The sequence below is a fragment of the Haemaphysalis longicornis genome, unplaced genomic scaffold (assembly GCF_048455015.1).
Source record: "Haemaphysalis longicornis isolate Haplotype H1 unplaced genomic scaffold, Haemaphysalis longicornis Haplotype H1 scaffold_3, whole genome shotgun sequence".
In the NCBI taxonomy this organism is placed as follows: Eukaryota; Metazoa; Arthropoda; class Arachnida; order Ixodida; family Ixodidae; genus Haemaphysalis; species Haemaphysalis longicornis.
The window spans coordinates 192265079-192553436 of record NW_027526335.1 but is presented as its reverse complement, the minus strand read 5'-3'; the positions used below and the strand labels follow the sequence as shown (position 1 = coordinate 192553436).

Here is a 288358-nt window from a genome sequence, read left to right as displayed (position 1 = left end):
CGCGGAGGCGTCACTTTCATTGAAGTGTATATCGTGTACACTGCCTTCAGTGGTGTCAATTTACATGCTTGAATCCTTATTCTAAATTGAATCGATTCTTAATTTTTATGAAAAATGCAGCGACAACAAAGCAAACGTGACGCCGACGTTGCCTGAAATAACGAAAACTACCGGAAAAAAATATTCCGCAGCAATTAGTAACTAATGCTCCTAAACAAGTACTACGGTCCATTTTTATACCTCTCATTGGTAGCCAATGATTGCATAGATAAAACAATTTTTCAAAATATTGAAACTTTTATATATCTTGACATCTTCATCGCCAGATATTGGCACGGATACCGGCACCTACCGGGAATGGACAGTTTATTTATTTATTTATTTATTTATTTATTTATTTATTTATTTATTTATTTATTTACACAATACTGCAGGCCCAGTGAAGGGCCCAAGCAGGAGGGACATAACTAAAAACGATGTACTATAAACAACATAAGTTCAAAGAACATGAAAAGCGCGAAGGTTAAGGACATCATTCAAACAGCGCATAAGAAAGAAATTTAACACATTAACAATACAGGTCAAAATGCAATATGCTCAACTGAGTCAATGCTATTTAAAAATGATGCAGGTAAGCGATTCCATTCGGTTACAGTATTTACAGTTACAGTTACAGTTGGGTGGACAACCACCATTTTGCGCCGGTTTGCGACGTGGCGTGCATGGCGAAACGTCCCTGGTCCAGATTCTGAAGCTTGGCGGCCCGAGATGCACCTGATGGACGAAAGCGCGCAGTGGAAGAAACTTACGCAAAGTCGGCCAACAGAGAGAGAGAGAGAGAATAACTTTATTTTTGACGAGGCTCAGTCCTAGCGAGTGTCCCTTAGGTGAGGGAGGCGCGCCAGGTAATCCTGAGCCCTAGTGGCGGTCAGGAGCTGTAGCTCGGGCGAGGAGCTCCCGGTCACCTCCAGCAAGGTAGTGGGAGGGTTGGGTAAACGGAGCGGGGGTAAAGAGGGGCATTCCCAAATGGCGTGTGGCGTGGTATCTCGAGCGCCACATGCCGGGCAGTTTGGGCGGGGATATAATGTGGGATAGATGTGGTGGAGGACGTGTCTGGTGGGGAGGGAATGGGTCTGTAATTGTCGCCATAATCTGTCCAAGCGTGAAGGAAGAGACGTGTGAGGGGGCGGTAGTTCTAGCCGATCTAGGCGGTAATGTGTGGTAATGTCGCTAAAAGTAAGCAGGGGTTCGCGAGCGTTTCGCGCGCCGTGCTGTGAGACGTCCACGTCTGGTTCTCGGTAAATGAGTCCTCGAGCGGTCAGGTGGGCCGTTTCCGCACCGCCAAAGCCCACGTGGCCGGGGGTCCAGTGCAGGATTATGATTTCGTTGGGAGGAGGGCGGAATAGGAGAATTTGGCGAGAAGGGAAGGAGATGAGTCCCGACGCGAAATTTCGTACGGCCGTCTTAGAATCGGATAATATGTGAGATGGGAGTGGTTGGCGTGTTATGGCTAGAGCTATTGCCGCTTCCTCGGCCTCGTGGGGGCGGGCTGTGCGGATGGTGGCTGCCGCTGCTGGGATCGGTCTGTCTTCTGTGATAATAGCAGCCGCAAAAGCAGGTCGGTGTCTATATTCCGCGGCGTCTACGTAAATGGAGTCAGGAGATGGGGGGAATAGGCGTAAGTGTGCCAAGGCGCGGGCCCTTCGTCGGGCTGCGTGGTGGTTAGGATGCATGTGACGGGGAAGGGGGAGGATTTCGAGGTTTTCGCGGTGAGATAGGGGTTGGGGGTGAAGGTGGGCGGGAGGGCCTGGAGCAGTGAGGTTGAGATGTTGCAGGACGATCGAACCTGTGGGAGTTGCGGATAGACGAGTAAGTTGGCTAAGGCGGTGGGCTTCGAGGAGCTCGGGGATTGTGTTAAATGACCCAGTTGAAAGGAGGCGGATGGTAGAGGTGTTGGGTGGAAGGAGAAGTGCTGCTCTGTATACCCTGCGCTGCAAGGCTTCCAATTTGTCGAGTTCCGCTTTTGTAAGCGATAAGTAAGGAAGGGAGTATGTGAGTTGTGAGGTGAAGAGAGTTGTAACGAGTTGTAATCTCTCTTTTTCGGAAGGACCATGGCCGCGGGCGGTGATTCGACGGATAAGTTCTACTGTTTGTGTCGCGTGTCGGCTGAGTGTTTGTATTGTGGAAGAGTTGCCTCGATTTTGCTGTAGGGTCAGTCCAAGTATGGTGAGGGATGGCGTAGGTGTTATTGGTTGGCCATCTATGTGGATTTGTATGGGGGGAGGCCAAGGGGTGGGCCGGCGGCGCGGAGTTAGGATGAGCATGTGGGACTTTTCAGGGGCGCATGATAGGCCTGCTGAGTGGGCGAACTTGTTTATGGTGTCCGTTGCGATTTGAAGGGTGGATTCAATGTGGGCGTCACTGCCGTGAGTTACCCACACTGTTATATCGTCGGCGTATAGACTGCTGTGGAGTGAGGGAATATTGATGAGCGCAGTAGCGAGAGGGATGAGACCTATGTTAAACAGTGTGGGAGATAAGATTTAACCTTGGGGGGTGCCACGGTTGGGGAGGTCCAGGGTTGGGGATTGTCTATTGCCGAGTTTAAGGGTGGCTGTACGGTCAGACAAAAAGGATTTAACAAGATTGAAGAGATTTGCGCCTACATTCAAGTTATTTAATGAGGACAAAATAGCTGAGTGGGAGATCCGATCAAAAGCTTTCGTTAGATCTATGGTAAGGATTGCCGACGTGTCTTGATCCGAGAGTGCTTTGAGTAGTTGATGATAAATTTGGAGGTGAATGTCGTTGGTTGCGAGATGTGCGCGAAATCCGAACATGTTATCGGGGAGAAGACGCTGTTGATCGACGTGCTGATTAAGGCGTGATACTATCATCTGTTCAAAGAGTTTGCAGATGCATGAAGTGAGTAAAATGGGACGTAAATTGAGCGCTGAGAGAGGTTTGTGAGGCTTGGGGATCAGTGTTATGGTGGCATGTTTAAATTCTGTTGGTAGGTGCCCGGTTTCCCAGCAGTGGTTGTAGCAGTCGATGAGTTGTTGGTGTGAGTGAGGTTCTAGGTTTCGGAGGGTAGTGTATGTTATGCCGTCTGGTCCAGGTGTCGTGGTGCGGGTGAGGGTATGTAGGGCAGATTGCAGCTAGGCGAATGTGAATGCGGTGTCTAGTCGGGGGTTTGGTGTGCCAGAGTATATTACAGAAGGTGCTTGTGGTTCCGGCGGCGAAATGTAAGTGTCGGTAAGAATTTGCGGCCACGTATGGTCGTCTCCCGTGATATTATGGGCTAATAGGTTGAGGCGTGCTTGGGATTCTGTTTTGGATGTAGAGGGGTCGAGTAGGTGCCTGAGTATACGCCATGTTCTTTTCATGCTGAGGCCTTTAGAGAGGCTGTCGCACATGCGTCCCCAAGCGGTGGTTTGCAGTTGCATGCTATGATGCTCGATTTCGCGTTCTAGGAGGGCAATTCTGCGACGTAGCTTCCTATTGTGGCGTTGCGTTTTCCACCTCTTTTTGAGGCCTTGGTGCGCCTGAAGGAGGTGTGCGAGTCTGGGGTCTAGAGTTACGGAGGGCATTGAGGCTGTAATCGTAGAGCTATGTTTCTGCACATCGGTGTGTATTCCGCGTATCCACTCCGTTAGGTTAAATGATTGAGGTGTTGGGTTGATGGGAAGTGCTTGCATGCGGGTAGTTCGGAATTGATGCCAATTGATTATTGTGTGCGGTCGGGCTTTTTTCGCTGTAAGGGGTGCTGTAGTAGTGGTGATGTTAAGAATGTAATGGTCACTGCCGAGGGTATGGTCTAAACGTTGCCACGTGGTGCGGTGGGTATGTTTGGTAATGGAGAGGTCTGGAGATGTGTCTCGCTGTGTGCTGGTGCCGTCCCGGGTGGGAATGTATGTTTCGTTTTCAATGGTGAGGCGGTGATGCTGTATGGTTTGCCATAAGAGTCTGCCTTTTTTGTTCTGAGTTGAATAACCCCAAGCTGGGTGAGGGGCATTGAAATCTCCGGTAATTATTAAGGAGGCTTTGTTCGCCTGTCTTATAGCTAGTTTGAACAGTTCGTGGAAGGTGTGTTGCAGTCGAGGAGAGCTGTACACGTTCAGTATGTAGGTGGGCTGGGTGGTGTGGGTCTTGGGTATGAGGCATATGAATGTGTGTGGGGGGAGGTCGGGTGGCAGTTCTAGGTATTGTGCTGTGAGCTTTTTACTGACTAGTATGGCGGTGTAAGAGTCCTTTTGAATTGTGCGGAAGTGAATACAGTAGCATTCTGGCCCTGGTTCTTGGAGGGATATAACGTCGGGGGGTTCGGGTGTGCCGTCGATAAGGGCTTGCAGCGCTGCGCGTTTACGGCGGAATCCTCGACAATTCCATTGTTGCCTTACGCGCAGAGTATTAGAGCAGGTGGTTTGGTGGGCCATTTGGAATAGGTTGATGGGAGGTGGAGGCAGAGAGGAGACGGGTTAGTGCTTCAAGGTGGGATTGCATGCGGGATGTTTGCTCGGTGAGGGCGCGGACTGTGTCGAGGAGGACAGTTATATTCGAAGTTTGTTCTTTGAGTTGTTCTTCCAGATGGGTAACGCGGTCTCCGGGGGATGGGTCGGGGGATTCGGAAGCTCGCTTTTTGTTCTGGTTGAGCGGACTTTGAGAGAGTTGTAGTGGTTGTGTATGTTGCACAGGGTGAGCTCGCAGTTGTGCATTTTCGGCTCTCAGGCGGGCAACTTCTTGTCTCAGTAGTTGTAACTCGTGGAGGATGGGATCGGGAGGGTTGGCAGGGAAGGAAGGTTTGTGGGAGGGAGGAGTGGCTGGTAGGTGATGGGAGCTCACCTGGGCGTAGGTTGCTTTTGGCCCCTTGGGAGGTCCTGCGTGCGGCCTGTTGGCGTCGCTTCCACCACATCCGTTTTGTAGAGACTGGTGGTGGTGTTGCTTGGGGTGGTTCACAGGTTGATGCTGTTCAGTCGAGAGGGGAGGAAAGTCCTTCTGGGATGCGTTGTTGGGGGCGGTGGTGTTACGTGAGACTGATTGGAGTTGGTTGAAGTTCTGGACGTCTTCCCCAAAAGCTCGGGTGTCCTTTCTTGGGGGCGGTCTGGGTCGGTAGCGTTGGGGACAGGCAGGGGATCCCGTGGGGTGTGGGCCGGAGCAGATGATGCAGAGGGGGTGAAAAATATGCTGATCTTGTGGGGAGCTGAGGCCACATGTTGGGCAGCGTGGAGGAGCATTGGGGTTGGGGCAGACATCCGGTCTGTGCCCGGTGGCCCAGCAGAAATGACATGCCTCAGTCTTGCGCTTGGCGGGGCGACAGCGAAATGTAACCATCTGATAATGGATCCAGTAGAGCACTCTTGTTCCGTTAAATGGAATTTGGAATAGAGGAGTAGATCCCATTCTTCTTGCGTCGATGATCTTTAAATGCGGGTTGTGCTCAATGAGCGTGTTCATGATGTCTTCTGGTGGAAGGTCTAGTGGCAGCCCTGAGATGACTCCGGCGCAGGTGTTCGTCGGTGCTGGCACATGTGTGGCCAGGGCATAGGTCTTCCCTTCGATGCTGAGCGTAGTGAGTGAAGCGTATCGCAGGGCGCGGTCCTCATGAGGAGTACTCACTACGATGAAATTAGAATGGTAATGCAAGCGAAATTGGTCTTCACGGTTGGGTGGTAGCTGCGCTTGTAGCTGCAGGAGAGCTGCGAGCTCCAGGGGAGAAATGCGGGAGAGATTAAGGCCGCCTCGTGGCCTCAGGACTATCTTGATGTCCGAGGGCGGGAGGGGCGATTGGGGGGGAGCGAACTGTCGGCCTGGTGGGCTCGGGCTTTTTCGGATATTGCCGGTTGCGGGGCTGTGATTCGGTGGTACCGCAGACGCGAAGGCGCGGTGTCTACGGCGCACTACGATCAAGCGGTTGAAGTTAGGGGGTGACTCAGTGGAACAATCTTCGTCTTCATCGACAGCGACGTGCATTTCGTCCATGGTGGGCTCCGGTATGGTATTTGACGTCGGGGCGTTCGGCATGGTTAAGGCAGTGTCACTCGTAGTTTGTTGGGTAGACATCGCTGGAATCGTAGAACCTGCCGCATTCTGCGCGGCGTCAGTGGTCGGGTCGGCGAGCATCGCGGCGGTGGCGGCGTCCGCCTCTGCGCGTCTGTGGCGGCTGCGGCGGCGTCCGTCGCTACGCCGGGTTGGGCCGAAGGCGAGGCGAAACGCACAAGATTGATATAGTAGGCGTAGACTGCCTCCTCGTCGAGATAATACCACAAACGAGAGGGTGCTGTAGTTTATTCCTGCTTAATGTATATAGCTCCCCAAAAGAGCCCCACCCCCCAATCCTCGAGGCCATAAGCAGGACTCTCCGACTCTGCGGAACCAAACCTCTAGTAGTAGTGGGAGATTTCAACGCGTGCAACACGAGTTGGGGATACCGAAAGAACAACAAAAAGGGAACCGCATTGTGGAATTATATCCAAGATGAGGGTCTCTCCCTGCTTAATGACATGCTGCAACCCACCCGGATAGGAAACAGTGTTCAGGCGGACACTAGCCCGGATCTCACTTTATGTAAAAATATTGGACATGGAAAATGGAAAAACACAGCGCAAAGCCTCGGTAGTGACCACTATATAATTGAAACTGTTGTTCCTGTTTCTTCCCTTAAGAGAAAGGGAAGAAAAAAAATTCCGATAACAGATTGGGACAAATTTAGGACACTACGCTCACAAACTGCCGAGGAAATTGAAAATCTCGACGACTGGATTAACCAGCTAGAGTACGATGTTGAAGCAGCAACCGACTCAGTCCCGGTTACAACAGAGATGCAGTCCGTTGATAGCAGACTATTACATATGTGGCAGGCCCACGAGAGTCTCCAAAAAAGATGGCTCAAGCAAAAACACAATAAGAAACTCAAAATCAAAATCGCGCGTCTGGTAAAAGACATGGAAGAATATGCGAAAAAACTAGTACAGCAGCAATGGGGGCAAACCTGTGATCAGATGAGCGGCAACCTACATCTTAAAGACACATGGCACCTGCTTAGGTTCCTACTAGACCCGGAAAACTGTAAGTCGGCACACAGTAAGAACATTGAGCGAATCATCCATGGTCATCCGCTGGGAAATAAGGAACTCCTAAAGGCGCTCAAAGACATATACTTAAACACATCTAGTCCTATAGAACTTCCAGGGTACGCGGGTTCCTCAAATCCAGAGATGGATGAGGAGATCTCGACAGCGGAAGTTAGGGCGGCAATGCACAAACTCCGCACCTCCTCTGCCCCTGGGGCAGACAGAGTTACAAATAAAGCTCTAAAAAACCTAGACGATAGCTCAATTACGGCAATCACTAAGCTTTTCAATCACTGCTGGAAAAAAGGAGAACTCCCGCCTGCTTGGAGACATGCCAAAGTCACCTTTATTCCTAAGCCAGGTAAAAGCCTGGACATTCAAAATTTAAGACCTATCTCCCTCACGTCTTGTTTAGGGAAGCTTTTTGAGCATGTTATCCTTAACAGGATTCAAACACACATGGAGAAACACCATCTCTTCCCAGACACTATGATAGGTTTCAGACCACACCTATCAACACAAGATATCATGCTCAGAATATCGGAAGAGGTGGTTAATCCATTACATAATAAACACACCCGTGCAATCCTCGCTTTGGATTTAACCAAAGCATTTGATAATATCGAGCATGAGGCGATTACGGCAGCATTGTCAGCCCTACAGGTCGGTGAGCGAACCCATAGCTACATCAAGGCTTTCCTGTCCAACAGGACAGCTGAGATTCATTTCGGGCAGCTCAAGTCCGACCCTTTCACCCTAGGCAGCAAGGGGACACCGCAGGGCTCAGTGCTCTCCCCCTTGCTATTCAACATCACACTCATACCCATGACCAAGCTGCTAGCGGCAGTACCTAATTTGTCCCACTCCCTGTACGCTGATCATATTACGTTGTGGACAACGAAGGGCAGCGACGGAGAAATAGAGTACACGTTGCAAACCGGAGCGGACATAGTCTCGGAACAGGCTAGGGCTATAGGCTTGTTTTGCTCTCCTAAAAAGTCCGAGCTCCTGGTAATGCGTTACGCGCCTGGAAGACAAGCCAAGGATACACCAGACCCAATAGAAATCCGCATGAATAACGCACTAGTACCCGAAGTCCAAACGATCAGAATACTAGGGATGTACTTACAAAGCAATGGCAAGAACACCGCCACGCTCAGTAAACTGACAGCTTGTGTGCATCAGACGAACCGTCTAATTCACCGCATAGCGAACAAACATACGGGGATGAAAGAAATAGACCTCACGAGGCTAGTTCAAGCCTTTGTTCTGAGTCGCTTTGTCTACTCCCTTCCATACCTCAGTTTACACAAGGCGGAGAAGGAGAAAGTAAACTGTTTGATTAGGCAATCGTACAAAGCAGCTTTGCACTTACCGAGGTGTACTCCGACTGATAAACTCTTGAAAATGGGCCTACACAACACCCTCGAAGAATTAATAGAGGCCCATAGAATCGCTCAATATGAAAGGTTATCGAAGACCCCGACAGGACAGTACATCTTAAAGGATCTAAGTATATATTACGAAGGAACACACACAAGGGAGAACCTGGTCCCTCGAGATATATTTCAGCACCTCACTATTAACTCTATTCCTAAAAATATGCACCCTATTCATCACAAGGAAAGAAGAAACGCTAGAGCCAAAGCACTCGAAAAACTGTTTAAACACCACGAGGAGGTAGTCTACGTGGATGCAGCCGAATACAAAGTGCAGGATGCCTTTGCAGTTGCAGCCATCGACAACAAACTCAAGCACATCACCGCAGCCACTGTTTATGGCAGGCGGCCGGAAGAAGCGGAAGAGGCTGCAATTTCTGTTGCAATTATTAGTACCAAAGCAAAATTTATCTTCAGCGACTCCAAAACGGCTGTGCGTAATTTTGCGAAAAACAAAATTCACGAAGCGGCATCTCAAATTCTATTACGAAATCATTTCGAACCTCGCCAGATCCAGATTATCTGGATTCCTGCGCACTCGTCCCATCCAGGGAACGAAGCGGCCCACAGTTTTGCCTACGAACTCGTCAACCAGGCGGTGGACCAATCGTGCCTGCGAGGGTCTAAGGAGCGTATGGTTACTTTTCAAGAAATTACATCTCACTTCAGAAATGAAAGACTGGTTTACCCTGCGCCTCATTATTCCCTAACGAAAATCCAGCAAACGACATGGAGGCAACTCCAATCTCATACCTTTCTAAACCTTTATAAATTGGCCCTAATGTACCCAGGTCTGTACACCCCAAAGTGCAGAATATGTGAGGCCGAAAAAGCCGACCTAGCCCACATCTTATATGAATGCCCTGAGCTCCAACCTAAAGCCGAATGGCATCTCTCTAACCAAATAGAGTGGGAGACTGCGGTGACCAGCTCCAAGCCTGAGACCCAAATTCAGGCCGTGGACTAGGCTTTAGAAGTCGCCACGAAGCAAGGTCTTCTGGCCACTTCACGGTGTCAAGAAGAAGCCCATCATTAATCAAAGTCAATGATTATTGACTAAATAAAGTTGTTCCTCCTCCTCCTCCTCCTCCTCCACGCGTTAGGCTTAGCCAGGCGAACCACCTGCGGAGATCTTCTATCGCTGATTTTGAGAGTTCGGGTGACCCAAAGGCGATGAAAATGGTATCAGTCGATGCCGCTTGACTTGCCGATCACGGTGATACCAAACTGGGACGATAGACTTGGCTTGTCGCGCAGACACGGCGGGTTTGTTGGAGAGCCCATGCGAGGTTCGCTAGACTTGTCTCGGCCAACAGAACACGTTTTGAGGAGCCTCTGCTACTCCGTGTCTTGTAGCAGAACGGGGCGCGATGCGGACGGCACGAAGAGGTGCAGCCCCGCTGTGCGCACGTAGTAGGCAGCTAATGTAGAGACGCGCCCGGGTGGCGCGGACGCCGCTAGCCGGGCCGAATGTGGGCGTGAAGCCCGCGAAGAATGACGCAACCACGCGCAGTTCACGAACAGCCCAGAAAGCCCCCGTTTAATCCCCACCAATGCCTTTATACAGTGGGGGCGCCACCTCCCAGTTACTCAAGTCAATAGGTGGCGTTCTCTACATCCCTCCTTCCGGAGCTCTCAAACACAAGTGCTACAAAAGAGCACCACCAAGAAACAGTCCTTGCAGCAGTCTCACCAATCCAGTCTACGAGGTGGCACCACGCGCCGGCCGTATCGTGTGCAACGGTGGCCTGGCGATCCTGCAGCAGGTGCAGGAGCTGGAGTGTCCGATGCGTCACCGGTTGCTACACGCTGTGGTCCTAGAGACGGCGCAGATGTCGGGGCCGCAGGGTTGGGGCTTCCCGTGTCATCTGAGGGGGCTGACTGAGGATTGCTGCAGGGAACGAGGTGTCTGCGGTTTCTCACTAGTATGTCACTGGGCGTCTGGACGATGTACGAGCGTGGTCTCTGAGCTGGGCTTAGGACCTTCGCCCTTGACCGCGTGTCGCGTACCCATACTTCCTCCCCATCGTCGAGAGCACGAAGGTCATGGGCTGCGTGCCGGTTATTGTAGTCTCTCTGTTGTCTTCGTCTCTGGGCGGCATCCCTGTCATTGAATTCTTTCACCTGTGGCCAATCTGGAACAAGGCTTTGAGCCGTGGCTGGCACACGAGTTCGCAGAGAGCGTCCCCTGAGCAGTTGAGCCGGGCTGTAGCCAGACACACCGAGAGTGTTACGGTATGTTAGCAGAGTCAGAAATGGGTCTGTGGCCTTCAGAAACAACTCCTTCATTGTGCGAACCATGCGCTCTGCTTCGCCGTTGGACTGCGGGCAGCGTGGACTGCTCGTGACATGGGTGAAACCGTAGGTCCTCCCAAAGTCCTCGAAAGCTTTACAGGAAAACTGTGGCCCATTGTCGCTGACTACAGTCACCGGGATGCCGTGTCGGGCAAACGTGCTCTTGATTGCAGAAATAACGGCGTCCACAGAAGTGGACCGGAGTGTGATGACCTCTGGGTAGCGAGAACGGTAGACTACAACCACAAGGAAATCTTGATTAGCAAAATGAAACAAGTCTATGGCCACCCTCTCCCACGGAGCTGATGGTGTATCGGTCGGAATCATGGGCTCACAGCGTTGGACAAGTGTAGAAGCACATGCTGGGCAGTTCTCTACGGCTGCTTTAACCTAGCTGTTGAGACCGGGCCACCACACAGAGTCTCGGGCCACTGCCAAGCATCGATTGACGTCTTGATGACCATCATGCAGCAGGTTCACGATGTCTCTGCGTAGTGCTTCGGGCACAACTAGACGTCCGCCCATGTACAGAAGCTCCTCGCATATGGTGAAGTCCCCACGGTGCTCCCAGTAACGTGTCATGTTGAGCGGCAGCCGGTCTCCTCGAGGCCACCCCTTCATGCTGTATGCTTTCAGCATTGAGCACTCGCCGCCTGAAGTTTGGTGAGAGCTGAAGTCTTCAAGACGTACGGCCAGGCTTGAAGGAAGGGCTGCCACGACCATAGACACAAAAATTTCTGCGCTGTCCACTTTGGACGTAGAAGAGCATTCAGGTCCCCTAGAGAGGGTGTCTGCAGTGGCCAGGTACTTCCCTGAAACATACTTGACGCTGAACTGATATCGCATGAGCCTTATGCGAATTCTCTGGATGCGAGGGGGCATGAGGTCAAGATCGGCGGAGCCAAGCAACCTGACGAGCGGCTGATGGTCTGTTTCAACGACAAAGCTGAGACCGCGCAGGAATTCCTCAAACCTCTCGATGGCCCAAGAGACACCAAGCGCTTCCTTCTCAATCTGACTGTACCGCTGCTCAGCGGTAGTCAGTGCTCTTGAAGCGAACGCGACAGCCCGTCGCTCTCCCGTCTGTTGCTCCTGCAAGAGAACCGCGCCTAGCCCGAACGAACTGGCATCTGCCGACACAAGAGTGGGTAGCTCCGGATTGTAGCTGGCCATACAAGCATTAGATGCCACCATTCTGTTCAATGTCTCTAAAGAGGTCGCTTGGGCTTGATCCCAGGTCCAGACCGCATTCTTGTTCAAAAGGAGCCGAATCGGTGTAGTGACGGCAGAGAGGTTCGGCAAAAACCTTCCAATGTGGTTCAGCATGCCCAGGAAACGACGGACGCCTTGCGTATCTGTCGGCAGTTTCATGTTCACAATAGCAGATACCTTGTCGGGGTTAGCCGAGATGCCAGTGGCACTTACCACTACACCAAGGAACTTGACGGAAGATACCCCGAAGGAGCATTTCGAGGCATTCAACGTGATGCCCGCTTGTTCTAACTTGCGAAGGACTGCTTGGAGTCTGCTGTCGTGCTCGGAACGGTCCCTGTCGAATACTAGAATGTCACCTACCATGTTCACACATCCTTCCAGACCCTCTAGAATCCGAGACATTTGGCGCTGAAACACTTCGGGAGCGGAGGTATGCCGAAGGGCAGGCGGCGGTAGCAGTAGCGACCAAACGGGGTTATGAAGGTAGTCAGTTCCTGACAGCTTTCAGATAGCCTTACTTGATGAAACCCTGATTTTGCATCAAGTTTCGAGAAGACTGCGGCATTGCCAAGACGCCCAAGTACCTGGTCCACCGTGGGCATAAGGTGTCTCTCCCGGAGAACTACTTGGTTCAACTTCGTGAGGTCGACACAAATTCTGTACTCTCCGTCCGCTTTGGGTACCAGCACAATACCAGCGCAACACGGGGTTGGCACAGTGACTCGCCGGATGACCCCGTCCCTTTCCATCGCGTCTAAGTCCTTCTGAACTATGCCTTCGAGGGGAATAGGGATGCGCCTAGGAACGCTGAGAGAAAATGGAACCGCTCCAGGCTTGATGAGAATATGATATTCTTCAGGCATCTCGCCAAGGCCTGAGAACAGCGAAGCTGCAGCCTTGTCGGACGTTGGGGGCCTGTTCGGAGGTTCCACGTCTTCCACGCCGTCAACAAACTGGACGACTCCCAGGTCCAATACCGCCGAGTACCCCAGCAGAGGAGAGTCAATGTCTGTTACGACGTACAATTTTTTGCATACCGTCCGGCCTCGCCACGACAGGGTAGCAGGAAACGTCCCGAGCAACTTTAGGTGGCAGCGGCCCGGCCCCATCAACTGTTCATTATTGGGTTTGTCTAGGTCTACTGGCACCCCGCGAAGCTCGGAGGTACGACCGAAACGTCTGCCCCAGTATCTACCTTGAATTGAAGGGGGCGTCCATTGACATGAACAACAACGTGCCGGCGTTCTGTTTGCGCTGCATCCACGGCGCAGAGCTGGATTTGGCTTAAGCGCCTAGTACTATTCGAGCGGCAAACCGCCGCGAAGTGTCCGTTCTTGCGACAGTGGTTGCATGTGGCCCACCGTGCTGGGCACTCAGATCGCGGATGAGGGGCGTGGCCGCAAAAATCGCATGCCGACTTCGGGCCGGCGTGGTACTCGGGAGGCCGACAGACGTTACTTCGTGCAGTTTCGCGCGCTGGGGCGGCGGCCATTCGGTACTGCTTATTCGCAACGGCGTCGACGTTCAGTGCGTCTGGTGCGAAGTCTGTCCCCTGACGCGGCCTTTTCTCATTTTCAGCGTCTTCGTACTGACGAGCTTGGATGAGCACCTCGTCCAGTGTAAGCTTTGGATTGCGGCAGAGATGGTCGGTCAAGCGAGAGTCAAGCAACCCTACGATAAATCTGTCCCGAACAAGCCGGTCGTCAATTTCCCGAGAGGCGTAGTTGCATTTCTTCACGAGATTTCGGAGCGCCGTGAAAAACGCGTCGACTGACTCGCCCACCTCTTGCGTGCGCTTGTGGAACCTGCTCGATTCGTATACCTCGTTGACGGGGTATACAAAATATCCCGAAAGACTCGTTATCACGCCGGAGTACGAGCGATAGGCCTCAGCGTCTGACATGAGAGACGAAAGCACCTCGCGACCTTGGGGACCCTAACAGTAGAGGAGCGTGCGTACCTTGGTTTCTTCGGGGGCGGAGGACAGCCCTGAGGCGAAGGAGTAATCCTCGAATTGTTGAAGCCACGCGGTCCATTGGGCTGGGTTGTCGAAAGTGAACTGCGGCGGGGTTCGCAACGTGAAGCTGGCGGTCACGGCGGAGGCGGCGGCTTGGTTATCCTCCATGTTGCACGGTTGTCGCAGGATCCCACTCCTGACACCATGTAGAGACGCGCCCGGGTGGCGCGGACGCCGCTAGCCGGGCCGAATATGGGCGTGAAGCCCGCGAAGAATGACGCAACCACGCGCAGTTCACGAACAGCCCAAAAAGCCCCCGTTTAATCCTCACCAATGCCTTTACACAGAGTGGGGGCGCCACCTCCCAGTTACTCGAGTCAACAGGTGGCGTCCTCTACAGCTAAGACGGTTCCGTACAACCTTTAGTACGCCGCCGGGGTTTTTGATCCACGTAGCGAAATTAGGGCGCAGTGCCGTACAGAGTTCCTGCTATAAAACTTCGCAGACTAGACTGTGATAAGACGTTCCTGTGTTTTGAGCGACATTGCCTCTTGTCGCTGAACAGATTAAACTGGTTGGGCTACTTGGTTAATGTGGTCCGCAACAAATCGCCGAGTACCTCCACCTCCTTACTGCTTGCTGCCTTTGAAAACTTCGACACAAATATCGTCGAGCATGTCATCCTCAGCACGAAACTCGCAGCGGCATAGCTATGAATGTTTAAGTACGGAGCACTTTACTGCAGTGTTGTATACGGAACGGCGTTCCTGAAACCAGTTGCGTTTTGGAGGAACGGAGGAACGCCACCGTTCCATTAAGGGTCGGTGTAACTGTAACGGTAACTCGTTAGGTTTATGAAGGAACGGCAGGAACGGGCGTTCCTTCAGGAAACGTTACATCGCTAGGATTTCGCTGTTTATGATGCCAATAACGCTCGAGTACAAAATTTCACAAGTCGCTACTGTGTTTCTCTTCCTATAAGCTGGCCAAATTGTCCGCCTTAGAGCGGAACGTCGTTCCTCGAAGGTCAAGGGCAGAAGAATAACCACGCAGTGGGCCGCAGCTTGTGCTTGCTTTCATGCCGGTTTAGCTTACGCGGCGACGTTCGACAACCGGTGAATAGCGCAGCCGCGAGAATGGTTTTCACCTTTCATCGTTTGTCTGGGGAGGCCAGGGTGCGCGTCTGGCCGATAGAATTGTTCCTTGCAAAACAACCGTATCTGTATAATGTCAGGCGTAATTACCGCATTATTGCGCGCAAGGCGCGGGTGCGCTGTTGTTTAGAGAGTTGCGCTCGCTGTGAGGTCATTCGTAGCATCACCGGCTGTCAATAGAGCTGGGCGCGCCGCAGTACCTCCGGTTGTTGTAGTGCTCGAAGTTACAGAGTACGCGCGCAGTTCGCCACGGCGAGGTCTAGCGCTGATCTGGCGGGAACGGGTCGACGGGAGTGCCAGGTCATTTTGTATTCCACGTGTCGTGTTGACAAAGGACGGGAATTTCGCCATTATTTGGCATAATTTCGTCGCGGAACGTACGGACAATACCTGAGAGAGGCCGCCCGAAGTTTGATGGCCAGCGTTCAGAGTTGCTTTAGATGGTCGGTTTCAAGCTCTGTTATACTTGTGCTTTGATGAATACCTGGAAGTGAGAGTGAGAGTGTGGATCACGTGATTGTGTACAAATCCTTGGGTTTTGTTGATCTGGTGAATCAGCGGCCCAGTGTGTGTTAGTAAGTTTTAGAGGCGTCGTTTTGGCATAATAAATCCAAAGTGTTTGGTGTTCTTGAAAAGTCAGAGCGAGAGCTAGAATGTCGATTTAGGGAAGCTTGAGTCCGGTCACTTGACCAAACGAGAGTGAACGGCCAACAGATATGTTAGATATGTTTAGATATGTTTAGATATGTTTAGCTGAGATCATTTAAGCATTTCTCTGTTTTTTATGTTAACTTTGTATATCAGGGGCGCAGTTAGACACGTCTGCAGTTTGTCGGTGCTCCCTGAAAAAAATTCGTCTATGAGCGTTTCTTTGGATTCTTTTTATCTCCAGATAATGTGCTGCCGGCGGTGTCCATATTCGTATAATATGCGTAGCTCAATGTGACTTTTAATTTTCTCACTTTATTTCGCCTCAGGATTATCCGACACCGTATGTTAATTTTAAAAAATGAAATGTAACGGTAAAGTAACGACACGTTCTAATTTTCGAAGTGGAACCGGAACGCGTTCCTTTCGCAATAAAGGAACTTGTAACGGGAACTCGTTTCAAAATCGGGAAGGAACGAGAAACGAGGTTTCGTTCCTATTTTTAGAGGAACGTGTACAACACTGCACTTTAGGGACCCGGCGTGTCGGTGTAGCTCGTCCGAGGTCATTTTCCGCATCTCTTTAAGGGAGCCATGAAGACAAAATACAAGTTGGGTGTATTAGAAAGACTGCGTAGTCCCGATAACAGCGATACCAATATCATCGCAATCTTCGAACAAATAACGGATATATTAAAAAAAACGTGTGAAGCAGTCGTGACCCCCTAGCCAATTTCCCGCAACTTTTCTATGACGTCACGGAACCTTGTTTGTGCGATTGGCGTCCGCCTAACTGACCTGCCGCGACGACACATGACTGGACGTCTGTAATGGGGCCTCTAGTTCCATCTGACCGCATCACTTGAATGCTAATGCGCAGTTAACGCACCGAAAATTATGTTTTATTGTTGGCCCGTATGACGTCATTCTTGCTCATAACACGTCACTGTGGCGCAAAATTTGAAAGTTTTTAAATACTTCTTGCTTTTTTTTTGTTAAAAAAAACATCTTTTGTGGCTGTAATGGAGCTGAGTGAGATACTGAATCCTAGTTCTTTCAAATTAAACGAAGTTGTATTTTCTCTTCATGGCTCCTTTAAAACTCTGCTCTATCCTTTCACTCCTCCTCTACTTCCCTTCCCCCGCACTGGGTTGTATGCAGGTGAGTCCCCTGCCGAGCTCAATAATATCCCCAGTGAAATTTCTTTCATTTTCTTTTGCCTCTAACCACAAACAACAACAGCGTCCGTGGTAACGGCGTCACGCACCGAAACAGCAGAAGATTCGAAAAGAAAACCGCTTCCCCTGGTCGGGGTCGAGCCTGGGTACCTCACGCTGGGAAGAAGCGCACAGCGGCGCACGTTGCTCACGTGCGAAGTTTTGGGGATGATCTTTGCGCTGCGCCGTTGACGCGAACGTTGCCGTCGCTAGGCTGCAAATAAGTGCACAAGAGTATAAAATGAGGAAAACGTTAGGAATTAGCGCCTTAGTTACCTCAAAATAAGGAAAAAATCCAGTGTCTCTTCATAGGCCCTTTCAGGGGCTACGGCACCCTCTCTTGAGTACTTTCGGTATTCCCGCCAGGATGAAACAGAAACTAGTCGAGATAGGGCCCTACAGCCTCTCTTGGCGGGAGTGTTGGAGCAACGCCGCCTGTATCAGGCAATGTAATACGGCCGGCGTTCGTTACTAAATGTACGAGAATTGCAAAAAACAACATAAACACAAGGTACTCACAAGAAGAACACAAGGGGAATACTGGCGAATCACTGTTCTGTACTTCCGAAAACGTTCATCTTGAGTGCTACTGCTTTATTTTTTTCCTTGGTAGAACAGGAAAAAATTTTGAGGAGAGGGGAACAGGAATTACATTGTGTCGGGTATTGCGTTGTGAAGGGGTTGCGTGCATATAGATATAGTTATAATTGTTGCAGAAGGCGTACCTTAATTCACATCACAACACCTAATTGAGCACAAGCTAAAGCATTTTTCACAAAAAAGCGCAAAGAGATTTAAAACACAGTCCGTTGCAACTCTGCGGGAAGCAATCAAATAACACCTGAGCGAAAAACATGGACACGGTCTGTTAGCAATTTCTTTAACGTAGCGTGATGATCCACACGGCGCAGAAAAACCTACCGAAAAAAATTTGCTCAACAGAAAATCAAGACAAGCTTCTTACTAGACTGTCTACTCAACGTTATAACTGCGTTTCAGTGGCCGCTGAAGCTACCTACAACAGAAGAAACCGTGAATATTTCACGTGGAAGTATTCGTCCGCGGCCGAAATTACGCAACGAGGAGACGCTTGATTTTCATGAAGTACAAGTTCTCTTTACTTAAAGACAGCTCCAATTTAGGAAATTTTAGGTTTTTGCGGATCCCTAAAAAACCACCAGGGGGTTACTTCTCGGGTTGGTCGCTGCGCCGAAAACACGGAAGCCCCGTTATCGCCCACAGGCACAAACCTTTCTGGAGACAGAAAAAAAAGATCAGAGAGGAATGCAACGGCCGTGTTGGCGTTAACATTAGATGTACACCTCCCTTCAACACCTATCATTCCTTCCCATCTGTTTTTCGCCAAGATCCCGCAACTGCTTGTTTCGATGCTTGTAAGATGACAGGGCAAACAACGCTATTAGAGTGATTATTTGCCTATACGACGGCGATCCATCGTATAGGCTATCCATGCTTCTTATAGGGTTGACACATCGATCTATTCAGCTCATCGATGCTGCATGCCGCCGGCTGGCCCGTCAGCATTCACCCGAAACGCAGGGAACCCCCACCCCCCGTTCTCACACATGCGCACACATAAATACACGCAGCCAACGTTGAGTGGCGAGCCGCGACCTACTGCTAATGGAACGGCGCGTGCACGAAAGCCCTCCCGGGCTTCCAGGCGAGAAGCACAAAAGCGGAGCCAGAAACGACTACCAAGCAGCAATAGATTTCGGGCCGTGCCACCAGGTGTCGTTGGCATGCGTACCCTACCCTACTCTGCTTGTCGCTGATGAATGCCGCTAGAGGGCGTGAGGGCCTACCCCCCTCTTTTCCCCAGCCCGTGGGCACCGGTTTCCTGCAGGCAATGACGCAGCCGATCGGAGGGTCACCCGTGCGCCTTTGATTTCGGTCCCTCTTTTAGGCCATTCGTATTTTTGTATGCGGCTCGTTTTTCGTCTTATTCATTGCCTCCTTTTTGCCTATATGGAGACAACGCCTGCGCCAGCGGTGTTTGCACGAGCTTTAATTTGTGATGTTTCCCTCTACGACAGTGACATGTACAGGAATCACCACCATGGCTCAGCGAGCGAGCATTATTGAGGACAGCTATGACATGAGTTGCACGTGGCCAGCAATGCGGAATATTCAGAAAAGGAGAACCAACGATATGTATACGTGTTCGTTATTAGACTCCAAAGGTTTTCAGACGGTCGTCAGAAGAGCGCCATCAGTGGAAAGAGGGAATGTGAGCCTCCAGAATGGGTGTCTTCATGGGGCTCTGAGTTTCGCGCCGAGCGATCGTTAAAAACCATAATTCCCCATTTCTCTCTGCTGATCTCGTTGGAACAGAAAACTAGTAGGTTACGCTTTTAAACTAAGTCTTTATATGGCCGGACGAAAAGAAAATCTGGCGGTTCCGTGTGCGCAGGACTCCTCCGGCTCAACCCCGTGCGCATGCGCGATAAAACCATGTTGGAGAGGAGTTAGAAGAGCATGTACATAATATGCACTATATACTGTATACAAAGTATATAAGGCGAGACTGAAAGTCTCGCTTCCCGTACAATAGTGTACATAATTGGAGAGTCTGGCCTGCAACGTTGCGTTGTCTGTATATGCCACCGACAGAATGAGGACCAGGTGGTTTTCCAGCATGAGCGCTCTACATCAGAGCTGCTGTCATGCGTCCCCTCCAGACTAGCTCTCAAACATACCTAGCTCAACTGCTCGCACTATTACGGTTGCACTTTGCGACCTAACCCCAACAAGCCCGGTGTCGTCTTTTGTTACAGACACTTAACACACTCACGCCAGCAAAGGCGTAGCCATCGGGGGTGTTTCGGTGTCAGAACACCCCCCGAAATTTTGTGAGTGCTGCATTCCCATCTCCCCTGTTTTTAGCCAATTTTTTCGCCTATGCTATTTACACACCAAATAATATATCAAAACAGAAAACCTTAGATAAAAACAGTGCCATTTTGTCGGTAAATGGTTCCTGAGAGTCCGGCGTGCACTCTTTTTTTATGCATAGACTAGCGGTAGTACCCGGCGGTGCCCGGGTGGGCCATTATATTAAGGACAGCAATTGGTATTTGTTAGTCACCATATTAGGCAACTTCATTTGGAAGTGGTTCACACTCGGGAGCACCTGCCTGCTGTCAGTACATAGGCTCCTACTGCAGGCGCGTCGTGGTAATGTAAAACGACTGGTACTCGTGTTTTACTCCAACTCTCGCTAAACAAATTGCACAAAGATGGTGCGTTTGAGCGAATGAGTCACGGAGTGAAAAAGGTTTTATTGAGCCGGCGAAGTGGGAGTGGCTCCAAATTTCAGAAAGCCATGTGATGAGTGGGCCGCCTTCGCTCTGGAGAAAGTATTGTCTGGACATTTAGATCGCTGTTAGTCACCAGGTTCTCCCACAGGTCAAGGTTTGGAAAAGGGGATGGAAGAAGGAGGAGCTTGGTTTGCTTGCACACTTAATATGATATGAAGAAGAGTGCCAGGTTGCAACCACAACTTGAATTCGGCAGGAGATTCGGCTGGAAACACATGATGGAGGCCGGCTTGGTGAGGGGTATTCTTCCTCGTAGGAAGTGCTATATCAGAAGATATGAACCATGCTCATCGGTACAGTTTTATCATAAGTAACATGGGCTCCCTACGGGAGGCGCGAGGTTGCAGGAAGTCCCAGAAGATGCCGAGGGCTAACCTTTGCGCTTTTTACTAATACATCTTTTCTTTTACATTTATGATATATGACACCTGCTCCTACGGGAGACGCGTAGTTGCCGAAGGTGTCAACAGGTGGCTACCGCTAAGCGAACGCGGGAAAACTCAACTGAATTTTACGTCCAAAAGGATGCAGATTTAAAATGCTCGCTGGCCTTCTTATACGCATGTTAGGACAAAATCCTGAAAGTAGTTTTTGGGCAATTAAATGGGCAGCATTTTCAAGAAAAAACGAATGGGAGATATCACCTGGCTGGGTGGTTATTTACGAAAGTGTAAAAACACAGTGTTTTCCCGAAATCCCGCTTGCCTCTATTGGGAGGGTGTCATTGAAAAATGTTGTATAACAGTGTTGAGATACGATAGTAAGTTGCCTATCTCAACAAAAACCAGTTCGATATCTCAGATGGCGGGCGGTAAAAAAATTAATATGTGAAAAACTATTTTACCGCTTTTCACTCTCTCCATGGTGGAATTTTTAAAAATTTTAAGAAATATGGTACTCCAAGACCGTAATCAGAATTTGCCCTTGCAATCTGTAGCCGTTTGAAAGAGCAGTTTGGCTAGACGTGTACATAACCTGTCAGGGCTTTTTGGCTCATCAGCCGTGTCATTTGTAAAAAACAATTTGACCTTTTTAGCGGCGTTGCAGAGAGAAATCCTTAAAAACGATTCTGTGCATTTGTATGAGTAACATATTCTAGCAAAAATCAGTTCGATTACTGAATCGGTGAAAGATTTATTTGAGAATCTTTAGGAACACCGTTTTAGTTCCGGAATGCGGAATCACCTCACTGGTGTAGGTTAGGGCGAAATCCAAAAACTACTTTTTAGGTATTCTTAAGGGCTACATATATCAGCAAAAAAAAGCGCTTCGATATGTGAATGGGTGACCGAGAAAATCACAAATTCGCGAAACCACAATTTCGCCCTTTTCTTCGGTTAGGAGGGCAATTTCTGAAAAACCCGCCTTAGTGAGCACCTACTCAATGATGCAAATAAACTCGTGAAATTTCAAGTCTCTAGGTCTAACAGTTTTGGCTGGGCGTTGATGAGTCAGTCAGTCAGTCAGTCGGGCACTTCTTTTTATAGGTATAGATATTACAGAGACGAAGATTTTAAATGTATTGGCTTTATTAAAGCGGCAAAATGACAACGACATTGTTCGCACACAAGCGCTTCGTTTTTTTTTTGTTTTTGTTTATTTTAACACGAAAGTGTTTTATTCCGATACACAAAAATTTCACTGAACTGACGCCAGTATACAACGAAGCAGGTGGCCTGCAAAGGGTGCACCCCTGCACACAGAGTCTTCTTGCGGGGAAGCAACCTTTCAGACTAAAGAGTGCTGTATACTTAGGGTTGTTCGTTTTCGGGTTTTAAATTTTAACGCGAAAGTGTTTTATGCCGGCATACACCAAGATTTCACTGACATCATATCCGTCACGGAAATGACGCCAGTGCACCTTTGCCGAAGCGACCCTCCAGCAGGACGTCGCTCGCCAAGCACACCCACAAGACAGCCGCCGACCCGCAAATTATGCTCAGCTGCGGATTTCGCTGCACATTCCACTTTAGTGTTTTACCGTTTCCTATGACAGAGGAATCAACCACAGTTTTTTTTTTCTACTTCCGCCGTATAACACCTCAAAAAATACGATGGGGGGGAGTTAGTATGAACGAAGCATCGGACTTCCTGTTGTCCAAGCCAACGCGGGGTGTGGTTCGGAGGAGCTTCTTGGGGACTTGCTTAAACATTTTTTTGCTTTTCAGCGTGCTTTGTAGGTGATCGCGAAAGCTACAGCAGTTTTGACTGTGGAGGGTCTTATAGTAAATACCTGCTTGTAAAGTAATTTTGGCGACATTATTTATGGAGAATTTCTTGTGCTTACTCGTCCTGCAGCGATTCACAAGACCGCTGCGGGCTGCCCATAGATGTAGGTGGGAGTAGGCCGCGGGTTGTTTGTCGGTTAAGCGAACCACGCTGGTATGGTTTCGGATACATACCAGGGCTTTCTATTCATGTATACGTTCAGAGGTTGCTTTTTTTTTTCTTCATTGGGGGAACGTATCTATGGTCTTCCCGTAAGGCGCACCAGCTTTTTATGTGTCCTTTCCCGACCTGCGGACCGCGGAAGTTGGAAAGCTTGATTGCGATTATATAATGATCGCTCCCGAGGGTATTCATTAGGCAGGACCCGTTGTTTTTTTTTTTTTTTTCGTTTGCATTTATTCGAGACATTTCTTGCACAAGGACTCTCCGGGTGACAAGGCTAAAGGCAAAGAAATGCCTGGCGAGGCCATGCCATCATTACAAGGCATAGCTGAACGAAGCAAATCAACATAGCAGAAATCAAGCAAACAACAGGAACAGCACGACAAATATTTTGAGATAACAAGCGCTTTCGGCAAACACAATTGAAACTCCTTACACAATAATCATTTACATGAGGTAACTGGATACAAAGAAAATATTTTCGAAGATGTATAAATGGTTGCATGCTACATAACTAAACAAAGGTAAATATACAATATGGAATATTATCCTCTAGTTACAAATTAAGCAACAAAATATTTGTACTTTAAACAATAAAAGACTACAATAATCGTCCAGTGCTAGCGCCAGTGGAAGGCGTTCCGGGCGAAGGTGTGGCCGGTGGTTGTATGAGACACTGTAGCCAAGGCGGATGGGAGAGGTGAGGTTACTGTACATGGTGAGGGAACAATTTTTGCTGTATAGAGGAGGGCTGCGTCTTTTTGCGGGATTTACAGTGGAACCCCGCTGATAAGGCCCCCCCACCTTACGACGACCAACTTCTTGTGACAGATCGCCGTGGTCCCGGAAAACTCCCCATAGAAACAATGCATTAAAAACCCCGATGATATGACGCTCGGGTGCACGCGGTCCGCTTTATACGGCGGTCCCTGGAGTGGATCAACCCACCTTTTTCCCATATTTTACCGCTTTTACGGCTCGTCCCGACTTTTCTGGATTCTTGACCCCCGTTTGACGCTGCTTTTGTACAAGGTCCGCAGGCAGGCCAGCCCACTTGCTGAACAGACGCAAGCAAGCAGGGGATATTCGCCAGTGGGACTTAACCTTCGACTGCCCCATGCGGCAGCAGTACGCCAACGCGCCAACCGCAAGAAGTCAAAGTGCAGGTGTCTGGCGAACCATGAATTTGAAACTCCGATTGAGTACCGACGAATGAGAAAACACGTACGACGCAACACCACAGCGATGACCGAACACCGGCTTTCCTCGCACGCTCGATCTGTTTCCTTTCACGAAGCGCTCTCTGCCTCTCTTTTCGCTCTCTGCATATCGCTGTCTTTCAAAGCGGCGTTGTCGCTCCGCTCCTTTCTCTGCTGCTTTTTTTCCCATCGCGGCCTCGTACTATCGTTTGTTTCCCTTGTCATTGACAATTTTACCTTTTCCCTTCTCAATTTCCACGACCATGTCGGATTTATCTGACGCGCGCGAGGCGCGGGGCTGGCAGGCAGCGCGGGGGTCACGCAGTGCGCGGCGCTTGCCTGGAAGGCTAGCTTGCAGGCCGTGTAAAGGGGGGAGGCACGAAATAGGGGCTTCTTTTAGAAAAAAAGCTTGGGATATTCCACAAAGGTTCAAAATCCCGAGAGAACGCACTAAATATTGTAGTTTAAATAAGATCTTATCCCCGCTGCTTCTGAGACTGTCTACTAGGCCGGAATTTACCCTGTTCATACGACCCCCCGGTCATACGACGCTTTCGCGCGGTCCCTTGAATGTCGTATTATTGGGGTTCCAGTGTACCACCACGAGTGATGTGGCGCGTTTAAGTCCTCTTGGGATGAAAAGGTTCTGCTCGGACCTTCGTCTCGCCTCGTAAATGAGGAGATCGATGATCTTCAGGGGGAAAGCTGGCGGGGTGTACAGGCTTAGGACGTAGACACTTGGAATACTTGGGCGAGGAAAGGCAACTTTAACTTTAACGGACTCCAGCCCGTTTCGCTCAGGAAACGTAGGAGAGCTTTCGTCGCCTTCTGTGAAGTGGATGGTAGAGGCCGATGACCCTAGGATAGTCTCTACTGTAAATGGTCGGTTGTCCAATCGGCTGAGCGCGGTTGCAAGCACGCTTCTCTCGTACGAGTATTCGGGGCGGCGACACACCACATGCTCTATAGTCTCTTCCACCCCGCAGGCGTCACAGTGGGCGCCGCTGACTATTCCGATGAGGGAGGAATAGGCTTTCGTGAAGGCCGCTCCCAGTCACAGTCTACAAAGTAAAGTCGACTGGCGTCGAGACAGCGCATAAGAAAGACGACGCTGAAGAAGGGGATCTTGAATACACAGACGGGGATTCGAAAAGTCTCGTTTGTTCCACTGCTTGATCATAATCCTACGTGCAAAGGGGCTATGCATCCTCGCGCTTTTGCAGCTCAGCTAATTCAATCCGATCCACTGTACTTTACTCCTTCATGTTCATACGTATGGCAATTACTTCCTTCGTTTGCTTAGTAAGTTTTCCAGTTTGTTGTCTACATGCTGCCTCCCCCACAGCGGCTGCTGATCCACTGAGTGACGATGTTAGGTTGTTATTAAGTCTGTCTTTCTGGTCGTTCCAAAGCGAGGATTAGTTTTGAAGAGTCATTTTAAACTCGGGCGATCTGACTCTGACTTATTCCATGCGGGTTTTTTTTTTTTTAGTTTTCACGACTTTCGTTCTTTCTCTTCGGGGATTCAGCCTTAGCTTGCATCGAACCATCCTGTGATTGCTGCTCCGAATTTAACTTAGCAACTCTACGCCTTGCACAATTCCCGGGTTGTGACTTAAAATGAAGTCAATTTCGTTTTCGGTTGCACCATCGGGTCTTTTTCATATCCATTTCCTATTTCTTCGTTGGTAAAATAATGTGTTCATAAACCTTACCTTATTTTTCTCTGCAAATCCCACCAGTGCACCTCCTCGACTTATGCGAGTGCCTATTCCAAAGCTTCCCACTGAACTTTCTCCCATTGGCTTCTTAGCGAACTTTGCGCTAAAGTCTAACATCACAATTGTGCACTGTGTTGTTCCTTCTTCATTGCCGACTCCACGTCCCCATAAAAAATGTATATGCTTCATCATCATAGCTGGTTGTTGAAGCTTAGGCCTCTATATATTTTTAAGTTGTACCGCTTGTTTAGCTTGATCACAACAGCGGCGACTCTCTCGCTAATGCTGGAAGACTCCTCCGCGTTTCCTGCTATTTCTCTGTGGGTTAAAAAAACCAACCCAGCCGCCGCGGTGGCTCAGTGGCTAAGGCGTTGCGCTGCTGAGCACGAGGTCGCGGGTTCGATTCCCGGCAGCGGCGACCGCTTTTCTGATGGAGGCGAAAAGCAAAAACGCCCGCGTGTATGAGATTTCGGCGCACGTTAAAGATCCCCAGGTGGTCAAAATTAATCCGGAGCCCTCCACTACGGCGCGCCTCATCGCTTGCGTTGCGTCGGCGCGTTAAACCCTAAAATCAATCAAAAAACCAACCCCATGTTCTTTCTTCTCTTGGGGTCCACTGTAGCATAGAACATGCCTGCTAGTGAGCTCCATGAAGCCTTTTTCTGTCCTTCTAACTTCGATTAGCCCTAAAATATCCCATTTAATGTCAGAGAGCTCCTCCCGTAGCGCATCTAAACAGGTACGTGCGTTGAACGTTACCAGGGTCAACTTCCAATGGCGGCCTGTCTGGACCCAGACTCTTAACACCCTTTGCTCTATCGCTGTACTGACGGTCGCCGTGGACAGGTGCTGAATAGCTGCTGGGGACTGAGGGCCGAGAGTTGAGTTGGTGAGTCATGGTAGGTGGCGGCCAACTACTACACCAAGGTGACCAGATACTTCTCTGGTGACGGAGTGCTGTTTGTGTCTCTAAGAGCCCTCCTAGCATGGTTGAAATTTTCCAGTGTAGCCCCTTAGGTATCCGGGATGATGGTTATTTCCGAGCAGGCAGCACTCCACACCTGCATGGGTTGGGCACATCTGCGTCTTTCGTTGCAAATGTCACCGAAAGACGATAGTCGACTGGCGCTCCAGCCAAGTAAAGGCCTTCCACTGCCGTCTCATTCCTCCCAAGATAACAGGCTAGAGGTGTGCTCAAATCAATTTAAATTTACCGCGATCCACTGCTCTAAGTCGGCTGCCTCAATTCCAGAGCTGCGGAATGGCGGAGGAGGAGGACAAACATTTTATTGAGCCTTTAAAGGTCCCTTAGGGGGGCGTGGTGACCGGCGTACCGGTGACCTCAGCAGCCCTCGCCGTGACCACCCGTTGGGTAGACAGGTCGGAGCTGCCCAGCGCCTCAGCCCAGTGCCCACCGTCTGGTAAGGGGGATAGGGGTTGTAGGGACAGTTCCAAAAAAGATGGTCCAGTGTTTCCACTGCTCCGCAGACCGGGAAGTTGGGGAAGACGCGCGTGAATCGAGGCACCCGACTACAACGTTTATAGAACCACGTTGCCCAACTGCACGAGCGTTCCAAGCGGGACGTAGATCCCACCTAGTGGAAACTTTTGTTGCTATTGTCATTTGATTTCTTAAATTCCGCCAGGAGGTAGCGCTGACAACAGCAGGCGACGGCTTTCTGCCGTCGATGTAGTATTTCATTTGCTATCGTAAAAACCAAGCATCCATGAATTTTTGAATAAAGCAACGCTGCAAATATCACTTATGTATTGATTTGCTGTCTTGTATTTGCTTATTGTTTTGTTCTTGTTCAACAATGTGGACAAGTATAAACACTGACACCGGACTCAGACGTTTAAGTTTGGCTGTGAGTATACATAAGACTATTCCGCAGCTTCCGTTTCACTTTGGCCGGGTGACTGAATCGAGTCATAAACAGACAGACAGGTAGACAGACAGAGAGACAGACAGACAGACGAAAAGACCAAAATTTCTGCGTTGAAGTAGCCCAAGAATGACTATCATCTTTAAAAATACTCCTCTTTTTTTCCTCCGAACCCCTTCATAGCCGTTTCAACTGGTTCGAACCGGTTCGATCCGGAACGGAATAATGCTCCGGCACCGGTCCTGGAACCGAACCCTAAAGGCTTGAACCCGAACCTGAACCTAACCCGATAGCAGTCCGGTTCGACACCCTGGTCCCACGAGTCTCGTCGTTGAGTGTTTAATATTTTTGAGAGAAATGGCGGCGTGTGCACGCTCTGCCAGCAGAAGGCACCCGCGGGGTCCGAATTCTCGGCGTGGGCAGAGAAGTCTTGTCTTGTCCTTGTTCAATAATGTTGACAATTTTGAGCGTTGACACCGAACTTAGGCGTTTAGATTTAGCTGTGAGTATGTATGACTATTGCGCAGCATCCGTTTCACTTTGGCCGGGAGGATGAATCGACAGACAGACAGACAGACAGACAGACAGACAGACAGACAGACAGACAGACAGACAGACAGACAGACAGACAGACAGACAGACAGACAGACCAAAATTTCCGCGTTTAAGTATCCCAACAAAGACTATTGTCTCTAAAATAGCGAGATGGCGACAGACGTTTCCCGCCGACAAAAAGATTCGTTCGAGAAGCCTTCATTCATGACGGACGCGTTTGGACGGAGCTGCGCGACTGTTCACATTTTCATCAAGAAATCTGCCATGTAAGTTCTAATCCTTTCACACTTGTCTTTCATAAAGTTTTGGAGGACCTTTGTGCCAAATTTGAACCTCGTAGCACCAGTACTTTTGCAGATATAAACGTTTTCTTTTTCTTCGGCGCGGGGGCGGCCGCGCGCGTTGAGTCACACCCAAGCAAAACAAACCTAGCTAGCATATTTTTATTAATGAAAATCTAATAGCACAGGCACAAAATACGAAGGAGGCTCACACTAACGCGTAAGACCTGAAGGTAGCGAAGCTGTACGCAAACTTCACGACCATCACGATGGTTTAAGTACACGATTGCAGCCGATTTGCTTCTTCTTCGCTGCCGCAACGGCCTTTACTCCATCGATAAGTGTGAGCTTCTTTCATTTGTTTGAAAGTGATAATTATTAGAGATAACCTTGGATGGGCGTGCGCTATGACGTGTATTTCTTGTTCCGCGCATGTGTTGCCACGATTACAGCGAGCGCTTGAGTTTTCTCTTTTGCCAATCTTGGTCAATTTTCGTAAGTGGTTATGCTTGGCTGACAAGCGTGCGCCGGGTACGCTGGGCGGTCGTCGAGAGGCACGCGCTCACGTCTGCGCACTCGGCATTTTCTTGGTTATGTTAATCGCCGCAGTCTTGGCCAATCTCCCTAAGTGGTGGTTAAATGTAGCGCAGAAAAAACACGCGGGTGAAAACTATGCATACGGACAAGCTCTAAATTCCAACTGATTCTTTATTCACGTAATTGAATATATATATATATATATATATATATATATATATATATATATATATATATATATATATATATATATATATATATATATATATATATATATATATATATATATATATATATATATATATATATACACATCTGCCTTTGCAGGAACCAAATAAACAAGTATAAGAATGCTGACAAAGAAAGAGCGAAGACACCAAACACGCGCGAAATTTTTTTTACAATCACAGTGGCTCATCGCGCATGGCCCCAAATTGCAAGAAACGCAGTTCACGGTCTGACAGCGCAATTGACAGTTGGCTTCCACAGTCGATCATTTCATGCGCCATCTACGCTGCCTCACTGGCTAAGCGCGCTTGCTTGTCCTTAACCTTGTCGACCACTGTGGGGCCGATGAACTGCAGAATGCAACCCCCACACGTGCTGACATGCTGTGCCAGAAAGCCTTCCTTAGCATTGCGTACCTTATTGGCATGCTCGCATACACGCTCATTAAGGCACCTGCCCGTCTGTTCGACGTAGCTTTGGCTGCACGACAAGGGAACTCTGTATGCTACATTTTGAACACACTCTATGAGCTGTGTTGTGTGCTTTGCAGCGCATTGGAACACACGTCGTTTTGCCCGCCGCGGTGGCTCAGTGGCAAAGGCGTTGTGCTGCTGAGCACGAGGTCGCGGGTTCGTTTCCCGGCCGCGGCGGCCGCTTTTCTGGTGAAGGCGAAAAGCAAAAACGCCCGTATGTACGAGATTTCGGCACACTTTAAAGATCCCCAGGTGGTCAAATTTAACCCGGAGCCCTCCACTACGGCGCGCCTCATCGCCTGCGTTGCGTCGATGCGTTAAACCCTACAATCAATCAATCAGTCAGCTTTACGGGACAGGTTCTGCTTGTTAGCTGGCACAACTTATCAGGAGCGCTGAAGACGACTTTCACGTTAACACGTTGTTCCATTTCCTTAAGGCGATGGGACACGGAGTGCACATAGTGGATCACAGCCAGTCTCTCTCGTGTTTCAGCTCTAGTTTGTCCTTCTATGTCGCGGATAGCGCCCCTGCATTTCCATTTTCTTCGTAAAGCCTCGGCTACAAAGACGAGCAACGGCCGTGGGTACCTGTAACATGCAAAGGCAAATGCATATATATTTGCAGTAACGTGAATAAAGAATCAGCTGGAAGCTAGTGCTTGTCCGTGTGTATACTTTTTGCCCCCATGTCTGCTCTACATGTCACCACTATGAATTACCAACTAGCCTAGTCAATAGTTCCCGAAGTGGGTATGCTTGGCGTGACGAATGTCGCACAGGGGATGCTGGGTGGTCGTCGCGAGGCACGTACACACGAGCTCTAGGCATTTTCTTGGTTTTGGTAACCACCGGGTGGTCGCCCCGAGGCCCGCGCTCACGTGCGCGCGATTGGACATTTCTCGGTATGTTTAAATGCGGAAATTAACATTTTCTGAGCAGCTTCGCTATTAACTTTTGGCAAAATGTGAGCAAGATACATCTGTTAAACGGCCTGGCGCCACAGTGAACAAAAACAAAATCTGCGGAAAATGTGAAAGTCGTTGACCCCTTCTTCAACAAGCAGGTGACGGTATTGAAATAAATTTAGCCGTTGCAACTTTTTACCCAAGTGATTGGTGTAACCAACGCGAAAAAGCAATTAGTTTTCGTCAGTTTCCACGTAGTATCAATAGTATTTATTTATTTGGTAGTGCCCACCACGGCACAAAACCTTCTTTGGGCAGTGCACTAGAAGTAAAGGGCGATGGGGATGATGATGATGACGACGATCTTGATGATGATAATGATTATATTTTTATCTCGCAAGGCCGAATGTGGGCAAAGAGCGCTGAAGGATGGTTAGTTCATTTGAGGGAAAAGACTACTAACTGCGCCTCAGTAAAAGTAAACGTAAAATCAAACAAAACTCAGTGAAGATGACTGGTGTAAAGGACCAGGTTGTCATGATGCATGATAAGAAATGAGATGTAAAAACTTGATATCAGTGAGAAACGTAAAAACACGCTTGATGGAAAACATGGGCTTGTCTCCTAGAAAGTATGATAGGTGTAGTGGGATGTGCTGTCTGTATAGTTGTGGGAAGGGTTTGCGTCGTGTTGTGTCAAGCGCCTTGCATTGGATGAGCATGTGGATTACGGAAAGGCCTCTCCACGCCCGCTGCACATGGGTCTTGGCGATCCAGTGAGCAGGTTGGAGTGTGTTACATGTGCGTGGCCTTGCTAAGGTTACTTCAGTGTGTCTGTTGTCTGAGTCAATTGTGTATCGTCCCAAGTGTGGCTTTATTACATGTAGTTTGTTGTCTGACTGTTGAATCCAGTGTGTTTGCCATGTTTTATGTAGGTGTTGTCTGATGTGTGGCTTGAGGTCAGTGTAGGGTACTGTTGCTATGTCTAGAGTGTTTCTGAGTGCAGCAGCAGCGGCCCTTTCATCAGCCAACTCGTTGCCAGGGATCCCAGCGTGGCCTGAAACCCAGAAGACGGTCACATTCAGATTTGAGGCATATGCTGACATGGAAGATTTAAAAACGAGATTGATGACATAATTTTGTAAGACCTTTGGAATGGTAATGTACGCACAATGCTAAGTGAGTGTGTAAATGATGGACTTAGCGATATTATATTCGATATGATTTAAAACAAGAAATGTGCCTTATGCTTCCGCCGTAAGAATGCTGGAATTCACGTTCATGGTTTTACAAGCATTGAAGTTCGGTCCGTGTGCAGCACACCACACCGCAGTGGAAGTTTTCGACGCATTACTAAAAAAATTCCACTGCTCCAAAATTCTCATGGAGATAAATGTAATGCTGCAAAATGGCAGTTTTATGTACAGTGTTTTTCCTAAATTGGGTAAAAGACAAATCACACATTACAGGGCGAAGATGCCATGGGGCTACATAATCAATGACAGATGTTTTGAAGGTGTCGAAAAACGAGACAGAAAGTTCAGAAGCCTCCTTCCTCGTCCTGAGTAAGAAAGGCGCATAAATAGATGGACGACTTAAAACCAGTTGATATGTAGATGTATCGTTCATTATACATTTATTGGGATGGTGAGACATTGATGTAATTTTAAAAGCATACAATAAATCGATATACTTGCGCTGGTACCCTAAGCACCATTTGTCGCACTCGACGTACACACTTTGCACGGGACTAGCACAGAAAGCACCAGACGCAAGCCTAAGGCCCCAGTGCTGCACTGGCTCGAGCATTTTTAAAGCTGTTTCTCTTTCTGAACCACACACAACGCTCCTATAGTCCAACCGCGAGCCTATGGGGCTGGTAAACATCCACAGCAGAAGTTGTTTGTCAGCACCACACAAGTGATGCGACAGGACCTTGAGAATCGTCATTTTTTTAGGACATTTTTGTTTTAGTTGTTTAAGATGCGGGATAAAGGAAAGTTTTTCATCAAGAATTATACCTACGAACTTGTGTTCTTTTTTGACGGAAATCAAGACACCATTCAGTTTTATGCCTGGGTCTGGCCTGATCCCGCGTCTTTTCGAGAACCCAACACAAGTGCTCCTAACTTGGTTCAGCTTAAAACCGGTTTCGTCAGCCCAGCCAGCTAGTTTATCGACACCAAGCTGGACTGGGCGTTCGTAAATTGACAGAGTGCAAGATTTACAATATATTTGCACATCATCAACATGCATTTAACAGGAAATGGTTCGTGGCAAAGCCTTTTGAAGTGAGTTCATCTAGACTGTAGGTGCAGCTCAAAACGCCGCCTTGATGCACGCCATTTTCCCGCACAGAAACATTTGAAAGGGCAGTGCTAACTCTTACACGAAAGGTTCGTTCCGCCATGTAGCTAGAAAGAGTGTTAAAAATACTGCATGAAACGCCGAATGCTTTTAGGTCACTAAGTATCCCGTATCACCGAGCGGTGTCATAGGCTTTCTCAAGATTAAAAAATACCGTTGCGCAAAACTGTTTATGGATGAAAGAATGCGTAATGTATGACTCAAGGGCGACAAGTTGGTCGTTTATGGATCGCCCTGCCCTGAAGCCTGCCTGGCAGCTCCTGTACTCATTGTACTCTATAAAGTACACGAGTCTCCTGTTGATCATCTTCTAGAGAAGCTTGGTCAGGCAGCTTGTGAGGGCTATGGGTCGATAGCTGGCGGGAGAGGAAGGGTCCTTCCCCTCCTTCAGGAAAGCCCCTACAATGGCCTCCCTCCAAGAGTGTGGAATGTGCCCCGAAAGCCATGTTTTGTTAAATAGGTGTAGGAGTATTTCAATCGTGTCTGGTTGTAATGATGATGATGGTTGGATGTTTATGGCGCAAGGCCAACTGGGGCAAAGAGTGTCTGGTTGTAAGTGTTGTATCAGGGTGTATGTAATCTTATCTACACCTGTAGCTGAAGGTTTACATGTGCTCAGGGCAACCTTCAACTCATACAATGTAAATTCAGAACTGTAATCGAATTTTGACGTTATTGTCAGGGAGGGACTTCTTTTCAAAAGCGGTTTTATGTTTCAGGAAAGTGTTTGTGCAGTGTGCATAGCTAGAAACGTGTTGGAAGTGTTGTGCAAGCGTGTTAGCCTGATCTTCGAGTGTGTCCCCTGTTGTGCTGACCACGGGCAGGCTGTGTTATGTTGTCCTTTAAGTTTGCGTATTCTCGTCCATGTCTTGTGTGTGTCTGTGTATGAGTTAATGGATGTAAGGAAGCTGCGCCAACTCTCCCGTTTCTCCACGGCGCACACGCTTACCAAGTGCCTTCGCCCTTTTAAATGATACAAGGTTGTGGGACGCCTCCCGCGCCCGGTTATAGTCCTCATTCCACCACGGCCTCCTTTTGTTGCACGGGGCACTGTAGGCCTGGGGAAAGGACTTTTCGGCGACGTCTAGGATGTGCGCCGTGAGGAGTTGGGCGGCTTCGTCAACATGTAGGTGTGTTATGGATGAGCTGTGTAGTTTTGATGTATCAGTAAATACACTCCAGTTCGCTCGGGCTTCATTGAACCTATTAAGGGAAGTAGAACTACTGGGACCTATACATGCTATTGAGGTAGGGAAGTGGTCACTACCATATGGGTTAGTGTCAACATCCCATTCAAGAGATGGGAAGAGAACTGCAGAGTCAATCGCTAAATCGAGGTGTGAATAAGTAGTGTGTACTATATTGTGGTATGTGGGCTGTTTCTTATTTAAAAATTACACCATCTTACCGTAGGGGAACCCTGAGCAGTATGCGAAGCAGCCATGGGGTCGACTGAAGTTCCCATTAGTTTTCAGTTCGTCGTTTCCGTTGACGTTCAGCTTCGCTTGCCTTCGTTGTATCAGTAGCTTCTTGACGTAGTTTGAATGAGTGAACGACATAAGGCGCTTTCGTAGCACATGCTCCCGTCTCGGTTTGTAGCGCAGTGAGAAGAGCGCCACGTAGTACCTCCCGTTGCGGCCAGAGAGTAGTTGGATCGAAACCGGGCGCTGCCTAACTATTTCTTTTTATAGTGGACTGCGCTGACGTCAGCCCAAACTCTGACGGGGCTGAAGAGACGCGCATGCGCAGTTAATTGCGGATGGCGGACGACTAGGCAGTGAGGAAAACAGCCCTGAGCATGAGATGCTCCGCATCTAAAAGACATGCTCCAGAGGATGTTAAGAATTTTAAAGCAAAGCTTTCTAGCTCTACCAGCCAACGGTTCTTTCGTGGAGTGCGGGACAACAAATTCCCAACACGGCGGGGGTGGCGGGGGGGGGGGGGGTGGCAGGGGGGGAGGCGGAGGGCTTCACTCACGAAGCACACTGTAGATGGCGCGGCGAATTTACCCAGCGTTCCCCGCGCGGAACTGAATGCTCGCGGCGGCGGCGGCGGCGATACGGCTTTGTCGTCTCCTTTACCGAAGGTTGTTTTGGGCCAGTTTTGACGCAGCTTCGCGTTCATTGTGCGTTGCTTTCGCACGGCTTTATTAACTTGTTCGAGAGCACCTCCAGGGTAACCCGCACTGGACGAAATTAAGTGGTCGTACGTTAAACATACGTTAAGGATAGGTTTGAAGGGCGGCAAAACAAAATTTACAAACCACATACTCCGCAAGAGAAACGCTACTTTTTTCGCACTGCTCGCCACGAATGGGACTCCGTTTTCTAAATCGGTGAATACGAATTCGCTTGTGTTTCAAGAGGTTTCAAGTTCCCTCAGCTTTCTCGCAATTCTCAAACTTACTAAACTAACTTGTTTAAATCGGTGTAAACGGGAATCACTAAGATCACATGACGAATTGTTTCGGTGTCTGCGCTTGTGTAGCGCGGTGGTGCGGCCCCAAGATAGCACATCAGGATGGCTAGGTTCCGCTGTCTCACCCTTCGAAAGACGCCCGTCTTCGTTTTCTTTCTTCCAACTCACTGCCCGTCTACAGCGGCGGCGTCCGCCGCTCGAGCCCGGCCGTGGCCGACGCTGCTGCTGTGTTCGGGACGCCGTCCCCACGAATTCCTAGCGCCTAACACAACCTCTGGTTTCACTATTTGTAGAGCTACGTGTGTGAATTCAAGTGACGTCGCACGGGCAATTGTTTTGGGTGTCGTTTAAAGCTATATGCTTTCCAACCAGGTTCATAGCATGGATTGGAGCCAATTTTTTTCAATGAGGTGACCTCGGGAATTCGTGCGGGAAGAGCCCCAAAGGGGATTATGTGCATTTAGGTCGCCTACAAGTGTGAATGGTTCGGGCAACTGATCTATCATCGCTTCAAAATCAGAACTGGATAGATGGAAATCAGGAGGGACCTAGAGGGAACAAACTTATTAACCTGTTAAAACTATTGCTCTGACTGAAATAGCCTCGTGGACACTGTTTAAAATGAGAGCACTGAACTACAGGGCGGCACACAGTAGAAACAAAAAGTGAAGTAAGGAGGCTGGTTGCGAAGTGCACCGATCCCCGAAGTACAGTGTAGCACACACGCACACACGCACGCACGCTCGCGCACACACACATGCACGCGCACACACACGCACACACATACGCGCACACACACGCACGCGCACGCACACATACACGCGCGCGCGCACACGCACACACACACGTACGCACACGCACGCACGCACGCACACACACACACACACACACGCACGCGCACACACACACGCACGCATGCACACGCTCGCACGCCCACGCACACACAAGGGCGTACGCACGCATAACTAAACACACAGAACGAGTAAGATGTGAACATTGCAGTCGGGAATATTAGCATCCACGAAGGCAGGGTTCATAAAAAAGTACAGGCACCTGTGAGCACTCGTGTTCTAAACATCCCAAAAGCCGTATAATACTGGAGAAAACAGATATCACGAATTACATGTAAAGCAAATTGATATGTATGGACAACAAATACGTGCGCGTGAACACACGCACACACGTACAAACAAAACCGAGAACTCGGTATCCCTTATATACCATACCACCAATTTCAAGCCGCAGCATTAGGCCGTCGCGAAATTGATTGACATGTATTGCGAGGGCGTAACGACTATACCACCAGTACTCATCGCCCCGAGGGTAGAAACTGTGACCCCCGCATAGGATCCACACGCCACCTATATTAATTCGGAGTAAATAATGGCAATATATTGAAAGGAATAGAAGGGGGAGACGTTTAAAACTAGGCTGCTGTCCCTCAGGTAAAAAAACCCATCGATGGTTGAAAACTAGTCCCAGGCCCGGGGAGATCTCATTACAGGTGACATTTGAGTACTCGCTCCTGGGGTTCTTCGAGGACTCATTCCTGGCCGAGGAGTCCTGACGTTTCTCGTAGTCTCAAGGCTCGACATGTCTGATACATGCGGCTGGTTTGAAGGGCTGCGCTGATCTGCGCTGCCCTTCGTGCTAGGGACTCTCTCCATTCTCCGCATCTTTTTCGTCTTTTTGCCGTATACAATGGGCTCCAGCGTCTCCTTCATTGCGTCCAGGTTGTTAAAGGCCGACGACGACCTGTGGCTGCTCAACTTGGAGTTGACTTCCGAAGCTAGAGGGGATTTTCTGGGCATCGCGATAAATCGTAAAAGCAGCACTGAAGCAAACGCGAGCGAGGCCATGACCGCCAGGACGACGTCCTCGCGACCGGCGTAGCTGAGAACTTGCAGGAGCGATGCGAGGACGGCTGCTACGCGGCCGCACGCGAACGTCAAACACTGGGCCTGGCACCGCACGGGTGTGGGGAAGAGCTCGAGGATGAGGATCATGTTTGTGAGCAAGGTAACCTTCGAGCATCCCCTGGTCACGATGAACAAGGCCGCATGCAGGGCGGGGACACCCATCGCGACGCTCATGAGCGAGCCGAGAACCGCTTGCACCGTGAAGAGGCTGGTCAGAAGCAGCAGACGAGGAAGTCTGTCGATGGCCCGCACCAGAAACATGAACCACAGCGCGGACGCTCCAGACGCGGAAGCACGGACCCAGGCTTCTTTGCGGGCGACCACGGACTGTAGCGTGGCGTAGGAGGCGAACGTGGCCGAGAAGTAGGTGACACTCATCACGACCGCGTGTCTTCTGATGTCACTGGGCTCTGCTCCGTCCAAATCTTTCTCTTGAAGCAGCCGTCTCTTGGTGACCTCGTCCTTTATCCTCCCCGTCGAGATTACCGCTTCTGACCACGAGAAACCGTTTTTACGCGCTGCGGCCAGCATTAAAGCTTCCGCTTCCCACATCTGCCGCTGGCAGATAAGCCAGCGCGGAGACTCGTACACCACGAGGAATGCGCTCATCGACAGCAGCGTGGGAGACAGAATCGTCGCCTGCAGTTGCTGCCAAGTGAGCCGCAGTTGCTGCAGGACGTCGAACCAGAACTCTGCTGCGATGTCGCCAAATGCAAAGGCGAGGGCTACGTCGGGGGCTCGGCGGCTGTCCGTAGAAACTTCAAAAAGCAGCGTCTGAGAGGCGACAAATACGGTGGTGGCGCAGGCCGAGTTCAAGAAGCGTGTACTGATGTACAAGATGTAGGTGTCCGCGAAAGTAATGCCTAGTGTTCCCAACAGTAGCATTGCAACGCCGAGGATGATCGCAGGCTTTCGTCCAGCACTCTCGGCAAGGCAGCTGGCGACGCCCATGGCGGCCAAGGCTCCGGCGCTGTACACCGCATCAGCCACGGCCACGAGTGGCCGGCGACTGCAGACCAGGTTCCAGTGGCTCACCAGGGTGTTACGGGCAAGCTCGGGATCGTAGTCCCACTCGCTGCAAGCCACCTGCATAAAAGTATTCCGTTGCAGTTCATATGGTTTTGATATCCGGTGCGTTGGGGCAGCTTTAACACAATTGCCGGGTAAGAATTCTTTCCGAAATTCTCTGTATTTTAGGTGCGGAGTACCTTAGGACCACACAATGTCCGTTCGCGTCCGTGCGCATAGCATTTACAATCGCACAAAAAGCACACAGGCATCGGCAGGATTCGAGCTTGTGTCCGGTAGACCATACAGAGTCAGTGTCCGTCGTCTCACCCATTGGGCTAGGACCATGAGTTAGTACCCGAGAGTCAAACGGCTTACTCCCGCGCCTGTAACTGTGCGGAGTACCTCATGACTTCCCAATGTCCGTCCGCGTCCATCCGTGCGCACACCACCATCAAGCGAAATTCGATTTGAGCCGTGAGTTTCAGTTTCAGTTAGGGAATAATCAAGGTGCAACTCACGGCTCAAATCGAATGACGGGCAGGGCGCAAATCGGATGTCACTCGGAGCGCAACTTGGATGTCATTTTGAGTCCCCGTACTCCGCACCCTTGCCGTCATCCACGGAGTGGGGATGCTGCCGTTTTCAACGAAGTTTTCGCCTCCTACTGATCGTTCTAAAACGACGTGCTTCCTAAGGTTTTGTGCCTTGGAATTTCTACGCTTTATCAGAGTCCTTCAATGCTTCTCTGGTCATGAAACTCCCGGCCAAGTTTCGTACGGGGACAAAGGCTGCCGCGAGGGGCGCAACCGCAGACCGGAGGGCATCGGGCGGCCGCCGCTGCTCTGTAGCCAGACCGGCAGACAGGAACGCAGTGACAGCATGCCCGTTCGCACCAAATTTTTTCGCCACTCACAAAATGATAAGTCCATTTGAGCGGCCCACGACACGTAAAGCAAGAGCGCACTGCTGATAAGGCGGTGGGCGTCTGTTTTATCTTCCTCCGAGGTCCGTTCCCTGCCAAGCGCGCTCCGACCACACCCCCGGCTGCCCTCCGATCAACACCAGCGCCGCGGCGCGGCAGCGTACGAAGCTCTCCCTTAGCGTGACGGCGAAGTTTCATGACCAGAAAAGCATTGAAGGACTCTGGCTTTACTCTGACTTGGTGCAACGGCATGTAGCGCGGTTACTGCAAGCTTGGGAACAAAGAGAAACTGCAGGCGCGCGCTACCGGAATTCTCAGTTTTCAACCTACCGCGATCTTGAGCGCAATGCAATAATAAGAGCGAAGCTGTTCTTTGGCGAGGCTTGCATGGCTATGTTCATGAGCGAGATGTGGCCAGCGTGGTCGCAGTGATGTCGAGAGGGAATAGCCTCACCAAGAGGAGAGCAAGGGCCAAGCACACATGCAGCAAATTAAAATAATTCTTGAACAAGCCATTAATATAGGAAAAGCTTTTCTAACGACTAATTCTGGTGGCAATGTTTATACTTGTCATCACTGCTGAGCAAAAAAGAAAACATGAAGCATATTTGAGACAAGAGGTCAGTACATTAAGTATACTTGCATTGCTATTTTAACTAAAATACATGGCTGCTGGATTTTTGCGAGAACAAATAAAAAATACGCAGTGGAAAACAAATGGCACTCGCGGCGACCCCTCGTAGCAGCGCGCCAACTTTAAAAGTAGCAAAAGGTTCCAACAGATGGCGCAAGCAGTACGTAGAACACGGCAAAAATAAATTGGCGCGAACGGGAATCACTCAGCTGGCTTTCAGAGCTTCTAGGCTTCCAGGGTGCGTAGCCGTGCGATCAGAGAACACCAGGCAGCTTCGAGGTTTACATCAGCTGGGGTAAGTTTTTTCTTTCGCCGTCATTTTGTCAGCCCTCGCTATTGACGCCAACGCACATACTGTCACGGGTTGTATAAGAAAGGGCACACGCAACTGTGATCGACGACGAGGCAGAAGAAACAAAATCATCGTCTTTGGATCGCGTGCTGGTGCCGGTCTCTCGGTTCTCGGGCGATTTTAGGGTAGACCCTTCGTTGTTGCTCTTTGGTCTTTGTGCCTCATTAAAAAACCCTACCACCCGGAGCACGCATTTTCTGTACGCTACAATATATGTGACGCAGCGCTATGAAGCTCGTTTAGAGGTCGTTGAGGCAGGTCAAGCGCCGTTCCTCGATGCCACCTTGCGTCAACCTGGCTGTAGTTAAACTTCGCAGTTGATTGTAAGTCCTGAATGCAATTTCCGCCTTTATTATAGTGTTGGTAGGTAAATGCAATTCGGACTTCTTTTTCAGCTAAGAGCTGTTTATGGCGAGTATTCCGTTAATTTTTCGTGTCCAATAACAAACCTGCAGTGGTAAAAAATGCCCTGCTGCAAATCCAACTTCATGGCGTTTGTTCAGCAGAAAACAGTGGTAACTCCCGCTTTATCCCAACTTTCGCGAAAACGATTATATGAAATTTCGTCGCTAAGGCTACTCTATCACCACGCCGAGTTTAATTCACTTGTCTTATAATTAGCCGATTCACACTGAGGCCATAAATGTCAGAATTTTCGCCTACTTAACTCGGACTTCAGTGGTTTCAGAAAGTGGCTGTAACTCTTGCTTTATTAAAACTTTCACAACAAACGTTACATAAACATGGACCATGTGACGACTATAACATTACGCTTATTTTAATCCGTTTGCCTTTATTACGTCATAGTGATATTGTAAGCGTTCAAGAATTCCTATCTGCTGTCAGTGCATGGGCTCCCACAGGGAAGAATAGGTAACGAAAATTGCTGCAACTATTGTTTATTAAAAACCTTGTGAACAAAATTTTGTATGACGTTTGGCCAATAAAACTACTCTACCATGACGCCAAGGTTCATTCCCTTACCGTTTTAATTCGTAGTGATGTTGTAAAGTTGAAGCATTCCTATCCTGTGTCAACATGGGCTTCTACAGGAGGGAAACGTTTGTCTGTTATGGCAATACTCCAGTCCAGTTTAATCACTCGGATCGCTCGGATGTGTGAGCCTACGTGGACCACCGGGATACCCAATTCCGAGGTAGGGGACCTTTTTTTCGGCAATTAGAGCCGATTTTGTGACCCACGAGGAGTGCCCACTGGCCTCGGCCGAGGGAAGCGGTAGGCCTAGACAAGGGCCGCCTCGAGCCGCAGCTAATTACCGACCAATCGCTAATTTGGCAAGCGGACACTGACCCAATATATCGACCGCTTTGAGAATTGAGGTCTATGGCGAAGGAATTTCGCCGGATCAAGCCACGAGAGCGCAGGGGTGGAAAACCACCGGCGAGAAGTTGAAGCAAAACGGCGTCGGGAAGCTAAGCCTAACGCCCAGAAGCCACGCAAGCCAAAATGGCGCTGAAGCCGCAGCTGCTGTCAGCAGCAGGCGTGGCGATGAACTCGATGGCGCCACCGGCAAGAGCCTACGTCATAGGACGAAGACAGTAAACAAGGGCAAGCTGGTCAAGGGCGCGAGAATGCCAGACCTCCCGTGCCAACACATGAAGATTGTAATGCGGCCACGCGGCGGGCTCCGAGTGAGCGATGTAGCCCGGGTCGAAATCAGCCGAGCCATTACTGCAGCGGACCAAGTCGACGCCATTGCAGCAAGGGAAGACATTATTTGCCCAAACCGTCAGCAGAACATAATCATCGTGAGTACCTCTGAGAGGTAACACGCCGGCAAATATACGACATGGTGGTTGGTTGATTGGTTGAACTTTATTTCAGCCCGTAGAGGGGTCACCATCAAGGCGGCCGATGGGGCGGTCCCCTATTCTCGGGGCCCGCATGCTTCCAGCACCTCCAGGCCCCGAGCCACGAGGGCTATGTGGGTCGGCACGGTAGGGCTGGACCGCAAGATCTCCTGTCGCTCTTTGGGTGAAGAATTGGGTGAGGTGAGGGAGGTGGGTGGTGATGGGAGTGGAATCTGTGGGATGGGGGTCTTGAGGGACGTGCACTTGTTTGCAGAATGGGCACGTGTCATCATACCGATTTGGAAACATTTTATGTAGCATTGTTGGATGTACTAATGACCGTGCCTGTATTCTTCATAGTATTGTTTGCTCTTTTCGTGTTAGTGAACGGTGAGGCTCTGGTAGTGTACACCGATCCTCTCTGTACATCTGTGTGATTTCTGTGTAGCTCGTGACCGGGATCGGATCGTCCTCCCCTCCGCCTGACTCCTCGTGTGCCCGGCGTGTCATCTCTCGGGCGTGGTAGTCAGCGATGGTCTCTCGGGCGTGGTAGTCAGTGCCGAGGAGGAGATGGAGCCCCTTCGGTAGCTGCTATATGCCTTCTTGCTATCCGTCACCACAACCTTGACGCCGGGTTGAACGAGCGCCAAGGCTATGGCCACTTCTTCCGCAGTCGTGGATTCCCTGGTCCTCGTCGAAGCCGAGACGACCAGTCGGTCTCTCGTTGTCACAACCACTGCCGCCCCGTCGCTGCCCTTCTGGAGGGAAGCGTCTGTGTAGAGTACGCGGGAGTTTCCCCCCAATCTTGGTGCTAGAGCTGTTGTCCTGGCTTTTCGTCTGTCGTCGTCTACTCCCGGTGCCATGTTTCTTGGCAGAGGCTTCGATGTGAGCGCTTCCCGCCATTTTTCTGCTAGTTTACTTGTCGTTAGTGTGGGTTCGACTGTCCATCCCAACTTCTGGAGTACCTGTCTTCCGTGCTCGGTCTGACTAAGCCGTACTCTCTGACTAGAAAGGTGGGCCTCCACAAGTTCGTCGACGGTGCTGTGTACCCCCATCTGATAAAAGCACTTTGTTGATGAGCATATGGGGAGGCCCAGAGCCTGTTTCATTGCCTTTCAGAACGCATCGACATTCGAGGGACGTCCCACGAGGTGAGCGCTTACGAATCGGCGCCCCACGGAATAGTTAAAGGAGTGATACGGGGTATCTCGCTACAGGACACCGCCCAAGAAATTCAAGACCTAGTGGCGCACAAGCACAACCCGACGGCGTTGCAGGCGAACCGGATTAGCAAGACCAGGTCCGTGGTGATCGCCTTCCACAACGTGTCCCACGCCAGTGTGCTTGAGAACCTGTGCAAGACGGGGTGTGGCCGCAAGACCTACGGCTGCATTAAAGACTTCTTAACCAAGAGAACGGTGACCATCCGGATAGGAGAGGAACGGTCGGAGCCTGCGGAGCTCGGAGACAGGGGTACCCCACAGGGGTCGGTCCTGTCGCCTCTGCTCTTCAACCTGGCCTTCCTGCCCCTTCCCAAATTACTCAATCAGATCGAAGGTGTGGGCCACGCGTTCTATGCCGACGATATAACGGTGCGGATGAACCACGCGGAGTCCGATGCTTGGGCGGAGGAAGCTCTGCATTGAGCGGCCACGACCACCCACGAGTATGGCGAGACCTGCGGCCTGAGCTGCGCTCCACAGAAATCGGATCTGCTCATGGTACAGCCCGGAAGACCAAAGAAAGAGCCGCCGCCGAACGTAATTATCACCATTGACGGCACAGAGATCAAGCCCACGGAGCAGATACTGGGCATTCTGTCACGGAGCGACGGCAAGGCGCACGCGGCCGTCAACAAAACCAAGACCACAGCAGGAGAGATCCAGAGCATGACCACTATACCCGAGAACTGTCCATCCGGGAGTCAATCCAGCAGCAAATCAGGCAGCGAACTGTCAATCCAGGCAGCAAACGATCGTGCGACGCGCGCAAGTGGGGTCGCTAGCGCATCCCGTGCTCTTGCACAAGGTGTTCCCAGCAGAGCATGACACTTCATGCCCGTTTTGCAGACGATCCGAAAACACTCTAGCGCACATCCTTGCAGAGTGCACTAAGCTTAAGACCCCCCACCCTCACCAACCCCAACCCCCCCGGCGTTGGGAGACCTTGTTGTCCAGCCCCGACCTACCGACCCAGCTCGCGCTGGCGGCTAGGGGCCAGGAGCTGCTGGGCACATATGGAACCTGAGAAGAAGGTTCCACCCTGTCTGGTGCCTGCGTGCACTAACCTCTTACTAAGGGCTCAATAAAAGTTCAATCTCTCTCTCTCTCTCTCTCTCTCTCTCTCTCTCTCTCTCTCTCTCTCTCTCTCTCTCTCTCTCTCTCTCTCTCTCTCTCTCTCTCTCTCTCTCTCTCTACCATTAACAAATGATGGGAAAAATTAATACGTGTACATTCCACAGTCGTGTATTTTGCACCGCTTCGCTGGTCATCCACCTCGAAAGAGGGGAAAACGGTTATATTTCAACTGTGGATGGCCGACTTCATGAACGTTAACAGGGCATCTGTAGGGGCTAGTTGGTTATGTATAGCTTGAATGGAAAGCGCTTGAACTTTGACTAGTAAACAAGGGCGAGTGAGACTACAACACAGGACGATGCGCTTCGTCCTGTGTTGTAGTCTTACTCGTCCTTGTTTACTAGTCAAAGTTCAAGCGCATTTCATTCAAGCGACTTCGTGACTTCAATGTGAGACAACTAAGAGATAGTGAGTAGCACACGGCACCTGCAGACAGACATACATTGGCGGAGGGATATGCCACTCTGCCGTGTGAAGCAGCATTGGAACAATGCACGCATGAAGGAAGAGCATGTGGAAGACATCACGGCGGACGTTTCTGCCGTACATGAATAACAGTTTCTTCCATCTCACGCGTATTACGCCAGTTTGATGCACAGCATTTTTTTACTGTGGTTGCTAATCGCGAAACAACAGCTTTCCTTCATGCATGGGTCGCAGTGCGACGAGAAGCCACCCAAGGCATGTTGTCCGCCGTCAAACCAACCTCGCAATGTCCTAGCGGCCCAAACTAGTCACTACCTATATTACGCTCACGTTGTTTTCAGCCAGAATTGGACGATTAGAGCTGGAAATGAACTTTCTGTCTGCTTGAACAAGAATAGCATGTGTGCTTGGTTCTAAACATTTCTTCTGATCTTTAGTGTATACGGATGGGCGCTCTGTCAGATCTCAACTTGGCGTGTTTCAACGGCCAAGCAGGTGACGTCAGCAGGGACACAATTAGCGAATATGATAGACGCCTGGACAGGCAGGCCGCACCTAACACTTATGCTCCTAAAAACACTACTTAATTATAAGAACATCGTGTTATACGCCATGTATTGCCGTTCCGCCATGGCTGAAACTGAGTGGTATGCTGACCTCATTGTCCCGTTAAAGCATGAAAATTTCTGAACAAACTGAACGTGTGGAAGAGAGAAAGCTTACGGCCTTATGGAGCGAATGCTTATGATAAAGCATGGAAAATTCTGAACAAAATGAACGTTGGGAAGAGAGAAAGATTATGGCCTATTGTGTCATTGCTATAGGAGAAAATGCGGTGAAAGCTGTCTGTCTGTCTGTGACTCGATTCAGCCACCCGGCCAAAGTGAAAAGAATGTGCACAATAGGTTTATATACCCACAGCCAAATCTAGACGTCTAAGTCCGGTGGCAATGTTCATACTTGTCAACATTGTTGCACAAGAACAAGACATTACGCAAACACAAGGCAGAAAATCAATACATGAGTGGTGCTTGCAGTGCTGCTTCATTCAAAAATTCGTGCATGCTTGATTTTTGCGATAGCAAATGAAGTGCTACATCAACGGCAGAAAACCGGCGCCTGCCGCCAGCGCTATCTCCTGGCGGCATTTAAGATATCAAACGGCAATAGCGATGAAAGGTTCCACTACATGGGATCTACGTTTCGCTTGGAACGCTATCTCGTGCAGTAGGTCATCGAGGCTGTATAAATGTCGTAGTAGAGTGCCTCAATTCACGCGCGTCTCCGCTGTACGGCAGCGCTGGCATCGAGGCACCCGGCTGGAGCAGTAGAACGCGGTAAATTTAAATTTACTTGAGCAAACCTCTAGCGTGTTATCTTGGGAGGAACGAGACGGGAAAGTGACAGCATGAGAGGTGATCGGGAAAGAGAAGGGAGGCCTTTACTTGGCAGGGGCGCCAGTCGACTACCGTCTTTCGGCGATATTTTCAACGAAAGGAACAGATACGCGGCCATTTTTTTGCCTGGCACTTGCGCGCGCAAGGTTGGCTTGGCGTTTACATGTCTCCGAGCATAAAGTATAAGCTATATGGGAAATTGTTTAGGGCACTCACCGTTTCCGTGCGGCTGAGGTTCACAAGGTCGCTGTATACGAGACAGCGGCTCGGTCTGCCGTCGGCTTCCACTGGAATGGCCACGTTCTTCCAGGCAGCGATGGACACGTTGACGTCATCGGGCGGTCGGCACCAGTGGTCCAGGTCCCTCGAGACGAGTGCGAACGCTCCCGTGTGGCAGTGCAGCACCAGCATGCTGAGACCGGCGAAGATTGCCACGCCCCGCTGGAACCATCCGTGGCCGAAGGCGTCCTTGCAGTCGAAGAAGTCGCCCACCCGCAGGTCGAGTTCGATCAGTTGTCGTCGGGACAGGAGATGCATGCTAAAGCATCCGCGGAGGGCGAACAACGCATGCGGTCTTCGTCCCCTTCTTCGTCTTCTTATTCTTCTACTTCTTCTGGCTGACGCAGTGGTTCATGCTCTCGCATTGATAATGGTCATTCATCTGTCTCGTGTACGACGTGGAGCAAGGCTTTCTTTCCACTTTCTTGCTGTGTCACTTTCTTGGACCCTGGGCCAACAAAAATGACTCATCTTTAGGGACAAAAATTCTTCTGCGTTTTTTTACGGGATTCTGGACTAGGCAAAACTTTGTAATTCTTGCATTGTGCGCATCTGTACTCGCCTGCGTCGTCGTGTACGCTTTTTCTATTTTTTTGTTGATAGGCGCTCTGCGCTTCCTGAGCACCATTCGCTGTACTTTGTTAGTAACTTTGTTTGGAGTTTTTTTCCTTCCACTTTATCGCGTGCTATTTTTATTTAACTTTTGTTTTCTCTTTAACTGTCGCTTTCCCAATCTCTCACATTCACTACCCCACATTGTAATCATCCCCATCTGGTGTAGCAAGCACTGCCGCTAGCAGAGCTGACCTCTCCAGCCCACATTAAAGGGTTCTCTCTCTCTCTCCACTTTTCCAGGACTGTTCTGGTTCGTACGAAGATGCTGCTGGGGTGCTGACACTGTGTTTAACTGCGTTTACGGTCTTTCTTAAGATGGGGGAAAACTATGAAAGCCAACGAAATAAGTATGCAGTTTTTCAGACAATTAAAGGCACGGTTTCACTCACTTGGCGTGCGCAGCCAGTTTGATTAGAGGCTGTTTGTGTGGCCGCTATTGCACGTCATTTTGCACCACGAACATGGGTGATATACCATTATAATCACGTAAAAGTTCTGAGGTTTTGGATAATGCTTAGCGGTGTTTCAGCTGCTACGCATTGCTACGAATGAAAGGGCGAAACTAAGAGTGGAAGCTCCCGCTTTCAATTGTCTTGCATACGCACGCCTAAAGATCTGAAGAAAGACCCAATTACATGCTATTTTTATAAGTACGCAACACAAGCCATTGCAAATGAATATGGATAGCTTTATTTTCTCCTCGAAGTTGATTCTTTTATGACTTTGAAGAATATTTGCAAACGTGTAATTTTTTTAACAGAAATCTTTTCAATGTGTGGATTAAGCTGTAAAAAGTGTGGATTCGAGCGCGCTAATTACACGAAGGGAGCGAAGCACGTGTATCCAAATAGCGTATGCATGCTGCTAAAAAGGGCAATAGGCCTAGCCTCTCAGTCATAAAACTACACAATAGGAAAATGATGATGACGATGGTACTGAGAGGACAGTCGCACTAGAGTACAAACTTCTGTAGGTCTGTGCTGTGTATACTGCGGTGGACGAACTCGGAAGGGTCAACCTCAGCAGCTGTGGAACGTAAGCCTGGAAAGACGATGCAAAGGTGTAAAGAAAAAGAAAACGTCACTTCGAACAAACACGCAGGCACTCGCTGCAGCTGAAAACGCCACCAGCCGATAACCGTTACGACGAGCAGATGTACCCGTCAGACATATATCCCTCCCGTGACGGAGACATTGCCGCAACAGAAGAGGGCATATTCACGGCAGTACGACTATTAGACATAGAGGAACCCGAAACTCGAAATATATAAAGTCTAATGCTTTCCCAATACCACATCTGAGAAGTCCTGAGTGACTCAATAAATTTTTGCCTAATAAACATTATGCAGTGTCTAAGTGCCTCCCGACGACTTTTGAATGTTTTAGATAGGCTAAAACCACCCCAAGCACCTGTCGTTGTGGTGTAGGGGTGCCGCCACAGCTTCTTGATGCCAAAGACGGTGGTTCGAGACCGGCTTTTGGTTCGAATTTTTATAGCATTTCAGTTGAACTATAATTTTTATGGCTATATAGCTTTTGTTGTTTAAACGATTTCTTTGTGTTTTTAGGACATGATATGTTATGTTAGGTTAGCTTAGATTAGGTTACCTTACTTTACGTCAGGTAAAGCGCTGTAGTGCAGGCTCAGTCTACGCGTGCGCGAGCGTACTGCAGGCACCACGCCGCACCAATAAAGTTTGCTCATTTTAATCCAGTACGGTACGCCACTGGATGTCGATACAGTGGAGTGCTTATAGCACCATCGAACAGCACTCTAGACCCCGCCTAACATGAAGCTGAATGTTCAGCCTCGTAGTATATCGGCTATTTTCCTAACCGAGCTTTCCCCGTAAAAGATACTCGCGTCGTCGCACTCAACAGGGGTTAGGATTCCGTACTCAGAAAATCATCCGGCGTACTAACAGCGAAGAAATAAGGAGCTTCACACAGAGTATCCTTCTTAGCTCGAAGAGGATAAGACGTACAATTTATTGCGCCGTCTTCACAAATGCGGGATCGAGCAAAGAGCGGCTAAAGTCTGCTTCTTTCCCATTCATCCGAGAGCAGCAAAAAGAACATCCTTTTTGAGTGAGGCAGATATTGACAGTTCATTAGAGTGGCCCCACTGCTATGATGCCGTTTCCGCGTCCACTGGTCGTTACAACGGAACGGCGGAGAGCTTCGGCAGATCCGGAAGGAAGAATTCCCGCTCCTCAGACGGTGGTGTCAACGGACTACGCTGCGACTTCAAGTGGCTTGCCACAGGGAAACCCGGAAGGCACTTGCGTTTTGGCGCAGCTGGACAAATTATGAGCCTTGCTCTGAATTAGGGCCGCACCATGCCATGAGATGGTATCGGCCAGACAATGAGGCAATTCGTCGGCGGCACTGATACATTTCAAGGGACCGCACGTACCCTTCTACGTTAGAGTACTGGGGACAATAGAGTTTTAGCACTCCGTATGCTCCGTGTTGCACGTTGTTACCGTGTTGACAGGGACCCGTCCGGGCACTTGCGCATTCGTCGCGGTAGGGGGAATTAGTTACGCGGGCCGGCCCTCGCCATGCCCGTGCATTTGTCACGGTGGGGTGCGTCTCCTAGATGTTTTAGCAGTCCGTCTGTTCCGTCGTTTACGTAGTTACCATGTTGACCGGGACCCGACTGCGCCTGCGCGCGCGGAAGGGCGAGGAGGCGAACCCAACGTGACGAATGCACGGGCATGGCGAGGGCCGGCCCGCGGAACTAATTCCCCCTACCGCGACGAATGCGCAAGTGCCCGGACGGGTCCCTGTCAACACGGTAACCACGTGCAACACGGAGCATACGGAGTGCTAAAACACTCTTATAGAGAGTTTTAGCATTGCGGCTACCGGAGGCTCACGCTACGGCGGCGGGTTACCGGGACCCGACTGCGCAGGCGCGCGGGGGGAGGGCGAGGAGGTTGCCCCTCAGCGGAGCAAATCCGCGGGCAAGGCGAAGGCCGGCCCGCGGAACTAATCCACCCTACCGGAACGAAAGTGCACCTGCCCAGTCGGGCCCCGCTACCCACCGCCGTAGCGTTAGCGGACGGTACCCGCTATGCTAAAACGCTCATGACTCGATGCCGTCCTTACCGTAAATCGGTGCAGTTTTGTAGGGCATGTGGCGACATTGGCCACAGGCAGGACGTGTGCCCGACACCCAAGCCAGAGCTGTGCGCCAGATGTGGCAAAGAAGCAACCGACGCTAACAACGATGGCCGTCCAGTGTGCAAGCTGTGCAACTGGCCTGATGAAACAATAGTACAGGATGTAAAAAAAGACTAAGGGCGGCTCCGCCCCCTATACGTGTTCGGCAGGAAAGGCTCCAGACAAGTGGTACGGCCTCGTCGGATAATGTGTGTAGTTCCATGGGCCCGATAAGTAGCACGAGCTCTGAGCCGTTGCTCTCAGGCATTTTGAGAAGCTCCTCAACTTGATCCAGGTCAAGATCCCTCTCAAAGTCGAGGTCTACAGGGAAATCGCGGTCGAGATCGATCGGCCGATTCACGTCAACACCTTGGAATCGAGATGCCGGAGGACATAATCAGAAACAGAAAAGATTTTATTTGTTCATTGACAATGCATACATGAGTGACAATACAGAAGGAGGTCCCAGAGCGAAGGGCTGAAAGGGGACCTCCTGTGAGTAAGCGCATAGACAATGGTACATGAAATATCGGCAGTAGGTGAAATAAATCAACAAAATTAACGCATAGTCAAGGGTAACAAAGACAGGCAGTTGCATACGTATTGGCAATAAAAAGTGCCAATGTGGTTACGACTGTAGAAAAATTTCAAGAAGACCTCTTTTGCATGCAACGGCAAAGAGAGTTTAACGTTATTAGACAGGGGATTCCAAAACACGAGAGCAGAAAAGTGAGCAGTTTACTGCCAGTATTAATACCAGTAACGACGGGAGAGGCACTCCAGAGTGGGTTGCTCCCTTTCAGGCCCTGAGGCGCAATGTGGAAGAAGACACACGCATGATAAACGAATCGTTCAAAGAAAATGCAACCATGATGACGGTGATCAAGCATATCCGGCAAGAACAAGCCGGGCAGGATGAACAAATCACGTAAATCTAACAGGATCAAGCTCAAACGAAACAAGATGTGGCCCAAAGAAAGCAGAATAACGCCGAGTTTCAGAAACCAGAGCTTGAACATTCCCCGGCAGAATTAGGGGCAGATCCAGGACATCCACATGGCCCAACAGCAAGTTCAGGAAACGGATAGGACCACGCTTGGAAATGGCAGCTTGAATTGTCCACATCTGCCATATCGTTGGAATTCTCCAACCATCGCTTACCGAGCAATGAAATGCATCAATGAAATGCTCAACGCTCCTGAAATGCATCAATCCTTCAACATGCCAGAAAAATAATCTTTAGGGCCGTAGCCAGAATTCTTTTTCGGGGAGGGGGTGGTGGTGATATGGGTTTCCGGAATGGAGGAGTTTTGCCGAAACAAACACTAAGTTCTGCTTACGCGCTCCCTAGAAAAAATTTCGGATGGGGTTCGAACCCCCAAACCTTCTTCTGGCTACGTCCCATGGTGCCCTCCCACTCTGTGAAGAGGACGACCAGCGAAGCTGGGCGCAGAGCATAGAGTGCACGAAGCAAAACTCGTTTGTTTCAAATTTGCGATTGATCATATCTCCTAACTAAATATCTGGATGAAACTTGAAAGTACAGTTTTAATGTAGAGGACAAACATGGGGTTGTCCGTTTCGCTCCCGCGTCGTAGGCATCTTAACCGCTCGACCTCGGAAGACAGTCATATTACATCAGGCCATGAAACACCCACGTTGAAGTCCCCCTCCCCACCAGGTCACCAGTAAGCGCGTGAAGCCTGCCTTCACTTGTTCCGTCATAGTTGCAAGCAGTGCCGTACGCACGATTTCGTCTATTGAGAGGGCCGGAACCTGGAAAAAAGAAGTAAAGAGAAACACAACGAGAAAACCTTTAAATCAATGAAAGAAACTTCGGCACTCATTGGGGGTACACTATAGGCGGCTGCATAATAATTATTTTTATACCCGTGCCACACGTACACGAAAAATGACATTAAATGCTTAATGCCTTAAGTTTTAATGCCATTAATTTGCTGCTACACGCAAAAATCTAATGCCATTCGCTTTAATGTCATTTTGGTTTAAGGAGTTGTGCACAACTCATTTACCTTCGCGAACACCTTAAATCTGCCTACTCTCGAACGCGATGAGCACCAAATGAAGCCACCGAAACTCTCAGCACCAGAGTGTTGACGCGGAAATGTAGCTAAACTTCGAAATATGACGATTCTTTGTGCACATTTGGTAGCGAAGTTTTGAAGAAGATGAAGTTCACTAGAACAGAGGCAAAAGTAAGAACATCGCGTTACTCTTCGTGTTAAATTTTTCGGATTTGGCTACCGCTGGCCGGCGACGGCATGCTGAAGCCACTTTTAGAAACGGCTCCCACCATTTTCAAGAAAACACTATTTCTCATAAAATTTTCTTTCGCAAAAAGCAGTTTTAACGCTTCTAAGGCGTTTTTCTCTACATTAAAGACTTCTAAACTATGAGTGAATTTTTCTTTTTGGTCATGATCACCATCATGCCTAACACATTTAATGCCTTTGCGTTTTCGCGTGTAGCACGGCCCGCCCAATTAATGACATTTGCTATCTTAAGGCCTTAAACACTTAATGTCATTTTTTTGTGTACGTGTGGCACGGGTATTATTCTTAAGGGAATCGCAAAATGGCTGACGCCAAATTTGTGCGAGTTTATTGGGTTGTCACTTACGAAGTATAATTTTCAGTCGTCCTACTTAGACATTGCAATAAACCGAGTAAGTGCCCTTGTTGTCACATCCCCTCCTCGCCCAAACCTGGAAATTTCGTAGGGGGCTGTGCCCCCCCCCCCCCCCCCCGGCCACCCCTTGCGTACGCTGGTATGGTTACGAGTGGTTGTAACAACCTGAACGCAGTTATCATCGCCGCTCGAGCAGAGATCGTGAGCCAGCGCCTTCTTCTTCGTTTTGCTCCTTTTTTTTTCTATTTCTCCCCGCTCGGGACTGTACTAGAGTCCGAACGGGTCTCTGAAGCGCGAGGCGATCTAAGCGCGAGGCCCATTGTGCGGGAAAAGCTGGCATTGGCGTCGGTAGCAGCGAAACAGCTCCTGGATCAGCTCCTCGCTTTGAAGCGTTCCATAGCGCGATTTGTTCAATAGGGCGTGCCTGAAATCAGCAGTACAGAAAGGTGGCCGTTGTACCATACCGGCCGGCCCAAATTCGTTGCACGGGGCGACGCGCCGACAGCGGGGCCGATTCACGCCTCGTCCAAACCAGACCAAACCGCCCGCGGCCGACTTGCCCAGACTTGCCCCGCTGCAGCGTCGCCTCTCCTTTTGCGTCGCGGCGGCTCGGCCGAATCTTGCATCGGGTGAACGACCGGAAATGGGTGTGACTACTCGCCTGGGGGCGAGGTCGCGGAGACGGCGTGGGCGTCGCCCTCCCTTTCCCCATCGTGGCGGCTCGGCTGACTCAACCACTTCGCTACCATTCGTCGGATTTCAAACTCCAGCCAGCGAGAGTCTGGAGCGATTCAAACTCTTTGGGGTCACAACGGCATTCCGGGGGTATAAAAACCCGCCCGGATCACGTATCGTCGGCATACTCCGGCGCTCTTCGGTGGCACTTCGGGGGCACCGAGTGGAGAGGTGCTGTCGCCTTTGTGCGAGCCACGTAACATTTGCTTCCCTTGTACATTTTGTATATAAATGTTGCTTCAACTTTTCGTCGGCTCGAGAACTTCATCGCTCTGCTCTGCGCCGCTACAATGGTGACTGCGCTCGGATGGCCAGTCGCAACAGTGGAGGCTGCGGTGAGAGGGCACAGTCCCACAAATGGTGGTAGCGGTGGGATGACCAGTCCCAACACCGTACACACAGCAAGTGACGGATTGGCAGAACGCAAACGAGCGAACCGGCAGGTGATCATGATGATGACGATGATGATATTTGGGCTGTACCTTTTGAATCGTGTGGGTGTGCAGCGCACACACTAGCCAGGAAAAACAGAGAGAAATGCATAACAAACATAACGACAATAACGTGGCACGAACGAGACACAAACATATGGCACACCAAAAGGGAACACTTGACAACACTCAGGCACATACGAGAAACAAACAAAAGAAAAAAAACCAAAAAAGCAGCATAACAGAACGAAGATTCTGAGAATGTACAATTAACGTCCCTGGGCTGCCGTCGCCCCCCAGCGTTCCAGGTGGTGCTTTGTACGCGCTACAGCGCGCACATCCACCACACCGTCGGCGTTCCCGAAGCCGAGAGCTTCCCGCAGGGTCGGAAGCGAACCATGTTCGCGGATATTGTCACAGTGTCCGAGACCTGCACAGCTTAAAATCAAGTGTTCGGCAGACTCGTCACCCTCACCACAAGCACGGCCCTCATCACACTGGTCACCTGGTCGCCGAACGTTTTAAATGCAGAGCATTTCAGTAACTCACGATGTCACCCGCGTTGACGTCCGTAGTCGTAGTCCGCACCCCTCCCCCTACACTATATAAAAAAATAATATCCGGCGCCTGGTTTCGATCCCTCGACCCTGCGGGCGGAACGCAATGTACATGGTGCTCTACCCACTGCGCCACAAAGCCGACACAGAATGGGAGGCTACGAACGCGCCTTATATCCTTGACTCATACAAACTACGTCAAGAAGCTGCAGATACAACGCATTCACTACCACCAACTCCCCAAACACTAAACGTTAACGCAATACACCCACCCCCTATGCGACGCATTTACTCGAGTTCCCCTCGCGGGGAGATGGGCCCAATTTTTCCGGAGCACAAGAGTACGGAGGGCTCCCGCAAGAGCCTCGAAGAGCAGCGCGCTACCCAAGCTGTTGTCGTACAGCTGGGAGCCACCGATCGAGGTCTTGTGCTGCGCGCAAACCGCCAGAGTGAGCTTTCCCGCACAGCATGCTGCCACATCGCCTGCTCTTCCTCGCGCACTCGACGGCGCGTGTCACGTGTCCAGGCTGTGGCAGTGTTCGCAGAAAAAGGCTCGTGGAAGAATCCGTACTTCTCCAGAAAGTACACACGGCGCGTCCAGTTTGTGCGGATGCAAGTCGCTGCCGGATACTCGAACACGCGTCGCGCCCAGCGCTCCCGATGCATGATCTGGAGGCGACTGCGGTACGACAGCTTACTAGCCGCTTCACGTGCCTCAAAGGACGACCAGCCGAGGTCTCCCTGTACCGTTTCGTTGGCCACATACTTATGACATCCTACAGCGGTGCGTCCCACTGCACGCTGCTGTCTCTCAAGCCACTGCCGAGTGGACGTTGAGAGACACACCACAGCATTCGCCAACGTGAGAGCCGGCACATGCACCAACTTCCACAGGCCACGCACCATCAGGAAACGGTTGCAGCCCTACAAGCTTTGGCGGCGAAGAATGCACTGGCCACGAACGGCAGACTGGCGAACCTTTGACTCATGGTGTGAGTAATGATCTACATGGCAGCACCGGTAGAAAGCACTACGCCCAGGTATTTGTAAGTCGAACACATGCTGATCTCTTCCCCGCCGAGGGTAACTGCTGCGTCTCCGCTGGTTCCCGCGAGGGTAAGAACCGCAGACTTCTTGGCGCTGAACCGGAGTTCAAGCTGTGTTACCTCAGCAAAGCAGATGTCCAGAGGGTCTGCAATTCCTGCGAGCACTCAGCCATGAGTACCAGGTCATCGGCAGGTGCAAGCCCTGGCAGACGGTATTGCTCGTCCGCCCCAGTGGTGCTGTATCTGAGCCGCAAACCGAGACCACATTGGAGCTGTTTCCGCTCAATACTTGTGGCATACAGGATATACGAAAACGGAGAGAGTGGACAGCCTTGACGGAGGCCCCTAGCGACAGGGATTTGGTCTGACTGAGTCTGACCAAAGTACGCTGTGACGGTGTTGCCCTCGTGAACTCGTTGGACCGTCCGCAGCAGCGTTTCCGGAAGCCCGAGACGATTGAGTTTCTGGAAAATGGGAGCATGGGGGACAGTGTCGTACGCCTTTTCCAAGACCAAAAAGCAGCACATTAATTGATCGCGATTTCGCCACAGTGCGTCAGTGTGAACAGGTAATCGTCTAGACGACGGCCTGGGCGAAACCCGTTCTGAAGTTCGGTCAGGAGCCGTTTGGACTCGGCCCACCTGCTCAGCCATTCCTTGAGGGCGCCCATGAAGATGCGGCACATCGCGCTGGTAATTACTGTGAGGTGTCGACAGTCCTCCAGGATATCGGCTAGCTTGACCACCTTGCTTAGGTATAAGCGTCAGCCGACCGGGATGCCACTCTTCAGGAATGGGTCCATCCTCCAGCACCGCCAGCTGTTCTCGTGTCACTGGCCCGAAGCACTTCAAGAGTCGCGCTGGTAAGCCATCCGGTCCGGTGGCCGCACGAAAACCGAGTCGAGCCGAGACACGGTCGACTGTTATGATGGAGAACGCCCAGCGGAGTTGCGATTGCTTCTAAATCAACAACCTCATGCGGGGTTAACAATTGGGGCCGGCACCCATGGCGGCTTCATTTGGCGAGACATTGGTGGAATCGGCATATGGAGCCGAACAAGCGCGCAGTGAAGAGCCGATTCAAGTGCTCTTTGATATTGGGGACTTGTCCCGTCACGGCATCCCCGAGTTGCTGCGGGGGATCGTCTTTTCGGATTAAGCGTTTGACATAGCGCCAGTACTTTTGGGAAGTAGCCTTTCCCTCTTCCCCCATTGAGTGCAGCAGGCGCATGCAGGTTATGCTCGGCATGCATAGTCTGCACTAATGCTTGCGCCCGGCGTTTTTTTTTTTTTTTTTATTGAGAGTACCCTTAAAGGCCCCGAACAGGGGTATTACATAAGGGCGTTAGGTAGTGTTGCCAAGTCGTTATTGTGGCCCCGGCGTCGCCTGCTTTGACTGCACTACGGTGTTCACGGTTTGCAGCGCGACGCGCTTGCCACGCGGTTTCCACCTCACAGACCCACCAGCGATGGATCCTTGTGGTGAGTTAGTGAACTCTTCGGACTAACCCCGCGGATCAGGACCCGGGCAGGGGTTTATCCAGAATTTCGATTTGGGGGGGGGGGGGGGGGTCGAAATCCTTCTGGGGAGGGGGGTGCTGGGGGATGCTGGGGGGGGGGGGGTTGCATAAATCCCTGGGCGGGGGTGCTTGGTTGTGGAATCTTTTTTTTTCGGGAAGGGGGGGGGGGGGGCTGTATAAATCTCTGTACCCGGGTATGATCACGGAGCAATTAAACACCGTACCTTTGGTTTCGGTTTCGTTTTTATATATTTAACACCGCAGCTAAGCAAAAATTATAAATACACCAATTATGACGCACATTTTTTGTTTAATTACAAGATAACTTAAGTAAACGACTACGCTTATAATAAAATGCTGTTGCATTTTTGCATCGAATACATTCCGCTGCGCTATTCGACTAGCAACACTGAGTGAATCAAGCGGCTTGGAAAAACCTTGCGAGAAAAGTGTAACTTTTTCATTGTGGTGAAATTGTGACGTTCAAATCTGTACGGTTTGCTGCTGTGTGTCATAACGTTGCGCTTCCGGACGTAAAGGGATACGTGTGCAGTGTTTGGGTGCCACCTGTGATAACATCCGTTTTCAAGCGCAGCTCGCTCGGAGTGCGCAGACGCCGGCGCTGTCACCGCCGTCGAGACTTATTCGAAGATCGAAATGCTTGAAACTTGCAAGTGCAGTGCAAGCAACTTTACGTGCCCTGTTGCGATTGTGCGAGAGCGTACACTCTGTGATAACTGACCCTTCAGTGTGGCGCTTGTGATCCTGTGTTTTATATTGTTTGTGCTGGTCACCTGCGCGACAACAATTTGCGCTAGTGGGTGTTTCGACACCGCTCGTATTGTTGCCGTTGCTCTGTTGTTTTGCTCAGTAATGCTTCCACCATCGGATTATCGAAAATTAGATTACCGACGGCTTTCGTTTGCTACAATTGTGGACCCATCTGAGCCCAAACGACGCGTCGGTAACATTTTCTGGCAAGAAATTTGCAAGGGAGCGGGTGTAAACAAAAATTGTGTACTCCCTTATTGTTCTTGCTAAGCTCATTCATATTAACGAGGGATCTGCTTAGACAGCCGAAGTACACGGTGATTCCAGCCTGCTGTAGTCCTATTGATAAACTAATGCTAATGAATTGTGTCAGGTGGGGTCAGATCCTCCGTGTTTGTGACCTTTGCGTGTGATGATCATTCTTCCGGAAGACGCAGTTCCCGTCTGTCGGCGTGAATGCTCGTCTTCCTGATCAATTGCGTCTAAATGCGAATTGTTATTAAGCATGGCATCATTTAATACGGTTTGTGCAGTTCTTAAATGTAACAAGAAGCATACTTTAACAACAACAAAAAATCAGTGGTAATACAGCTGTCATAAAGATTGCTCAGCATAAAGCATGTCATAACGTGATCAAGATAATGGTACACATGCGAGGGCAAAAGTGCACATACATTTCTGTCAAAACTAGATATATTTCATAACCCCCCCCTCCCCCTCCCTCCCTCTCTCTCTCTCTCTCTCTCTCTCTCTCTCTCTCTCTCTCTCCACTCACACACATCTTTCCTATCAAATTTCCTACCTCACTCCCTCTTCTACTGCACCATTGAGTGAAAGTGTTCACCCGGCCCTTTAACCAAGCACCAACGCTCTGCTTTCCATCCTGTCTTCATCTTTTCACTGGTTTCCCATCTACATCATGTCTTCAACATCATCGAGTGCTTTGTTGGCTTGATATACACCATGATTGGACAGTTAGACATTGTGTCCAACTTGGACATTCAAACGTTTATGCATTGTCACATTGCATACATCAATATTTTCTTACAAGTTTTTTAAGTTGTCTCACCTTAATTCACCGTAAGTGTGGATGTGGATGGATATCTAGCTGATTTCGAAAGCACGTTGAGAAACTTGGTTAGCAGTGGGGTTTTCTTTTTTTGCAGGCTTGCCGCTGGAGTTGCCAGTCCTGCCGCCAGTTCCAGGTGGTAAGAAAATGTAGTCTGGGCCGTACGGACTTGTTACGTCTCGGCATACGTGCTGGCTTTCACTGCATGCATTTTTATTGCATTTCTAAACGTGACTCTGGGCATGATTTTCCAAAAACTTTCCCATCTGCCTAGGAATGGCCGAAAAGCCAATGCATATTCTTGGCATCCTAAAGCACTTGTTGAATCTGCTAGTCTGTAGGGTGTATGCACTTGTCAGTGGGTGAAAACATGTCCTGTTCAAGCATTTTTGTATATACTGCCCGCATGGGTCACTTTTACAAAGGGCCTAACTGTTTTGTTTGCATTGCTGGGGAGGCTCTAAATAATGACCGTATTTAAGATGGGTCGTAAAATTTTATTCCAGTGGTTTTTTTTTTTTTTGAATGAGACCAAACAACTCGTGACAGCAACACTATCGCCTGGCGGGCAGCATTAAATGTCTGGCGGGAACGGCGAGGCATCGAGCAATTTTGTTGCTCTTTGATTAATGGTTTTGCACATTTGTAAGGCATTTTTAAAAGAAACAAAAATGTTTTGTGTTTGCCTTTCACGTGAGTCCTTGTGCTTGTGTGTGGTTTTAGGACTCCACCAAGCACTGAAAGCTGCAGTGTTTATGGAGACCACTGTGCGCACACAAGATGATCACAGTGGCGTACGATGGGGGAGTGGTTGCACAGGTCATGAAGGAGCATGGATTGCAGCCAGATTGCCAAATGCCCTCCATAGCCTTGGCCATGCTGTGTGTAGCCAGTGGAGTGGAGTGTGGAATTGTTCTTGACCACTGATTTCTTGTCAATGGTGGCACAAAGCCCAAGGGTGGGGATTTCGTAGCCAGCCGGTCAAAAGCTCCAGCTTGACTCGTAACGAACCGCCTTGCAGGTCTCGAGCCCCAACGGCAGCAGCCGGCGGCCAACGCCACGAACGCGTGCAGCACGTGCGGCAAGACGTTCAGTAGCCGCAGCAACATGCGCAAGCACACGCTCATCCACACGGGGCTGCGGCCCTTTGTGTGCGCGCAGTGCGGCCGCACATTCCTGCTCAAGCATCACCTCCAAAAGCACCTCAGAACTGTGCATGCACTCGACCTGTGACTGTGACCGTGCTTACCGTGATGCCACGTGCGCGTCTCCGCGATCGCGAAGGCTCTGTGTAACGCATGCGTGAAACTTTGTCGGGGATGGTGGGAGTTATGGCTTTCGAGGGAACCGAATCGAATATGAGCCAAGCAGCACGCTTATAATATAATCCGTCCTCTGGTGCGGAGATTAGGAATGAGGAAAGCAGCATTATTCAGATCTATTTGCTTGAGTCCAATGTTAGCTTTAATTTTCTATTCTTAAAGGTCTATGTGCCTTCAGTCGCAGCTTCCCCTGCTTAGATGAGGAATGAAGGTTTTTAGATTTAAATTCAATTGAAATTTTCTGTGACAACAGTAGAGAATGTACTATACTCGGTGACAACTTAAGAACAGCACCGGAAGTTGCCGCTGTGCCTTATCACCGTAGCCGGATGTTTCTCCGCGCGGCGCAAGTAGGGCGTTACCTGGGAGTATTTTGAAAATGACGTGAGCCGTTCCCGTGATTTTTTGGACTTAATATGCTTATAAACGACTCCAGTGACGACAAACAAACTGCGTGAGACAAGGCAGACGATATCACGCATTCATAGCAAATCCCTTTCGAAACGCGCGCACTGACGTCACGGATCCGGCGCTTTCGCTGAGTGATACGCTACATGAGGTGGTGCCGTTCTTGAGTTGTAACCGAGTATAGTGCATTGTTTTCCAGTATTGAGTCCCCTTGCTTTCTCTCGTAGCATTTCGCAAGTGTGCATTGGAATAGGTGTTGATTTTTCCTGCAGCTGTATATGCACCGCTACTTCAACACCTAGGTCCATTTAAAACTGACATTTGAGCCCCAACAACATTGCCATAATTGTGAAGAATGGTTCAACAGTGAATCTAGTCAAGCTGTGTGGTCGAAAGATGGCTACATGCAACTAAGTCAAGGGCGCTCGAGTAGCATTGTGTACCTAGTTTCAAGACTCGTGAAACATTTTTTTTGTATATTCGTGTGCTAGCACACACTTGTAAAACACTACAACATTGAACGTCCAGGGGACCATACTGAGAAATGGTGCACAGCCTATGCTGTAATGATTTACAATGTAGGGCCACAAATAACTCGTGACTCACTCAAGTAAAGCCCATTGAATATTGCTGTCATTCCACTGAAATTTAAAAAAAAAACTGTTTTTGCTGTGCTTTTTGAGCATTTGGAAAGTAATGTTTCGTCACAGTGGCATTTGGTTATTGCACTATTATTAGCTGAGCACTTTATGAGCGTGTGAAAATTATAATGCTGGCTTCAAAATTGGCCTCAAAATTGAGCAGAGCCATGTTCGATTCGGAGCTCAGGGTTGTGGAATAATTTCACAGCCCTATTTTCTTCCCGTTCTCCCTTCCTACACTGTTAGTACTTATTGTTGGGCTGCCCTTAATAGAGCGGGTGCAGTTCACATGTCATGTGAGCGCAGCTTTGGTGCTCACTCTGACCATGCTTGCACCCGGTTCATGGTTATGCTGGCATCCTGTTTCGCTCAACGTTTCTTGGCCGTACTCGGGCTCTGTTATGTTAGAGCTCTAACAGGCTGTTTTTGGCCATGTTCAAGCCTAAAATTTCAAACTTTTCAAACGATTTGTCCGATTTGCCACGTACAAGTTGCAAGTTTGATTGTATTACATCGGTTGTACTTTTTTTATTTACATCTGGAATACACGCTGCACTTCAGAGGCCCAGGCATTGTTCTAGTGTGTTTAAACCCTTGGTTTTAATCTCAAAATTACAGAAGTGTGATATCAGGTCTTCAGCATAGTATTGTCATTCTGTATGTTCACCAAAGTTTGAACTTCTCAAGATTAATCAAAAATTGGTGTTGCTGCGCCTGTTCTGTTGGGAGTCGCTGAAGTGAAAAGGTTCTGCGTCTTCCCCGATTCGTGCGCGGTTGAATTTTTCTGTGCTGTCTAGACGAACTCCCTCCCTCCCCTTCAAATCCCCCGTTTCCCTCCTTCCCCTCACATGGTCGGTGCGTCCACTGATGCGTCTGGTGTGTTTTGTAGGCAATGCAAGCATGGCCTTGTGCAGGCAGGAGTTCCCCTTCTATAACGGTGAGTGCTTCGCCTTTTCTGTTCCCATCATCTCCTTCGTGTGTTGATTGGCATCTGGCCCCAGTGTTTCTAGTGGCTTATCGTGGGCTGCAGGCATCACCTAGAATGCAGCGGATCAGTTCTCTGTTACCAAGACGGTGTCATTGCATTGTTGGGTGCTTTTCTCTGCTGCTTTCACGATCTGAATACTTCAGGCCTGGGATTCACCAAAGCAACCTTAAAGGGGCACTGACACAAAATTTTGAAGGCGAGATAACTTTGGAGATAGATTGGTGGGAACACATATACATCATCTGCAAAATATCAGCGGCGAATACAGCCTAGAACATATTTAAAGTCAATTTTAAAGTGTGCGAAATGCAACCAAGCAGCCAGCAGAGGACCACGCGCAATCAACATCCCGCAGATATTTTGTAAATAAACAACATCGAAACACGTCACGAGTTTGTGTTTGCCGCTTCCGCACTGCCGGCGTTTTTCGCCGGCTCGCCCGGCTCACCGCTCCAATCGGAGGGCCGGAGGGCGGCCCTCCAATTGGAGAGCGGCCCTCCGTTCTCGAGAGCTTCTGCTCTCGAGAACGAATGACCCGATCGTTGGCGGCGGAGGCGCTGTGGCTCTAGTCAGCTCATCGGGCAGCTGGCCGCGCCCAAAGTTCTACAGCGATTCCAGGCACTCTGTTTCTATTACTTTTTATTACCATTGGATGCAAAAACGCGCCGGAGGCACGAAAAGCCCACTGAGCTAGCCGCATGGTCGCTGTGCAGGCGGCGGCCACGGCCGCGAAGTGGCCCAGGCCGGCGCAGGTAGCTCGAGTGATAGCTTGTTACCGCTGCACGAAATTGTCCCCAAATCCCGACCATGGTGGCTTACATGAGAAAGGAGTTAATGATGCGATGGCGGGTTGCATTAAAAATGGTCATCTGCACCGCTTACGAGAGCGGCACTCGAATATCCGCTGCAGTGCTTAGCCGAACACATCTGTAGGCGGACCTGTAGGCAGATCGGCCTACCTGTAGGCAGATCGGCGACGGTGGGTGGCAAGACGCGCGCTCCCAGCGCGCGTCTTGCCACCCACCATCTTGAGCGTCGCGCGTCGTTCTTTAGCCGCGGTAGCATTTGCACTCGTAGCGCCTGCGTCACATCCACGGTCGTTTTTTAATTAAGCGCCTCACGAGATCAGTACGTGGGGGCATTCGCAGAAACTGCCATCGATGCGGATTCGACAGTGTTACGGCGGCTCTGCTCTGTGATATCCCTCCGACGGTCACGTGGTCAGCTTTGTTCACACAAAATCCACAAAATCCATCGTTTCGCGGCACTCGCTGAAACCGAAGCTGCGACTGGCCGCATTGAAAATGCCTCTAATTAAACAACCGTCGCACGCTGAAGTAAATGAGGTTTCTACGGGTTATAAGTAGGTCACTAGCTACTTATCGCAACAAAAAAAACAAGATGCAAAATTTTTGTGTCAGTGCCCCTTTAAGGGTAGACCTTCGTCTTGATGCCATTACTTTAACCTACGTACTTTAATTTTACTGCAAAGCATCTTTTGGCGGGCTGAGAACAAATATGCAATCAGTGATTGTCTATGCAGCGCAAGTTTTAAATTATGTAGTGTGTTATGTCACATCCGTCTGCTCACTTACTTTATACGTGTTTGCATTGTATGAGGACCAGAGAGTGCAACTATGTATACCACAGCTGTAATTTTACCTTTTGCATTTAAAAAATTACTAATCTATTGGTCAAGTAAACGGCAGAATATTTTATGCTTATGTTGACTTGTGTTCCATCTTCGTGGTTAAAGTACACTGTCCAAGTATACTGCGTTGTGTGTGTTCTCTTCTCTTGGTCCAGTTTTTTGTGTGCAGTTTCAGTCATGAACCATTTTCAAGTAGCCCGGCTTTCCACTTTGTTCCGCTTTGCTAAAGTACACTGTCCAGTTGATTGGCTTTTGAATGCAGCAAGAATGACGCACATCTGAGTACTGCATCCTCAAATGCTGTGGGTGGTGGTTCGTTTCATGGCAGAAGAGACAAAGTTTTGAGAGAACTGGTCAAGGAGTTCAGAAATCTAGGCAAAACTGGACATGTAAGGAACTTTTTGTAGTGTACAGCTCAGTCAGTATTCATGATAGGACTGTGATATTTTGCAAATAGTAATTTCTTCGGAACGTGTAGATTATATATAAAAACATTGCGTAAAATTTATGCTCTTATGATATTTTGGCCCTGAGAAACAGGCCAGTTGAGCTGAAAGAAAGTTAAACAAATTCAGGTGTGGATGGGAATCGGATCCGGGGATTCCGTAACGTAAGGCTGGCCCACATCCCCAACAATACCCCAGTTAGAAGAAAAGAGCGCTGAAAATGGGACGCAAGTAGGAGGAAGGATGGCGCTACTCTCAAGTATTTATTCCAAGAAAACAACGTAGGTTTTCTATGAACACATTCATAGAAAACCTGTTTAAGCCACCATCGTTTTCTTAGAATGGGTACTTGGGAGTAGCGCCGTCCTTTCTCCTGTTTGCGTCCCATTTTTAGCGCGCAGCACCTTGGCACCTGGTTCCGGGGTTTGGCGCCAGCTGCGTTGATATCCGCATAACCAAATGAGTGAACGAGGGACCGAAGGCAGAAAAGAAACGGAGAGGAGTATCTCACAAAAGTGTGAGCGGGAGGGCGGCTGTTATGGCATCAGTTCTCTCACTGCCTCCCCCTCACACTTGCCAGACGCTCCTCCGTTCGCCACTTATCCGAACCACGTGGCATTAGCGGGGGAGGTTCAAACACAGTTTACAACAACATGCTTGGTGACGGCGACGCGCTGCGAGATAACGGCACAGTAGCGGGCACTGCCGTGCGTCCACTGATCACGCAATCACTTCCTGAGACGCAGCAGATGTGCACCGTGACCGAGAAGACTGCATGCAGTTCGTGCTGTGCACAAATTTCACATTAGGGAGTCGGTGCATTTGTAGCGCTGTTTTCTCCTTGGATGCCCCAACCAACTAGCCCAACAGGTCACATGAAAGCACCCCAGCTCAATGACTTTAGCTGGCAAAAGGTAAACTTAGGTAATGCATTTCCGTTTACAGCTTTAAAACATCAGACATGTTCTGAGGCTTACTTAAAGGAGCACTGACACCAACTTTCGGCGTTAATATTACTGCATAGATCGCTTCCTTTGCTCAACAGGATACCCTGGCTGAAATATGAGCGGCCTGCCACACGAAGAACATACTTTAATTGGATCTCATTTATCACGCCGACGCAACAGCGTGCGGAGCGGCACTCAGCAAATGGACATCAGTGCGACATCATCCCAGGGTAGCCAAAAGAAGTGACGCGGACAGCGCTTGTCAAAAACTCATGACGTCACTTCACACGCGCGGCCCCGCGAGCGGCGACTGAGCGCCGGCGCATTCACAGACGCGTGCACGTAGCCAGAGCTACAGGCATAACCGCTGCCCAGGAAGGCACTGTTGGCAGAAATAAAGTTCCACACACAGGAAAGGAAGCCATAATACAGCCCGGAATCGCAATAGAAATCGCCATCAGGACTTTTATTGAAAGCGGTCATCGAATTTCCGCAGCAAAGGTAGGCCTAGCACCTTCAGGCAGCTCAGCCGTTCAGCTCCGGCGGTGGCGCAGTCGAAACATCACCCTCACCAGCCTCCGCAGTGTTTTGACGTCCGCACAAAGCGGTGAGGTCATGCCGGTATTCTGTCATATGCGCGTTTCGGGCTGAAAGCGCGGGAAATCGAAACGAATGATTTTGAGGCTGTTTAATGTAATGAATTATCGCGCGCTGAAGTAATTAAAGTGTTGTGTCGAGTTCACCAGACCACTAAGCATCAATAAAAGCAAAATAAAAATGGACCATAAAATTTTCGTTAAGTGCTCCTTTAAGTAATGTGAGCATACCCATTGGGCATAGAGGTGGGAATTAGAATGAGTAGCTAGGTACCTTTCAGCTAAAGGTTCTCTTTGCGTGGCGATGTGGATGCAGGCATGTTCCGAGTCACGGTAACAGAGAAAAGATGAAAAATGTGCGAAAGGTGATCCCCAGGGGGTCAAAATTAATCCGGAGCCCTCCACTACGGCGCGCCTCATCGCCCGTGCGCATAGGCGCGTTAAACCTTGTAGTCAAAAGGTGATCTTAGTAAGAAGGCATGCTCAGACATTAATGCTTTTGCAATTGCTACACCATAAGGAGTGCTTGCTTTGTCATTGTAATTTTCTTGTATACTAAACTGCCCAAGTGAAGTCTTGGTTGAACCTATGTTTTATTTGGTCCACTGGTGAGGGAGAGAGGAAGCTCTTTAATGACCTGGCAAAGTCAGCCAGACTAGCCACCTGACTTGCTGCACCAGATGGGGGGGAAGGGGATATGAAACGATCTCTCACGTACACATGACTGTTCAAACACACGGACACACACTAGAAGCACACGCGCAATCAGTCAGTGCGCTTTCAATGCGCTGCCAAGTCTAGTGTTCCAGAGAAACATTGGTGGTGGTGGTGGTGGTGATGATGTTTGTTAGCAGGTGGATCTAGACTTGCGTGATATGCTGGCAATTGCTCCCGCGATCACCACCTTCTTGCCTCTATGCCCAGGAACTCACCAAAAGTCACTGAGGCGTGTGTCACTTAAAAACTCGAGGATCAGGTGCCAAATGTCTCTCCTGGTGATCCAATGGCCTATAGGAAAAATTATATCATCCAACGAGTCATGCGGAGCGGCTCTCCTTCGAAGTTCTGTAAACAAAGCTAACCTCTACGTTGCATGCTCTCGGCAGTCCATAAGAAAATGTCCGATGTCACCTGTAACACAACACGTCGCGCACAGAGGTGAGGGGACAAGGTTCAGCTTACGAAGCCACGCCGTGTCCGCGCTGAGTGGGTCCGGATGTGGAACAGTAAGGATGCCTCTGTCCTCTTCATTCCTTTGGTGACACCAGGTTGGTGTTGTGGTCGTCGAAGAGATCTGAAGTGTTCTTTAGTGATGGTGTTTACGATTCGCTGATCGTATGGAGCCACTTTCAGAAAACGAGTACAAGATGTCGCTTCACGAGCCAACTTGTCCGCGGCTTCGTTTTCAAGCACCCCGTCATGGGAAGGAACCCACTAGAAGCGAATGCTAGAAAGATACGTGGGAGATACCACGCCAAACGTGTAAAGCAGCACTACCATTTGGAAAAGTTGGAATGCAGACGTTCTTATAACCCACGTAGCCAGATAACAGCCTTTTCATGGGTTATCCTGCTTTTGACAAAGCGAATACTGGTATAGGGGATTCCTTCAAAAACAAATTTAGCTCCAATAAACGACTATATAGGCCAGCACAGTTCCACTGTAAAATGAAGGGCACTTTTGAAGAGCGAGTTTTGTTCTCGGAAGGCATTGCGCTGCATCGAAGGGTGCTCTGAGCTACTTAATAGCACAAATTGTAGGGCAAGTGTCGCTTCAAGCACAGTCTTGCTCGTGCTGGGAGGCATAGTTGCAACGTGAGACCGCAGGGCAGCAAAAAGGACTCGAAGAATCTCCTTGCAGTCATCCACTTTGTCCTCCCAGGTATCATAGGCCTCCTTGGTTTGTGTGCTTTGGATCTTCACGACACCGGCGTAGGGTTCTTACCAACGTTGCACCGGTGCCGACGGAAGCTGTTCCGCAGATGATTGACTGCCCTTGATGACACTTGGTTGATCTGTTTTGCGGGGACTCTTGGAAGTTTGGTCATCGTCGGCCCCCTTGAAGACCGTGCATTGATCTATTTTGCGGGGACTCTTGGAAGTTTGGGCATCGTCTGCCTCGTTAGCAGGCTTCTGGTCATGCTGGGGAAGGAAGTCGTCTCTACAAGGGCGCCGAACATCGGTTGTTGGTGGTGTTTTAGGACCCGAGATAAATGTCATACGCCGATGTAGAGCACTAACCCGGAAGGGACGGCGACCGAAGCTCGCAGGGTGGTCACCACTGTAACTCGCACACACCATGTCTCCTTTGCACTCCTAAAGTCATGGGGACCTGCACAGCGCTTGCATCGCTGTTCACCTTTGCAAATCTTTGCGATGTGACCGTAACGTTGACACTTGAAGGAGCGAGAAGGCGATTCAGTATATTCAACAACTTCGTGTCTCGTAAACCCTTGTCAGGTCGTTCACTGTTGGGCACAAACGATAAAACCACGCAGTCCGTGGGCTTTGCTTTCCACTCCCTAGACTCACGATCGATACGACGGAGGACTCTCCTTACTTGAAGTACACCTTGCGGCTTCAGGTATGCAACTAGCTGCTCCTCTGTGTACCAAGTCGGGACTCCTCTGATAATGCAATCGTTTGGCAGGTACGAGTGAGGTATCGCATTTTAAGAGAGTGTTCACCTCTTCGGTTGCCACGTTGAGAAGTAAAGCTCCCTGTGCAAGCGATGTCGCGTTCAAGTTTGTAGTGAGGACACGCCAGAGAATGTGCTTGATGTCCTTGCATAGAGGACATCAAGCCCATTCTCGGTTTAGCACAGGGAAAGAAAGTTTAGTGAAGCTTAAAAAGGAAATGCTTAGTGTAAGCCCCATTGTGCCAGATCTGGTGCGGGTCAGCTTCATCTCACTTGCTGAGGCCACCTGGGGTGCGAAACCTGTAGTCTGCCGTCATTAGGTGCAGCCGCATGTAGGTCTTGCTAAGGTCTGTCCAGAGTGACCGCTGAGAGAACTTAGCGACCGAGGAAGCAAGAGCCGCTCCATCAGGCCTTGTAAAAGGCACTGCGGTAATAAACGAGCTGCAGTGCGCGGAAACCGCAGCCTGGTCGACTTTATTGTTGCCAGCCACACCACAGAGAGACGGGAGCCACTGCAGGGCAGTAACCTGGCAGTTATGCAGTGCCAAGGTGTGCAGGTCGTTAATTTCTTGACCATGTGGTAGTACTGTCAGGTGTTGAAGTAGTTGCTCCATGTGATGCCTTGCTGCATTTGTCGATGGCCCGTTTGATCCCGACAGTCTCGTACGTTTCTTCTTTTTGTTCCCACACCCGTCCGCCCCAGTTCCGTCCCTAAACTACTTCCTGACCGGTGGCGGCAATGACGAGCACTCGTCGTCCTCCACCGGCCTGGACTCGTCCACGACGGCCCTGAACGACTTGCTGGCGCTGAGCGGCCGGCGACCGTCGGCCGACGGGAGCGCAGGCAACCGGCCCGCGGGAACGCCGCGGGAGTTTGCGTGCACCATCTGCGGGCGCAAGTTCAGCCTCAAGTGCAACCTGAACCGGCACAACCTGGTGCACACGGGCGTGCGCAACTACGGCTGCGAGGTGTGCGGACAGCGCTTTGTGCTGCGGCAGCACCTCAAGAAACACCTCGAGAGGCACGCCAAGGAGTGCTGAGGGGGGCCCTCCCCGCCCCTCCCCTCGCGCGGTGCTTCACAGCCGCCATGCCACCTCCCCCTCCTCCGGACGGGAAAACGGCTCGCTGGGATGGAGCCTCTTCAGTCTTAGTCTTGCCTTAGCATGACCGATGCTGCAGCTTTTGGACTGCGCCACCCACAAAAACTCGAAAGCTAAGAGAATAAGTTCCCCGCAGACACTGTCTGGTTGCCGTCTTAAAAACCTGTTTTTGTCACTAATGAATTTGGCAGAGACTTGAAAACTCGGAGAATAAGTTCTCTGAAGACACTGTCTGTGTGTCTTAAAAATCATCTTTGTCGCTTACGGATTCGGCGTGTTGCCTTCCCTGGTCTGCTTTTCAAATGTGAGCCCGGCGAGATCAGTGCCAGCTGTGATGCAGGATGCGCTCGCAGCCTTGGTGACGTGAAACTCATTGTACGGGCATGTGCAGGGGGGAGATTAACAATGCCTGCTGTAAAGCACGCACAAATGGTGAAGTAGTATTATCCTACGTGATTGCATGTGCTTGTTGTGCCGAGAGAATATAGTGTGCAGCTGGACGCCCCTGAGCATTTGCACATTGAGTTCCATAGCAATTAGTTCTTATTTAGTGTTTCCCGATTCATATGTCGATGGAGAATTGTTAGAAAGTGAATTTGGGGACACGTAATACCAACGCATGAAATGTTCAGTTCTGCGGGTCGTTTTCTTGACAATGGCTGCAGGTTGCCTGGTGTTAATCGCTTGCGAAAAAGTTTGAAGAGAACCGTTTGCCGAAATCTACCGCTTGTTTGCTGTCAACCTTCACGGAGACATTTTTTGAAATGTGGGACCCTGCAGTAGGGCATCAGGTAAAGAAAATCGGAGACCTCGAGAAGGAGCTGACCAAGGTGAATTGTCATCAGGCTGAAGTATAGTAACGCCATTTATTATTTTAATAATGCATGGAAATTGCGAGTTCATTGTGCAAGGTATGTGCAAGCAACTGGTGTCAGGATGTGTAGTTCCAAAGATGTGTAGTTCCAAAGATGTTCGGTTGCAGTATTCCCAGATCAAAGAATACACCGTCCACAGCTTGTTTTATTCAAAAGAATTAGCCTTCGATGACGCACTTAACTTGATCTTCGATAACTCCGGCCCTCAAGGACACTCTTGTAGCCGAAAAAGATCACAAATATTGATACTTTGAAGGTCTTGGAAGTGCCATGACAGCAATCGGGGTGTTAACCCCGTTACAATCATATTAAAATCACATTACGGTCACCACTACGATGACATAATCCTCTCATCGGCGGTAGCTTTTGACAGCAGTTGCCAATCACAGAAACTATACTTTGTTTCGTGCTTAGTTGGCAATGCAGTGGAAGGTGCTACGGAAGTGTCCGCAGCAAAGAAAATAAACAAATTTACAGAAATAAACAAATAAACTCGGCCTCATGTCGTCGCTCAGTGGTACGAGGCGTGCACCAGGAAATAGAACATGTTTCAAGAACCGAAATTCGAAACAGAGCCTAGGTTTCTTTCCTTTTTCTTTTTTTTTTTTTTTTTTTTCCGGATAAATTTTTTTTTTTCATAACCATGATTGAAAATAAAGAAAATAGAAAAATAATTCTGCCTACATAAGTGACGGAAAAGACGAAAGTGAAGTGGTGAAACTGAATACGTCTGCTCTAATTTTAGGCGTGCCTTTATCCAGACTCCACTTCGACACGTGGTGCAATCTCCGAGTTCCTCTTGCAACAGACACTGAAAGCAAAAGGCTGTCAAATATTGCAGCAGCAAATGCGCGTAGCCTTAGTCGGTTCAGACAGCAGTAACGAAATCCTAATTATAATACTAATTGTGTTCACATTATTTGCAATTTCGTTGCTTTTATCAGCGTCGCACATTACTTTTCCCGTCACAAACGATGCCCTGTTACGCTCTCTAGCCTTGGTAGCATTGCATGCTATTTATGAAACAGTGTATAGTGCTGGTGACATAATAGAGGCAGTGTGAGAAAAAGCTTGCAGGTTGCCTCTGCTTCACCAGTTTTTCTTGTTATGTAGCCTAATGATTTGAAGTTTGTACTAAAATTGTCATGGCTGTTATTGGATTGAATTGTTCCAAGCGCATGGGCATCCTTGGAACAGTTCATTACGCACTGCTGCAGTTCCTGTATTCATAAGTTAAAAACCAGTGTGAGAATTTCAGTACGTAGGTTCTAGGGATATCTCCCTAGAAGTCTAGCCATTCCACAGAGAAGGCACGCAAAAAAATGAAACGAGCATTTTATTAGAATGTTCCGAGCAGAATCTGGCTGTAATAGGGTTCAGTGGTATAGCAACAGGATACGTCGGAAGGATTGTGCGACTGGAACGGTCCTTCGTGTTCATTGCAGTAAGCTTTACTGTTTGCTGGCGTTGTTTACAATCTTTTTCTGGCAGTTACAGTAAAGACGAAATTTGTTCATAAAAAAAAAAAAGTCTGGTTTATCCCGATAACAGTGGTACCAATTTTATCGCAAACTTCAAACAAATAATTGAAATATTAAATAAAACGTGAAGCAGTGCAGACCCCCTCGGCACATTTCTGATGGGGTGTCTGTAATGTCACAGAATCTTGCCTGTGTGATTGACTGTTGCCGACCAAAGCCATGGTCATGAAATGTGACTCGGTGATTATCGTGGGGCCTCTAGTTTCATATGATCGTATCATTTTAATACTGCTGTGAATGCAACGCACTGATAACCATGTCTTTAGTGCTGCTGGCTGCTATTGTGTCACTGTAGCACAAAATTCGACATCTGGCATTTTTTGGCTAAGGGGGACTCACCTGATAATTCGTGTGGGACTTAAAATTTGTGACCCACTGGCTTAAAAAGCATCGTGTACCAAAACAAAAAGTTTTGCAGATGTGTGAAAATGTTCCTAATGGCCTACTTTGCTTTGTTTAGAAATACGTTGCTTCGTTACTGAATCAAAAATAAACACGAAATGCATTTCAGTTCATTTAGTTTTCACTAGATGGCGCTAGCTGTCAAACAAGCAGGAGTTTTATTTCCTTATTTCAGTACAGAAGTGAGACATTTCTGAAATAAGCAGACTAGGCCGTTTGCAGCATCTTCACGGATCGGCCAATCTTTCCGTATAGGTGCACGGTAGCTTTTAAGCCTGTGGGTCATGAAGTCCCATAGAAATGTTGACAGGTGAGCCCCTCATAATTAAAAGACGTTTTTCATGACTGGAATAGAGCTGATTAGGTTACAAAGTCTAGTTATCTGAAATTGGGCAAAGGTTAAAGTTCACGATTGATGGAGCTTGGCTATGCATTTATCTGAAACACTGTGGCAGCCGAGACATAAATTAAATGTAAGCGAAAAATTTCGCTTGTCACGTGCTTTTTCAAAGGCGCAAACCCCAGCTAGCAAACATTACCAGATAAGATGCCTCACAGCAGGCGGAAAGCTTTGCTTCACTTTTGATCCTGCTTAAATGTTTCACCATTCGTGGGAGCGCAATCAAAAGATGTGTACGTGCGGGTGAACGCAACAGCCTACAGTACCCATTTACCACTAGCACGTATATATGCAACAGCCAACGGTAAAGTTAGAGAATATCAGTGCAATCAGCCTGAAGCCAGGCGGCCGACAACTGCATTTGCACATGCCTGTGTATTTCGTACATCTGCTCCCAGGTGGCAGCACCTCCTTGGAAAGCGGCCCTGGGGTCGTCAAGCCCTGCCTATAGATCGCGGGGCTTGATGAGCCATTGTGTAGGGTTGCCACCTTCCCGGTTTTTGACCGACCCGACCGGTTTTTTAGACAGCGGGCCGGTTGCCGGTCCGTACTTAAAACCGGCCATCATTGGCCGGCTTTTTGGCCATTGTGCCGCGATTATTTATTTGTTTGGCATTTTATAAGCGTTTATTCAGCAACTACGACGATAAATAGGTGTCGGTAAGCTGCACAAAGACACGCGAGCAGAGAAAATATGCGGGCGAGCGCGGGCGAGATGCAAAAAAAGAGCTTTTAATGGATGAAGTAGGTGCGGTTTCTTTTCAGGGCAGAACATTCAGAGCAATAACCAAAATTTCAGTAACTTTCAGTACAAACGTTATGTTGATTCCTCTCTAGGAAAATGCTACAATGCATATGGCATTGCATGTCATAAAACATGGATTCTTTTTTTTTCACTGCAAATTCAACCTTCTAAATACCACGCCCCTCCCTCTCCCCCGAACGGCCTTTCTTTTTTTTTTTTTTTTTTTCCGGTGAAAGGTGGCAACTCTACCATTGTGCCTGGGTGCCATCACATCAAGATGGCACAAGAAAGACCTCTCTGATTTTCTTCTCATGTTTGAAACAAAAATGAAGGCCCAGGAGAAGAGGCACTTGGAAAGCTAGCGATGGTCGAGTAAAATTGAAAATAGGGCCTCGGCTTACTTGGGGAACTTTGTGATGTGCTGTTAATGTCATTTAAAAATTGATGGGGCAAAGCAGGGAGAAATGCCAGCTTTAACTGTTCATGTTCGCGAGAAACAAGGCACTGTTGGTTGTTGAACAAAAGCCGAGAGAACTGATACTGACAAGCGTTCAGTTACAACAAAGTTATTCGGCCTTTAGGGGAAGTCAAGCCAGCCTGAACCTTGTTTGTGTCCAAAAGACACAAACAGAATTGTCTGTGGACTCTCTCTCAAGCAGAGCATTTCTAGCGCAGTGGTGGTGTGAACGGAGTTGTTGGCCGAGCTTATCAGACGTAGCGGCCATTTATCTGATGTAGGCGAAGAACGAAAACGCCCATGTGTTGACATTGTGAATGTGCATTGAATTTGAATTCTTTATTATTTCCAACAGTGTAAAATACATTCACAAGTTAGTAGTAAAATACATTCAAATGCACTTTAAAGATTTTCGGGGGGTCAAAATTAATCCGGAGCCCTCCACTGTGGCGCACCTCACAGCCCATGTGTAGTTTCAGCATGCGAAACCCCCCAAATACTGTTATTGTATTTTATTTGTGCTTTTTTTTTTAGCTGCTTGGTAAGTTGCATGCGTGCGTCTTGGTTGTGGTGGCCATACTTTTGATGGAGCTACATAGCTCATCGGCATGTAAATGTCTACACTTAAAATTTGAAATTTTATCAGTATTCAGCACCCATTAATTTGGTTACAGTGTAAAATTTACTTCAAATTGCTTAAAACCAAGGCCGTAATGACCCCAGTGCCAAAGAAGGTTCAAGTTCCATGTCTTCAGCCGCGAGTCCTGCAATGTGGTCAGGTAAAAAGTTCCGACGCATTTGTTTCTTAAAACCAGTTTTGAAAGTGCCACTCAATATGCTCACTCTCATACGTTGGCTCCTTGGTTGTTTCCGACAAACCTGCTATCCTGCCCCCCAACCTGTCCATCGGGGAGCACTACTACCGCATTTATTCGGTTATAAGGCGGTTTGGAGAGGCAAAAAAGTTTGGAGGGGCAAAAAAAAATTATATTTCTGAGCTTCGAATGTAAGGCGGGGGTATGACTTCGTAACTAGGGATTTTGGGGGAAAAAAAGAACGCCTTATATTCGAATAAATACGGTACTTTCAAGTCACTTTCCTGGCAGTCGTGTTCTCTTCAGAAAGTCTGAGGCAAATGCTATGTTCTCGGAGCACGCGACACAGACCCGTATGCGACGGCAGGAAAACGTGCTACGTGCCCGTCCTGTCCAGAAATCTGTTTGTATCGTGAGAGCATAAGCCGACATACTATTGGATCGCATGCGAGTCTGTCATTACCAAAGCGCGTGCTGTACTCTTCTCAAGACATGTTTGTGTTCCTCGAGGGTCACACATTCCTAAAGTATGCAAAGTTCTTTTTTTTTTTTTTTTTTTCGTAATGTACATATTTCTCTCTTCTGTAGCGGCTGCCGACAACTCGTTCAGACAACTTTGGATTACTTTTGCGGTCAGCTCCTCTGTGTTTGTAAATATGGTGTAATCGATTATGAATATCCCTCTTTTTTTTTTATCTACAATGCATTGTTTCACAATTGTGTACTGTCTGGGTTACAAATGCAGGATCACTGTTGAGCTTGCAGGAAAGCTTTTAGAGACACCAGTTGTGCTTCGTCCTTCTTTTTTTTTTTTCTTGCAGAAAGTTTGCTATTGTGTCGAATGCACAGCAATGAGCGACCTGGGCTTTGCGGATGATTTTTATGTTGTGTGTTTGTGTAATTTATTTTGCATCATCATTTCGCAATCGTTACTTCGGTGTAAGATAATTCGCACATCTGACCTCATTTCAATGGCAGTGAAAGCCAACTTGGTGATGCCAGTGGGAAAACGACAGATGATCCAGTTTCACCAAAAAGTAAAATTTCTTCGGAAAATTCAAATTTTGGGTAGGACAGTAGACAATGTTTCGGCAACTTAATGGACCGATGTGTCGTGTGCTTGGTGTTGCATGTTGGATTGCAATGCATGCATGCGAGGAAATGCCATGTCTGTCTTTTGAGCTGGTGCAGAAAATTCGCTGTGGTAATCTTATTCGGTCACATTGCAGTTGATTGCATTCCTGTTTCTGGTTCAATCAGAATGTTTGTAACAGTTCATTCTCTAGGGAAAAATTTCGTTTGCCTTCAGAAATTCTTTCTGCTTTCCACCTGATGAATATGTTCGTTTCCACCCTCCTTACCGACCTCTAGACGACGGAATTTTTTTTTTGTTAAGTTGAAGGAGCTTTGACATTCAAGTCCACCAAGTTCACCCCAAGTCCTTTTTGGGGACTGACCTGTTGCATCACTTGTACATGGGTTTGAACACTCGCACACTATTTGCAGCTCAATTTGCGTTTGTAGTGATCTCTTTTGATGCATACTAGGCTGATTGCAGATTGTATGCTTAGCACTTGAATGTTTTTTGTTGGTTGAATGAACATGAATCTGCAGAGTTTGAGATGCTAATTGGTAGCTCAGAGAAGGTGTGACAAAAACCAAACCTTCTTCTCTTCGTGAAAAGATACCACTACCACGAAACAACAAATTTGCTGCCATCTGGTGCATTAGAAAAAAGACCTGAAGCAGACTGTTTTGTCCTGTCTTGTATTGTTTGCATTTTTTTTTGGTGGCATACACTGTTGCCTCAGCTGGCATCACAGTGATTGCTCTAGTCGAAGGTGTATGGTCATTGTCGGACTTAAAAATCAGACTTCGAACCGCTCATGGGTGCCAACTTTTACCACATGCGGGTGCAGCCGAAAATGCAGCTGATGTGATTTCCGAGAGCACATTAACGATCACTCTGTATGTACAAGGACGCGCTTGAAGCAAATGTGACATCAAAGGTAGTTTCGTGTGAAAAGAACGATGTGTGTCTGTTGGTGGAAAGATCACCTGCTTGTGGGTGATTTGTGGTGGATCACCTGCTTGTGGTATCACTGGATTGGCAGTGTATGGCTGTACCGGTCAAGTTGTGGCCACTTCGTGACCAGCGAAGCATGTGGCGTTTGTAAGAAAAATGCAAGTCCTCACCAAAGCACACGTCAATCTAGCCACGTAGACTTTGCAACCAAGGGAGACTACATTGTTGGCATCTTTTTTCTTTTTTTTGTGCATCGTAGTGCGCTGCCTTTTGGTGTCCGTGTACCTTAGAGCCCAGGAGGCGGGATTCCAGTGTTTGGGCAGCTTATGCTGGCTGCAGTATGTGCGAATGCATTCTTTCTTCTGGTCACGCGTTTTCCTTTGGTGTGTGGGTCGTGTATTATCGTTCTGCGAGGACGTGGTGCTCCGAGGATTATTCGTGTATCCAATAAAAAGAATCCTGGCGTGCTCAGACAGGGCACTGAACATGTAGTTTTGCTGTTTGGTTGTTGCTTAATTTAAGAAAGGTTTGCACTGCTCCAAATTTTTGTTCGTTCTGCCAGCTCTGCACGCCCGTATTGTGAGAGAGCATTTAGAACAATGGCACTCAAACTTGGGACAAAGGTGACAAGAAAAGGGTGTTCGACGTTTTCACTGCTGCGAATCATAGGGAATATTTATGAAGAATCACAGAGAACAGAGAGAATGGGAACATTCCTGTTGCCACACTTAGCAGCTGATCATGTTTGAAGTCAGAGCAGCCCCTCGTATATCGCAAACCATAAAAATGCGTAGATTCAATTACACGCAGACCCTACATTAAGCTGCATAAGCAGATTAGGATTGTATAATGGTTGAACGTTAACTTGCCTCTAGTCTGTGGTTTGCCTATGCCAGGCATGGAAAGTCGCTTCTATTTCCCTGTCAATCTCACCTGCTTTGGCGAACCTTTGCATCTGTTTTTAGCATTGAGAGCCTGTTTTCATACGGAGCGGAAAACCAACGAGCTCAGCTTTGTGACCTGGATCAGATTGGTATATAGTGTAGAAAAATGCATACCCTAATATATGCACACCTGGGAAGTTGAGACACAACTCTTATTTTTGGTTGTTGTCCTTTATGCTGTTGATGTCATTGACATACAGAAATGTTTCTCATTTTCTTCCTCCAGCCATGTAGTTTACATATGGCTCCAGTGATAAAACTCGCTTAAATGACCATCAACCCAATCGATAGTTTTTAGCTGCTGTTGATGTAAAAATGCTATCAATGGTTCATTATCTGCGTAGTACTATCAGTATTATAGCTATATAATCGACTACCGATAGGATTATATAGGCACCCATACCTCTCCCAAAATCGGATGAAGTTGAGAGTACGAGTTATAAGAGCTTAGGCTATAAATCTTTTTGAAAGATGAAATGAAATGTCCCGAGGTGAGTATTAAAAACTAGTCTCATCTTCAGCACTTATGTATAGCTTGTGAGCAGGAAAGTTTTTTTTTTCTTTCTATATACTGATATAGTTCAACAGAAAATATGCTCAGTGAACACTTATGCTTGTATGTTTACTTGGGAGCCTGTGAATATTCAAAACTTCAGTCTGCAGAAGCAAATAACATATTTGATTCAGCTTGGAATCAAATAACACTACTATATTATGAAAGAAAATTTCAAAAACGTTCTAAGTATTTTAAAGTTTTAAAATGCAAATGAATGGTTGTTTCAATACATGCATTCCTTGTTGAAAAAGACAAATGCGCTGCTAAAAAACACACAAAATATTTTCTTAGGAGCGACTTGAAACTAAACTTTGCGCTTGCCATTGACCGACCTAAACATGCAGGCTTCGTCTGCTACTGATGACAGGTTTTCTCGAAACGCACTGGTGATGTCCAAAACGCAAGAGAAAGGTCTTGTCTCCTTGGCATTGGACTGAATACGCCTTTCTCGCTTCCGTTTCCGCATCCCAATGGCGTTTTCTTGCTCAAGCTGCCCCCATCAACTCTCCCTAGATAAGGGCGTCTAGTTGCATGACACAATTTACAGTTTCCTCATCGGATGATGTGCGAAGTCAGTCGTTTTTTTAAGGGGGGAGGCTGGTCTTAGACAAACTTTTTTATTTTTCAAGCTATTGAGATGAAAACTTCCAAACAGATGTATTTCAGCATTCTGATTTTAAATATCAATTTAGATTTTGGATATCGCAAGTAGTTCTAATTTCACACAGATTTCATTGTTAAAAGCCTATCCCCAATTTAAAAAAAAATCTGCTTTAATGATGCTTCTAAACTGCACTTCATTGCATTGCTTAGCAACCAGTGAGTGCAATAAAAGTATTCCCATGCTTCTGGCCTTCCTACAACCAATTGTATGAGGGTTCAAACAACAAAGTTTGAACCCTCATACAACGAAGTTTAAACCCTCATACAATTGGTTGTAGGAAGGCCAGAAGCATGGGAATACTTTTATTGCACTCACTGGTTGCTAAGCAATGCAATGAAGTGCAGTTTAGAAGCATCATTAAAGCAGATTTTTTTTTAAATTGGGGATAGGCTTTTAACAATGAAATCTGTGTGAAATTAGAACTACTTGCGATATCCAAAATCTAAATTGATATTTAAAATCAGAATGCTGAAATACATCTGTTTGGAAGTTTTCATCTCAATTAGCTTGAAAAATAAAAAAGTTTGACTAAGACCAGCCTCCCCCCTTAAAAGCAAAGCTTTACTAACCTAGTCGAGCTAAGCTTCACTGTCCCAGTCATGTCTAGCCACCGACCTAGGCACAACCATCATACCTGGCTTAACGATGAGGGTGTCATAATCATGGCTAAATCAAAAGATTAACCGAGTGAAACCAAGACTTAACCAACAACGCAAATGGATGGGCGCAATTTGTTGGACGGGCCCAACCATTCGTGTTGTGCCTTCTGCTGTGTTTTGTACAGCCTAGCTAAACAGTGCAATGTATTCCAGCGTAAGTTCATGTGTGTCAAGTTTCCTCCCTAGAACTGGTATGAGTGGCCATGCGCACCTGGGAACATAACCAGGAGGGACAATTTTCATACTTTATTGACCTTAACCCTTACGACATACCAAGCAACATTATACTCATTGCCTGCCAAGCTGTCTGTACTGGTCGACATGACCTCAAACCGCAGAATTAGGTCTAACGTTCCATTTTCAGGCTGAACAATAGGTAGCCCTCGAGTCTAGCCTTACGACGTAGCAAGTAACGTCGTACTCGTACGTGAAGCTGCACGTCTGGTTGCTGTGACCTCAAAGCACAACTTTAAGCCGTACGTTTAATGTTTAGGTTTAATGTAAGATAACCTTCAATTCGATCGAGCCTTTACACAGCAAGCAACGTTATACGCATTATACGTCAAGCTGCGGGTACCAGTCGATGCGACCCCAGAACACGGAATTAGTCCCTATGTCCCACGTTTAGGCATAACGTTACGTAACCCTCAAGTCAGGACTTAGGACATACCGAGAAAATTCATACTTGTGCGTTGAGCTGTGGTACTTATTGGTGTGACCTCGAAGTGTGACATTCACGACCAGCTTTATAGATAGCGACCTGCCCATTCTTGCCGATTCTGCAAGCCGAATTTGTTATTGCTTGTTTAGCTTTTTTTTTTTGTTCCTTCCGATGCCACTTCACCAGGTGGTGCTGCATTTGGTTCCCCTTTCTCTACTTTATACGTGTTTGAGTGACCTGCCGTCGTTATTTTGTCTTTTTTTCTCTGTCTGTTGTGCTTGCTCTTTGCTGATTCACACGGGAAAAAGTGCATACCTTTCGTGGGCTCGGCGGTGGGCTCAAATAAGAATTCTTTATAGCAAAATTCTTACTTGGCTAGGCTAGCGAAAGCACACACCTTCCCGGCATCCACTGAACGTGTACCTACCAGGGTGCGCGTCCGCAAAAAGTATCCAAAGCTGCTAACCCTTTGCTAACGTGTTCGATGGCATTCCACACGTTTGACAGCACGTACATCTGAAAGAATGAAACCCAAAAAAATATTCAGCGCGTTTGGTTCTATGGATTCAGAAAAAATAAACAGGAAGATCAAGTTGTGTACTTATCTATATAGTCCATAAAAAAAAAAACAGGAAGAACTACTCTGCGAGCGGTCAACTCCCATTGGCTTACCACGCATAACACGAGTACATATCACACCAAAAAAACGACCATGCATCAGAAATTTCCAGCGCAGTCTTGGTTGACCTTCAGCTTCGTTGAGGCAGTGTAGCAGCAGCATGAAATGCGATTCTTGAAAAAGTAGCTGCACTCTGATGCCGAGGTTGTAGGTTGTGGTCGACTTGGGCAGAACGATCGGCGACAAATCTAGACGAAAGAAACATTTTCGCAAAAGTATCTGCTGAAACATCGTGCAACATTTTTGCATCGTACTTTTAGCAAACATGTCCTGTGTACAACTCGGCGATCCCGGCAGGCGCATGGTAAAGGCAATTTGTTTTCACCTGGTTCTGATCGCTTCGGTACGGGGGCAGTGGCTCAAAAAGATATCCCAGTTATATTCGAATATAACTGGTTCTCACCGCAGGCATTGATCAGGGATGGCTGTCATGCCAACTTTGCCATTTGTTGGGCTTGTAAACACCCTGATGGAGCTCCTACGAGCGTGGCGCTCCAGTTATGCTGAAAACGCCACAGCCGCTGAAAAGTTTGTCGTTGATTAGTGCTCCTTTCACTGGAAAAACGTTTTGTTTTCCTGCAAGAATAACGGTGCTTCCAAGCACAGAATGGCCTTGTTGGGGCATTTATGCAAGCCTTCCCTATGAACGTTTGGGCGGGTAAAGACAAGCCTCGTGTCAAAAGAGAGCTTCTCGGTGTGAAGCGAAATTCAACAAATTTTCCGCAAGTCTAAATGAATGAAAATGAGAATAAAGAATGCTAGTATAGGAGGCAGATGTGGTAGTTGTGTGGTTTACTTGTGCACGCTGGCGTTTGCTTAGCTTGGAAACGGTTCTAGACTTAACTGTGAATTCTCGGTGCTGACTGATGTTGCGGGTACTGATCGGTACTATTGGTATTGATTAGTACCACTACTTTTTATGTGAGCAGTTGCGGGCCCTTTTGCGAGCGAAGTGAAGCTGGCAAGTTTGGAGATTAAATTTAGCCCCACCTGATGGAGCGCACTGTCCCTACACGGCAATGTTTTGGCACACTGACTCCCATTATCGCCAGCTGCGATGGGCAGGTCACTATCTATAAAGCCGGTCGTGGTGATATTACGCCTTCTGTCAGGTAACTTTCAAGTTGAGCCTTACAAGAAATGCCATACCCATATGTAGAGTTACGGTTACCGGATGAGATGAGCTCAAAGCGCGACGTTAGATATTGTTTTGTTTAGGCTTAACACCAGGCAACCTTCCAGTCGAGCCTCTTGACATGCCAAACGACGTCACTCATCGTACACTCAGCTGCAGTACGTACCGGTTGACACGACGTCAAAGCACACCAGCTCCGTTCAATTCAGATGTGGCACACAGCACTGGTGCAGAAATTTTCAGGATGCCGGTGCAATGCACACTGCAGTTGCGTGCTGCTGTGCAACAGTATCTGCAACGCCCCCACATGGGTTTGCAATCGAGTTAAGTGCAGAGCGTTGTCTGCTAATCATGCTTGCCTGTCATTTTGTACAACTCAAAGCTAATGGCCATCTCGGTTATGCCTCATCAATGACGGGATGAGGCTCGTTAGTGTACCTTCGAGTTTTACAGCCCGACCCTTTTCCCGCGGTTCCCGCATGCAACTGCCGGTAGCCGTCTGCCAACTCTCGATGCACCAACTGCGCGCACACTGCGCCACCCTTGGTGCACCATCTCTGTAGCAGGTGTTGAAAAAGATGATGCCTCGCCTCCCTCGTGCCCATCATAATCATCATCAGTGTTATGTTCCATTGAAGCACTCATCAGAACGGGTCTTGGCAGCTCGTCCCTTTCTCCACATTTTTGGTGCCGAAACCCGGGACCATGGAGCAAGAATATATAGAAAGCGAAACGGCCCGTTGCGGCAAGCGCAAGCGAGCGACACAGGTAATGTCACAATGATAACCAAGGTGGACTGCACAGCTTCGTCACTGCGACGGCAAAGGAGAGGGTAGCGGCACCTAATGGACGAAACAATAGCGACCGCAATTCATCCCGTGGCAGCGCAGTGAAAGGCTGATCGCAGCGGCCGGTAGTTTCTTCACCTGTGGCAGATGCCGCTAGCTTGACCTGTGACGAGTGCTTGTGACATTATCGGGCCGTGCCAGGAAGCCTTGTTTCCCCTCCTGTCTTATTCTTGCTCCGTGCTTGCGACCAAGGGACCTCCAGAGGCGAGCCACACCGAGCGGATTTGCCTTACCTTCGACCGCCTTCTCACCTCTTGGGAACAAGAATGAAGCCGCCAATAACAAACTTTGTTGCTAAAGTTGGGGGCCAGCTAAAGAAGAAGAAGAAACGACCTGGACCCATTCGTGCTGCACCTTTGCCGACACACATGGGATGCGCCTTAGCGGTTGCGTATCTGCCGGTATGATCATGCCAACCTTTGCCCCGCGAGTCCAATCCCCATCCCTATCGACGTCTGTGACCCTGGACTGGACCATGGAGGCCCTATACGAAAGACGGCAGATCGTCCGGGAGCAACTAACAGATGTTATCGGCAGGGTTGAAGACGTTCTCCTCATCGAGCAACCACCTTACGTGAGTTCAGTGATCTTTTAAATACTGACTGACCAAAACGATTGCTTGGACAAGATTAACCGAGAAGTAGAAAACACGATGGACATTGACAATCTGGAATCTGGAATGTTTGAAGCATTTCATTTTGAAGGCAGGGTAATAATGCCGCGAACCATGCATTGGGTTTGTTTATTTGTTTTGCTTTTACCGCCCGGCTGCGCCAGTCTGTGTTATCTGTGTGCCAAGGGAAGCAAGTGTTCCATTCTTTCTATGCCGTATGTGTTATCTCTTCTGATAGTTAGAGCGTAACGTGAACAGCCTAGAATAATCTTCTTTGTTCTGGATGTAATTCGACGGTTCCAGAAACACTTGCGCCCAAAGATAAATTCCCACGGAGCCGACGCCGCAGCATTCGATTCGCCGAGATTCGCCTACGCACATCATTTTGTTGACTGCTGCTTCGCCGCCTGCATATTTTTTTAGTTGTTAGGGGAGCACAAGTTCGCTCCAATAAACTTGTTTTCCTTTAAGACAGCTGTGTCCTCTTTGTCTACGTGACATCTGGTTGAGGTGCTGGGTACATGCACCCTAAGCCCTCGTTAAGCCGACAAGCAAGCCCAACTCGTGCCAGTCGCCGACAGCAAGGTCTTCAGCCAGAGTTTGGACTGCTTCCGGATAACGTGAAGAAAGAAGATGTGAAAACCACCATGATCAACGCAGGCACCATGACCAGCGCTTCCAATCCTGCCCCCGTTCTTCAACAATCCAGGGAGCCCTCATCATTTCATGGGTCACCTTCCGAAGATCCAGAAGACTGGTTGGAGCAAGTCAAACGGGTCAGGCTTTTTAACCGATGGGACGACGCGGAGACACTCAGGCAAGTGTTCTTCTACCTGGAAGATTCAGCACGGATCTGGTTCGAAAACCATGAAAGCTCTGGTTCGAAAACCATGAAAGTAGATGTGGTCGAAGAGGCCGACCACATCTACCGTCGCTGCACCTACAAGAGGCTCGGTTTGAAGAGGCTTCTCCGTCGACGCACCACGCCCCCGACCCAGCCAGCGCCCTACTGAGATCGAAGACTACTCGAAGACTGAGATCAAAGATCGAAGACCGAGATCGAATTGAGACTGGAAATTAAAATAACTGAGTCCAGCACTAACCATCAAGCTCGCATTGCGTCCATCAAAGCCCAAATTCGGCCACAGTACGGACAGCAGTGAAACGATGATATAAATACTGATATGGAAATTTTAAATGGAAAGAATAGTCCAGTAATCGAAGAGAGCAAAGACCCACTTAGACCGGAAATGAGTTGGCAAGATATACCTTCAACAGAAAACAACTGTCTTGGTATCTGTGTATCCATTGTATCCACCACGTGTCATCCTGCATACAATGACTGCTCAGAAGGAAGAGAAATGACCGTGATAGCAGTGAGACATGAGCGACGAGAAATCAACGTTGACAACTTGACGGTCAGTGATTGGACATCAAAAGCAACTTATTTCAATTTTCACATGTCCTGTGAAGGCAACCATACCGAAGAAAAAGAAGCACACGACCGGTTTGTATTGCAACGTGGCTCCTTCAAGACGCAAGTGGCACCAGAGGATGCGGATTGCCAGGATGAAAAGGATACGGCGAGGGGAAGACAGTTTAAGTGCGACAGTGAGGGTGAAGCTAAAGAGAAGAAAAAGAGAAATGGTACCTTCGATTCCAAAAAGGGCTGCTGAATGGAAAAGCAAACGAAGAAAGCAAACATCTGTGAAGAATAAACAGTCCTGCTGGCGAACAAAGCGTTTTAGACCGACAAGCAGTGGTGAATTCGTCGGTTTGAGGACTCCCGCCTACGCGAAAGGTTCAGCGGCTGCTCAGCCAGCCAACAGTTGTACGCTTTGTCGTCGTAAGCATCACTGCTATCATCGGTGGAAGCAGAAGCAGCGATGTCCAACACTGCTTGCTTCTACGGGCATGAATGACGTTTGCGCGCCACCTGGACTGCTCCTATGACATGGACTATAAACACATGGATAAACTGGTGGCCATCTTTGCGAGGGGGAGGATGTTGAAAAAGATGACGCCTCGCCTCCCTCGTGCCCATCATAATCATCATCAGTGTTACGCTCCATTGAAGCACTCATCAGAACGGGTTTTGGCAGCTCGTCCCTTTCTCCACAGCAGGAGCAGCAATTCTCTGCACCATGGTGGCACCAGGAGCGATTGGGGGCTGTTCAAATGGACCTATCATTAGACCTTATGTTCTATGTTTACGCTTAATGTTAGGTAACCTTCAAGTCGAGCCTTACAACGTGCCAAACAGTCATACTCGTACGTCAAGCTACGGGTACCGACTGATGTGACCCCGAACCACACCACTGAGCCCAACGTCCCATGCTTAGGCTTAACATTAACGTCATAATTGTACATCGAGCTGTGGCCACTGGTTGACATGACCTCAGAGCTGTGTTACACCGAACGTTCTATGCTCAGATAACCCTGATGTCGAGCCTTATATGACATACCAAGCAATGTTGCACGTATTGTATGTTGAGCTGTGGGTACCCATTGACGTGAGCTCATAAGTTGAGCCTTTGATATACCAAGTAGTGTCGAACATCGAACTGCGGGTACCAAGTTAGCGATGTGGACATCAAAGTGCGAAATTAGGCCCAACGTTGTCATTGTGTACTTCACCTGTGCATGAACCTTTGCAGAAGTAAGTTATAATCTGGAAAACATGAGAGGCTTCAGACACACTCATTTCACTGACAGGCCACCAAAGCGTGAACGTAAAATGACCACATTTGTGCATCACGACAGATTGTCACAGTTGTCAGCACGACCCCATCGCGAGTGTCACTGCTAATCCCTGCAGTGACCACAAGCATTCAGAGACAAAATGGCCACAGCTTTGTTGTTACCGGTTTTATTTCAAACCTTTTTTTTTTTTTCTCGCAACACTTCTTTACAATACCAACAAGTACACAAGCGATAGTTTCCTACGCCAACAGCCACGCCCTCCGCGGAGTGCAGCAGCGCCAAGTTGCCGCAAACCGGCCGCACGCCTCCCGCCGAAAGAGGGAAAACTGCCGCTCCCCCCACCGGAGCCAATCCACACACAAAAATAAAGCGCCACTATTCCTGGCAGCAGGGCACTTTCCCAAAAGACACTTTCCCGCCTCCGGCGAGAGCGACACTTTCCCCTCCACGGCACGGGGGTAAGTGTGGACCTCCCCAGTCCAACCTCCTCTTTAAAACTTCTATACACATAAAATGCAACTCAAATTCTCTCTCTCTCTTTCCACCTGCGACAAAAAATAACGAGGTCACAAACAAGCACTGTACAGTATTTACAGAAGAACCTACATGTGCGCGTGCAATCCCACTCTCCTAAGTGTCATGTACACACAATCTACACCTACGGGCCACCTGCAGTGGTGCACGGTGCGAGGCGGCAAACAGTTTTCAAGGAGGAGCGGAGGGGAGGAAAGCCGATGAGTTACAGCTTCTTTTCTTCGTTTCAAATACGTTGGTCAAGCACGGCGCACCACTGCGAGGCGGCTCGAAGGGCAAACCCTACATTCTAGAAATAGCCACGCGTCGGCTACCGCCGCCCTTTGGGTCGGCACTAAACAAATAGCTTTGTTATGTATATACTTGCTCTGTAGTAGGATGTGTCGCATTTGGCTGAGACAAGTTTGTGTGTGCGCGGGTGCGTGGGGTGCAGACGGGGTGTGCGCAATTCCACACACACTCCCCACCCCATCTCCCGTCGACCCATGGTTTCCCTACAGGGAAGTGTACTTTGCTAGAGTTGTTCCACAGTACTGGATGTTCCTCCTCAAAATATCTCGACGAGAACTTTTTTTTTCCATCTTGAAACCTACACAGGCAACGTTCTGGGCCAACTAACACACACACACACACACACACACACATGGAGACAAACGTTTTTCCTGCATCCCTCAGGGGATGGCAGACAACGGGGCGGAACGGGGGGAAAGGGGCAGGTGGCGACTACACCACAAATTTGCCACTCGAGTCTCTTCCAGAGGCGCAGTCTCTTCCAACAGGCGCACTTCCAGTTTTAAACTTCTCCTGCCTGTCTACCACCTCGAAACCTTCAACCAGTAACAGCCAACAATGCCACCACCTAAAGCCACGACAACGCAGGTTGAAGTCGCTGCAATCCAATTAATAGTCTGGCGAGGGATTTAAGTGTCAATGCCACTCAAACAAATCTGCATCATAATCATAGCAGCTCAATTTCTGCCACTCCCCAAGCACAGCCAGACTTCAGGTTTTTTGGAAAAGCTCAGCCCCACCTAATCATTCTTTTGTTTATTTCCGCTATGTCCTGTTAAGTTACCCTTCAAAAAGTAAAACCTCACGCGATGCAGGAACATTCAAGGGTGCCTCACCTCGCAGGCAAAACTAAAACAAAGTAACCGAGACACAGCAGTTAGCCCAAAAAAAGAATGTTAAAGAAAAATGCAGAAACACGGACAAGCATTCGTCGTACTCCAATTCCCGTGATTGTCCGCTCGGTAATGCTCACCGGGAAAGCATCCGGAAAACACTTTCGCAAGAAGCCCTGGCCGATTTTTGGTCTCGTCTCGCCCATGGGATTGTCTCTACAAGGGTTTATACTTAGCCGCGCAGCGTGTGTGTGTGTGTGTATACATTTATATTATATACGCTGTATATCACAGAAAAAAGCAAACGATTTTTTTCCTCGCCTTTTTTTCCCCCCATCCTGCCTACCCCCTGAAAGCCTCTCGTGTGTGTTCCCAAAGGCACAAGAAAAAGAAAGCACGGAATGCAACGACGACAGCGACAACAAAAGGAGACTCTCAACACAACAAAGAGACGACAAACTCGTGGACACAGTTAAATAAAGCGCACAATGTTGTTCCCAAACACAGTCCTGGGCATTCTGTCTTGCCACCACTGATCACATTAACTTCGGCGCTTATTGCGCATTCCCACACAGTGTCGACAGTGTCGACTGCAACTCTAACAGCCCCCTCCCCCCTTTCTCCCGCCTTCCCTTCTCACCCACAAACCCAAATAAATAGAAGTCGCGTCACAAGCTGTCGACTAAGCAGCTGTGTTTATATAATTACAAACTAGAGAAGGCTAATAAGTGAACTAAAGGGAAAAAAAATTGGGTGTAGGAAGTAGTAGCAGCAGCAGGAGGAGACACCAGCCCCATCGCAAACGGTGCTCGAGTATGCGAAGAGAAGAAGAAGAAGAGGAAGACTAAAAAAGAAAAAAAAGAAGGTACAGGAGGTGAAACGGTGGTTTGTGTGTACTAAGCAGCCACAAGGCATCGCTTCTCCCATCACCAGTGTTGAAGAAAGTTTGGTCCAACGGGCCCGGGGAGAGAAGCCGTTCTTGAAGAACAGTGCCAGCTCAGAAGCCACGCACGGTGGAGACGGAGCCACGGCCGCTGGGGTGTCGGTAACGGCCACGAGAAGACTGTCGCCCTCTCCCTCCTTCCTCCTTCGCGTGCAAGGTGAGCGTCAGAGGGCCCCCCCTCCCCCACACCCCACTGCAGCGAGCAGAGCAGTTCAGACAAAGCCCCAGGCCTCGAGGGCCTTGACCACAAAGTCCTCCTTGGTGGACAGCACGTCGTTCTCGTAGGTCTTGCAGCGGTGGCTGCGCCCGTGGAACAGGTCTCCGTCCAGCCACAGACCAAATTGGCCCCTGCGAGTGGGGAACCCAACAGCGGCGGAATAACATCAGAACGCTACGGAGCGGTGCAACAAGAGCAGAACAGTAGCACGCCAATAAAAACAAAAGCAGCAGCCAGTTTTTCCCTCCATCCCTATCTCTTCCAATTAAATAGATATCTCCCACATGTGCTCAGACTTGGGCCACTGGAAGTTGCCTCTAAAATGTCAAAGTTGTGTGACGATCTACCCTTCCAGTGATAAATGTTTTTCCTGGCACAAGACTACCATAACATTATAACTTCGTTGTGAGCTTAAAAAAAAAAAAGAAAATAAAGTGCCTTCATACTTGTTCCTGGAAGATAACTGATCCTGCCACAGCTGCCAAGACAGAGGACCCCAGTACTGCAAAATTTGTCACACCTAAAAACAACTCTTGCACAGCACTAAAGATCAGTAACCACTCTAAACTCGCGCAAAAAGATTAAATAAAATGACTGTAAAAAAGATATGTATAATCACCAGTAAAGGATGCACCCTTGTAAAGGATGCACTCCTTTTTTTTTTTTTTTTGACTAATAATCTTGAGAAAAAAAAAAGTTGTCTGTATTAGTCACATGTGCCTTTTCAAAGCGCCCGCCTACACAGCTGCATTGATCCGCCGCCCGCAATCTCCATAAGTAGCACAGGAACTCCCTAGATAAAGGCATCGTGCCTGGCCTGCCACGCCACCACAACTTCTCTCTCCCTCTGTTAAGGCAGTGTCGCAGCATATTGTGAGCTGGCTGCTTCTTGTTTGCACACTGCCGTTGCTTCGCGTGCAGTGGCTGTTCATTCTTGCTTATGCATCGCGTCTGTGTGCAAGACCTACATCACCGAACTCTCTCTCTCTCTCTCTGTCTGTCTGTCTGTGTCTGTTTGTGTCTGCATGTTTGTGTCTGTCTGTGTGTGTGTGTGCGTGTTGACTGCTGCTCTTCCACTAGCTTGGCCGAGATGGGGGAATTGCACAGCTATACGGCAGCCTTTAAAGGGGCCATGTAGACAAAACACCAGTTTGGTTCATCCAAAAGATTGCCTCGTTACAATCATACTGACACCACTTTTAACAAAAAACTTCGGTCAAACAAGCTACATAATTAGGAAAAAGGGGAATGGCCATGCGACCCACTAGCTGGTTTAGCGCAACAGAACCTATGATGTCACATGTGGCAGCTCTGTGACTGGCTGAGGCCGGCAAAAGCAAACGCAAATTAAACAGGGCTTACAAGCTTGCCGAACGAGCTGTTTGCGTTTACGCTTAGGGTACCTTCGTTTTATAGCACTAAGAATGGTGGGGTAAACGGTGGAACATATGAAAGTACACAGAAGTATCGATGTATACTGCTGTTGGTACTGCGTGTACTATGCCCGTTTTAGCTGCACAGCAGTGCGGCACTTTGGGGTAGTCTCGGACGCAAGCGCCGGTACGGTGTCTTATGCGATCGTATTTGTCGAGCAAACACCATGTTTCACGAAACGATTACTTTCAACCCTAATTACAACAAGCCAGGTACAAATACGGTCAAAAACAAAGCAAAGGCAGAAAACGGCCCACCGCAATATGGTGGCGCCATCTAGGCTGAGTAACGGTAAACAAGTCTCCGTTTCACACCAAGTTCAGCTTAAATACCTGTTCTTATGATGTCATTGCAGACGTTAGTAAAACACTCGACTTGGCGGGAGAATCAAAATTTTAACTTATTAATTTCTCAGTGAATAAAGCATTTTGCTTGCGGACAAGCACTGTGGGCCCCACAAAATACGAAACCTGTCGACTAAAACAAACTTGTACTCTGTCTTAGTACTTCGTAGCCAACAGGCTTCAAAAGCATCATCCACCAACACTAGACATTTTACAGACACATGAAGACGTTCCTAACGGCCTGGTTTGCTCGTTATAGAAACACGTCACTTCTCTACTGAAAGAAAAAGCTCTCGCTTGCTTGACAGATAGCGGCATCTGGTGAAAACTAGGTAAACCAAAACGTGTTTTTTGTTCATTGTTTATTTTAGTAAAGAAGTGGGAAAGGAAAGCGAACTAGGTCGTTCGGAACATTTGTGCAGATTTCTAAAATTTTTCGTACAGGTACACGACGATTTTTAAGCCCGCGGGACATGAATTTGTAACTCCCACAGAAATGTGATCAGGCAAGTCCCCCTTAAGCTGCAAGTAATATGCCCTGGACAATGGCAAGTGCCCAGCAGGCCGCCACTTCGACGACAACAAGTGTAGGTGGCACTGGTGCAACCAGAAAGACCCCTTGGAAAGCACGAGCAGCACATGATGCGCTTTTCGTGTGCAACCACAATCTGACTCGCTTATAAACCAGGGGAAAAATTACTCTTGATTGAGCTGCACCCCACAAAAAATTCCACCGGAATTTGGAAAAAACGAATAAAAAGTGTGTGTGTGTGTGTGTGTGTGTGTGTGTGTGTGTGTGTGTGTGTGTGTGTGTGTGTGTGTGTGTGTGTGTGTGTGTGTGTGTGTGTGTGTGTGTGTGTGTGTGTGTGTGTGTGTGTGTGTGTGTGTGTGTGTGTTGTGACTTTTGCACAAGTTTATGGCATTGCCAATGGACTGCTGTTTGGTAGCATTACCTTTCACTGCACTACAAACCTAGCCTAGCCACAAAGACCATTTTGCTGTCATGGACGACAAAAGAGACGTATTGTCACGTAGACAAAGAGAACGCAGCTGTCTTAAAGTAAAACCAAGTTTATTGGAGCGAACTTGTGCTCCCCTAACACCTCAAATAATACAGGCAGCAAAGCAGCAGTCAACAAAGTGACGTGCGAAAGCGAGCGCGACGATTCGAATGCCACAGCATCTGCTCTGCAGGAATCTATCACTCGGCACGAGGGTTTCTCGAATAGTCAAAGTGTATCCAGAACACTGTAGATCAACGAAGATTATTCTAGGCTGTTCACGTTAGTTCCGAACGCTCTCCCTATCAGAAGAGATAACACATGCGGCTCAGAAAGAAAGAACGGAACACGCGCCTCCCTTGGCACACAGACAACACCGGTAACACAGACCGGTGCAGCCAGGCAGCAAAACCAAACATAAATAAAAAAACCCAATGCATGGTTGTTTATTTGTGTGTACGATGGAGGTGTGTGTGAGTGTGTGTGATGGAGGTGCCACTGGCAGCTTTTGCTGTACTTGTAATTTTGCTTGGCTTGCTTTGCACCTCCTTTTGCCCTCGCTAGTGTGCAGAGAGTACATTAGCAGGCCTCATTCATTAATTGTGGGGTTTAACGCACCGATGCTGAACAGGCGATGAGTCGCACCGTAGTGGAGGGCTCAGGATTAATGTTTACCACCCGGGGATCTTTACCGTACGCCAAAACCTCGACACACGGGCGTTTTTGCTTTTCGCCTCATCAGAAAAGCAGCCAGCGCAATTGGGAATCAAACCCGCGTCCTTGAGCTCAGCAGCACAACACTTTTAGCCACTGAACCACTGCGGCGGGTCACATTAACAGACGAGTGGTTCAATAGCAGTAGTGCTGTCCGCATGCAACACAGAACAGCCTGCTCGGGGAAGAAAAATGCAGAACAGATTTACTCACTCTCCAGCCCCAAAGGCCAGGGAATCGGAGTTGCCCTTGATGAAGTAGACATTGTCACCGGTCCATTTGTACAACTGCACACAGAGCGAAAGGGGTCGAGGATTAGCGTCACGACTGGAACACCAGGGCAGGAAGAGGCTACACAATGATAAAAGGTCAAATTAAACTGCAAACAGAGTCCATTAGGACTGTCCGAACAAGCAGAAGTCCTGAACATCAAAGTGAATGTGCCAAATTATAGCATACATTTTGCACACTTTAAACTGTTGCTCGACCTCACATGATATGCAAGCATTAGGAACCCATGTCCAAACTGGGTGTCTAATCATCACCAACAGTCTACTCAGGTCCATTGCAGGAAGAAGCTAGGCCTCTCCCAATGGTTTCCCGAGTCCATTCTCTGCCTTTGGATTTCCTTGCTCCATCCCTCCGTCTAGTTATTGGCCTTCCCCTTCTTCTAGACCCATCTCTTGGCGTCCACCCTGTCACCCTATTTGTCCACCGGTCGTCAGTTCGTCTCACTACATACATGGACAGCCCAAGTCCGTTTCTTTTTCTTTACTTGAACTAGTTTGTTCCATGATCAAGGTAGCTCCTTTCCTGTCCCTCAGTGCTACTCCTATCATTATTTGTTCCATGGCCCTTTGGGCTGACCCAAGTTTGCTTGCCAGTTGTTTATAGTGAGGTCCCGAGATTAAGCTCGGTACGTCATCACCGGCAATATGCACTGGTTGTAGATATTTCTTCTGAGTGATAACGGTAGCTTACTTTTCGTTATTTGGGAATGCTTGCCGAGTGCCCCCCCCAGCCCATACCTATTATGTGCCGGATTTCTCTCTCGTGGTTGGGCTCAGCACTAACCATCTGCCCGAGGTAGTTGTATTCTGTTGCTTTCTCTAGCGTTTCGTTTCCTAAGCTGATGAAGACTTTCTTGGCATGCTTATACCTCATTACTTTAGATTTATTCAAATTTATTTTTATCCCCACGGCTGTGCTTTCTGAGTGTACCGTATTTACCCGATTCTAACACGCACTTTTTTGCCGGAAAAATAGGCCGAAAAATCGCATGCGCGTTAGAATCGGATATGAAACCGAAACTGCCGAAACAGCGGAAATTTCGTCCCACCCATCGCCATCTCAAGATGGCACCAAGGCTTCTAGAGACGATTTTTCGGACGCCGGAAGCATGGGCGCCGAGGCTTTTCTGTCGGCGTTCGCAGAAATTGTCAAATCGTTCCACTTGCGCGCTTGATAACAGCAATGGCAGCAGTGGCTCTCACGCGTTCAGAACGAGCGGTCGGCTGAAGCGTGCACCTCTGGAGAAACTCGCGGGATGGGCGTGCGAGGCATGGGCCACGATCCCATCGACCATGGTTGAACATTCGTTCAGAAGTGGCATCGCGAACGTGCTTGTCGGCACCGAGGATGACATGTGGTCAGCGGAGAGCGACGAGGAGTGAGATGAGCAAGATTACTTCGGGAAATAAATCGCCCGTTTCTCTCGCATTCGTTTTTCTTGCTCAAGTTCCATGCGCGTTACAATTGGAGGTGCAAGTTTTTTCGTTTTTTTTTAAGCAGGAAAATCGGGTGCGCGTTTGAATCGGGGGTGCGTTGGAATTGGGTAAGTACAGTAAATCCTCAAGCATTGTTTGCCTGTGTTCTCCATTCTCACTCAGCAAGACTATTGTCGTCCGCAAACCTTAAATGGCTCAAATATTCCCATTCCCCCCTTATCCTTAATCCTGTGTTTTCCCAGTCGAGCTTTCAAAATACCCCCTTTCTTTCCAGTTTGTTTTCCAGTTGTTTAGTGAGGTGTCAAGTTTCAGCACCACACAGCAGCAGCTCTGGACAGCCCTGGACAGGGAAGACAGGCTGTGAAATTTCCTGCAATACACTGGGGGACGGCGATGGCGTGGAAGGCAATTGTGATGCTTACAAGCTAGGGTGGTTCACATTTGAAATTCCACTAGTGTGCAATTCTGTTAGTACGCACAAACTAGCTCGAACCATCACGTTAAGTCACATTTGAAACTTTCAAATACTGAAGCGAATAACATAATATTCGTTTCTGCTATGGACAAGAAAAGGACTTAGAAAGCTGAATGCTTTTAACGTATCTTCAAGTTTGAAAACGCAAAGGGACAATTGTTTCAATGAACCCGGATACAGAATAGTATGCGTTGTTCAAAACAAGAAATACCAGGCTAAAAAAATGCGAAAAAATTAATTTGAGATTTACTGGTGGATTTTTAATAATGCGTGATCAGCTGGCTGCTCTCTCGTGCGAACTTGAGGCTCGGCTTGCCGTGCACACCTTGCTCTGGGCTGCCACATCCAATGTTCATGTAACAATAAATCGTTTTCAGATTCCTCTCCACATTTGATATCGTACTTACCCGATTCTAACGCACACCTTTTTTCCGCAAAAATAGGCCGAAAAATCGCATGCGCGTTAGAATCGGATACGAAACCGAAACTGCTGAAACAGCTGAAATTTCGTTCCACCCATCACCATTGCCATCTTAAGATGGCGCCAAAGCTTTTAGCAACAATTTTTCGGATCTAGGCGCCTAGGCTTTTCTTTCGGCGTTCACACAAACCGTCAAATTATTCCACTTGCGTGCTTGATAACAGCAATGGCAGCAGCGGCAGCGAAGGTGCGCCGCTTCCGCCGCTTCCGAGCGGCTCCCACGTGTTCACAACGAGCGATTGGCTGACGCGTATGCCTCTGGAGAAGCTCGTGGAATGGACATGCAAGTTGTGGGCCACGGTCCCATCGAACATGGTTGAACGTTCGTTCAGAAGTGTGGCATCGCGAACGCGCTTGACGGCACCAATGACAAGATGTTGCGGTCAGCGGAAGGCGACAAGGAGCTCTTGGAGAGCGACGAGGAGTGAGATGAGAGATTACTTCGGGGAATAAATCGCCCGTTTCCCTCGCATTTGTTTTTCTTGCTCACAAAGTTCCTTGCGCAAACGGAGGTGCAAGTTTTTTCGGTTTTTTGCCTGGAAAATCGGGTGCGCGTTAGAATCGGGTAATTACGGTATATTTGGACTCAACCAGTGTTTCAATGTTTCAGGGTATTTTGCACATAAAATGCATGCAAGAAAAAAAAAATCCCTGCAAAACGCAAAACACCCATTCGAGGCCTCCACATTGCCAATCGATCACAAGCCTTACGTTGAGCTCTCCAACATCCCAATGTTTGATGTTCAGGACCTGCCTGTGTTGCAGCATTGCTTTTTTTGGTGAAGCAGAGAATTACACCTTTTTCTTTTGCCACAATTTTTCTTCCCTGATCCTGTTTACGAAACTGAACACACCTGAGTTGTTTGATCCCTCCCTGATAACAGCTCGGCAAGTTTGAAATGGGCGCTGCACCGTACCAAAAATGTAACCAATGACTCAAACAAGCACACATCATTCATAGCGCTCTAAGGCAACGAAAAGGTTATTAACAAGCTGAGCCAATTCATTGCTGTTAGTAGAGATGCGTGGATGAACACAGTTTACTCGAGGCAAGCAGGGGGGTTGGTTACGTTGAGGACGGCCAAGTTACGGACGTGCCTTTGCGAGGAATGTTTTGCAATATAATTCTGGAATTATTTGCAAGAAGGGCAGATGAGGCTTCTGCTCTCGCCAACTACAAAAAGCCCCGTCCCGAACTTCACACGTAAGGTGAAACAGGACTTGGAATGACAAAAGCTGGGCAATGCTGCATGGGTGCAAATATGAACGCTCAGCATTACACATTAAGCCCTTTTAGCTTAGTTTTTCCCTCAGCTTGTTCCAAGAACTTTGACGACGCAGAGGGGAAAAAAACGAGGAGGAGAAGGGAGGAAGGGGCTCGCCTTGAACTCTGGGTGGAAGGTGAAGAGGAAGGACTCCCCGGTGCCGTAGAAGTGGTCGCTCATCCTCAGGGAGCACGAGGTCAGGACGCCAAACACAGCACCCTCGGTGTCCAGCACGGCGAGCAGGATGGGCGACTCGATCTTGAGCATCTCCCGGTACAGGGTCTTGAGGCTGAAGCCGTGCTTCAGAGTGCTGTACACCAGGGCCCACGAGTAGCTCTCCGCACGCGCCGGAAGGTGCTTGCACAGCTGAAATGTTGGGGGAGGAGGGCAACCAGAACGGGGGGCTCACACACACGCACGGGCAAAGCAGCACACGAAACAGAATGCAGAGGGCTGAGCAGTTTTGAGACCACTGGCTGAAACCAATTCCTGCACTGCTTCTCCCCCCCATTCAAAATTCATCAGTGATTATTTCATTGACCATTGAAGCAATCTGAACTAAAAGCTTCCGAAGTAGCACAAAAATGATTCGTTTTATACCAAAAATTTGGAACCAACATGCCTGCTTTCTTTTTTTAACAATGAAGATGTTTAGCAAATCGTTATTTTTTGTGTCCGCAGTTAAAAATAGCAAGAAAATTCCAGGTGCACGTGTGCACGTGCCTCATGCCCGGCAGTTAAAAAAAAAAAAAAAAAAAACTCCGCGCACTCGTGTGTGCCTGCCCCACGGCGACCGCTCAGCGTTCCCGCCGCACGTTTGTCAAGCCAGGCATACCTAATGAAAAAAATTGGCCAAGATTGACAACAACAACAACAAAAAAAACTTCCAGCCTTCGCCATAATCGAAACGAGAAAGACATGTCATAGCGTACGCCCCTTCAAGGTGATGCCCAATGATTGTCACCTCCAGAAAAATGAAGGAAGCTCACACTTATAGCAACAACGATGGAGTAAAGGTCGTTGCGGCAGCAAAGAAAAAGCAAATCGGCTGCAATCCTGCATTAAAACCATTGTCATGGTTGTGAAGGCTGCGTGCAGCTTCGCTACCTCCAAGTCTTGCACGTTAGTGTGAGCTTCCCTCAATTTTTCTTTTTACTGAACCCTTGGTTGCTCTTATTACTCGCTTAATTTCTTTTTTTTTCAGTGGTTCGAATATATAGTCTCAGCCTACCACTCGTCTCCACCCACACACGGCCCGCATTAGTGTACAAACAAAATAAATATATAAACAGAGTAGAAACTACTTTTATCACAAAAAGCACACAGCACGAATCAATTGGTAACGTCTAGGAGCACTACACTTTCCTTTCGATTCGGAGTGAAAAACAGGCACTAAAGTGCTCATTCAAATCCTACAGAATCCTGCGTGTCAAATCCACGCATGGCCTATGAGGCAATGGACTACAAAATAGTTTAGAGGAGTGGTGGATAGAACAGCCACTGGACAGTTCCACGGTGGCCGGCCACGATCTTTGACACCGCTTGCACTGTTCGGCAGCTGAGCTAACTCTAGCTAGATATTGTTGAGCTATTAAAAACCGTCTCATGGCGGCTGATGATACCACAAAATGATGCATCACTGTCAGCAACACACACGGATTCAGTTCCATACTCTCTCAAAATGACCCCAATTCACTTCTATCCTGCATGACCTGCATCTTTCCCCCTCTAAAGTGCGTAGGAACAATTGCGGGCAGAAATTTTCTTCCATTTATTTTTCCAGGGAGTTGATTGATTGGTAACGATTATGAGGTTTAATGTGCCGACGCTACACAAGCCATGAGGCACGCCGATGAGGCTTTGGATAAACTTTGACCACCTGGGGTTCTTTAACGTGCGCCGAAATCTCGAACACGCGGGAGCTATCGCTTTTTGCCTCCATTAGAAAAGCAGCCGCTGCCGCCGAAAATCGAACTCGCATCCTTGGGCTCAGCAGCACAACACCTTAGCCACTGAGCCATCGCAGTGGGGTTCCGGGGAGTTTGTCGTCCGTGCAACAACTAAGGCTTGGCAATTTACTCTTTCGTTACAGTGGAAAAACGGCCGATTTTGAGTGCTTCCACGAAACTATTTTTTTCTCTTGAGCTAGTGGACACATTAAGCATTGGTATGCATGTAATTGTAGCTTATAGATTGCTCTTACAAACACATAGCAGCAATTTTGTGAAAGGTACAATTACTTACAGTTTATTCGTCAAGTAATCAGAAAAAAATGCACAAAAAAGTATACACGCAACGTATATAGGCGATTGTAATGAGCCTAAAAATTATTTTAGGAATTCTAAGATATACAAATTGTTCCTACATTTCTTGGCTATGATTCAATATATATATCAACGCTGTACACCAAGTTTTTTATTTTTGTGGGCCCCTCAAACTAGCGGAACTGACGGCTGTGCCAATTCTCGAAGCCGCTCGAGTGCAAGTCGGTCATGCATCCAAGCACACCTTTTTGTGTTCCGACACAAAATCCTTTTCATTTTAATGGTAAGAAACGAGAAAAAAAATCCAGCGCTCTTGAGAAGTGTCGCACATCGCTCCGTAGCAGTAATCTGACACGAGTGCCAGGCTATCATGAAGGTGATAACACGATATGACGCGGCGGATTGGGCAAAATATCCCTACCGTACATTGTCCAGACCCTACACATCAGTGTGTAAAGCCGCAGTCGTCAGATAGGAAGCCCGTTTTGTTTAAAAATACAGTCCAAATACAGTGGACGCCATTTTCACACAACTCGCCACTATCGCGAGTTCAAATTTCACTCTTGGCGCGGTCTATGCACGCGAAATATCAACAAAACATAATAAAATCGAAAAATGAGTTGTCAATAAATACGCCAGACGGCGTTAGTTGTCCACCAGGCGCCATTCTTAGCTTTTGTGGGACGTTTGAAATCATCGGACACCGGCGTCCAATGGCCTATGGCGCCGTACTGAAAGACTTAAAATGCAAACTTATCACAGATTACTAGGAGTGTGTGAATACTGAATCAAATCGAATATTGAGTCGAACTGAAAAAAAAAAATAAAAGCTGGATATCAAGTTGAATATCGAATATCAATTTTTTTTTACAGGCTTCCAATTTTCTGAAGGTTTTTGTGCAACAACAGAAGCTACTTTGTATGTTTGGGAGCCGCGGCGTTGTTTTTACGACCCGAAGAACGCACTTTTCAACTCATTTGCAGCTGCTTAGTCGCCGAACCACTACAAGGCGGTACCTCATGAATCCTGAACGGGCGCGATACGCGTTGAACAACTTGCACTAGAGTTGCTGTACTGCAATCGTAAGCGATGACTAGACAGCGCCTTGTAACTCCAAAGTTAACACTTTGCAGGCATAACAACACGACGCGAAAGCACGTCACAGCCACAATCACGGACCATGGTCAGGCACTTCTTTGGAATCACATGGCGAGCGTAAACAATATGTTGCGGAAGAAAGGCTCACGATTTAGTTGCAGTTCACGAGCCTGCACTACACCGTGTACGGGCACTTTGCTACAGCACCACGATCAGGGAACACAATAAGGCACTCTTTCATAAGCCCATGGTCCATGACGCGGCACCCGTGGCAAACATCAAGGATAAGTGACGGAGCGTTGCGTTGACCGCTCGTATGTTCAACAAAGAGGTAGTAAGACTGTAAAACTATCGCGCTACTTTGTCCCTTGTGGTCTAGAACATAAAAAAAACGCAAAAGCATACTCCAAGTGCATGCAAAAAAAGCCTATCTTTTCATAGGCTTTCTCAAAAATACAACAAAAGCTGCGGTGGTTGCTTTACCGGAAGTTGCGCTAACGTGTAAACAACCGGTCGCAGTATTCAAAATGGCGGCCAAAGTCATGGTCGACAGCACGGTGGAAAGATCTTATCGACGTTACTATTGCAAATTACTTTGTGCTGTGGAATAAAATTTATGGCCCATACAAGGTGTGCTCATTGAATACACGGTTTAGATAAAGCTTGCTGAGTAAGCGGGAAATGAGCGGACAGTGTAGCAGCAGTGCTCCAGTGTGCACCGACATCGCTCGACTTTGCAGAGCCGGGCATTCAAAAACCATACTTGACTATTCGAAAAATCGAATTGCAGATATTCGATTCGTATTCAGATATTCAAGTATTCGCACACCCCTACAGATTATACTAGGAGTGCACAGATTTGACTCCAATTAAGTACGGATAATAAGACCAAGCCAAACGTGAGATCTTTTATGTTGGATGCGTACACAACTTCTACAGGTGACAATTCTTTATGAGCAAACATACCTATGAGAACATTTTAGTGCATCACCCATTGCACATTTCTATTTCTCTTCATATTTGCACTCAATGAGAAAACAATATGAAAGACATAGTATGAAAAGACGTAACGAAGTGCACTGAAACGTGTTCAATGATAAAGAAAGCTGCAATAGCTGGGGTTTTTTTTGTTTTTTTTGGGGGGCAATTTTGGAGGGAGAGGTAAAGGGAGGAAGGCTTGCCACGCACCTCCCTGCGGTGTTCCTCAGTGAAGATTTCAGTCGAATCAAGCAGCTCGGGCAGCGGCAGGTCGGCCAGGTCCACCAGGGACTCCCTCCGCGCTTCGCTCATGGACACCACCTAAGAGAGGAGGGAAGGGAAGAGGGTGGCAGAGGTGAACCACAAGAACAATCATGCGCTCGTCATTTTCACTGAGCGCTCAATGAACAGACATTCATGGCAGACGTTTGCTACGACAGCTCGAGGCCTGAAGATGGCCTAATGCTGAGGGGTAAACTCAAAATGCATCTGCTAAGCCCTGACCCTTTTTCTTTCTGAATGACAATAGAAGTCTGGAAGGGAACAATTCTGTATACCTTTGTCATTCCCATGCAGTAAAAGTAACCCAAGCTAAAATCATCAGAAAAAAAAAAATGGAGACTACCGTATAATGCGGAATATAGGTCGAGATTTTTCACAGAAAAATTGGCCGAAAAGTCACCCCTCGACCTATATTGCAGTCACTGAAAGTTGTCATCTGGCGACCGGGCAGCCCATCGAGCCCATCCAAACCCCAAAGGCACCATCGCCACCACCATCAATCGGACGCGACGCCATCTTTGTTTTGTTGCTTCTCTCGCTGTCGGTGAATGTGCGCGTGCTATTTTCTTCTTGCTCAAAATTAGTTTAGGCACTTGGCGCCAGTTCACAGCAGCATTTAAAAGAAAAGTTGGGGGTTTTCCAAGGCCAATGACGTGTCCGCCTTGCGCCAGTTCGGTATCACCAAACCAAGTGTTGCTAGCGGCGTTAGCTGAAGGGGAAGCTCTCGGTATGCAACGCTCGGAAGACCTCGTTTCATGGGCGCTGCTCTGTGCACCTGTGCTGCTGTACAAAGGGGCAAATTTTGTCCGCTAGCGTCGTGCGATGTCTCTACGAATGGATAGCCCAAGATGTTTGCTGACCGCCTGCACAGACTGGCTGTCGCTCCGGTCTGCACACGAGTGTCCCATGCTTTGCGCTCGCTTCACGATCACATGGCGAGTGTTTAAGAAGTGCTGCATAGGCAATTCCCTGGACTGCACCGAGGACGACCTGCTGTGTGGGCGACAGCGAGCCAGAAGCAGTCGTCCGACGATACTTCAGACAGTTTTAAATGAGTAATCTGAGACAAAACAAGTTATAGTCTCAATAAAACTGGTTTGTAACTAATTTTTTTTTTTTTGCATTTTTCGGCTGCAAGGTAAGGGGGTGGACCTATATTCCGCCTCGACCTATATTCCGCATTATACGGTAGTTCCACACACAAACACATACACAGCTGGGCACCATTCTCTCACACGCGAGCAGCAACCAAGTTTCACAGGGGCCACAAAAAAAAGGGTCCTGCTCTGATGAAGAGCTGAAACCACACATATGACGACTACCGAGTGTGTGGCAGTGGATTTGCGTAGAAAGGCGAACATAACACGGCTTTTCCACAAAGTAAATTTGAGATGGAAGCTTGCACATGGTCAGAGAGCAATTTCGTTTTTTCTCTTCATTGCTTTTAACTTCAAGAAGGTTTTTAAAAATCAATCTTCTAGTGATATAGTGCAGCATGGTAGTCCACCACCTGCTTCAGCAAAATCATTTAATTCACTGCATTCACCATCAATTTAATTCATACAAGCATCAAGGCCAGTGCAGAAGACCTAACTCCCTTATATCCCGATACTGCAGGTTATTGCGCAACCATAACGTATTCGAAACTTTAGAATACCGCAGCAAATAACATACACGACATTCAATTCCGCTTCAAAGCAAACAGCACTACTAAAAAAATTGGAATATCCTCGGATTTCAGCAGTGCTAACAAACAGAATAACAGACACTTGCCTCCCAGTCGCCAGGGGACACCGCGGCCGCCCCGCCCGGTGCAGTGGCGGCCCCGCTGTCGAAGAGCTTGAAGAAGCGCAGGGCGCCACCCTTCTTGGAGCCGTGGTGGCCCCACTTGCTACCGCCCGTGCCGGCGTCGGGGGTGTCGCGCCCTCCCACCTCCTCCGTGCCCCCTGCCACGCCAGCGCCCAGGCCCATGAAGAGGTCGTAGTCGTCGTCGCCGGGCTCGGGCAGCGGCTCGAAGCCCCGGGCGGCCACGTCCACTGTGTGCACGTCGCCGTACACCGAGGGGGCCCACTTCTCCAGGAAGTGGTACAGCTCGTCCGCCCTGGCAACGAGGGGCAGAGGGAGACGACGGTCTGGTCAGGCGCAGTTCGATTGCGGACACTGATTTCATAAGATTTATTAATGTCTTCAATAAACACGCACTGGGGTTGCCCTCAAAACTGGTGCGGTGCACAGTGTTCCATGACAGTGCACACCAGGGGCAGTATTCTCATAACTGCCCCTTTTGAAAACGTCCCTTTTGCGTCCCTTTCATCATGACGTACTTCCGGTTGAGCAGTGGGTGTTGGCAGGAGGTTTGCCGCGCTTGCGGTATGTCACTTCCGGTTGTTTGCTTTTCACCAATCAGAGCTCGCCAAAAGGGACACTTTTGAAAGGGACGCAAAAGGGACAAAACTCGAGAATACCGCCCCAGCACGGAGCATTGATCGAGGACGAACTGAGCGGTCTCTAGGGGTATGAGAGCAACTTGTGAAAGCGTGAGAAGTTCCAATAAAGCAGCTCAGTAAGACACAGCGCCGTTGCAAACTGATATTTATTGAAAGCCACCACACAACCTATATCACTCCCACATGTGTGACAACGTACTCATACTAAACAGCCACTTACAAGCTGCTTCTCGTCTTCCGAGAGTCCCTCGAGCTACGGCAAAATGTGTAGGCCCTTCACGGTTTAGGCCCTCCAGCGACTGCGTGCGATTCCTCATTCGAACAAATTGAATGCAAAGCTCCATATTTAATCCTACTGGCTGGCGGATGCAGACTTCTTTTGCGATGAATGTTCGGATTGCACCCCGGTGCACCATCCGACTCTCTCGGAGCGCTACGGGGCAACCTAAACTTGCCCCGCGACCGTGCTCCCTGGTTCATCAAGAACATTGATTGATTGACTGTAGGGCTTAACACACCGACGCAACGCACGCGATGAGGTGCGCCGTAGTAAAGGTCTCCCGATTAATTATGACCACCTGGGGATCGTTAACGTGCACCAAATCTCGAACACTTGGGCGTTTTTGCTTTTCACCTCCATCAGAAAAACGGCCGCCGCGACCACGGATTGAACCCACGTCCTCGTGCTCAGCAGCGCAATGCCTTAGCTGCTAAGCCACTGCAGCGGGTAAAATGGTAAAATGATAAGGTACAGAAAAATCCAGCTATAACCAACGTCACTTTCAAATTGTACTATACAGAAAGATCCAAGGCACACTAAAGTTTTTTCTCATTCCTACATGTTTACTCTGATTAAATTTTTTTACGCAGTGGCATTCAAATGCAGAAATACACCATAGCATTTCGCAACTTTGTTAGCAGACACAGCTCGAGGTTACGTTGAGAACCATAAGGCAGGGTGCACAGCCAATATTGCAAATGCCAAAAAGGCACGCCAACAACTTCGTATAACGGGCACACCCACGAATATGAGCTAAACTTCATGTCAAGAAATTAGTCCATTATACAAGATACTAAAGTGGGGATCACTGACCAAATCAAAAAGTGACCCCCAATTCGTAATAAGTCCCACCCTGGCCAGATGGACTTCTGTCGAACCCCGATACCCTGATAAGATAACGTTCGGTGAGGGACTGCAAATGCCGTGCAAGAACGAAAAGGTCATTGTTGATCGCAAGCCACAAAGCACTCGTCAAAACACCAAGGGCAGTGTTGTTGGTATAGTCTCCAGTATGGGCCTGTTACAACCAAAATGATTGAGAAATGCCACAATCTTCAATTTCTCACACTCGCAGTGGAACAAGCTGTCCAGCTCCAGAGTGGAATCTTGTGAATGTTGTCACCATGGCGGCAGGCAAGCTTCGGCCGTACCCTGAGCGGGCAGGACTTGTGAAACACTGTGGCCACCAGTCACTGGCACTGATGTTCGTAACTGAGCAAGCCCGGCGCGCAGTGTGGAAGGTGAAGCAAGCCATCAATCCTGGCTTCACACCCCGTCACACACTATCGACTCGCTCAAATGGGACAACGTGGAAGACGGTGAAACTTGTACCTGCCGCGGTAGCTCAGAGGGTAGGGCTTTGTGCTGCAGAAGCCACGTGATAAACGTTTTTGAAACAGCTACAGCATGCTGATGTGACACTATGCCACGACGTGAGAAAAACAAACAAAAAGGAGGAGGGTTTGCTGAAGGGCCAGTTGGTACGTTGTACTTGGAAGAAAAACAGTGCAGAAGACAGGACAAAGCAAAGAACCACAAACCACAGGCGCTGATGAACAACTGAGTGCTTTATAGTGCACTGGTCGCAAACATCTGGTGCCGTAAATGCACATGGTGGATTACGTTTTTGTCACGAGCTATCGTATTTCAATTTGATATGTTTTTGCGCTTTTTTCGGTCTTCCATCTTATCCTATATTTATGTTCCTGCTCCAATAAAGCGTTCACTTGTTCGTCAGCGCCTGTGGTTTGTGGTTCTTTGCTTTGTCCTGTCTTTTGCGCTGTTTTTCTTCGAAGAAAAAAAAGGGGGAGACAGAAAATGGCCGTGGATGTGGCGAAGGGAAAGTGGACGATGGACGGGGGCGGAGCACCCACCTGTTGCGTGGGATGCCGAACCAGTACTGTGGCCGGATGCGTCGCTTGGCGCTGACACTGATGGAGCACTGGACCTTCTTGTGCAGGGGCCGCCCCATGCGCAGGCACAGGTACAGCAGCGTCGCCTCCGACGCCTGCGCTGGCCGAGGGACCAGCTCTGCACGACGGCGCACCACCCCAAGGGAGGGAGAGGGAGACGCGTTAGTGTCATCATCATCATCACCACCAGCCTATCTACGCCCACTGCAGGGCAAGGGCCTCTCCCACTGATCTCCAATTGTACCGGTCCTGTGCCAGCTGTGACAAATTTATCCCCGCAAACTTCTTGATCTCATCTGCCCATCGAACTTTCTGCCGCCCCCTGCCACGCTTGCCTTCTCTAGGGATCCACTCGGTTACCCTTAATGACCAACGGTTATCTTGCCTTTGCATTACATGCCCTGCCCACGTCCATTTCTACTAATATGTCCTTAACACGCGTTTGTTCTCTGACCCACTCCGCTCTCTTCTTGTCTCTTAATGTTACACCTATCATGTTCCGTTCCATTGCTCGCCGAGTCGTCCTCAACTTAACGCGTTAGCGCCTGGCTCCACAAAGGAACACTGGTGTTGGACTACAAACGTAGGAGCCGAGCCGCTTGCGTTAGAAGCAGAGCACCCACAAAGTCTAAATTACCCCAATTGGTTGCAATTCAACCAAGCGCTACCACACTAGGAAGCACAGCGTCGCTGTTGCACGAGTGCTGATAGAATTGCTTGCCGCACAATCGCCCATTTCACTGACAGCCACACGTATTTTGAGACATGAGACCTATTTGCACATTCATGACCACAGCAACAGTTTTAACTACCCCATGCCGTGGTTTTCTTTTCGCTAATCACCCACTCGCGACAGAACCTCGTCCCCACAATTTCGACGGCACCATTTTCACCCCTGCAGGCCACCACCACTCTCCTCCTCTTGTTCACAGCACCGCACCACCCTGCCTGCTTATCAGCTTTGACCTTGAAGTGGGTTGCACAAACTTTACTTGTAGCCACGCCGTGCATATGTCGAAGGACTTATCTTATTTTTAAATTGCGGAAGGAAGGAAAACATCAGCAGCATTTTTTGTAGCTGCATTGAATTACTGCAGTGATGTGGTGCTTTCGTGCAATGCAAGTTGATGCTGTATTCCAATCTACATAAGCTCCCTTTAAGATGCACTCGAAGGGACCACGAAAATGCGTTCGTATTATCAGAAATTCGTCTTAAGCGGATGTTTTTTGCATTGTGCACGTTACAAAAGAACAAAAGTGTTGTTTGGCTTAACCACGAAATTCGTCCTAACAAGAGTCTACTGCATTTAAAAGTGGCCCTACGGTTCATTGTTGTCAGTCATCTTTTAGATAGCCACGAGACAGGTCAACAATGCCTAGACAACATTTACAACTTCCTCAAGGAAATACAAGAACTCGCACTTCCTGGATGCTTTTTGCAACAATTATAGTCACTCGTCTTGCATTTTTGCAGTAGCTGAATGGCCACTTCACAACGGCAGCCATCAGGGCTGTGTTTGATGACTGTACTTTTGTGCAGCAAATGACTCCAATGTCTCGTGATTACTGCCACATATGCCAAAAAAAAAAAAAGTAAAAAAAAAGTAAAGGTAAATAAACTTGCCAGTCAATTTTCCTTCCATTACAGATAGGGCAACGTGCAACAAAAGTTTATAAAACCAGCTGAGAAACTTCCAAGACTGCACTTACCCCTCTGTTCTTTTTTTTTTTTTATCGTATCAACAGAAATACAGTTTGGAAAACTACTCGACGATAAGTTACCACAAACTCGAATGCCCCAAGTTTATCTAAACCAACTCCAGTTGCTAAGCGCACTGCGGTTTCTAGTAGTTAAGTACAAAGCACCTTCGCTTGCAAGTGCAGGGATTTTCATATCTTGTCTCCGTCAAAACACATGGCTACTACAACCTCACTTGTAGTAGATAAGACTTCTTTATTGCTGGCTCCATTACATTTGGTAGCTGAAAAGCACATTCCTTCACATTTCTGCATGCTCGCTTGAATAGAAGCTCCCAAAACAGCAGTCACAAGCGTACGCCAGAAACCTTGCAAGTAGAGGCTAATAAGGCATAATAAAAGCTGCGTTTCCAGATCAAGCTCACTCTTAACCCTACGTTTGCATTCACAAACTGACCTTAGATATTTCCAAGATTAAAACACCAAATTAAACGCTTACACCTACCATAACGTTGCATGCTTGCTGAATGCGTGTAAGGTTAATGGCAGACGTACAAAATCAGCCCACTTTCGTAGACGTACTAGAATTAATTTACCTGGACAACACTCACGGTTGGTCAGTTCAAGCTAATCATTCATACCACAAGCTGCATGCAGCACTGTGGAGGCTACATTGGTGTCCGATAAAGTGAGGGCGCCTAACTTGCCTTGAAGGGGGTTTTGAAAGGACCTTTCAGCCTCCCCTCTCGGCAGGTGGAACCGCAAGGCCCCGGCGCCTATTCTTATTTTCTTTCATGGTGAGTTAGGGGCCCTCAGAGGGCACTTTATCGGACACCAATGTAGCCTCCACAGTGCTGCATGCAGCTTGTGGTACGAACTATAAGAAAGGTGCGCCATCACGGAGAAGATACAGGAGTTTGAAAAAGTGGGAAAGCATCAATCCGTACCAAGCCAACATCAAAGACAAAGAACACGGTGACATGCTTTCATGAATTACACATCTGCGCCACACATTCATTCATGTACAGACATGCACGTCAGCAGTAGTGAAAAATCCCTGCGGTTATGAAGCAGCGATACAAAATAAAGGATGAGGCAAAATGCGCATCATTAAAGCGCAAGGAAAAGCATCAGGCTGTTTTTGCGCAGTCCATGCAAATCACAATTCCTCCACCGTAAGCAGTAGCAACGTGCTATTGAGGACAGATGCAATGCGAAGGAAAAAAAAATGAAATCCAAACACTGAAACCCATATTGAACGCGTAAAATGACAGACAAGTCACCAACTTTCTAGCCAGACCCAAAATGCATCCTGAAATGAATCCCGCACTGTTTAAAATGTTGGTGTTCACATTTCATTCACTTCTTTTGGTGTATACGGTTCCGCAGAAGCAAAAAGAAGTAAGACCGCTTCCGCAGACAGTCTTGGATTGTATTGGATTGCTTTGGATTGCTGCAGCAGGGACGGCAGTGAAAAGAAAAATGCGGCAGAATGGCATACTGCAAACCAAAAGACCAGACACCAGGGGGGGGTTGAAACGGAACAGGCTTTCCCAAGCAAGAGGGTTTTAAAAGGCAAGGAATGGGGAAAGGCAAGAAAAATCGAAAAAAAAATAAACCAAAATAGCTGCCAAGGAGGTTGGAAGGGAGGCGGGAAAGCTTTGGCCTGTGGTTCATTTCAGTACTAACCGTTGTCGTCAAAAAAGAATCCCATCTCTGCACAGTCCACGGTCGAGAGCAGGGAGACACGAGTAGTAGAAGAGAGAGAGAGTGTGGTTAGTGCGCGAGACTCTTTGGTGCTTGAACACGATGCAACAAGGCTCTACGAAAACAGCGACACCGTACGAGTGGTGCCAGCAGAGAAGCCGACAAAAACTGCAATGACTTCAAAAGACTGGCGTTGCAAGCGTTGAAGTCCACCCGAACACTTGCTGCCCGGCACGGCACAAAGTGTACCAGCTCAAACAGAGGTGGGAACAAAGCTTAGCCTACGTGTTCACCCGTTTGTGCATCCCGCTCTCTCCAGGGGTTCATTTTGAAATTTGTCTACTCCTTTACCTGCCCGATCTTGTAGTTAGAAAAGAAGCACCAAACTTCGCATTAAAATTTGCATGACTTATTCTGATGTGAACACCTTGCAGACAAACTGAAACTTGTGTACTGTGTTCACAGTCTTTAAAAAACGAATTGACAACTTCAGCCTTTGAGTGCTTTTCTTGACAGAAGTACCCACTCGAAAAAAGAAATGTGCTCAGTGAATTGACCGATTAGTGAAACAGCTCTGGCCCTGACAAATAACCCGACAGAAGTCACAAGAACTAGTTGCAAAGTGCAAATAACCCGACAGAAGTCACAAGAACTAGTTGCAAAGTGCAGCAAGGATTAAGCAGCCACAATCATTGGCTTGTTTGGTCAGTTGAGTTGAGACAAAGTACCACAGGCATTAATGCTTATATGTAAACATGCTTCGTCTGTGTCCAAGCAAAACACATTACCGGTTCAGTGCGACAGTGACTAATAAGATGTTTGCCACAAAAACAAGATGTTTGCCACCATGACAGAACCACAATTTCTAACGAGTTTGATCCAAACTCAGTTCATTCAAGTGTTCAGTTGCCTGGATGTCTTCATAACATACAACAAGTGCAAAAGCAATACCCGTCGTTTTAGTTGAGATGCAATGGGAGAGTTTAAAGCTTTTGTGTTTAACAGCTGCCTGCCCATGCTTCTTCTAATCAAAAGTGCACAATCAACACTTTCAAATAAAAAATTTGGCGTTTTCCCATTCGAATGCGGTGCGCCATCTACTGAGCAGTAAAGACGCTTACATACTCTTTGGTTTTTTTTTTTCTTCAGTGCACCGCAATTTTTTAAAGCCCCGCTGGTGTCATGTGACGGGCTCTCGGATATACCGAGACAGCGTTGACATGGCGCGCTCCAGCACCGTGGAAACGCTGCATTTTTAGTGATTTCGACAATTCTACACGACTTTTTGAATGACATTAGCGGCACTGACTCCCAAGACAATTTTTTTTCTTGAGGAACTGCTTTGCACAGAGGCACAAAACCCACCAGGGCTAACATTTTTTTTTTTTTGTAAGTCAAGAAATTTTAGTTCGGCGTTTGATACTTGCAGGAGTTTTGCACTGATAATATATGTACAAATTCTGTATCTTAAATTTTTTGTATTTTTTCTCTGTGAATTTGTTTGTCCCAAACCTTTTCTATACGGCTTTTCTGTTTAAAATTTGTTTGAAACAATCACCACTGCAAAGAAAATTTACTCTTTTACAATTCGATACCCTACACTTATATGTTGCATATTTCATGCAACCGGGAAAAAAATCGTTGGCTAGACTGCCCAAAATCACTGCTTTTCCTGAGGGCAGGAAAGTGTTAAGGATAATGCGGTCTTTTTTTCTACGCAACCGATTTCAACAAGCTTTACATCCTGCCACAAACTTAAGGCTTTCTTTTGCCCTCCTGGCTGCATTGAAATGAAACTGCACTTTATATTAACTGCAATATCTTCGACCATGCAAGCAGCAATAATGGCATGCCAGGAGAATAAGTGCCGAACAACTAATCTCCTTTTATTAAGTATGAACTACTCGTTTTTAAATATCTATTCAGCCAATTTGTAGACCACATCAAACGTGGGTCCAAATTGCCACCTTTTCATCCAACAAAACAACTTTACTGGTTGGAAAAGGAAGGGCGGACTCACTCTCAAATGCAGCAAACAGCTCGGGCTTCTCTTCGACCATGTTTTTGAGCCAGACGTTGGCATTCTCGGTCCGCGATGGTGGCCTCTTCTCCTCCTCTGCCGCCGGCTGCGGCTGCACCTGCAGCGGCGGTGTTGACGGCGGCGCCTCGTCGGCTCCCCGCACGAATATGCCCGCCGAGAAGTCGGCCAGCGACTTTGGCGACGAGGCAATCATCTTGGAGATGGAGTGCGTGTACGATGAGATCGACTCCATGGGGTTCGAGAGCCGCTTGAGCACGCGCTCGTGCGCAGACTCCGGGCCCTTCTCGGTCAGAATGCCGCCCTCGGCCGAGGCCCACTCCCGCATGCGCAGCGTGACGCTCTCCGACGAACTCCCGCTCCGCAACCCCGCCTCCGCATTTGGTGGCGTGTTCGCCGCCGTGTCGCTCGACGGGTCCACCTTGAATGTTGGACTCAGCATGCGTGACCAGCGTCCCGGTTCGGGCAGGTTTTTCGCCGACGACGGAGCAGGTGGAGGCGTGAACGACTTCTCCCGAAGACTGCCGCCCCTGCCGTCCGGGTCTCTGCGCAATGCTGAGGAAGAATCCGGTGCTTTCTCGATGGGCCTGAATGAATACTGGTCCGCCGTCTGCTGGCGTTCCGGCTTTTTTGCCACGGCCGCCACCTTCTCGTTCTCCAACCCACGATCTTTCTTCGGTGATGGCGTCTCAAGTGCTGCCTTCGCACCCGGCGCCGCCGCCTCTTTTGCCGGCTTGTCGCTCGGCCCTTCCGTCAGCACCTGGGCATTGACAGAGCACAGTTCGGAGTGGAGCTCTGCCTCGCCCTGGAGGCCACCTGGCGGTGTCGGCTTGTTGGCCTCCTCCTCCCCCGTGCCCACTTCACCGGCCTGCAGCTGGTGCTGCCTCACCTCAGCCGATTTATCCTCCGAGGGAGGCTCCACCTCCACGACCTTCACAGCTCTCTGGACATCAGATTCGCCTTGTACTGAAACACTGCAAACCCTTAGAGGGCTGCTTTTGGCTTTGGGGACAGCGCTGTCAACTCTCTTCTGCCCCTCAGTTGGTGATGGCTTGCTCTCAGATGCCGCTGCGCTAGACTTGACAACTTCCGCTTCCTTAGCCCCAGCTTTCAGCTCTTGCGATGCATTGCTGGCAGGTCTTTGTACCGTGGCCTCCGCACTTGAGGATGCGTTGCCGACCGCGACAGGCTCCACAATCTTCATTTGCTGAGTCTCCGAAGCAACATTTTGGGAAATTTTGTTCTGTGGCTGGCCCACCGATACCCCAGGCAATTCACTTCCGCCGCCAGGCTTACACGCCAGCGAGATGTCCCCTTCCAGAGGTGTCGTAGGGGACGAAATAGAAATAAGTGCGCCTGATTCGCTTGTCTTTTGATCGGACGTGGACTCTTTGCCAGCGGCTTCTTCCCTCTGGCAGGGCTCGGAAACGGGCATTTCCGTTCCCTGCACAATGGGCTTCACCTGCGCGTCACTGGCCGGTTGCCCCTGAGGCAGTGCAGCCTGCTGCAGTTTAATGTCGATGCCACGTGCAGTTTCAGTTTCGGCTGGCGGCTGGTAGTCAGCGGGCCGGTAGGGTTTCTCCAGCTGCACACTGCACAATGGGTCCAGCGCAGTAGAGTCCCTGTAAAGCACAATGAGGTTTCAATGGCTGCAAACTTGCAAACACCAACCCCAATCCTTAAAACAAAACCCCTCCAGAAAAAGAAACTCTGCACGAAAAGCTCCCGCTGACACGCACACACAAAAAAACTCCCTCTGCAAAAAATGACCCCCAAAAAGACTATAACCCCAAGAAACATATACAACTAAGCTCCATGGGAAAACTCAAGGAGAACCCATTCAAAGCAATTGCCCGAGGATTCCCAACTATTAATAACGGAAAACCACATGACAAACTTGAGAAATCTCCCTACCAAGAATTGAATTAAATTGAATTGAATTTGTTCCAGCACAAAAAAAAATACACGATGAAAACATTACAGGAGGAGGTCCCAAAGTCGGTGACTGTTGGGGGGGACCTCCTATAACTAATAGGTGGGGTAACGGTGCGATAAAGGGTTCAGTGGTTCAGACTATAAAACGAGTGAAAACAACATCAGCATAAACGCAAGCAAACTGATACATCAAATATTGTCACATGAACATAAGAGGTTACAGAATGTACATATGGGTTCCAGACATGGTGACAAAAGTGCACAGTAAGGAAAAACGAAAGCTAGTGTCCAAAAATAGAGAGAAATGTATATATGTCACAGAATATATATGTGGGTTTTCAAAATATGGTGACAAACTGCACAATAAAGAAAAAAAGTATGCGTACAGTAGTACGCATACTTTTAAGAGGAGAGAGGAGCGGGGGAGGGAGTACCTGAGGTGCATGTGGGTGATGTCGTTGTAGAGGGCGGCGGCCACGACCATGTCCATGGGGGCGGTCACCTCGTAGCACTCGGAGCCGTGCTCCATGACCAGGGCGTCCGAGACGTTGGGCACAAACATGACGTTGTTGGGCGTCACCAGCAAGGTGCCCATCACCACCCCCTGGCCGTCCGTGATGTGCCGCGAGGAGATCTTCAGGAACATGTCCATGTCCTGCGTGGAGACATTCATGAAGACCTATTCATGGCTTCTGCACACAAGCTCGCACCTCCAGTGATTTCAAGGAAAACATGGCTCTAGTGCAGGTTTCATCTTCTCGCAGGAGGATTCAAGGTATGCCGTAGACAACGTATTGGTGTTCGACACAAGTTGGACCAGCTGATGTGCCAAGGTGATTAGAAATAGATGCCCACCAACTGAGACGCACAAATATCTGGTTGGGGAGGCTCGGCTGGAGTTAGGGAGGCATTCCATACATACTAACGGTTAACGGGGGTGCGAGCGTGCCATTACAAAGCCCCACTATACTAAACCCCTCAAAACTGGCACACCAGGTACAACTGCCTGCCAATTTTAAAACACAAAACATTGCCATGCATTGTCACTACAGCGTCTTTGGTAGCAAGTCAAACCATTTTAGTCACCCTTCCTGTGCTTCCGAGAATTAAGCAAGGGGCACCAGTGCCCAGCATACCCGTCAAATAGCTACAGTGGCCTCGGGAGCCCGCCCCTTACTTGTCCCATCCCACCTTGTCCTCACTCGCCCCCGTGGCTCAGTGGCCTTATTAAGGCGTCCTGCTGCTGAGCCCGAGGATACGAGTTCAATTCCCAGCTGTGGTCGCAGCTTTTCAGATGGAGGCAAAAAGCAAAAACACCCGCGTGTCGAGATTTCGGCGCACGTTAAACATCCCCAGACAGTTGGAATTAATCCGGAGCCCTCCACTACGGCATGCTGCATAGCCAAGGTGTAGGTTCGGCGCGTTAAACCCCGTAACCTGAGCACCCACCTTGTTCTCATGCTCGGCTGAGTCGAGGTGCTCGACCGAAGAGCCGTGCCGGTGCTGTTCCAGGGCGCCCAGGGGAGAGTCCGGTGGTGGCGAAGCGGGCACTCTCGGCGAACAGGGGCGGTCGCCAGGCGAGGGCGGCCCTGCCCCGGTCCCCCGGTGGCCCGCTGACGCCTGCAATGAGAGGGCAGAGAGAGGTAGTGTGTGAGGCAACGCCTGCTGCCCTGGCGGCCAACTGCTCACGTGACGGCAAATGCGCTACCATTTTACACTTCCCACGGCTGCAGCTGGGCCAGTGTGAGTCATAAGAACCTCAATAGCCCCTACCAGCCTCCCACTCCAGCACGGCAAGATCTACAGGACACTCTCTCACATTTTCTCACACCCTCATCATCAACCTATTTATGCACACCGCAGGACGAAGGCCTCACCCAAAAATCTGCAGCACCTTCTGTTATAAGTTGTTTCGAAGTTCATCCCTCCATCGAGTCCTTCTTGACAACGTTCCAATAAACGCATAGTCCACCTGTCATACGTCACCTGCATTGCACGACCCACCCCACCCCATTTCTCTCACTTTAATGAACTAGAATATCTTCCACTTGAGTTTCTTCCTTAATCCACACTGCTGTTTTCCTATCTCTAAACACTACTCCTAGCACTTCCGATTTTATGGCCTGTTGGGCAGACCTAGCTATCAAGCTGCTTTGTGCTACTTTAAGTTTCTGCCCCATACGTTAATAACTTATTACTGGAAGCACAAATTAGCCGTACACTAGCCTTTTCAGTGACAAAGGCAGTTAACTGCTTGAGATTCCAGAATATTTAACGAATGCAGCACATCCACTACTTATTCTGCATTAATTAAAATGGAAACAAGTTATTTTGATTTCGGATTTTATTTCTTGGCAAAACCAAAAGGAGGCTGAGACTAAAAGCGGACACGGCCTGACAGGGGCCTCGACCACCCGATTTACAGCGTACATAATAACACGTCTGTTCACAAATTTATGCATAATAGCACAATCGTAATAGAGAAATAGAACAAAGCAAAGTCATTACTACATTTCCTATGTATTATACAAGGCATGGTTGTAAAATGCACAGAAGGATCAAATTGTACACACAAATGCAGTAATTCGCACGCATTATCTTTCAACAATTGCACAACTACGTCACAATTACATATAATGTATTTTAATTTGTAAATGTTCTTAACTTCTTTCTTTAGGGGAACATAGTGACACATACTTAAAAGCTTAATTATATATCAGTATTGCAGTTGTTTTCTTTAAGTAACATTTCTTTAACCTGTTTTTTAAACGTGGGTTCACTGGCCTCGAAGTTTAATTTTTCTCCAGGTTTATTTATTATTTCAGTTGACTGGTACAGGAAAGATTGCTCACCATAGTTCATTCTTACTTTTGGAGTTCACAGTTCATTCTTGGAGTTCATAGTTCATTCTTACTATTGTATGCCTGAGATGGTAGACAAAAGATTTAATGTTAACTTGATTGAGGGTCTTTTGTTTATAAATGGTGTGCAAAACCTTTATGTAATAGATTTGGTCAGCTAGAAGCATCGAATATTGAGTAAATAAAAGACTTATTTGCAAATTTGCATAACAGCCATGATAATCCAAATATATGTGCAAAATTCTTTTTTGTAATACAATGAGCCTGTTACAATTTGTTTTAGTTGTGGTCCCCCACACCGAAATCCCGTAGCATATTTTAGGATAAATGAGGGCGTTGTATAAATTTTGTTTCAACCATAGTGGTATCAATAGCCAATTCTATATACGAGACCTATACTTTTAGACAGTTGAGTGGACAGGTGAGCAATATGCGTATTCCACGAAAGTTGTTCTTGAAACCAAACACCTCAGAACTTCTGTTCTGTCACTCGGTTTAGCTTGATTCCATTGAATATATAATCGGGATTTCTTTCTCGACATTTTTATTGTACAGCCTAAATATCAAGCAAGTTGTCTGTGTAGCGTTAAGTTGCAATTTGTTATCTAATAACTAGGGGTGTGCGAATATTCGAAACTTCGAATATTCGATTCGAATTTTTTGGTATTCGATTCGATTCGAACGACACTTTTATTGTTCGAAATATTCGAACCACCCAAAACTAAAAAAAAAAAAAAAAAAATTCAGAGCGTGTCTTCTGTATCGGTGTTTATTTACAGCGGACTCTCGATGATACGATTCTGGGGGTGCGAATTACGGGATGATACGAATTTCCGAAAAGTCCCGGCGAAATTGCATTGTTTGCAATGGGAAAAATTTCGGCTGTTACGAACGGACCTGCGCGGCCCGGCGGAAGATACGAGAGAGAGAGAGAGATACGAACGAGCCGGCGAGGCACCCGACTGCCGAACGAGCAAGTGACGGCTCTCGCTCCCCTGTTTGTCACTTTCTCCAGAAACGGCCGGGCTGTTGTTTTCTGCTCGCGAAAACGCTCTGCGCACGCCCAACGCGCTGACACCGCCGCGAAACCACGCCCACGCTGCGCGCGGCGCGGCCGGCGGCGTCAACATGGCGTCGGCTCCAGCCGTGAAGTGGCGCGGGGGCTCGAGCGACCGCTTCTAACCGCTCTTTAAAATGCGGCTCAAGGGAGACACGAAGTTGCTTGTGCGGTAAAGGAGCTGATAATGCATGCGAAAACGGTACTATAAAACATCATCCGCGCCGCTAGTGAATGCGCCCATAAAATATTTGCCGGGGTGCTAAGCCTAACCATCTCCGGCGGAACCAAGCCGGCTGTCTCGATCTCATCGCAAGTAGTCAGGCTCCTCCATCCTGCCGCGCGCGTCGTGCGTCATTTCCTGACCGAGGTAGGCGCTTCCGCGGGCGCGAAATCGTCGAGCGCGGGCGCGAAATCGCAGAGCCGAGGCGAGCGAATCGCGTGCAAAAACGCACCATGCGGTTCACGCTTGGCTGTTTCGGCCTGTAGCGAGCTTGGGCACAGCGAGTGAGGAGACGAGCGCGAAGCTTTACGTGCTCCAGAAAGGACTGCTTTGCGACACGGGGGTTAAAAAAAGCAGAAAAAATCACGAATTTCTTCACGCGAAAGTAGGAAAAGAAATAAACGAAAACTTTTTTCAGCGCTAAATTTTTTGGTCTGTGTTGGTTCATACGAATTTCGGATGATACGAATATTTTTCGCATCAAGATTTTACTGTATCAGCGCGCGGCAATGTGCACGGGCTCGGGCATGCCAGCTACTAGTGTCTCAAGTGAGCGGCTGTTTTCGGTATCTGGTAAAGTGGTGACGAGCAGGAGGTTGTCACTGCTCCCCGAGCATGTCGAGCAGTTAACCTTTCTCCATGTTAACATTTAAGTGAGTGCAGACCTTAACCTGTTGAGTGCAATGTAATTCCTAATTTTACTTTGTGTGATTTGTTGTGCAATAAAGTTGCAGTTTTTGTGTCTCTAGATGGTGAAAACATTAATTTTACAAAAAACAATAAGTATTCGTATTCGAAAAATATCCGAAAAATATTCGATTCGATTCGAACTTTGTTTTTATTATTCGAATTCGCTTCGAAATTCAAAAATTGATATTCGCACACCCCTACTAATAACCAATTTCATAACTGCTCCAAGTAAACATTTACCACTGAGTGAAGTTTCGTTATATTATCAGATGTGAAAAATACGTTAGTGTCATCCGCATACATTGCAAGTTTTTTCAGACCTTTTATAATTATATCATTTCCATAAACTATAAACAGTAACGGACCTAACTTGGAGCCTTGTGGGACACCTCGTTTTAGCTCTAATATGTCTGATGCAATAAAGTTTAGTTAAACAAACTGTTTTCTCTGAGTCAAATAGCTTTTCAAAAGGTTACCTGCCATGCCACATATTCCATATCTCTCCAATTTATTTAGTTTGACACAAAATTCCCGAAAAAAAAAAAAAACACTCTTTGCACTGGTCTAAAAATTTCTGATGGCCAGTTCAAAGAGCACGATCAACATAATGGAATTTTTTGAAGCCGCCAAAGGCCACATCTTACAAAACAATACCCCACATCTTACAATGTATGTAAATTTGTGAATTTTTCCTAATTTTCCCTTATCGCCTGCATCCATCATAAGTGATGATCATGCCAGAGTACAGACACTAAGAGCACTGATTTCATGTTGCCTCAAACAATTTCAAATCTTTAGTGCCCTTGGTGCTAAAAAATGGCTAATTTCAATTAATCTGAAGTTAAATCGATGAGCTTCTACTAAAGAGCTGCTACTATCAAATATACCATGCTTATAGTCTAGAAAGAAATAAAACAACATACAATGCTTTAATCTAGAAAGAAGATTGATTGTCTGATCGATTGATCGATCGACTGACTGATTTTAACACCAGCTATTTGTTCGGTTGCGTATGACACACACTTCCCACATCACTCGTTTCACACAATGACAGTTTGCACCACGGCACCGCCATCTTAGAAGCTCACCTTGTCGTCTTCCAGTCTTCCGGGTTCAAATGCATCAGCTGCGTCGACAGTTTGAGACTCTCCTCTAAGTGGAATGTACAGTGTCTGCAATGAAAGGCCAGGAGTCATCACAGGGATCACAGCAGGCAACCAACACAAATTGAATTTGGAATTTCAAGCTTTAGGGCGACTACTCAGGAGCAACTTTAAGGAGTTTGTTCCCACGAACAAAATTGACGTTCACCGTCTAAAAATCATGCAAAAGACAAGTTTGTGTTCAGTATTGAGATATCTCCTTCCACCATTGACTTTCGCTATTCCGCCCCCCTTCTCATGCCTTGATTTTTCTTATTACTGTGTTTACCTCATACCTTATCAAAGCACTTGCGCCCTTCCATTTCGCGCAAGGATTCTTGTGTCTTGCACACATGCGTGTCCTTTTGTATCTATTTTGTAGTCGTTCGCTTGTTTGCCACTCCCCTTCTCCCCTTCGTGTTTGTGTCACGAAATACACAATGCAGGATCATGCAGCATTTTTTTCCATTACCTTGTTCTGTTTACTACAAACAAGGTTAGAGAAAAAAACAGTGGAGCACGAAGCACTGTTATGCAAAGCGCGGGCAAAATAGGCGGCAAATCGCATGTCCGTTCACGCTCAGACTTTGCACAAAGGTCGCATTTTACGGTCTAGGTCATACACTGCAGCCTTCTGTCGGTTCCTCATCCTTTGTAACGCATGTCCTACCAGGAAAGACGTGTACTAAACAGCTGAACTTGAAAACCTTGACAGTGTGCTAACGTTGGTAGAGAGAAGACTAGAGAAACAATATTGTGTGCAACGCGAGTGAAAAGACCTCTCATAAAAACCTGCACCAGGGCTGTGTTTATTACAGGGCTGGGTGGCACACCACGAGACAGCAATCATTTATTACACCTTTTCAGTTTGTGCGGCACGGTGAAGCTTTAAATGGAACAGTGGCTGTTCGAAAAATTGGCCCCATATCTGCTCGTTTCATTGCAGATGTCGACAAAAAGCGATAGTCTCTGTCGATGTTTGCCAAGTAAATGCGTCTCTTTGCTTTCCCACTCACCTCTCATGCTGTTCCTGTACCGTCGCGCCCATCCCAAGGTAAACTCACTAAAGGTTTGCTCAACTCAATTTCAATTTACCGCATTTTACTGCTACAGGCTGGGTGCCTTGATGCCAGCGCTGCTGTACGGCGAAGACGCGCGTGAATCGAGGCGTCCTACTTGAACGTTTATAGAACCACGTTGCCCTACTCCACGTGCATTCCAAGCAGAACGTGGAACCTATCTACTGGAACCTTTCGTTCCTGTTGCTGTGTGATTTCTCATATGACGCCAGGAGGTGGCGCGGGCAACAGCAGGCGGGAGTTTTCTGCAGTAGATGTAGAATACCATTTGCTATCGCAAAAACCAAGTATACATGAATTTTTTAATAAACGAACACTGCAAATGTCACTTATATATTGATGTTTTGCCTTATGTTTGCGTAATGTCTTGTTCTTTTTCCATAGTGTTGACAAGTGCGAACATTGACACCGGACTTACCGTAGATGTATAGATTTGGCTGCCAGTATATAAGACTATTGCGCAGATTTTGTTTCACTTTGGCCTGGTGGCTGAATTGTTAAGTCACAGACAGACATACATACAGACCAAAATTTCTACAGACCAAAAGTACCCCAAGAAAGACTATAGTCTAAAAAACTGCAAGTGAAAAGCGTCTCTCTCTCTCTCTCTCTCTCCCTCCCTCCCTCCACTGACCTGGCCAGGAAAGATGAGCCTGCTGGTTAGCCGGTTCATTGTCGTCAGCTCCCCGGGGGTGCACTCGAACCGGGCGGCAATGCCAGCCAGCGTGTCGGAGGCCTTGACCTGCACAAAAAGCGAGAGGAAAATTGAATGCATGATACACGTAACCACAACCCTCACTAAGACACTGCTGATATCACCACAAAACGACGCATCATATATACTGCTGCACACACGGAGAGATAAGAAAATACAGAATTTAAACCTATCAGGGGTAAAATTTAGACAATATTGTTGCCTTTTCCAGAGCTTTTTTTTTTTTTTTTTCACCTCAATTTCACTTTTATCCTTCAACCAAAACTGCACTTACACAAGGTCTCCAACAGGCTTTTTTTTTTTTTTGCACAAGTTTTCACGCATGATTTGGTTACATCGACTATGACAACAGACTGGCAAGTCCAGCAGTTGCAAGGATGCTCATCTCGCATAAATTTTTCCGGGACAACAAACACAGGTTCAATGATAACATCCGCCATGTCGCTTGAAACAGAGAAGAAGAAGGCACGATGAAGTGCCACACCTCACGCCGCATGAATGTGATATCACTAATTGCAAGTATGGCAGTGAAGAAAGACCAAAAAAGTGCAAACGTGTCCGTGGAACAGATGTCATCGGTGGCATTCCCGGGGCTCCATTAAAGAGGCCATAAAGACAGAAGACAAGGGTGGTTCGTTCAAAAGACTGCTCTGTTACGAATAACACCGCCGCCAATTTTACCACAAACTTCAAACAGTCTAGACCTTTCTTTTTTAACTTGTACAGTGCCTTCACATTATTTCTAAAAAACTTGCACAAGCATTATAATTTGCTCTCGAGCAGCGATGAGCTCACACAGTTGAGCAAATTTTATTGCCAAGCCCATCACTATTTTCCTGCAATATGCCAATCGAAAATGCAGTCAAGCCCACTTATAACGAACACATCAGGAAACTGAAATCAGTTCATTATATCCGCTTTTGCTATATCTGGACACAAAATATATGTATACAAATGGTAATGGGAAACGAAGATTTGTTCATTATAGCCACTATTTCATTAAAACTGGATTCGCTATAGAAGGGCTATACTGTACTCTCTTTTACACCGTGAGCAAGAATTAACCCTTTCTATTCTATACGCCAGTCATGCTTGACACGTTTTTGCCTACACATTCAGTAGTATGGTTTCCAGAAATTTGTTGTAAAACATTCTAAGTGCTAGACGCACCAAGCAATAATAACGCATGACTGCAAAAAAGAAACGTTACCAACCTTCATATTAATAAAAAGCACATGACAAAGCATTGGATGCGCACCAAGTGTGCTTCCGCATTGTTGCACAGGACAAGTGATATCTGAATTCCAGGTTGTAGCCCATGTATCAATCATGCAGGCTGGCCTAGATAGATAGCCCGCCCGCGACAAAAACCACACTGCACAAATAACACGGTGGGCTGCGCAAAGCTGGACTTTCCCTGCACGCTTCATGCAACACTGCTCCAGCGAGTCGGAACAAAGCCAGTGCAGCAGCCAATAGCTACGCACATTGGAATACAATACCGTGCGTCCAGGAAGTGAACTACAAAGCGACATCCAGGAAGGAGTGCCGTTGCCACGCAAACGCGAGAGAAACCAACGCAGACTTCTACGAAGCTATTGTGCGATATAATCACAACTGAGAGACATTCGTGTGGCTTACGATGTCACGATTCGTAGAGTAAAGTTGAGTGGGGAACGAGAGAAGAATCGCGATTCCAATTGATGACGAGATGACGCAGGGCAGCTGGTCTTGACCAATATCAGTGATGTACCTTAGCAAACAAAACTAGTAAACCCAAACACCCTTAAGCTTGATTAAGCTCCGTTTACGGACCCTGAGTGCCATGGCTGCCAAGCCACCCATTGCTGCCTTTCCCGGGTGTCCACAGGGAACTGCCGTGTAGTTCATCATCATCATCATCACCAGCCTATCTACGCCCACTGCAGGGCAAAGGCCTCTCCCATTAATATCCAATTACCTCGGTCCTGTGCCAACTGTGACCAATTTATCCCCGCAAACTTCTTGATCTCATCTGCCCATCTAACTTTCTGCCGCCCCCTGCAACGCTTGCCTTCTCTAGGGATCCACTCTGTTACCCTTAATGACCAGCGGTTATCTTGCCTTCGCATTACATGCCCTGCCCACGTCCATTTCTCCTTCTTAATTTCTACTAGTATGTCCTTAACACGCATTTGTTCCCTGACCCACTCCACTCTCTTCTTGTCCCTTAATGTTACACCTATCATTTTCTGCTCCATTGCCCGCTGAGTCGTTCTCAATTTAAGTTGAACCCTTTTAGTGAGCCTCCAAGTTTCTGCCCCGTAGGTGAGTACCGGCAAGATGCAGCTGTCATACACTTTCTTCTTCAGCGACAATGGTAGGCTGCTATTCATTATCTGGGAATGTCTGCCATATGCACCCCACCCCATTCTGATCCTTCTAATTATCTCTGCCTCATGGTTGGGATCTGGGGTCACAACTTGGCCTAAGTAGATATATTCACTTACCACTTCCACTGCCTCGCCACCTATCTCAAACTGCTGTGCTGTCCCGAGGTTACTGATCATTACTTTAGTTTTCTGCATATTAATTTTCAGGCCCACGGTTCTACTCTGTTCGCCCAGTGCGGAAAGCATGCTTTGCAATTCGTCCCCCGAGTTACTTAGCAAGGCAACGTCATCAGCAAATCTGAGGTTACTGAGGTATTCTCCATATTCGCCGTGTAGTTGATAGGTGCTAATGTGGTGTTTTGGCGTTCTTTTGATTATTTTCACTTACATCATGCCTGCCAGCAAATAATACTTTTAGGTCGCGTCGAAAAGCAACTGCGGCTTAGTAGGGTGCTCAAGCACCAACAACAGCTCTCTGGGGGGCGCGGTTCTGTGCATTCCATGGCCGCCCTCACGAACTTCAGAGATGACAGCAGCAGACCACTCCTGCCTGGCATCAGAAAGGAGTAACCATCGCTTTGTTTAGAGCTGACGCTGTGACAGGTTGGTTTAGCCTTGCAGCCCGTTTCTGCTCCAGGCTCAGTGATTGCAGCCTTGTTAATAGCAGTTTTCATTGGAAAAATGGGAACAAGGGGAATAATGAACAGCCAGAGCAGCATATGAGGGTAGCGAGGATGCGGGCTCTCGTCTCACAAATACAACAGTCATGCTCCGCGGGGAGCTAAGCAATGGACGACGGAACGAGTGATGTCAAGCGTCATGTGACAAATTTTTTCTCGACCTCTCCGGCAATAAAACCCTATTTAATGTAAAAAAGAGGTCATATCACTTCCTCTGCGCTCCCTGCAGACAATGCAGGCAGGCAACAGAGCACGGAAAACTTCTTCTGGCTGCTCTCGGTGCCGTGAAAGTAGTCCTCCCTAACCAACAAATCAGTTCTTCCACGCCTGCCCGACCACGGGTAAGCACTAGAACTCACAAGATCACTGAGTGCGGTTAATGTGCTTGTACCTGCCAAATAATGTCACAGAAAATCGCGTGATATGATCCCATTAGCTCACAGCCACCTGCAGTTTTGCCGAGAATGTGGGCCGTGCTAAAAGGTAAATTTACATCACATCTCTACTGATGGGTCACGTGCAAAAACTGTAAAACGGCACCACGGTGGACAACGGATATACCAATTGCCTTTCCCTCCGCCCCCTTTCCCTAAAGCAGGCTTCCAGTCTTGATTAGGCGTTCCAGTGTTTTGACAACAGTCCACGATAGCAAGTGCCTACAAGTTGCTTTGAATATGCAACCGCCATTCCAGTTGCTTTGTCTTCTACTGTTTTCAGCCCCCTCTCCATTCCCTAAGGCAGACCCCGCTCTTTATTACTCGCCCGACACAGCGACAGCGCGATGGCCCGTACGCGCTCGGCATTATCCTTGAGCCTTCCGTGTCGCTGGAGACTTGATCAGCGTGCCTACCGAGTCTCACAGATACGCTTCCAAAAAGAGGCGGGGAACAAAACAAAAAAATAATAAAGCCGCGAAACCAACTCGGATGTTTTCGCGTTCCCACCGGAAACCCAATCGCCTTAATCACCCGGAAAATAAATAACAGGCGCGGGCGCGCGACGTAAATACGAAAAGCGAGAGCCAGACCCGCGGGAGGCCCACCGAAGCAGGCGGCCGGCCGAAGCCGATTGGCTCCCTCGCCGCGATAGCGGCGCCACAAATTTCGCGCCCGGTCGATCGTTCGCGTGTCCGAGCCCTTATCGGCGCGAACTATTGGTACGCGGGCCCGCTCTGTTTACGCCTGAGCCGTGCTTACACTAAGCCGCCGAGGCTTCTCCAGCGCCGACCATCCAAGTCAACTGATCTCGGACACCGCGCACATAACAGGAGCAAAGCGGAAGAAGTACTGTGATAAACAGCGCTCGTTCGTGTCCCTACTAAACGATTTGACTGAGACCCCGAAACAATGTTTTGCGAAGTGCGTTGTAGCCACGTGCGCAGTTATCTAAGGTGACACATTCTATCAGCTTTCATGGAGGTGCACGGTCGTTGGGAGCGAACCATAAAAATTTCTTATTAAGTATACAGTAAGGAACTCTATGGAGCGGAACGCCGCGTTTATATAACTGCGCGGAGAAGCGAAGCAAACCCAGCTGCAGCCGCAGCTGGCGTGATGTAAGCGGCAGGATTCGCCAGGAAGCTCGCCGCGATGCGCTTCAACCACGGCTTCAGAAAAAGCTTTCAGTACGAGTGCTCCAACAAAAAATTTAAAGGAATTAAACGGTCACCAGCAATGAATAAACTGCAAATTTTGCGCGCATTTCAGTCCATTGATTGCTGCAGCGTTTGAACCGTAGTAGTCGGACCACTGGGACAACGCAAGTGGAACAAGTGGTAATGGATATATCACGGCGCGTATGGCCGCTCGGTTTAACAACAGCCATAGCCTCACTATGCCAGAGCAACGCGAAGTTTCACTGCGACAAATTAAGTTCAAACAACGCAAAAATGGGAATTACAAAAAAGAATCGCCATCTTGTCACCCCGTCCGCACTCTGATAGGGACTGTACGGGCAATTTCGGGTGCGAACAAGAAGAACTTCACTATCCCGCCTGATAGGAAGTTGATAGAAGCACCAAAGCATTCTCACATCAAAACTGCGTCAGAAGTGAGCCAAAAACCTAAGAACCAAATCGCAAACGAACAAGGCACCGATGAGACGCTTTTTATCGCGCTAAAAAGGCACATCCACGAACGATCTAAGTGTGTACTGATACGTGGTTTATGAGATAAGGGGATACTATTGCACTCTTTTCCGCGCTTTTCAAGTAACCTTTCTGACGCAAGTTCGCTTTCGCGAATGCGCCGTGCGCCCAGATATCTTATCAGAGCCTGGGCACACCGATCACCAACCAACCAGCCAACCGGTCTATGGGGAAATGCAGTATCGTTTTTTTACAGAACGCCATTGGTTCCACCAATACAGCGTTTGCTTTATAAACGTTTCCACTGTCGGACAACATTATGCAAAGCCAGGGAGACAAAAGTTGGACTGTTCGAACCAGTGGGGGGGTGGAAGGAGGAGAAGGCAAATCATGCCAATTACCCTTAATAACCCCCACCCCCGAACACACTACGAAGCCTGCACAGTGGGTCTAGTCTCTTTCGACGCTTGGCCATGCTCCAATGCATCTTCTCCACTATACCTCCCCACCCTCCACCTTTTTGGGGGGATGAGTCACTTTAGGGGCTCCGGCTGTCGGCGTCTCCTGCCGTCACGGTACTAAAACACAGGCGCACTCGCTTTCCAACGCCTCGGGCTAGAACGTAACCCGTACTAAAAGGAAACTGTGTAATGAATAAAACCGGTTCAAAATAAACTAACCTGATTTAAGGATTTGTGGAACGCTGCCTGTCCGCCTCAGCAATCGTCAAGCACAAGCAGAAGCTGTTTGTAGGCGGGTTCTAATTTGTTATTAGTACACTCAAATGGCCGCCGGTTCTCGACGGGCCTGACCGGGTCGGGTGGTCGGTCAAAGCAAGAAAAGGCACACTTTCGTTCTTTTAGACTTTTGTTCGAGACAATAGAGCCTTGGGAGGTGGTTACGCAATACACAGCGAAAAACCACGAGCGTCTTCGCGCTGTTCTCGTTCACACCTCCGCTTTGGGAGCGAAAGCGGCCTGCATGAGCGGAGAAAACTGGGCTGGCTGCCGCTCGTGCACGGATTCAAAATCATACGTTCAAAACGAGAGTCGGTACCCTGCTTTTGGATTTATACCCCCTTCCCCCCGAATAATAATAATAATAATAATAAAAGATTCTACAATCACGAGCAGCCTGCACAGGAAGAGGGCGGACTTCAATGAGTGCGCGGATGTGAGCCGGTTGGGGGTAGGAGGGGTAGGGAGTGTGGGGGGCGTGGTGTTAATAGCTTGTAGGATGTAGTGCCCTGCGGGAGACGAGGCTAGCCGCGTGAGTTGGGACGCGTGGTGAGCGCGTAGGTGCTCCCTGCGCCTAGGGCTAGGATTCTGTCATTGGGGGTGTAGGGAGGAAGGCGCAGTGCATGTCGATAGGTTTTCTGCAAAAGGGCATCAAGTGTGTGTGAGACGAAGGTAAGGCGGTTAATGAGAAAGCTGTGCACGAGCCGTAGACGATCCTCCTCATTGAGGCCGTGCTACTGTTTGTTGGCGATACGCCGGATGAGGTGTGTAGTCTGCGTGGTGTATCGTTTAATGTATTAGAGGGTGGGCGCTGGGGAGCGGTTGTGGGTAAGAGTAAGCCCCAGGCGGCGGAGTTGCGAGACGTGGGTGATTGGGGTAGAGCGGATGTAAAGCTGTATAGGAGGGCTCGGTGGTGGTTTGGAGCGGGGCGGGGTGAATATGAGAAGGGCGGATTTTTGGGGAGAGCAGCTAAGAGCGAGGGGCTCCATGTGGTGGAGAACTGCGTTGAGGCCAAGTTGCAGAGTAATATGGTAGTCGGAGCCGGAGTGCACCCAGAGCGAGGAATAGACAATGCGGTGCCCTTCCCTATACGCTTAGCGCGCCACACATCCACTGCCGCCGCCGTGCCTCCGTGCCGGCACCAGAGGAAAGCCGCACCTAATCAAGTCAATTATCAGACTAAGTACCACCTATCAGACTAAGTACCACCACCTGAAGAGTGGAGAAACGGCCAGGCCAAGATCCGCCTCTGGTGAGAACCCCTGCCCAGAGGGTCATTCGTGGAAGGCTCGGTCGAAGCTTCGTGGAAAGTGGGCTCGTTACGGAAGGTGGCGGTGCTTTGGGCGCGCATGTGCCCTTCCAGAACAGTTTTGGGAAAACCTGCTCTCGCAATAGAAATTCAATGGGCATACAAAACGCCGAGAAAATAAGAGTTGTTCAAACAAGGACTATCGAAGTAACGACAAGCACATCCTTGTCGTTACTGCGTTAATCAAAACTTAAGCATAACCAACTCCATAATCACGAGCCAGCTCGCCCAGCAGCACATTTCACTGAGACACCTTACGGCGAAGAACTCACAGCTCTCTTCCGGACTTCGGCATCCAGGACGCCAAACTGTTCCGCGAATCTCTCAAAGCTGAAAACCCCGCCGTCTGAACCGCCTCCCGGTCATCTTTGCGCTGCCAACAAAGTGATAGATCATCATGCTCTCTTCTGCAAGCAGCGGCCGCACGCGCAGATAGCTGCAGCCTTTCCGCGCACAACACCTGTGCCGCCGTTTTTGTATACAATACAACGGCGACTGAGTCACGCAAATGGCGCGCGCTGTAACGGCAAGAGCGCCGATCCACAATACTTTTTTCCTGTGCGCGTGCTCGAGACGTCACAGTGACCGTGAAGCATTTGCGACGTACGGCTGTCGCTCAGCGACGGGGGCAAAGCAACGCGAATGCACGCGGTGCTGACTAAAGCGCGGACGGTGACAGCGAAGTTCAGAGAAACGGCGAAAAAATTGGCCGCGTATTTGCTTCTTTCGTTGCAAATGTAGACGAAAGGCAATAGTCTTTCGACGGTATTTGCCAAGTAAATGCCTCCCTTCGCTTTCCAGCTCATCTCTCGTGCTGTTCCTCTCCCGTCGCGCTCCTCCCAAGGTAAACACGCGAGAGGTTTGCTCAAGTCAATTTAAATTTACCGCGTTCCACTGCTACAGGCCAAATCCACCTAGAAACCAGCGCTGCCGTAGGGCCTGCTGTCGGCACTGCGCACAAGGCAGCGTTTTAAGTCGTTCTGCTCACGTAGCGGAGACGGCCACGACGGGAGCGGCCGCCGACCCAACCCGCAGCTTCCCACGCATGCGCTGTTGGGTGGTCTCGGGCTGTGTGACTCATCTGGCGCCGAGTTCACCGTGAAAGAGGAACGCCGCGTTCGCCGAGAATGAAAGCGAGGCCGGACCTCCTTCCGCGAGCGTTGTGTATACGGGACCGAACGGCTTCGAGCCATGGTCGGCAATACAGGTACATCAAAGGTAAAACGAAGATAAACCAAGAATCAACCAGGCTAAGAAGCCGAGCTTTTGCTTTGCATATACAAGGTGAGCTGAGCTAAGCCGCAACCATTTTTCCCCAGGACTGGCACTTGCATTCAGGCAAGGAAGGTGAATGCGACACGCACCGCTCCTTCGGTTTCGCGTCATTTGGACTGCAGTGGCCGCGCTCGACAAATTCTAACACCGGAACACTACAAAAGCTCGCTTAAAGACCGGGGCCACGAAGAACGAATACAAGTTGGTCTCATTAATAAAAAAAAATGCACGCCATACCACCCTGCGAAATTGCGGATGTCCAGCGCGGCTGTAGTAAACCACATTACATGCTGGTGGCAGTAGCGGTCCCATAGATCGGTTTTGGGGGGGGGGGGGGATTTTTTTTTTTTGGGGGGGGGGCGAGACTAATAAAGAATCGCTCCCCTCCTTGCGCCAATTCTGCTGAAGTGGTGATAACCATGAAGGCGTGTGCGCGTATGCGGTGCAACCCGCTGGGATTTAACTTCGCGCAAGTGGAATGCTTAAAAAAACTAAAAATAAGAAACTGAGGACCTCTTTGGGGGGGAGGCGACCGCCCCCTTCGCCCCCCCCCCCCCCCTTCTTGGGACCGCCACTGGCTGGTGGGGCAGGGTAGAGCACTGCACGGGCCTGATTTTAAAGCCCGAGCCCACTTCGCGAAGCCCGACCCGGGCCCGTAACACCCAGCCCGAGCCCGGTCCGGGCCCGGGCATTCATAAGTGAGCCTGGCCCGAGCCCGAGCCCGGCCCGGGCCCGGGCCGGGCCCGCCATCTCAAGCCCGGGCCCGGCCCGGTAATTTATTTTTTGGCCTAGGGAGGGCCTGCGCGTGTGTGACCAGGCCCGGTCTTTGACGCTAAAGAAAGTTTGTTTATTATATTCCGGGCGATCAGACGGAGCATCTAGTCTGTACAAGCACGTCATGAACTGAAACGCAAAAAAATAAGGGTTTAAAAGTGCACATAGTTTAGCTTGCACCGTATGCAGTTCACGCCACATCGCCGTAATAATAGCTCGTATTCTTACACGAGAGACATCATCACCTTTGATGACCAGACTCTTGGCAACTCCACGTGGTTATAACGGCCACAAGTTGGCATTGCTGAAATTTTTCGATCCGCATTTGAACCATCGAGTATGTATGTGCGTTGAAGTACTTCACATGCAGCGGTCGTTAACCGGTGGTGTTTCTCTGGCATGCGTGTTTGATTCCCGGCCACGGCAGCCGCATTTTGATTGGTGCGATATCTAAAACACACGTGTACATACATAGACATAGGTGCACAGCTCCAGAATGTCTGAATTAAGTCCCTCTCTTGGGCATTCCTTGTAATCGTATCTTTGGTGTGTTATACAACAAAATAGAAAATCTTGATGCTGTACGAGAAATGTCATTGAAATTGCAGTATAGTGACCATCAGACCTAGCAAAACACGTTTTTAAAATAATGCGTACAACTAACAGCAAGAAGCGCGCAAAAATAAACAAAGAATACTCATTTTGATACTCTTTGCTACACTTCACGTCGGACCTATTAACGGCCGTGCCTATAAATTCAAGCCCGAGCCCGGCCCGGGCCCACGGCGTCGAGCCCGAGCCCGGCCCGGGCCCACGGCATTGAGCCCGGGCCCGGCCCGGGCCCGCCAATATTCGACTTCGGGCGGCCCGGCCCGACCCGCGGGCCGGGTCGGGCCCGGGCTGTTGGGCCGGCCCGGGCCCGTGCAGTGCTCTAGGGCAGGGTACGAAATGTTCTGCTCGCCGTCTCGACGGGCTTGTCGCTTGCACTCGGCTTCTCTGGCGGCAAATGCTGGGTACTGACGCAAGCGCTCGGCGTCTTGGCGGAGAACTGCTGGGTCCTCACGCATGCGCCCTCGAATGACGTCAACCCCCCCTCCCCTCTCAAGAGCAGCCGCAAACCTAATCTTTACCAGAACACATGGGGGGACGGGGGTCCCACTGTTCACCGGCGCCTTATCACCCTTAATGCGGTTTCGATGCTTGTTTTGCGGTTTTTTCTTTACTCGAATACTGAGCTCTATGCTGCACGCCTGATTAGTCTGACGCGTGCGCTCGGTGTCTTGGTCGTCTTTACGACACGAAATTTTCCGAACAACGACAGGCTAACAGCTTCGCTGTAACACTGCTTTGTCCCCCCGAATACGAGGATGCCAATTTTCTCAGAGCAGTCATTTTCACAAGGCTTAAGGAATTCTTCGCCGTTTCGCAGTACACGGACGGTGCGGATCCGGGGCGCGGGATTCGAGCGGTCGCGGCACGCCGAAAATAGGCGCGACGTGCGCGCCATCCTCGGGGCGATGGGCGACCCGAAATCGGAAGCAATCAATAGCATTAGAAGGCCACGCGCCGTCCGAAGCAGCAAGGCACGCGCGACGCAAGCGAGAGCAGCGCGGCACGAAAACACGGCCCGCTGATATACCACATGGTGGACAAGACGACACCGCGGCGACCGACGAAACGCCGCGCGAGAGGGTGGAGGAATGTTAGGTGTCCGTACGCGGCACGTCGGTAGTGTAGTGAATATTGCCGCGAACAATGCATTGGGTTTGTTTGTGCTTCGTTTTTACTGCCCGGTCACGCCCGATTGTGCTATCTGTGTCCCAAGCGAAGCGCGTGTTTCATTCTTTATTTTTATTCCGCACGGGCTATCTCCTTCCGATAAGGAGAGCGTTTCGCCCTAAAATAACTAGCCTAGAATAATCTTCTTTGATCTACAATGTTCTTGATGTAATTCGACGGTTCGAGAAAAAGTCGCGCCAAGACATAAATTCGCAAAGAAGACACCGCGGCATTCGATTCTCCGACACTCGCCTGCGCACGTCACTTTGTTGAGTGCTGCTTCGTCGCCTGTGTATTCTTTGAGTTGTTAGGAGAGCACAAGTTCGCTCCAACAAACTTGTTTCTCCTTCAAGCCAATTGCGTCATCGTTGGCTTCGTGACAATATAAACATGCCACTCGCTGCGCCGACCGTTGTTTAAAATGCTAAAGATGTGACAACGGGCATCGCCACACCGCATACACTTTTCCGCATTACGATTTGTGACATCGCGAACGGTGAAACAGGATCGCAAAGCTTGAGTAAGCGTTTTTCCGAAGAAAAAGAAGACTGCGAGGGAAAGCGAAGACAACTAGGGAAGGTGCGCGTCCTTCAGTTACAAGAAAAATATTCAGTGCCCTTTTAAAAGAATTTGAATGAGTCAACGAACTGACACCTGACGTGCAGGAAAACGTGAGGTCTGAACACACAGTACCCTGCAGGTTCCCTACAGAGGAAAATGTCACGAAGATAAAGTAATGAAATTCTGAAACCAAGTAAGAATTTTTGGAGCAACCTCGCACTCCAAAACGAGGCTGTCAAACGAACCGACCGACGTATGCGGTAGAAAATTCCGCCAAATCGAGAGGTATAACAGCTTGCTGGGCAGCGCTTGCGTTACTTTTCGAAAATTTTACGGCGGGAGCGAGAAATGCTGCAGATGGCCGCTCGAAACCTGGCGCCGGCAACAACAGATAACTCACTCCGATACAGGGGAAGACAGCGCGGGGCGCGGCCCAGCAACGAAAGATGGGCAAAACACCGATAGAGCATGCTTCGCGGCAGAATTTCAAATGCGTCGAACCTCGCTATAATGAAGTAGTATCGAGACCAATTTAGCTCGCTATATCTGATATTCGTTGTAACAGTAGAGCTAAAAACCTACACCAACTATTCCGTAACCTGGCTCCCGCAAAAATCCTCGGTACAAAAACACATTATTTTAATCTTCGAACCTACTAAAAACAAGGCAACCCTTATCTCTTGTCGCATTGCCAGCTCAATGAACCAGAACATGAAACGGGAAATTACAACAGAACAAAGATCATTTGACAAAACAGGCCCGCGTTCCTATTTTTTCGAGGAAAGACTGGTGGCTATTCACAGCACTGAGCAGGTATGAAGTTTTACACAGTGTCCGCGAACAAAAGGGCCTTTTCAACTTCTGCAGTTTCGGACGCCGGGAGTTTTTCTGAGTAGCTTGTCAGCCTATACTGGTCAAATATTTGTTCGCTATATCCGATAGTGCCCGCGGCTCTCGCAGTTACGAAAGTGTCACTGAAATGAAGCGTGACCAACCAAAGTTCGTAATTTAGTTCGATATAGCCCATAAATCGCTATATCAATGTTCGTTATGACGAGGTTCAACGGTATATATATATACGATCGCATTCCAACGAACACTTACTTCCGGTACGCAGTGAAATAATTTTATTTCAAACACATGGTACTCAACGATTAAACGAAAAAGAAATCTCGTTGATACGTTTTCCACGGGAAACGGAAAATAAAACGTATGCGAAAATCGTACTATCCAAAGAGGTTAAAACTGGAGGAAAATATGCATACGTAGTCAGGAACTCACTTTTATTAAGGAGCAACACTGAAATAGCTGGTCAATTTGTCCTACACTTTCTTTTTTCAACGTCCAGGAGTAAATTCTTCTGAAACGTGAAGAGAACGTACGAGTGTTTTTCGCCTCGCCAGACACTGTTTTTTCTGACAATCTGTCGCGCCTTGAATCAGTGAAGCCAGCCGCCGGACGCTGGGAAGCCTTCAATGTCCAAGAAAAGTGCGATGTTGCCATATCCTCCGCGCAGGACTGACCCGTCGACGTTCACTGCTGCCGCTCTAACTTCCTTGAACCATGTCACCAGGACGTCTTCCATTGGCCAATGCTTCTCACCCCGCATTTGTTTTAAACCGGGGCCGAAAACGCAGCTGCTCTCGAAGTTCCCCTCGCTGTCCGACAGTAGCGTTGAGCGTTGACACTGGCAAACCGGGCTCCCCTTTCTAAGGCAGCTCTAATCGCGCGCTCTCCCCACACCCTCGTTCTCTTCTCTTCTGCCACCAGCTCTGTAGACCGATCGACGCGGCCCTGCCGAGCGACGCAAAAAAATTTACACGCATGCCCCGCAAAAAAAAAGAAAAAAAAAAAGAAGAAAAACAGCAGCGTGGTAAATGTTGAATGATCGGTCATTGATCGGCGCCCGGAGGACTACCAAAGCTCCTCATCCAGTTGCAAGAGGAGTACGGTTGCGAGAGTTCCTTTCATAATAGAGTTTTAGCATAGCGGCTACCGGAGGCTCAACGCTACGGCGGCGGGTTAGCGGGACCCGACTGCGCAGGCGCGAGCGGCAGTTGCCCCCTCAGCGGAGCGAATGCGCGGGCATGGCGAAGGCCGGCCAGCGGAACTAATCCACCCCGCCGGAACGAATGTGCCCCGCTACCCGCCGCCGTAGCGTTGGCGGACGGTACCCGCTATGCTAAAACTCTATTGTCACGCGTAGCCAAGGACGACGCAGCTTTCTTCACGGAACAACGTTTACTGCATTAAACCTGTGCTCCTCTAAGAACTCAAAGATTACACAAGCTGCGACGAAACAGTACACAACGTGACGTGCACAACGAATCGAATACAGCAGCGTTTGCCCGGCGAGTAGAAACCCTTCCTGGAACAGTCGAACTACATCGAAAAAATTTACGATTATTCTAGTATATAGTGACGACAGGGCGAAGCACTCTCCCTGTCAAAATGAGATAGCCTGTGCGGCATACAAAAACTGTTCCACTCAACGTGAAAGCTGTCGGAGGCGCAGAGAAGTGATTCGCCATAATGGGCTGTAGCGCCGTTATCCGCTCACTGCCACCACCCAATGCAATTCAAATTTCCCGCCTCCGTGGTGCTCGCGCGCCCCTGCCTGAAACAGCGCCACTTCCGTTCTTTCTGTGCTTCCTTTTTCTCCTGATCTACAAGAAACTGATGCACAACTATTATATGAAATAGCGGTTTATTCAATCAAAAGCGGTCTGGCACGGGTTGTTTGAGCGGGTCCTCCCCCGAACGAACTGGTGTATGTGCACAAACCCTATTGCGATCACCATAAACTGGCCCATGAATTGCAGGTTACACGAACTGGCCCAGTTATTGACTCTACTGAGAACGACCAGCATTAATTTGTTTATTTTCTCTTACCCTCCCTCCCCATTCCTTTCCCCCATCGTGACCAGTGGTCATCCTTTTCTATTAAAGGTTGTCTCTCTCTCTCTTTTCTCCTGCACGTGCCGGCGTTGCACTGGCACTTTTTTTTTTTTTTTCGCTTATCGTAAAAACCCACCCAACGAGCGTTCCGAACTAAATGGACGCGGGTGCTGCCGGTTAATTACGTATACTTTGCCTCAAATGAACCTGCAGTTTTCTTTGCGCTAAACAACGGGGAGATGTATGACAAGCGCCAGCGGTCCACCAGTTTCGAACGGTTATCACCATTTAAACCGCTTGGTTTTCGAAACATCTGTGGGACGCCGCTACGACGGTGCGCCGGGCTCTACTTGGGTCCGTTATCTCGCTGCGCCGCCTGATCCCGGAAGTCACTTGACATCGAGCGTTACAGCGGGCCACGACGACAAGGCGAGCCACCAAAGTGTTCTGCCCTTAAAAGCGGCGAACACGCGGCCAGAAGCTGGCGACAAAACACAACAGTAAACAAAGCGAAAAGGCATGGTTTGCGCCATTAGCACAAATACCGTCCTACAGTTCAGCCCAAACGCGAGCGGCGCCAACGCGCTTGGCGCTAGCGGTGACGCTGGTATACGTACGGCTGGTGCCATGGCGGACCGCTGACACCGGCGCCTCGTTTCCAGCCGGCGTTCTCTCAACCCCGAAAGTCGATGCCCCATCTCGGCAGCGTGTTGTGCGAATCTGTGACATGTCAGCGCTGCGCGGGCATTTTAAGGGGACGAGAAATCGGATCTTCCCACGAGCCTTGTATAAGCCACGAGGCGGTTAACTCAGTCATCCTCCCCCACCTTGCCACTCGAGGACCACCACCCACCTCCGTCGTTCCGCCCGCTGTAACATTCGCATCACGACAAAAAATCGTTCCAACGAAACGGTATTTTGGCGATTGTAAACCAATTACATTCCCAGGCAATAAGCGAGGCCGGTCGCATTACGAGTCGATTCGCCAGGTCATTTCTCCGAAAGGCAATTCACGTTCAGCCAGCATCGACAGACCTCGGCAATTTGGAAATTGCGCGTCCGCAATTTCGAGAATATGATATATGGGAACGCTGTTCCGGCTAGCACGCCCCCGGAAATTGCGCCGGCATGCCGGCTCGACAACGTTCTTGGGCTTCTTAGGTTTCAAGGGAGAAAGAAAGAGAGGGGGGATGAATATTGAAAGGGATAATTGAACCGCGTATTTTGAATGCGCAACCATTGAAACTCCAATTGTGCAAAATAAACATCCGGCGCCGGCGTCGTCTGCAGCAGCGAAGCGGCGCCTGAATTCCCATTGGCTGCAAACGCGGGTATGCACGCCGGGCTTACGCCCCATTGGCTGCCACAGATCAAAGAGGGCCCGCACTGCCCACGAACGCGGGTATGTGCCAGCCGCACTGCGGGTATGCGTCAGCCCGAGATTAGGCCTAGCGTCACGCGCAACCGAACGAGGTGTGGCTGGAGAAGCGACGCGGATACGCGCTGGCCTCAACCGGCGGCGCAGCATTCAACAGCGTTCCACGACGCATAGCCGCACTCACTCCCGGCGCGGCGGCCGCTTCTGCTCCACGGCGGCTTCCACAATTGCGGCACGTCCGTTCGCCACCACGTCACCCTCACAGCGTTCAACTGGGCCTAATGTCTTCGCATTCGCCACTCACAAAAAGTGCCTATACATGTCCTCGGGAATTTCAGGTCGGCGTTTTAGGCGCCGAAGCGGTGAGTTGCACTGTGTGCTACCCGGATTGATTTCACGTCGAAACCTGGAACACACGCGCTTTTTTTGTTTTTCCCGCTTCAACCCAAAAGAAACCTCCGAACTCGTGGTGAAAGCCTCGGCGGTGGGGGAACTGGTTCCTTCCAATGCACCGTCCGAAGACCACCGTTCCCACTATACAGGAATTTAATAGTTTTAGCGTAACGGCTAGCGTAAGCTAACCCTACGGCGGTGGGTTACCGGGACACGCCTGCGCATGTGCGATCGGGAAAGGCGAGGAAGTTGCCCCTCACTTGAACGAATGCGCGGGCTCGGCGGGGGGGAGGGGCTCGTCCTCGCGGAACGAATGCGCGCCTGCCCAGTCGAGTCTCGGTACCCGTCGCCGTAGCGTTAGTGGACGCTACCCGCTATGTTAAAACTCTCTTAGCGGGACGGCGCTGATAAACGAGTTTGGCGCAATAGAGGCGGTTGGCGCAAAATGGCGCAGGTAAACAAGTTTGGCGCTCAATGGCGCAAATGGCGCAGCTGTTCCTTCCCGGGATGTCCATGGATAAATTGACGAGGCGCAAAGGCGGCGCCAATCTATAGCGCACAGCGACGTCTCTCGACGCATGTGCGTCCCCACTAGCGAATGCTACAATTATTGTATTGCGCACAAAGCCCTTGCATAAAAAACAACGCCCCCGCCCCCTTGTGTTTTTGACGACCGCAAGAAATATGACACAAAAAGACATGCAATCAAAAGACATGCATGCAATGCGATGACATGCAATCGATTATTCAATTCTAAAGCCCTTGCATAGCATAAACAGCGCCCCCTCCCCCAATTTTGTAACACCCTAAGAAAACGCGGCGCAAAAAAAAAAAAAAACATCCAACCAATTATTTTTTTGCGAACAACCCAGCTTGCATAACGGAGAAAATATGACGAAACAACTTCCAGGCCTGCATGTAAGAATTGCAGATGACCCCTTAGTCTTAAGAGACGAAAGAAAAACATTTTTTTCTGGCCAGGTTCGCGGGCAAGTTTTCTGGCAATGTTCACGCTAAGCCTAACCCCTCGGCATCCAACTCACTCTATACTCATGCGACAGAATCACTGCCCATGCTGCTGTGACACTGCCGTCTGTCTGTCTGTCTGTCTGTCTGTCTGTCTGTGCGTGCGTGCGTGCGTGCGTGTGTGTGTGTGTGTGTGTGTGTGTGTGTGTGTGTCTTTGCCGAGTCTCACACAGCCAGGACCGTGTAACGCCCTGCGCTTCCCCAAAAATGCAGATATCGCGGAAGTTCCATCCGTATAATCGCTATAATGGCGTAAATGGAAATAACTGGTGGCACGAAATTTCGAAAAACTAAAAAATGTTTACGGAAAATGTCAAAACGTATAAGCCATGGCATTTCCACAATAATTCTGATATCGCGAAAGTTCCACCTGTAATCGTTGCAAAAGTGTAAATAGAGATAATTGGTCGAAAGAAATTTTTGAAAAAAAAAACAAAAATAAAATAATTTCGAAAACTGGAGATCCATGTAACGCCCTGAATTTCACAAATAATGCAAATTTCGCGAAAGTTCCAAATGTAATGGTTATAATAACGTAAATGGAGATAATTGGTTGAACGAAATTTCGGACTAAAAAGTAAGAAAAATTACGAAATTAAGGAATAAGAAATCACGAAAACTGGCGAACCGTGCAATGCCCTGCACTTCCACAATAATGCTGATTCGAGAAAGTTCTACCTGTAGTCGTTATAACAGCGAAAATGGAGAGAGTTGGTCGAACGAAATTTAAAAAATAAATAAATAAACAGAAATACGACAAAATGCGGAAAACAGCAACCGTATGACCATCTGCATTTCAACAATAATGCAGATTTCGCGAATGTTCAACTTCGAAGGGTTACAACAGTGTAAATGGAGATAATTGGTTAGACAGGATTTAGAAAAACCAAAAACTGACTGCAAAAACTCACTCAAGGCAAGCGGCATTAAGAACCGTACGCATTAGTAGATAATTTTCTGAATTTCTGCAGAATTTTTAAAGTTTAGTTTGCGATGAACGCGGTTTTCCTTGAGTTTTCTATGATATGCAAGCGATATGGAACGCGTCGCGGCCAACTGTGAGCGCGGGATATGGCTTTTGTGGACGTCAAAGTTTTGCGGACGCCAGCCGGGTGCGCGCTTACGCCAACATAGCCAAGTATTGCGCTGCTGAGCCCAAGGACGCGGGTTCGATTCCCGGCCACGGCGGATGCTTTTCTGATGGAGGCGAAAAGCGAAAACGCCCATGTGTTCGAGATTTTGGAGCACGTTAAGGTACCTCAGGTGATCAGAGTTGATGCGTTAATCCAAAGTTAATCCAAAATTAATCAACAACGGCGCGCCTCATCGCCTGCGTTGCGTCGGCGCGTTAAACCTCACAATCAATCAATCAATCAATCAATCAATCAATCAATCAATCAATCAATCAATCAATCATCGGCGCCTTAAACAACTTAATCACCTCACAATAAATCAATCAATCAATCAATCAAGCAAGCAAGCTGTGTAGCATCGGCGCCTTAAACCCCTTAATCAATCAACATAGCCAAGTAACGTTTTCGCGTTGAACGACATAGCGCATTCAACAGGCGGTTGTTGTTTACCATGAAGTGCGCACAAGTATATAAGGATTTTTGTTGTTTTTGTTGTTCCGTAATGTTTCTTTCGCGTTGTCCGTAACGGTGGTTATATAAATTACGGAAGTGCCACCCTTGAAATAAAGTTAATGTTGGGATTGTCCCCACAGTACCTTTTGCGTCACCTGCCCTCCTGGAAAACTCACGCCGCTTCTCCCCACGCGGGTTCAAAACGAAGGAATTAAGCGCTAATCGGGCAACGCCAAACCTAGCTTCGTCATTTCGGCGCTGACGACGGGGTGGTGGCTGCGGCCGTAAGAGTTGCCGCATCACACAATGGCTGGCATGCCACGCGCGGCTTAACGACCCCTTCCCTCTTCAAACCCGGACTACCGGCCTACAAAGTAGGGAACCCTTCGCCCCTCCCGGCCGACAGGTGAAGCCGCGATGCGCGCAGTTTTCAAAACATCCGTCCCATATATATAACACGTGCAGCACGTGTATAACTACGAATCACTCACAACGCTCGCCCACGCATCCGTCCGCCGACCAAATGTAAACTTCCGAACAGGCAAGTCGGTCGCCCACGTGGCGCTCAAACCGGATGCGGCGAAAAAAAAAAAAAAAAAACGGCCGATAAAACACGCAATTTATTATTGTCAACCGACAGGCCGGGATCGCTGAAGGGTAATCCGACCGTAGCCCGCCGGCCACGCTCACCAGTGCGACAAAAACAATGCACCAATAAGACCAATAAGACCAGTAAGACCAATACCAGTGCAGTTGCCACCGGCAATATTGGTCACGCGACTTGGGAAAAGAAACGGTAAATTTTCAAGTAAACACGGGCTTTACGCGAAAAAGACAACACACACAGGAAGGACGGGACGAGCGCAACTGCACTGGTATTGGTCTTACTGGTCTTATTGGTCTTATTGGTGCATTGTTGTCTTTTGCGCGCAAAGCCCGTGTTTATTCACCGAGATGCACCAACTCGCCCAACAACAAGTGATTGAAGTAAGCATTCAGGAGAGGCGTAGAAGACATCTTTTTGTTTGTTTTGAATTTTGTCTATTTAGGTGCTTCACCAACCAAAAGCTCTCCCTTGCGACGTTGTAACGCGTGAAAAACGACAAATGCGGCGATGGCAGCGAATATTCCACACTAACGAACACGCCTCAACGACCTGCCGATGCCAGCAGCTGAAGAACGAGGCGGAAGGACTTCAAGAACGGCACCAGGAAGAACAGGTGGGCTTCGTTTGAAATGGAAGCGCAAAACAGTCGCGCAAACCGCAGAACCCCACAGAGAGTTTTAGCCTAGCGGCTAGCGGAGGCTCACGCTGCGGCGGCGGGTTAGCGGGACCTGACTGCGCATGCGCGCGCGGGGGTGCGAGGAGGTTGCCCCTGATTGATTGATTGTAGGGTTTAACGCGCCGACGCAACGCAGACGATGAGGCGCGCCGTAGTGGAGGGCTCCGGATTAATTTTGACCACCTGGGGATCTTTATCGTGCGCCGAAATCTCGTACACACGGGCGTTTTTGCTTTTCGCCTCCATCAGAAAAGCGGCCGCCGCGGCCGGGAATCGAACCCGCGACCTCGTGCTCAGCAGTGCAACGCCTTAGCCACTGAGCCACCGCGGCGGGTGGAGGTTGCCCCTCAGCGGAGGGAATGAGCGGACATGGCGAAGGCAGGCCCGCGGAACTAATCCATCCCACCGCAACGAATTTGCTCTCCCCAGTCGGGCCCCGCTACCCGCTACCGTAGCGTTAAGGTACCCGGAACTCTCTATTAGGGGTGTACCCGCCACGGCGGCTCAGCGGCGTTGCGTTGCTGCGCCCAAGGACACCGGTACACCCCGGCCTCGGTGGCCGCTTTTCAGGTGGAAAAGAAAAGCGAAAACGCCCGTGTGACGAGATTTCGGCGCACGTTAAGGATCCCCAGGTGGTCGAAATTAGCCCTCCACAACAGCGCACCTCGTAGCCAGGTTACGGTAGCTTCGGCACGCTAAACCTTAAATAATTTTTTTTTTATTCCGGTTGTAAAACGGGGGCCCGTTTCAACCCCACAACAGAGACAGCTACTCATTCGAAACATTGTAGAACTTCCTGCAACACACACGCACTGTTTGTGCGGATAGCACGTGTGTTTCTATCCGGAATCGTGTTATCTCGTGAGCGAATGCCGACGCCGCGTGTATCGTAATGACTTCTCCCTACGGCCAAATACGACTCCCGCCCACACAACAACACGGGCTCTTCAAAAAGTGACGCGGTGACGTGCATGGTTAGCGGCGAAATGGGACAAATCCTACAATCGAAACTCTTCCGGTTCGTAGGCGCTGCTGCAGTGAAGCGCTCCGCTTTATAACTCTCTCTCTCTCTCTCTCTCTCTCTCTCTCTCTCTCTCTCTCTCTCTCTCTCTCTCTCTCTCTCTCTCTCTCTCTCTCTCTCTCTCTCTCTCTCTCTCTCTCTCTCTCTCTCTCTCTCTTTCGCTCCAGAAATCTCTGCCGCTAGCCCACTAGGAAGCCGCTCTCCAGAATCACATGTGTGCCACGGTGACGCTTCGAAACTACGATTGCATTTAGCCAACCTTCGACGCAGCAAAATGTTTTACGTAACGGCCGGACAATTTCATCGCAGATAATCGGAACGCAAATTTCAGATTTTAATTGGAAAAGTGCGCCCACACCAAGCGCGTGCCAAGAAAGCGGGATGTTTAGGGAGCGGATGAATCCTCTGTGGACTGGCGTTATTGGTTATGCGGGCAAGCGCCACCGGTCGCCCCGTCATCCGAGTTTAAGGATTACAAAAAGGGGAAAGGGGGGAAGATGGCAAAAGGGAAGCTTTCCTCGTGGTTCGGAGCGGAAAAGTGAAACGCCGTGCACAGTTTCGACTCTGACACAGGCACGCCTCAGTGGGAGGCGCTGTGTGATTAATACAGCCTCCCGCTACTCCATGCATGCAATCGCACGCCAATACCGCGCCGTCTCAAACTGACTGCCGTCGTTTTAGAGTCCGGCCCCACACTCTCAACAGAAAGGTGGTGGCACTAACAGAACACTAACAAGTTGCTTGTCGCAATATCCACTAGGTACTTAGTGCTTTTACTAACTGGTCATGCAAAACCTAGTAAAAAGCTACGCGTGGCAACGCGGATTGGCTGAGCGCGCAGCTAGATACACATTCAACACGCACATATAAAACTTGGACTACAAATAAATTGAGCAAGAAAACCAACGGGATGCACAAAGAGGGCGAGCATAACTTAGTTACCATAGAAATACATCTGCTCTGTTTGATTTTATAGCCAGCAGCGGGAAGTCCTCTCACAGAGTCGGTGGGCTTGTCGCAAAAATCAAATATTTTAGCGATAATTTTAGACTTATGCATTTTAGTGTAAGCATATACAAGTAAGCATGTGGATTAGCAAAAAAAAAACGTTTTAATCGAGAGATGGAATAAGAAAAGTATGCTCAATAATTCATAGAATATTGTTACTATCAGTGAATGTTAGTATTCAAACAAGAGCTGCTGTTAAGTGTAGACTAGTAACGATAGCATTTAGGCTCCATACGTACTGGCAGGGCCTACGTACAGTTCTGGCTGGCATTTCGGAGGGCGCACCCGCAAATTTTTCCGCCGGTCTACCATGGTTTGCCAGTTCTGGGGGTAAAGTTCGCAGGGACTCAGTAAATACAACTGATTACTACCTCTTTACTACCATTTCTTTAAGAGTACATCAGTCAATTCAATCTCCATCACTTAATCCGATGGGTTTAAAGTTCCCATTGACGGGGATCGACTGGAATAGTTATACAAAGCGAAGTTAAATTGTTAACGGTAGGGCAAAGGATCACAGGGTTTGGCCGGCGATTTCAGTGCAGAAGTGAACCCTGACGTTACCCGAATGTGACAACGAGTATACCGGAGCCAATGTACAGGCGTGGAAACCAAAAGACAGACCAACGCAAAACGAAATAAGCGCGATCCCGAGTTACGGAGTAGGTGGATATGCTTGTCACACACTGCTGGACCAGGGTAGATGAGATATTTAATAATTTGGTTATGGACACCGGTCTCGCTGAACCAGAACTGCCTGAGCGGAACAATGTCTAGCAGGAACCGACTCAGAAAAAAAAAAAAAGTCCTAGTAAGAAAAGCTCATCGCAAACGCAATACTTAACACGTCTACAGCATGAAGGCTCCGTTTAGGATTTCCGCGTACTCAATTTGTCACTGAAAACCACCTGGGGACTGCAGATCCGCATTATTTTTTTTATATATAAAACAGCACAGCGCTTGAATGCGTCCTCTACCGCCCACCACTCACTGTTTTCTTTTTTTTTTTTTTGTTCGTTTGATAACGCGGTGCTACAATAAGAAGCTGGTGTGACCTACCGAGTGCGATGCCTGCGGTGTTGGGAGGATGGACGAAAAACGTGCCGCACGCCCGTGCACTGACAGAGATAAACGCACAGACGCAAACAAGATCTGAAGAGATAAGCTCGGACCATTTCCACGATAGGCCTGGAAGCCGACATGGCAGAAGGATTTTTTTTTTTTACCATTCTCTCTCTATCAGACGATGTGGTACAGAGGGAGGGAGTGCCATTCCATTGAAAAAGCGCACTAAATAGGCTCTTCCCACGCCCATCTATACATACACCCAGTACAGTGGTAGAGCACCCGCCTGTTGCTTTGGGGACCCGGGTTAAAATCCCACACCAACCAATTTTTTTTTTCTATTTACAGCAGCAGCCATTTTGTTTTGGTACCATTATAGTATTGACAGCGACGACGACTATGGTCACTTTTAGGTGCGAAGCACCTTAGCTCCTCGGGCTGTCAGCGTGTCCTGTCGTTACGGTAAATCAGGTTGCCAAACTATGGTTATAAAACGAGTGTATAATGGATACAACCTGTTCAAAATACACTTTTACACTAATTTAAAATACAGCCATAACCAGGATTTAACTGCATTAATAACAAAAAAATTGTTAAATTCAGTTTCGAAATTTGTTTCACGCCAGGATCGCCCCTGTAAAGCGTACTTCTTAGCATGCTGCGGCGTGTGACAAGAAGACAACTTACGGCCAGTCTACGAAGGAAAGTTGGGGATCCACCCCAATGCAGCCGTACAGCTACAAAGGAAAGCTGTACAGCTTTCTCACAAACTTCTCAGTTGAAGAAAAATTCGTCCTGGTCCAGGACACCGCTTAACAGGAGCAGTCGCTCTACCAACTGAGCTAACCAGGAGGCTAGCAGTTTGTAGCACGAGAGCGGATGGACTTACTCCACCTTGGGCATTTCCCCTAAATCTGGTCGATTACGGCGAGTCTGTCTCTCATTTAATTGCTTAAATCCGGTTCAACGCAAGAGAGGGCGCCACCGCATCAGCAAGCGCGCGACTAATCTCCTACTGCCGCCTCTATGGCGCCCAGTCAGCGCGCGCCGTGCGGCGAGATGCAACGGCGTATACAGTCTTCTGTCGTCTCAAAATCGTCTTCTGTCTCTCATTGCCCATTAGCTGGGATTTTGCTGTGGAAACATCGGCGCACACTGCATGTTTCGCCCCTCCCGAGGTTTCGCGGAATTTTTCGCGTTTTACGAGACACCTAGTTCAATAATTTGGCGTGCCGTCGTTTGTAATCGGTGCTGCCCTAGAGCTTCTCTGTTTGATTCTCGAGCTCGCCAGAGCCTCTCCAATAGAAGACTAAATTGTACTCCCGTAACATGGAGAAAGGCAGTTCAAAACTTCGAAAGAGGGCATTCCTTCACTTTGTGATAGCTTTGATTGTAGGGTTTAACGCGCCGACGCAACGCAGGCGATGAGGCGCGCCGTAGTGGAGGGCTCCGGATGCATTTCGACCACCTGGGGATCTTTTATGTGCGCCTAAAACTCGAATACACGGGCGTTTTTGCTTTTCGCCTCCATCAGAAGAGCGGCCGCAGCGGCCGGGAATCGAACCTGCGACCTCATGCTCAGCACACATTGCAATAGCGTCTGCAGGTAAACTGTGCTCGCGGAAGGCAAGTCGCGAGTGCCAGCGTAATGCTTGTGGACCCTATTTTATCAAGTACAGCTGTCGACAAACCAGTTTACTGTAAGCATCGCCGGCCAGGTGTCGAAAGCCAGATGTTCCTATAGGTAGGAGTTCTGAAAACGAGATTGGGCACGTGCTTGGGTCGTGCTAGTAAGCCGGTGCACTAATATTTTCACATCTCTACCCTTCCGCGGATAAACGCCCTTTTACAGGGTGTTGCCAACTGTAAATTACCCACCCTCAATTCTTTAGCCGGGCAAGCCACTTTTTGGTTCGCGAAGATGGCGCATCTTGTTTCACTCCGAGAATGCAAACGGCATTTGCCTGTCCACTATTTTATAAATGGAATATAACAGACTTCCTGGGAGAAATTGGACGGCCATGATAGAAAAATGGCCACCCTAGAAGGGCGGCGGTACCTGTCGGATCCAAAACGAAGCGCGGTTACAGTCCTTATCAACTTTAGAGCAACTGTTTGTAATCGTCTTAAACGGTACGTCTCCCTCAAGTTGGTGCAGTGTCCGTTGTGGGTGGCCAAAGCCAAGCTCTGCACCGGTACCCTTGGTCAGCCATCTAGCTTCTACACGACTGAGGCCAGCCACTCGCTCTCCTACTGGTATGACGCGAATATACTACCCGTCCGGAGAACATGCAGACACCGCACAACGCGCTGTGGATTCACTTCCGTCCTTCAGGTGCGCCGCTTGCGGTGCTCAGCGGACGCTACCCAGTGCGCATTCACTGGGACCACTCACCACGTATTCGAGGGCGCCGGGTGGCGGTTGCGTCGGCGTCCGGGTCAGCTGCTTCCGGCCGGCAGTGACGTCGGCGGGCGTCGTGGTGGGAGGGGCCGACTGGGGCGCCGGAGGAAAGGGCGGCGGCGCTGCGGCCGCTCCCCGGGCTCCCCCGCCGCCGGCCCCGGGCGACGTGGCCGCCCTGCGGCGCGGGTCCGCCGAGGGTCCGCCGTGGTGGTGCGTGGCGGCGTTGGCAGCAGCCGCGGCGGCGGCCAGCGGCCCGAGCAGGGGCTCGAGCGGACCTCCGCCGCCCCCACCCGGGGTGCGGCCCCGGCCCCCTTCCTCCTTCTTGCCCGTGTCCAGCACGAGCTCCAGGGGGTTCACGTAGCCGTGGCAGTCCACCGACTGCGTCTTGTTGCTGCGACAAACAGAGGAGGAGAGCGGTCAGTCAGAAACACGCCTTGCAGCACTGGGCGCGTACAGTCTGTGTTCAGTGAGGTGAACAATTTAGTGGCAATGTTTTTGCATACACTGTTCTTTTAAGCGAGCTAAAAGCACCGGAAGAAGTGCAAGACAGACAACCAACTCGTATCGCCAACTTTGGTGACTCGCGTGCACATGAAAACGTCAGGGCTACTACGCACACGTGCCACTCCCCGGTATCCCCCCGCCCCCGACGCAGCGAATTAGAGGCGCAAGATAAGAGAAAAAACAAAACACGCTGGCGTGTGCGTGGCACAGCTGCAAAAAAGCCGCAGACCACTGGACCGAACCGGCACCCCGCCTTTTTTTGGAATAACACTCGGGACAAAGCGCAATCTTGGGCACGTCGTGGGCCGTATGGGAAATCGCGGCCACGTACCCGGATATGCATGTTAGAGAGTTTTAGCAGTCCGTCTGTTCCGTCGTGTACGTAGTTACCGTGTTGACTAGGACCCGTCTGGGCACTTGGGCGATCGTCGCGATAGGGGGATTAGTTCCGCGGGCCGGCCTTCACCAAGTCCGCGCATTCGTCAGGGTGGGGTGCGTCTCCTCACCCTTCCGCGCGCGCAGGCGCAGTCTGGTCTTGGTGAACACGGTAACTACGTACACGACGGAACAGACGGTCTGCTAAAACTCTGCATTGTTACGTGACGCGGTAGCTGCATCGGGGGACCCTCCTAGTCGGTCCTTAGACCGAGGAAAAATACCTGAGGACGTTGATCTACCAACTTCGTAACCTAACAATATGTACAGTCGAAAGTTTATTAGAGTAAACACGGGAACGCGTACCACATGCGGAGCGCTCTGGTGAGAGGCTGGCGTGCTCTCGCAGTTTGAGCGGTTGGCGGGCGCACTCCCTGAAAACGCTTTATCGCGCGGCTGCCTGCTGCATTAGTTACGTCACGGAGGATAACACATTTTTGATCACCCAATCGGGCAGAGAAAAGCAAACGTTTTAATGCGTTCACTCCGTTTCGCGCTTGCACTCTTTGGAATCGTTACCAGATATCTAACGTAGCCACCGCAGCAGACAGCAGTGCAATCAACCGTTGGCAGGGAGTGGATCCGCCAAATGTACGAACTAGGACAGTTCGCCATTCCATCCCTAGACCGATCTGCATGTGCTGAGCGACACGCGCTCCGGGGCCCCGGTGTTTCCTGTCATAAAGCTTTCCACTCTTTTTCCGCCGCGCCGGCTGCAGCATGGCCGTGCGAGCTTTTCATCTTACACTGTTTGACACTCCCGTTGAGTAGACCAAAGCAAAAAGCGTAACTGATACATCAACTCGATGCCCCAATGCCTTAGGATACGCGAAATGTGCATAGGTTCATACCTAACGACCTTATCTCGTGGCAAATGCGTGAAGAAATCACAGCAAGCGGATTTTTAGGTGCGGAGTACCTTATATAGGACCGCACAATCTCCGTCCGCGTCCGCGCGCATAGCATTTACAATCGCGAAAAATCACAGAGGCACCGGCAGGATTCGAGCCTGTGCCTGGTAGACCAGACAGAGTTTCAGTCGTCTTACCCATTGGGCTACGACCGTTTTTTTTTTTTTTTATCGCCCGTTTCAGACATAAAAAAACGTGCTACAGATAAAAAACGCTAGCTTTGCCTAAACCAGCGTATTATGTCTAAAAACGGGGCATAGACAACACTTTCTCTACTTCCTGCAGCCACTCGGGCGTACAAGGTTGACCCTTGAGTTAGTACCCGAGAGTAAAACGGCTTACTCCCTCGCCTAACGGTGCGGAGTACCTTAGGACCTCCCAATGTCCGTCCGCGTCCATCCGTGCGCACACCACCATCAAGCGAAAATCAAGCGAAATTCGATTTGAGCCGTTAGTTGCAGTTTCATTTAGGGAATAATCAAGCTGCAACTCACGGCCCTCAAATCGAATGACCGTCGGGGCGCAAATCGGATGTCTCGCGGAGCGCAACTTGGATGTCATTTCCAGTCCAAGGAATCATCCAAGGAGTGGAGATGCTGCCATTTTTTCTTTTTTTCATTTCAGCAGCATCACATTCCAGGCGCGACAGATCAAACAAACGCTGACAGATAAAACACTGTGAAGCCAGCTTAGACAAAGCGTCCAAACAGCAATTTGCAGCACCCGCGGCGCTAAAAGTGTCTTACGGCCAGCGCTGGCTTTTGGAGGGTATAGCGGTCTTCCGCAAGACAATTGCCGACTCAAACGAGGAGCGTAGTTTGGTGCTGTTTACAGAGTATGACGAGCCAAGCAGAATGCCGATCAACGGACTGAATTGCCGCCGTGTTGCACTCGGCGTATAGCAGCTACAGCTGGGCCTGTTTTCGTGCGTCGTGACGCCACCCAGGTGCGCAGAGTTTTGCCCCGGGCAAAAACAGCTAACAGCTCCGCTTGACTCCACACTCACTCAATCACGTTATGTCCCGGAAACAGTCAGGTTCGGTCGATCACGCAGTCGATGTATCTTCGTCAACGCACGCTCAAGAAAGTGCGCCGCATTATAAGCATGCACGCTAGCACGAAGCGCACACGTTCCTTATATGCAAAGAGTTGGGGGTGATTTTCGCGCTGCGCCGTTGCCACGGAGACTTGGCCTCAAATAACTACACCAGTGTTCTCAGATGGGGGTCCACGAGAGTATTTCAGGGGTCCGCAAAGCCTCCCTCAAAACTTCCCTTCGCCGTTTTTTTTTTTTTTTTTTTGCTCGATTTTGCCAGCACTGTCTTGCAATGCATAAAGGTGGCTTCACCTCATTGCGTGTACTATCAGCGTCAAATGAAACGCGAACACGAAAATATGAACCTGAGCGCACAAATAGAGCGATTTCTTTCCATGCAAGCCAAAATGATGCGTGGCTTGGTTACAAAAACGAAGTTGGGAAAAGTGGATCTCTAAACACACCACTAGCGTGCCATTATATGAACTCTACGGACAGTATTTTTTTCAATTCTGCACGTTTTGGTTCATATTTTAGTGTTCGCGTTTCATTTGACGCCGATAGTATGTTTAGTTTCTTCACGTAGCACATATTTTGACATTTGATTTTTGAACAACACGCCAGCTATGAGAAGAAAAAAACAGACCCACAAAGGGCAGCACATATATATGTTTGGAAGACATAATTCAAGTACAAATTTTTTGACATTGTGACACCGATCAATATATGCTCCATAGTGATATGCTCCCCATCACGTTCGCAAGCCCAAAAGGGGTCCCCGGGGCAGTCATGGCTGAGAACCACTGAACTACACAATACATGTAATAAGGCAAACATTATGAATTAATGCGATAATTACCCCGTATTAATGAAAACTCATTCCAGTGTCTCTTTAAAGGCCTTTTTAGAGGCTGCGGCGCCCTCTCCAGTTAAATTTCTGTATCAACGCCAGGCTGATACTGAAACTAGTCAGGAGAGGGCACCACAGCCCCTCTGGCGTACCGGTGCTCCGCCCTTGAAAGCTTCCACGTACAGTGGAACTGCTTTATTTCTTTCCTTTGAGGCTTGATTCATCATCTTATACAACTATTTTCTTAATTTTTGTGACACTAGACGGGAAAACAGAGCTGAGAAAACGAGATTCGCGTAGCTTTGCTAAAGCGTCTCTTCACAACTTTTGTTGGTTTATAAGAGTTGGTAGTCAAGAAAACCTCGGAAAGCAAAGGGGAGGATGTGGTAGGTCATTGAAACAGATAAAGCATTTGGAAAGAAAGTGGAGAAAAAATGTGGCGCTGGCTACCACCCCCAAGCACAGGAAACAAAATACCTTAACATAAATACCCCAGAAAGTGGAGGGGAAAATCGCCCCGGCGGTAGCGTTCGGTTCCCACCTGGCGGGCATTTTTTCTCGACTTTCTTTCTTTCCAAATTCTTTATCTGTTTCAATGACCTACCACATCCTCCACTTAGCTTTCCGAGGTTTTCTTCACTGCCAACTCTTACTTCTGTATTATTTCAACGAGCCCCTCATTTCCCATTGTGATTCGCTATATATATATATATATATATATATATATATATATATATATATATATATAATCATTCAGGCATTCAGGGAGCAATAAAACTTGGAAGATGGTAGAGAACACAAGAAAAACATTCGCACAAGGTAGAATAAGGTAGAATATATATAAAGTTGATAATTGCCCGGGAGTACTCCCATGTTACGCCCAAGTGGTCAGTCTGCCAGCCACACCGAAAAGTTCCTGTTTAACTGGTATCTAGTAACAGTATCTCGTTTGCAGCGAAGCGCACTTCACAGGCAACTTCATGAACAGACGGCGGTAGAGACCCGGTGGATAAGTGTAAATTGAAGCCCGGGGATACTGGCGAATTTATTCGCTCCCCTTCCGCACCCAAGCGAAGCTATTAAGTTAAACGCATACTGCTTCGTTTCCATTAATTGATAATGCGATCCCACCTGTACCTTGGCACAGAATGGCAAGAAAATTAAAAAAAGACAAGAACGGTGTAAGAAGCTGCGTCGCGGATTGTGACAGAGGTCATTCGTTCGCCCACGCAACCACCGAAAACGAAAGCGGGCTATAGGAGGAGCTGCATATCATACATATATTAGGACTAGTGACAATGCACCCCCCCATTACTGTGCATTCCTCCCTCCACGGGCTTAGTGGCGAGGTGTCGCAAAACTTGTTGGCCCGAGAGCAGCGCCGACAAAGAAGGGTCATCAGAGTGTACGGGGAGACAATTAAAAGAGGAGGGAACGGAGCGAGCCTCGAGGTCCCGAGGGTCAACTCGCGGAGAGTAACGCGCTTCCCGCGTTACTCGCACGCAGAGATGCTTGCTGGTGCTTCCGAGGCCACGTCGTAATGCCGGCGCGTAGTTTCAATGCTCTTGGGCAGTGCGGGGCAACATTCCACACGGCCAAGCTTAACGGCCTGAGATAATTGCAGCGGAACTCGTTTCGCACACACACACTCTCTCACAAACCTATATATATATATATATATATATATATATATATATATATATATATATATATATATATATATATAGAGAGAGAGAGAGAGAGAGAGAGAGAGAGAGAGAGGACGTGGGTGCTGCGAAATCCTCCTATGCGAACCTACACGAAAAAAAAAAAAAAACGTTTTGCACAAGAGGCGGTTTCTGCAACCATTCACGCACGCTACTCCACACAAGGCCGGAGAAACCTCGCGGGGCACCCTCCTGCACACATTGCACGCTTTGCTTTGCTGCGCGCTAAAAGCTCCCTGCGAATGGAGTGGGTTCCTCTGGTTCTGGCGTGCACGCAGATTCGCGCAGCACGCCGCAGCTGCTGCGTGTACCGTGGGGTGATGAAATGCCCAACTCCATCCACAACGTGCCTCGAGTGCTGCGGCTGACGGATGCAGCCAACCAACAATGCTGCTCTCCGCGGGTCAAGCTACAGGAGAAGCGACGTACGTAGCCACGGAGTGTGCGTACGGCTAGAGGCACAACTGTCAACAGCAGAAAAAAAAATAAAGAAATAGAGAACTCGCAACAACAACAAAAAAATTCGCCTATGCACTCCGTGCAGATGGTTAGCCAGCGGAGCTGTAACGTGCAGTTTGAAGTAACGTGCGGGCGGTGTAAGGCCGGGTTTAGACTGTTGCCGCAACTGTCGTAATAACTTTAAAGCATGACGTCATTTCACGTCTGAGCCAACCAAACTGCGTGACACACCGTTTTTGTACGTCTGTAGATCACGGTATGGCTTTTGCGTCGGTAGTCTGAACATAGCCTAATCCAGTGCCACGTCGACGCTCCTCCGCCCGCGTTGAGCTGAGCTTCACAGCTCGCTGCGTGCACGCTCTGCTGCGAGAGAGACTCTCTTACCAATGTAGGTAGATACGAGACTCGTAGTACCGCATTTTCGCGCGTATAACCTGCCCCTGCATATAATCCGCACCCTCCTTTTCAGCCCTCCGGAAAATAAAAAGAAAACGTCCTCGCATATCGCCCGCACATTTGATACAGGAAATGCTGCACCGAAGCTACTGCTCAAGCAGCCCACCACGTAGTATGAACACGGAAAAAGCGTATATTTAGCAAGTGGAATACACCGACTGCCAGGTGAAAATCACAAAATTCAGTTGTTAGAGTGCGCTCGTCCTTGTATGTTTTGCGCAATCTCTGCCACGGAAGGCTTAGTGTTACTGCGCATTACCGTGAACGCGCACTGCCGTGAAGCTGCACCAAAAGAAAAAACCCGCGTATACCGAGCCCCTACTATGCCACTGAAATTTTCGCATTTTTGGTGCGGGTTATACGCGCGAAAATACGGTACGTCATGATATATAAATCCTGCCAATCTCTCTCCCCCTACATCTAACTCTCACCCAACCTCGTTTTTCGGGCATGCGCATGGGGTTGCACCAAAGGATCTTTCTGCGCACACGGGAACGGATGATTTTCGCCACTGCCGCCTATCCACATAAAGCTCCGCTTTAAAAACGATTAATTGCAATGTAAGCGTCCAGTGATCCCAACTTCGACCTATACCAAAGCAGTAATGATGCGACGGGACAGGGCCCGGCTTCTGAAGCGTACACGAGGCTAAGACGAGGGAGTCGGCAAGAACGAACGCAGACTTTGTGCAGGACGTCGGTATCTTGTTCCCTGTGCGTACCTTACTGGGCCTATCTTTTTTACTGACTTCAGCTTATCCTCCTCACTTGCCGTCCTTATCTTTATTATTGTTCTTTTATGTGCGCCCATCTTCATTTGCTGGATGTCTCCAGGACATTTACAATCCCCATCGACGTACAGCCACGATCAAAAGTTTACGAACCAGGAAAATGGCAACTTTAGGTTATTTCTCTTCCGGTAGGAGCCCTAGCAACTGCCGTGCGCATGCTAGATGTCGTATAGTTAAGTAATGAGAAATACGGCACATAGTACCCCGGGCTGCCGTGCGGCAGAGAAATAACCCAAATTTGCTGCTTTCGTGGTCCGTAATGTTCTGCTTTGGGTGTACGTTCGGCTCAACGGTGTAGCAGCAAGACAGGGGGAAACGCAGGATGCGACCCCACGACGAAGTCGGGCCATGACGTAGCTCTACGGCAACATCAGTAAGGTAATGCGGGATACGAGGCAGAACTTTCCCAGTAAAGTGAGTGGACGAGTCAGAACATGCACGCAAGGAATACGCGAGCTACAACTGGCTCGACAAAGTGCGCGTACACATGCCACACAGTGCCCCGTCACAGCGTGCAGCTGAAGTCGACAGCTGCTTAGCAAGTGCAGTTAATTCTCCCGTCTACGACGTTGCCAGCGACCTCTGCCAGCATAGTGGCGGCGGCTGGGAAACTGTAGGCGTCCCGAAGGCGTGTAGTACACTTCCACTCGTCCGAAGTCGTTTAGAGACACTAAGTAGGTCCCAATGAGACAGGTGGCGAACCACAACACCGGCAATGTTTACGAAAATATCGGCAGTCTTATCGGGCCTCCCGCGGCGCTCGAAGACAATGGAACGAAGGTCGACCCACACGATAAGCGATAACAGCTCATGAAGGCAAATATCCCGGCATCGGCGGGCGGAGGCATATCGGGAGGAACAATTCCGGAAAGTACAAGGGCGGAATGGGAAAAAATAAAACGAAAGAAAAAGTAAAGAACTGCAGCCCTTTCCTCACCTTGCCCGCCACGAGCGAGCGAAATTAAGGGCAGCGCACATAGGTGCTGGCGATTCTTGTGCGCCGGACTTATAAATTGATGATTTATGTTCTCGTTTGATGAAATTTAGTGCGTCGAATTCCATAGGTGACCGCTTCGTGCCTACCCCCCAAACACCGCGCCCGAGCTGCCTGCGCAAGATTTACGCGTTGGTAAAAGGCAGTCGTCGTGCGTGGTCGTGCGTTCGAGCTCGCTTTCGACTGAGCGTACACTAGGGGCAAAGCGGCTTTGCAACTACATTCCCAGGCAGACCAACATTTCTGGGTCACCGTGTTAACATTACTACGCTACACTGCGCTGCACCTTCCACCAGCGAGGAGGCAGTGCACGATAGCATCGCGCCGCGCGGTGGTGCGTGCATGCCGGTGGACTCGACTATCGGCCGAACGGCGGTGGAAACAGTTCGCGAGTTCTGCGGCGAAACATTGACGCGCGCAAAAAAAAAAAAAAAAAAAAATCTACAGCGCACTACAAAGCAAAACAGCTCCCGCTTTCAATCAACGCCCCGCCGCAAAAGGAATAGGGCCGGCTGAGCGCTGCCGTCTTTCCAAACGACACAAGTCACGCGAAGTAGACAGTACCTGCGCTTCCCGTTAGTCGCTGTCTCTGCCGCAACTTTAGACCAACGGGAGCGCGCGATACGGCTACTAGCGTGACGTTTGCCATCCCGGGACCAGAGGGAACCACTGGCGTATACAAGGAGCACCGGGGGTGAGGAAGACGAAAGACGATCACTACCGACAATTGTTTTCGTGTGGATAAGCTACGCACCAACCACATATGCGGCTTCCATAAATGTTCTCACCACGAATACCAGCCACTCTGCTATTTCAGGGGGAAGAGGGGGGAGGGGGGGGAGCAGTTATGCGGAGTACGACGACATCTCCAAGTCTGCATTTTTAATTTGAGTAAATTCCTTGCTTTAGAAGTTTTAAGGGCGAAGCCCCTTAGAGGCTCGGGGTGTCGGCGTCTCATGTCGTCGTCGTCGTAACCGCCTCATGTAGTCACGGTGCTAAAACACTGAAACACTCGTTTACACCTCGCGCTAGAGCGTAACGCGTACAAAAAAAACACCGATACACTCGTTTGGAGCGGTACACCGCGCTGGAGCGCTTCGTAACGCACACCAAAAAAAAAAAAGGGGGAGGGGGGGGGGGCGGGAACCTGTTTACGCCTCGCGCTACAACGCTTCGTGCTTTTTAGACACAAGACTTTCACAGCAAATCTGTATGCCTCTGCCCCCAACGGTTTCACCTCCGTTGGCAAAAACGCCGAGGCACCAAGAATACACTTATACACTGCATGTTTCGCCCCTGCCCACGTTTCTCGTTACTGGAAAGGGCCTGGAATTATTTTCTTTGCATTTCCCTCCCTTTATACTTCCGCGTTCCTTTTAAGGAAGAGCGGGAAGGGGGGGCGGCGGAAGGGGGGGGGTCCCAATGAAATCCTGCGGTCGTTCTCGCATGTACCGTGCCAGTGCTCCAAAACGCGAAGACGGGGCGCTGTCCTGGCGACAGCTAAGAAGGAGCGACGTTCCACGGCACACGTACAGCGCACGTGATAGTTTCCAGCGAAGCTGGTATGAGCACGAATGTGCTGAACCTGCTGAGCTGCCCCCGCGACTTTGAGAACTATTCAGAAAAAAGTTCCGGAGTCTGTCTGTCTGTGCGTGCGTGTGTCCTGCTGTGGACACTATAAAGGGAGAGAGAGAGAGAGAGAGAGAGAGAGAGAGAAAATGCAGTACAGTTTAATCATTCATGGCCACTTAAGAACTACCATCTTCGGTACATTTCCCCTGTCATGTAACATTCCCGTTGCATATCTTGTAGTGTCTTCTTCTCGACTTGTCTCATGGTGCTCATTCTGTACAGTTGTGCTTTCTGGCTCTCTTGTACGATTTTGTGATTTGTTCCACCACACACTCGGCAACTTGTTGTTCTAGGAAAGTTGCCGCCTTCTGGCACATATTTTTTTGCTCACTTTGTCGCGTTGTACGTGTTGGGATCATATCGCTGCTTAAAAGATGTCTTGCATCTTGCCGCTCACTTTGGTGCGAAGTTATCTTTTTACGCTTGCGCGTGCTGTGCTGCATTAACGCTTTTGTCTTTTTTATTGCGCCTACGGTGACATTACTGCACATACACCTGTCTCAGTGTGGCCTACACATGGCTTGGACATCACGTCATCACAGCCCTTTTTGTGACCCACTTCCAGCTTCTTAATTAAGCGCTTCCAAAAATAAGAGCACCAGACAACTGTGCAGCTAGTGTCACTAGACAAGCTTACAGAGTATCGGCACACTTTTCTCCTATTGTTCCGTGCCGCCTCCATGATCACTGGCCAGTCCGCATCGCGTGACATTTATTAACACTGCGACGGTTCATGCATGCGGCCATTTTGCTGCTAATGCGTTTTAGTCAATCAATTCTCGCAGTCTTAAAATTGTCCTCCCGGTCGTTCCGAACGCGAAATCAGAGATAACGCGTGCAGCAGCACTTCAGCAGCAGAACTGTGCCTGAAGTTTTGCTGCATCCTCGGCAGTGTTGTCAACAAGCGACCTGGTCGAAGTTAGCGGCGAGGAAGTATAGATGCGGCAATCTCGCAACACTCATAAACATCAAAATGGCCGCCGTTGCCGACTTTCGTGCGCCTGAGTGGCGGAACCCTTATATACTCTATCTAGTGACACCATGTGCGGCCTTTACTCCCTGCTGGTGGGCCACAAACACGGCAGCTACGCAGACGTCAGTGCAAGCCATTTATAGCCAAATACTTCCTCCCTTCGCTTGTTCATGCCGCATTTTTTTAGGTCTTTTTATACCACCGCCTCCTGCCAAGGACCTTGTACTAGAGGTTAGCAGTACCTTGTAAATAAATAAATAAATGTGCATGCATGCGCGCTTTACGATAACGTTATACCACCTGCAGCATAAACAAGGGATTTCTACTTCTACGCAAACCCCGGAGGAAGCGGAATGCTCGTTCTGTAGTCGCCACCTGCGACTCTGTTCCCCCACGGCTGAGGCGCATCGACCCAACGCCTTCCACATAGAATGCCTCGCAGGCGGCCTAAACAATCGTTTTGCTCGTTTATTAGGTTGTCGCCCTGATCCATATGGACCCCTGGTCAATCTGAGAAGTACAACGGCAACAATACGGTAAAACGAAAGAAAGAACGAAAGAAGAAACGTTTACACGAGCACCAGGGCATTTCCCCCCTCAGAGGTGCTTGCCGATCGATGCAGAGAGGACCAAACTCAATATACGCGCAGAGGTGAGGAAAAGAAAAACAGATATGAAGTGCGCCGGCGGAAACTAGAGCAGCGGGCGTGTAAGCGCCGTCTCAGAAACGTGAGAACGTGCCCGAAGGAAGAACGAACCGAACAAGCCCGTGTTGTTATACAGTAGCCAACGCAAACAGAAAACAGATAAACCGCCGTTGCTTGCGTGTGCTCAGTTCGGGATTCATTTTTCACCAGGCTTCGAAAAAGTGCGCGGCCAGAATTCGTCGCGAGGGAAACCGCGTCCAATTTCGACACCCGCATCCCTAGCAACAGGCATTTTACTTCCCACGACCACTCATGGTCGTACGCGAAGCTGAAAAGGAAAAAAAAAAAGGAGCCAATCTGCATGCGACGTGACGTAAACGCATATTGCCAGATGCAGTGCGGTGATCACAAGCGGCTAATAGCAATATAATCGCCTATGAACTGGTGAAACTTGCACGGCGAGGGTGCGTTAACGCACGACGACTGACACCTCACTGCACGGCACGGCGACGCCCAAGAGAGCGAGTCGCGCACGGTGGTGACAGCTGCAGCAGACGTGCCAGCCAAAGCACTGCGCAGTGCGCACGTACAACGCAAGCGGAATTTCAAGCAGCGGCAGTAAACTTTCCCGAGCGATCGCGCTATACGTATACAGTATACACGCGGACACGCACACAATTCGCCCTTTCTACCGAAGAATTAGCACCAACATTCCGGGCCTCAGATTCTTGGTAGGTAAGCACGAGATAGGCCAGACTAAGTAAAACCAGAGTGATATATTTAAAAAAAAAAGTAAGCGCAACAGGACGCAGGAGGAAACACGACATCATCTGTTCCTTACCTCGATGTTTACCGACATTTCATTTAACAAAAACAAAAAATAAAACGGGGACCTTCGCAGCCAGAGGCGGCGGACCCCGACCACACAATCGCGGAGTTCGAAGCGGCGGAGGTATACACAACGCCGCGCCTGGCGCGCCACAGCGGACGACTCCTGACAACTCCCCCCAAAAGAAAAAAAAACCTCCACGGCCTCCAAGCACACGCGGAGAGGGATCAGATCCAACGCCACGGCGGCCACAGGGACCTACTCATACCTTGACCAGCGGCGGCTCATGCGCGACCTGATCCTGGCCCGTGATCGGCGCCACGAAGCCACCAGGCCCATCAGGACGCGACGCGGACCTTCGCGCCACGAAGACGTGCGCGCGGGTGGCGATGAAGACTTCGGGGGCAGCGCCGGGGCGTTCCGCATGCCGGCAGCACGCGGGGCGCAAGCACCCTCGGCTTCGACGACACCGGCCGTCCGCACAGTCCGACCAGCACGCACTCTTCACAGCCACGATTGTGGAACACCACCAACACGTAGCACAGCACAGGGGGATTCCGTACGACACAGGACACAGGGCGGACGCAGCTCAAGAGTGACCACCAAAACCGAATCCGAAGTGCGATGAAAACACGTTCGCGCAAGATTTCGCGGCCAGATTACGGAGGGACAGAAAGCCGCCAATCGGCAGCAGGAAGCAAGCACACCTCTGCCAATCAACTTCTGTCCGGGCCATAGGATCAGGAGGCAGACGGACCGAGCACGTGCGCCGCTTAAGAACGAAGGCTGGCGGTGTCGAATGTGTGTACACACTATCACACCGTAAGTTCGCGGCCCGGCGGGAGCAGCTGGCAAAGTTATAGCGCCATCTGCAGGCGGCCTGTGCGCCTGTACAGATCGGAAACGCGGCAATTATCCGCACAAAGGACGTGTTCCAGCGCCAGTTGTCGCGAATGTCGGCCGCTGCCCCTAAGCGACCGGGAACTATTTCGCGCCGAGAGAACAAAAGCGAGGGTATCGGACGACCACCGGCTTATTGAAAAGCGGTCCCTTCGGAAAACAAATATTGAAACGAAATACCAAAAAAAGCCTTTTATAATCAGCGTTACCATGCACCAGGCGACCCCCATGTGCTGAATGCGATATCACATCGATGAACAAGCCTGGCAGTTCTCGCGTCGCCGTTTTGCGATAACCGTATAGATTCCGCGCGGCGCGAAGCTGCAGCGAAACGCGTTTAAAGTGCCCGTTTTGACAAACAGATAAGGGTAAAGAGCCAATAGAGACATTCCCGAGCAGGACGGAAGGCAACTCCTGTGAACCGAGCATTTTCCCATTCAAATGCACCTCCAGGGACGGAATTCTCCGTTTCATGTCCGTTTCGAAGTGTCCACTTCCAGCGATCCCTGATTGGCTCAAGCAGACGACCGGATGTGACGCAGCGCAACCAAGGCGATACCATTGGTCAGGGGCCTCGCAAGTGCAATTACGTCACGACTGAAACGGACGCAAAATGGACATTTTTTAAGCGGACACACCTCCGAATTCCGCCCTGCATGCGCTGGTCTCTGCGGGTGTAAGCGGGGATTTGAATAAGCAAGGCGCCTGCAGCCTTCCTTGTGTACTAATACCCGAATAAGGCGACCCGATGCCCCGCTAGAACCCACCACCCCTCCGCCGTGTCATCCCCGGCGCCTGACTTGCCTCATGGGTCCGGCAGAAAACAAAACAAGCAATTGGGGAATCGATGTCTCCTTGACACTTCACTCTCGCAAGCGATTGACCATTCTACGGTTGTCGGATATATCGAAAGCTTGGGCGTAAAATGACCGGGTTAATTAAATTTTCCGCCGCGTTCGGCCCGACAAATTACCCCTTGCAGACGCCATTAGGATGAATCCATTGGCGCCGTTGCTGGGTGGGCTAAACTTGGGCGCCAGAAAAAGACGGAGGCTTGGCTTCTCTTTCATTGCACTCATAAGTCCTTGAACGGTTCACGCGGCAGGGAATGCACACTGACAGGGCAAGACACCCGTTATCTGCAGCATTTATTTTACCCGTTCCGCGACGAAATGAAAGCCCGCACACTGTGAAATTGTGAGGCATATAAAAAGGAAGCGAGACGGATGGGCAACATTAAAACAGTGGATTTCAAAAGGACGTAGAATGGGGCCAGTTGGTGATGTTTCATATTGAATTGCGCTACGTATACAAATACAAATACGTATACAAACACAAAGACTCGTCTCAGTCCTGTTAGCGTCCTATTTGTCTTTGTATGCGTAGCGCAATTCAATATGAAACAGTGGAGTTCGGCGAGAACGCTGCAAGGTGCACGGCTACCGCAGTAACGTCTCTCAGAGGCGGCGCATAACAAACGAATACGCGAAGCGTTAAACATTGTGGGAATCGTGGAGAACCGCGACCTGCGATCCCGAGCCAGCGCGCGCTTCGGGAGAGACGTTTGTGCGCTGAAACCGGTCCGGCGCTCCGCTGGTTCGTCGGCGTCCCCCGAGAGATGGCGCCACCAATGTGTGCGGGGATAGGCGCGCGGGCGCGGGCGGCGCGAGGGTGCGCGCACGGGAGACGAGGAGAGTCTGGTCGGAGACCCGGTCGGGGCGAGATCGGCGGAACGCGGTGGCGGCGGATACTTGTATCTCAGGTGGGAGCTTTGTTTGTCGCGCGCCGTGAGTGCCTGCCTCCCGTTCGCGGTCACGACCCGGACGGCGTGATTCGTGAACGCCGTCGAGCCCTGTGCTCGCATGCTTTGGGATTCCCCAAATAAACGGCTGTGCTTCGGCACTACTGTCTACTGTGTTCTCGTATCGGCGAACCTCGCTGGGCTGCCGTAGCCATGGGAGCCCGCGTGGTTGACACGCCGGGAGCTAGCGTGGTGGCTTACGCCAGGACTGGCTAAGGCCCCCGAGGAACCCCACATATATCCCACATGGCGCCCGAACGTGGGGCTCGTATTCGGACGAATTCGAGGTTGCTAGCTCTCCGAGAAATGCGTTGCTGCAGTCGTAGCCCGCTACCCTTTGTCCGGAAGACTTCGGACGAAACGCCTCGCGCCAGTCGGTTGCAGGCAGACAGTTATGATGCCCGAGACAGCCGTGACGGCAAATGCGTAAACCTTCCTACCCGCACCAGGCGGTGAGTCAGTAGGATACCTCCGAGCACCGCAGTCGCGGCCCGCTTGCGAGACGGGAGGTGCGTAGGCCTTGTTCCAACATGGCGGCGGGTCGCCTTCCTCGTAGCGCCGTCTCCGCGCAGCCGCGCCGGCGGCGCCGGTTGAAGTTTCCCGCAGGCGCGGCGGACACTACCGAGCGAGGGTGCGGTGTTTGGGAGTTCTCAAGCCGCACGATGAGCCCGCCGCTACTGCGCTTCGAGTCCGAGGCGGAGTGTTTGCCGATTTGACGCCTGACAAAGAGCGAGGGGGATCGCTGAAGAATCAGTCTCCTCTCGCTGCGGGGGGAAGCGGGAGCAATGGGACCGTTGTCTCCGCGCTTCCGCAGTGCGTGCGTCTCGATGCCGTGAGGTCTCCGCTCGAGATTGCGTTTAGGCAGTAAGAGCTTCGCGCGGCTCGGCAGCGGGCTCGTTGGTCGCGAGAGATCGCCAGTCTTAGTAAGAGACGGACTCTCAGGCGACCTATACCGGTGATATGCGCCCGTAAGCCGCTGGTATTGCGGTTGGCGCTGGCTCTACGGCAGCTTGTATTGCTGCGAGTGAGTTGCAGGAGCCCGCCTGCTTGATGCTGATGCTGCTTTGCCGACCAACGCACCAGGCCGAAATAGCTCGGACGGGCGTTTCGATGCCGACAACCCGTAATAGTCAGGCGAGCTGCCTCCAGGCGGGGGTGGCTGCTGGAGCACAGTTGCCGGACTCGTGATTCCGCGAGCAAGCGAACGTGCAAGGGGGAGTCCCCTCGGGCATCTTTGTTACCCTATTTGGCGAGATCGTCGATAAGGTTTCCGGCCAGTCACAGGAGATTGTGGAGACCCGCTGCTCCCCACTTCAAGTTTGGGAATCGTTTAAACTGGACGGTGAGAGCGAGACCTGCAAACGGATACAACCGGGACCACGCCAGTCACCACTGCCACGGACAGCGAGAATGGCCTGCTGAACCACCGGCGGGGCCGAGCGCGGCCCGCGGAGCTACCGCCAGTTGCTGCTCCGGCCTGCCGGGCGGCAGCCAACCGTTCGGGAGGACCTGCAGCCGAAGCGGCCACGGAACCCAGGAGGCGGCGGGATCTGGCGCCTACGCGAGCGGCGCGAGCCTTCGGGCAGCCGCAGTGGGCGCGGCCGTTCCTGTTGCCGCCTCGAGCTGGGAGTGGGGGTCGCATCATGGCGCGACCCCGGCGTTCGTCGGCTGCGGCTGCAGCTACCCCCGGGCCTGCCAACCTGCTGTGCTGCCCAACCGCGAGAGACTTGGAACCATTGCAATGTGTTTGCGGGTTTGTGAGGCGAGCATCGCGACGGCGGCATGGTGTGGCGAACCTTGGTGTGGACTGGCATGGGAGTGGCGTTCGGTGGCTGTTTTGCTGACTTGAGACGTCGTGACGAGTATGGTGCGACGTGACGTCACTCCAGCTCAAGTGGCGTCCAGTTTTAGGGGGGAGGAGTGTGGGAATCGTGGAGAACCGCGACCTGCGATCCCGAGCCAGCGCGCGCTTCGGGAGAGACGTTTGTGCGCTGAAACCGGTCCGGCGCTCCGCTGGTTCGTCGGCGTCCCCCGAGAGATGGCGCCACCAATGTGTGCGGGGATAGGCGCGCGGGCGCGGGCGGCGCGAGGGTGCGCGCACGGGAGACGAGGAGAGTCTGGTCGGAGACCCGGTCGGGGCGAGATCGGCGGAACGCGGTGGCGGCGGATACTTGTATCTCAGGTGGGAGCTTTGTTTGTCGCGCGCCGTGAGTGCCTGCCTCCCGTTCGCGGTCACGACCCGGACGGCGTGATTCGTGAACGCCGTCGAGCCCTGTGCTCGCATGCTTTGGGATTCCCCAAATAAACGGCTGTGCTTCGGCACTACTGTCTACTGTGTTCTCGTATCGGCGAACCTCGCTGGGCTGCCGTAGCCATGGGAGCCCGCGTGGTTGACACGCCGGGAGCTAGCGTGGTGGCTTACGCCAGGACTGGCTAAGGCCCCCGAGGAACCCCACATATATCCCACAACATGAATGTGAAAGACGCCGTCAATCGCTTGCGCGTGCGCGACCGGCAATTTATTCCGCAGCCTTCAGGAAGCAGCCTTTACCCCATATCCCGTCCAGGAAGTCCGTTAATCCCCTTCCACGTTTATGACCGCCTCGAGCCCTATACAGGACGGAAAATGGCACGCGGTGAAGGCAGCCATTTCTGAGCGTTCCATCGTTTTTCCAAAGGAAATGAGCGACCCTAATGCTGTGATGGAACGTTTATCACCATCCGCGATTCTATTAAAAAGCAAATCGTCTTCCACTGCTATACTGTGTCGCGTTTTGTGCGTAAAGAGCGCCCATTGTCTAGCTCCTTAGCGTGGCGGTCAAGCACGCGCTGCGCGTTTGAAGACCCCACTCTGACGTGTGATCATCACATATCCGGTGGAGGACAAGTTCTTCCGTTGAGTCTCAACGTGCTTAAATATTCGGTGAAGGTTACGGTCGCCATGACTAAGGACACCATCCCCGTACAAAAGCCGCACTAAGGAGCACGCTTTCAGGAGACTACAGAATGACACTAAGCTACACTCCTGGTACCCCGCGCTATATTCTCCTTTTCGCTCGAACTGCCAGGAGAGGGTGGACGCTTACCATACGGTATGGGCATGCCAGTACACAGCAACGGTACACCCAATTACAGACACGCCAAGGGAGCAGTGGAAGGCCACCCTCCGTAGCGATGACCCTGCCAGCCAGCGATGGCTGGTAATGAGAGCCACCTTCTTTCCGCCCTCGTTTTTATTCTTTCTAAATAAGGTTGTTTTCGATCATCATGTCCCAGGAACATGAACAGGGCGCCGCAATGCCAACAGGCAGCAGAGAAATACACCTACATTTGCTTGCATTTTTATTACCTTTTTTTACAGTTACCCAAAGAAGCCGAAACCTGCCACCGTTTCGTGCCCGATAGCCGGCCCTGCCTACTTTTTACAAAGGAAGCACCTCTGTGAGAGCACGACAATACAAGCAGCCACATTATTAAGAGCACTGCAAGCGCCGTTTCGTACCGCAGGGTATATCGGTTGCACCGGCGCACTCAGAAACTTTCAAATGTGACTACGCGCACTCGTACACTCCAAATCAGAGTTTCTTTTTTTTTTTTTTAGATGCGAGAAGACGCATTAGCCGAGCATACAGCGATCTAAAAAGGGGCCGCCGAGTTTAGAACAATTTGACTTTGACCGTCGCGCACGGCTCGTGCCGTTTAGAGCGCCGGAAGTGGAAAGGGACGCCCCGGTCAAGGCTGACTTCGTAATAGCCTAAGACTGCGGCGACAAAAACAACGGCTGCTGCCTGCCCACCGAGACAATAACGGCGGTCGATAGCAGGCGTCGCCGCACCACTTGTCAAGTGCGCCCGGCAAGGGCGCACCGAGGTTGCATTGTCTCGTCCGCCGCCGCCGCAGCCCGCGTGTGCACCTCGGCCGTCTCCTTGATTAGGCCACTCAATCAGCGGCGCGTAACCGCCGCCGGCTCGCGGCCTGGGCGCACTGTTGCTAAGATCCCAACTCCGCTGTAACTGCAGCACAGAACAGTTATGTCTCCACTTTTGTTGTCCTATCGTTTTCTTCGGGGAAAACAAAAAGCAGACCCAGTACCCCTTTTTTTAAGAATTACTGTTAATTAATTGTTCCAAAGGGATCTTGTAACGGTATAAAATATGCAGACAGGTGAAACCATACAACATGCGTCTTTCTCCTCAGTACCGCACTCCATCCTCCTGCCCCCTCTCCCATATTCGTGGGGCCAATCAGAAAACGGAAAGACGTTCCACGTAGTTGATTGATTGATTGATTGTGTGTTTTAACGCGCCGAAGCTAAATCTGGGCGATGAGGAGCTCCGTAGTGGAGGGCTCCGGATTAATTTCGACCACCTAGGGATCTTTAACGTGCGCCGAAATCTCGACAACACGGGCGTTTTCGCTTTTCGCCTCCATCAGAAAAGCGGCCGCCGCGGCCGGGAATCGAACCCGCGACCTCATGCTCAGCAGCGCAACGCCTTAGCCACTGAGCCACCGCGGCGGGTAAAGCTAACATTGGACTCAAGCAGATAGATCTCAATAATGCTGCTTTCCTCATTCCTAATCTCCGCACCAGAGGACGGATTATATTATAAGCGTGCTGCTTGGCTCATATTCGATTCGGTTCCCTCGAAAGCCAGAACTCCCCCCATCAGAAAAGCGACCGCCGCGGCCGGGAATCGAACCCGCGACCTCGTGCTCAGCAGCACACCGTTCCACGTAGTTTCCACCCCAACAAGCAACGGTGCGGAATGTTGCGCTGTGAACATTCTTCCCGCCCATATTCCAAGGTAAAATGCGCGCGTGTGGTGTGTATACCGCCTCAATGACTAGATAAAAGTTTGCTCAATAACCCGGGCGATTCACGTCGGAACTCGTGTAGGCTTAACAAGTTTAACGCCCACTGGGGGCGACTGCAACCAGTTAATTCCCCAGTTTGGCAACGCCCACTCCCTGTTCCACAAGTTTCACCTCCCAACCTCAAGCTGTCATTTTCGCGTAGCCGACAGCTCTCGCGTGGTTCGACCTTGATGAGAAGACGGCCACGAAATGTCCCCATAACAGACGGAGAAAACACGCGTCACTGTTCGAAGGCTCGGGCGGAAGATATCGCACCGCGGAACGCCCGCACACCACGCGAGCATCTCTGGGCTTCTGGGAGACAGCATACAAACATTCGAGGGCTTACAGTTAAGCGCATCGTCTGGTGCATCCCAGATATAGTTGCCTCCATGGCAGCTGCTGAAGACGGCAAACCCGCGTAAATCACTATACTTTGCGTAATCACGTTGATTAGCACAATTTTATTTTAGAAGACGTGCAAATGTCGTGAACGGAGCAGCCAGCTGCCTTAGAACTGATGACACGTGCTCCTTATTTCTACAGAGAAAGACATAAAAAAATAAAAGGGAGGGTGGGGGGGGGGGGGGGGGGGTTCCATCTTTCATCGTTGACGTCTTGCGCCGCCTGCAAGTCCATCCTTCCATATTAGCTCGACAAATAACAGAAATTCTGTTTGTTGAGGTTAAGGCATGTGATGGAATATAACAGTGTAAATGAACATCGTTGATAAAAAAATAACGACTTAAATACCAAAAAACACAACCTACCGAAACGAGAAGTCACCTAATGTCGTTCAATATAAACCAAGAGAAACTAAGGACGAAAAACAGCTCAAGTTGACTACTTATAGCCAAATGTGACATTAAAGAACACTCAAAGTAAAATAACGATACCACGAAGGTCTATCTGACCTATCGGCCGCACGAGAGTAACTAAAAAGGAAAAAAAAAAAAAAACACACAAGCTTCCAAACGGAAGGACAAGGTTTTTGGAACGGAGAAACGACCTAAGAATGGTACCGCGTATGAGTGGAGAATTGTACAACTTTTTGCCCCCGTTCAATTCGTCTATGACCACACACTATTAGCGATCGCGTTAACCTGCACCGGAGCGTGTGCACCTTCGACCAATATACTCAACTTCGGGGCCTTTGACCTCTGAGGTCTGGCGCGAAACCTGCCTCCAAGAAGAAAACAGAAATCGCCGCTACAAGCCCCTCGCTCCACTCAGACAAGTTATCCCGCTTCGGAACAGGACGAGAATGAGTCATCGCGACCGCAGACGCGTGCCAGACGCGCTCGATCAGAGCAGCGACGGACGCAGGCTCGTGCGCAGTGTACAACCCCCGGTCTTCGCCGGCAACGAGTACGTGTGCGCGGCAGTTTTACGACAACAACGTGGTAATAAAGGAAGGCGGTGGCATGCACGTGGATTCGGATCGCTACACAACATATCGCCGCTACGTTCTTTACCTCGCTTGATGTACGATGAACCAGATTAACGCGTTTTGACGCTGCCATCTGGGCCACTTGAACCAGAATGTCACCGACACGTTGGTCTTACCCAATTAAAAAAAAAAAGACATTCCCTTCGGCGGCGTTCTCCGGGGCGGCCGCGACCGAAGAACGCTATTTCATTCGCGCACGCACGTACGCACGCACGCACGAACACGCGTGCCAGCAGAAAGACCGATAGGGTGTTGCTGCGCCTGCTTTGAGAAGCTTAGGCGTTCCCATGCTGACGGCTAATACAGTAAATGCTGCCCTGCAGCATCTGCGAAAGGTTTGGCCCTTTTCAAGAAGATTCGGGGCCTCTGCGTCTGCGGGTTTACGCAAGACAACAAGACGCACACAACTGTCATATTCGATACCAGTAATGACCGTTAAAAAGGCCGCAGCCCCACCAAAACAGGGTTCGCGAATAATTTGACGCACTGCCATCGTCACTTCCGACGCGCACCTTAAAATCAAATGCCTTTGAAAACCTGGTGTCCATTTCAAAACCACACCTGCCAGAGGAAGCGGCGACCTAACTACGATGATAATAGCATACGAGCAGACTATCATCAGAGTTCTTATTGTGCGGAAACTATACGGGTTAAAAGCCAGTGCACATATACTAACGAGGTTTTTCCTGGACGCGCACAGCGGTGCCGGAATTGGGCTAGACAGGCAGCGGAAACGCATGCCCACCTACCTGACCCCAGTGCAGAATTAGTAGCAAGCGAGAGCGCAGCGGTTTTGTTTCCCCGCGGCCACGCGACGACTCAGAGCAACAAGCTCTACAGTGCAAACAATACACATGCATACAGTGACGGCACCGACGCTTTCTCGCCTTTGTCCTACTGCGAGTTACAATTTTCACGATCACAGCGCCACTGTAGCGCAGCGCCTTACAAAGCTCGTGCCACAATTGCGAGCGGGTTCCCACGTGACGACACGCCCCACGGCCGTCTACGGAGGCAACGGAAAGACGTCACGTCGTGGAGGGGACATCAGGACACAAAACGTCCCCTCGAAATCCCCCCTTCGGCGAGACACCCGCAGGCGCGTTTCTCTGAAAAAAAAAAAAATACTGTTCCGGCCGTATTTGGGCGACAAGCAAAGATATGGAAGTTCGGCCTAAGCTTCGAAATTCCTACAAACATTCTGTCTTTGTGATTTGTTTATGCACACCTTTGCCCGTCTTTTCTGCGTCTCATTCAGCGTGAATGAACGTCAACACGCTATACTAATTGTTGCTCGAACCGTTCCGCCGCCCCGGGGGTGAAGTGAAACGTGCATGGCAAGAGACCCCGATCGGAACCGCTCCGCCTTACTAGCTCGGCTATTTAAACACCGCCTTCGGCTGATCTGCGCCGGCGCATGGTCCGCAATGGAGATAAATCTCCGCCACATTAGAAGTTCAGCGCCCGTCAGTCAACCGTCCACTCGTATTATCAAGGGCGTGATGCCGGGGGGCAAAACAGCGGACGCTCGTGCAGATCCGTTTCCCGCGGCGCAACGAGCCGCGGACGGCGGGGAGGAAGGCGGCCGCGCCCGTACAGCTGCACCAGTTTCTTTCAAACAGGCCCCGACGGGACGGACTCCGTTGTCCCCAAAACCGGTTCCGCCAAACTCACTCAACACGTTGCAAAATGATTTATGTCCTTAAGTTTATAACTAAAACACCCTTACACCCGAGCAAAAGCACAAGAATCCACCCTTTTAAATAGTGTTTTATCGTTATTTACGCCATTTGGATAGGGTGTAAGGGTGTTTGTTATAGATAAAATGGTGTAAATCATTCTACGGTGCAGGAGGATCGACCATTCAATAAACCGCTTCTGCCAGGGCCTGTTTCTGCAGCACGGCTAGAGAGAAGGAAATTGGCTTAGCCTCGGCGGTCTCCCGCATAAAACTAAATACCGTGTGAGCCACAGGTGAAGCGACGTTCGCAGGCGATTTCACCGCACGATTGGCAAAAAGCTTTTTCATCAGCTGGGCGTTTTTGTGACTCCATGGTGTTCGGTGGCCGACACAAGGCCCCTTCCAGAAAAGTTGAAAATGGTGGTTGGCGGGGGGAGCAGGTTTGGGAGGATTGGGTGAAAAAGAAAGAAAAATAATCTGCCAACGTGAGAGCAGCTACACGGCGAGAGCGTGGGAGGAGATAACACGCGTTCGCAGAAGAGAACAGCCCAGACACAGCGCGTGGTGCAAACATCCGCCGTTGTTTGCCGGTTACGCCAGGGAGCACTCTAATTCGCTCGCGATAACCGCGAGGCCGGCGAGGTAAGAAATAAATAGCCTTCCCGCCGCACAACCGGTTCGTTCCGGTACGCGACCACTCGATCGATATCGACTGATCGCGCGCGAGACAACACGAGCCGCCCCTATCGCGGCGCTACACAGACGCCGGTTACGGCTGCATCGCGGCTGTTTTGAACCTCAGTGACGGGCCCCAAATGCCTCCTCCATCCCTGAATGAATACGCACCACAGAACTTGTAAAAGCCCCTGAGATTACGTAAGGTGCTCGCGCATCCCTCAATAGTGAACGAACGATGACTGGCGGGACGTTTTGGGATTCAGGTCATCAAGAGAGCGGGGAAAAGCGGTGGCCCAAGGAGCACGTCCTGCCGTTTGCGTGTATACGTGGCGAACGAACGGCTCGCCAGAGGTGATGGCCTTCCGCCCCCTTCTCGTGGTAAGTGGTCGGCCAGCGAAGATTCTCCCATCTGCGTCGCCGTTTCTCGTCCTCCTAGATGGACGTAACAGGGCCACGAGAGCGCAGTCGCGGGGAAACTCACACTAAGACCCAAAAACTAACACCGACAAATCCAACCAACCAACCAAGAGCGCATTTCGGTTGTCTCGAAGGCCAGGCCTGGACGTGACGAGCGAGACCGACGTGACAGTTGCGCTGGGATGAGACAGCCCGCCATCGTCAGCGAGAGAGCAGTGCGCGGCCAAAAGAACCTCAAAGCAACGCTAAATCCACAAAAGCGTATGCGTATACATTTGAAGAGACGAGAAAATGACAGGTAACGCACTCAATCCCATTTTATGCACTCGAAGTCCCAAATATAGCTCCACGGAATCGCGGCGCCACTGGACGTGGCGGTGAATAGGCTGCCCAGCTCTTTCGCGACACCTCGTCGGCACTGACAGTCGTGTCTTCAACCAAGCCCGCTTGAATGAAGTGGGCACTCGAAACTAACGAATAGATAGATAGAAAGAAAGAAAGAGCGCATTTCCTGCTTCGTGGATGTATGCAGTCACGACTCAATTACATGACAGGCAGAACAAAATGCTAGTGTAGGCTTTTTGAGGAATCCCTGGCGGAGTTCGCAGGTTAGAAGAAAAGCGAAGGCACGAGCAATCCGTTTGATAAATATAGTAAGACGTTTCGGGTCCCGCCGTGTTTATACTGTCACGAAACTTTCTGGTTGCTGCTTTCACCCTTCTCGACATGCTTGAGGCTGCACTGAGTATACAGCGGGATGTTTAAGCACGCGTGCAATATGGCCTCCTCGCCTTGTATGCCTACAGCGCCTTCGAGATATCCCGCGCACTATAAGTGATCATTTACTTTCGGGTGAACGACGCGCTTCGGGTTGTTCATTTTTAACGAGACAATCAAGTAATTCTCCCCCCATCTAGAGGTCATTGCTAAATAAACTCAACCGCTTTCCTTCGAAGGCTAGCGGGGAGGGGGGAGGCTGTATTAAGCGCAGAGAACTTTATGAGCTCGCCTTGTCTTAGCTCGCTAACGGTCGATGCGACTGCCGGAATCAGGCGGCGCAGCGAGATAACGGACCCAAGTATACAGCCTTCTCTACCGGACTCAGGGAGCCACGCTGAGGCTTCGAAAACCACGCGGTTTAAATAGCCTCAAGCGTTCGAACCTCGTGAACCGCCGGTGCTTGTCATACATCTTCCCGTTATTTAGCGCAAAGAAAACTGCAGGTACATTTCAGGCAAAATCTGTGTATATAACCGGCAACCCCCGCGTTCATTTAGTTACGAACGCTCGCTGGGTTGGTTTTTACGACAGTAAGCTAAAAACGCGGCCGCGCAAGAAAGAAATGGCGCGTTCGAAATGACGCAGAAAGGCTCCATCCGCGCAAGAAAAAAATGGCGCGTTCGAAATGACGCAAAAAGGCTCCAGCCGCGCAAGAAAAGAATGGCGCGTTCGAAATGCCACAGAAAGGTTCCAGTCACGCAAGAAAAAATTACGCGCCCGAAATGACGCAAAAAGAGCAGAACTCCCGCTGGCGCAGTTTCAGGCAGGGGGCGCGCGAGCACTGCGAAGGAGGGAAATTTGAAATGCAGCAGTGAGCAGATAACGGCGCTGCAGCCCATTATGGCGAATCACTGCTCCGCAGTACCGACAGCTTTCACATTGAGTGGAACGACTTTAGCTTTCAGGCGTTCCGACGCTGCCGACAATGACGTCACGATCCAGGCACCGCTGAAATTTCCGCTGGAAGCAAACATGTTGGATCTGTTGGCGCTAGCGGTTCGCCGTAACAGAAAAAAAATGGCCTTCTTGAACTCCTGAACGAGTCAACCGTTACAGCGTGGGATACATATACTGTGTAATAGTCGGTAGAGCTGGGGGATATGTTCAGAGCACTGCCCAAACGCTGGTGTGCGCGTCTATGTTTTACAGTCCGCCTTCACTGGTAACTCGGAACTACATAGCATACCGGAATGCCTTAGGCGCTGCATAGAACACCGGCGAAAAATAGCTTCGAAGGGGTTCTTCATTGCGTTACCAACCTCAATGCGGGCGTATTCAATGCAAGACACAAGGACGCGATTATCTCCGCATTATAAGCTGCCAGAGCGTTCGCTGTTCTGAGATCGCTAGCACAGGAAACGCACGGACAGTGAAAAACTGAGTCGGGACCGAGCTTTGAAAGCGGCGCTGCAGACAACGGACGGTCGACCCACATACGGAGAAAATGTTGCGGACAGCTGCGCGCGCCAAACAGCGCACGAGTCACTCACTGGGCGCAGCCAGACGGCCCGACGGCACGCACAATCGACGGACGCCACGTGGGAACATTCATAAGGGCGCGGGGGATTAAGCGGCGCACGAGCCGATCAATCCACGAGCGGGTACGCCTGCGCCTGATCTTTGGGCGCACGGTCGCACAGATGCCCGCGTCAAATGGCCGCCGCCGCCTCCGGCTACGCCTATCGAACGTGTACGCGTATACACCCTCAGAGTCTACGAACCGCGGGCGAGTGTTTTAACGAAGCTGAAACTCGATTCAACGAGTTTCTCGGTTCAACGAACAAACCGGCTCCCCGGAAGATAGTAAGGCGGCGCTCTCGGTTTATTGATCTAACGAAGTTACGGATTTCAAGAAACTGCGGGACTAACGCTGAATTCGCAAAGTCGGATTTCAACTCCGTTGCAGTCGCAAGATAATTCTACTCGGTGTCTCGAGGTGGGTGTCAAACTCCCCCAATTCTTAGCTTCACGCCTTGAGCTAGGCGACGTCGAAGTCATCATGTGGCGATTATACAGCAGTTGTGGCCGAAAGAAATTAGTGCCTTGATCTTTGCCCCCACCCCCCCCCCCCCCCCCCCGCTTCCTTCCCAGCGTTTTTTTTTTTTTACGTTTGATTAATAGCAATGCAAACTTTTCGTTGTAAAAAAAAATGACGTGAATGTTTCAGTAAACGGTTTCGCGTTCCTGCTTAGCATGTATGTGTAAGCAGGTATTCAGGCGTACTAAACAGCAGGTGTAGGCGCCGACCCGAAACGTCGGCGCCTTTATTCCATCCTTCATTTAGTTCATTCGTCCAGACTCACAGGAAGCTCTGCTTCAGAAACGAACGGCTCCAACAACTAAGCTAAACAAGTCGCCTTAACAACGATTCAAGCGGGCGAATTAATAACGGAATTCCTATTACGAGTAGTTAACGAAATGTGCGCGTGCATGTGCGTGCGTAGCGTAAAGGGGGCTGGTACGTACGCGAAATCCGGGGACTGAAGAGTTACAACAACCACGACTTTTACCAGCAGTTATCGCCGGAAACCACGCCCAAGTAAAAGCCTCACGACGGCTGCCCATTCCGATTCCAATCTCCAAGATTACTTCGATTACGCAGGCTTTCTTTACCCCAAACTGCTTTAATCCGTCGCCCGCCGACAGTGTCGCCGGTTTCGCAAACTCCACCAACCCAATGTTGAACCGGCCACCGAGCGGCCCTGCACTGTACGGAAAAGCTATCTTTAGCCGCGAGCGATTTGTGCACACAAACATACACGCTTGGTGAGCTCTGACGTACCAACGGGAAGGGTGACGTGCGTGAGGGGCACGCCGCAGAGATATTTCCGCACCGACATTGTACAACCTATGTCACTACTACCGATGCGCTGCTTGCACCCTGCGCAAAACGTTTGTTTTCTCCTCCTTTCGATCGTCCGTAACACCGATTTGTCTCATCAACGTCCGCCCGACATTCGTCACTGTCATGCCGGCACAAGTGGTGCATAACTTATCGTAACGTCGAGCAAAAGGGGGAGGGGGGGGGAGCGCAGTACTTTTCCCAGAACTCGGGCTGAGCCCTCTGAGCCCGATTTTTCGCTGTATATGCCGAACAATCTTCGCTCTAGCGCACAAATTCTCTGCTCTAGTCTTCAAGGTCACAGCAGCCTGACGGGTGTGGGACGAAGAAGATTTCTGATGTGTAATTGTGTAATTTACACTTCCATATTATTTATCACCCTCGTTTCCGACTGGGATATCTACAAATCAGTCGAAAGAGAAACAAAAATTATCTCCTCCTATATAGAGCCATCCAGTGCGCAAAATACAAAATAAGCCACCTGGCTATGATATTAGCGAGCCAGCAAACATAGCAAGGCGACGTTGCTACCATGGTTGGTATACCGCGTTGCTACCGCGGAGCTTTGACTGTTATTTGGCCAATCCGCGAGTGAACGACCAGATTTATCGAACAATGGTCTACATTCTTCGCCACTTGTGGTTACAGCCGAGGCAAAACAGTACGGATTAACTTCAGCCCCTGCCGCAATTTCGACACACGGGCGGTCTCGCTTTTGGCCTCCATCAAAAAAAAAAAAAAAAAAAAAAAAGGGAAACGGCTGTCGCGGTCGAGACTGAACCCGCATCCTTCCGCAGAAACCATGAGGCGGGTGCAGGCGCTCACCCTCATCGGCCGACGAAATACAGGCGACTGAAAAAAAACTCAAGCTGATCTTGCCCGGCGCAAGGAAAGAAACCGAGAGCGATACAATGGAACCACGTTCATACGTTTTTCGCCGGACCGGGAAAACAAAAACGTAACAACCAGGAAAACGAAGCAGTGAGGAAACCTTCGAAAATGAACGAAAACAGTGTAACTTCGACTTGCAACCATGTATTTCTGCAACTCTGGCTTTCGAACATTAAAAAACTCGAGAATGTAGGACTGCCGTTTTTTGCGATTGCTAGGAAGCACCACGCGTGGCAATGCAAGGTCCCTAGCGATGTCGACTCTTCCGCGCTGGCTGCTTGTCTACTGCGTTTAGTACGTCAAGCTTTTCCTGAAGGGAAAGCCCCGCCCGTTTTCGCGACGCAGTCAAGGCACACGACAAAGTTCGCAGTTGCAAGTTCAATGGTGTTTTCAAAGCTTGAAGCGCACGATGACGACCAGAGCGCGTGCTATTCTTGCGGTGGTGCTTTATAGCAAACACGCACTTCCAGCATTCCAAAGTGAAACGAATTCTGTTGTAAGCGCAGTGATGGTGGTGATAGCATAGAGCAACATAGGGCCATCTAGTGGTAATGATCGCACCCGCGTGCGGCTTCATGCAGTCAGTTCCGTAGTCAAGCCTGGCCAAGGCTCGTCAAACGTCAAAATGGCGCTCCGCGCATTTTGCCCGGGCGAGTTCGAAGTGTCAGATTGAAACGAATGATCCGGGAACGTACTCTGAGCCACGACGCAACAGTGAGGGTTTTAATACATGGGACTCTATGTGAGATTCGCCGGGACCAGACAAGAACAACGTAGCAGCCGGGAAAACGCAGCACTGAGGAATGTAAGAGCGGGGTTCTAGTGTAGTAAAACTCGAGCAGAATTTTTCCACAGCCGCGCCATGACCGAGGCTTCATCACTGCTATATTTCATACACCACAAAGGAAGGATTGCCCTCGCCGACTGTCTTCGTGACCTCCCTCGTGCGTCTGTGCTCGTAAAAAAGTGCGTAAACGCGCCTTTGCTCTGCACCCACCGGCATGGGCAATCACGCGGCGTCGGAAGGAAAACAGACGCGGGACATGTCACGTCTTCCTCGTTCACAGTCGCACACGCGACCTTGCCCCGCAAGTCGATGATAACTCAGCACAGCTGATATAGTATCGTTTTTTTTTTTTTTACTTGATGAAAAGATGCTCAAGTAATTCGAATCAAAACCGCGACTGATGAGTCTTGACGGAAGAACCGCTGCTCTCATGTGGGGCCACGCACAAAGCTATTTCGCTGCAAAACGGGCACAAGAAAATGTGAGCGTGAAAACGGGGCTAAGGAGACTATGCTATGTCAACTATAGCGCTGGAACCAGCGCGCCTCGGGACGATTTTATCGCTTGCTTCCAGTAAAACGCGCAATGCACGTTCAGGGTATTATCAGCGCTGGATACATGAATGCAGACTTCTGCAACAAAGAGTACGTTTATAACACTCCCAAGATACCCGATTACCTGACTAAACTTGAAGAATAAGGATTTTTACGCCTGCATTCAGGAGAAATCTAGATTAAGGTAGGCCATATTAATTTAGGTAGACGAGTGCCAAGATATTTCCTGCGCGACACCGGGTTCGAAGCCCATTTCTGTTGCAACTTCGTTTCTTTTTTTTGATTGATTGATTGATTGATTGTTGGGTTTAACGCGCCGACGCAACGCAGGCGATGAGGCGCACCGTTTTTTTTTTCTTTTTCTTTTTTTTTTTTGAGGCACGTTGAATAGGTAACCTGTTAATCAACGTCTTGTTTCTTTCCTTTTGGGATACATGATGCTTTCGCATAAAAGAAAAAAAAAGAGAACAATGAAACCCCGAATAGGCATGTGCCATGTGTTCATGGCCGGGTGGGCACGTGACCAGGACCCGAGCTACTGGCATTGCTATTTTTGGTCATTGCTAGCTTGGATATGCGGCAGGACGCATGTTTAACGCAATGAACGGTGCCACAAACGTTTCTTCTTCGGAAAATATAGCGAACTTTTTTTTTCGATCTCACTGAATTCACAGCTGCGCAATTCCTCCTCATTTCAGAGTAAAAATATAATCTTACGACCCTCAAATATCACCACTCACAGAGTGACAGGATCTATATTTCGCCGCTATTCCGACACAGATTCCAGAAAGGTGGTGGCGGCGCTGGGCTTATATGCGGCAAATCACCTGCAAGGGTGCATTCGCCACATCGCAGTCGAAACGTCTCATATACAAGACGGCGCGACCGGACGCTAACGATTTTACAACCCGACGGAACGAAAGAACCCGCCTAGAAAGACGCGTTTTGTAGATCACATTTAAAACGATGCGCAGACATGCAAGTTCCAAGAGGAAATAAATATTCGCTAATGGTTTAAGGATCTTCGCGTCGGAGCTGTACTACACACACGGCCGCTAAGAACCGAAAACAAACCAAAAAAAAAAAACTGGCATCTACATCTTCGCGACTACACACGTGACTTCCATGCCGAAGCCACGGCCGAGGAAATGAAAAGTTGTTACCGTGTTTAATTTCGAGACCCACCCGGTCGACTAATACATTCGTCTTTTTTTTTTTTTTTCTATTTTCAGACGGAGGAAACCACGGATAGAGAACAGGGAATCTCGCATACTTAAATGGGGCTCCATTAGGGGGCGCGCAATGAAGCGAATCGTTGCTGCATCCATTTGGTGCGCACGTTATGGCCCGTATTAAAAGGGAGACCGGGACCTCCTCGTTCGACGGCACGTGGACGACCGGAGCGCCCTGAGCATAAAGTTAACATGCTGGCCAGACGTCATTTCAGTAACGACACGCAAATAATACTTAGGGCGTACTCTGTCACAACCACGGCATTTTGCGTTCGTGGACTGTCAACAATTTTTCGTTTCCGACTTCCGAGTTCAAATGACGTATACTGGTGTACGCATAGAATCAGCGATATGGACAAATATTTTCCTGCGGTTACGATGGCACGCGCTCCACACGCCCAGACACGGGATTACCTGAGAAGCCAACAACCGCGCGCATACGCCACCTCTCGGAGGGTACTGTATCGATCGCTCGCCCCTACTTTTCTTAAAGCAAAACTTTCTACCTAAGCCAATGGTTTTGTCGTGTGCGCCACAAGAAACTCCCAACCACGCTAAACAAAACTTGTGGCGCCGCCAGGGATCGACCCTGGGCCCGAACAGAAGCGGCGCGAGAGCCCGTCGTCTTAGCGACTAAGCTACACCCACACGCGGAGACGGGGGAGACAGACGGCGGTTTTGATTCAGCGGCTGGGGAGGGAGAGGGCGCTTTTGGGCGCGAGTCCCAGGTAATGCCTGGCAGAATCTGGTTTCACTCTTTGTAGAGCCACGCGCGTGAATTGAAGTGACGTCGCACGGGCAATTGTTGTGGGTGTCGTTTACAGCTTCGCAGTCCTACCACCTTCACAGCGTGGATTGGAGCTTTTTTTTTTTTCGCCATTCTATTTTTTCTTCTCCTTTTTCTTCTCCTCTCGCTGGGTCAAATAATGCGGAGCTGAAGCTTCTACTGCTCCAATTAGAATATCCCTCCAGCAAGCTAAATTCTGCTGCACGTTTTACATAAACGAGGAACACCCACTATTTTTACAATTTCGGAGAAGTGAATCTCGCGCTGTTTTTAAACCGCGAAGAGGCGGTTTCTTTTACAAACTTTCTTGATTGCAAGTCTGCGCCTGTTCTGTGTTTCCTCCGTCTTTGTGGCCGTCTCAAATAGCGCAGTTTTTTTACTTTACATTGAGGATGCGCCAACTCGGCCCCCACAAACGAATCCTTCTAAACCAAGAAAATGTTTTCTGACAGACAAAATTATAGGCTTGAGGGGTGAACAAGCGGACCTGGTCTCGCAGTGTGTCCCGCCTACTTACTCCGCCCTGGAAGCGCTCTTCTAAAAAATATATATACACGGCAAATCACCAACAGTCGTAAAGGTCTTCGAACCCACGCTATATCTCATTTGTAGCTGATTAACGTCAGCGGCACATCTGCTGCAGCAGGCGACAAGGCTTCTATAACTTTACGCTGAGGTCAGGACTTTGGTTTTGATAATTCCCCTCAACCATGAGTGCAAGGCGAAGCTCGTAAGCGACAGCACTGACATAAAAAAGGCTTGGAAGTGTAAAACGGCTCCCTATGTAGTCGATCTCTTTTAAGATTAAGAATTGCACGCGGGTATCACGCATCAGCGCATTTTTTGTTGTTCAATGAAGCTCTCCAACACAGATTACACCCCCCCCCCCCCATCAACTCCATTTTATTATAGCTTTTCCATCTAACGATGAAGTGTAGGGAGATAAATAGTGTTTAGCATCCAGATTACAAACTCCCGCAAAATCTCCGACAAAACACTCATAGGATACTGTGAACTGTTCATTACCGCAGCTTAGTCATTTCATACAGCTCTTAAAATCTCGCAAGCAACTAGGTTTCAGATTAAGTACGAACATTGCGAAGATAACTTGCAGAATAATGTTTTAGAATTCCGAGTAATTCGTTGCCAAAAGCTAAATTCTATAGCGCCCCGCCCGACTGATTATCACTGGACCTGGAAAAACCACGTTTTCAACATGACGACATCGCATGCAAGATAGGGGTCGGCTTGCTAAAAGCTGCGCTAACATACTTTTAAAACACGACGAAAAAAAAAACTGCGCCCGTATCGGGAAGTATCGATTTTTACACGAAACGATACATTCTGTTACACCCGAGATAAGACACGTGCTAACATCTCCCGGCAAACGCTAACCGCGAGAAATATAAGGGAGTGAAGTTGTTTACCGAATCTTGTTGTAGAGCAGCACAGCCAATGCCCTCGTAAACGCCGGCATCTTCTCGCCTCGTTCTTGAAGTGCGCGCACAGTCAGACGAACTACCAACCGGGTCGTGACCACAGAGAGATCACAGCAGCGAATATCCCTCGAGCCGCTGTTCCTCAGGGCACGACGTACATCCAAGAGTCGTCCGACTCGCGCGAGCGGCAGATAGAAACAAAATCGCGCCTCGCTTGCACGCCTCCAGCCAGGGACTCAGGCCCGACGATGACTCGACGCCGACGGGGGAGGGGGGCGTACGTCGCGGCCGCAGCAGCTGCCCGTGAGGCCGGCGCGACAATAACTGACGGAGTCGGCTCGCATGCGACGACGACACATCCGCAAACGCTTTGCGCGACCTGCGGAAACAGGCTGACGTCGCGCCGGCCCCGTATCGGAGCCGAAGGTAGAAGGGAAGCATGCCGTATCTTATCCACAGCGTGCAATACGGAAAACAGGGGAGAGAGGGAGAGAGAAAGAAGAGGATAAGCTACAAGGGAGCAGCAACAGTGTCGACCTCTGCCCGCCGGGGAGGTACCCATCGCATTGATTGATTGATTGATTGACGCATGCTTGCTTGCTTGCTTAATTGATTGATTGATTGATTGATTGATTGATTGATTGATTGGATTTATCGCGCCGACGCTACAGACAGGCGCGCAGTAGTGTATGGCTCCGGATTAATTTTGACCGCCTGGGGATCTTTATTGCGCGCCGAAATCTCGAACACACGGGCGTTGTCACTTTTCGCCTCCCTCACAAAAGCGGCCGCCGCGGCCGGGATTCGAACCCGCGACCTTGGGCTATACACCACGGTCGGCACAGCATAGACAGCCTGCTGAGGATTACGGGGTGAGATAGGACACGCTCCGGAAGAGCGCTTGTTAGCGATTCAGCGGGTGTGTGTACGCTAGCACGCTCACAAAAGACCGAATCCTCTCTCTGCCAACGCGGTATACGTTGAGGGCCGTGTCAAGGAGACCGAGGGAAGGCTGCGATGTGTCGTTTGACGAACACTGGACGAGAGACGCGGAGTCGTATATAGTGACGCGGCGGTTAGTTTTTTTTTTTTTTTTTTTCGAACCGCAGAGGAAAAAGAAGCGGGCAAGTATTCGCGACCGATGGAGGCGAAAAGCAAAAACACCCGTGTGTACGAGATTTAGGCGCACGTTTAAGATCCCCAGGTGGTCAAAATTTACCCGGAGCCATACGGCGCGCCTCATCGGCTTCGTTGCGCCGGCGCGTTAAACCCTCCAATCAAGTATTCGCGACCGCGAGAACGGGTTGTCGACCGAAAGAACCGACCCGGACCGTTGCGAAAGCTGTAGTTCTTTACAAACTGCATCGGACGTCTCGCAATACGTGCGGCTTCCGCCTCTCTTCTGCACAAACACGAGAAACGATTCGCAGTTCTCGCATCTGAAATCAACGGCGCGACTGGCACGCAGCTCGACTTCAGCTAGTCCTCTAAAAGGACACCGCGAGTCTTCTTCTGAGGCGAAAGTGATCGTACGCCGATAAGTCTCGACTCTGAAGCGACGCAACATAGCTGGACCTCTCGCGAGTTCACGGGCCAGCTTGAGAAGTGGATTCAGCAAGAGCTTGAGTATACGCCAGAAACCACCCAAGCCCGAAGGCGCCTTTCTGGATTCAGGGCCAGCCGTGGACAGCAACACAAGGCAATGACCACCGACGGCGTAGGCAAACCACCGGACGCCGTTAACTTGTACAGTGAAACCTCGATATATCGAACAGCGCGGTGCCCACAAAATAGTTCGATATAACAAGAATTCGATATACAAAATCACGTAAAATCGCGTCATAAGCTGGTACATATCACCAAATGAGCGAACTGTGCAGTAAACATTCACTTGATGCTTCAAAGTATTTAATATTTTGCCTTAAAGTACTGCAGAAGGGTAGCCTGGCTTGTCATACACGACTTCCTCAATGTAGTCCAAACGTTCCACAAGTGACAAGCCGGTGCCTTCTATAGCGCTGCAGTACCGGTGCGGTAGGCCCAAAACCGCAGAAGCCTCGGTCGAAGTCGGGAGCGGGGCAATATCAGCGCTTGCGGGTACAACCTCGGCAGCGTCTTCGTTTGTGCGCTCAGTAGTAACGTCCGCTAGCATCTCCACACCCGTCAACTCCACCGTCGTTCCCGTGCTGTCGTCACCACCAACAAAGTCATCGATGCACATGCTTCGTGGCTCAGCACCAAAAAGCGCTCCAGCTGGCCCAAGGTTTCTTCAAGCTCGCATTCTTCTTTTGCACCGCCCAATTCTGCTTCGGCGCAACCGATGCGCAGCAGTCGGGAACGCCCATCGCGCCACCGCTATCCTCGAGGATACTGCAGGATAGCTCACCGCCTGTCAACAGAGCGCGAGTGGTCTGGCCAGTCTGTGGTGGCGGAGTTCGATATACCCATTTCATGTCCGTCCCAGTTCGAAATAAAAAAATAAAAATGCATGTGATTTTCCGCGCGATATAGAAAGTGTTCGATATGGGCAATAATTCGATATACCCCTGTTCGATATATCGAGGTTTGACTGTACACACAAAATGTGGTGACGACGGGCCATCACACCGGTGCATTTACGAAGCCAGCGGCCGGCTTTGCACCAATAAGCACAAAGCTGACGCCCAAATGACGGCACCAAACGGCTCAGGCACGTTTTAGACGCGTGCGTCGTAGATTTAGACTAAAACCACCGAACGCAAAAAAAAAAAAAAAAAGAAAGGAAACCTAAAGAAAGGGACAGCTTGTATGCCAAACCATTTTCCCCATAAGCCGTTGCCACGGGTGTGCCAACGGCAAAGGGAAAAAAGAAACAAGCTGCAGACGCAAACTTCGTGTTTGGCGTATACAAGCATGCTAAGCTTCCACGAGAGCCGACGCCGGGAGCGGCCGCGAGCCTAACGCGCACGCCAACACGTGTACAACGCAAGAGTCAAGGGCTTTCTTTTTAAGCCCCCCAAAAGCTGAATGCGAGGAGCTAACGCAAACGCGCAACAGAGGCGCGGCTTCAGTAACCGCTCCACACACTTTTCCGCCTTTACGCACCTGCGGCAGCCAAAGCCTTTCTTTTTCCCTCTTCACGTTTACTCGCCTGCCTGGTGTTTCGTCCGGGAAAACTCATTTGGGTCCACACAGGGCGCAGCTTTGGCGGCTGACCTTTGCCAGCGTCCGCCTCTGCCGGGCCTGTTGCCCTCCCACATGTGTGGCGCTCGCAGAAAAGTTGATTTGTGCACGAGTTGCAATGTGCGCGCATTAAGACCTCGCTAACGAGGCTGCAGCTGTTTCACGTGTGCGAAATGGCAACACGGCTTTTTTAAAAGGTCACACGGCGCTTTCAAACAATGAATAAGTGGGAAAAGGGGGTGACAAGGCTGCTTTTCTAATCGTACACCACGGATTGTCCGGGTACGCAGCTCACGCTGATTTACCATTTACGAACCCGTACCGAAACCTGAGGGTTCAATGACCAAGAATTGATTAACATTTTTATTCAAACTTTTTAAATCTATAGTAGCTTCAACTGAAGCCACATTCGCAGCACTACGAGTTCTTTTTATGTTTACGTCTTATTTGGTAAGGTTGCATTTCTATGTCGCAACGTTTAACAAAGGACTTTTTTTCTTTGAGCAACCCCGCTCCGGCCAGCGTTTATAGATACTATATCTATAAAAGTATCTATATCACGTATCTATATCTAGTATCTATATCTATATCTAAATCTAAATCTATATCTATATCTAAAAGTATCTATATCTATAAAAGTATCTATAAACGTTGGCTCCGGCTACAGCGAAGCCATGCGGCTGTACACGACCCCAGTCTAGTTTGTTCACATACTCTGCACCGATTGCAATGTTGTTGGCGATCCAATCCATTCTGAACATCACATACTCCAGGGGGAAGGGGGGTATCGGGCGTACTTCTGTTCGACTTAGCAACGACTCAGGTTCGTGCCGCGCGGGTTTTCATTTTACAACAGACGTCGGGTATGTCGTCATTCGGCAGCGGGACATAATACCTAGAGACACACTGAAGTAGCCTTTAAACGTCGCCTAAATAAAGTCGGGACATGGCCTGATTAAAGTCGACAACGCGCACGCCGTGTTCCGAAAGTTTCGGGAAGATTTACGCGCACTTTTTTTGAAACGAAATACCCCTCGTTCGAGAGCGCCACGTCTGCCGCAAAGTCCTGTCCGCTGATTGGCTTACGTCGCCCGTGACGTCACACAGGCGAGTTCGCGGGCTTAGTTAGCGGACGTCTACGTAGCGCCCGTTTAACTAACTGCATGCAATGTGTGAGCGCGCGAACCAAAATCCGGGCCACGAAGGCAGAACACAACTTTGATCTACTCGGGAGAACTTAGCCTTTCGTAACTCTTTCGTAACTCTCAGCCACAAGAGACGTTTTTTAACAAGGAAAAAAAAAACGCTAGAGAAAATGTTGAAAAACCTTCATCAAATGTTGCGTAACAGCGACGTAATATGGGCCAACATTGAAAACATAACTATAAGTGCTTAAACTGCACGTGTTCAAATGATAGGAACAAGCAGAACTAAAGGTCCCGTTACAATGGCCACGTCATGTTCATTCGGGGTGGCTTAGGTCAGCGGCCGGAAATCGCATTCGAAATTTAGTGACGTCATAGCGACCTCGCCAGAAAGTGGCTGCGGAGTCGCCACTGCTTCATCTGTTAATTTTCTCTAATACCTCGATTATTTGTTTGAAGTCCGCGACAAAATTACTAATGACGCTGTTATTGAGACAAAGCAGCCTTTCTAATGAACCAAACTTGTAATTTATCTCCATGGCCCCTTCGAAAGGGGTGAAGATTGAACATGTGACTGTTACATAGAATGATAACAGCGTGAAAACACGTTTGGTGATGTAATCGCCCCAAGTCCTTTTGGAGCAGTTTTTTTTTTAGCGCAAAAAGTACGCTTTGGAACAGCACAGTGCGATTTTACGGCAGCCAAAAATACCATTTTTGAGAAGAGGGAAGTCTTCTTTTGAGCGACACAATGAGCTTCTGCTGGAGGAGACAACAGACAGGAACACCAAACCGATTTTCTGAAGCAGAGAAAAATGTGCTCCCAGAATTGTGTTTGTCACGTTTGCGTGCACACATACTCCGCCACAAGACGGGTAGAAAATTTGCGCCTATCGTTTGATAAGTTGCTAAACGTAAATGATCCGGTGTGCTCTATCTGTCATCACACCCCTGCACAGCTATCTAAAGTCGTCATATATCCCATTATTTCCCACGTTTCAAAATTACAAAACCAGACAGCACGGAAAGAAGCCGAAAAGAACCCGGGACTCACACAATGTACAGAAGTAACTTTAGATGACCTTCAGGTATACGTAAAAATTGAACTTGTGGATCTTCGACGTATTTACGAATTTTAAGAGAGCAGCGCCCCCGTACATTTCACAAAACTCCACCTCTGTAAAGAAAAGAAAAGAGCAACAATGTTTCCTGCACATGCAGCACATCACTCCCGCAGCTTCATGTTGCGATCATACCGTGAGAAATATAGTTTCAGTTGTCTCATTCATGTAGCATGAGAATAATTAGAACGTATAAGTGACGTCAAAAATCAATTTTGCCAGCAATACGTTCGCAATGCTGCGGGTCTAACATGGCTAGTCTTGTAGGCATTAAAGTATGAGAATGACGCATTACTGCACTTCAAAACATAAGTATGTGCTCGCATAATTATGTGCTTAAAACATAATTATGTGCTAAAGAAAATTCTACGTGTAACACACATGAACTCACCGACTGCTAAATTTTTGCCGATGCACTTTAGAGCGTCAGTTCACAAACCTCTAGTGAATCTCTTCTCTTGGAAACGTTTCCTCAATGAATGCAAAAAGTAATTTAAAGGGACCGACAACCGATTTTTGTCGCGTATATGTTCTCTAGCTCATATGAAAGCCAGTATTTTATATATCCCGGTAACCACAAGCAATTTCTAAACAAATTGGCAGAAATAATTTTAATTTGGCAGCAAACTTCCTGAAATCGGAAGGGTGGCGGTTCGTAGTGTCAAAACTTGACACTACAATATGTGTCCCTGTCACGTGACCCGCAAACCTAGCAGTTACTGTAACTGCTGACACGTTTACTTACGTATCGAAAACTTTTTAACTCAAGTATTTGTACAAGGTTAAATTGTATATGTATTTCTAAACATTATTTCGAAAATGTTAAAGACACGCCGCCCGCCATCGCTGGGTTGCTCACAGTGTGGCTATATATTATTTATATATATATATATCCACCGCGGTGGCTCAGTGGCTAAGGCGTTGCGCTGCTCAGCACGAGATCGCGGGTTCGATTCCCGGCCGCGGCTGCCGCTTTTCTGATGGAGGCGAAAAGCAAAAACGCCCGTGTGTACGAGATTTCGGCGCACGTTAAAGATCCCCAGGTGGTCAAAATTAATCCGGAGCCCTCCACTACGGCGCGCCTCATCGCCTGCGTTGCGTCGGCGCGTTAGACCCTACAATCAATCAATCAATCAATCAATATATATATATATATATATATATATATATATATATATATATATATATATATATATATATATATATATATAGCAGAAAATAAGGAAGGTAGAGACAGAGGTACACAAGAAAACCAATGATAAAAGTTTGCAGGCGTTTCAGGAAGAGGACTTCCTTTCTACAGAGTCAGAACGGAAGTCCTTTTCCTGAAACGTCAGTAAACTTTTATTTGTAATGTTTTTTTTTGTGTGTGTCTCTACTTACCTAATATGGCCCTGACGAATTCGCCAGTCTTTTTGCTGAAACGTTGGCAACAATCGTGGTTTCTACCTTGTTCGAAGTTTTCGAGTACCTTCATATATATATACTCAACACGATGGAGTATGTCGCAGCGAGAAACATAACATTATTTATTCAAACGTTTCGACCGGGGACCGGTCTTTTTCAAACGTGCCTCGGCCCACCCCAAACTACGAATATAACGACGCACACATGGCACACGAGAATAGCCACTTCCATTCCCCCATTTTTAATTTTTTTTTTCTGATCGAACTTTACCACCTACTCTTGCACGCGTGCTGCAACTACTGCAACTATAGCGCACACTAGCAGTACGCCTGATGCCACATTTCATGAAAAATGCCGGAAAAGCCATTCCTGTAACCAAATCAGAAGTACCCTGTATGCAGAGTTATCTACCTTAGTCCCATTTGCGAGCGACCGCTATCGCCACTCGGAAAGGTTAAACAGCCGCATTAAAGCGGACCAGCGACCCGCAGACAGACCCAACTGTAATATCGGTGTTTGGGCGATAGCCGCTATTGTCATAACAAACGGCGTTTGGCAGAATTTTTTCCAAAGCGCAAAAAACGACACAACCGAAAAGAATATTTTTCACCGCCCGTCTTTTCGACGTCATTTACACCGTGTCACTTATTTAAACCCCCAGGCCGTGACCCGAGCGACTACGACCTGTCAAGAACAGTCGACTGACGAGAAATTTTCAAGACTGCCGCAGGGAGTGGAAGAAAGTTCTTCTTCAGTCGACTTCTCGATCGACCACCACTGCCGTACAGGGATCAGATCAAGAATGCACCGAGACCAGAAGCTTATATTTTGATTTGATTGTGGGGTTTAACTACGAAGGCGATGGGGCGAGCCGTAGTGGAAGGCTCCGGATCAATTTTGACCACCGTTTGGGATCTCAAACGCGCGCCGAAATCTCGAAAACACGGGCGTTTTCGCTTTTCGCCTCCATCAGAAAAGCGGCCGCCGCGGCCGGGAATCGAACTCACGTCCTTGGGCTCAACAGCACAACGCCGTAGCCACGGAGCCACCACGGCGGGTTTATCAGAATTGGGGGAATGAGCGGGTCACCGAGTGAACACAGGAAGGAAATCAAGCTGCGAAGAACACCACGGAGGGCACAATGCAGGTAGTTTTTGTAACGCCAAACATGCGTGCATGCATTATCATCACAATAATAATAATAATAATAATAATAATAATAATAATAATAATAATAATAATAATAATAATAATAATAATAATCACTGTTCTACAGGTGCAGACGGAGGGAGGGTGCAAGAATTTGTCCATTCAATGCGACGTTCCAGGAGTGGTTACTCGAGTATATAGCACGTCCCCATTTTCCCTGATGCTTTTCGTATCGGGTTCGTTTGAAACCGTACACCACCGCATCTAAAAATACTTCGACAGCTGTACTCAAAATTCGAACTACGAACACGTGCAATCATCGGAATTAATTCCAATTTTCACACCGACCTGGAGAATTTCGGAGTAAGTCGACTTTGCTCGGCAAAACCTCGCTGATTTAATTTAAGACCGCGTTCCTTCTTTCCATGTCAATACGCTCGAAATCGCAGCATTTCCCCCAACAACTTTCGGCATCACGAGTTCGAGGTAAAAAAAAAAAAGGAAGCGCGTGAACTTGGCTTGCCATGCCCTTTCAATACCATTGCCCAACACGCCACAACACGAACCCTGATCCATTTAAGTATAATATGAGCCTTTATGATAAATGCCATGTCGGCACGGCCCCGCAAAGGGTGAAACCGCGTGTACACGCCATACAAAGCAAGGAAGCGCGCCCCCCAGAACACGGTATTTCCCCGTGCGCCCTGCACGGGCTTGACGGGACCTCGTCCCTGCATGATGCGAGTCACACAGGTGTGTGCAATCGCGTGCAAGCCTGTCCATATATACATTTCTATCTGCGATTTCGAATCCAATGGCGCGCATCGAACGCCGCCGCGTATATCCTGCATTCGGCCCGACGACCGACCCGGACGTGTTTTTAGACACGCAGAAACAAGAGGGAAGAAGAACACGAGGGGATGCATGCATATGCACATCGCTGCCGTCTACATGCGCGAGGACGGAGGCGGACAATGAACCAGCAGTTACCCTGCTCCGCTTCCCTAATTCCGCGCAGCGCTTCGGAAGCCGCGAGCAGTGAACAGGAGAGCGGCAATAACAATGCGCGCCAGAAAGTAGTCCCCGGATGGCGCGTCGTCTGCTTTCCCGTTTCACGGCGGTAGAAGACCACCTCCTTGTAGAGGACAGACTCCGCGCGGAGAAAAAAACGAACCGCCGGCGCTCCTGATTGGCTGCACCAATCCGTAGCTTTGCGAGTGCTGCACGGTTTTAGTGAAACAGCGGGCAGGGCTCGCAAGCTTGGACGTTCCCTGTCTTCCCTATAGGCGGCGTAAAAATCGACGCCCCACGTGACCAACCTTGACCAACCTAAAGCGCTGTTTTCGACCATCAAGCCCACCAGACGGCGCAGGCAAAATGTTACTTTTGGTATAGAATACAAAACATTCATTCCGTGACTCAAAGAGCCCACACAGTTCGCTTACAATGTGTTATTTAAAAATACTATTAACAAGTTCCGCATCAAACATCCGTTGAGCAAAAATGTACGCAACTTTTTACGAACAGCCGACTGGTGCACCACCTTGTTTCTGAATTCGCAACCACAAAGCCGCCAATTCAAATTGAAACCGCTGCAACGGCCGACCGTTTCAATGTGCGCGGAGCACCGGTTTCGTGACTGTTATTGCTGTTATGTGCTTTTGCGTCCATCAGTTGTTGAGAGGACTGGCAAAACACGAGAATTGAGTGCTTGTGGAATGACAAATGTGGGAAATTCCGCATCGGAAGGCAGCTGTCGAGGCCAGAATATTCGATTCTTCAAACAGAAGGTGAGTGTTATGCACTCCGCTAGAAAGACGGTGCAAAGGAAACCGTTGTCGCCGTCAATACTTCATTTGTGCCCTTCGTTCGAAATCTTAGTGCAAGTGAACGAGTTGTTATGGCAAAAAAAAAAAAATGTTGTCACGAAAGCGACGTACAATTGCAGCGATCGAAATGAAATGATGTCCTGGCCTCTGTAAACTTGCGGATGTCAATAAACGATTTGTTCTCACTTGCTGCTCACTGTGGTCTGTGCCAGTCGAGGCCATCTGGTCACCTGGCGTAACATCACTTCACTAGCGCGGCGCAAGTAAACACGCGACCAGCGTGCCAGCCAGGAGCCAGCAGGAGCAGCCACGGCCGGACTCGACGCCCCTTTCGCGCGCGGGAGGAGGAGAGTCGAGTCCGGCCGTGGAGCAGCGAGCCGGCGGCCGCCGTGCGAGGGCAGCCATGTTATTAAGGAGCTCAAGCGGCCTGTGCAAAAAGCATCCGCCATGTTTACAAAGCCGTGTTTACAGCGCCATCAAGCGGGCGTACTGGGTAGTTCACGACGCCGCCACTACGCTTTTTCTGGCACTACAGGCAAAGCTAGACCTTTGCTTCTCTAAAATCCTCCCTGTTCTGTGACGCGGGCGAGCACGCATATGCGGGCTGAGCGCCTCGCTGAGAGCAGCAGATCCTTTGTGTGCGATTGTACAGAACATTGCGCCAGGACAACGTCATCTTTCTTCTCTCTTTCGTGGAAGAGTAGCCCGGGTACGTCGAAAACAAAACGGTATGGGAAGCGATCAATGGCGGGTGGTATTGCTTGACGGAAATATGCCAGTCGGCCTATATTCTGGACCAATCACGCGCCACGCGACGCCGTATACTCGACAAGTCAACGCTCAGGCTCCTCACCTTCCTTCCCTTTTTGAACGAGTACCGTTAAGGTCCCCGCGACGCAGAAAAGCCGGCGTCGTCGGCGGCGCTGACCGGGAGCTAAAAAACGCGTAGCGCCACCTGGCGCAACCCACTGAAAATACCGGTATTGTTTTCTCCCACGGAGTGCCGCCACTTCCGGTTCGAGAGCTCTCCTGGCCTCCCGTACGCCGGCGGCTTTCACGCGCGTGTGTGCGCATTATTTATCTGTTTCCACCGAAGAAAAAAAAAACGTTCATGCATCGCACATTCAATGGAAAACAACGATTAATCCTACCAGGGGCTTCTCTGAAAGGTAAGCACTCTGCGACAAATAAACAACCCGGACACACGCGCGTGAAAGCCGCCGGTGTACGGGCGGCCAGACGAGATATCGAACCGGAAGTTGCGGGAGCAGACGACGTACGCACGAGCCTTTGGGCTTTTTAACGGTTACCTACTGCCTAAACTGCGGACTTCGGGGTCCACAGGACGCCCACGAGTACGCTCACAGAGCGCGTGCCAGTCGAACCATGACCATGTATAGTTGGTCGTGGGTCGAACACATGAGCGAAAAAGCACGCGTTCCCGCACGCATCTCCGCTACGAGAACCGGTTTGGCTGCCGGATGACCTGCCGCGTCGGCCGCTCCCGCGCGAATCCAATCTGCTTGATATTTTGACGCGCCGCGTCGGAAACCGGATTGCGCGGACGGACATGCGTGCCTGCTCTTCGACCTAATCACCCGTGGCCTACCCATAGACCTGCGAACGTGAATTCAGGTCACTCCCATTGACGTTCAGTATGCTCAATCGCACATTCAAGTAAGTAATTTCAAAGCTTCGCTTGCAAATTTGTAGCGAGCACCTTCTTTCGCAAGGTGTGGCTCACAAAAAAAACGTGTTCGGCTAATGTATAATTAACACATACGCACCAGCCCGCGTGAATTACCCAAGTTAGGAAACCTGACTTACATAAGACAGGAACGCATCATTAACCCGGCTTTACGCAGGCAAAACCTAAGTGCACGCGGGTGGCCCCGTACACGTACTTGGGCGAGAAGTTGCAATATCGTCTCGTTAATGCACTAAAAACGTAGGTCGCTTGCGAGCTTGTTTATTACATTAAACACTGCAAAGACAACATTTTGTTTGAAATTATTATTTCCACGTATATCCCCCAATTGAGGCGGGCTTGCTGCAAGCATTCTGGCTTCATTTCCCTGATCTGTGCCCGCGTTTTGTTCAGCGCCATAAAAAACATGACCACTTTTGAACAGTCCTTTTTTTTTTTTTTTGCGCCGGTTAGGCTCCCTGAAAAAGCCGATAGCGTTTACATACGAGCCACGCTTCCCTCGACCACGCAAAAGAAAGAAAGAAGGAAAGAAAAGAAACCAAGCGTAAGTCGCAAAACAGTTGCGATTTAGAGGAAGTAACGAGGAAAAGGCCATTGCAACAGGCAAAATTATATTACAACCGAGGGAGACAAAAGAATCCCGACAGCAAGGTCGGACAGGCGGGTGCGTCCTGCACAACTCGCGAAGCGAGCCGAACGAGGAAAGATTCCCCGCCGATTGCAGGTCAGCCGCCGTCACAATGGCCCGACGAAAGGCGCCGCAAAAAAAAAAAAAAGGCCGCCGCACGCAAGAAAAGTGTCCGAACGCATGCGCAGTTATCGTCGGTACACGAGCCATCGGTCACGTCCGATCGCAGACGATTCGACGAGACGTACGTCACCGCGACGTACAGGCTGTTTTCAGTGGCGACATACATTGTTCCTAAATCAAGCATGATTGCGCGATAATCCAGTGCAAACACAGCCTCTCGTGGACGCTACGAAGGCCTCCACTGCAGAGACCGGCGCTGCGATCGCTGTGACGTCACGATTCCACTTGTGACAAGCGGCGAACTTTGGCCGCGCTTTGCCTGTAGGTATTTCCGCGTTCGTTCTCGGTGTGAGAAACAGTTCGGGACCTGTTGTTGAACTCGAGTACGGTTTCGCGCGCAATGAGAGAGAGAGAGAGAGAGAGAGAGAGAGAGAGAGAGAGAGAGAGAGAGAGAGAGAGAGAGAGAGAGAGAGAGAGAGAGAGAGAGAGAGAGAGAGACGAGGAGGGGTGAGGGGTGAGGGGCGACAACATGATGATTGCTTGGTTGACTGTAGGGTTTAACGCGCCGACGCAACGCAGGCGATGAGGCGCGCCGTAGTGGAGGGCTCCGGATTAATTTTGACCACCTGGGGATCTGTAACGTGCGCCGAAATCTCGTACACACAGACGTTTTTGCTTTTCGCCTCCATCAGAAAAGCGGCCGCCGCGTCAGGGAATCGAACCCGCGTCCTCGTGCTCAGCAGCGCAACGCCTTAGCCACTGAGGGGGGCGACAAGAACGGATGGTTAGAAAAAATCCCCTAATCCACGGAGCGACCGTGGTTGGAAGGCGAAGCCAAACGAGAGCAAAACACAAGACATGAATGTTTGCACTTAGCAGATTAGCAAACCAATAAGATAGACTTTAAGGGTGTGTTCACATAAGGACAGCCAAAGCGGTGCCATACGACCATTTTGTGTTTGATATGAAACTTTAACATTGTGTATGGAACATCGTACTGCACTGTATTGCTTTACGAAGCGCGCGGAGGCGCCGTCACCTGGTATTTTTCATATTTCGCGGGCTTTCTTTATCAGTCAGAATAAATGTGTACGCAATTAGTTCTTCGCTGAAAATACCGCACTTAGATGCCCCTCGTGGGTACCTACAAGTGCCTCATTTACACTTTCGTGATTAGGACAATACTTCTCTAGTTAGATAATTAATTACAATTAATTAAGTCTCATTAACAAAAAATACTGTCCGCTTCTCTACAGTACTGCAAACATTATGCACTAGATTTTATTCGAGTTACGTCATTATTCTTTTTTAAATCTTGGTGCATGATAGCTGGGCCACCCTGTATACGCTAGTACAGCGTATATTGGTGGATGCTCTTCAAGCTGTCGCTTGATTTTGACCAACCCCAAGCATGCACACGCAGAGTCAGGACTGTGGCGGCGCCGACAGTGGTCGTAGTCTCTCTCGACATTGCGACGCTCATAAACACACTAATTTGCCTCTGCTGCGACTAGTAGCATTTGCCTTATCGGACAGTATTGCCGACCAGCTCCAGAGAAGGTTGTGACCAGCGCTTGTCGACACTTTGAAGGTGCTTGGAAGTAGAAAGCTGCACCTTCCCGTTAACATTGAAGTGTCCGAGGCAAGGGTAGACAGATTTTGTAATGTGATAAAAGTTTCTCTTCCTAAGAAATAAAAAGAATTTTTTCAGGAAGCAATTTACCATCCCTGGGAGCAGGAAACGCGGACAGCTGAAAAGGCGACGTTTTTCCAAGTTAGAACAAAAATACACCCACGACCGCGACGATCGCATGACAAACATCCTCACTACCAGCGGCGTGGTTACGAGCTTGTAAAGTGGGTATATTACTAATAATGTGCGATTAAGCAGCGTCAGAAATGAAAAATATTGGTTTCTGGTACAGCTAAGGCAAGGCGATAACGAAGTATTGTTAAAATGGCAACCTTACTCTGAAAGAAGACAAAACCTGCAAAACTTCAGAGTTATTTCAATGCCTCCCGCAACAAGTTGAACAATGGGTAAGTATGATACTCTGGTCAGTTTTCTTTTTATCAGTCGCTTTATTTTCTAAAATGTATAAAAACAGCCGTGACTAATTGTCTTTCTTCACGGCGAACTGCTATTCAATTGTTGATCGGACAAAAAGAAATGTATTGAACATGACCTAATTTTTCCAAGTTGAAACAAAAATAATGCAATACATTTTTGGCTTCCTAGAATACTCATTCATTGAGTGCCATTTTGTGTGAGTATCGCGAAAATATTAAACATTGTTTTTTTAATGACGTCGAAATGTGGTCCCCTTTATACAGATTTTCATTTTTTGGCGTACCTTGCGAGAAGCAGTATTGCGAACAGTTTGCTATATAGAATAATGAGCAGGGTACGAAGTATTCAGCAGCCTCTGGTGAACAAGTCTGGAAAACTAGACAGCTTAGCCTTTAGGCCCATGTGTTAAAAAATTTCTTTTTTAGAAGTGCCACTTTTGAACGACATTGCTCTCGCTACTAACTGGAGAAATATTTTCTAAAGATAATTCTTTAACTCAAACTCAATTCTTCAGAATCTAGCAGAAAAGTTTCCAAATATTTGGCCCCAAAAAGATTACGATTATTTAGAAAATTTTTCGCTTCGTTTTACACGTCCCCAAAGTTGCCACATCATGCAATGTGGAAACTAGCCCTGCCCGATCGCGCACTAAGTATTTGTTTACTAAACCAATTCGAATAATTTGCAATATGCCGTACGATTTTCCTACAGAACAAGTTTTCAGTGAGCTCAGGGTATTAAAACTTGTACACTTATTTTTTTTATCGTTTGGCATTACTGTACAATAGGGAACAAAAGAATAATCTAAACTATATTTGTAATATAGCTTCTCTGGAGCGTCATAATACTTGCTGCAACACACGATCTCCTGATTTCTGGCAAATACCCCAATCAAGAACTAACAACGGAGTACAAATGCTACGCCACAGATTACCAACCTTGTTTAAATTATCCTATTGATCAAAACGTCAATCCTGGATCCCAATTAAACCTACTGGCATTTTACCTTCAGCAGTTATGTATACTTCGTCTGTGATTGCATTTCTTCCTAGATATTTTTTGAAACCCATTTCTCCCACGTTTTTCTTGTTGCCATGTGGTGACAAAGGTGTAAATTTTTTTAACTACATTATACTGGTGATTCTTGTTTGTATTTTATTTCTGTGGTGACAAAGGTGTCAATTTGTTTTGATTACATTGTACTGTGATTTCTTGTTTGTATTTTTATTTTTACATCTCTTCTCTTTTTCCTTTCTGATTTTTTATTTAATTTTTTTTTCTCGTCTCGCTGTCTTGCTGCCCTGTGTGTCTACCGGGCTTTTGGCCTGGTCAAGTTGCCTGCGAGCAACTTTTTCCCGAATCGTCCGTCGTATTGTTTTTGTAAAATTTACGAGAAATAAAGTCATTCATTCATTCATTCATTCATTCAAAATCACGGTGTTTCTCACAAATAAATTCAGTACCATCGTGAGGAAACAGTACCCTAAAGTTTCATCTCATACAAAAAATGTTCACGACACCACATGACACACGCGTAAGAAAAAAGCGGCTTCATGTCATTAGAGAGTTTTATCCGGTATCGACGGTCCGCTCCGGTATTGACAGCCTGCTCAGCGCAATCGGAGCCATGACGCTCGCGGCCAAGCGCGCCGCGCATGCGCAATGGCGCTCCCGCTTGCTATCGCGAGCGGAGCGGACCGTGAAAAACGGTCAGCTAAAACTCGCCATTGTCACGAAAACCGCGTGTGGTATGTGCTGGGGTAAAACTCCTCACAACAACGTATCAGATGAGATATCATTTACACTTCATAAAACAAAGCTGAGCAAAATTGAATAAACAGTAACTGAATACCTCAAACCGAAAACATTCAAAGCTCTCAAAACCCCGCTTGACCTTTTTCGCACCCTGGAAGAACACAAAATGAAATCTTTTCATCTGGCAAGGCATAAGTATGCAGCTTACAACAGCGGCGCCAAACAGCGAAGACTGAACAGAAACAGAGTGCACAAGCGGCAAGCACGTTCCCGAAGGGTGTCGTCATCCACTCACGACCTGCACTTGAACCGCCTGTCAATGCAACCGGCACAACAGCAACAATCGGTCGAGGACAGGCCCGGTGGGCGGGCTATCGGCGCTAAACAATGGGACAATCCAATTAGGGCGGCGGTGGGATGCGCGCGGTAAATTAAACTGGGTTTTGGGGGCAAACCGCGGCAGCTAAAGGTTAGCATCGCAATCATCATCACGATACCCGCCACATGGACATGCAATGGGAAAAAGAACGCTGGTTCTAAGAAAAAAATTGTTCCTGCGTGGCGTGCGAACTAAATTTTTAAAGAAGGGCGATGACCCCGCGCCGGCGCCGGTGCCTGCGGAGGCCGCAGACGCGGCCGCGGAGACGCCAGCGCCATCTCTCGCCCCCGCCGCGGATCCTCCCGCGGCGAAGTGCGAGGAGGTGGCGCCGCTCGTCGGCACCCCAGCAAAGAAAGAACTGAAACTAAAGCGTGACAAACTGTTCGCATGGCGACGCAGTGAAACATCCCCCTCGCGAGGGGCACGATCAAATGCAGAGCATTTCCGGGGGCGCACGACGTTAAGTCGTTTGCGTTACGTTAATGTTGTTGCACTTGTGGCCACTGCTGACGAGAGAGCGCTCCTCAGCAGTAATTTGAATGAGTCAACGATATAAGGCGCGTTCGTAGCGTCCCATTCTGTGTCGGCTTTGTGGCGCAGTGGGTAGAGCACCATGTACATTGCGTTCCGCCCGCAGGGTCGAGGGATCGAAACCAGGCGCCGGATAGTATTTTCTTTTATATAGTGTAGGGGGAGGGGTGCGGACAACGACGGTGCGGACTACGACGGGACAACGCGGGTGACATCGTGAGTTACTGAAATGCTCTGCATTTAAAATAGTCATCTTCACGCAAATCATTTCGTATCCGATTGCGCCCGTTTGTGTTACTGGTGCATGGAGTGAGCGCTGCAACGTCTACCGCCTTTTTAGATGCGACGCTCAGAGCATCTCTTGTCGGCGACCCTGTCCTTCCTGCGTGCGTCCGTTGTTGTCCGCGTGCGTCCGTTGTTGTCCGCAGCCATACTCCCCCTCTCCTCTGCGATAGCGAACTCTCTCGCGAGGGGCATTGGATTGGATTGGATTGGATTCGATTGGCTTGACTTGGATTGGATTGGATTAAAATGAATTGTGTTGGATTGTGTTGCGTCATAGCCACGGCACTCTCTCTCTCTCCGCGGTCTCCTCTCCTTCGGGCGCGCTGCGCATATAACCGGTGTGCCGCTCTCCGGCGGCCTTTCGGTCGACGGTTGCTCTGCGCTTGCGCTTGAACCTCCCTCAGCGTTGCATCACACCACGGTTCCCGCGAGGGGAGGTGGGCGTAATTTTTTTTTCTGTATCAAACCCCTCGTCCATTTACGCCGAAACTTTGCACGATCATTTTAATACTTCATCTGTTTAACAGAAAAGTCGGTGTTTGAATTTACCCGGCTCTCTAACCATGGCCGCGGTTATAAAAAGAAACGCAGTTGAATGGCGCAAGTCTTACGCAAAACAAAACGCTCTACCTTCCGCGGAGCGTTTAGAAATGAACGTCAATACAAACGGGGAAGTATACACTGAGCATTGAAGCTCTGACCGTACTACAAGGTTAGAGCTAAATCTGGACCTGTCTATTTTATTTTATTTCTTTCCAATACGGTTAGCCGTTCTCCGGCTGGTACAGGATGGAATTCGGGTCCTCAAAACATTATACGGGGAAAATGCAACCGAATCTTGCGGCGCCTTTCAACGACTTTAAATTGCAACTGAACAGCGTTACGTGCCATGGCAATATACTTGGCACGAGAATGCACTCACAAAATGTCAATTATATTGTCAAAACCAGAACGTTTGATTCCTTTTCCTGAAGGGAAAAAAAAAAAACGTGGGTTAAATATCGGCGCGAGTATTCAATCCACGAAGCTATTTACAGGTTAATTATCGGAGCAGCGCCAAATTATGCAGCTATAGCAGCGACAAGCACGCTATTAACATCTCGAAGAGTCCAGTCGCCAGCTCGATGGTGTTAATGCTAACAAACAAATATGCAGACTACAGGCTTCAAAAAGGCCGCCAATAGGCATCACTGCGTCAGAAATGCGCCCTAAGCGAATATGTTACAAACTAAATCGAAAGCCTGTCGTTTAGGAAGGCGTGAAATTTAGGTTGAGCTTGAGGGGAGGTCCGGATTTTGGGTTAGTTCGCCTGAACGGGCCTCAGCCAAGGAGTTTGGCAAAAGCTGACAAAGGCCTATGGAGTCAAGGCTGCAGGGGCGAGCTCGACGGTGTCCATCATCTGTCCACATCTGTTGCACGGGGACATGATACAAGTCTGCTGACGTTACATCCGCCCGCAGAGCTCGATCGTGGCACACAGCTGATGACATCCTGCCTTGTTTTTTCGGGTGCGGCATCATATAAGATTTTTTTTTTTTTTACGGCCCAAAGGCGGAAGCCTTTTCTCGACCTGAGCAACCGCTTTAAATATTTTTGCACGCACAACCTCTGCGAATGGCTTTGCACAGCTGTAAACATTTGTAATTAGGCTTGCTTCCCCAGTTCGTAGACACAGCGAATTCGCAGATACCCACTCATTCAAAGTTACTCTGGTATGAACGAAGCCGACGTCAATATGGAATCAAATATTACACTTTTTAACAGATTCATTCGAGAATAATATCAAGTCGAGCGAGGTCACCCAGCCGATCCAGGCTTTCTTTGATTTTGCACGTACTAGGACGTCCACGTCGGCGAAAAACACTGCCGAATTTACAAACAAACACAAAAAAGGCAAGAAAATGTGTTCAGACGTCCGGATCCAACTGCGATATAAATTCGCCGGGCAATGCAAATTCTACGCCGCCCCAAGGAGCTAAAACTGGGCTCGCCTGCCGTCCTTCTCGGTGCTAATCAGATTGCTGGGGGGTTGACCTCGCTGCCGAAACCCGAAACCACGCTTGCCGCCCGCCGCTTGCCCCGTATCAACACAACGCCGCCCGCCCTCACGCCACCCATAGACTCCCTATGCTCACTCACACCGGCACGCGTGCGTATACAACTCCTCCCCGCAACCCCCCAGCGAACAGTTGTCTGAACTATTGCGGTTGTGCTTGCGACACACCGGGCACCGGATCTGTCAGCCCGCGCTGTAGCAACGGACTCCGCTATCAAAAGGTGCGAACCATTCTTCCTGTAGTCTACGCACCGACCACTGCGACAAACAACAAGACGGCCTGCTATCACACGATGCCACCCTATGATAACCAACGAGCTGCCCGCAACACTATGGACCGAGCACGCTCGACGCTTCATTGGTTTCACATTCCCGGCAGTCGCATATCTCGCGGCGGTGGCAAACAAGCCGAAGCGGCGGTTGTCTGCACTCGTCGCGAGGTCGCTTAACGAAGCGGAAGGCCCACTACTCACTCGTAATAGACCGCGTAGTCTTGCCGGGTCCTTCGCTTGGCGACGCGAGACATTGTCAGCGATGTGAAACGGGCGAAAAACGGCGCGTCGGTGCATTCGCGACCATTTAGCGACACAGCAACAGCAGTAACAGCACACAGGACGCGGCCATGTTCCGCGCGATTCGCAGCGGCGGCACGGCTGATTTCCGCATGCGGCCACCTGCCGCTTGTGTTTGCGTGGGCAATTACGCTTCTGTCCGATGGATGGCGAGACCTGTACCGACGCGTGAAGAAGCGGCATCCCACTCGACTGGACTCGCTGTGACTCGCTCTCGCTGCTCCGGCGGAGGCGCAGTTGCGGCGTCTTCTCCGTCTCTTTCTAAGCACAAACAAGGTAGTTAAACCAAAGGCGGCTGACGTCTGTCCAAGGGCTGTTCAGAGCCCTGTTGAGATCCAGGGCATTCCTGACGGTTCAGTCACGTATCGAATGTGTATGTATGGCCTGTATACGCCCTGTGTTTCATTTTTAGGGGCGAAACCATTTAGGGGCTGGGGCTGTTGGCGTCTAATGTCGTCGTAATCGTCGTCTTGTGTAGTCACGGTAATAAAACACCCGGAAACTCGCTTACGCCTCGCGCTAGAACGTAGCCCGTACTAAAAAAGCACCGGGAGACTCTTCTACGCCTCGCGCTGGGGCGCTTCGTAATGCGTACTAAAAAAAAAAAAAACCGAGCCACTCGTTTACGCCTCGCGCTAGACAGCTTCGTGCTTCAGACACGCGACTTTCACAGCAAAGCTGTATACCTCTATCCGCCAACGGTTTCACTTCCGTTGGCAAAAACGCCAAGAATACACTTATACACTTGTATGCTTCGCCTCTCCCCAGGTTTCACGTTAGTGGAGATGGCTCGGGATTTTTTTATTGCGTGAGTTAGTAAGAGTTCTCACGGTGAACTAATACGAGACCGCTCATGCTTCAAGTAGCACTTGGTCGCGCTTGCAACCCAGATAGGCGACATTTCTACGCCTGTTATGCCAACAATACAGGTCTTGCACGGCTTGTGTAGTGTGGCCAAAACACCTTGTGGCCAAAACACCTCTGTAGTTGTGCAAGGGCAGCGTTGCAAGTGTGTGTCCAGCTATGGGTTGTGTGCGCTGGCCACTCGACCGCACGGCGGGTCTACCTGTTCGAGTGGCGCCTACTCTGTTGGCGCAATAACGTGGTTCGATTTGGGGTCATTCCAGTGCACTGATATTCTTATTTCTTGCACTGCTTCAAAAGTTTCTCCACCAGAGTCTGCAGCAATATTTTATGTGGTGGTGGCGGCGTGTGAGAGGAGGAGCTGGTGTTACCGTGCCACCCAGGCCTGCTGAGCGCTTCTCGTGGAGAGTGAGAGGTGGTTCTGGTGCGTTGAACGTGTGACCATCCTGAATGGTATATCCTAGCGCTAGCATATCCCCATGAAGCCTAGCGATTACGCGAAGGGCCAGGGCAGAATGGTACCGAGGTATGTATGTGTTAAAAATCGGGTGCGGTGGCGCATACCGGCCAGGTTTCCCGAATTTTCCAGGAGACTCCCGAATTTTGACAGTTCTGCAAGACGGTACGACCGAAACAAAAATCTACCTCCCGAAAACGAGCCCGTGTTTTGTCAAATCTCTTTCCAAGTCTGGCTACATTGCGCCGGAGCTGACGTAGTCGGGCATGCGTAGAAGTTGCAAACCGGCAGGTCAGTACTGCAGCAACCCTGAATGTGAGGCAGTTCAGCATAGCCGAAAAAATCGCATCCAGTTGAGAGCATTTGCGTCTGACATAATCCTCAGCGGCGTTCTTTTGGCGAAGTGTCGCATGGGCGAACATTGTTCTGCTCGACAGTATTCCCAGAAACTTCCTGAGAAGAACCCCAGACGAGCGCCATCCCGGCGAACCTGGTAGGTATGGGGTTGAGGTGACCTGTTGACGTGGGGCGATAAAGTTGCACTAATAATTTTCAAGTACTTACCGTAATTACCCGATTCTAACGCGCACCTTTTTTCCGAAAAAATAGGCCGAAAAATCGCATGCGCGTTAGAATCGGATACGAAACCGAAACTGCCAAAACAGCGAAAATTTCGTCCCACCCACCGCCATCGATATCTCAAGATGGCGCCAAAGCCTTTAGCAACAATTTTTTCGAACGCAGGAAGCATAGGCAAATCGTCCAATCGTTCCACTTGCGCGCTTGATAACAGCAATGGCAGCAGCGGCTCTCACGCGTTCAAAACGTGCGGTCGGCTGAAGCGTGCGCCTCTGGAGAAACTCGCGGGATGGGCGTGCGAGGCGTGGGCCACGATCCCATCGACCATGGTTGAACGTTTGTTCAGAAGTGTGGCATCGCAAACGCACTTGACGGCACCGAGGACAAGATGTTGTGGCCAGCGGAGAGCGACGAGGAGTGAGATGAGTGAGATTTCTTCCGGAAATAAATCGCCAGTTTCTCGCGCATTCGTTTTTCTTGCTCACAAAGTTCTGTGCGCGTTACAATCGGAGGTGCAATTTTTTTCGGGGTTTTTTTTTCAGGAAAATCGGGTGCGCGTTAGAATCGGGTAAGTACGGTAATTTTTGTCGACGAAGCAGAAAATATCAACAGGGCAGGCTCACAGAACATGCTTGGCCATTACAGATTCCATGAAGAGAAAATACAACTTTGTTTAACTTTAAAGAGTTAGGCTTCAGTATCTCCCTCGGCTCCATTCCGGCCACGAAAGACGTTTCTTAACCGATAAAAACGCAAGAAATGCATAAGAATTTTCAAATTCCGCGCCACAGTGACGTGCAATAGGCGCGAGTGACGTCATGTGGGCCAGCACTAAAAACAATTTTCAGTAGGTCTCTTCGATTTGGCCTGCACTTTCTGCACGAGTTCCGAATGAGTTCAGCCAGTTCAGCGCAGGCGCCGCCACTGCAGAACCGGTCCTGCACTTTTGTCGTCTGCTTCTGCACCTCCTCCCTGGGAGGTGCAGGGAAAGCGTGAACTCATCCTGCACTCTCTGCACCGTCGGTAAATCGAAGAGGAAAGTGCAGGCGCCGCGCGCTGCACTCGAAAATCGAAGAGACGAGTGCTGCACTACCTGAATGAGTGCAGCGAGTGCAGTAAAATCGAAGACACCTAGTAAGTTAGGTGCGCGTTATCATTCAAGTGATTCGATCAAACGTAACTAGCGGAATCGTCCAGTCGTGTGTCCTGGTGATTGATTCGTTCGGGCCGCCGTCAATTGCCCAAACAAGATTCTGTGACGTCATAGAAAAGTTGCTGGAAACGGGCTAGAGAGTCGCCACAGCTCCACGCGTTTTTTTTTTTTTAATATCTTCGTTATTTTTTGGAAGTTTGCGATGAAATCGGTATCATTTTTATCGGGACAAAGCAGACCAAACTCGTATTTTGTCTTCATGGCTCCTGTAAGGAACAGCCTAAGTAGAAAAAATAATATAAAGCTCACTATTACCGGACTCCAGTTAAACCCGGATGTAACGAACCTCTTTGTAGCGAATTCCTGGATTTAACGAAGATTTCCAATTCCCCATTTCCAGCCCCATTGAAAGCCATGTTTTGTCACCTATGTCACGAAGGCGCTGTGACATGTAACGCCTTGGTGTAACGAATTCGCCACACTGATGAACCATTGTTTTTTGGCACTTTTTATGGAGAATCGGCTGGAGAAATACACTAATTTAATGAATTTTGACCGAACCGCAAACTACCGTGCGTTTCCACGTGTGAGCGGGGTGTCGGTTAGGTGCTAGGCCTGCCCGCCGGCGTGTAGTCGCGCGTCTCCAGTGTCGCTTCGTCGGTGATGATTTCTGCTGTCATAAAACGGAAAGTTTTGTCTTTGCAAGACGAGCTCACAATTTTAAATGTCAACTCCGCCGGCAAGAAAGAAGGAACGTCGCTGCCCGGTGTACAGTATTCCAATTTTAAATACGGAAAAAAGCGTCAAGTTCGCGGAAAGACGTCCCTTTGGCACAAGTGTGGTCCTTGAAACGCGTCATGGCACCGAAAAGTGTCAACACTCAAGTTTGTGAATACAGGTGTAGAGTGACGTGTAATGACTCAGCTCGTGGGAAAAGCAGCTGGCGGAAACCACGCCGTTTTCCGCAGTGAAATAAATCCTTCAAGTGTGACTTCACCGTTTCACCGTCACTGATGTCTAGCATTTGGTTTTCTCTCTACTTCATCCACGTGAGCCTTAACTCGAAGCCCGCATGTAACAAAAAAATTGCGAATTTTTGTCGGCTTTGTCGTATCCAGGTTTAACTGTAGTTCGTCTCGTCCGTAAAATACGCTGGCTGAAAATTTCAGCTATACGTAAGGTTTCAAGCATGTGACAAGGCGTGAGATGGATGCTCCGACGCCGCATCGTCCTGCACCTGCAATTAAACGCACGCCGCGGATTCGGTACTGATTCGCCCAGTCATTAATAACTCCTCAGTGATTTCGTGAGAAGGAAGCCTTTATTATACTGGCTGCCCGACAAACATCGCGAAACCTCGTTTCAGTCGACGTCATTCCGCGGGAAAACTTCAAGCCTTTATCACCCGGCAAGAAAACTTCCGTCAGTCCGACGAGCTACGGGAAAAGGAATCGTATAGGGGTACCACCTGCATGGGGCAAGAAAACAGCATCGTGGATTAAAGACAAAACTCGCACGGAATACGCAAACAAGCTCAAATGGAGCCGAAGAAGCGGTGTTGGGCAGGCCATGTAATGCGGATGACGAGCATAACCGCGGTGGACCATCCATTCGAACAGAATGCAGAATGGCTACGGCGGGAGGACAAATGAAATGGGGAAGGCAAGGCCTCGACGGATGGATAAGAAATTTGGAGCACATGGAATGATGAAGAAGAAGAAGAAGCGGAGGATGTGGAGGAATGATGATTTCAGGTTTAATGGCGCAAGGTTGACAAAGGCAAAGAGCGCCATGACGATCGTGACTGAGATGAGAAAGATTTGTAATAAAGGCACTAGATTAAAAATTTTCTAAGAAAAATGGTGTATAGGGCCATGTTAAAACATAATGAGTATACTAAGAGAAAGGGTGCCTATATAGGGTGACATTAAAACACAGTGAATGCAGGCACCTAAGGTGTAAAGCCTCAGGTCCCGCCATTGAGGAGGAAGAAGAAGGAGGAGGAGGAGATTATGACGATGATGTAGCAGAAACCCCCCGACGTTGCTGGTATAGAGTGGAGACTCGGCGAAAGGGGGCAAGCGGAGGATGGGGGACGCGAGAACGGGTGAAATGAAATTCAGTTCGCCAACAGAAACTTGTCACACAATCTAAATACGCCACTGCTACCGTAGGCGCCAACACGGCATCAAGCGTAAAGACTGGCTGTTCTTTTTATGTGCAGAGCACTTCAGGGGCTCGCCTTGTCGTAGCTCGCTCGCTGGACCCAAGTGGAGCCACACGGCGTTCCATCGTCGCGGCTGTCGTCGCGGCGTAACCCAGAGGCTTGGAAAGCCAAGCGGTTTATATAGTCATAAGCGTTCGAAACTCGTGAACCGCTGTCGCTTGTCATACATCTCCCCATTGTTTATCGCAAAGAAAACTACAGGTACCGTAATTAACCGGCAGCGCCCACGTTGATTTAGTTAGGAACGCTCGTTGGGTCGGTTTTTACGATAGTAAGCGTAAAAAAAGTGTCAGCGCAACGCTGGCGCGTGCGGGAGGAGAAGCGAGCACAAAAAGAACAGAACTCCCGCTGCTGGCGCAGTTTCAGGCAGGGGGCGCGCAAGCACTGCGAAGGATGGAAATTTGAATTGCACTGTGTGGTAACAGTGAGCGGATAACGGCGCTATACAGTCCACTGTGACGAATCACTGCTCTGAACTTTCGACAGCTTTCCCGTTTAGTGGGGCGGCTTTAATTTTCTTTATTTGGCTCGCCCATTTTCGGCGCAGCGTGTCTAGCCTAAACGCGCTGATTTTGTGTTCGTCACAACCAACGAAACCAGAACTTGAGAACGCCGCTACCCTCGGTTATGCACTTGTGCTATCCCATTGCGCTAAATGATGTCGAAAAGCACGAACCGTGCAACAACCAGCGATGGTAGTTGTAGGCAGTTGCTTCCCTGTATTCCGCCTGTAGTTGCTGTATTCCTGTATTATACTCCGCCTCCATGAACACTGTTACGACAGAAGCGCTTCTACGTTCCCGTTACGCCACCGTATGCTTCACAGATGTAAAAACAAAAAATGAACAGACACATATCCGCTTGAACTATGTTCATTCTGGAAGGTTTATATATAAACCTTCCAGAATGCACGCTCACCTTTCTTTAAGCAGTCCCCGTGATTACGAAACCATTCGTAAAGGGAAAGTGCCGGGGCGCGCCACTATTACAAAGAGTATACGTTACGTAACGTCCAAAGGTGTCCTTCCGCACCACGCGCCTTTCTGAGGGTTGTTTCTGCTCACCGCTGGCGTGGACGCGCAGTAGCGGATAAGCAAAGTGAGGGAAAAGAAATGCTGCTGAACCGATAAACACAGGAGCCGGAAAGCATACAGAAAACCCTCCAAACCCTTAAAGGGGCCATGCAGACAAAACATGCCTGTTTTATTCGGAAGATTTCGTGTTTTATAGCGCCTCCAGCGCTTGCACGGGAGCAAACGATCGCTTCCGTATTCACTTAGAAATTAATCAATTGAAGTTAAAATTTTGATTCCCCCGCCAAATCGCGTGATTTCGTGACGTCAGCAATGAACTCATAAGTGCGCGTATTCAAACGAGCTTCCACTGCGTCATTCGGCTCTGCAGCCTTGCTTGCCGTCAGTCCTCCCTGATGGCGCTATGATACTCATCCACGTAAAGTTCCTGTATATGCTCCCTACGGGAGCATATACAGGAACTCTACATCCACGGACCGTTGTCCGCCGTTGCTTTGTCTTTGACCGTATAGGACCTGGCTTGTTTTTGCGACTGTAGAAAGGAATCGTTTCGTGAAACATGGGTATGCTCGACAAACATGGTCACGTAAGACAATGTCGCTTACCCCAATCGCCAGTGTCGTGTAAGATAACTCCAAAATGGCGGAGTGCTGTGCAGCTAAAACAAGCGTAGTGCGCCCAGTACCAACAGCAGTGCGCGTCAGTACTTCTATGCTTACGTGTATTTTCGTAACTCATTTTTTACCGCACGAGTTTTACTGCTGTAAAATGAATATGCGTTACATTTAAGCGCAAATAGCTCGTTCGGCGAGCTTATAAGACGTGCCTAATTTGCGTTTGCTCTTGCTGGCCTCAGCCAACCGCAGAGCTGCCGCATGACATCATATATAGTGTAACGGCGACATTTGGCGAAATAATATAACTGCCGCTACGGTAGCATGATGATCGGCGGCGATGAAGTCTAGAACGGGAAGAAAGGTCTAAGGTAAACTTTTTTACTTTACTGATGACTTTGGCTAATCTTTGAAACTTACAAATTAGAAAGAATACACTCATTACATCCAATGAAAAAACAGTTAAGTGAACAAGAGTACTTAACGGGACATGGCTGACTGGATAAGCGGTCTCCCGCCGAAAGGGCTCGACGACGGGCGGCAGAGTTTTTGAAGTGAGTCCGGTGCAGGCCGCCCGCTTCCTCGAACCCGGCGGATAGGGTTTATATTCGCTTTATGCGGACTCGTGGGAAAAAAGCGCATTCTGGCCCCACTTTCTGCAGCCAGTCGGGGAGACGCTCGTAAGCACCAATCAGCCATGTTCCCGCCAAAGTGAAAAGGACCACTGACACACAGACACAAGGTTTGAACCCGAAAACGCGCGCTTGGAGAATTATGGACGTAGAGAAAGTAGTTCAGACAAAACACACTAAAGCAAAGCAAACAGTGGAAAAGACAGAAAGGGCGCCTAAACTACACCGAGGACCCGGAGCCCGAAAGCGACCAGCGAACACGCCACGGGGGCATGGAACGCCGCGGTCGCGCCGAAACCCAAGCTAGGCCGACGGTCCTCCTTAACAGCCACGTCTTTCAGTAGGGCAGCGCGCACGCCGCATGCCTTTCTTAGAAAAAACAGGGTCGGCGACCGAAGAGGGGTGCTACAAAATCGAAAAAACTGGACGGGGGCTTCGCGGCAATAGGTTCTTTTGCAGGAAATGAGCTAGTGGGTCGCATGGCAATTCCCTTTTCTCCTAATTAAATAGATAGCTTATTTGAGCGAAGTGCGCGTTAAAAGTGGTGCCAGTACGACTCTAACGAGGCAATCTTTCGAATGAACCAAACTTGTGTTTTGACTGCATGGCCCCTTTAAGCGCGGGTACAGAAGATGAAAATGAATAACCGTACCGACCACTCTGTCCTCGAGGCAGACGTTTGTATTTTTTGTCACCAATTCGTCCTTCCACGGGGCAGTTTTTCTCGCATGCTGAATGAGCTCTGACGTCTGGTACAGGTAAGCAAAAGAAAAACCGCGCCAGAGACGTACAAACGCTTCAAGAGGAAACTACCAACTATGCGGGGAAACGCACGGGACTAAAAGGAAAGGGGGACGGATGCAGACAGTCGAATTCCGCAGCACCGCCGAACACAATGGGAAAGCAGCGGCGATGCGGACCGCGTTCGATGAGGTAAGGCACCATCGGCTAAGCCTCCCTCCCTCCACTCGACGGAGCACTTGACGGCCGGAGAGGCCACTTGATATTAAACACCAGGCAGCATCGACTCGCTCTTGAGGAAACGGGGGAGGAAGAGCAGGCTCTTGACGAAAAGCGATTCGACACACGTGCCGCGCCTTGTCGAGCAGCCAACGGGACTGGCGAAGGAGGAGGAAGCGATAAATCAAGGCGACCGCCGCGGAAAGCGGTAAGCGGCTGAAGATTGAACCGAACGCTTAGAAAGCGTACTGAACACAAAAACATGCACCTACGAGACGCGTACAAATGCACAGAAACGACCGTTAAAAGCGAACTGAAAGTGGTTTTAAAGAGAAAATCGAGGCACGGCGGCTGCAGCGGCAGCAGACTTTCGGGGTTGTCTACATGTACAGCCCGTGGGCACTCTTCGTTTTTTCCAGTTTTCTAAAACCGCCCCCCATTGTTAAAGACTCGAAACAAGTTGGACGCACTTTGCAGAGCGGGAAAAAATTGCCACGCGGGCGGAGAAGACGGCTGGATCGCATAGAGAGAGAGAGACGGAGCGAGAATGAGAGGGAGAGAGAGAGAGAGAGAGAGAGAGAGAGAGAGAGAGAGAGAGAGAGAGAGAGAGAGAGAGAGAGAGAGAGAGAGAGAGAGAGAGAGAGAGAGAGAGAAGGAAAGTGAGAGAGAGATGAAACAAAGAAGAGTTTGTTCAATCCTGCTCAAAATACGAGAAGTATCGAAAAGCAGAAACCTGTGTTCCGGCAGCCACTGCACATGCCACATTATAAACCAGAGTGCGCCAGGAGAGAAATGAAATTTAGTGCGAAGTGTGTTGTCAGGGGGGCGTTTGTTTTGTCCTCATCATTGTCGACACGGTTGACCCTCCAAAGCGAGGACATGCGCTGAAGCCCAGCAGCAAAGCAAATGTTCTGACATTTCACCTTTCTGCTCTTCCCTGCTCCGTATACCTCCCTCCCAAGCCAGCTCAGGAGCCAGCCAATAGGAAACTTTACAGGCGCGATGAACCGATGGCCCGCGAAGCGCTTCTTAACGAGAAGCCGTAGTAAACCCCAGACGGCAATGATGCCACCGAAACTATTTTCGCAAATGTAATCCGCGAAAATGGCACCAGACCTTCGTGTCGACGCTCGGAGGCCATTTCGTGTCTACCTCTCTGTTCGACCTATTACCGCCGAAAAGCCGAAACCTTTGGAGTGTTTTCCGCGTTATTTTAACACGAAAGTGTTTCATTCCGGGATTCCAGAAGATTTCACTGACGTCATATCCGTCACGGAAGTGAGGCCAGTACGACGAAGCAAGTGGCCTGTAAAGGGTGCGCACCTGCACAAAGGGTCTTCTTGCGGGGAAGCAACTTTCAGTACTAAAGAGTGCGTTACATTTAGGGTTGTTCGTTTTCGGGTTTTACATTTTAACACGAAAGTGTATTATGTCGGTATACACCAAGATTTCACTGACGTCATATCCGTCACGGAAACGACACCCCTACACCCTTGCCAAAGCGACCCGCCAGCAGGACGTCGCTCCGCAAGCACACCCACGACAGCCGCCGACCCGCAAACCATGCTCAGCAGCAGATTTCGTTGCACATTTCACTTTAGTGTTTTACTGATTCCTATGACAGAGGAATCAACCAGTTTTTTTTTTTTTTTTTTCATCTACAGATGAATCTTGCACCGAAGCTGTCGCAGATACACTAAGCGCGTTACATTCAAAACTCCCGCGCAAGGAATGCGAGAAAAGCGAAATACAGTTTTCGAAAACAATGGTCAGCGGCTCCTCGCGTCCCTCCTCTCCGCGACAGCAGCTGCCAGCCACTTTGGAAGCCATCCTTTCCCTCAACCGCTATTCGTTAACAAGCACCGTTTCCCCAAGTCCCCACAATCGTTCCCTTTTTCTCCCTAGAATTTCGCTTCCGCACTATTACTACAGCGTACACAGCGGAACAAGTGGTGGTGGGGCGAACCGCAGCGCCACCCTGGAAAGCAATTACTCCGCTCACTCGCTGGAATTGACAGGCAATAAAACTTCTCGTTACTCGCGCGGCCGCCTTTACTCAAGGAGAGGCACTTTTCGGCTGCGCCCTCCACTTTGTATTACTGCTACTGCTTTCGCACCGCCCTTTCTCGCGCTTTCTCGAAAACGCTCTCGTTTCGAATTTTGAGAGCGCCCGGCGCGCGAGCTTGCGATCACAAACGAGACGTCAAAAACAAGAGCACCGGGAAAAGTGCGGCGCCTCGAAACACGGAAGTGGCCCGGAACACGTAGTGATTGAAGACCACATCGTCAAACGCAGAGCCCGCCGATTGTATACAGGCACGCTGCGCGCGTTTTCCTTTTCGTTGTCGTTGCGAAAGATTACGAAAAAAAAAAATAGAATAACCGACGATTACGATACCCCTTACAGAGCAAAATTTCAGCGCGTTCCGATATTGCGATACACCGAGGCGAGGAGCTTGTGAGAGCGCACGTAAGCATGTATACAGTCGGAAAAACGTTTGTCTATAAAGCGACTTAATCCTTCAACTATACATATGAAAACTGCCGAGACATACTCTTTACTAACATGTTGGAGACAAACGGGGTGGGCTTAGACTTCAGAACGCCGCTATCTACAAATCCCGTTCGGGCGAGGCAGGATGGGGCTGAAAGCACGAAAGCTGAGTTATGGACGAGCGTTTAAGCGAGTGTCCAGTTACAGGCCGCTTCTTGTCTGTACGCATTACTCTTCGTTCAAGAACCGCCCCCATGCCAGTTCTGCCAGCTGCGTTTTGAAATGCGCTTTTACCGTGCCTCGTCGTCACTGGGGACAAATATAAGCGGTATACAGGCAGAAACATCCCGCAGTGATCGCACTGACCCATTCTACACACGCCGTATACACTCTTGCGTTTATTAAGAGAACACTAACCAGTCACTTTTCACAATATCCACTACGCACTTGTAGTGCTTTTACGAACCGGCCATGCACAACTTAGTAAAAAGCTACGCGGCACAATGAGCGCGCAGCTGGAGACACATTCAACACGCACATATCAAACTTGGACAACAAATAAATTGAGCAAGAAAACCAACGGGATGCACGGGAAGAGCGAGTATAAATTAATGCCATAGGAATACTTCTGCTTTTCTTGCTTTTGCTTTTATAGCCAGCAGCGGAAAGTCCTCTCACACGAACGGTGGGCTTGTCGCAAAAATCAGATATTTTAGCGATAATTTTGGAATTATACATTATAATGTGAGCACATACCAGTCAGCAGGAGGATTTGCAAAAACGTTTTAATCGTGCCTTGGCGTTGTAAAAGGGCTGCAGTTATTACGTTCAATAATTCGTGGAATTCTCCTACTATCAGTGAACGTTATAATAAAAAAAAGCAGCAGATGCAAAATGCACGGATTAGACTAGTAACGATAGCATTTAGGGTACATCATGGCAGGACGTTCGTACCGTCCAGCGGAGTATTAAAGTTATTAAGGGGATAGTTAATGCAACCAGTTGGTACCTTAGCATTTCTATTAAGAGTGAACGCTTCCGAACGGCACGAAGCTGAGGCAGTCCACTGTTTGTCCGCCCACTACACCCGAACCACACGGCGACTGTGCCTCTACACACTAGCCGCTGCCACACGAAGGCCGTAGCACTTCAAAGCATGCCATCGGCGTCCACCCACTGTAAATGTAGCTTTCCAGTATTTGCTCCAAGCTTGGGGGTGAAGTGCGCTCTAGCAGCAACGTAGTGCGTATGTGTCGAAATTTGCTAACGTAAGGAGCTACAGAAATTGGTATGCGCGAGATTTGTACCTACACAGATCTATAGGACTTCACTGCAGTGTACCGTGTGCATCTCTTCAGCGTGCTACACGACAAATTTAAACAATTTAAATGGTGCTGACTGATACGCACTGCGGTGCCGACGGCACCATATACGGTTTGAAAAGGCGGTTCTTGAATTATTGAAGGACTCAGAAGGTGCTTCTCAGTGTTCGATGTCAAATATTCTCGTGTTAGCGTTTCATTTGTCCGTGACTGCACATCCGAATCGACAGGTTTCCTCAATAACGGTATGCCAGCGCTAAAAAAAAAAAAGTTTGATCATTACAGCTCGCTCCCCCACTCGTCCCAGCTAGAGGTAACGGACACCACAACCGTTTGGGGCGAAAAAACCACAAGGTCATGCCAGGAATGTTGCTTGTTGGCGCAACAGGGACGACGGCACAAAGTGCAACTCACGGCTTAATAGGAAGCTTAGAAGCTAGTTTAAACATGAACACAAAGAAAAAAAATTACTCCCACCTCCCCTCGCGGGAACCCCTGTGTAGACGCGACGCATAGGGGGTTCCGTTGTTGTTTCCGTTAGGTTGATTGTCCCATCGCGCGAAACGTGCCGTGAACCCCCTGCCGCGGCTATGACGCAACGTGGCGCGGCTATGACGCAACACAATCCAACACAATTCACTTTAATCCAATCCAATCCAATCCAATGCCCCTCGCGAGAGAGTGTTCGCTATCGGAGAGGAGAGGGGGTGAGCGGCGAGGAGAATGGGGGAGGGGTGTGGACGGACAACGACAACGCCGTATGGAGGGACAAGGTGAGTGAATGAGATGCCGTCGCATCTAAAAATGTAACGTTAAGCAAGCGTGCAGAGACACCCTTACAGCGACTGCGCTGGTCCCATTGCTTGATCCAATAACAGCTTCTTAATTAAGAGACGCCCTGATGGCTCATGCCTTCAGATGTTGCAGCCTTTTATTTACGTCATCGTCCTCTTGCCCCTGTTGTTACCGTCGTTGTTCTGCACCTTCCAGATACACATCGCGTAACAGGAGACGTCCCGTTTGGTATTCGCGGCATTAGACGCAAGTTAAACGTAACGCGAAGCGGCGTAAGCTAGCCAACCCTACCCGAAGTAGGGCGGGCCGCGCGCCCAAGAACCACAGCACGAGTGGCACAGTTGGCACTACAGGGCGAGTCGTGCACGGCACGAAAGGGCAGGTGGCCAGGACCCCGAGGCGCGCTTCGAGCAATCGGCCAGGGCGTCCATTGTCTCTCCATGGGAAGGAGCGGCCTAGATACACGCACGCCTGTGTACACAGCGCGACCGCCCGCACCACCGCACGTTGTGCGTGTGCGTGCAGAGACGGGTCAAGCAGCCACACGGCCTGACCTCCTGCGCCCCCCGAAACCGATCCGTAGAGCACACCTAGAGACGCTTTGTTCCTCCGCCCATGGCTTGAGTACAGTTTCTGATTACTGGCCCTGCTGTGGAGGCTAGGCTGTGGAGGCTAGAGAGCCGGTCGGTGAACGTGTCTTCCATATACACAGTTCGGGAAGCTAACCCAGCCGACCGTGACCAACCCTTGTAGTGGACAAGGAGCCGCTCACGAGGTCCCGTGTTTGATCCCTGACCAGCTGCATTTCTGAAGCACACAATAATGTGCTTGTTTTCCGCGCACGTTAAAAAAAAAAAATCTTCAGCCGGTCTAATCCTGGCCCAGCGTACCCCGGTCCTGTCATGACCCAGGTTCGGTGTGATGAACCTCGATTGGGTTTCGAACTTCCCGCCTTTGTCCACGGGAACTCTCGGCGCTGTTCCATTTGAGAAAATGTGCTCACACGAATGTCGTGGCCGGCTCTTCAAGCTGACATTAACTGGTGAGAAATAAAGCAAGTGCGCAGCGCTAAAAAACAACAGGGGTCCGACTTGAGCGCAAGCATATAAGGGCAAAAGTTGACGCTGACGTCCATCTGCGACTCGAAAGGGCGACGCGACCCAAACATACACAATCACCGCCGCTCTGCGAACCGCCGACCAACCCTTTGAAGCACAGAACACGCCGCCACCGTTCCCACATTTCAGCAAGGATACGGCAAAGTTCATTTACGCCTGCAGGTTGAAAGCAAAAAAAAATTTCACGTATACGCTCGTACACGCACGTCCATCATGGCAGCTTCATATATCATCATCATCATCACCATCCGCCAAAATAGTGTTTTAGCATACACGCAGGGTACGCTTCAAATGGATGCGCCCGTATACGCTCGCAGCCATGCGGGCCGGCCTTGCCGGCTCTTTGATCACTGCCACTGTTTGCGAGTCCCTTAAACCTTCCTTCGGCAGTTTAAACCCTCGGTTTACGGCGGGCAAACCTGACAGTCTAATGCCACGCAAGCGGAAAGCTCCGCGTTAGCGCGGGAATATTCGAAGCGCTATTTACACGGCCGTTACGACACAGACTTCCCGTTCACTCTCTGTTTCATTTAAACATGAAACAGAAAGTGAACGGGACGAAGGCGGCGTGCGAGGGAGATACGAACGGCAGTTTCGAAGAGAGATGACAGCGGGGCTACTGCATTATTCAGGGCCGTAAAATCTTGCTTCACGTGAAAGGCTTCGTACACAGCCGCCCACGCGCGACTTGGATAGTCTCGTTGAACGGAGAGACAGGAACAAAAAAAGTGATTCTCCGGGCATCGGACGCAGGGGCTAACAACCTCGTCGAGACGCGCGTAGCGTCGTCGTAAGGCGGCACGCGTGGCTGCCAGTTTCGCTCGTGCGGAAAGCAGCTCCTCGCCCCCATCCCGCTCGCGTGGAAGTCGAGATTGTTAATCGACGAGATACTGGAGCCTGCAACAGCGATGAGCGAGAGTGAATGGCCACGTGGAGTCTTCATGCGGCGATGATCATGCGGATGAATCTTTATACAGAAAGGGGAACGCCCTGCTCGCACAAACGACGTATACGCTTTCGAGGGAACGCGCGGTGAAAAAGAATCGAAGACAAAATAATCGGTGTTTGAAAGCGCCTAACTTACCAGGAGCGCCGTATTGGGATTTATTTAGAAACCCGCAGAAGCTCTGACGCACCTTCACCTCTAATCAGAGATGGCAAAATTACTTCTGAAAAGTAATTAAATTACATTACTCATTACTTTCCCGGAATTCTCTAAAATGTAATTAAATTACATTAGAAATTACAGGTGGCCGAAAGTAATGACATTACATTAGTATTACTTTTCAAACGTAATGAAATTGCTTTGAAATTACTGCCTCTCGCCACGACATTCCCGGAACGCATGAAAAGCGAACGAAGAGGCACGAGAAAGCAGGCAGAGCTCTCATCGAAGCGTTGTTTCCTACGCGTTCGTAGAGTTCCAATGCCCAGAGATGGAACTCTTTTTGGTCAACTTTTCTTGGCCAACTTGTTATGCCGTAAGAGAAGGGGACAGCGTATACCGCAGTCAAAAGTAATTGGGAAAGTAATGGGTAATGTCCATGAAATTACTGGCCTGAAGGAATTCATTACGTTACTAAATTACCAACACTAAAAGTAATTCATTACATTTCTCATTACAGCAAAAGGTAATTTAATTACTGAAATTACTGTAATTTCATTACTGCCACGTCTGCCTCTAATGCAGAAAATCCAATCCCTCCTATGCAATCTGTGAGTGCGCGTGCGTGTGCGTGCTTAATATTAAACCTTGTCGGAAACATCGAAAGCTGGAAACCAAAACAGTTTTTATAGCGCCTCCGTTTAGTTGAATATATTTCCAAAAGTATGTGGACGCAAAGAGTCGTAACTAATTTGAATGGAAAAAGGTACCCTCTCCATCGCCCCTCTTACAGCTGCACCGGGCGGTTCCTCCGCTCCTTCGGTAGAGGCGGCGAATTTCGCTGCGCTCTGCGCTCTGTGCATCGCTTAATGTCATTTCGCAAAGACCCGGCGTTGCTGTTGCGTGTGCGAATTGTAAGGCCATTTCGACAAACACTGTGGAGAAAAAAAAAAAGGATTGAGCCGTGCGGAGGAACATCATCTCCATGGGAATTTCGCAAGGCGGAAAAACGTATGGTTCTCGCACTTCGCATGGAACCGCTATACATGCGACTGCGATAAGCTGAAAGCGAATAAAACCTAAAAAAACACTGTGGTTAATTCCTCTGTCATAGGAATCAGTAAAACACGAAAGTCAAATGTGCAGCGAAATCTGCAGCTGAGCATGATTTGCGGGTCGGCGGCTGTCTTGTGCGTGTGCTTGGCGAGCGACGTTCTGCTGGCGGGTCGCTTCGGCGATGTTGTACTGGCGTCATTTCCGTGGCGGATACGACGTCAATGAAATCTTGGTGTATGCCGGCATAAAGCACTTTCGTGTTGAAAGATAAAACCCAAAAACGAACAACCCGATGTGTAACGTACTCTTTCGTACTAAAGGTTGCTTCCCCGCAAGAATACCCCGTGTGCAGGGGTGCACCCTTTACAGGCCGCTCGCTTCGTTGTACTGGCGTCACTTCCGTGACGGTTATGACGTAAGTGAAATCGTGAATCCCGGAATAAAACACACTCCTGTTAAAAAAGAAAAAAGAAAAGCAGCGTAAAAACACGGGCAAGCATCTTGAAAGCACCATCGCCGACTATGTCTGGGATAACTTCTTCAACGCATTTGTCGCCCTCAACGTTCTTCTGGAGCGCGTCCCAAAGGCCGGACAGTTTGCGCAAACCATTTACGGGGAATCAACGGCCTCCGTCGCTCCAAAGTTGTTTGTACTTTTTTCTACTCTCGCTAAAATAAACGTTTAGGGAGCGAAAAGTTTGCAATGGAAGCAGGTTGAGGGCGAAGGGTCGGAAATTTCCTGAACAGCGCTGCATAGAAAACGGGAGACACAAAAAAAAAAAAAAAAAAAAAAAAAAAAAACGAAGCCAGGGGCAGTGAATTCTCAGAAAAGCGCCTTTCTTCCCCAGCGAGCACTTTTTTCCTTCCGCGCACAGCGTGGCGGATATCGACCCGCACTGGCGCCGCCGAATCGGAATAAAGAATCGCCGCGTCGGCGTACAAGGAACCCTTGTATAGAAGCTGTACCTGGAACGCTACCAGATTGCTCGGAAACCACACCTTGTGTTTAGGACCCCCTGTTACGCTCCGCGAATTCCAACCTGGTTATTAGGGGCGAAGCCGCTTAGGGACTGGGACTATTGGCTTTTCCTGTCGTCGTCGTAATCGTCGTCTCAGGTAGTCACCGCACTAAAACACCCGGACACTCGTTTACGCCTCGCGCTAGAGAGCTTTCGTGCTTCAAAGACCCCGCAAAAAAATGGCGGGAAAATTTGCGGGTACGTCAGCCGAAATGCTACCTATACCTCTACCCCCCAGTGGTTTCACCTCCGTCGGCAAAAACGCCAAGAATACACTTATACACTGCATGCTTCGCCCCTCCCCAGGTTTCACGTTACTGGAGATGGCCCGGGATTTTTAATCTCATTACGGGCACAACTAAAGTTTCTTCTACTACTACAATTTTTGCAAGCATAGATTTTAGAACATTTCTGCATTTTATTAAGAAGCACGCGGATACACGGAATAAAAAAAAAAAGGGAAGTGACCGCGTGGGAATGAATGCACCAGTAATTAATAAATATTTCTGCTACTTTAAATTATTCGTTGTATTTTTATTTATTTGTGGGTATATCAGTCCTCAAAGAGATTGAAACATTAGAAACTAACAAACGAGGCAGGCAGCGTTAACTGGACAGTTCCACGCGAGGGTAAAATTTAGCTGAACGATTGCGTTCAACCAGTGAAATTGGTTTAGTACCATGAACCGAATAGGTTTCACTTACCCGGTCAGATTGTTCGAATAATTTCAACGCCCCTATGCTGAGCTACGCAAGTGAGACGGCGGACAACGGTAAAAGCGATAAACGTCGAGCAAGCTTACGAAAATCCCGCAGAAAGACATGATTTGGAAGTACGCCAGCGAAATGACATACGGGCCTTTTTTTATTTGTGTGCGTCCGTGTACACGCGTGCGCCCTGAAAGCTTTCCTTTGACCACAAGTCGCGTCGAGTTGGAGGCGCAGCGCCGAAAGCTCGCGGTTTTTTTTCTTCACATCTCGCGAACTTTGAAGTGCATCCGACTCATCCGGTGGGCGCCTTCGAAAACAGGGAATGGACCCCCTAAAAGCGACGACAGACACTATGCGCTTACAACTCAGCTTTTAGCATATACGATGATCCACCAGCATCGGATGTCATCCTGAAAAATAAGTGCCCCGTTTTTTCGTAAGTTGGGGGGGGGAATCGGAGTATACAGCGGATTTCTCTCCGCCCTCCTTAAGCCGGTTTTTCTGTCGGCGTCTCTTGGAGCTCGTTCGGGCTTACGGCCATTACTGCTGAAAAAAACCTCTCGAAGGGATGGAGCCCGGAAGGCATGCGTAGGACGCAAACAAGATCAGGGAACACCGTACAGTCGCGCGGCCGCCTAAGTTCCGCGAGGTAAACAAGTGGTGTATAGAGGGGAAGGCAAACACGGCGATGTCCTCTCGAGAAAAAAAAAAAAAATAGAACGCGTGGGAGGAACCGAGAGCTGCTGGAGAGGGAATAAATGAAAAGTTCGGGAAGCGCTTCATAGACCGCAGAGAGCTGCGATGACAGTGTGGCAGCAGTGTTTCTTTTGTGTTGTTGTTTTGTTTTTAGCGCAATGTTTAGAAACTGCGGTTGAAAAGGAAGCGTAAGGGAGGCGAACAGAAAAAGAAATCTTGGCAGGCCTCGCGGGCGCTGCCGGTAGATGGGCGGGCTCCCGGCCGCAAACGATCCGCGCATGGGACAGCAGAGAGAAAGTGAAGGTAGTAATAAAGGCAACATCACTACTACTATTAATATCCATTTTTCGCTTAACTTATTTTGTATTTTCATTCGTGCAAAAGTTGATAGGTATGCGGTAATTTAGTTTGCTGCTAGCGCGTTCCTACGCCAACACAGGGCGCCTCAGTGGCAATTTTATTGTAAGCACGTCAATCGGAACGCCAAAAGCACGGCGTGTGTTTTTGTCGTATAGTTCACGAGTTAAAAAAAGCCGCAGCGCGGTTTGAGGGGTGAGCGGCAATTTCCCGTTCAGTTCGAGCTCACGTAAATGCTTCGATAGATTTGCTTGAGCGAAAAAAAGGAGGTCTTTCCGCATCTCCCTTTACTGCCCTGCTAATCATTCGATCCGAATAGGCACGGTAAACAGGTGAGGCACACGCACTCGGCCACGCACGTGCTCAACCATTGTGAATTAATAACGGACGCATATGAGCACGTGAACGTGAAACGTATGGAATGGAATTATAGGCCCTCAATCCTCGTTTTGTTTCTTGGAGCAGCGTGGAGGGCCGCTTCAGAAGGATGAGAGAGGTGTTCCTCATTTAACTGTCATCATCATCATCATCGCCAGCCCATCTACACCCACTGCAGGGCAAACGCCTCTCCCATTCATCTCCAGTTATCCCGGTCCTGTGCTAGCTGCGGCTGCGACCAATTTATCCCCGCAAACTTCTTTCTCATCTCATCTAACTATATGGGATTTATACACCCCCAACACCCCCCAGGAGGATTTCTGCATCGCCCTCCCCTTCCGTGAAAAAAAGATTCCACAACCACGAGCACCCTGCCAAGGGATTTACACCCCCCCCCCAACATCCTCCTAACACCCCCCCCCCAAAAAAAAAAAGATATCTAAATTCTGAATAAACCCTTCACTATATCACACGTCAGTGCCCCCCCCCCCCGCCCCATCATATAGAAAGGAATCATTTGTATTAATTAAACGGTAATGATTTTAGCACTGCGAAAGCCTTTTGTCTCCCCCTTTCTTCATCTCTTTCATGCCCATAACATCGCAGCAGCACGTGAGTCCAAAAGGGCGGCAGTCACGTGCTCTGCTTCGCGCTGTAGCCCCTGAGTTACAGCCTCACACCATGTCGCAGATTAACGTGCAACACCCGCCTAAACAAAGAGCAAGAGTTCGTGTTTCGTCCGCGGAAACCGAGCTCGAAGCGGCGCCGCCGACGGCTCTCGTCTAGCGCGCTTTCTCTTCCCACGCCTTGCGAGCGCTCAGGTTCGGCCAAAACGCCACACACACTAAAGAAGGCCCTCAAGCCGCGCCTGCACCATGGACATCATCACACGGCGGCCATACCCCTCAGCGCCGTTGTTCACGAAGTGTGCGCTCGTTCAGAAAGGGCACAAATGCGGGCTTTGCGGCCGGCCTCGCGCGCGTGCTGTCGTTACTCCTCGCCCTTGAAGGCTGTGTGGCGTCGAAGTGCAGCGTCGTCGGTTCGTACGAAACGTCGATCCCGTGGGACGTCATGAGATCAACTTGTTTCTATTGAGGCAATCGTTTCGGTGTTCGACCGCGCACACCGCTGCACCGTTTATGTACACAGCAGCGTTCTCGGATGTCACGTTCGCGACGGCCACAGCGTCAAGCATGGTTGACAGCGAAAACCTTTGGGAAAGATTCAACTGCTTGAACAGCCATATTATTTCTCGGGCTACCTAAACCCAAAAATTTGTGTTCGTCCATCCATCTCTGCAGCCTGTCACACGAACCAACTGTTAAGACCGAAAAGCGCGTGGTGTAAGGTCCAACGTCCTAAGCTAGCTGTTGTAGTTTTTCTTCTCTCTTCTTAGCTTGCAGATAACTTGCTTAGCAGCATAATCTATACGAAAACAAGTTACCGCTCTTCTGCACGTATCGTTACGGGGTGGCGAAGCCACGCGCGCAGGAGCCTAAAAACAGAATATGCTTCCTCGTTGGGTTCCGTTTCCAGACTGACTTTATTGGCAGAATCGTGAGAGAAGGAAAAGAAGTGTACATATAGAAAAGAATGGGGAGGGTGGCTGCAGGCATCCACCGCCACGCAAGAGTTCTTTTCGGAGCGGGCGGCGTGGGAGAGTCGTCTTCATTTCACAGCGTTCACTCACGGCGCGCACCACACACACACACACACAAACCCAGACATAACTCTCGTGCGCCGGCGTCGTCGAGGAAACAGACGTCGCTCGAACGGGTCTCCCCGAATTCCGGTGGCCGTTCCGAAGAGCGTCTGCGGCGATCGCACGAGGTGTCGAGTGACGGGGCCCAGGCGCTTTACGTGACCCGCTGGAGGCAGGCAAGCCTGTGTGATCTTCGTCTGCGTGTGGCGCCGACGCCTCCTCGGTCTCGTCCCCCGCGTTGTCTGCATCTCCTTACAATAATACAACAATCTCCCCCGGATGAGCGTTTTCTTGCGCTCATGGTTTTTCTTTTTTCTTAAAGTTCCAAGGGATACAGCAACTGTACGGGCCGTCTGACCTCTGCTCCCCCGGGTAGCCTGAGCTTGCAAGATCGCACGAGGCCATCTCTTCCCTTGAAGGTTTCCGTGATTCGACCGGTTTTCCATAGATGCCTTTTTAGGTGATCTTCCTTTAAGAGCACCAAGTCACCAGCTTGTAGGCCACTTGACACGGTAGGCTTGCTCAGGTGTGCCGATCTCAGCTCCAACAGGTACTCTTTGCGCCACCTTCGCCAGAAGTTGTCCGCGATGGTGCTGCGGTATCTCCAGCGCCGAACAAGTTGCTGGCCACCTGGAGATGTTGCGGCCGGAAGACGATGCGGTGGCAGAGCAGTGAGTTTTCGCCCCACGAGGAAGTGACCCGGCGACAGCGGTTCAGGCTCATCAGCTTCGGAATAAACGAACGTCAATGGACGCGAGTTGATGACTGCCTCCACCTCGTTGAGAATTGTTGTCAACTCTTCGAAGTTTAGGCCGCTCCGACCCAGCACCTTGCGCAGCGACACCTTTACCGATCTCACCAGGCGCTCCCAAAATCCACCCCACCAAGCGGCCCTTTCAACTATGTATTTCCACCTAATTCTGTGGTCAGCGAAGTAAGATAGAGTTTCTTCCGACTGCAGTGAGTCGAACATCAACTTGAGGTCTCTTGATGATCTTTTAAATGTGAGCGCATTGTCAGAGTAGACCGTAGTGCACATTCCTCGACGTGCCACGAAGCGCTTAAAGGCCAATAGAAAGGCGGTAGCCGAAAGATCACTGACAAGCTCGAGGTGCACTGCACGCGTTACGGCACATGTGAAGAGGGCGATGTAACATTTCCTCGTCCCACCGCTCTCCCGACACATCAGCGGGCCAGCGAAGTCCACTCCAACGACGTCAAACGGGTTCCCCTGTGTTACTCTATCGGCAGGAAGCGGTGCCACTTGCTCGGACGCCGGGGGACAACTTTGTTTCCGACACTTCAGGCACTGATTTACAACTTTCTTCACGACCTGCCGCCCCCTGAGGATCCAGTATGACTCTCTCAATTGAGCGAGGGTGTCCCGCACGCCGGAGTGCAACAGCCGTAGGTGTTCTCTCTGTATGAGCAGGGAAGTGAACGGGTGGTCGCCGGGGAGCACTATTGGATGCTTCGTACTTTCGCTGTTCTGGCTGAAGTGTAATCTCCCCCCTACCCTCATGAGCCCGTCTTCATCGATGTACGGGTTAAATAGGTACACAGGAGATTTCTTCGAAAGCGGTCTTTGAGTGAGCAGGTTCGAGATGTCGTCGCCGAAGGCTTCTTTTTGGATGGTCGCCAACCAGTACCTTTCAGAGGTGATTATTTCTTCAGCTGTGAGTGACCCCTTCCTTTTTTCATCTTTCTTCCGGCAGTTGTCCACAAAACGGAGGACCCAAGCAGTCACTCTAAGTATCCTGTTGAACGAACTATGATCCGTGAGATTCAGGATCGGGTCTTGCGATGAAGACATCACTGGCATTGCAGCCACTCTCATTTCCTCTTTGTAGGAATCCGCTTGTTGTGACGCCTGATTACCCAGCATCGGCCAGCCTGACTCATCATTCAGTAGCCACTGGGGCCCTCTCCACCATAGTGCGCTCTGCACCAATGCCGAGGGCAGTATGCCGCGTGTTAAGAGATCCGCAGGGTTGTCCGCTCCAGGGCAATGCCCCCAATCTTCAGGGTTGGTCAGTGTTTGTAACTCTGTAACTCGGTTAGCCACGAATGGTTTCCATCGGCTGGCGGAACCCTTGATCCAGTACATGGCTACTGTAGAGTCCGTCCAGAGTCGTACCCGAGCGTGCTCCATTCGCAGCGTCTTTACGAGGCATTGGCACAGCCGCGCGCCTATTAGGGCTCCCATTAACTCGAGTCGGGGCAAAGAGAGTCGTTTCAGAGGTGCCACTCGGGTTCTAGCCATTATCAAGCTGACGCCTACCTCTCCCGACGCTGATGTAGTTACGATGTATGCAACGGCGCCGTAGGCCTTGGGGCTTGCATCACAGAAAACGTGCAGCACTTTCTTTGTTTGATCGTCCCCGAAATCCGCGGCGATCATGCGTGGCACTGTAATCTGTTGAATGAGCGGAAGCTCGCTGCACCACTGATCCCACTCGGTTCGCAAACTACTTGGCAAAGGTTCATCCCATTTTACTCCCAGCTCCCACAGTCTTTGAAACATCATCTTAACATTCACTGTGGTGGGGGACAGAAATCCAAATGGATCGAAAATTCTCGCTGACACTTGGAGCACAAATCTCTTATTGTCCACTCTGGCGGAGAGAAAATCGATGAGGGCGGTCAACCTGTATTCGAACACGTCGCTTTGGGGGTTCCAGCCCACTCCCAACACCTTTGCGGCCGCAGCATGTCCGAAGTCATTGTATTGCTGCTGAACAGCACCCTGTTCCAATGAGTTTAGCAGCTCGGTATCGTTGGACATCCACTTGTGCAGTTTCATTCCTGCTTGTCCCATGATAGTAGTTGCCTCCTGGCACAGCTTCGTCGCTTGTTCTCGGCTGTCCACTCCAGTCACGAGGTCATCAACGTAAAGGTGACTGCGTAGGATATCCGCCGTTCCGTCGTACTGCTCAGGCAGGTTTCTTAGGTGATGGTGCAACGTCGCTGCCAAAAGAAATGGGCTTGAAGTTACGCCAAAGGGCACTCTTGTCATTTGGTAGGTCACGACTGGAGGAAGTTCTTCCCCGATCTTTGGCGTTCTTTCGTACCACAGGAAACGCACCGCGCTCCTATCCGTCTTGGCCAAAGATATCTGCAAGAAAGCCTTCTCGATGTCCGCAACAATAGCGATGTTATGGGTGCGGAATCTGGTCAGTACGTCAATGAGCTCAGGATTCAAATTTGGCCCACTCTCCAAAACGTCGTTCAGAGAGGGGCGATTGTTGGTGCTTGACGAGGCATCGAAAACAACCCTTAGCTTAGTTGTTTGGCTGTCATGACGTACAACAGCTTGGTGTGGCATATAGTACAGCGGACTTGTACTGTCTTTGTTTTCTTTCACCTCCTCCGCGAAGCCCTTCTTAACGTAGTCACGGATGGAAGTATCGTATTCTTGCATTAGGTGCTCGCTCTTGCTTAGGCGTGTTGTTAGAGACTTTAGACGCCTGGCAGCACATTCTTGGTTGTCGCTCAATTCTGTTGCTGTTGGCTTCCACGGGAACGATACCTTGTAGCGACCGTCTTCAAACCGGACCGTTTCTTTATGATGCTGAAGAACGGCATCTTCGGGACAAACTCGTTCGGTTTCGTTGATACCAAGGTGCTCAAGCTCCCAGAAAGACCGGAGTTGTGAAGCTATCTCTTTGTCTGTTTCTTCACTCACGCTCGCTCTCATCACACTTGTCGCAGTGGAGCAAATTGCCGTAGATCGGGTCGTACCAACCTCGCCTTGCAGAGTCCACCCAAAAGCAGTGTCCACTGCCATGAGCTTAGGAGCCAGTCGCCTGACCGATCCCGTGACCACTGCCCAGTAGAAATCAGCCCCAATCAAGAGACCGATCCCCTCGTCACTGTGATCACCGTGTGAAACGTCTGCGACTTTCATTCCTTCCTCTAGCATTCGCAAAACGTCTGCGTCCGATGGAACAGGCATGAGATCTGCACATATGCAGGGCACCTCGAGAGCTTCAACTCGCACCTCTGTTCTGTCATGCTGGCTTCGGAGCCAGAGCTCGACTCGACGTGACTTGGTATGCCTCGCAGCTTCCGCGCCTCCGAACGTAAAAATGTTCAGCTCCTCTTCGCCTAGGACCTTCAACTGCAGATTCTTGGACAGGTCGCTTCGTATGAATGTACGTTGGCTACCTCCATCAAGGAGAAGTCTCACCAGTGTACGCTTTTGTTGGCCCTCAGCCCAAGCCTTTGCTGTCTGAAGAAACACCTGTGACCCGTGATTACGAGCATCCAGTGACGACTGCAACACTGTCTTTGGCTCTGTCACTGTTGTTACGGTTGCATTCTCTTTGGCCGTGTTGTCAGCGCCCGACATGTTGGGATCACACAACGTGGTGAGATGTTTCCCTCCGCAACTTGCGCACTTCAACCATCTGGCTGTTCGGCATTCTTTAGACCTGTGTCCTTTTCTTGTGCAGCGAAAGCAACGGTTGTCGCGCTTTAGAAGTTCCCGCTTTTCCGAAACTGACATCCGAGAATCACAGCTCCCAGCGTCGTGATTGGAAGAGTGGCAGAACACGCATCCTATGCTGTCTTTGTCCGTTACGGCGTTCAGCAAAGCAGCAGAAGGCGCATGCGATCCTTTGAAACCACTCTTGTGTCGGTTGGGAGCAGCGGTAGGCTCGCGGTGTCTGGAGTCAGCTGCTTGTATCTTTTCGCGCGTTTCTACCTCTTTTCTTAGGAAAAGCAAAAATGTTTCTACCTCGCTGCCCTCTTTAGTTTCATCGTGCCTTCGGTAATATTCGAGGCAAAGATCAGCTGGCACAGCCTTCTTGAGTACGGTCAGCAATAGCACGCCGTATGCGCTAGCACTCACTCCCAATGCGGCTAAACTTCTGACTTCCGTCTGCACTTCGTCGACGAGCCCACGCAGTTTGTCGAGGTTTCGTACATCCTGAACCGGCTTCACATGAAGCAAGCGCGACATGTGCTCCTCGATTATCATTTCCTTTCGGCCGAATCTTTCTTGAAGGATGGTAAGGGCTACGTCATAATTTGCCTCTGATAGGTCAAGCCCTGCGATGGCCGCCGCTGCCTTCGCGGTCATGTAGCTGTTCAGATATTTAAACTTGTCAATTTTTGACAAAGTGGGGTTGCTGTGGATAGTAGAGTTGAATTGGCTCCAAAATCCTTGCCACTTTCTCAGTTCTCCTCCAAATTTAGAAATTTCCAACTTTGGAAGCCTCACGACTTGTACGGGGGGAACCGGAGTCATGCTCGTTTCTGCCTGCTGCCTGGGATCTGTCTGCCGCGTTGCTGCAGTAGCTGCTGCCTTTTCATTGCCGGACTTCAGATCTTTTATCCAGCTTCTGACTTCGCTTTTGGCTACGATGATTTTCTCAGCGTAGGATTCAGCGCTTGCTACATCGTCTTCTAGCTCTTCCACTTCAATGACTGTATGAATTTCTTCATCCAGTTCTTTCAGAGATCTTTCTTTAAGAGAGAGAAGGTCCAAATTGGATTCCAGCTCACCGATTGATGCGGAGTCCCTCTTGTCGGCGATGTCGTTGATCAGCTTTGTAGTCGACGATCGCACCACGGTCCGCTTGCGTTTGAGGCGGCTGACGTCCATCTTTTTTGAAGTCCCTCCTCCCGGGTTTCGGCACCAGAAAATATTGTTGTAGTTTTTCTTCTCTCTTCTTAGCTTGCAGATAACTTGCTTAGCAGCATAATCTATACGAAAACAAGTTACCGCTCTTCTGCACGTATCGTTACGGGGTGGCGAAGCCACGCGCGCAGGAGCCTAAAAACAGAATATGCTTCCTCGTTGGGTTCCGTTTCCAGACTGACTTTATTGGCAGAATCGTGAGAGAAGGAAAAGAAGTGTACATATAGAAAAGAATGGGGAGGGTGGCTGCAGGCATCCACCGCCACGCAAGAGTTCTTTTCGGAGCGGGCGGCGTGGGAGAGTCGTCTTCATTTCACAGCGTTCACTCACGGCGCGCACCACACACACACACACACAAACCCAGACATAACTCTCGTGCGCCGGCGTCGTCGAGGAAACAGACGTCGCTCGAACGGGTCTCCCCGAATTCCGGTGGCCGTTCCGAAGAGCGTCTGCGGCGATCGCACGAGGTGTCGAGTGACGGGGCCCAGGCGCTTTACGTGACCCGCTGGAGGCAGGCAAGCCTGTGTGATCTTCGTCTGCGTGTGGCGCCGACGCCTCCTCGGTCTCGTCCCCCGCGTTGTCTGCATCTCCTTACAATAATACAACACTAGCCTTAACACCATGCAACCTTAAAGTTAAGCCTTACAAGTACCAAACAACTTCGTACTCATTAGACGTCGAGCTTCCGGTACCGCTTGACAACGCTATAGACAGCATGGCGTTAGGCCTAACGTACACAGCCGTCGTGTACGAGCGTCGCCCCCTGACTCTGCTGCGTCAGCCTTGCCGCAGCGCTTCCTAAACTGGCAAATTCGAGAGGCTTCGCGAATGAGGCTTCACGGAGCGAACGAGTTTTGCACTGGCAAAACATTCGCTAGGAAATAAGCACTGCGGAGAACCAAGCCGCACAGTATACGGTGTTGGGGACGAAGCGACATAAGTGCTCCGTCCGGCACAGTAAATGTGTCATGACCCAACTAAAACGCGTTATGCCGCGGTATGCATGCGGAGTCGTGCTTATCGCGCGACACGCGCGTTTGGCGGCGGTTAGAGTTGAATAGCCCAAAGCACCGCGGTTATCGGACCCTGATGTAAATCGCGCGAACTCTCTTACATTAAACTCCCCAGTCGCTCGAGGATCGCAACGCTTCTAAAGCGCCCGGTAAAACATAGGCGGCACTTGGGCAAGGAGGTAAAAAAAGACTTACGTGCTGACCGCGGAACTTCAATCAATGAGGCGTGCAACATTCAGCATAAGAAGTTCAGCAGGAACCTAATCAAACCGCACGGGCATGACAGTAATGCTGCAGCCAGTACGCACATCAAATGCCAGAGCACACGCAAACACGATATATATGTTCAATCAGAGGCGTCTACTGTGGAGACCGTCTCGTCTCCAGGCGTCACAACTTTACTGGGAGCGCGGCGGCCATTTTGCGGCGTGTACTTCTCTGCCGTACCTGAAAACATGTGTCGAGTTTTCTCCCCCACCGCGCCCTTGCGTCGTGTTACCAACGTTCTTGCGTGGGCGATGCAAGCGGCTCTGATGAGGCTTGCGGCAACACCGCGGCCATTCTAGCATGTGCGCACCAGCTGCAGAACCACTTCTCGTCCTTTTTAACGCCGGCATCCTTCGTGTTCCCGCGTCTGTATTTCTCCCCTTTGCACGGCATTTATAGACCACGCGTTCGACTGCGCATACACTGCCGCAGTACTGCAAGCATTGAAATATACCATACTAAAAAGGATACTCACACAACACTATTGAATGACGTGTACAAGGGACTGACTGGAACGACAATTTCCCGCAAAATGTTGCCGATCAGGAAAGGCGAAAGACAAAAGGGCATTATGTCGACAACAAGCACGTGCTGGGAAAGGTGTCCAGCCAGCTTGATTGAAATAAACGAGAATTACAGATAAATGGAGAATACATGAGCAACCTGACATTTGCGGACGACGTATCTTCTTCAGCGAGTCTGGAGAACACGTGCAAAAACTCCTTCAGCACCCACAAAGCTTGGTCGTATACAGGTTCAAGACGAGAGTACGAATAAATCGAAAGTAATACTAAATAGACATGAAGGAAACACCGTCTTCAAACTAGGTAATGAAATACTAGAATAAGTCAGGGAGTATACATACATACCTAACCTGTACAGGTTGTCAGTGTCAATACCCAACGACCCCCAGCCACCAGATGGAAATCCGGCGTTTAATGTATAGATACCGGCGGGCTGGGGTGCACTCGCAAGCACTCTCAAATAATAGATAGTAGGCAACCTTTATCACTGAAAAATAACAGTATAAAACCCACCAGCACAGCAGATGATATATATGGCAGAGACTTGGCTAGCGCATTGTTGAACATTTGGAAAACAAACTCGGGTTATTTCAGGCCACGGAACGAACGATGACAGCAGTATAGTAGAGTAGAGGATATCGTAGTTCAAATGAAGAAAAATGAATTGACTATGGCTAACCGCGTAACAGGGTGGATACCGAGAAACAGCTCTAGAAGTAGGGGAAAGCCAATAAGTAGATGGAGGGGTGAAATAAGGAAGTTCGGAGGCGTAGAATGGACTCGGGCAGCGAGTCAATTGGGTATCTATGGGAGAGCTGTTTGTCCTGCAATGGAATTAGACATTATCAGGATGATGATGATGGCACAAGAACGCCAAAGAGGGCATAAGAAAAGTACGGCGGCATTTTTTAGTGTGGAAATAGAAATTTCGAAATGTCTGAAACAAGGCATGACAGTGAGGGGAAAATTAAAGCCGTTCCACTCAGCGTGAAAGGTGCCCGAGGAGCAGAGCAGGGACTCGCGATAATGAGCTGTAGCGCCGTTATCCGCTCACGGTTACCACCCAATGCTATTCAAATTTCCCGCCTTGGCAATGCTCGCGCGCCCCCTGCCTGAAACAGCGCTAGCGGGAGTTCTGTACTTTTTGTGCTCGCTTTTCCTCCCGCACAGCCCGCCTTTGCGCTGCCACTTTTTTTTTTTTTTTGCTTACTATCGTAAAAAACAACTCAACGAGCGTTCTGAACTAAAAGAACGCGGGCGCTGGCAGTTAATTACGTATGTTTTTCATCAAATGTACCCGCAGTATTCAAGCGCGAGTGGTTCACGAGTTTCGAACGGTTTTGACTATATAAACCGCTTGGCTTTCGAAGCCTCTCTAGGACGTACGCCACTACGACGGTACGCCGTGGGCCTCTACTTGGGTCCAGCGAGCGAGCTACGACGACAAGCGTAGCTCGCTAAGTGCTTTGCACTTTGAAAACATGCGCCATGGGTGGCGCCTGAGTCCACCTCCATGGCCCCTTTGAAGAGGCCATGAAGACAAGACAAGTCTGGTTAGTTAAGAAGACTGACTTGACCCGATAACAATAAATTCAATCTTAGTGCAGACATCAAGTAAATAGTGGAGATACTAAGGAAAGCAGATGAAGCAGAGGCAACCACGCAGCCATTTTCCGGCGACGTTTTTATGACGTCACAAAATTTCGTTTGCACGACTAGCGGCCGCCGTCGAAAGTCACCGCCAAGAAACATCACAGCCCAAATTGTATCGGTGCTCGTATCGTTTCGTGTGATCGAACCATGAATGCTTATACGTGGGGAAAAACAAACAGATAACTTTGTTTTTGTGGTGGCCCTTATGTCGCTACTGCCCGTATTACGCCACTGTAGCGAGACATTTTGAAAGTTTTTTCAAATTTAAATTTCTAAATACAAATTTTCAGTGTCTAACGAGCCATGGAAACTACACCTGCGTTATAAAGTTCCCTGTAGTAGAGTATAGTTCCGGACTTACTCTGACCACCTGGGGACCTTTAACATGCGCCGAAATCTTGACACACGGGCATCTTCGCTATTCTCCTCCATCTATATAAAGAGCAGCCACCACGGTGAAAGTTTTCCAATATTTCTTGCATTTTATTTTTCGGTTAGAAAAATATGAGGCAAGATAACCGTTGGTCATTAAGGGTAACAGAGTGGATCCCTAGAGAAGGCAAGCGTTGCCGGGGGCGGCAGAAAGTTAGATGGGCAGATGAGATCAAGAAGTTTGCGGGGATAAATTGGTCGCAGTTAGCACAGGACCGGGGTGAATGGAGATTAGTTGGAGAGGCCTTTGACCTGCAGTGGGCGTAGATAGGCTGGTGATGATGATGATTTTTCGGTTAAAAAAGACTTCTTTTGTGGCTGCCATGGAGCTGAGTGAGGAACTGAAGGCTATTTCTTTCAAACTGAACCGAGTTGTATGTTGTCTTTGATTTATTGATTGATTGATTGATTGATTGATTGATTGATTGATTGATTGATTGATTGATTGATTGATTGATTGTGGGGTTTAACGCGCCGACGCAACACAGGCGATGAGGCACGCCGTAGTAATTTCGACCACCTGGGGACGACATCTCGAACACACGGGCGTTTCCGCTTTTCGCCTTTCTCAGAAAAGCGGTCGCCTGTATTTTGTCTTTACGGGCCCTTTAAATCCGGGAAGAAAAAAAAAAAGCTGGCGTTTGGATTGACGTTTCACTTTTCGCTGAATCTTCCGTGTGATTGTATACGACTCGAAACATGCAGGCGTCTGGAGCAGCGAACGGCATGATGTACATTACGGGTTGTTTTCACCTGCGGCAAAATCTACACTTCACGAATGTAATAGAGGCCACAACACACATTGAAAGACAAAACCGCCCTTCAAACAGGCCCCGAAACTCAAATACGAAATCCGCAATCATAACCCTCTATCGAAGATTACAAGCCCCAGACTCGAAACACCCTTTATAATGATTTCCGCGTTGCGTAGCCATAATGGTGATGATGATGATGATGAAGTGGTTGTTGGGGGGGGGGGGAAGGGGGGACAGAGGCCGGTAACTGTCTGGCGTTACGCCGACACCTCAACCGGCCGCCATAATGGTGAGAACAATTAAATACTTTCACAAGACTTCTGATTGATTGATTGTAGGGTTTAACGCGCCGACGCAACGCAGGCGATGAGGCGCGCCGTAGTGGAGGGCTCCGGATTAATGTTGACCACCTGGGGATCTTTAACGTGCGCCGAAATCTCGTACACACGGGCGTTTTTGCTTTTCGCCTCCATCAGAAAAGCGGCCGCCGCGGCCGGGAATCGAACCCGCGACCTCGTGCTTAGCAGCGCAACGCCTTAGACACTGAGCCACCGCGGCGGGTCACAAGACTTCTTGCTCTTTTTTTTTTTTTTTTTTTTTTACGAAGTTACAAATTTCTGTAGTAGTCCAGACTGTATGCTGATCGCTCCGGAACACGATCGCACGACATAGGAACGCATATATTTTCGGGGCGTGCTAACAGAAATCAATAGATTTTCCTCAGGCGACAGTGTAAAACACGTCCGCCAGACAGAACGAGTATTTGCACCAAACTAAGCCTGAATAACTAGTTAGTTCAGAAAGTTCAGAAAAGCCAAGCAAAAAACGTTGACCGGGGGTTAGTCTAAGCAATCCAGACTGTATACAGCTGCTTAGCTAGTCAGAAAACTCGAAAAATTGAGCTAAAAAAGCATTACCAGAGGTCAAGCAGCGAAAAGAGAAAACTTAATGACTAACTACACGTTAGAAGAGCTCTCGTTCCCTCACGCGGCTGACGTAACACGGCCAGCGAACTCATCCCCAAAGCCAACACCTCACATCGGATTTCCAGGAATCTTGCCCTCATCCTCCTCCCTTTTTCCCAGATGCCCATCCTAACGAACTCGGTCATGCGCGCGTCGAACATCGGCCCGAACCCGAGTCAAAACACGCCCGGCCTCCCGCTTCGGGCCCCCGGCCCTCAAGCGACACTTCTCCTACGAGTTCCGCGAATTTCTCCGCGTGGCGAACACGAACCACGGCGGTGCTAATGTGCCCCGCGTGGCGTGTTTGCGCCCCCGGTTCCTGGAACAGCCCGGCCCGTTCGAAGCGCGCGCGCCAACACGTCCAAGAACAAAGAAGAAGGCAGCGCGCGAGAGAGAAAGGTGAAAAAAAAGAAAGTGGAGCGAAGACGGTGCATACGGCGCCTGCACACCCAGCGACACAAATCACCTCTCTCGTTATATGTTCTTCCCAGTATTCGAGGGGACCATTTATCGTGAAAAGAACAAGCGAAGGGAAGGTTACCGGGGGTAATGCGACCATCGGTATCGAATGTGTAGTCGCCCGAAATGCGCGCATTTGCCCAGTGGCCGTGGGAAAAAAAAGATTTAAATTTCCCGCTTTCCTCTTCTAAACTGTCGAAACACGCAAGTGACACTCGCAGGAACAGCGGAGTGCCTTAGGATTGCTGCCGATGCCAGGCGGACCCCCCCTCCCACGGCACTACCACGAAATGGGGTAAGGGGGGGGAGTGAGAGCTGACAAAAGACGAACGTAACTGTGACTCTGAACAGATAATCACTACCGATAAAAGTTTTTGTGCGGATAACCTGTCCAGACGCGGCTTCCATGCGTGCTATCACCACGATGATCGGCCATTTTGCAGTTTCAGTGGGGAAAAAACGAACAAAACAACAGGAAAGTTATGTGGAGTTTGACGTCAGATCGCAGTCTTTGTTTAACACGAGAGTGTTTTATTCCTGGATACACAAACATTTGAGTGACGTCATATCCGTGGCGGAAATGACGCCAGTACAACGAAGCAAGTGGCCTGTAAAGGGTGCACCCCTGCATACAGGGTCTTCTTGCGGGGAAGCAACCTTAGTACTAAAGAGTACGTGATATTTAGGGTTTTCGTTTTCGGGTTTTATATTTTAACACGAAAGTGTTTTATGCCGGGATGCACCAAGATTTCACTGACGTCATATCCGCCACGGAAATGACGCCAGTGCACCCTTGCCGAGGCGATCCGCCAGCAGGACATCGTTCACCAAGCACACCCGCAAGACAGCCGCCGACCCGAAAATCATGCTCAGCTGCAGATTTCGTTGCACATTTCACTTTCGTACTGTACCGATTCCTATGATAGAGGAATCAACCACAGTTTTCTTTTTGATTTCTGTAAATTTCTTGCTTTGGCTTTTTACTTTTCTTGTTTTGTTCTTTTTTTTTTACTTTTCACTCCTTTCAACTTTTCTATTTCATTTTTTTCCCCAAATGAAATCCTGCGTGCGCCAGTGACCCCCAAATGCCACAGCGCGCAAAAATAAATAAACAAAGGAACGTCAAAAGTCGCAACTGAAAAGACCGCGGCCACGACACCGGTTACGACCGAGTCAGCGACTCCTTTCATATGTGCCGGCTCGGACTGCTTAGACGGACACGCAAGAGTGCGCTGGCACGGCCGCTGGATGAGAGCGCACGTCAGTGCGCCTTTCATCCAGCGGCAGTGGCGCTGGCTAGCGCACCGCCAACCAATTTGTCTTCCACCCCAAATGCAAACGCGGCATTCGAAGACAGCATCTGTACAGCTTGCGACGGCAGAGGCCGCTCAGGCACTCAACGAAAGAAACTGCCCTCACCAACGGCGATTTACGGCGCGTGTGGCCAAGCCGGCGCCGGCGATTCCATCCGAGCGCTACAGTTGTTTGTGGAGGCGCCGCTCTCGCCTGCTGTCGCGAGAAGCGCTCGGTCGCATTTTCGTTCTGATGTAACCCCTGCTCCGTCGCGTTCTTTTGATTTTTACACTGAAGCTGTCTATGGCTGGGATCCAACAGATCGTCTCCGGCGCCAGACGGAGAGTAGACCAACAATTTTCAGCGTATGGAAACATTCATCGAAGAATAAAAAAAAGGTCCTCAGTCGTCCTTAATTTGATACAAGACAGCTTATATTTCTCCATGGAAAGACGTCTTCCCAGCAACGCTTTGGTGTTCCGAAATGAAGCCCACTTTAAGAAGATCGGCGTAAGCTTGATCGTCATAGACTGGCTTTCCCCTATTGTGCGTTGCACAGCATTCACGGAGGGAGTACGGTTACAGACCCACTTTACACTCCTTTCCACGCGCTGCGACTGCCCAAAATGCCGCACGCTCTTCAGCGACCACCTGTGCGGCGCACTAGAGACCTCATTGTCCCTATTTACCAATCGTGTGGGCCCCTAACCTGGGACGTAGAGATTCGCACGAAATTTTCCTGTTTTCCGCCACCTCTATTCCAGGTCTGACTTACATGTAAGGCTTCACGATTCCGCGATGGGCCGGCGCATCTTCGGCCCTCCATTGCCGGCGTCGGCGCCTGCTCGCTCGCGTGCACACACGAGTTGTGGCAGTACTTCGGTTCGCACTGCCGGAAAAACACTTTCGTACCCCTCAATTACTCGCTCGCTCTTTACTCGGCCGCTGTTCCGACAACGTGACAGCTGTTTGCATCCGATACGGCGTTGTCGGCGCCAGGAGGGGAGTTCCGGTACATTAACCGCGGAAGGCGGTTCATCGCAGTTCGTGCCGTCGTGCAAAACGTTCAGGGAATCAGCCGGTTTGTTCTTGCCACGCCACTTTCAGCGATCACAGCGATGCGGAGCGGACTTCACCGCGCGCGCGCACACACACAAGCACGAAGAGTTCATTTCTCACGCAGTTTCGAAACGTTTGCGCTCATGATAACACTCGCTATAGGGGGCATTTCTTGTCTCCATCGACGGGAGAATGGCCCCACTGTCATCCCTTGGACGTCTCTTCCCAACAGATATATTTGTACCTTTCAAATGAGCGCGTGCCGGCCGCGCTTTTGGGGCTATGTGAATCCATGCACCGCGTGATGCCTTCGTTTTATTTGCTGTCCTTCCCGCGCACAGCAGCATAAAGGGGGAAAACCCGCCACTCCATCGACCATTTCTTCCTACCAAAACTGCTGCCAGTTCGCACGGCCTCACAACATTACAGGCGAGTGAAATTATATTTTTTTTTTCGCAGCAAATGCGTAACTGCACGACAGGCAGCAATCCAAAAGTGACCCCGAAAAGCACATTACCCTGACATCAGATAACGAGGAATTGTAAACATGGGTTCGCACGAGTTCTGTCGGACGCAACTTTACTTTTCAATTTTGGCTTTTGTCGGACGTCGGTCGTAACTTTAATTTTCAATTTTGGCTTTTGTCGGACGTAACTGTAGGCTTAAAGTTCCGTCGGACGTAACTTTAATTTTCAATTTTGGGCTTTGTCGGACGTAACTGTAGGCATTGGTTTAAAGATCTGTCGGACGTAACTTTAATTTTCAATTTTGGGTTTTGTCGGACGTAACTGTAGGTACTGGTTTAAAGTTCCAACGGACGTAACTTACATTTTCGATATTGGGTTGGGTCGACGTAACTGTAGGCACTGGTTTAAAGTTCCGTCGGACGTAACTTTAATTTTCAATTTTGGGTTTTGTCGGACGTAACGGTAGGCACTGGTTTAAAGTTCCGTCGGACGTAACTTTAATTTTAGATATTGGGTTTTGTCGGACGTAACTGTAGGCACTGGTTTAAAGTTCCGTCAGACGTAACTTTAATTTTAGATATTGGGTTCCGTCGGACTTAACTCTAGACATTGCGAATCTGCGATAAGAATAGTTATCCCCCGAGTGTAACCTCGAAATATTAAATTACCCAAGCCGGGTGCTATCATGGTCAACCGTAACTTTCTGTTGCGATGCCTATATATGCTGACGTTGCAAAAGAGGGAAATTGGGACAACCACCCGCTCTCAAGACAACCCGTGAGCCCGTCGCAACAAAACGGCACACGGGCACGAAGCGGCGGTTTGCCCTTCGCCGGCGCGGGTGGCAGGGCCGTCCCTCCACCGCAAGCACCACCGCTGTCCGCACTTGTGCTTGTACGCGCCGCGGCACAGTGGCGCCATCTAGGCAGTGTAAATAGAAGTAAGCACGCACTCCTTTGGCTAACTTGTTGTACCGGACCGACACACCCCATAAGTGGCCAAGTTGGTGCGGAAAAGCTAGCGGATTAAAAAAAAAAGAAAACTTCGCGATGTATATATATATATATATATTTGCCCTGCTTCCTTCGCCGCCGATGACTTTAAGTGGCGATAAATGTTGCGCTTTGTGAGCGCATTAGAAGTGAGGGCCGCCATTGTAGTAGCACCGAGAACGCAGATTCGGGCTCCTTCGGCGCCAGTCCCCACGAAGAGGCGGCTCGCTTAATTAATTGCGAAACGCAGCAACAGATCAACATATCACACGACGGAAAAGAGGATCGCTGATGTCGCAATCGTTGCAAATGAGTTTTAGCTTCGATCGCCGGGCGCCCGAGTGGCGGTTCAACTTTTTTGACGGCCTGCGCGCGCGAAAAGGCTCCCGGGAGGGCACTCCCCGTTCGCTTTACACCTCCTCCACATTTGTTTTTCTCCAGTCTTTGGTTGTATTCTTACATTCGAAGCTTTCGGATATAGGCCATTGCAAGTTAAAAAGCGAGAGAGACAGAAAATGGCGAACGCACCCTATCGTCGATCGCTCGGCGGCTCAACACTGCGCCCCTATGCGCGTCCGAGCTTTTATTGAATGTTTCCATGGGGCCCAAGCTCGATGACCCATAGTTTAATTTCTTCGCTGTTAAGCCAGTTGCGGGGCTTCGTAGAGAAGGAACAATTGTTTTCAAATCAGAATGATGATTTGGCAAAAAGGTCAAAGGTTTAATGCATTTGAATGTCGCAACAATGCGTAACGGACTCGGAAGGGCAGTTGCATAGGCACAGCCCACAAATGTTAATGGTTATGTATGTATGTACGTATGTATGTGTGTATGCATGTATGTATGCATGTGTATGTATGTATGTGTATGTGTGTATGTATGTATATACATGTACATATATGTATGTGTGTATGTACGCATGCATGTATGCATGTGTATGTATGTATGTATGCATGTATGTACGTACGAACGTATGTATGTATGTATGTATGTATGCATGTACGTACGTATCGTACGTACAGTCTTTGCCAAAATGTATGTATGTACGTACAGTAGTACAGTCTTTGCCAAAATTTTACATGCCAAGCCAAAAGTGTGAAGGCCGCAAAAAATTCAATCTACAAGCTTACGTACCGAGCAAGGCTGAAACGTTTTATGTCGGAAAGCTACAGAAAGCATTTCTGTCACATTTAAAGGTAAAGCTTATTCAATTCTTTGTGGTCGAGAAGGCTTAGGATTGGCCTAGAAAATTTTGACAAAGGGTGTACCTATGTGTGTATGTATATGTATGCAAGGTTGACGTCTGGGCTAGTTGGTTCAACATGTTAACTTCACAGCGCAATAAAGACACACACAAGTACGAGTAAGGGACATACGCAGCGCTGACTTCAAACTGATAGTTTATTGATACGGGAAAAAAATATTTATACATTAAAGATATAGTGAGACTGCAGCATAAAAGTAGATAAACAAGATATCAAATGCACTACACTTAATCTGCCCGCCGCTGCCGTCCAGTGCCAACACGTGCTTCGTGTAAGTAAGCCAATTCCTTTGCAGTTAGTGAGACTGAAGGAACACATGATGCAATCGTCCCCAACCGTACAATCTCTTCTGCTTCGATTATCTCCCTTGTCGTCTGATTGCCGCCCCTGCTCAATACCATACACTCTTCAAACTTCGGTACGCACTTGTGATTCCGACAATGCGCTGCCAAGTGCCCTGTCAACCCCCCCCCCCCTCCCCTTCCCCCTTCACATTGCAATCGTGTTCCCGCAAGCGGTCATTTAGGCATCGGCCGCTCTGGCCTACGTAGCACTTTCCACATGATAGAGGAATACGGTACACGATACCTTCGACACACTTCACATAACGATTCTGGTGCTTAGTCTGACATCCTCGAGGCTGCATGGTGGCTCCACTATTTACTCGGCACAGGCCTAACAATTTATGTGGCGCGGAAAGTGCCACGCGAACGTCTACTCGCTTCCCAATCCGTTTTAGGCCATGGGAAACCCCGTGAATGTAAGGCACCACTGTAGGTTTTTTTTTTCTTTTTTGTTCGTCCGCTGCTTATCTTGGGCAGGGTCATGTGGCAGTCGTTTCGATTTTTTCCTCTTGTGAATGGCCTCGGACACAGAAATTAATATATGTTCAGGATACCCAGATGCTGCCAGCCGTGCTACCTGATCTTTGAAGCTCTCTCGTGAACAACGCGATGACAAGACTTTTGGAGGGAATTCGTTAGGCACATATTCACGATTTCTCTCTTCACAAGCTTTGAGTGAGTCGAGTGATACGGCAGTAATGGCTTGTGAAGAGAGAAATCGTTGCTTCTCGGGATCGGTGGGGAAATTAGAAAATAATAGAAATTTTAAACTCAAAAATGCAATCAAATTGAACTCTGCTCTCGCTCTCGAAAACCGGGGGTCTGCTGCTCGCTTCCCGCTCTACCCGATGACGTCGCATTGCGGGACCAATCAGGGCAACGAAAACTGCCACGCCCCGGAAGTTTTAAGCCCGCGGTTGCCTGACATCGGAAGCTCTTTTCCGAGTTTCTGGACGGCGTCGTTCGGCGGCACCGCGCCGATACAGCGCCCACAAGTAGGAGAAGGCGGAGACGCGAACCGAAGTCACCTGCGCGTCGCTGCGTTGATGTGCGTGCTAGGCTTATTCTTCTGAACTATACCATACTCTTCAAGCTATTTTAAAGCAAAGCTTTACTACCTTCGTCAAGCGGGTTCGCGGAGGATGTTAACCTTTTGACCGGAGACACACCCCTGGCGACACACGCCTCGAAGCGCATCGCGTGATTCGCTGTCGGCGCTGCGCTCAAGGCCCCATTTTAAGTCGGTCTGCTCACATCGCGGCCGCTCCTGTCGCAGCCTCCCGCGCATGCGCCGCTGGGGCGTATAGGGCGATGCGACTCATCTTGCGCCGCGTTCGCCGAAAATGAAAGCGAGGCCGGGCCTCCTTGTGTGAGCGTTGCACGGTACCGAACGGCTTTGAGCCGTGGTCGGCAATACAGCTACATCAAAGGTTAACCAAGCGAAACCAAGACTTAATAAGACTATGCCAAGCTTTTGCTTTGCATATCGAAGGTCAGCTGAGTTAAGCCACTTCCATTTTTTTTTGGTTAACCGGGAGGCTGTGCATAAACAAACCTAGCTTGAAGTTATGCCTCGACTGAAGTGAGGTGTGCGCGCTGCCTTACTATATACTGAGGCTTGACATTAACTCTACTTGTGGGTTCACAGAAAGATGAGAAACAGCGTTGCAGAGGTGCCTTAATTGTAACCATGCGCAGCTAGGTCTTGGGAATCAACTTTCTACACGAGTAGTACATATTTAAAGCACTCCCTTTTGAGGAGGGAAAATAAGCAATCGCAAGTGCTCAATATTTGTGGAACTACTTCTGCCGCTATATTAACGGGCACACGCGTCAACGAACTGACCGCCAGACAAAAAAAGAAAAAAGAAAGAGAAAAGCTGCTGGCGTAAATCGCATCTATCATCTTGCGCGCAGCACTCAGCGTCGCCGCGTAACGGCTTTTCCCCGAAGCACTTTTACGCGCACCGCCTGGTAAACTTATTACCGATTCCTTCGCGAGCTGCTCTGCAAATAATAAACGAGCGATCGCGCCACGCGACGACGTCTTCGGTCCCGAGGCTCCGCCGCCGCCGCCGCTCTTTCTTTGATGGCGGCGAACGGGCGATGAACTCAACCGCGCTACGAGTCAACAACATCGACAAAAAAAAACAAAAAAAAAACGGCGCCTGGTGTCTTTTAAAGTAACACCCGCACACATCGACCCCACTTTCTTCGGGCCATTTAATTATCGAAGTGCGGACGATACGGCGCTGCGGGCCTGCGCGGCCGAGATTATTACGGTCGCCATTCGCTGGCACGAATATACGCAGAGACGACGCGGAATAAACGAAACAAACAACGCCCCGCATTAAGCAACAGGCGAGCGAAGCGGGAACAAGCAAAACAACACACCACCCGGGCGTAATACAATGGGCGCGTGAAACGGCTGCAGCCATTTCCCGAACCGCGGGAGATGGTCGCGTCGTGACGTCTCCATAACTTATTCGTCGACTCGGCGGAGATAATGGCGGACGCAAGTTAACAAAGAGAGAGAGAGAGAGAGAGAGAGAGAGAGAGAGAGAGAGAGAGAGAGAGAGAGAGAGAGAGAGAGAGAGAGAGAGAGAGAGAGAGAGAGAGAGAGAGAGAGAGAGAGAGAGAGAGAGAGAGAGAGAGACGGGCGCAACCGATGGCAACTTGTGCAGGCCGGCAACAAGCAAAGCGTGGCAAAATCCCGAGCGTTGCGTCGTTCCCCTTTGCCGAGCAGCGGAAGGCGCCGGCGACGACTTAGCGGGGGCTTCTCCGGGCATTGTTCCCAATCGGGAGCCGTTCTCGACAGCAGCACCCCAAAAGAGGCTCCCATTCGTCGACCTCACAGCAGTCGCGATCAATATGCGGCACCGTCGCGCTTACAGGCCGGGTGGATGCGCGAAACCCCGTATATATACCATACAGGGTGTCCCAGCTATCATGAACCAAGATTTTAACAGAGCAATGGCGTTACTCGAACAACACCTGGAGCATAATGTTTCGAGTACAGTGAAGTGGCGGTCAGTAATTATTTCGTTAACAAGATTTAATTGCAGTGAATTACTTCTCTGACTCGAGAAGTACCCTCCTAACCATTAAAGTGTCAATGAGGCACTTGTAGGTAGCCACGAGAGGTATCTAAACTGCGGTATTTTCAGCGAGTACTCATTTATTCCGACTGGTAAAGAAACCCCGCGAAATATTAAAAAAAAATGTCACGTGACGGCGGGAGCGCCGCCACGTGGTATTTTCATCTCCATCTATTTCAACGATAATAAATGACCTCCCACATTCTCCCCTTTGCCTTCCTTGACTTTCTTGACTGCCTACCCTTATATATATATTATATAATAACGCCTCTGCGTGACGACGGGGACTTACAGGTTGTATAGAAACATTCCCTTAAATTTCTATAAATAGGGGAGCGTATTTATAAATCACGCGCATCGTCCACCTCTTCAACTTTCAATGTGTGTGCGGGTGTGCTTCCATCCCGCTGCGGGAAAGTTCATACAGGGAAGCCATCGGATCAGGGACGAACGAGCGGACGAACCAACGTCCCGAAGCCGCGGTCATACAAATGCTATCGCATTAAAAAGGCATATACGATTTCACTTAAGTAATGCGATTATAGACGCTGGCACTGCCTTAGACCGTACGCCTCCTCCCGTGTGAATTATCGGTACGCCAGACAACGCAGTTCCGCTTCGGTGGTTACTCCATTCTGCTGCCTTCACCGTAGCATTAGCAAGCATGCCGTGCAGCCCCCTTTAAAGGCAAGCGCCGCAAACGCGTCACGGACGCGATCAACAGCCGACACCTCCCCAAAACAACCAGCGATGTCAAAACTACAAAACGCAACGTGCAAGGAGGAGTCTCCGCTGTTCCGAAGCGTGTAAGAAACTCCACAGATTATGTTCCCTCCCAGCGCGGCTCCTTCGCGGGGCAGGCGCGTCAGGTCCATTAACAGCCTGGTGCGCGCGCAGTGCCAGATTTGGCGACGACGACGATGACGCCGGCATCGCGACGGGCGCCACAGAGGGCCGACCGGGCGCAGCCGGGACGTCGCGTCGCGGTACCCGCCGGACTGCTGCGACCTCCGAAGCTGCAGCGGGCCCGGACGAGAATCGATGTCCCCTTCGGTTGCGGAGGCTGCGCGCGGGACAGCCTGTGCGTGCGTGTGTGCGGAAACGCCGATCGATCGGGGCACTCGCCCATACATAGGTGATGGATTAGACTCCGATGATGGCTTTATTCCCGGATACAATAGTGCGGAGGTCGATAAGCGGGGAATGGGCCTGAGTTTGTAAACATGCTCGAGCGTGCACGCACGCTCGTGAGAGCGAAGAGCGTAAGCACACACAAGTGCCGCGAAGTGATACGATTCTCCATTTGTAAGTAGGTTAAGACGCTACTTTAACCCCCAAACAGTTTTGATATACTGCCCTGCACGGTATCATATCCCTACATGTAACCGAAATGATCCTTGAATCAAACCCTCGTTGCCGCAATTTTTAATTTCAAGCGAAGCGTTTAACGTAACTTAGGGGCGTTGGCGTGCTGAAGGCAGCTGTCCTCAGGCTTGATTGTTGTACGAGCCAGCTGCTTCAAGTTTTGACACTTACGATCGCAACCGCTGCAACAGACCATAAATTCTGCCCCGTTTCGCTCATTCCTAAGCCTCAATATTCCTCTAAACTTGTCACATAATTTTCAACTCTTGAGTGAGTTCTTCTCCGACATGTAAGAATGTCGCCTGCGGTCACCGTGCAGAACAAACAACTTATCTGTTCTCCTCTGTGCTAACCGCATCACTGCTTTACAATGAAGATGTCTATGTCTAGGATCCAGCAGATGGTCTCCGGCAGCCGACTGAGCGGAGACCAACCACTTTTATTGTATGAAAAAAAAAATTCATTAAGAAACAAAAAGGTTCACAGCGCCTTTATTTTGAGGCAAGGCGGCTTACATTGGCCTTAACGATGTTTATCCCAGCAACCCGTAGTGACGCCGACTTTAAGGGGATCGGTCTGAGCTTGCTCACTGTAAGCTGGCTTCCCCACTGCGTGTCACGCATTGAAGCATGGACATTTTCGGAGGCAGTGTGATTACAGTGTAGAGCACTGTGGTATGGTTACAGTCCTGCTTCAGACTCCTCTCCACCGCCGCCACCTATTTCCGGATTCGTGAATGCTCCGCTTTCCGGCGACCACCTGCGCGGCGCACTAAAGCCTGCGGCCGTGATTGGCGTAGCCGTGCTATAATGAAACTTCATTGTCCCTACCCCATGTCTTCATTCATTGAAGACATTCATTCATTCATTCATTCATTGTCCCTACCCAATGTCTTCATTCATTCATTGAAACTTCATTGTCCCTGTCCCATGTGCGCCCTTTGTGGCGCAGAGATCGGGCTACTACCTTTAATATTCAACGTAGCAAATCCCCGACATATCCCAGCCTCAACATAGCAAAGCCTGCCACAGCGCCAGCTTCGCTAGACTTCCCTCTCCACGGGGTGGAAGGGCTCTAATTTTTCTTTTAAACGAGTGAGTTCAAACCGAGCCTTGATGGCCCATCGCTGCCACATCTCGAAAGTTCCCGGCTCGCGAAGGCAACTGTGAACAATTGCAGTCAGTACATCTTTCGAGTTAGCCGAATATATTTGCTGGGATTTTTTTTTTCTCAACAACTTGATGCCCAGCGATGCTCAGCTGCAACAACCCCTCCCCCCTATATTTTTTTTTCTCCCATGGTTTGTGATTGCTTCTACATTTAATGCTATCTCTTGACAGACGAACGTATTCGAACCTTCAAAACAAAAAAAAAAAAACTGGGCAGCATACGGGTTGGGGCGCTAAAAAAAAACAGATTGCTTATGTAGTCGACTCACATCGAGCCCGGCGGCTCGATAAACTCGTGACGGGTAAGCAAAATTGTGCAGTTTCGTTGTTATAACAAATAATACAAATTTAAGGTTTGTGGTATCGACTCGAACCACAAAATGAGCTCGTACATGCTGATCAAGGTAGCATTCTTGTTCAACTGACACATGGAGCAGCAAGTGGCCGGTGCAGCTCGAAAGCAACACCTCCTTGCGTCCGTCCTAATAATCCCAATTTTTTCCGTCTTCATAATAGCGATGTCTGCCGTCATTTTACATCACAAAAATGTTTCCGCAATCCTAAGCACAAAATTAATGTTTTGGGCATCGAAGTAACGGTTAAGGTTTCTTCAAAGCTCTTGCCGTGGAACTCAGCCATCAGCTTTCTTCAGAGCGACAAGACCATTTCGATGTTTGACCATGCTTCCGGTACCCCATTACTCCTCGCGGTCTGAGAACTGCATCCGTAGTGGACGGTCACGACGTAAATGTAAACTGTTGCGGTTGGGCACCTACTTCCATTGTTGTTATTCTCCTAATAATGAGGAGGAGTAGGCATTAACACAGAAGGTGAAACTGGTGTTATTTTTTCTTTTTATTGTTATCAGCAGCACAAAAAAGAACAGTGACGATGATGCTGACAATGGGTCACGACGTATGTACGCACGAACGTGTTATCGCCATCATTATGGTTCACCGCGATTATGAAACCCCAGCATCATTGTTATCTTTACCATCATAACGTCGCCGTTGTTGGTGTTCGGTCGAGAACCCGGATAGATGCTCTGCCTTAAAAACACAGTACAAGACAGATTAAGGGTCAGGGAGGAGGCATTAAACGACCACTGTGAGTAACGCTACTTTACCTAAAATAAAGTAACCAGCGTCGTCTGACAGAGGCGGAAGTCACAACACAAGCAGCGGCTATTCCTCGAACACGCGTGCTTCATAATTAAGGCGGCATTCTGTTCTGAACGTCTCGTATCTCGCTAGTTGTCAATGAGACTTGGCAGTAGTAAAAGGAGCTTGGGCGTCGTATTCTCACCGCTATCTGGAACACGAAACGGAAGTGAAGAGAAGGAGGAGGTAGCTTAGATAAAGGAGTACTCCATCAGTGCATCGTCGTATAAAATGAGCAAAGGGCAGCGGAGAATAAGGGTAACGGGAAGATAAGGAGCCGCATACGATGACCGCTGCGTATAAGGCATCGACGGAAGCCGCCCAGCCCAACACCATCGACCAGAGGCAACGTCCCGAGAAGCGGGCTTTCTTCCGCTACACCGCTGCAAGCACGGCACGAAACTTCCGCGCGCCGCAGCGGCCGTTCGCGCCACGTTTTCAAACAGCGAATGAAATGTATCACGCACGATTGTAACGAATGCCGTGAAGTTGAATGCATGCATGAATAAAGAAAGTATTACAGCAGAGAGTGGGGCTTTGCCCCTACGAGGGAAAGGATTAATGCAGGGGAGGAAAATTACAGTTGAGCACCTACCCGAAGAAGGTTGGTTGCCGTGGTCATGAAAGACTCGCACCTTCCGACACCGAGCAAGCAAGTCGGCATTCAGCTGAGACTTTGCGCGCAGCTTTTGTCCAGTATTGGCCAACACCGAGAGTAAGTTGCGAAAGAGTGGACATGTGCCCGGGGGCAGTTGAGTTCGAAGTTCATGATCATCAAGGGCTGTTTCCCAACCGATTGGTCTACACAGGTTTGGTCAATTTCCTATGGGTCTGCAGCGGTTTTCTCGACAGATCTGCATGTAGATTTCTTGTTTCTTTTGTTGATTTGTGTGGTTAATGGTTTAGTCGAGGCAAATTCTACAAATCATGAATAATTTTGTAACTCCTGGATTTACAAGAAGACTTGTCAGGTTTCATCGAACCAAAGCGTTTGACACGATCAGAAAAAATCGCTGAAATGACGTCTGTGCAATTATTTATGCTACAAAACTTGCCTATAAAATCCCGCGGTTAAACTTCAGGTCGTCTTGAGTTGTCATTCATTTACTTGACTATAAAATCCCTCGTGCGAGAGCAGTAGAACCGGCCGCTAACTACTCGGAACTACTCTGATTTTTTTTTAAAAGATACAATTACATAGTACCAAAGCACGCGTGACCGCGCAATACGTTATACTGCTTCGGAACCCGCGGAGCCTTGGCTCTCTGCCCAGCACGCTGACGAGTTCACTTCACTTTCTTAATTGCGTGCCAATGGTACCGAAACATGCGCACGCATGCACGAAAAAAAATAGACTGGCTATGGGTACAGAATGTGCGCGCTTGCCTATTGTAACGGGTCGCAGTCGAGACCAGTCGAGTCGAAGCAAGCTTAAAGGGCGATTCCCGCGGCTTTGCGGCATCTGGTTATTACTCTACTCACAATACCGAGGCCTTCCGACAACCTACTCAACCATCAAGAAACAGATTTTGTTACACCCAACAAGGGACAAAACAAAACCAAAACTGCCCCTCGCGGCTGACGACAGCCGAACAATAATTGCGGTACCCGGCGTTTCAAGACAGTTAATAGTTTATTACGATGCCAATAGCAGAGCCTTCGGAATCTCTGCTCGACGCCGGCAAACAAAGACGCATTATTAATATCGTATACAGCTGGCGCGTGGCTAAATTACCTGCCTTCTCGACAATGCCTCGGCGCGCCTTCAGAGGTGTCAGAAGGCGACAGCGAGAATTGGGCGAGTGTTTGTGCATCGATAAATATCCCTTCGCGTATACGACGCGCGCCCGCGCCCAATCCCGACTATGCGATGTAAGCGGTTCATTTATCATTGGGTACATTTACGACAGTAGACGTGAGTGTTGTCGTTCCACTTGCAGCTGCGTATTCAGAGAAAACACCCGGTTCGGCTTGACGGATTCTTTGTCCGTGCCGACGCCCCAGTTACTGCATGAGACGCCTGCATACGTTGGATATTTCGGATGGAGGCAGCAGCCGTTCATGTGTTTTCGGTGTGCCGAATGCGCCACATACAAGTGGCAAAAAGAAAAGTCCACGCTAATTTGCAGCGTTTTCCCCGCAACACCTAGTTCTCTTCAAAAAATTACGGCCCAACCAAAGAGATTTATATTCATGCCAGTGTGCCGTTCCAAACGAACCCGGGGCCCCAGTTCGCGCACCGGTAAGCGTTGACCAGCCTGGAGCAAAGGTTAATTGGCGTCGGTAAAAACAGATGACCACATCGTCCAGGATTACATCATCAGGGCAGTCCCAAGCCTTTGTGCATGAATTGAATGCGCTGAAACTCCTATGGAGTGTTGACAAAGACGAAAGGTACAGACCTGGTACAGACCAGTCTGCGCACCGGCCTTGCAACCGAACAAAAGCAACATTTTGTACAGTTTACCTTCGATTAGCGACCTCCTCGCCCGATCGCGAATGTCCACTTAGTGCGCCTGACCGTGGAGCACGGTACCAGCCGTGGGCACCTGTTGCACGTGTTCTTTCTAAAGCACTGTACGCAGGCACGCACACTACTACAGAGGTATATGAAACACCAAGGCCGGTGACAGCCGCTCAGCCACGACGGAGCTCAAATACGGCAGCGGGTGGACAATTCTCACGGCCCCCACGAACAATGGCAAGAAAGAGCAACGTCTGCGTGCGACCGAGATGAATGAGCGAAAACGCAGCGGGAGCAGGCATCGACGATTTTATTCCGCGCTCGAGCGATGAAGTCGCGAAAATCGATCCACACTAAGCTCGGGAGAGAAGCCGCTGCCTCCTCCCCCCTCCCCCAACTTTCCCCACCCGCCAACAAACAGCGTCGTCGAAGGCGCCACGCGACGGAGCAGTGAAAGAAATCTCATTACAAGGCCGCGGGCAGTCAGCGAGCGAAGGAGCAGGCGTGCGCGTGGCAAGTGTTCGGCGCCTCGCACCTAATTTTAGGCGGCGTGGAAGCGGGTTGGAAAGAAGTCGGCTACCTTGATGAGAATCCGTTCGATAAGCGCACCGGGTCAAGAGGAGGACACACGCCAAAGGAAGCACACCACAACGACCACGAAAAGAAGAGGAGCGCATCGACCCTCTCAGCTTGCCGCCCGTGCAGGAAACCGCCTCACAGAATCAGAAAAGTTGTGATTATATATATATATATATATATATATATATATATATATATATATATATATATATATATATATATATATATATATATATGAGAGAGAGGTCTCTACAATAAAGCAATTGCAGAATACCGCGCACCACAGCGGTATTGTGGAGGTCGTGAGTTCGAGGGTGGAACCCGCGGACATGTTTTTCTCCACTTTATTTCTATCTTTCAAACATTTTAAAAACCTGCATCTGCTTCAAGAAGAATGTATGACGAACCACCGTTTCCCCTTTGCGTTCCTTGGCGTTCTTTACTGCTGACCCTTATTTCTTCGTTTAACGAGCCCCTCATTTCCCATTCTGATTCGCTACGTATATGTATATTACTTAAGCTCAGGCATATTGGTATAGGTACAGAATAAGAAAACACAAGATTCTGAAACACAAGAATAAGAAAACACAAGGTACAGAATAAGAAAACACAAGAAAACACAAGAAAACAGCACGAACGTAAAGTACGTTATTAACTATTAACGCCGACTTCCACTCCAATTTATTACCCCACGAAAAAGTGGCCAAAATTGATTCCTCCCTGAGTTTTTTTTTTATTCTTCTTATATTATACTCGCGCCTGCAGTGACCGGCCGCCAGACGCACTGACCAGAGCATTAGATTACCAGATTAGATCAGCACGGTAATTCAATCACGCCAAGGCCCCGGGATAGCGGCAACCAATCATAGGGTGAGCGGTAATTATTCTGTGAACAAAAAAAAAAAAAGCCTTAAAACCAGAAACGCGCGATTTATAGATCCGCACGAAGGCGTTTCCGAAGCTTTCACGCACAAGGCGATATTTTCTCCTGTCGCGAATGTTCCCTTAATTAGGCAAAAATACTGGGCACCACAGTATTGATTAACGCCGTGAGATGTACGAAACAAATGACCGCTGCTGGCGGTCTTCATTAAGGGTCTACCCTTTTTACGGATTGATTAATTGATTCGATGGTTTGATTGATCCATCCATTGATTTATTTATTTGTAATAGACCCTAGGCCGAAAGGAACGGAACCGATTCCCCCGTGTTGCATTGTGCAATTGTTGTGAACCATACGTTCTTTTCATGCCCTGCATCCCACCTCCTAAAATCCCTATCAGGGATTGCAGTATTCATAAATAAAATAAATAATGCCCCCACCCCCTACCCCTTCAGGCCGGATATATATCCTACTCCCGTAACGAAACTAGTAATGGAAAGCCCCGCCTAAAAAAAGAACACGAACGTTTCCGAACCCCAAGATTTTGACGTGAAAAAAAAAAAAAAAAAACCCCAGTATGGAACGAAATGACGCAGCATTGTTTTCTGACAAATCAAAAGTGGCGCCATTTTTTTGTGTGCGCGAGTGTCGGCCACCAAACATTAAATTACGTTTTTTTTTTTAATTTTACTGACGCAACCCCCCTTTCTGAGTTCAAACAAAACCAGATAAACATGATAAACCCCGAAGGCTCTGATTAAAAACACAAAGAGGCTAGCAGACCGTTACAGCTCTCGGGGTTATTTGTGGCTATAACACTGCACCGTTTCCAAGAGTAATAAGACGGAGGAAGGTTCTGCCGTGCCGTTTACCGACCACACATGTCTACAAATGTTAATAACAAAAAGGTCGCCCTTGGGACAATATTGAGAATAATAGAACGGATAATGGGATTAATAAAACGTTGCAATCCAAACCTACAGTGTATACGCACGCCTGGAAGTGTTATTACAGCCCAAGCCGACAGTTCTTCGAAGCGCATCATTGGAACCTTCGGGAATAAGCCTTCGGGAAGGAGGGCATCCGACGTGTCCCTCCTCCCCTCGCACACAGACATACACACGCGCAAACAAAAACAAAACAGCAACAAAAAAATGCCGGGCCGCGAGGGCTTCGTTGGAAACACGCAGAAAATGGTCTGCAGTGAAAGTGAGGACAGCGGTGTTTGGAAGTCCATTATCCGTTAAACGACAAAAAAAAAAAAACACCATCATTCCGTATAGGGGAACCCTGAGTAGTATGCGAAGCAGCGATGGGGTCGACTGAAGTTCCCATTAGTTTTCAGTTCGCCGTTCCCGTTGACGTTCAGCTTCGCGTGCCTTCGTTGTATCAGTAGCTTCTTGACGTAGTTTGAATACGTGAAGGACATAAGGCGCGTTCGTAGCACATGCTCCCGTCTGGATTTGTAGCGCAGTGGGAAGAGCGCCACGTACTTCCCGTTGCGGCCAGAGAGTCATGGGATCGAAACCGGGCGCCGCCTAACTATTCCTTTTTATAGTGGACTGCACTGACGTCAGCCCAAACGCTGACGTGGCTGAAGAGACGCGCATGTGCAGTAGAGTGCGGACGGCGGACAAGGGAGGGACAGACACAGCCCCGAGCATGAGATGGTACGCATATAAGAAATCGCCTATATGAGGCTTGTTCAGGCCGCGCAAATGGAAAGGAGGGGAACCGACCGAGCTTGCATTTACACTCCACAGGTATTCTGCTAAACCACACCGCGTTAATAATGTGTGACATTTAAGCTATACAGAGCTGGACTATAGTTGGTAGTCGGTACTGTGACATGTATGGACAGCAAGAAACGGAACGAGTGCTGGTACCATCCTCTTCCTTATTTTCGACCATGGTCTGTTTCGTGCTGCCCATGCGCAATAACCTCCGCAGCAGTGAAAGCAGCGAAAAAGCGAACAGTTTGAAAGCATTTTCGAATGCGAATAACTCTTCAGCTGCCTCCGTCCCTGGACATTAAATGCCAGTCCAGCTGTCTCCGCAGGCAGCCCCGGGGACTTCCTGCGGACCCACACAAATAAACGGGAAACTCGGGCGCCGGATCGGACCTGGGCTGTCCGCGGACGGCACGGCGCTGGTAATCGAGGGGCCCACTGTTATATAAAGGGGAAACATTCCCGCTCACCTGACACCATGAGGTTGAAGCAGCTCGTGGCAGACATGATCCCGCTCTAGAGGGGACTACACCACCTCTTATCCCCTCGTTCAGACGTTTCAAACCGCAAACGTCATGCCTGCCCATTCGCACACGAGGCACTTTTTAACCCTCGTATATATAGAATGGGAGCATGCAGTAACGAGAACAATAACGAGGTAAAAACGAGGAAAAAGGCAGTAAGATCACACGAGAACTGGAGGGATCTCTAGTAGGCAAACAAAGAAGTGAGGAGGGCTTGGGCGCAGCGAAAGCGACCCCGTGCTGACGGAATTTAATAAAGTCTAGCGCGCACAGCGACAGAATACGACGGCGCCCGTAGCTCGCGCACGAAACACGTAAAAGACCCCGAAAGGAAACAGGGAGGCAACGTGGGAACTAATTTGGGAGCCGCCATCGGCCGCCCAAGGAACAGCTCGCCCTCTGCTGGGCGCTGAGTGCGGCATTAGGCCTGCGTCGCTCGTAAGGCACCGCGATAGTGCTCGCTAACGGCTTGCCGAGCCAGTTTTACGCGAAGACCCATTTCAACGGACGCCCCCGCTGCTGACGAACCCCGCGCGCAGCGTCGTAATCGTCCCACCACCTCGTCCAACGGTTGCTCGCGTAACAGAATTCAGAGGCCCCCTAGGAGCGGCAGCATCGATGCGAGCAGCACTGCATAGGGATAGGTCTTCAGTCCATATGATCGGTAACATTTCTCTTCGCCATAAGTGCTGAGCGTACGCAACAGTGCGCAATTTTTTTTTTTTGTACGCACTGTTTTGCGCGTTTGCGCATACTATACGCATGCCCTGGCAGATAACGTCACGTGTCATTCGTCAACCTGGCGTTTAGTGGCACTGCGCGACACAAAAAGGACACATTTTAATGTTACTGTAGTAAACCCACGTATGAAGGGCGTCCGACACCACCACGCGTCATCCGTGCAACCATCTCATCCCTGCGGGAAGTAGTCGCTTTGGTAGTGAGCAAAATATTTAGAAAGACACTTCGATTGCCCCAGTTGTTGCTGAACAAGTTTATTTCACATTTCTATGCCAATCTAAGCCTGCTGTGAAAAAAAAGGTGAAAGCGCAGAAAACGGCTCGTAGCGGCACTCTGACCTTCAAGACCAGACAAGGTTAAGCCGGCGCTTCATGCGGTTGCGCAGTGAAAACGTCCAAGGGCAGGGGTGGGGAAGAGAGCGGTATAGGGGCAAAGAGTAAGGGCGCGCGCCGACGGAAAAAGATACAAGGGGGTGCTCGTTGCATCAAAGTTCACTGTGTGTTTGCGGCGAGACCAGAACTGCGCCGAGCAGTGTCTGTATTCTTGTCGCACTCTCTAAGCGCTCATTATATCTAAATTCTGATCACCTCTACGTCGTGCGCTAAAGAGCTGTGCTGGTAATCCGCCTTGACAGGGTGGAATGGCTCAAGCTTATTTTAAAAGGCACATGTGATTTTTTTTAAAATGTCTGACGACTTTAGAAGTACCAACGGTTTATATTTGGTAGAAAAGTAAAAAAAAAATTATTCCCAATATTTGAACGCGGGAGCGTCAAGGAGAGCGATTTGAACAAACGCTCGCTTTCTCGTAACACATCGCAGAAAATTATTCCTGAAATTACTTCCCTGTTGATTTTTAGGCCCACGGCTTCCCTGAAGCCGCGCGCACTCCCCTTTGAACAGAGTTGACGCGCGCGCCGGTGCGGGCCTAAAGGGCAAACAATTAACGCTGTCGCAGCTGTCAGCCGAAACGAGTCGATAATAATTGAGTGCGCACACCCTTCCTGCCATCAGCCGTACGATCCCGGAACGCGCTTGCGTGAACAAGCAAGTCGACAACACGCCCCTCACCGTGCGCGCGTACATCAAAGGCAGATATATTCGGGACCTCGCCAGGGTAGTGGAGATAGAGTCCCCGGAAGTTTAATCACTCACGGAAGCCCGGCGGATCGCCATCTGTCCACTTCTGTGGCGACCGCTAGCGTAGGTGTACATGCAAACGAGGTCGACAGTGTTCAAAGCAGGCGAAATGCAGCAACCCTGTCGGAATGTGTGTACACCGGCCCACGCTATAGTATATACAGACGCCCACCTGGTCGAAAGTAATCAGGAGTCACACGCATACAAGCCGCATAATCCGGGTGTGTACTTCGGGGCGTAGAGGGTAAGCATACACGGAAAACTTTCCGAGCTTGATTAAATGCTACGCGCACTGAGTTTTAAATGAAACCTTGGAGCAGTTCCGCGAAGTTCGCAGTATGTTTTCGAAGAATACCGCAGGAAAATGTGTTTTTTTAGGCACCTGCTCTGCGACTTCCTGAAGAGGAATGAACGACGAACGTTTTGATTACATGCCCGTGCGAGGAATTCGGTTCGAGCACATGCTGATAGCACCATGGCGCCGGATTTGCGAAAATTTCTTTTCCGTGAATTTCAGTCACTGCAAATTGCCCGAATATTTAGATTTTTTTAGTGGTATTAAATGGCTTGCTATGAAGCGCCGATAACAGCCGCCTGTCCAACCAATTTTTCGGGTGAAAAAAAAAAAGGAAAAAAACACGAATATTTCTTTTTTTCCATTCGCCGGTATTCTTCGATATTTTTTTTAGGTGTGCCGTGAAGTAATTTTACCAATGGCAAAAGGTCGGCTAACTTCACGAGAAGGTATAGGCGTTGAGAAATTTTAGTGTCGTGTAGCAGCGCAACACATTCGCAATGTCGACGCGTGCGGCGCTGTGAACACAGCAGAAGTTATATACCAACTTATTTAGAATATTCCTGACCAAAATTGTCACCTGCGTGAGCCGTCAGGATTTGGTTTACAATTTCACTAACCTATTATTTACGTTGTTTACGATGGCACTGACACGCCGTAAATTGCCCGAGGCCAAATTTCGGCAATTCAGAGGCCAATAGAGTTTACGATATATCGTCCGATGCCTAAGCAATTCAGGAGTTATTCGTTTTCCAACGAAACATTGCGACGGCGGCTGGAATACGCCGATGAATAAGCGATACCAATAGCACATACCTCGACGCTCGGTGCGTGCAAACTGAGAAAAATTGTTCCGCAATCGTCATCGAGAGTTGCACATTTGCCACGGACATAAAACTGCCCAGTAAACCTCCACTGCGATGGCGTAAAAAAAAAGGAGCCTCTAGGGTGCACAAAATGTGCGAACCAACAAATGTACTAGAACGGAACAAAGTAGCGAGGGTAATACGAGAACAGAAAACATTTCGGGCGCAAAGACGAAAAAAAAAAAAAAAAAAGGCGAAGAGAAAAGAACGACGAAAGGATGTCTAAAATACCGATGTCCCAAACATCCTTTTTTCAGGCTTCTAATGGAGCGAGCACGGTATACAAAGTGGCTTTTTGGGCGCTCCTTCGTCAGCGTAAAAATGGACGTGTACTCGTCACTAAAAGTATGCCATGGTAAACAGGGGTGGCAAGCGTTTTCCAGAAACCGCATCAAGGAAACGTCCGGACACGAGCCCGGTTTAAAGGGGCCCTGAAAGGCGTTTTGAGCACACTAAATTGACTAGCGCAATCGTTAGATTGGGTCGTCATCATCTGTGCCAAGCTCACACTTTTGTTGCAAAGTTTGTCGCTTTTTTCTCACCCTTTCCTTCGTGTTTTTGGACGCCGCCATCTTCACATGTCTACATCATCGATTCCCAGATGTTCGTCATGAGCTAGACATCCTGCTATTGGGCGGCTTTTTCACGCACTTCCGGCAAAGAGATGAGTCGTCTGCTCAGCGTCGGCTCGCCGGCTGATCTGCCAGCGGAGTGCCGGAGTGCTTGGACATTTTACGACAAACGAAACAAGTGTAAACAAACGCTTAACCGTTTGAATTGAATGCAACAGGGCCATAACACGACATGAATATTCTCTTACTTGAGTACGTTCCATAAAGAAAGCGTTGAAGTCCCGTGGCACTTCTTTCTTGCAATCGCAGAGAACGCCTTGAGCCGAATGCCCGGGTTTGACGCATACATTTTATTCAACTTCCAAACACTCCAGAGATGCGTTTCGAACGAACCCAACGTCACAACATACGTTGCAAGTCCGAACCGCGATTGACAGACGATGGGTTTCCTCCTCCTGCCCCTCGTAAATTCGGCACTCACATCGCGCGCGGTTTCCGGGAACGAACAGCAAGTCACTTAACTCTGGCGCACAAGCCGAGATGGCTTTTAGCCACGCACACTGCACATACCCCATGCGAGGTTGAGTCGTACGTCGCTCGAGAAAGATAATCCAGACCATGGGAAGCACTATCCACCCGCAGAAGCACAACGTCGCATTTCATCGCGAAACAAACGCGTCCACAACACACACACCATCACCTCCTGTAATGCCAAAGGCATCTCGCACTTCCAAATGGGAGTGAGTAGTATGCCTGCAGTGCCCATATGCCGCGAGGTGGGGCGCCAAGCTGAACGGGGATCACGCAACCGTAACTGACACCTTACCGTGGCGGAGCATGTTTTGCCAACGTTGCCGCTCTCCACCACGCGTCGCCCCAAGCTGAACTGGCGTTTCGTACACGGGTTCTGTATCGGTTTAAAATGTCTTTTTCACATGCCGCCGGCAGGAATTACCACCGCCACAAAAAAAGACCCGGCACCACTGGGGCCACATCTGATACGGCGCTTTTTGGATAAACAGTGCGCTGTGAATCCAAGGGAGCGAGGGCAGTGTCCTCCCCGTGCGGCTGCGAGTTCGCCGCCGATAAAAAGTCGCGTGCCGCCGATAGCAAAGTTCTGCAGCAACGTACACCGCGAAAGGGCAAGGCCAGGCCGCCGCACACATGGGGCCAGATTTTTCGTTCGCTTTTCCAGCCTTGAGCGGATTGCGGGATTCATGGTGTCAACAAAGCTTGCCCGTAGCAGACGGCTGTGTGAGCAGCGCAATAGCGGAAGTACGTCACCGCCGAGGAGCGCAGCATCATGGGAGGGAAGGCTCGCTCGCCGTCAACAGCGGAGAGTAAGTTGAAAGGAGGAGGAAACGCGGCGCGACGATAATGTGCGGTTTTTGATTTACGATTTCTCAGCTAATACTTATCGCTTCAACAAAATTCTTGCGGGAGGAGATTGCTAATACATTGCTTTATTTGGTTACATGTACATCCACGCATCGGCGGAAGGTATTTCAGGACCCCTTTAATGTGGCGTAGCAATATCTAGTTGATTGCCGCAATGGCAAATGACCAAAAAGCGCCAAAACTGGCGTCATTTTTCGGCGCCAGTTTTTGACGCCACAATGTGCACATGTCATCCCATTCTGTGGATTACATGTACTTGTACTTGTTAGAAGTACTTGTTCTGGTTTTATATACACTCGTGTGGACGTTTACCTCCGAACTAGACCCGCGTGATGTTTCGACATGCCCACCACCTGGCGACGTTCCCGCCACTAAGGTGGAGTGGAAGGAAATAGAAATAGGCACGCAAGCGCTTGCAACCTTTACAAAGAAAGGGCGCGCGGTGCGAACGTGGCCGATGCAGGTCGCACAGCGGCAAATATCTGAGATATATTCGAGTTTCGCACACACAAAACGCTTCGCGCCTAAAAGAGTTCTTGCTTGCTCAGATAAAACTTTCCGGAACCATCAAACTACAGCTACGCTGTAAACAAACTGCAGTTAACCCGCAACCCCCCCCCCCCCCCCCCTTCAATGAAAAGACAATCCAGCCAGCTCTTGCCACTGCCACAACTCTTTCCATATATCTCGTCCTCATCTCAACTCACTAGCACGTAAAGGTAGGATTATCTACAAGACGCATCACTTATCCACATCTAGTGGTTTGAAGGTTGCCCTACGCCACTGTAGCAGTTGTTTCGGCGGCGCACATATATTGCTACGTGAAGAAGATAAAGTTCACCACCGGCACACACTAGCATGCCTGCACGCCTGGAAAGAGGTTGACGTACACGGTAGCACGTAGACATCGTGCTCGCACCCGATGGCTGCCTGGCATTAAAATCCATCTCCCCATCTGTCATCGTCCGTGTCGTCTCCATCCAGCCGCCACGTAACACGTTCTTCCCGTAGCAATATACAGTCAAATCTCGATACAACGAATCATGCTGTACCAACGAAAATCGTTCGTAGCTTCGAGATATCGCTGTAATGAAAAACTGGAGGTTATAAGTCAGGGCTCAAATTTAGGAATTAAAATGAGACGTACGTTAGCAGTAGACGCGTGTGTATAGACAGGCAATCTCTGAAATGTTGCGCTCACAATTCAAAGCTACTTTATTTGAAGAAATCAGTTTTTTTTTTCTCGTGCGTGCCGCACGCACGACCGATTAGGAATGCCTCTACATATTCCGCCTTGCACAATACCTGATCGGGTACGTCATTGCACAGAGCAATGAAAGTGCGGAATTTCTTCATGTGCACTAAAACATGAATGTTCGACACAATCTCATCTTCTTCTGTGTTCGGTGAACCACAGTCGTCTTCCTTCGCGTTGTCACCGTCACTAAAAACGATTAATCCTCTCGCTTCTTCTTTGCTTTGTCGCTAGCAAATAGCCTACAGCAAAGAAATGCCTGCCCCACACGTGATTAGCGTGAACAACGACTGACCGGCCACCGTCACTCAACACAACAAGAGAGAAAAGAGGCAAACGCGGCTAGGCCTGCTAGGTGCACATTAAACCATAGCTTTGTGGTGGCGCTAGCCGTTGGTGATAGTGATAGCTACTGCACTCAGGAAAAGCACAAACTGTGGTTTCTGTTTCACGCGACAGTTGCGACGCTGTTACTGTTTAGCCGAATCCGTAATACTGATATTCATCGATTATAACGGGGAAAGAAAATAAATTACGGGCTCATTCTGAAATATGCGCTATACTGAAATTCGTAATTCTAAAATATTTTTCAGATTTTGAGCAATATGGCGGGGCTCCTTAAATATTCGTAAATTTGAGAAATTAGTCAATGCGGGGTTCGTATAGTAACGGATTACCCAAGTGACCAACTTTTTTTTTTTTCAAAGTTTCTCTGGCATCAGCAGGTATTACTTAAGCTTTTGTTTGTATCACTGGAAAAGACACTCGATTCCCGGACGCGGCGGCCGTTTTTCTTATGGAGATGAAAAGCGAAAGAGCTCGTGTGTTCGAGATTTCGGCGCACGCTTAAAGAACCCCAGGCGGCCTAATTTTTCCGGAGCCCTCGACTACGGCGCCACTCATCGCCTGTGTAGCGCCGGCGCGTTAAAACCCCACAATCAATCAAGTCAAAAAGAAAGACCCAGTGACTTTTTGGCAGAAACTTTCTGTCCACCTAGTTCCTTATCTTTTTTTTTTTTCCTGAAAATTTTAACCCGACAAAACACGCAGAACTGCCCTTGACAGCCTGGGTTTTCTAGTTAAAAATATGAACTAATTAAACGATGAAAATTTAGAAGTCGCCAGCACTCCTATCACCACTTTTAATTTGATAAAAAAGACGGCTTCGTCCAAAAATAAAAAGAACACTTCAAGGCGTCCTACGTGAGCCCCCTCCGCATATATAACAGCAACTTCTTTTTGAATAACGAATCCGTTTACGAGAGTGGACGCATATATATTGCACGTGTTTTATTCAGGTCCTTGTCCTTTCGAGCCGAATTATGCGAGTGAGCATTAGCGATCAACTGTCGTCACAAGGATCCCATTGCCCCTTTTTATTGCCGTTTTTCTATGGCCCCTTCCTATTACCATTTTTCTCGGTTTCTTGCATTGACTAATACTTCTGAGACAGCTATGCTGAAGTCATGACAATAGAGACGGTTCAATTTACCGCGCTCAGTGCAAAGTCTGGCAATCGCTCTTTCATATTTATATATTCAAGGTCATGAGTCAACTTACAAAGGCAATCGTAATGATGAATTTCTTCGCTTCTCGTGCTATGTCCATAGCCACCATGCCGCCGCGACTTAAGGGAAATTTATGGACATTTTATTCGAATATACAGGCGACAGACGCTAATCCCGATAAAAAAAACCATTCCCTACGAGCAAATAAAAATATTTGCATGCCTGTTTTTCACATTAACTTTTGTTCCCGCTTAATAAAAACTATACTCCATCTTTCTAGCTTTTTTACCCACTTTTTGCTACCTTTTCTGCATTTTCTACTTTTTCATGGGTCACGTCGGATGCATGTGTGCAAGTGCGTGTCCCGCCTGTCAACCGAAGCGAATCTGCGCAAATGAATCTGTAAGCATTCCTTGGAGAGTATACTACCAGGCAGGACCTTGTGGACCCAGTGGAAATGTAGATGATTGGCACCTTAGGCATTTATAAGGAAGAACTGAAAAATAAGATCAAGAAGGCATGACGACGCACTAGCAATGCATTTGTGTATAGCTGTGAAGTCTACTTTGACGAAAAATGACTTACAGCGGTATTTAGGGATACATGAGGCCTTTATACTTCGATACAAAACTCCTTACACTGTCCCATGTGAAATGTGTAACCTGCAGTGCACATGTATCGCAGCGCAGCCCTCTTTAAAAGGGCTCAGTATCATCGTGGCACCACACGATACCAGAAGCTCCCGTGCACTTTTCATTGGGTTCGAAGAACTTCGCCCCGCAGTAATATGGTGCACGGCAGACCTCGACCAGCCATCCTTACAGATCAGCGCAGGACTCGAAATACACACACAACAAAAAATCGCGCACCCCTCCGTCTAACGACGACGATGACTGAACACGAAGATTTCTCGTGATTGATTCCCTGGTTGGCCAATCCCAGAATGTCAGTACGTGCTACTCCGGAGGTATTCGCCACTTTTCTAGAATAACCGCCGGAACTCCCTGGTATGCACTCAGTAGGCCTAACGTTCCGGTTTCGGGTTCTCGGCGTTTATAACGGGTTAAACTTCAATATGTAACGTTGGGCCTATAACGTCCTACACCTCAAAATGCGACGTTAGACATAACGTCTCGCGACAAACAGCCTTACCGCATGCCCAGCAATGTTATTCTCATCGTACGTCGAGGTGTGCGTAACGGCTGTCGACGTTCACCTCAGAACATGACTTATGGCAAATATATCCACCTTTAGCAGATGAGGCCTATAGCTACCGCCAAGCTTCGCATGGGAGAGTTTGAACCTGTCTACACTTCACCGACGATCATCATCATCGCCGGAGAAAGCTGGCTTTCTTGCAGTGCGTTTTCGCGTACGAACATTAGTGAGAAGCTGAAAGCTTCGCTTTAAAAGGAGAGCTAGGTGTGCGGAACTTCAGCGCAGCAACCGACTAGACCGCAATTGACAACCAAGCATATCACCCTCAGTTACACACCATTCGGGGAATGTCTTTTCCTTTTAGGGGGCGAAACCCCTTAGGAGCTCTGGCTGTCGGCGTCTCGTGCCGTCGTCTCATGTTGTCACGGTACTAAAACACCGGGGAACTCGTTGACGCCTCGCGCTAGAACGCTTCGTGCTTCAAGCAAAGCTGTATACCTCTACACCCCCAACGATTTCATCTCCGTGGGCAAAAACGCCACGGCGCCAAGAATAAATTAATACAATGCATGCTTCGCCCCACCCCAGGTTTCGCAGTAGTGGAGATGGCCCGGGATTTTAGCTAACGACGCCATTAGAACTACTTATGCTAAGTGAGTAAGCATTTCAATGTGCACTCAATGAATAAGCCCGTCTGTCCGCCTGTAACACTTGATGTGTCTCAATTTCGCGGATAACAAAATCATACTAGATAGATGTTTTCATAAAACAGCGGTTAAAATATGCCTCACCAGCCATGCATTCGGGTATAGCATTGAAGCTGACTTTAAGGGGTTTCGGCAGCTCATGGGCGCATTTATTAAAAGGCACTAGGACGTTCATACTTCAAGATATCAGAGTCCTGATATTGCCCGGAAAGACTGTCTTACCAGCAATGCTTTGGCATAGCAGTGAAGCCGACTTTTAAAGATTTCTGTGTATAGCGCTTCGTCGGGATACACTGCGTCTTAAGGAGGCGTTTAATACAAGGCCCTAGATGTCCTTAGTTTGCTACCCCGCTGTTCATATCGCGCATAGAAAAATGCATCCCCAGTAATGCATAGCGAAGTCTCCGGTATAGCAGTGCAGCTGACTTTCAACAATCGCGATTGGAATGCCCTCCCAAAGCATGTTATCGTCATCACAAACAAAATATTTGCCGAGGAAGCTGCACAATTGTTTTTGCGAGTGCAGTAAAAAATGTACAACGCGCTCGCAGTCTATCCCTATATTTGGTAGGGGCTATGTTCCCTTGCATTTGTGTGACCAATGTTGTGTTGTTCAGTTTTTAAGACCATGTGTTCTGTTATTGTGTAACTGCGCTTGATTTTGTATGGGGAGCTTCGTGTTCCTACTGTACCTTTCTTGTTTAAATATATTTCCTTTCATATTTAAATATGATATTTCAAATTTAAATGTTTTCTCTCGTGCTTCAGAAGGAACCCTGTGATTTTGATGTCCCCCTTCTCTATGCGATGCCCGGAACGGCCTTTACAATAACAAATATGGGGAAAATGCTAATGGGAAATGGAGTCGATGTGAGGCGCTTTACCGGGAGAATGAAACGTCGGACGCCTACACAGACTTCCCCAAAACGGAATTACCGGAGCACAAAAAAAAAAAAAAAGAAGAAGATCCGACAGTAGAATCTAGGTTTGTATACGGACACTCGCACACAAGAGTGGAATGAATGAATGGCTTTAATGCAGACAAGAGGCTGAAAGAACATGAGGGCAGGGGGCGGAAAAGGGATCGAAAAAGACGTCACAAATCAGTTGTAATAAATGTAACGACGCTATGTTCAAGTGCGCCTATCAAAGTTGTCTCCCGATGTCCAATTGGAGCAACACACACTTTGGGGTTCCCCCGAGGGCCAGCGGGCATCCGGCATAGTTCTTGGAGGCACAGTATGGTTGGTGCGGCAAGATGGACGCGCGCCAGTGTTCATTTGTGACTGGTTAGCTTGAAAGGTAGTCGGTCAGCCATTACGCCACTTTATAGAGGCAATTAAGTTATGGCAAAGTCTGATTTTTTTCTCATATTTCGTGGTTGTCCCTAAAGACTCGACATGATCTAACACCGACGTCCGAACCTGGCAAGCGCTCAAGCGATCAGTGCAAGCCCCGGAGATGAGGCAGACATAGTGCACATTGTGTACCGCGAGCGTGCGCTGCACATGAATATGCAGCATTCCGGCCACACGATTGTTCTCACGCAACGAACCCTACACTTCCTCGCCGCTGAGCGCATCACGCGAGCTTTCACGTGTGTGCGGACGTGTTTTACAGGGGATCGCTCGACAGGTGTGGCCAATTTCGGCAAGCTGGCGCCAGAATTGATGCGGTGACATCACGGCTGGCAAGCGTCACTCCGGAAAGGGCGACATGGTTCATGACAGACATTCAATTTGAATTCCGCGGGGTGACGGGCAGTCAGGACGAAAATTTTCTCATGCTCATATACGCACCAACAGCGCCGTATACAACCTCACTCCAGTTTCGACTCCTACCACAGCGATTAAGGCATAAATAGCTGCAGCACAGTTTGGTATCACAGTTCATTTTTTTTTTCATGACCGCGGCACCCATCGGCCCAGGCATTCTGCACGTTCCCTATTTGCAGTAAAGCCACAATTAACTGGATAATAACCTTGTTTTTCCTCCCTATTATACAGGTATATTTGATTCGACGCGACAACGTAAACGACCAGCATATTTCGTCTTCTGAGGACACAAGAGTTTGCAAATGCGGCCCGTCTGCACACGTACATCAAGACATTCCCTTTCAGCGGGCTAAGCCTGCTCTAAATAGCGGTTAATTTGCGCGCGTTCAAGCCGTAAATCTCGCAGAGCAACTTTATTGCGCACAACAGGTAGTGCAGACGACGGCGTAACACTTACGATGCCACCTGCTTCACCGTTGAGAGCCTCTCTCTTCTCGTGATCCTCTCGTCTCTCTCTCACTCTCTTTCGGCTAATTCGTTCTAGTCTGCACTCCCCTTTCGTGAAACACCTTTACTGTTACAGCTGCGCAAGCGCGCGCTCGCGCGTTCATTCTCAAGTGCGTTTGAACAGCCTGCAAAAGCGGATGTGGAGGCTGGCACAAGAAGCCCGCGCTACAGCTTATAACTGCACCGGTCCATTCCGGTTAAACCGCACCTTCCAATAAGGGCAGTTGGAAGAAGGGGAAGGAAGGAATACGCAAAAAAGCGTGTCCTCTCCCCTAAAGCGAAACCTGGGAAGGGGCGAAGCATGTGTATAATAAGTGTATTCAAAGATCGCGCAAGCCTGTCTCTCGCCCAATTACGAAGACGGAGAAGAAGCGAAATTCGAAACGGAGAACTGCAAATTTTTCTACGTAAAGCGAGTACGGAGTGAAATAGAAGCAAGCAAGCAAGCGCGAACGAAGAACGTGTGTCCCGGTGTGTTATTTTTGTAGGCGTTTTTGCCCACGGTGATGAAACGTTCTAGCGCGAAGCGTTGGAAAACGAGTGTCCCGGTGTTTTAGTACCGTGACCACGTGAGAATACGACTGCATGAGACGACGATGACATGAGACGCCGACAGCCCGAGCCCCTAAGGCGCGTCGCCCCTAAAACGACGGCACTACGGCATGCGCTTTAGCAGCCGCGGGTCTACAGCTCGAAAACGCTCGCGCACGAGAAATGCAGCGTTATAAATTCAGTTTTTTTTCCCCTAATTATAAATGTAGTATTCCTGAGTTCCTAACTGTCGGCTGTAATAAAGCGGCGCGAGATACGGGAGCAAATACCGAAGAACACACAACACGAACGCTGTTGTGTATACCAGCTAGCCCAAAGCAGTGCCTTGCTGCAGGTTCGCATTACAGGGAGTAATTGCCACTAGAGTGCATGAAATTTGGAGTAAATTCCACGGCGTGCTCGCAGGGCAGCACATTATAGCCCCGTGTATAGCACATTATAGCCCCGTTATAGCCCCCATCCTAAATGATGACACTGATTAAAGGTTTTACGGCGAAAGGCGGACGAAGGCAAGTAGCGCCTTCCCAATGCTGAAATGAGATGTTAATATCTGCAATAAAATGCATTGGGTCAACATTTTTGTCCAGGGCCATACATAAAACAATGAAAGCCTCACGATGCCGTCCTTGTTTGGCGACAGGTCATGAGGCGAAATGAAATTGTGAGCAGTGTACGACGGGACAGCCTTCTGCAATCTGTGAGTACCTGCTATTCGGTGAAAAACAAAAACAAACAAAAAAAACACGTCAGCCTATCCGCGTTGGGGCAGCGCAAGCAATACCTACCTAACGTGCTCTACACGCTTTCATTCTTCGTATGCGACGCAAAGATTATTCAACTGTGGAAGGAGACAATCACAAACGAGTGGGATGCTCGCGGAACAATGGAGCCGGCCGCGCCGGAAGCACGCACTATTTATGTCGCGGAAGTCGCCGCACGCACGCCGCACTGCAGGGCGCTCGCGCGACGACACGGCGGGCGCTTGACGGCCGTCTTTCCGCGTGGCTCGTTTGAGGACAATGCAGGCTGGGTGTACGAGGCTTTCACGGGGCGCGTGAAAGAACACTCCGTCGGCCACCAGACAAAGAGACAGGCACCGAAACTCGCGCGCGCCTACATCCACGCCTCTTCCGACCACACCGACGGAGCGTTCGCTCCCTGCGGGTAGGCATGCACCACAACCAGGCTGGGCACGCGGAAAGGGTCACGCGTCGGCATGCCTTGACCCGCCCTACCAGCATACACCATTGCGCGACGTGGTCAGCGGTACGTGGCCACCGGTCGGGCAAGCCAGCTGAGGTCGGAAGTCTAATCGGACGGTTAATACACGCGCGCACGCAGAGCTTAATCGCCCAGCACTTTCTGCCGTTGGTGACGCGGGTGTAAGAGCACGAATAAAGCAGGCAAGTCGGTCGCTGACAACCTACGCCCCGATACAAAGAAAGAACATCTAATCATCGTCGTCGCCAGCCCGTGCCGTCTGCTGCCGTACCACCCGTACACGTCGCATCGACAATCGACGACTACAACGCTTCAGTACGCGTCCAATGCAGCCACGATACAGTGCGAGCTAACCTCTACACTGTGTGCCATGTACTGTAACACCCCGACATCGAGTGCATCGCAGCTTTGCGCTTGCTTCGTGTCGCGAAAGCACTGAGTGTGGCGCTGTTTCAATTGTATGGTGGCGGGTATTCACCCCCTCCTTCCGACGAACGAACGGATCGGGCGCTAACAGACAGCGCGGGCTCAGAGTGGCGCCCGCGACAGAGGAAGTCGAGGCGGCAGCCATGCACAACAGCTGCGACAACGGGAAGCGCCGCCGCGGCTGCGCAGTGTGCGCCAGAGAACACGGACCGAGGGAGGTCCTTCACCCCGGCGTGATGGCCCGAGGTATACGTGTAAAGGTGGAATAAGCGACGCCCGGATCCGTCCACCGATGCTGCCCATATGCGTTTGAAACAGGACGGCGGTGGATGTTGCTGCTGCGCTACCATCCACCGCATCCATACGGCAGAGCAAACGTGACGTCACATCCGGTGGCAACCCGACATTGTGGTTACAGGCACTGAGCGCGGAATTAAGCGTATTTCCTAAACACGCGTTTAATCATTTACGTAAATGCATGGTAACATGCACCATAAACTCTGCGGAGTAAACTGTGACCTTGTCGATCGGGAAGGCAATGTCCTCAAACTATCTCCCTCTCCCCCGAAAAATCTACAAATTTCCGAGCACGGCTTGCATTTGCCAGATTGCTTAGCATGCAGGGTCTGTATACGTTATTTCGCAAAATCCGCGTTAGTACAGCGTATCTTAAATGAAAAAGCTGCTGCGAACAACGGTACAACAAACCTTGCGGATAGCTGTTTGAAATGAGGTATATACTTAGCGAGTGCGTGAACAGTATAGATTAAAACGACTAAAAATTATTTCCCCGCTTAAAACAACCTGATTGGCGTCGTTTCTAACACTACAAATCACAGTTACTAGGTCTATTGTGAAATCGGGCAACGTACACATGTTCAAAAAAAATTTAAAGGATTTACTCTTTCGTGCAAAGAATTGCGAGAAAAAACATGGCCAGTTCGTAGATTGAAATCCTCTGGCTAGACTTGTGTTCACCCGCCGCGGTGGCTAAGGCGTTGCGCTGCTGAGCCCGAGGTCACGGGTTCGATTCCCGTCCGCGGCGGCCGCTTTTCTGACGGAGGCGAAAGGCAAAAACGCTCGTGTGCACGAGATTTCGGTGCACGTTAAAGACCCCCAGGGGGTCAAAATGAATCCGGAGCCCTCCCCTACGGCGCGCCTCATCGCCTGCGTTGCGTCGGCGCGTTAAACCCTACAATCAATCAATTAGACTTGTGTTCCTGTTTAATGACCAATGCATACAAATATCGAGTTGAGACACGTTTGAAATGAAAAGAAAGCACAAACAAACTTGAGGACGCTTTCGGGCGTGGAACAGGACGGCATTACCATGGGCCCCGTTCGCGTCGCGAAAACTTTCCGCTCCTTCTCGCACGGCATCTGCCGGGGCAGCACCTTACTATCCCGGGGGTTTCAGTACGTGGGCGAGGGGAGTTGGCGCTACCGATTTTTCGCTTACGGTGATTTTTAAAGCGACAGCTTTCTTAGTGGGGCCTGTGGCGCCCTCTCAAGAAACTAATGCATTTCCCGATAAACCAGTCGGTCGACCGAAAAGCTCTGATAAGATTTCTGGACGCACGACGCGTGCGTGAATCCGGGCTCCCATTTGTCGGAACGGTTGGTTGAAAATCGCGAAAAAGGAACGGTTCTATCTAAGACGACACACGCCTCGATCGTGAAGGAGTACGATTGTATACATCTTTATCTCATAATGAACCACGTATCGACATACGTTTAGATCGTTCGTAGATGCGTTTACGTAGTGCGCGAAAAATCGTTGCGTGGGTTCACTCTTCGCTTGCGATTTGGGTCTAAAATTTTCACCATCGATTGGACGCACTTTCAGCGAAGGCTCGCCGCACATTTAGCCTTTGCGCTTCTCTCAGCTTTCTTTAGGACCGGATGGAACATTTTTTGGCGAGGGTCGACGCTGTCAGCGACGCCGGATTTACACCAACACGGGACCTATAACGCTACGTGTTAGAACACCCGCTTACTATGCTCGGGTTTATTAGAAACTGTTTTACTCAAGAGAATTTTCGAAAGAAGAAAAATTACTATTTTCAGAATAAAGACATTGCCTCAACACGAAAATTCCCCTCAAACGAGCAAGCATTCCTTTTTTCCCCGATGCACTTAGAATCCCATTCCGGTAGTATGTACTATACGGTCGGTACACGAATGCGGTGTCACAAGGAATCCCTCGACGCAAACGGCTGCGGCGCGAAGCGGACACGATTCTGAACACGCGTTGCACATTTACGCCCGCTGAGCAAGCCGTAAACGCATCGTAACGGCGGCGGCGTGTCCCTTTATGTAAACGCTTCCGTTTACCCTTCCCTTCTGGTTACTCGGTGTGTGCATACTGCAGTGAAGCTTCTTTCTTGACTTTTCCGTTCTGTTGACTCAAGAATGCCGGCACGCTGTGTGCATATACGGCTAATAATAACTGCCGGGAAAGCTTAGTTTTGCTGGTGTGTACCACTGACGAAGTGAAATATACATTGCACACGAAAACAAAGCCCACAAGTCGTGACGCGGTCGCCACTTTTGACTACAGTTAAGCTGTCATATAAAAAAAAATTACCCTGAACTACAACGGAGGCGGTAACGGCGTAGCACGCGTTTTTATTTGTATTTTTTTTTAGTGCGCGCCACTTACGCGTCCGCTACGGTTTGCAGCTTCGTCGGCCTCGTAACCAAGAGAACGAAGGGAACCCCAAAGACAGAAGGAAAACGGAGGAGGAAGGTGTGGCGAAAGTGTAAGGGGGAGGGCAGCACGCGCTGCTGGATGCACGTGCATAGGTCCTTCAGCGTCCTCCTCGTCGGTACTTTCTATGTGCGGCTCATCCGAACCACGCGACATTTGCGCGGGAAGTTCGAACTCGGTTTGCAACGACATGCTCGGCGGCGGCGACGCGCTGCGAGAAAACGGCAGAGTAGCGCGCGCCGCCGTGCGTTCGCCAATCACGCGATCACTTTTTGAGACGCTGCGAATATGTGCCATGGCCGAGAAAACTGCAGTGTGCGCTGCGCACAAATTTCGCATTAGGGAGTATCGTAATTGTCAGCCTCTTTCCCCCCCCCCCCCTTTTTTATTCGAATTTGCAACAAGACGGCGTGACCCTCGGGTCACCCCCCAAAACCTATGCATACAAATGCCGAAGTAAATTTGCGAAGGAAACAGCTGGTATGTCCCTTGGACATGTACAAGGCCTTAAGCGGGAAAGCTGCAAGAATAATACAAGAAGGACGGACGAACTCCCGTCATTTTCGAATAGACTGAACGTTAATTCAAACTTTCAAATATAGTCTCCATGCCAAATATAAATCCGTGTTATTTTTTTCAAGCCCCTTATTTCGCGCGAGAATTCCTTCTCCTGCAAGTAACGCGAATCGCAGCAACCCCGAAAACAGGCGTGTTGAAATTACTGTGTCACCAGTCCATAGAATATCACTACGCTCTTGACATCACGTGACCAAAAATGACTAATTCTACGCACAGGATCTAACAAATGCCCTGCCAAGTTTCTCGTCGAATTGGAGGTTACAGTGTACCCGGAATCAAGTCGAAGCTGCAAATTGGTACTGGTTTAGTGTCTTTCAAGATCGAGGATGGCGGCACACTTCATGTATGCATACGCCACCTTCGACAAGTTATAAGAACATCACAAGGTGACGCTTCGACCGACGAAGAAATTGCTGCAGAAGTTGAGGGCAAGAACCTCATTTCCGAGGACGAGCAAGATGCACGAAGAAAAAAAAATTACCGACGGTTATATCAGCCCCGAAAAGCTAAAGGAAATGTGATGTATAATACATGTTTTTGTTCGTTTGGGTTGATTTCAGTGGTTACATAAATTAAAAGAACGCCGTGACGGAACGCTTTTTCTACAGTGTTGAAGCCCATTTTGAACAAGCACAGCGGCACAAACTAAAAGCACGAACGGGATGAAGTTGAACTTTTGTAGCAGTATAAAATAGCATGAATGGCCGAGGACGAAGCAACGCAAGCAGCAAAAAAAATTCCCGCGCCTTCCCGCGAGGGGAACACGAGTAAATGCAGAGCATTGGGGCCTCAGTACTGATTGAAGGCAGTGTTGCTTCCATCGCTTCTTCCGTGATGCTGGAGTAGCAGACACGAGTAAACGTGGGCACGAGCGTCAACCAAGGAAGGAAGGAGCAACGCAGTGACTGAAACACGAGCGACCGCTAGCCGCTATATTTGCAGCGCGCGCAGTAGAGGGAGAGCAGTACGGGGGGGAGAGCGCGCATGCGCAAGCAGCGCGCGCCCTTCCACGCCTCACCGCGCTGCTATCACGCCGAGACCGCGACGGAGCGAACAGGCTGACTACGACGCATGCGCGCGCCAGCTGCTGTTGAGAGAGAGGAGGGAAGGAGAGGCGCACCTGCTGCGGACGCGGAGCTGTTGACACCGTCCGACGCAGGAATAGGCGAGGCTAAGAAATGTTCTGCATTTAAAAACTTCTGGTGCGGCTATCCCTGATATGGCGGGCCGTTCCTCTTACTCTGCACGATGCGTCATGTCGTCGGCCACTTTACAGGTGAGCACTGAACAAAGAACGGACCAGTTGGAAAGGATGAGGAAGCGTTGGAAGTTCCCGTATTAGCCACCTCACCCGTATAAAAACGTCGCACGCGCAGCGAAATTACCACAGAAACATTTTTTTTAATGCGAAGGCATAAGTACACACGCAGCTAAAATGCCAAGTACATGTCTCATTGTCTGCGAACGCGGGTATGCGGCCGCCCGATGTTAGGCCTAACGCCACGTGCAGCGGCGTCACCATCGCCAAGAAGCCGGCCGAACAATATGCCCCAACCCTGTAAATACGCGTCGCGGGTGCATGAAAGCTAACGCACTAATTAGATAAACAATGGCGACGGAAACGAGAGAAAGCACGTATACACGCTCAAGCGAAGTACGGGTTATAACTTCGTGAGACGACACATTAATTTCATTTCCTTACTGCGTACACAATCTTGTGGTGTTTTCGGTCTCAGCAAACATGCTGAACGACTCGTAAATACATTTCACAATGGCTGCACACACACACACACACACACACACACTGTGCGCCGCCGAGGTCGGCGTCCCGCCATTAGCCTCGATGCCAGAGCGCGGTCAGCCTTGACACGGTCGCCGGCCCCCCGCTCTCTCGCCACCGCGCGCGGACCAGCTCCTTGCGCGCTTCATTGGGCCACTTGCCGTTCCTCCGGCGAGATCGACCGAGCGGAGGACGCTCACCGTCCCGACCACAACAACGCGTGTACGCGGCGCCGCTGCCGCGCGGCGCTGCGGTGCCCTTCCTGTTACTTCTTGCGGCTCCAGAAGGAAGGCTCTCCGAAAAGCCGCGGGTACCCAAACTTCGAGCTCTGGTAACCAGCGCGACAGAAATGAACGCACAGCGAAGAACACACCACGAGAGCGGCTGTCCCTGCGTGATCTTCACGGCACCTGATTGATTGATTGATTGATTGATTGATTGATTGATTTTAGTGTTTAACGCGCCGACGCAACGCAGGAGATGAGGCGCGCCGTAGTGGAGGGCTCCGGATTAATTTCGACCACCTGGGGATGTTCGCTGCGTCTCCGTTTCTGTCGAGCTGGCCCGATTTAAAAAGTAATTTCAACTCGCCCAGCTTGCATCACCTATTTGGTTACAACTAAATGCAGTGAACACACAGATCTGCATATGTGTGATGATGTAAAAAAGCGCATAGGTGTGCTGCGTTGTATGATTCGTTCGCAATGTGACCACACACATTCCGGCCATGTGGAATCAAATGTTTGACGCGGAAGCCCGTCTGGTCGAGATGGCTCATGACACAAGAGAATATGAACGCCGGTTTAGGTGTTTCACTAAAACGAACGACAATTCGTCTCCCGCCTTGCCACCTCAATGACAGCCAAGCGATGACAACGCCCATACATAACTGCGACGAACGTCCGCCGCAGATAGAATGTTCTGAATAGCAAGACTTCAGATAAAACAGTTAAAGTTAAAAAGATAAAGTTAAACTAAATGGCTGCACGATTAATCAACGAAGCAAAGAAGCGCGGAATCTTGCGAAGGACGAACGGTGTTTCTGGAGCACGTCCAAGAACCATAAGGTGGGGGACCGAGGAGTAACACGTAGCTGCGTATCTTGTGGAGGAATGCGCTCCACCAGCACAACAACGGCACTTTCAATACCGAACACACTAATTGCACCGTGACTGCGTCGTCTACAACGATTACGTCGAAGGGGAAGGGACCTGCGGGACAGACGAACGTACTACACTCGACTTTCCGTGAGCGGATTTATTCAGGCAGGAAAAACGCTGGCACTCGAGACCTTGCCTTGAAACTGCGCCTTACGGCACATAGATCGCGAATCGCAAGGCACCGCTTGCTTGAACACGTTCGGACAGCCTTCGCCAGTAAGCAGCTCGCAGTCAGCGCACAGCACGGAAATATGCACAAGTGATGCTATTTCTGTATTCTTAATATTGCATGTTGTATATGCAGCTATTGTTGCTAAAGTGTTTTTTGCAACATCTTTACTTTTGGCAGAATTTTTTACATCAAACCTGCCAGAAGCAGGGGCAGCAGATGTGCAATATAGTTCCTGGCTCCCACCACCTGCGAGCTCTCTACAGAGAGAGCACGCCACCCCCGGATGGTACCGTCGTCGCGGAAGTCCTGTCATGAGCCGTCAACTATTTGGAGACACGAACATCGGCCTGACGGACCTCCCTTTGCCCTCATTCGCAGGAAACGGTTCGCAAATTGATTGGGTTGGTAGCCATTCCATCGATCAAAACTTCGCTAGAGCGCAACAGTTAATCATAAATACATGTTTTGCTGGATACTCTATACGTCCCTCAACGGCATTCCACGTGCCAAAACTCGAGGATGTGCAAAAGCACTCATTGGCCATCCCTTGCAATGCATACTTGCCACGACGGTTTCCTGGTACAGCATGACTGCCCGACGCCGACAATGCCCGCAATTCAAAACGACGATTTGGCGATTACTAAAAGACGAGATGCCTTCGTCCTACGGTGGACACCGATAGACTGCTGATGATGAAAAGACGAAAGTAATTTAAAATGGCGCGTGGTTGACGCCGCTCAGAGCGATCATTTTGACCAGGATATCCGAATGCGGTAAGTTATCAGATTTTTGACACGTTCGCGAGTGTTAACCGCGATGCCAAAAGTTGTCAGCGAGAGAGAATTCTTTGACCCAACTCATCTCCCTTGATCCTGCCAAACCGTCCGGCACGCTCCAACAGTAATACCCCACTGGTCAGAGACGCTTGTGGGCTTTGGGTAACATACTCTCTTACGTCGCCCATGTATAAGACGTCACGTTTCTCTCATAGTTCCTCCCGTAGAGTCCGCTCCCAGGGGTTTCCCCAGGCATCGAATCAAGGGGGGGTGTCTCAATGGCTCTGGGGGGGGGTCATAAACTAGAAACGCTGTTTTTTTTATCCCACTAGTTAAATAATTGACGTCTGTTAACCAAACGATCATCCCCGTGACGTACGTTTTTCATTTTCTATATATACATATATATGCACCTGACAGGCGGTGCTTTTATTCAATCTAAGAAAAAAAACAAATTTAGAGAAATTCATTTTTTACCATGAAAGGTCCGTATTCAGTTGTTTTTTTTTTTTTTTTATTTCTCGCCATTTTTCAACGTATAAGGACATTTTCGAACTTGTTACCAGGGCCAGTGACGAAATTTGAGTTCTTGAAAAAATGTTTAGGTAGTGCACGAATTATGCAGCACTTATAAATCAGGCACCGATTGTACGCTCCCGATTTATTAAAACGCCAGGATTAGCTTCCGTAGCGCTTCGCCTGGCCAAATTGCCCATTTTAAATGTACATGCTGAAAGAGCTTCTGCAAAGATTACGGTTGTAAACAAAGAACGGCATCGAATCAATGAAGAAAGTAAATTTTATGTGTGTTTACTGGACTTAGTTCAAGTCAAAGGCGGCCTCAGTCGAAGTGGAAAAGGTCCATACTAGGACTGACAAGAGTGAAATTTGGGGATTCAAGGGGGGGGGGGGGGTCCAGAAAAACTAGGGGGGGTCTACACACACCCTAGGGGGCGGGGGGGGGTGTAGGGAAATCACTGTCCACTCCTATCTTGAAATGTCTGAACCTATTCTTCGCCCCCATTTTTCCTACGAAGGCGAAAGCACAAACGCAGCTGAAATCCGCAAAAAAAAAAAAAAAAAGGCGATGAGCCAACCTTCTGCACGCGCTTAATTCCCATTGCGACCGATACGTTTCATGACGCGTGCATCATACAAAATAAAACCCAAAGCCTCGTCTTCACAAAAACATCTCGCCCGCAGTTTTGGTTGGCCTTCAGTAGCATATGTGGACGCAACATCGCAGCAGCAGCCGCGCTCAAAAATAATCCGGAGCCCTCAACTACGACTCATAGCGCAGGTTCGGGGTGAGTCGGGTATTAGGTGAGCCGAACCTAGCGCGTTAACCTCCTAAGTAAATCTAATAGCAACGAGCGCAAAAAAAAAAAATGTTATTGTGGGATCCGTCGATTCCCAGAGACAAAGCTGGCTTTTCAAGGCGAAAGAGGAGCGACCACCGAGGTCGTTTTTAAGGGCCAGGAAGACAACATACAAATTTGTTTTAATTTGAGAAATAGGCTTCAGTACCTCACTGAGCTCCGTTCCAGCCGAAAGACGATTTTTAACCGAAAAAAAAAAACGCAATATGTATTAAACAACTTTCAAATTGTGCGCTACAGTGACGTGGTATGGGAAGGAGTGACGTCATATGGACCAGCGATAAAAACAATTTCCGGTGTGTTGACTACACTTATTTAGCGTTCAATGATACCATCAGACGGAACTAGAGGGGTCACTACAACCGTCAGTCATGTGTCGTAGCGATGAGTTAGTTCGGCGGCCGCCAATCGCAGAAACAGTATTTTGTGTAGGGTTGCCACCTTCCCGGTTTTGGACCGGCCCGACCGGTTTTTTAAACAGCGGGCCGGTTGCCGGTCCATATCTAAAACCGGCCGTCATCAGCCGGTTTTTTGGCTTTTGTGCCGTGATTATGTCCGTTTTGGCGTTTTATAAGCGTCAGTTCAACATGTAAGACGATAAATACGTGTCGACAAGCTGCGCAAAGACACGCGAGCAGAGAAAATACGCGGGCGAGCGCGCTGCCTCAGATGGAGGGGGACCTAAGGGAAGAACAAAATAACGAAATTCTACCGCCGCGGTCACATGCAGAGCGATTAACCAAGCTCTCAATCACTTTCAGTACAAACGTTATGTTGATTTCTCTCTAAGAAAACACTACAGTAAATGGCACTGCATGTTAAAAAACATGGCGTCTTTTTTCAACACATATCCCCCCTTCCCCCCCCCCGGGAACGCCCGTTTTTTTTTTTCGGGGAAAGGTGGTAACCCTAATTTTGTGACGTCATAGAAAAGTTGCCGGAAAGTGGCTAGGGGGTCGCCACTGCTTCGCATGTTGTCCTTAATATTTCTGTTATTTTTTCGAAGTTTGCTATAAAATTGGTATCACTTATCAGAACAAAGCAGTCGTTCTAATGAACCACACTTGTATTTTGTCTTGATGGCCCCTTTAATGGAACAACGAGGGGAAACAGGTGAAGTGGAAAAAGCAGTGTGTGCGCCAATGCGGCACGGGATATGATGGCGATGATGCCAGCCAAGGGAGATTGGCATCAGTTCATTAAAGATGGTTCGCAGCAGCACGCTAACGGCGATTGAGCTGTGTAAGGCTTCAAATGATTATACAGTTATATTCTGAAATACGTCAGCGGTCTCCCAATTTTTAAATGATAACGGCCAGATTTTTGCCCCGTCAAACCAAACAAAGAAAAATTATACAAGCTTTATGATGGCAGCGGCGAAATGGTATGACAATGATGCCTATACCTATTGTCGCGAAGACAGATATATCGACTCGCCTAAAACAGAAAACAACGTTTATTTCAGCGTAATTGTATTCCAGGAATGACTTTCAAAATAACAGGAGGCAAAAAAAACATTCTAACAAGTTGACATGCGCAGTCTCAGTTGGCGAATCGAACGGCGCAGCGTATGGTTTGCGTGTATTTATAAGGTCGTTTCAAGAAACATCGAATTAGATCTAGAGCATAGTTTATCAAGTCAGAATAATCTAGGTAAGTGAAAAGCGCGTCACTGTCTTTCCCAATCGAACAAGATGTATGGCGTTTTACCACCTGCAAGAATATGATCCGCGCAGGATAAGATATCTGCGCGCAGTTCGGCGCTCAACACAAAGGCAATATTCATGCCTCAAAACGTTGTAAAGGAAACGCCGTGACGCTTTCGACGTTCTGTGAACTCATTACGTGCAGCTGAATGATTAAAAATATATTCAATTATGCTTCGTACAGCTGCTGCCATCGTTGAAAAAACAGGTGGGATAAAAAGCTGAACTCAACGTACGCAGCTTTCGGAGGAGGGCAGCTGAAGCAATTATTTCGGCGCACATTTATGTTCCTTTAACAGAACGCAGACGTCACAGATCCCCATTTTTGTTGTTGTTTTTCTTCAAAATGTACAAACTGGCAAGCTGCGCTTCTTCCCGTAACAGGAGGTACGTCAAGCACAACAGGCGCCCATCGGTGTAATTTCACTACACGCTGGTCTCAAAAGCGCACACTGTCACTTGTAACTTCTTAAAACCAGGTTATCGCAGCGTAAACAACTGCTTGCTGCCGAAGTAACCGCGGCATACCCGGTGCGCGAAACTCACGCGAAAGCGCCCGGTGGTCAGGGCAGAGTCGCCCGTAGGGCACGCTTCGCCGCAACGCTCACCAATCAGCGGAGGAAGACAGCCGGCCGGACGAGCCCGAAACGCGCCGGCCCCGGCTCCACCGAGTAATGCCGGCGGGCCATGGTGAACTCGCGCCGCCCTCGCAAACCCGGACAGGGCACGGCACCGCGCTGGGCCCAAGATGGCTCGCGACACTGGGGAACGACAACTTCGTCGTCTTCCTCGTGAGTTCCGTTTCGCCCGCCTTGCAGCGCTATCGCGCCTGCCTGCTCTCGGCTCTCGCGTCCACTGATCCCGACAGCCTTCTCCACTGGCCGTGTCGCCGGCCAAACGACGGCTGCACGCGTCGCGTAACAAACTCGACAGAGGGGGCGAGAAAGAGGGGGCGAGAAAGAGGGGGGACAGCGGCCCACGATTCAGTCACGCGACGGCAATTGGCGTCCACGTCCGGTCATAAATTGAAGCGTCAGCTTGCAGGGACCCTAAACCGGACCCACCTAGATCATTAGGCCTATGGCGACGCCGATGCGCGCACGGAAACAACACCGACGGAGAAAGGTACTCACTGCCAGGACAGGCCGATGCCGTGAAGCCGGTCGCGGAACGATCTCTGGCGCGTCGGTCCCGACGAAGACATGGCTCTCCGAGTCCCGCAGAAGGCTCCAAAGCGAAGTTCCTTCCCGGACGTCTATCCCTAGAGCGACGCGCGGCGATGCGTGGAGATCAGCTGCGGCGCGGTGGTTTCGCGAGCAGCAGTTTCGAGCACCATCATACGTGCGCGACTTCCGCGGCGTCGGCGATCGGGCGATCAAGCGCACCCGCCTGGACAGGTGCCCTGTCTCGGCCGCTCCGGTTCGGGGGCGAAGCCGTCAAGGTCGCGTCGCCGCTGCGCCGACGCACGCAGCATGGAAAACGGCGGGCGAGGGGCTCTGGCGGCGCCGAGCCGAGGCCGAGCCCGACGACGACGTCCTCCGAGGCAAGGCGCTCGATGCACGCCGAAACACGGCCGATGCGTCTCTTTTTGTCTTTTTACCAGCGCCAGAGGATCTCAGGTGTGCGGCGCACTGCGCGATGCACCGCAAGCACCGGCCGCACTGCGCGAAGGAGCGATGGCGAGCGGCGCAAGAGGAGCACCGTGGAGTTGCAGTCACCGGTGCTGCGCTAATCCGAATGTTTACACTTGCACAGCAGCAACAGCCGCGTCGCGCACTATCGCTACTTGTATCGCCATGTTAAAGACAATGATGACGTCAGTGACGTCACGGACGACTGCAGCGCCATCTGTTGATCCCGGGAAGAACTTCTGAGTTTTCGCTATTGAAAGCTTCCCTGAACGGCCACAGGGGCGCTTTAGTTGCTCTCGGCGCCGTCAATCCCCGGATGTGCTCTTTTACAAGCTAGCCATGGCGCCGACGTAAGTATGCGAGCCTTTCGTTACGAAATCTGCCTACATCGTGCACAAATGTTACCTTCAAGCACTGCGGGTGTGTTATTCGGAAACCGCAATACTCGTGTGAATCGATTGTGTGTTGATTTATCGTCTCCGATGGCTCCTTTGGCTGTAGAAATCGTGAGCCGCCAATGTCGTCTCTCACACAGTGGGGCTAATGAATCGCAACGTGTGTCGATTGTGTGCGCAGCACGACAGCCAAACCCGAAAAACAGAAGCTCCCGGAAGTTCCGGAGACCCTTCTCAAGCGCCGCAAGCAGCGGGCCATCTCTAAAGTCAAGCAGCTTGAGAATGCGATCAAGCAGCGGAAGGTGAGTGATCGTACCGTCGGTTGTGTGGTCGCCGTACTCCCGTGTCGCTGTAACATCACCGTGCCTGGTGTCGTGCTGCTACGCAGGTGCGTCGCGCCAAGCGGCTCGAGTACTTCAAGCGGGCCGAGCAGTACGTGAAGGAGTACCGGCGACAGGAGCGCGACACCATCCGCCTCAAGCGCGCGGCGAGGAACAAGGGCAACTTCTACGTTCCTGCCGAACCCAAGCTGGCCGTTGTCATTCGTATCAGAGGGTGAGGGGCGAAGCCTTAGTGCAGTGTCTATTCGGGCGTTTTCTGGAGCCTCGTGTTGAGTGCACTGTTGTTACGTAGCAGTCGCGTGGTTCCTAACCGTGCTGTTCCGCTGTGTGCAGTATCAACGGTGTGAGCCCCAAGCCCAGGAAGGTGCTGCAGCTTTTGCGCCTGCGCCAGATCAACAACGCCACGTTCGTGAAGCTCAACAAGGCTACACTGCACATGCTGAGGATCGCCGAGCCGTACATTACCTGGGGGTGAGTGCGCTGCGCCTGTGTTGGGCCTCGTTTTGTTGCGTTCGGCATGCGCCACGCAGAGAGGCTTCGTACCGTTTGAAAGGGGTCGAGTGTGTGAAACGTGGACAGCGTTGCTTTTGGGATTGCTTCTTTGTTGACACAGTGCTACATGTTAGAATAACTTTGAACTCTTGGATCGCCTGCCTTCATGGTCCCTTGCAAGCAGGCTGAAATGAAACTTGGAGCTAGAGAGTGAAGTGCCAGCTATGGTCCCCTCCGGATTGTTGGCTAACAGCAGTACATAGGGTTACCAGCTGTTCAAAGTGGGGGGAGGTTACATGAACATGGTGGAGGCGACATGGAGTTGGCCGCTACAGATGCCAGCGTTTAGGCTCTCTACCACATGGGATTCGCTTCTAGTGTGACGCAATGGCTATGTCACGAAAAAATTGAACGGAGGAAGGTGAGAAAAACGTCTGCTTTATTTTTCAGCAAATAACACGTCAACAAAAGCTGAGAGAGCTACGAAGCATGATCTTTCAGTTAAAACGAAATTTCATTCAGCCGTTAGTGTCCCTTCAACACTTTGAAGGCACGTTGGCAGGTGGACTGCTTTGCGATTCCGACTCATTGTGTCGCAATTACCTCGGGAGGGCACGTGTTGGTTTTCTGAAATCGCGCCTTTGGTCTGTTTCCGTCTTGAGTTCCCCCTTGTGGCCGTGACGTCGGACCACTAGTGCACCAATGTCCCTTAACCAGCCAGCAGTTTTGCAACCAGAGCTGGCCTGGTCAGAAAAGAGTGCACACATCAAGCTGGCTCATGAGAACTCTCCCTGATCCCTGTATCTGGACTTGGGGAAAGTGACGAACTGCCGTACATGCTTGCTCGCTGATTTTAAAGGGACCCTGCAGCACTTGCCACTGTTATGCGGAGTGCATTGGGGGGTAGTCTGTTGTCCCAGCAATCTTCTCCCGCAAGAATTATACATATCCGCCCAGCATCACCATACTATGCGAGATGAGAAATCCCGCATAATCGTTCGCTCTAAACTCAGCCGTGGACTAGTATACATGGCCAAGGCTGCGCCTGTTCTCCCAGGAAAAGGCAGCTCGTGACGTTTCTCCTTAGCTGCCTTCGATATCGCACAAGGTTTTTTTTATATATATATATATATAGATATAGCAATGTGTAGTACTCTTTTTTCAGTGGTGTAAAACAAAACGGGCATTGGTGTGTGCTCGTAAGTGCGCACCCAGGGCCTGTTCCCACTTGCGACGAAAGCGATGGGAATTCTTTCGCTTTGTCACGCAGTGAGCCTTTTTGTCGTTTGGTCTGGACCAATTTTTGTCACCGCGGCAGAAATTACGTCACTTCATTGCAAGTGTGAACGTGCCTTCAGGCTGGTAGGGTGTTTTTTGAAGCGATAAGCACTTGTCAAGTCATTCGATTGATGGTGACCCGCCGCAGTGGCTCCGTAGCTAAGGCGTGCTGCTGAGCTCAAGGATGCTGGTTCAATACCCGGCCACGGTGGCCACTTTTCTGATAGTCAAAAAGTGTAAGACTCTGTGTACGAAATTTCGGTGCACGTTAAAGATCCCTAGGTAATCTAAATTATTCCAGAGTCCTCCACTGTGGTGCTCCTCATGGCCTGTGTAGTGTAGGCGCATTGAAGCTCATAATCGATCGAAAGAGAATATTGAGTTCGTCGTTCCAAATTTGCGTGCACTTGGAACACAAGAAGCACCAAAACTACGTACAGCTTCAGGTATTGAAGAGGTTGGTGCACAGCACCGACGACGTCTAACATGTGAGAATAAACCGGGGTGTTGACCAGCAGTAGCCAACAGGACGGCCAACGCTGTAAGGACGCAATTAAAGCTGTGCATAACGAGGGAAATTTTTTTTTTTTTTCGTCTTTCTAGCGATACGATTGCTTACCGCTTCCTGTGCAAGTGTACGAGTTGGCAGCATAATCTAAATGTTGCGCAGGTTTTTTTGCACCGGTCAAATTGTGCCGAGGGGCCCCTTTAAGCCCACCTTGTTTTTGACCACTGGAGGATTTGTGCCACTGAAAGAGCTTGCATGCACAGAAGGCTTGGTTTTGTGCATTTCGTATGGCTCTTTGGTGTAGCAGCCCTTGCGCCATTAAACAAACAAGTTGCCGCGATCATCCTTTTATGTATGGGCTGATTTTGCTAGCGGCTCTGTAGTTCCCAGTAAATTTTTAGGCGCCATCTGCCATTTTATGATAAATCACGGGGAGTAGTGGGGACAGGCGCAGTGACTAGTGGCGTGTTGGGTGTTGAGGCTGCCTGCGGTTGACTTGTCTCCTCGGTGGTTGGCCATAGTGACTGTGCAAGTGTGTTTGGTGTGATATTGGGGCACGTCAACATATTGGACATCCTGGTAGGTGTTTCAGGGGGGTCAGGCTTGCACCCAACAGTAGACTGGGCGGAAAGTCGACACTAAATTAGATTTTGCTCAAGTTTGTGTCACTGTGGTTGGTTTAAGTTTGCCTCAGTTTTGGGGGAACATTATCAGTGGGCAACCCTGTTTATTGTGCCTCCTTCCTGCCTTGGTTTGCAGCTACCCGAACCTGAAGAGCGTGCGCGAGATGGTGTACAAGCGAGGCTTTGGCCGCGTGGACGACCGCCGGGTGCCCCTGTCCGACAACTCGGTCATCGAGAAGCGGCTGGGTGCGTACAATGCTCGTTCTCTGTGTGCATGCTTGCAGGCTGGGGCTGCAGTTCTGAAATGAATGGCTTTCCTTTTCACACCTTGTAGCCCAGGTGTGGCTTCGGCACACAAAACCGTAATGTGAACTTTCTGGAACTGTTCTAAAAGATAAATTATAAATGAGAAGAGCAAAACATGTGGTGGTAAGTCTGCATTGTCGCCTGTTAATGTGTTTTCGAGGGTGGAAATTGTGGTGGTTGTCTTCCCCATGCTAGCACAAAGTTTTTGTGTGTGCATGCTTTGTTCAGAGCACATTTCAGGTTTACCTGCATATATGTCAATTGTGGTATGCTTTCATAGTTATCTGCAAAAAGTTTCTATTGAAACGATCCGTTCTTCCAGCAATGAGTTACATGGCAGAAACTTGGGTCTCGCCAAATGACACGAAACCAAACTGAGAGATAGGCACAATGGGCCATGGAATATTGAATGCTAGGGGTCACGTTGAGGTACAGGAAAACAGCCACATGGATTAAGGAACAGACCAAGGCGGAGGACATCCTGGTTCAAATTAAGCGAAGGAAATGGGCATGGGCTGGTCGTAATGCGAGGGACAAGAGGTGGGCCATCAGTTTGGCAGACTGGCTGCCAATAGCCCCCGCAAACGCACTAGGGGAACTCGTTCGCGAGATGAGTTATGAAAATTTGGGGGAGGGGGAACATGGCCTCAGCTGGCACTCAATAAGCGTGGCTGGAGGTCTTTGGGGGAGACTTTCGTCCTGCAGTGGACACAGTCTCGTGATGATGATGATGATCATTATCTGCTGTTGGCTGTTCAGAAGGAGGGGTTGTTCACGCTCGTGCGCACGCACACTCCTTTTTCAGGCAAGCTGGGCATCATCTGTATCGAGGACCTGATCCACGAGCTGTACACGGTGGGGCCCAACTTCAAGAAGGCCAACAACTTCCTGTGGCACTTCAAGCTGAACACCCCCCGTGGCGGCTGGCGCAAGAAGACCAACCACTACTGCGAGGGCGGGGACTTTGGCAACCGGGAGGACCTCATCAACCGGCTGCTGCGCCGGATGATCTAAGATCTTCACAGTGTAATAATAAAGGATGAGGGACCTTCCAGTGCGTGTTCTGCTTTGCCTTCTTGAATGTGGATCGGTGTGCAGAAAGTGCAGCTGAACCATATTCCTGGGCCCGTTTGCCCGAACGCGATAAGTATAGGAATAAGTTCTCAACTACAACTTCAGCGCTGTCTATGCAATAGGTCGTGTGCCCGAAACTGATACAAACGCTCGATTAAGGTAGAGTTTCCGTCGGGTTTTCTGGCAACCGTATTATTTGCCGTGACCGACTTCGACTTATTGGCGTCTTATTTGTAAGCCGGAACTTAATCGGGAACTTATGCGTACGGGCAAACGGGCCCTGGTCTGCCTGTTTTCATGGCAGTTGTGTGCTTAAAAGCACACCCCTCAGTAAAACATCTGTAATTGATGTTTTTTTGCGTCCTTTTAATCTTAAAGTGGTAGCTGCTTCCACAAAAGTGCTTGCCTTCTGACTGTTACGTTGTAACTATGAGTAACTGATTATAAAAAAACGTTTGGGCTGAGATCACAGTTTTTAAAAGCTGGAATAAGAACTTGTAACAGTGAGAGCACAGTGACAAACTGTGTGCAAGCATAGCTCTTGAGGCAATCAAGCTCCTAGTGGGAGGACAATTATGTGATGAAATTTGAAGCAGAGAAGAATGAGGGTGCCTACATGTAAAGAATTCATCTGCATCACTGCAACAATCCTTCAGTTATGTTAGGCTAATTGAATCACGTCGGTGAATGTCTACATAACAAGTATCGGGAAATTCAGTAAGATCCTTTCTTTCTGAACAAACTGGTGCAAAAAAGGGCACCAAGAATTGCTGTGGCTTGCTGGCCCAAGGGCCTTGCCTTTTGGTGTTTTCAAAATGCCAACCAAGAATGACAGTGTGCCATACAGTGACAACTTACAAGAGGTGGGTAGTGCAGAAATAATTGCCCCAGAATCGGGCAATATGATGGTTTCTGTTGCAAAGAAAATCGCTCGCCCAATTGAAGGAACTGAAATGACTTCCATGTAAGTTTGGCGAAATATGAGCGAGGCACACGTACAAACTGCATTTGGTGAAACTGCTTCAGCCAAAGAGAAGCAAAAAATGAACCTGAAGCATGCGCACCCATAGGTTTGGCAGCGTAAAGTGGGACCTTGCATGCAAAACCTGAACAGCAAACATGCGTATCCAAATCTGAGCTCTGGAATGTGTGCCTCCGAGTACAAAACCTGGGTCAATACAAACCACGGAGCAAGAATAAGATAGGAGGGGAAACGGAGCTTCGTAGCACGGCCAGATGTCACAAGTGCTCATCAGACGTTAAGCTAGCGGCATCTGCCGCGGGTGAAGAAACTGCACGGCCACCGCGACCGTCATTGCACTGCGCAGCCACGGAATGAATTGTGGCCGCTATCATTTCATCCATCAGGTGCCACTACCCTCTCCTTTGCCGTGGTAGCTACAAAGCTTGGCAGTCTGTCTTGGTTTTCATTGTGACATTACCTGGTCGCTTGCCGCAATGGGCCGTTTCGCCTCCTATATATTCTTGCTCGGTGATCCGAACAGAGGTAGGTCTGGGCAAAAATGAAGGCTGTGTCTGTTTTAACAGATAGTACGTTCACAGCTTATACATAAGGCAGTACGGAGAAAGATGAAGCCAAATTTCGTGATCGGCCGGATGTGGAGCACTACGACAGCAGAAGACTATCTTGGTGCATTTCTGCCTATTTTACACGCGACCTCTTTGTGCAACTGAAAGCTGTCTTCGCCTTAGTGGCTGCTAAGTTAGTATAGGCATAGCCTCCTTTATCACCAACTTGGTAGTAAAGGAGGCTAGGCATCAATCAAGACGAACTATGTACAACACTCAAGTATGTCGGGGAGTTTCACCTGCAAAACATTTTCATTCTTGTTAGCCATAGAAACTGCAACTGGCCCTGCAACCTGGAAGACAAGCAGGACACTCTTTCGCATACTTGGTGATGAATGAATGCTGTCAAGCCATGCCTCCAACTGAAGATATAGGCCTGCAAGCAATAACATAATCCATGAATGTCGCTTGCTGATGCAAAGATTTCATCAGCATAAACACACCTCGTTACGTATAAAAGAACTCATTCGGTCCTTGAAAAGTAATGGCGATAAAGCACACCCTTGAAGCACACACCCCTAGTTTGCAGATATCCCTCTCACAAGAGCCCGCTGTTTGTACAGAACAAAACACAGTCGGCCAAAAACTTTAACCCAAGCGAAGAAGTAAACGGGAGGGGGATAAACAGGTTAATTGGTTTAACAAGACATCATGTTTGACACTGTTGTCAGCTTTAGCTGTGTCTTAGGTCTCTAATGATATCACTAAATGATATCAGGTCTCTAATGACACTAAAAATGATATCAGCGCTTCTTTACCACCGTCCCTGTATTTCTTTACGTGCGTGCACAAGAGCTGCGTTTGCTGTCCTGCTTAGCATATTGTCCATATGCAAAGCGAAGTGCAACCAACAGATGCCAGGGCAGACGGCAACTGCTGCGATCGAGTGCTTTTTTTCTCACTTTCTCATTTCAGCAATGACTGCTGAAAGAGATTCGCTGATCAACAAGTAGTTCTCATTTTGTCATATAACAAGTTCTGTAGCCACGAATGATGGAAACATGCAACAGATCCAAAAAATCTCGCAGTGCTGATACAGCACAGTTATGATTAGAGCACACACAAAAGGAAAGCAAACAGGTGAAGTAGAAGTTCGCAATTCTCAACAAAATACATGCCGTTCAATATGTAGGTACCCTCATTATAAAGTCGTTAGCTGCAAGCAATGACAGATAGGCATGATGGCTCCCAAAAATCTTTGCAGTGCTGAAGAAAAGAAGGCGACATTGATGTTCGTAGTCGTCAACAAAGTGCTCATCATTTCCCCAGCTCAGAATGGCTAACAAGGTTTCAAGACACGAAAAAGGTTACCTGATAAACAGAAAAAACAGGAAACAGACTGGCAGTTTATAACTGGAGTCCCCATTGTCAGCTACCCCAGGTGTTTTGAGGTAGCATGGTATGTATGACGAAAATCTTGGGTACGTTGATGGTTTACCACAAATGAATTCTCTTCACCAGCTACCATTTGGTTCCATACCGGGGCTATGTCGAAAAAAAAAAAAATATTGGCTCCATTCCAGTGGTTTGACTGCATGATTACCTGTCACTTGAACTCACACACGTGACTCTACAAAGAGTGAAACCAGAGGCTCTGGCAGCCATTACCTGGGTTTTGCGGGGGTGGCGTCTTCGTAACCAAGTGAGCGAACGCAGCAGCGATGGCAGAAAGAAAATGGAGAAAAGCGTCTGGCAAAGGGTGAGGAGGAGGATGGCGCGTGAGGCTATGGGCCTCTCACTGCCTCCCCTCCCTCGTTTCATGTGGCACCACCTAGGCCCTGGCACTTTCCCCAGCCACTGTTCTGTTCACCACTAATCCACACCCCATGAAGACCCTTATCATAGTTTATGCGGTTTGCACTTCACACGAGGGCTTTGATATGAGTGCAGGTGGTGGACCCACCACTGCGCTCGTTGAATACACCGTCTGTCTCCGTCTCCTCGTGTGGGCGTAGCTTAGTGTGTAAGACGACGGGCTGTAGGTCCATTACTCCATTCGGGTCCAGGTTCAATTCCTGGCGGTGCCAGTAGTTTTGTGTTTTGTTTATTTAACCTGGCGTTTACTGCTGACACGGACATGAAAATTTTTTTGGCTGGTAAAGGTACACTGCTTTGCTGTAAAACAATTTACACTCGTCTTCTGCACATGGACATACAATGAAATGAAAACAGGTATGAAACTCTACGTAAACAACCATGTCCTTCTCTCAATGCCCTCGCGTATCCATCATTTTCGCTGGTCGTGACAGTATGGCCGTGCTGAAAATCGGAAGACCTTCATTTCTAGAGGAGGATTAAAGTAAGTACTTGCACAGGTTACAACGAAACTCTTGCACGAAGTAACCATCTCCGTGCGACTACCCCAGCGTTCTCTACTCAACCTCCTGCCGCATAGTTCGGAAAGTACCCATGAGGCAACGAAGTAGTGTTGTGTCCCTATAATGGCAACGTCCAGGTTATTTGATGTGTGGCACTGCACGTGGGAGCCTTCAGAGTGCATCGTCTGCTACTGCACATAACCAAGCGGTGCTTTTCCTGCTTGAGCGCTACCACTCCCATTTGCCTTATGCCCAAGATGAAGCTCGGAGATAAAAGTTGGAACAGTGCCAACGATGACGTCAGTGTCACTGCTCTCACGGAAAAATAATGTGCACAATTTTGCCGTTTTGAAGTGGGCAAAAACATAAGTAATTAAACAAACAATAACACATACATTAAGAGAATAATTAGATAAGCATTGATGGTAGAAAAGTATGATCACGTGGAATACAGGTCCACTTTGTGGAATAACTGCAAATATTTTTCCCAATGGAAGTTCAAAGTTGATGAGCAGCTCTGTCAAAAGAAAAAGGCTTGGGTTACCTCCCAAAAGTGGCCACAATGACTGCCAGTGCTGCTGCTGCCCGACAAAGCCACTCGAAGATGGAAGAAATTCGGTGAAATGCGTAATTTCTTGAGTCACCACGAGCCATTCCGACATGTTTTTTGTTTTCCATCTTATTGTTCATACTTTGTTTTTTGTCCTTGCATGAAAGAAGGATAGTCAAAGATGATAAAGCAAGTGAAATGAAAAATTGAGGAGTTTCGAACAAACAGTCTGTCAACCAGTGTTAACCCTTAAAAGGATTCAACAAACATGCAAAATACCACTGCCCTTTTAATTTGCTATACGGCAGTACTCCCTCCATTTATATATACCCTACTAAACTGATTGGATGGCATGCTCTTATGCAGTCGTAAAAGAAGCTGTACTCCTGATTGCCTGTTTCGTTCCATTGGGAAGCTTGTGTGCTATCCGTTTCACGTATCTTTGCACCAGTGCCACGAGTCAGCTGGCACTAGCTCATGAACACGTGGCACTGACCTTCCTTACAAAGACAGCGGGGTGGCTTTTCTCCATACGAAAATCGGGACGTTTTCCATATTATGCTCATTTCATTTCTTCATTATTCTAGCACTACCTTAAAATTACGTATTAGATGCACGGCATTCTTTATCACTCTCCTTCATTACCTGTACACTAGCTGGTTGCACATTTTATATGTGCCTCTGAGGTACATGCAGTGCTATCCAAAATGAGTGGTGTAGTTACCCTTGGCATACATTTTCAGGGTCAACTGCAGTGCCTAGCTTTTTTTCTCCCTTTAACGCACATAAATTGAAGTACCTTAGACTACTGTGCTTTTTAGGCACAAAACGTGCGGTGATGCTACTCTGTCAGGCCCCAAAGTGCTTGGGTCAGCCGTTCTAAAACTCATTCGTGCATCAGTGACCGGCATGTCATGCTAGCTAGGAGCCCTGGCAAATAGTAATCGCCAGCCAGTTTCCGCACACCACCGACTAACCTATGCATAAGCGTCTCGTCGAAATTGTAGAAACAAGGCGGCTTCTCTGCCCGAATAGTTTCAGTGAGCCGTCCTTATAGCCAACAAGTACAGGCTCGTAAAGCAGACGGCTGATGTGTAGGTGCTACTGCACACGTTTCCTTCTTGATGTCAACATGCAGTATGTGCAAGGCTGCAAGATGTTACGGCACTATGTTGCTGTCTTTTGCTGTCTGGAGCAGCTTGAACTCATCAAAGTAACAAATGGAAAGACTTGGGCAGAAATAGTGATAAAAAACGTCCTCCCCCCCCCCTCCCTTCCTTCTTGTTCCCCATGTGCCCAGCAGTGCTGTGCCTGTGTCACTCTCGATAATGCATGTTCTGTGCATTACTGTTATGTCACAAAGTAAAGGAACACTGACGCGAAATGGTTGATATTGTATTTGTGGTTATAACAAGTAGCTTCACTCAACTCTCCAGCAGAAGTCAAGTTTTTATCTAGACGGTGGCAGAACAGAAAATGAAATGCTGTTTGCGGCTTCCAGACTAACATAATGATGTTACAGTGGCTTGTA

The 288358-nt window shown here is 49.3% G+C and overlaps 3 protein-coding genes across 11 annotated transcripts; 2 read left to right on the top strand and 1 right to left on the bottom strand.

Annotated features, from left to right (window-relative positions):
• The first annotated feature begins 57539 nt into the window (after window positions 1-57539).
• Window positions 57540-76585, top strand: LOC144175914 (uncharacterized). Of its 3 annotated transcripts, none has more exons than XM_077704989.1 (4): window positions 57540-57941; window positions 59062-59100; window positions 59986-62272; window positions 69304-76585. In XM_077704989.1, exons 3-4 carry the CDS (start codon window positions 62203-62205, stop codon window positions 69639-69641), a joined length of 408 nt encoding a protein of 135 aa, XP_077561115.1. In that variant the 5' UTR covers window positions 57540-57941; window positions 59062-59100; window positions 59986-62202; the 3' UTR covers window positions 69642-76585. The 3 variants fall into 3 exon arrangements, with proteins under 3 accessions (XP_077561115.1, XP_077561114.1, XP_077561113.1); XM_077704988.1 differs by having other exon boundaries at window positions 59062-59103; XM_077704987.1 differs by having other exon boundaries at window positions 57540-58084; window positions 59062-59103.
• A 9989-nt stretch (window positions 76586-86574) lies between these two features.
• On the bottom strand, window positions 86575-277542 carry Mtd (TLD domain-containing protein mustard). Of its 7 annotated transcripts, none has more exons than XM_077704981.1 (14): window positions 276855-277542; window positions 146718-147114; window positions 121011-121118; window positions 119244-119327; window positions 114774-114944; window positions 113759-113979; window positions 111372-113011; window positions 109334-109360; window positions 105908-106064; window positions 103080-103407; window positions 101235-101345; window positions 96801-97049; window positions 92949-93022; window positions 86575-89373 (listed from the first exon to the last, which is right to left on the bottom strand). In XM_077704981.1, the coding sequence occupies exons 1-14, from the start codon at window positions 276923-276925 to the stop codon at window positions 89238-89240; spliced, it is 3774 nt and encodes a 1257-aa protein (XP_077561107.1). In that variant the 5' UTR covers window positions 276926-277542; the 3' UTR covers window positions 86575-89237. The 7 variants fall into 7 exon arrangements, with proteins under 7 accessions (XP_077561107.1, XP_077561108.1, XP_077561109.1 ...); XM_077704982.1 differs by lacking the exon at window positions 276855-277542 and adding an exon at window positions 199861-200040; XM_077704983.1 differs by lacking the exon at window positions 276855-277542 and adding an exon at window positions 180027-180408.
• A 47-nt stretch (window positions 277543-277589) lies between these two features.
• On the top strand, window positions 277590-282349 carry Rpl7 (ribosomal protein L7). Its single transcript, XM_077704986.1, has 6 exons — window positions 277590-277702; window positions 277929-278049; window positions 278136-278302; window positions 278422-278559; window positions 281126-281235; window positions 282101-282349. Exons 1-6 carry the CDS (start codon window positions 277692-277694, stop codon window positions 282307-282309), a joined length of 756 nt encoding a protein of 251 aa, XP_077561112.1. The 5' UTR covers window positions 277590-277691; the 3' UTR covers window positions 282310-282349.
• The last annotated feature ends 6009 nt before the right edge of the window (window positions 282350-288358 follow it).

What these genes read in the sequence shown, in the direction of transcription:
- Mtd (XM_077704978.1), bottom strand. Translation starts at nt 159,371, where the DNA reads ATGCGGAACGCCCCGGCGCTGCCCCCGAAGTCTTCATCGCCACCCGCG. An exon ending in ATGAGCCGCCGCTGGTCAAG is followed by an intron (nt 147,115 to 159,213) that starts GTATGAGTAGGT and finishes TGTTTGTCGCAG; the next exon opens with CAACAAGACGCAGTCGGTGG. An exon ending in TGTCCCCTGGCGACTGGGAG is followed by an intron (nt 101,346 to 103,079) that starts GCAAGTGTCTGT and finishes CTCCTCTCTTAG; the next exon opens with GTGGTGTCCATGAGCGAAGC.
- Rpl7 (XM_077704986.1), top strand. An exon ending in ATGCGATCAAGCAGCGGAAG is followed by an intron (nt 278,050 to 278,135) that starts GTGAGTGATCGT and finishes GCTGCTACGCAG; the next exon opens with GTGCGTCGCGCCAAGCGGCT. An exon ending in GTTGTCATTCGTATCAGAGG is followed by an intron (nt 278,303 to 278,421) that starts GTGAGGGGCGAA and finishes CGCTGTGTGCAG; the next exon opens with TATCAACGGTGTGAGCCCCA.
- LOC144175914 (XM_077704989.1), top strand. Translation starts at nt 62,203, where the DNA reads ATGCGTCTGGTGTGTTTTGTAGGCAATGCAAGCATGGCCTTGTGCAGG. An exon ending in GGAGTTCCCCTTCTATAACG is followed by an intron (nt 62,273 to 69,303) that starts GTGAGTGCTTCG and finishes CGTCCGCCCCAG; the next exon opens with TTCCGTCCCTAAACTACTTC.